The sequence below is a fragment of the Ovis canadensis genome, chromosome 1, assembly GCF_042477335.2.
Source record: "Ovis canadensis isolate MfBH-ARS-UI-01 breed Bighorn chromosome 1, ARS-UI_OviCan_v2, whole genome shotgun sequence".
Lineage (NCBI taxonomy): Eukaryota > Metazoa > Chordata > Mammalia > Artiodactyla > Bovidae > Ovis > Ovis canadensis.
In genome coordinates this window covers 63,148,458-63,436,815 of record NC_091245.1, presented here as the reverse complement: position 1 = coordinate 63,436,815, position 288,358 = coordinate 63,148,458, and the positions used below count along the sequence as shown (strand labels likewise).

General features: G+C 40.2%; 4 protein-coding genes, 1 long non-coding RNA gene and 1 pseudogene across 7 annotated transcripts; 4 read left to right on the top strand and 2 right to left on the bottom strand.

Annotated features, from left to right (window-relative positions):
- Positions 1 to 18,452: 18,452 nt before the first annotated feature.
- On the bottom strand, positions 18,453 to 19,249 carry LOC138428518 (DDB1- and CUL4-associated factor 16-like; annotated as a pseudogene).
- Positions 19,250 to 69,576: 50,327 nt separating this feature from the next.
- DDAH1 (dimethylarginine dimethylaminohydrolase 1) lies at positions 69,577 to 219,834 on the top strand. 2 transcript variants are annotated; one of them, XM_069596374.1, is made up of 6 exons: positions 69,577 to 70,094; positions 174,927 to 175,026; positions 182,807 to 182,880; positions 183,666 to 183,785; positions 214,404 to 214,547; positions 216,817 to 219,834. In XM_069596374.1, the coding sequence occupies exons 1-6, from the start codon at positions 69,636 to 69,638 to the stop codon at positions 216,931 to 216,933; spliced, it is 1,014 nt and encodes a 337-aa protein (XP_069452475.1). In that variant the 5' UTR covers positions 69,577 to 69,635; the 3' UTR covers positions 216,934 to 219,834. The 2 variants fall into 2 exon arrangements, with proteins under 2 accessions (XP_069452475.1, XP_069452484.1); XM_069596383.1 differs by lacking the exon at positions 69,577 to 70,094 and adding an exon at positions 173,246 to 173,388.
- Positions 219,835 to 242,393: 22,559 nt separating this feature from the next.
- LOC138430012 (uncharacterized) lies at positions 242,394 to 248,042 on the bottom strand. The gene is made up of 2 exons (XR_011252964.1): positions 247,678 to 248,042; positions 242,394 to 243,351 (listed from the first exon to the last, which is right to left on the bottom strand). It is a non-coding gene; the product is annotated as an uncharacterized lncRNA (long non-coding RNA).
- A 13,229-nt stretch (positions 248,043 to 261,271) lies between these two features.
- Positions 261,272 to 262,576, top strand: LOC138429794 (nucleosome assembly protein 1-like 1). The gene has a single exon (XM_069571529.1). The coding sequence runs from the start codon at positions 261,349 to 261,351 to the stop codon at positions 262,504 to 262,506; it is 1,158 nt and encodes a 385-aa protein (XP_069427630.1). The 5' UTR covers positions 261,272 to 261,348; the 3' UTR covers positions 262,507 to 262,576.
- Positions 262,577 to 264,597: 2,021 nt separating this feature from the next.
- BCL10 (BCL10 immune signaling adaptor) lies at positions 264,598 to 274,040 on the top strand. The gene is made up of 4 exons (XM_069571566.1): positions 264,598 to 264,662; positions 264,790 to 264,924; positions 270,472 to 270,760; positions 272,673 to 274,040. Exons 2-4 carry the CDS (start codon positions 264,868 to 264,870, stop codon positions 273,017 to 273,019), a joined length of 693 nt encoding a protein of 230 aa, XP_069427667.1. The 5' UTR covers positions 264,598 to 264,662; positions 264,790 to 264,867; the 3' UTR covers positions 273,020 to 274,040.
- Positions 274,041 to 280,609: 6,569 nt separating this feature from the next.
- C1H1orf52 (chromosome 1 C1orf52 homolog) lies at positions 280,610 to 287,931 on the top strand. Of its 2 annotated transcripts, XR_011252880.1 has the most exons (4): positions 280,628 to 280,954; positions 281,588 to 281,786; positions 286,721 to 286,844; positions 287,275 to 287,931. XR_011252880.1 is itself a non-coding variant. In XM_069571435.1 (3 exons), the coding sequence occupies exons 1-3, from the start codon at positions 280,679 to 280,681 to the stop codon at positions 287,346 to 287,348; spliced, it is 549 nt and encodes a 182-aa protein (XP_069427536.1). In that variant the 5' UTR covers positions 280,610 to 280,678; the 3' UTR covers positions 287,349 to 287,931. The 2 variants fall into 2 exon arrangements, 1 of the variants encoding a protein (XP_069427536.1); XM_069571435.1 differs by lacking the exon at positions 286,721 to 286,844 and having other exon boundaries at positions 280,610 to 280,954.
- Positions 287,932 to 288,358: the final 427 nt, after the last annotated feature.

Sequence of the window (288,358 nt, the reverse complement as noted above, 5' to 3'; positions counted from 1 at the left end):
TTACACTGAAATAGGAGACAGCTGTATAAACAGCTGCCATCAAACAAGGCAAGTCTTAGGTGGGAGTCTATACAAGGTGCAGCATGGCTTTAGGAGAAGAACTTAAGCTGGCTGGGGAAGTCAGAGACGTGGGTTCGCAGGGGAGCAAGCCCCTGAGCTGCGATGTACTGGAACAGGAGTTTGCCAGGCGGCCGAGCTGGTGAATGAGCGATGAGGGACGCTGCTGTTGACAGAGGAATGAAAATAGTGGGTCCTTGGAATCTACTGGTCTTTATTATCAGTGACACGTGGCCTGTCACAACCCTCAGAGACACCGTAGTGCGAGGCTGGCTCCCTGGGGAAGACTTTAAGCTTGGTGAGGAACTGTTAAGATTGGCCTAGAGAAAGAGAGCGAGAGAGTGAGTTTATTCTGGCCGCCTTTGGGTGGGGAGACCACAGGAGCTGCCTCAGTGTTGTCAGGCTGAGGAGCAGAGGCAGCAGGACCTGTTCTGCGAACCACGAGATCTGGACTGACTCAGGTGTCCAGCGTGCGGTCATCCACCTACATCAGCCGAGTACAGCTTAGGTTGAGCCTTTCACACAAATTAATTTGAGGGCAGAAAGATGAATTTAGCCGAACATTAGAATATTCTGATGGCATCATGTGTGTGGTCAGTTGCTTCTCTCATGTCCAACTGTTTGTGACCCCATGAACCATAGCCCACCAGGCTCCTCTGTCCATGGGATTTCCCAGGCAAGAATACTGGCATGGGTAGCCATTTCCTTCTTCAGGGGATTTTCCAGACCCAGGGATGGAACCCACGTCTCTTGTATGTCTCCTGCACTGCAGGCAGATTCTTTACCACCGAGTCACTGGAGCAGCCTTGATGGCATTAGGTGGGATATTTTCAAAATAGAGTTCCATTTCGGGGGAGAGGATATTTGTGTGTGTTAATCTATTAAATAATGGTATTTAACCCTAGAGAAATGGCAACCAACTCCAGTACTCTTGCCTGGAAAATCCCATGGACGGAGGAGCCTCGTAGATTACAGTCCATGGGATCGCAAAGAGTCGTACATGACTGAGCGACTTCACTCCACTTCAAGTAATTCCAACACTTCCAACAGAGAACCAACTGAGGCTCCTGCACGGTTCTCCATTAACATTTCCCCTTTTTCTTGAAAAGCAGTACATGAATACCTTCCTTATTCTTTATCTAAAGTAAAAATTGGAGACAGCAAAAATATAAAGAAGAAGGTGATCGTTATAGTTAATATAAATCTGTGATGTCAGGTCTATTCTTCCAGTAGCCTAAATTTTCTATTTAATTATATATTGACATTTTTCTGTGCTTCTATCCATCTAAGTACTTAAATCTGTTTGCAAAGCTGTTCAGAATTTCAGAAAGGAAATCCTGCTTCAACCACCCTCATTTACTACTGTCCTCTGTGCTCTGTTGATAAGGTCACTTTGTGCCATGACAGTCCATTTTGCTATCTGAATTGTTCCCTCTTAGAAATCCATGAATTTCCTTTCCTCCTTCAGAATCTGGCTCAAAACCTAATCTCTCTGATCAGTTTAATCCCTACTCCAGTTGCTTCTTTGCTTCTTGACAGTCTTTATGGATTATTCAACTTGCATACAAGTTTCTTTTTAAGCCTTCTTAAACATTTTAATGTACATATTTTGGGTCTACATGCAAGACCAGCAAGGGGACTATAGGAGCTAAGGGATCCATCAACCAACATCCAGCAAGGGAACAGAGATCTCAGTCTTATAACCATGCAGAACTGTTGGAGCAAGGAAAGAGATTCCTTCCTGGACTCTGAAAGAAGGACCCTAGAATTGCCAGTGCATTGGTTTTGGTCCAGTGAGACCCATACCAGACCTACCAAACTATGAGATAATAAATTTGAGTTGTTTTATACCTCTAAATTTGTGGTAATCTGTTATCGTGGCAGCAATAGAAAACAAGTATAGGAAACCACAATAAGAAAGTTGTAGTGGAATGGGAACTCAAACTCAGGTGACCTGACTCCAGAATATCTGTATAGCTAAGTCACTCTTTATTAGCTAGCTCATGTTGATGGGCATTTAGACTGCTTTCAGTATATGGTATTTCAGACAATGGAACAGTAGCTTTCCTTATGTCTATATCTTTATATGGTGTAGTTAGAATTTTTACAGGAAAATTTCCTAGAAGTAAAATAATTGGGTCAGAGGAGAATCATATCAAGTATTTTTTATAAATACTGCCAAACTGCCTTGCAAAATGTTCCCAATGAAGCTCTTAGACTAGAACTGAAATCAGCAGGAAAAGAATTAAGAAAAAGTATGGATGGATATGGCTCATTGGTGACAATTTCAGCAAAGCAAAGAACTGAAATGATCATGTAACTGCAAGTGCCTTTCTCCTTCATTTTAACTGGAGGACTTGCAAACATCTGTTCCAGGAGATTTCCTCTGGCTTTAACTTTTCTCTATGCATTGTGGACAGATTCATTTTGTGCTTTTACTTCTGAGTCTTGCTTTTTGGCCTTTGAGGCAATAGTGACTGACAAAAATAAATAGCCTTTTCAGTAAGGATCTCTTGTGCTAATACATCCATTCTAAAATTCTCTATTACTTCAACTGTAGCTAGATTTTCCCATGTGTACAATAGGTACTTTAAAATACTAATAGCATTTCATTAATTTTGAGTGATAGTCTTCCCAGCAGGCCCCTGGAACTTAACTTCTGGAAGAAATCACTGGTTAAAGAAAATTAACATAGCAGCCAGCTCAAGTGCACAGGCTCTGTGACTAGCTGGCATTTTATTGGAGTCACCAAAGCAGGCCCCATAAGATTTAATGACCAGTTCCTCACATGACTACATCAAAACAACCTCTTCACATTAAGGAATCCCAGGCTCTGAAAGACGAGGAGTCTTTCTTGCTGAAAACAACTTTTACTTTCCTTGGACATCTTAACTCCGCTTTTTTGTCTGGAAAGTGGTCTCCCTCACTTCCAGCTTGCACTAATGCTTTTGCTGTGCTTGTAGATCTGGTAGCATCCTCTTTTTTTCCCCAGACTCTTTCTTTGCTCTAGAACTTTATCTCTACTGCTTTGGAGATTTTGGCTTTCTCCTTATGCTGTGATTTTTCTTATTTAGAGTTATGAAATCTTTGACTCAATTGTTCTCCTTATTTTCTCTTTTTTGCTCAACTGCTAAATCCTGGGACATTGTATATAAACATCTTCATGGCTGTGAAATGGAAAGATGTCTAACTAATGATGTTTGTTTACTTTTTTATTTATTTTTGCTTCATTTTACCTAGGAAAACAGGCTGGAAATTTTGGTTAATTTTCAGGTATTATAACGAATAATAGCACCTCCTATTTATTGAATAGGCTTCCCTGATAGCTCAGATGGTAAAGAATCTGCCTGCAATGGAGAAGATCGGGTTCGATCCCTGGGTTAGGAACATCTACCCTGAACCTGATACTATTCATTCTTTTAAAAAAAATGCTTTAGCTTAAAGTCTTCAGGGCCTTTGTGAGGTAGGTGCTACTGTTACCCCATTCTATTGTTGAGGAAATTGAGGCTATAAGAAGTTAGACAGTCTGATCCAGGCTGTGTAATAGTAAATGATAAAGCTGTGGTTGAAACACAAGCTTGTTTAACCAGTCTGTACCCTTAACCACTATACCAGAATGTTCTTTGGCATTTCAAAATCATGTAAGCAATACTTCCAAGTACATTTTTAACAGAAAAAAATTAAACACAGAGTTACTTAGTTGTGGTGAAGTAGAAAGAACACTGGGATGGGAGTCAAAGAGGGAGTCTCAGCTATGTCCTTAGCTAGCTGAACAAGTCCCCAGGCAAATTGGTTCACCAGCCCCTCCCTTATCCTTTATTCCCTCATCTGTAAAACTGCCTATCTTCTAGCATTCTTAAAAAAAAAAACAAAACTTGATTTCCTCTTCTTTAATTTTCTCTATACTAAGATAGTTGAAATCTGCCACTCATATCATTTGTGATAGTTAAGGCTGGTATCAAATGAGTCAGTTGGCACAGGGCTGAAAATGAAAGTGAAAGTGAAGTTGTCAGTCTGTTCCACTCTTTGAGACTCCATGGACTGTAGCCTATCAGGCTCCTCTGTCCATGGGATTTTCCAGGCAAGAGTGCTGGAGTGGATTGCAATTTCCTTCTCTACTTGTCCTGAAAAAGGAAGAAAAAAGCAATGATTAAATGCCACCACCTCCTCCCCCGGCAGATAGCAAGCTAAGCACAATGACTCAAGTTCAAAGCCTAGAAAATCTTGGCGGAAATGGGGTGGATATATTCTTCTCTGTCTAATTTTCTCTGTGTATATTCATCTTTGACCGTAGAAATCTGGATGAATGTATGACTCATCATTTAATCATCATCTCAAATTTGCTCAAGCCATTATGTAGCAATAATGCTACCAAATTGTCTTTGTCCAGTCGGAAACATGACTGTATTTGGAGACGGGTCCTTTAAAGAGGTAATTAAGATAAAATGAGGTCATGTTGGTGGGTCCTAACCCAATATGACTGGTGTCCTTATAAGAGAAATTAGGACACAGAAACACAGATGGAAAGATGGCCATGTGAGGACACAGGGAGAAGGTAACCATCAGCAAACCAAGAAGAGAAATCTCAAGAGAAAGCAAACCTGCTTGATCTTAGACTTCTAGACTCCAGGACTGTGAGAAAATAAATTTCTGTTGCTTAAGCCAATGAATCTTTGGTCCTTTGTTATGGCAGCCCTCAATAATTAATATACCATGTTTTAAATCCAGGGTTGTTTTTAGTTTTTTTTTAATGATTACTTCTTAGAAAATCTTTACCTCCATTTTAAATTTTCTTTCCTCCTTTGAGCTACATTTTCTTTCCCTAATAAGTCATACTGTGTTGTCAAGCTGCATCCACGTACTGGAGTACAGGAATTTCATAGATGTTAACAGTGTTTGAAGAATGCCCAATGTTAGTGAATCTTGACTGGTACTTTGAATATAGCTTACATTTCTATATCTATGTAAAATCCTTGTTTTGTCACTGCCTTGCCTGTGGGGGTAAGTTCCTAAATAATTTAAATTTATAGCTAATAAAAGAAAACACTGAGCCATATAAAATTGATGTCTCATCCCTTACCAATACATTATGAATTTTTCTTCTTTTTCTTACTTCCTATCTTTATAACATTGCCACAGCAGTTCCTCTCATCCAGGTTCATGTTTTCAAGCTAAAAACATAGGAAGCCATTCTTGACCTTTTCCTTGTTTCATATATCCATCTCATTACTCAGTTCTGTTCATTCTCCCTTTAATACAATTATCTAATAGAAAAAGACTTGTAATATTAATCTATAATATTAAATTTGAAATACAAATATCAATATGGACTAATGACTTCAAAATATCAGTATGGACTAATATGTTAAACATATCTACCTATCTATTCCGGCTTCATCCACTGAAAGAACATAAAAGCTATGATATCCCCTTCCCAATAAGCATATCCAGAATCCAGATTTTGGTTTCAATTCATCATTACCTACTAAAAGAATAGTGGTCTTTGGAGAAATAGCTGATTCTAGGTGTTGAGCAGGAAACCACAAGGTGAGTTTAGGATATCTTGTGTCAGAAACCAAAGAAGTGCTCAGTGATTTATAGGGGCATGTTAAAAGGACCCAGGAATTAGTTTGAAAGGGTTCCCACTAGAAAAATTTTGAACAATTTGAAGTATAATTGATTGTAAAACATTGAATACATAAAAGTCTATTAGTTCACAGTGATACTCAGAAAAGTGAAGGAAAGGAGGAAAAAATCATTTGGATCATTAGAGGTGACTACTCAATAAATCCTTATTCTGAAATTGGTAATAAAAAGGAAAGAACTAAACATTTACCTTTCCTTTTTATGGGGAGTTTTACATCATACTTGGAGAAGGCAATGGCAACCCACTCCAGTACTCTTGCCTGGAAAATCCCAAGGACGGAGAGCCTGGTAGGCTGCAGTCCATGGGGTTGCTAAGAGTCGGACACAACTGAGCGACTTCACTTTCACTTTTCACTTTCATGAACTGGAGAAGGACATGGCAACCCACTCCAGTATTCTTGCCTGGAGAATCCAGGCAAGAGGAGCCTAGAGGGCTGCTGTCTATGGGGTCGCACAGAGTTGGACATGTCTGAAGCGATTTAGCAGCAGCAGCAGTGCATCATACTATTAATAGTTGATGAAGGAAAATTCATATTTAGAAAAAAATGACAAAAATAGGAAACTATTTTAAAGTCACTATTTTGCAACCCCCAATGAAGTAATTGATTCAGGCAAGAATCACCAGTGATGAAAGATTATTGCGGAATGAGACAGTCACACAGTGACAAAACATCCCCACACAGATTACTTATTAATTGTGAAGAACAAAGGGAAGAGCCCTCGTGGTAGTCCCCACTTTGACCAAGGGATTGATACAAAAGCATTCATAATATGGGATAATCTTACATTATGTTCCTGCTGACGTGATGCACATGAAATTCAGAGTTATTTATGAACTGTTCTTGCCAAAGATGTTCAACCAGAATCTAATTAAGCCTAAAGGTCAATTTGAAGCTATTAGACTTAGCTTCAAATATATAGGAGTTACAGGGAATCAAAGAACAATAAAATTGTTAATCCAAGGAAACATGCAGAGGAATCCCAAATGTGAAATATTTTATAGACGACTTTTTTAGATTCTTTCAAAAGTCACTATCACCAGTGGAGAACGAGTAGGCAAGAATTGATCTAGATTAAAAAAGACTAAAGAGATATGACAACCAAATACAGTATACAAAACTTGGTTGACTGTTGACCTGATTAAAACAAGCTAAAAAACCACTTTGAGAACAACTGGAGAAAATTTGAATATGAGCTTGATGTTAAAAGCTCCATTGGTGACTCAGATGGTAAAGAATCTGCCCTGCAATGCAGGAGACCCAGGTTGCATCCCTGGGGTAGATCCCTTGGAGAAGGGAATGGCAACCCACTCCAGTATTCTTGCCTGGAGAATTCCATGGACAGAAGAGCTGGGTGGGCTACAGTCCATAGGGCCGCAAAGAGTTGGACAAAACTGAGCAACTAACACTTTCACTTTCTATATATTAAATATGACATATGATATTAAGAAACTATTAACTTTTTTTAGATGTGATAATGAATGTGGTGATATATTAATAGAAGAAAATTCTTATTTTTAGGAGATGTGTATTTGGGTGATTGGGGACCAAGATCCCTCACTCAAGGGGGCAGTATTACTCAGGATCAGTTAAATGAAGGCCCAATGTTGTTAAATCTTTGTGTTTGTAAGTTAAAAATAAAGGTTTATATACAAATTCTCATTTTAAAAACTCACCAGTAAGTTTCTTTAAAACACTGCAGGCTGAAAAAAACTGTGGGCTAAAATGCTCACTCTTTCGTACTGACCTCTGTGTCATCCTTTCTTCTCTCTTCTTGTTCTAGAATACTTTCTCCATCCTTTTCCCATTGAAATCCTGTGAGTCTTTCAAAACCTAACAAGCAAGACCATTCACCTTTCCAAACTCCCGTAGGCAGAGCTAGCACTCCCTCTCTGCTGTGTCTGACTCTTTATACAAACCTTCATCCAGGACTTGTAATGGAATGACATATTTGCTTGTCTGTCTCCTTCCACTTAGTTCTGCACTCTCAGGATTAACAGCCATAGTTTATTCATTGTGGTCTCCCCGGTGCTGCTCACGCCGCCTGGTATAAAGTCAACACTTGGTGGACATCTGTTGATTGAGTTGCAGCCTGTTAAAAGTAATACTACAGAAAAATTTAGGACATGGCTTCTGTGGCATCCAGTTGGCAATGTACTTAAGAATGTCTATGAATAAGTAAAAGAAAATTTCCTATTATTATATTCCAAGCAAGGTTGTGTTTTGGGCTAATTTGTCTATTATAGGAAGTCAGGTAAACAAGTTTAGTTTTAAAAAGAAAAAAATTATCTCAATAGGATTATTTCTGACCTTTTAATGCAAGAGAATGATTAATAGAGAGTTGTTTCAAGGATGGATTTTCTAGAACAATCTTGGCCAAGATCAGGCCAAGGATTTAGGCTGCTTCATAACCTACAAATGCTCTAAACCTACTTGAACCTATGTAAATAAGAACCGAATGGTGGAGTGTGTGCTCAATCAAGTCACCTTCCTCCTTTTGGGACATCAATGCCTATAAGTGCTCTACATACCCAATTCTCTCCTTCTTGTCATTTTCATGCATTTCTTTTCTGCAATGCTTCTTTCCTTCCTTCCTTTCTTTCTTCATTCCTTTCAAAATTCAGCTTAAAACTAAATTCTCCCAAGGAGTCTCTGATAAATGCCATACACCTTGATTGTTCCTCTGTACTGTCTTCTCCATTAATCTGTGCCTTTTTTTTGTTTGTTTTTTTGCTGCTGCTGCTGCTTCTGCTGCTCAGTCACTTCAGCCTTGTCCGACTCTGTGTGACCCCATAGACAGCAGCCCATCAGGCTCCCCCGTCCCTGGGATTCTCCAGGCAAGAACACTGGAGTGGGTTGCCATTTCCTTCTCCAATGCATGAAACTGAAAAGTGAAAGTAGAGTCACTCAGTTGTATCCAACTCTTCGCAACCCCATGGACTGTGGCCTACCAGGCTTCTCCGTCCATGGGATTTTCCAGGCAAGAGTACTGGAGCGGGGTGCCATCGCCTTCTATTCCTCTGTAGGCTATATAATTACAATGATTGCATTATTAAGAATAAGATAGTAAGAATCATTTGGAGGGATCCTGCAGCTTGCTGGATCTCAGTTCCCTGGCCAGGGATTGAAAGCCCAGAATCCTAACCACGAGGCCATGAGGAAACTCCTACAAACTAATTCCTACCATCAGGCAACTAGGAAACACTGGTCTTATCCTTATGCCTGCTAAGTTACTTCGGTGGTGTCCAACTCTTTGCGACCCCATGGGCTATAGCGCGCCAGGCTCCTGTGTCCATGGGATTCTCCAGGCAAGAACACTGGAGTGGGTTGCCATGCCCTCTACCAGGGAATCTCTCTAACCCAGGGGTTAAGCCCGTGTCTCTTATGTCTCCTGCATTGGTAGGAGGGTTCTTTACCACTGGTGCCACCTGGGAAGCTTGGATTTGGGATTAGACTGATTAGAATAGAGGCTGGGCTCTAGAGGTTGTTAGCTGTGTGAAGCATTAGACAAGTTACTTTGTTCACAGATGTGGATTTTTAAATCTAGGTAAACACTATTGTAGGGTTGTTCTGGGGAATTAAATGATTCATTGGAGCATTAATACAGTCTAAGTTTACAGTAAATGTTGAAAATTATGTTTACATTTGCTTGTCACTTCCTCGATCATGTTACTGTGATTCAAGGTTTGGGTGGTGGGTTTCTTTGGATTTTCTGTAACCCTGGTGATTCAGGGTAGAGTGACCCAGAAGATTTTACCCTAGCTATTGTTGAGAACCTGTTAACCTCTGGAAATTTTTTCTTGCCTCAACAAGATATCCTTTTTTTTTTTTTTTTTTTGGTCCTCTTTAATTTTATCTGTTACCTCCATTAAATTATAAAAAGATCTTTGAAGTCATACATTTTGTTACACATAGATCTAGTACCTTGAGTAGTGTGCTATCAGCAGAGGGCATTATCTAATAGAACACACATTTATTTCACACAGCTATAGAACCATCATTTCTTGTTTAGGTTACAACAGCTCCTAATGAATCTTGGAGTCTTACACTCTTGCTTGCCTACAATCCAGTCTCTACACAGCAGCCAGTGTGATCTTTTAAAAATATTATCACAGATTGTCATTCTCTTTTGAAATCTCCCAATTCTCCCCACGGTATTTAAAATAAAATAAAAACTTATTACCATAATTTTGTAAGCCCTACCTGACCTGGGCTGGGTCTGTCTGACCTCATCTCCTGTCATTCACTTCCTGGATCATTACATTCCCGTAACTTTGCTGTTTCTCCTGCATGGGTTTTTTCCCCCCTAGATCTTCCCATCATTAAGCCCAGATGTCATCTTCTCAGAGACCTTCCTTCCCCTCCCTGTTCAAAGTTTTCTTCCCATCAGTTTCTATCCCATTAGCCTGCTTTATTTTCCTCTGATCCTTTAGCACTTTTCAGTTACACTAACATTATATGGTTTCAATTCAGTAATTTTCCATTAACAAATATTTTTTTCTACCTACTCCAATGCCCTCTTTTTTCCTTAAGATGAGAAAAAGAGAGCTTGATAGAAATTACTCATTAGGTTGCAATGATCTTGTACTTACCAGTCACTGATGTTAGCTTGCCTGTTTATTGAAGGCTCCATGAGAGCAGGCATCTTGCCCATCTTATATCCCAGCACTGGGGATAGAACATGACACCCTGCGTGTGCTGCGTATATATCTGTCGACCTGATAAATGAGCTTTACAGATAGAGTGAAGAACACCTATAGAATCTAGTAGATTTCAACACTTTTCTAAAGTAGAAGACTTATAAAAAGTCTTCCCTGGTGGCTCAGACAGTAAAGAATCTGCCTTCAGTGCGGGAGACCTGAATTTGATCCCTGGGTTGGGAAGATCCCCTGGAGAAGGAAATGGCAACCCACTCCAGTATTTTTGCCTGGAGAATCCCATGGATGGAGGAGCCTGGCAGGTTACAGTCCACGGGGTCGCGAAGAGTCGGACATGACTGAGCGACTTCACTTTCACATCAAAGAAAATATTTTGTTTTAAGTAATTAACTTGTATGTTTGTCCAGTTCTTTTCACTCATTTCTTGACGATTAATAAGATTCTATACACATAGAAAGTTATTAGCAAATACTTGGCAATTTAAAGAATCCTTGTTCAACAAAAACTACCACCGGGGGAAATCCGTCTTCTGACCAGTAGCTGTGGACAGGGAAACTCTGGAGGGAGGAGAAGCAGAGCTGACCCCAGGGGACAAGGGCAGGTGGCAGATACTGAGCACAGCTCCTCTGGAGTTTCCCTACTGCTCTCGAGAGAGAGCGGTAGGAAGCAGAAGAGGCAGGGTCGTCACTGAAGCACTCAGAGGAGAGGCAGGGAGAGCGGACTCATTAATGCCCGCCAGGGCTACAGTGAGAAGCAGCCTGGCCTGGAGCAACCCTGGGCCAGTGGCTGCAGCACTGCAGAAGGGATGGCAGTGAAAGACGGTACCCAGGAACAATATCTCAGGGAGGTGGGGACCTGGGATGCAGCCTTCCATGAGGGGCCGGCCGTAAGGGGCTTGGGAAGGAGGCAATGACTGAGCGATTACACTTTTATAATCTTACTTTTTTAAACTTTTTAAAAACCAATGTTGTAAAACATCTACATAGGAACAGTTACTGATACATCCAGTTACACTAACATTATATGGTTTTAATTCAGTAATTTTCCATTAACAAATATTTTTTCTACCTACTCCAATGCCCTCCTTTTTCCTTAAGATGAGACAAAGAGGGCTTGACAGAAATTACTCATTAGATTGTAACAATTCTTCTTTCTCCTTAAAGTTGCTATGCATTTATAGAATTTATTGATTCCTTTAATACTTCCATTTTTTATGCCACTTTATATACAGCACCTGATTATGGAGAATAGGAAAAGCAAAACAAAAATAAGGAAGGATATATGATATCTTTAACAATCTATTTTCTGATCCCTGTGGATACCCAGTCAACCAGGATCTCCCAGCTTTCACTCTTTACTATAGGTGTGTGAAAAGACTTCCTGGCCTCATGCATTTCATGTATATGTTGTTGATTCCTGTGTTTTGACTCCTCTAAATAAACACAGCAAGACTCATTTACAAGTGTACATATGCTTCTATTCAACCAGAAGAAAATCCAAAACAAGATGTAAAAAAAACAATGATGTTAAAAAAGAACTCTTAGCTTCACATTGTATTAGGCTGAGATTTTCTGAAGTAAAGTTCTTTAAAGTTAGAAGCGTTCCTGAAAAGTTTGCAGTGGATGCGGAAAGCGCGTTAAGTACTGCTCCAGGAAACATTATACAGATGAAATGCTTTAATCTACTAGCATAAATGCTTTCTTAATTCTTTCCCAGTGGTCTTTTGGAATGTGTTTTATTTGCTCTTGACTTAAGTTTGGATGCCAAGACGCAGGAAATATATTTCTTACAAAGCAGGTGTCTGTGTAATCCCCAGGTATGATCTTATAAGCCAGTTTAGCTAGAGATGGCCTGGTGGGAGCCTATAAAATGTTTATACTGTAACTGCAGGTCCCATAATGGGTCTAGAGTAGTTAGGTTATTACTACACTACTCCCTCCCCCTAAAACAGGAACTCCTAAAGGGGCTTCCCTAGTGGCTCAGTTGATAAAGAATCTGCCTGCAATTCAGGAGACCTGGGTTTGATCCCTGGGTCAGGAAGATCCCCTGGAGAAGGAAATAGCAACCCACTCTAGTACTCTGCATGGAGAATTTCATGGACAGAGGAGCAGGGCAAGCTACAGTCCATGGGATCACAGAGTTGGACAAGAATGTGTGACTTTCACTTTCGCTTTCAAAGGGTGCCGTGTGTAGGCCAAAAAGAAATCCCAGTAAGACTGTAGGCATTGGAGCATTTGTGAGGAGATACCCCACGCCTGAGGGCAAAGGAGAAGCCCCAGCAAGACGATAAGAGGGGCGAATTCGTGTTTAGAATCAAACCCCATTTCCGCCAGAGATGCTCAGAGGCTCAAACAAACCTCATGTGCACCAGGACCTAGGGACCCCACAGAGACTGAGACAGAACTACGTTTGAGTGTCTCCTGTGGAGGTACCAGTCAGCAGTGGCCTGCCACAGGGGCAGAGGCTCTGGGTGCAGCAGACTTGGGTATGGCATAAACCCTCTTGGAGGAGGTCGCCATTAACCCCACCACAGAGCTGCCAGACCTTATACAAGACTAGGAAACAGACTCTTGGAGGGCACAAACAGAACCTTGTGTGCACTAGGACCCAGGAGAGAGGAGCAGTGACCCCACAAGAGACTGACCCAGACTTACCTGTGAGTGTCCAGGAGTCTCCAGTGGAGGCATGGGTCAGGGGTGGCCTGCTGCAGGGCTGGGGGCACTGAGTGTAGCAGTACATGCATGGGATCTTCTGAAGGAGGCCACCATTATCTTCATTATCTCCACCACAGTTTGGCCCCAGGTAAATAGCAGGGCGGGTCCACAGTTCCATCCATCAACAGAAAATTGGATTAAATTTACTGAGCAGCCCTGCCCATCAGAACAAGACCCGGTTTCCCTTCAATCAGTCTCTCCCATCAGAATGCTGCCATAAGCCTCTTATCCTTCTCCATTAGAGAGCAGACAGACTGAAAACCACAATCACAGAAAACTAACCAATCTAATCACATGGACCACAGCCTTGTCTAACTCAATGAAACTATGCCATGTAAGGGCCACCCAAGACAGACAGGTAATGGTGGAGAGTTCTGACAAAATGTGGCCCACTGGAGAAGGGAATGGCAAACCACTTCAGTATTCTTGCCTTGAGAACCCAATGAACAGTATGAAAAGGCAAAAAGGTATGACACTGAAAGATGAACTCCCCAGGTGAGTTGGTGCCCAATATGCTACTGGAGGAGAGTGGAGAAATAACTCTAGAAAGAATGAAGAGGTGGAGCAAAAGCAAAAACAACACCAGTTGTGGGTGTGACTGGTGATGGAAGCAAAGTCCGATGCTGTAAAGAGCAATATTGCATAGGAACCTGGAATGTTAGGTCCATGAATCAAGGCAAATTGGAAGTGTCAAACAGGAGATGGCAGGAATAAACATTGACATTTTAGGAACAGGGAACTAAAATGGACTGGAATGGGTGAATTTAACACAGATAACCATCCTATCTACTACTGTGGGCAACATTCCCTTAGAAGAAATGGAGTAGCTATGATAGTCAACAAAAGAGTCTGAAATGCAGTACTTGGATGCTATCCCAAAAACAACAGAGTGATCTCTGTACGTTTCCGAGGCAAACCATTCAATATCACAGTAATTCAAGTCTATGCCCCGACCAGTAACGCTGAAGAAGCTGAAGTTGAACAGTTCTATGAAGATCTACAAGACCTTCTAGAATTAACACCCCCAAAAGATGTCCTTTTCATTATGGGGGACTGGAATGCAAAAGTAGGAAGTCAAGAAACACCTGGAGTAACAGGCAAATTTGGCCTTGGAGTACAGAGTGAAGCAGGGCAAAGGCTAACAGAGTTTTGCCAAGAGAACACACTGGTCATAGCAAACACCCTCTTCCAACAACACAAGAGAAGACTCTACACAAGGACATCACCAGATGGTCAACACCAAAATCAGACTGATTATATTCTTTGCAGCCAAAGATGGAGAAGCTCTATATAGTCAGCAAAAACAAGGCCAGGAGCTGACTGTGGTGAACTCCTTATTGCCAAATTCAGACTTAAGTTGAAGAAAGTAGGGAAAAGGACTAAACCATTCAGATAAGATCTAAATCAAATCCCTTACGATTATACAGTGGAAGTAAGAAATAGATTTAGGGGACTAGATCTGATAGACAGATTACCTGATGAACTATGGACAGAAGTTCATGACACTGTGCAGGAGACAGGGATCAAGACCATCCCCAAGAAAAAGAAACGTAAAAAAAGCAAAATGGCTGCCTGAGGAGGCCTTACAAATAGCTGTGAAAAGAAGAGAAGCAAAAGGCAAAGGAGAAAAGGAAAGATATACCCATTTGAATGCAGAGTTCCAAAGAATAGCAAGGAGAGATAAGAGAGCCTTCCTCAGTGATCAGTGCAAAGAGATAGAAGAAAACAATAGAACTGGAAAGACTAGAGATCTCTTCAAGAAAATTAGAGATACCAAGGGAACATTTCATGCAAAGATGGGCACAATAAAGGACAGAAATGGTATGGACCTAACAGAAGCAGAAGCTGTTACGAAGAGGTGGCAAGAATACACAGAAGAACTGTACAAAAAAGATCTTCACGACCCAGATAATCATAATGGTATGATCACTCACTTAGAGCCAGACATCCTGGAATGTGAAGTTAAGTTGGCCTTAGAAAGCATCACTATAGATAAAGCCAGTGGAGGTGATGGAATTCCAGTTGAGCTGTTTCAAATCCTAAAAGATGATGCTGTGAACGTGCTGCACTCAATATGCCAACAAATTTGGGAAACTCAGCAGTGGCCACAGGACTGGAAAAGGTCAGTTTTCATTCTAATCCTAAAGAAAGCCAATGCCAAAGAATGCTCAAACTACCACAAAATTGCACTCATCTCACACGCTAGTAAAATAATGCTCAAAATTGTCCAAGCCAGGTTTCAACAATGTGTGAACGATGGACTTCCAGTTTTAGAAGAGGCAGAGGAACCGGAGACTAAATTTCCAACCTTTGTTGGATCATCAAAAAAGTAAGAGTTCCAGAAACATCTATTTCTGCTTTAATGACCATGCCAAAGCGTTTGCCTGTGGATCACAACAAACTGTGGAAAATTCTGAAAGAGATGGGAATACCAGACCACCTGACCTGCCTCCTGAGAAATCTGTCTGCAGGTCAAGAAGCAACAGTTAGAACTGGACATGGAATGACAGACTGGTTTCCAAATAGGAAAAAAGTACATCAAGGCTGTATATTGTCACCCTGCTTATTTAACTTATATGCAGAGTATATCATGAGAAATGCTGGACTGAATGAAGTACAAACTGGAATCAAGATTGCCAGGAGAAATATCAATAACCTCAGATATGCAGATGACACCATCCTTGTGGCAGAAAGTGAAGAAAAACTAAAGACTCTCTTCATGAAGGTGAAAGAGGAGAGTGAAAAGTTGGCTTAAAGCTCAACATTCAGAAAACTAAGATCATGGCATTTAGTCCCATCACTTCATGGCAAATAGATGAGGAAACAGTGGAAACAGGGGCAGACTTTATTTTGGGGGGCTCCAAAATCTCTGCAGTTGGTGACTGCAGCCATGAAATTAAAAGGCACTTACTCCTTGGAAAGAAAGTTTTGACCAACCTAGACAGCATATTCAAAAGCAGAGACATTACTTTGCCAACAAAGGTCTGTCTAGTCAAAGTATTGTTTTTCCAGTGGTCATGTATGGATGTGACATTTGGACTATAAAGAAAGCTGAGCGCTGAAGAATTGATGCTTTTGAACTGTGGTGTTGGAGAAGACTCTTGAGAGTCCCTTGGACTGCAAGGAGATCCAACTACTCCACCCTAAAATAAATCAGTTCTGAATATTCATTAGAAGGACTGATGTTAAAGCTGAAACTCCAATACTTTGGCCACCTGATGCAAAGAATTGGCTCATTTGCAAAGACCCTGATGCTGGGAAAGATTGAAGGTGGGAGGAGAAGGGGACAACAGAGGATGAGATGGTTGGGTGGCATCTCTGACTCAAGGGACATGAGTTTGGGTAAACTCCAGGAGTTAGTGATGGACAGGGAGGCCTGATGTACTGCAGTTCATGGGGTCACAAAGAGTTGGACACTACTGAGAGACTGAACTGAACTGAACTGATCTGTAGGCCTTGCAATATAAAAACTAAAAGACAAATCCATATTCTCACCTTTTTTTTTTTGTTTGTTTAATTACTCAACTAAACTCAACCACCTTCCTTGAAATGAATATCAGAGAAAGGTATACTCAGAAAGGTGTTTTTGGGAGTAGCTAATCATGATGGTGTGATCACTAATCTAGAGCCAGACATCCTGGAATGTGAAGTCAAATGGGCCTTACAAAGCATCAATACGAACAAAGCTAGTGGAGGTGATGGAATTCCAATTGAGCTGTTTCAAATCCTGAAAGATAATGCTGTGAAAGTGCTGCACTCAATATGCCAACAAATTTGGAAAACTCAGCAGTGGCCACAGGACTGGAAAAGGTCAGTTTTCATTCCAATTCCAAAGAAAGGCAATGCCAAAGAATGCTCAAACTACCACACAATTGCACTCATCTCACATGCTAGTAAAGTAATGCTCAAAATTCTCCAAGCCAGGCTTCAGCAATACATGAACCGTGAACTCCCTGACATTCAAGCTGGTTTTAGAAAAGGCAGAGGAACCAGAGATCAAATTACCAACATCTGCTGGATCATGGAAAAACCAAGAGAGTTCCAGAAAAACATCTATTTCTGCTTTACTGACTATGCCAAAGCCTTTGACTGTGTGGATCACAATAAACTGTGGAAAATTCTGAAAGAGATGGGAATCCCAGACTACCTGACCTGCCTCTTGAGAAATCTGTATGCAGGTCAGGAAGCAACAGTTAGAACTGGACATGGAACAACAGACTGGTTCCAAATAGGAAAAAGAGTTTGTCAAGGCTGTATATTGTCACCCTGCTTATTTAACTTATATGCAGAGTACATCATGAGAAATGCTGGATTGGAAGAAACACAAGCTGGAATCAAGATTGCTGCGAGAAATATCAATAACCTCAGATATGCAGATGACACCATCCTTATGGCAGAAAGTGAAGAGGAACTAAAGAGCCTCTTGATGAAAGTGAAAGAGGAGAGTGAAAAAGTTGGCTTAAAGCTCAACATTCAGGAAACGAAGATCATGGCATCCAGTCCCATCACTTCATGGGAAATAGATGGGGAAACAGTGGGAACAGTGTCAGACTTTATATTTTTGGGCTCCAAAATCACTGCAAATGGTGATTGCAACCATGAAATTAAAAGATGCTTACTCCTTGGGAGAAAAGTTATGACCAACCTAGACAGCATATTCAAAAGCAGAGACATTACTTTGCCGACTAAGGTCCATCTACTCAAGGCTATGGTTTTTCCAGTGGTCATGTATGGATGTGAGAGTTGGACTGTGAAGAAGGCTGAGCGCCAAAGAATTGATGCTTTTGAACTGTGGTGTTGGAGAAGACTCTTGAGAGTCCCCTGGACTGCAAGGAGATCCAACCAGTCCGTTCTGAAGGAGATCAGCCTTGGGATTTCTTTGGAAGGAATGATGCTAAAGCTGAAACTCCAGTACTTTGGCCACCTCATGCGAAGAGTTGACTCATTGGAAAAGACTCTGATGCTGGGAGGAATTGGGGGCAGGAGGAGAAGGGGATGACAGAGGATGAGATGGCTGGATGGCATCACTGACTCGATGGACGTGAGTCTGAGTGAACTCTGGGAGTTGGTGATGGACATGGAGGCCTGGCGTTCTGCGATTCATGGGGTCGCAAAGAGTCGGATATGACTGAGTGACTGAACTGAACTGAACTTACCACTTTCCACAATGTAATGGCTCCTTTCTCTATCCCATTAATAATTAGGCTTATAATTAAATCCATTATACAGGCAGAGTAAATTGTGGGGAGAACTGAGCATGGGGAATAAACTTATCTTTGGCAATAGGCCTCTTTTTAGTAATTCTCTATTGAATTTCTCATTTTATCCACAGGGTCCCTCAAAGGCAATACTTACAAGGTGCATCTTCCATAGTTGAGTTACAGAACTCTTGGGCATATGTTCAGTACTTGATTGTACTTGGACTTCTGAGGATAGGGCATAGTTTGGTTGAGAAGACTCAACTGTGGACTGTGTAACTGTACTCTTTTCTCAACTGGCAACCTGAGAGATATGAGAAGGAATGGGAACCTTTGTAGTGATGCACTTAGGAATTTGCTAACTGCATTTTGGAAGTCAGTTTAAGAGTAAGCAGTGTTGATGGGTTTAGCATGGACTATCTCCTTAACTGTTATAGTTATCCAGCTGTACCACAACCAGAAAGGCACCAATTAGAAATGTGCTTAAGGCGTTCAGGTATGGGAGTGGCTCCGCTCAGTTTTCTTTCAGGGTAACCACTTGGTGGCAAGTCACAGTTGCTCTATTTAGCGTGGAAAGCTGGCAGGGATTCATAAGGGGCTTTTGAAAGGTGGGACTCCACAAGAAGCTAGAGGAGGCCATTCAGAAATTGGTTCCAGTTTGGGTACATAGTGGAATCAATGGAAGAGTCTTAGACCTATCTCTCCATGTATATGGACTGGTGTGCTAGCATCTAAGAGTTTAGCATGGTGTAACCAGGAATTTAGGATATAAAGGTTTCTAAGTTGTAGAATATTTTTAAATGGTATTTAACCTGCCAGACAAGACTATCAAGAGATGTTAGGTTGGGTACCATAGGGTCCCCTTCTTCAAAGGAATTCCACTCATTGTCAGAACTCTCACTGAGGTAATTAACATTTTCTTCTTCCTCACTTTTTGATTCTGATAAGGAGTCAGAAGAGGGACTTCTAGGAACCATTAGAAGAGACCAACAGGATAGGGAAAAAAAGATACTAGAAAAAGGTGGCAATCTAAGCCAGTAAAACCCTAACACTGGCAAATAGAAGCAAAAGAGGAGAAATCCTTTTAATAAGTTCATTTGGCTGTTTCTCAGTCTGTTTCACACACAGAGTGTGCCCCTGACTCACACCAGTGTGCTATTCTACAAGATAATGTTCTTCACTTACGAAGAAGACAGCTTAGTTCCTCAGGACCAGTTCAACGTGTAAAATTAGTCACTGACCAGTGGCACAGGTCAGAGTCTCTCCTTCAAGTCGTGGCTACCCAAGAAGAGAAGGGGCCTCATCTAGGCAAGCTGACTTTCTTACCGTGGTCTCAGTTGGTCATGATATTGTGAAGAGACACTTTATGCGCTTTTTTTTTTTTTTTTTAACAGGAATAGTATCTCTATTTGGTAATGAAAAGAAACAGCCTTCTTTGTCTGCTGGTGCAGCAACTTTTGTGCAGTGGGGTGGTGGGATGGGTTGTGAAAGATCTGTCTGGTGTGCACAGATCTGACATTTTCCATAGGTGGTGCAAATGCCCCTGGAAACTAGTGACTTAGTTGTTGGACTGTCTAGAAAGGCAGCAGTAACCCATGGATGATCCTTACCTCATCCCTAGCCACAAGACCCTACTAGGCCTAATGCCACCAGCTCTGTTTCCCATAGTCTTAATTTTTTTTGTATATAAAACTGAGACTGCCTTAAGTTTGCAACTGACATATTTAGATTAAAATTGCATTCAACAACATACATATTAATATACAAACTTCCAAATCATCCAAATGTTTGCAGTCACTATGTAGCTCCATTAAAATGTATGTTTACATTATACTTTAAATCTGTATTTCCTTGGGAAATTCTCATATTTTATGAGAATAGAAAGCTTGCCTAAGGCTTCTTTTATAATGGAAATGGAAACATTGCTAACATCTGAATCATGTTTAGTGTAAAAAAGAAAATTGGGACCATCTGAACACTCAGAATCCTTTCGTAGCATAGAATGCTGGAGTATTGGTGTAAAAAGAACCACTTTTTAAAAAAATATTCAAAGTGTTACTAAGCACCAAAGTCCTTTGTCTTTGGAAATACTGTGGCTTCCTAGGTCACTGGCTGTGTGTCATATACCAATAAAGGGCACGATTCATCAGCTGTGGGCATTCTTTGCATTCTTAGTGTTGTTCATTGCTGTTTCTTTACCTCAGGGACTGGCTGACACCTTTCACTAAATAAGCCCTTGAGTTTATGATTCTTGTGCAGCAGGTTATTGGGTTGGTGGCTGGCCTTCCAGCTGTCCACTGGCCTGAGCTCATGGGAAAGCAGCCACAGTTGTCAGTGTCACAGAGCTGTTCTCTTACGTTAAATCCTAAAACTGGTGATATCCAAAAAAATTTCTGGTATAAGAATCATTTTTTCTTCTATTTTGAATTGATGAAGCAGAAGTACAAGCTGTGAGCAATGTCTATAAATAGCCTTGGTTCTTCTATGAAGAAGGTCTTCAGTGTTAGTACCTGCAAGAAGATAGTGTGTCATATTAGTTTTATAATATTAGTGTTAGTACAGAATGATGGCAGGAAGACAAATCAGGTTGTTTTCCTATCCCTATGAAGACTTGAAGTATTAGGTTAAATCACATGCAGTTGCTATTTGTGTAGAAAATTTTACATGGCTCCAGGAGACAAGAGGGGCTTCCCTGGTGGCTCTGATAGTAAAGAATCAGCCAGCAATGCAGGAGACCCAGGTTCCATCCCTGGGTTGGGAAGATCCCCTGGAGAAGGGAACGGCAACCCACTCCAGCATTACTGCCTGGAGAATCCTATGAACAGAGGCTATAGTACGTGGGGTTGCAGATTTGGACACAACTAAAAAGCCTCTTGATGAAAGTGAAAGAGGAGAGCGAAAAAGTTGGCTTAAAGCTCAACATTCAGAAAACGAAGATCATGGTACCCAGTCCCATCACTTCATGGGAAATAGATGGGGAAACAGTGGAAACAGTGTCAGACTTTATTTTGGGGGGCTCCAAAATCACTGCAGATGGTGACTGCAGCCATTAAATTAAAAGACGCTTACTCCTTGGAAGAAAAGTTATGACCAACCTAGAGAGTATATTCAAAAGCAGAGGCATTACTTTGCCGACTAAGGTCCGTCTAGTCAAGGCTATGGTTTTTCCTGTGGTCATGTATGGATGTGAGAGTTGGACTGTGAAGAAGGCTGAGTGCTGAAGAATTGATGCTTTTGAACTGTGGTGTTGGAGAAGACTCTTGAGAGTCCCTTGGACTGCAAGGAGATCCAACCAGTCCGTTCTGAAGGAGATCAGCCCTGGGATTTCTTTGGAAGGAATGATGCTAAAGCTGAAACTCCAGTACTTTGGCCACCTCATGGGAAGAGTTGACTCATTGGAAAAGACTCTGATGCTGGGAGGGATTGGGGGCAAGAGGAGAAGGGGACGACCAAGGTTGAGATGGCTGGATGGCATCACCGACTCGATGGACGTGAGTCTGAGTGAACTCCGGGAATTGGTGATGGACAGGGAGGCCTGGCGTGCTGCGATTCATGGGGTTGCAAAGAGTTGGACACGACTGAGCGACTGAACTGAAATGAACTGAACTGAACTGAGTGACTAACACTTTCAGGAGACAAGATACATTTTAATTGTTCTTGTACATCATTGTGAGTTTGTCACACATATTTTAAATTAATGCATATAATTTAAAAGTTAGAACATGAAAGACAAGATTTGTTTGTTCTCATTCCTGCTGTTTTTACTCTGTCATTTCTCCCTTCCTCTTTAGGAAATGGAGACTCCGCCTAAAAAAATATCCTGATGTTTGATTTTCTGTAGCCCCTTGAGAGGTAAACAAATAAAAGCACAAATATTACATACTCAGGCGTGGATTAAAGTCGGCTTTAGATTTTTCTAACAGTAATTTAAACTCATAGCTGTCTCTTTGTGATTTTTATCAATTTTTTAATAGAGAAGACATTGTCATCAATGAGGATGTATTCAGTTCAGTTCAGTTCAGTCGCTCAGTCATGTCCGACTCTTTGAGACCCCATGAATCGCAGCACGCCAGGCCTCCCTGTCCATCACCACCTCCCGGAGTTCACTCAGACTCACGTCCATCTAGTCGGTGATGCCATCCAGCCATCTCATCCTCTGTCGTCCCCTTCTTCTCCTGCCCCCAATCCCTCCCAGCATCAGAGTCTTTTCCAATGAGTCAACTCTTCGCATGAGGTGGCCAAAGTCCTGGAGTTTCAGCTTCAGCATCATTCCTTCCAAAGAAATCCCAGGGCTGATCTCCTTCAGAACGGACTGGTTGGATCTCCTTGCAGTCCAAGGGACTCTCAAGGGTCTTCTCCAATACCACAGTTCAAACGCATCAATTCCTCGGCGCTCAGCCTTCTTCCCAGCCCAGATGTATTAGAAGTAGTCAAATGCCTTACTCCTCCACATTCTTCTGTATTTCTCCATGTGCAGTTTCAGCTGTACAGAAAAGGAGCTCTGGCAACTTCTGCTGAGACTTTTCAGCAGGAATAGCTTCCAAAAAAAAAAAAAAAAAAAAAGCAACAGCTATTTTGAAGGCCAACTTGCTAAAATTATATTCAGGTAAATTAAATTTTAGATGTCATCCTCTACAGCTAAAAGTAAGCACATTTGACTTAATCATTTTAATCAAAAATGTATTTGTATTCAAGTGTTCATATATATGAGTCCTCTTGGCTGGATTTAAATTATGTTGACAGAAAACATGCATTTTCTCACATTTTCAAATACCAAGAAAGTTTTAGAACCCAGCCTATAGCTTGCTTGTTTTGGAAGAAAAAATGTGATTCGGCCAAGGCTGATCTTGTTTTTCCTTTATTCTTGAAGCCAGAAGCAATTACTTTTCATTTAGGATTAAGCGGCTGTAACATTGCCATTCGTGGCTGAGGCTCCTGGTTTCAGCATGTCTGCTTGGTTCCCAGCCAGTCCTGGGTGTTCAGGTAGCAGCTGGGGATGGGAGTGCCTCTCCAGCCCACATTCCTTGGCTATGAATTCTGCAGCCCTGTTTATCTGACGAGGATCTCCCCACAGTGAGTTGCCCATGACATTGTCACACAGACGTTAATGAATGATATGAAAAGATATAGACTTTTTCCTCCCGGAATGCCAACCAATCCTGAATCTCTCAGTCCCTTCACACTGGCTGATGAACACAAAGGCCTGGTACTAAGATGAGATCCAATGAGCTCTGTCCTACCTACACCAAATTCTAGCGGGATGCCTATCTGCATCTTCTCTGTGAGACTACCATCCAAACCTGTTCAGCGTATTTTTCAACAATTACATTTGCCCAAACACTGACTCTCACTCCTCTGTAGTCATTGTTTATTGATATTTATACTTTTAATCTATAAATGCTGTCACTGATTTCAGCACCCAAAGACTCTCTTCCTTCTCTTGAAACTCATGAATTTACTTGGGATGACTTTTGAGCCTGGCCCTTTCACTATTTCATGTGTCTTTCTTTTGCCTTCCCAAACCAGACTGTGAATTCCTTGAGAGAGGGGCTCCCAAAACTGGCAACACCTTATACAGACAGATAGACAGGAGAAAAAATATTTGGAAGGAAAGACCTTTGTTGTTCTTAGTAATCCAGAAAATTTGTCTTAACTTGTTCAGAACACTCTAGACAGATGCTGTAATATGTGGCTCCTCTCCTTTCCCCTGCCTGCCCTCTGCTGGAATGGCTCACCAGCAATAAGATGACCAAAGGAGGATGTCGTTCGGGGAATGTGGGAAAATACAGGGCTTGTTTGGCTGAAAGGCTGCCTGAAGGCTGCCTGTAAGTTGAGTTCACAACCTCGATCTTTGGAGCTCTGCACTGTATGCCTTGGGATAGCTAGCACACTCAATACAAGACCCCTTATGAGTTCAACCATGCACAGGGATTCTCCCAGCTAGCATGAGATGGACCAAGTAATCTTGGGTGTCCTACTTCTCTGTTGTATTCGTTTCTTCTCCAGAACCACCCAATGGATGGCAGGTAGCTAAGCCAGGGGGTGCCCCCTCCCAAACACAAATACCCTTTCCTGTTCACAAGCCCCTCAAAGCCTTTACCACCTTCATATATAACAAGCATTGACAGGGATCTGGCAAGGCTGCCAGTTTGGTAATGCAATTCAGGAGGTAAGTTTGAAATTCTAGGAGGGTTTTCTGTTTCGAAGGGCAGAAGGATATGGCAGCTGCTGAGGTGGCCCATTTGCCCTTGGAGAGGAGATGCAAGAGTGTCTGATCCCTGGACCATCTCTCTCTCCTGCTGGCCCAGGCCATGTCTGGGCAGTCCCCTTCTTCCTCCCGCTGTTACTCAGGAGGCTAGATGTTATGAAAAACAGAAGGAAACACATGTTTTTCTGCTTTTTTATTATTAAAAGAGGACACTTTCTGGGAAGGCAGAATCCATTAGCTGAATCCATTTCAGTTTCAATGGTTAATTAATTTAGGCAACTTTAATGCACTTTTATAATGTAGCCTTTAAGAGCTATTCTGGTAAATGTCCATCCCATAAATATTAGCACCACTTTATATGTATGATATCCTTTTTGGAAGGGTGAATCTGAATTATTATCCAGGTACTAATTTGCACACAGCGTTGTCCAGGCAATCCAAAAATGCTTCCTCATAGTTTGAGCATTGTTCAATACATTTTGAAGTGGGGAAAAAACTGTTCAGATTTGACCCTACATTTTAAGTTGTGGAGGAATCAGCCTGGTTGCCTCCCAAAACATAATTTTGAAAACCAGTTTTGCCATACTACAAACAGAATAATTGATTTCCCCATTTCATTCTGTAAATTAAACATTAGGCTTTGAATTACTAGAAGAAATAGCACAGTTAGCCAATAAACCTTTCTTATACAATGACAGCATTTTAATTTATTATATACATTAGCATTTATTCACGCTTTGAACTGAACTGAACTGAAGATTTCATCAATCAATTTTCTATATAAAAAAGATGTCTCTGAAAAACAACAGTGGAGAAGTGCTGAGTTCCAAAAGCAATGTTGTGAAAGGCAGCAGGGCCAGGGTTCTGGGCACACGTTTAACTAAATTATAGCCAATAACTATGTGGCTCCAGTATAAGCCCACATTTTTTTAAGTATCCACCTTATGAACTGACTCTCTTGGAATGTCAGAATTTTAAAAAGAAACTATTTACTTTTCACTGTTTAAGAGGTGGGATCTATTTGTTCAGAATTAGAGCAACCTCTGTTATTATTTTAAAATATTTATTTTGCCACTTTGACAGGCTTCTTCTGCACTGCTCTTGGGTTTTAATTTTGTTTGCAGAGGTACAGTTCAATAGTTGGCTTCAGATTAAATGAATGTTAGTACTTTGTGATGATTTTATTAATTAGTTGTTTTGAAAACTTTTTTAAGCTGAGTGTTACTCCATTATAGAAGCTCTAAGAATCAGTGTTATCAGGTAGGTGTTAATTTAAAATTATTTATTCATTTCATTAACTTAACAAAATTATATTTAACACATATCAGGACTGAGTAGTCCACAGGCAAGATAGGCACAGTGCCTGGAGGCCACAATACTTTTAGGGAGCTGTGCAAATGTTTTCATGTCTTTTAAAACCAAAAGAAAAATTAACTTTCAGGTTAAAAAATATTAAAATATGTAGTGCTAATATATTTACCTTTATACCAACATGGTAATAAAATACAATTTTTAATATGTTTTTTTAAAGGAAGAAGTCTATGAAAACTAAAGTAGTTCCAAGGACCTATGAAAATGATAATGGAGCCTATGCCATATTTCAGCTATGTTAGATTCTAGAGATAAAAAGATGAGTAGGACACAATTTCTGTTCCCAAAGTACTCACAGCTAATGAAGAAAATGGACATAAAATAGGTATTTATAATGCGGTTTCCTTGAAGTTGTTTGGAATAGTCATTATAGCTTGAAGAGCACCAGAGTTTTACTATAAAATGTCATTCAATGCATAGACTGAGTCTTTTCCTTTTTTTAGTTGAATTTTACCAAAATAGGATTTGTATATATTTTAATGATACATATACAGCATTACTATATGTTTGTTCCTTTCAAACACTGCTGATATTATCATTTGGATCTGTAAGTCAAAATCTTCATATTTTATAAATATACTACATTAACAGGACCACGAAGGAAATGCCAGGTCTTTGGTATTAACGGCTCAATGGCAAAAATGAGAGCAACTTCAGTTCTCCCATGCTTAGCAAAGTTTCCCTACTTATATCCTTCTGAGTTTTACTGAGGCTTCAGACATGGAACAGAATCGTGGCTGCACTTTCTCTCTGCATAAAATTTCTCATGTATATGAGATTCAGGACTTTTTCAATTATTCTTTCTATGCCATAACTGAGGTAGTTAGCATGTTCCCCTTAACCTAAATCTTCCTTGTTAATATTTAGGTCCACTTCCACATTTTTGTTGTCAATTGGAGAGTGATTTTTACCATTTTCAATTTACCTGCATTATCTTATTACGTACACAAGCTTTTTGAATAAGCAGGGCATCATGGGACATTGGAAAGAGCACAGGCTCAGACAAACCTGGGTATGAATCAGAATCATGTCACTCAAACTGTATGACCTTGGTTAACTCATTTAAACTCATTGCATCCCAGCGTCCTCATCTATTAAATGAGGATCATTATGAATGTGTTAGAAAATTGCTGTAAAAATTAGAATAATATATGTTCAGCATTAGGCCAGCACCTGGAATATGGTAGGTGGCTAAACAAGTAGCTGCTGTTATTATCTGCCATACTTTACAAATCAAGAAACTGAAACACAGACATATTAAATGACTTTGGTCAAGGTTGGGGGCTATGGTACACACTTATTACTAGGAAATTGGAGGCTTGCTTTTGATCAAACCTTATTGAGAATGAAGCATAGGACACAAAGAAAGTGCAGAAGCAAAAAGTATGGAAAGAACACTGACATCAAAGCAACCATGTAATCAGTATGTATTTATTGAACACCTATAAGATATCCTTTGCACAAGTTGGACCACTTTGGTTTGCCAATGACTGAATCCTAACTTGCCGTTCCAAAAGGCTAGTATAACCCAAACACAGGATGTAGCGAACTGGTTCTGGTGATGTCTGGATTCTGTGGCAGGAACACTTTCAGGATTCCCTCTCTAAACCAGTTGTCTGGTATTCTTTGCAGATGGCTTTCTCCATGCCATGGGGGGCATGGCACCTAGCAACCTTGATCTCCTCTCATCTAAGCAGCTATTCTATCAGCAAAGTAAGAAGGTTTCTTCCTTTTTGGTTCCAATCTGAAAACAATTTCAAGCATGATTTACATGGGACCAACTTAAGTCACATACTCCTCCTCAAACCAGTCACAACCAGGAAGATGAGGTAATATGATTGGTTGAATTGAATTTCTAATGAAATGAAATTCCATTTCATTCGAATTTGTTTCCTGTGGAAAGAGATGAATCAAGCATGCTGAGATTGTAACCTTTACCTTCTATAAGAGGTAATAGAATAATCAGTATTTTAGTGGTAGAGTTGGTTCAAAGAACCAAAGTGCTAAAATCTCTGGATGTCTGGCTAAGATACCGCAGGGCCTGAGTGGACATGTCATGTGAACTTTGCAGCCAGGAAAGAAAGCCCATCATACTTTCCTATCCCAGGATGTTGGCTCATAGAGTAAAACTTGAATTTATTTCTTAGTATACATACCTTTTAATGAAGAAAGTTATAAACACTTGAGTACTATCTTAGAAAAAGCAGAGCCTCTAAAGAAGGTGGTTGAAGGTGACATTTCTGTTGTTTTAAAAACTTTAGGATGTCATGTCCTGTGGGAATGCATTATTCTAACAATTTACTTAACATTTTTGCTTCCTGTAGAGTGGACTGGGTGTGGGAGCTGAAAGCAGACTTGTGAATTGAATTTATAATGGATGAGCTTCTCCTAATGCTTTTGCCAGGTCATTTAAGACTGTTTGAGCTTGGTTCCAGTACTTTAAATATCCACTCACCACTGCATTAGTGGGAGGACTGTTGTATTATATGAGAGATCTGGAGAGCTAGTGACCTAGTAGAGAGTCAGTGTTTTGACTTTACGCCAACATCATCATCATTTCCCTACTCATTTCACATTTCTCTTATCAGCTGGGCCCTCGATTCAAGGTTACCTTGATTATTTTCAGGTCTTGAGTCATGAATCTCCCTTATTTTTACCTCAAAAATATTTTCACCAACTCACTTTATCTTCTTTCTTTTCAAAATTAAAGGTGTCCTCCAAGGGGGTGAGGGGGGTGAGATTAGGAGATTGGGATTGGCATATATCACTATGTATGTGTATATGTATAAAGTGTTATATTTTATACTATGTATAAAATGCTAGTCACTCAGTCATGTCCAACTCTTTGCGACCCCATGGACTGTAACCCACCAGGCTCCTCTGTCCATGGGATTTCCCAGCAAGAATGCTGGAGTAGGTAGCCATTGCCTTCTCCAGGGGAATCTTCCTGAGCCAGGGATCAAACCCAGGTCTCCCACATGGCAGGCAGATTATTTACTGTCTGAGCCACCATAACTAATGAGAACCTACTGTATAGCACAGGGAACTCTACTCAATGCTCTGTGGTGACCTAATTGGGAAGGAAATCCAAGGAAGAGAGGATATGCATGTACATGTGACTATTCGCTTTGCTCTATGGAAGAAACTAACACAACATTTGAAAGCAACTATAATCCAGTTATGGAGAAGGCAATGGCACCCCACTCCAGTACTCTTGCCTGGAAAATCCCATGGATGGAGGAGCCTGGTAGGCTGCAGTCCATGGGGTCGCTAAGTCAGACATGACTGAGCGACTTCACTTTCACTTTTCGCTTTCATGCATTGGAGAAGGAAATGGCAACCCACTCCAGTGTTCTTGCCTGGAGAATCCCAGGGATGGGGGAGCCTGGTGTGCTACCATCTATGGGGTCGCACAGAGTCGGACACGACTGAAGTGACTTAGCAATAGCAATAGCAATAATCCAGTTAGGTGCTTCCCTGGAGCTCAGCTAGTAAAGAATCTGCCTGCAAAGCAGGAGACCCCGGTTTGATTCCTGGGTTGGGAAGACGCCCTGGAGAAGGGATAGGCTACCCATTCCAGTATTCTTGGGCTTCTCTGGTGGCTCAACTGGTAAAGAATCCACCTGCAGTGCAGGAAACCTGAGTTCGATCCCTGGGTTGGGATGATCTCCTGGAGGAGGGCATGAGTCAGACATGACTGAGTGACTAAGCACAGCACAGTCATCAGACATAAGAGATCAGAAATAAAGAAAAAGTCTATGATGACTCCTAGGTATTTAGTTTTGTGACCTGTATGGATGGGGATATAATCAAATTAAAATAAAATAGAATTAATTTAAAAAATACCTACCCTTTCCCAGCACTAAATTCTTCTCTCTTTCACTGCCATAGAAAACTAACTCTATCCATTTCTTCATTGTCTATCTGTATTTCCAGTTATTCCTCTCTGATGCATCTCCCCCCACTCATCTACCTATAAGACTATCTCCTTGAGATATCATCAAAAAGGATAATGTAGGTGGCAGTATAATGTAGGTGGTAGTTGCCCTAAAGTGGAATGTAAATATGATGGAATATCATTCTTATCCTATCTTTCTCCTTCACTCCACAACCATCTAAAAAGTCAGTATAAAGTATTTCTTAACTTTAATTTTTCATTTATTCAGCTCATTACTTAGTATCTTAAAATCTGACTTCATTCCCCTAACATACTATCCTGGGGTTCATATCATTGCATTATCTTTCTTCTAGCACATGGCACAGTTGACTATGCCCTCCTCTTGAGTCTACCACCTCACCACCTTGGTTTACTTTCTCTCTTTCTGACCAATAATATATTTTTTAAACTTTTGACAACTTTATGGATATGCAATTCACTCATTCAAAGTGTACAATTCAACGGCTTTTTATATTCAATATACACTGAATTGTGCAATAACCACCACAGTCAATTTTAAAATATTTTCATCACCTCTGAAAAGAAACTCTACATTTCTTAGCCACCCTCTCCAATCACCCATCCCTCCCAGCCTTCAGTTCAGTTCAGTCGCTCAGTCATATCCAACTCTCTGCAGCCCCATGAATTGCAGCATAACCAGGCCTCTGTCCATCACCATCTCCCGGAGTTCACTCAAACTCACATCCATCGAGTTGGTGATGCCATCCAGCCATCTCAACCTTGGTCGTCCCCTTCTCCTCTTGCCCCCAATCCCTCCCAGCATCAGAGTCTTTTCCAATGAGTCAACTCTTCCCATGAGGTGACCAAAGTACTGGAATTTCAGCTTTAGCATCATTCCTTCCAAAGAACACCCAGGGCTGATCTCCTTTAGCATGGACTAGTTGGATCTCCTTGTAGTCCAAGGGACTCTCAAGAGTCTTCTCCAACACCACAGTTCAAAAGCATCAATTCTTCGGCATTCAGCTTTCTTCACAGTCCAACTCTCGCATCCATACATGACCACTGGAAAAACCGTAGCTTTGACTAGATGGACCTTTGTTGGCAAAGTAATGTCTCTGCTTTTCGATATGCTATCTAAGTGGGTCATAACTTTCCTTCCAAGGAGTAAGCGTCTTTTAATTTCATGGCTGCAATCACCATCTGCAGTGAATTTGGACCCCCAAAAGATAAAGTCTGACACTGTTTCCACTGTTTCCCCATCTATTTCCAATGAAGTGATGGGACCGGATGCCATGATCTTCGTTTTCTGAATGTTGAGCTTTAAGCCAACTTTTTCACTCTCCTCTTTCACTTTCATCAAGAGGCTTTTTAGTTCCTCTTCACTTTCTGCCATAAGGGTGGTGTCATCTGCATATCTCTCCCAGCCTTAGGCAACCACTAATCTGCTTTTTTCTGACCACTCATATTTTAGTGATCATCTTTTTCCTTGTGTCTCTGAATGTGAGTGGTCTCCATCATTCTGTCCTTGCTCATTCTCCCTATGCCTCCTCTCTCTCATAAATAATTTTCAAAAGAGCTCCCAGGTCTCTCTCTTCACCTCAACTTCTTGATTGGATGCCTGCTGATAACTTTAACCTATGTATCTCAGCAGTCCCCAACTATAATGTATACTAAAATAAACTCTTACCCCATCCCAAATTATCTTCTACCCTTTCTCAGCTAACAGTATTACATCTCTACCCAGTCATTTGGACTTAAAGCCTTGGTTTGATTTTGGCTGCTCTCTCCCCGTTATCCCCGAATCCAATTTAAGCCATATTTTAAGGACACATTGTTCTATCCACCTACTTTCACTCTGCCTCTCCCCTCTGCCTTCTCTTCCCTCAGGCAGTATAACTCAGGCTGATAGAGTAGCACAAGGTCTATTATTTTATTTTTGGTGAGGTTGTCCAGAAGTATTTTGTGGCCATATTTTTTCTCTCTTCCTCATTCTTGATTCTTTCCCATTTCTGAGAAAAATAACTATTTGAACTCAGTTTTAAAGATCACTAAATCTTCTATACAAGTACCCTTCTCTTAAACCTCATATACATGAATGTGCTAAGAATGGCCTGTATAACATGTCTAATAAGCAACAGTCAGGTGTTTGCTGACTATTATTTGTAAGCAATGACATAGCAAAAAATATTTCCTAGCTGTATGTTAACTAATATAATTTGTATCTTCAGGTAGGGAGAACAAGATGGTGGAGGAGTAGGTGGACATGGAGTACGTCTCTCTCCACGATACATCAGAAATACACCGTCAGACACAGAAGTGCATGCAGAACACCAGCTGAGAGCAGACAGGAGTACCTGACCAGCAGAAAAGAATACATAGAGCCACACAAAACTCGGTAGCATAAAGGAACTAGAGGGAAAAAATAAGAGTGTTAGTAGGGCTGGACCTGCCCTCAGCAGGTGGGGGAACTGAAGCAGGGGTCTGATTCCCATATCAGGACAACTGTCTGAGTCAGAGGAGAAGCATTTAAGGCTGAGAGTGAAACAGCTGACCTGTGGCAGCCTAAATGGAATGAGAATCAGACAGTCCTTGCTGCAGCCATACATACCCTGGAGAGGGACTCAGGTTCCCTGGAAGGCACATCAGCTGGGAGCTGGAGTTTAGGAAGCAATCACAGGGCAAGGCCTGCTGTTGACTGCGGAGAGACGGATGGAGGGGATGTGAAGGAGGAGACTGTGGCGGGAAATGCCTGTGGAGGAAAGCTGGGCAGCCATGGAAGCAAGGCGATACTGCTGAGTCTCACGTGAGTGGAGCCATCACCATAGGGTCTCTCTTCCCACACACCAGCATCGGCAGCTGAACAATAGAGAGGCAGGCCCATCAAACGTGTGATGCACTGAACTACAGAATAGGACCCCAGCCAGGGGGCCCCTCTATGTGCCCGATGCACCAAACAACAGAGAAGGGCCCCCGGCAAGGGAGCCCTCTAAGTTTCTGAATGGGCAGAGTTATGGAGAAAGACTGGCCAAAGAGGCCTTCTGATCACCAGCTACAAGAGGCTCGAAAAAAGACTCTGCTAGGGCCATAACTCCTAAGGCGGAAGCAGTCCTTGTCCCTGCACACTCAGTGCCATCAGAGTCCCTGCAAGCCAAGCAGCTGTGCCCCCTTCACACTCAACTCTCACTGGGGCAGAGCTGCCACAGACACAAAAAGTCTTGCCTCTATACACGCAGGGTTGCTTTGATCGTGTCCAGCTCTTTGCGATCCTATAGACTGTGCCCTGCCAGGCTTCTCTGTCAGGGAGCGGGGTTCTCAAGGCAAGAATACTGGAGCGTATTGGCCAATACTGTTTGCCATACCCTTCTAGAGCACTATATTTCCTGCCACCCTAGCCACCAACTCCCCTGAGTACCTGGTGCTGCCAGAACCCCTGCGACTCAAGCAGCTGCACCACCTCCACACCTGACCCTCACAGGGGCAAACCCAAGTCCTCCAGGGCAGCCTCAGGAGCAAACCCTAGTGGATGACCCACATGCAGAGGTGGAAATAGAATCACAGTTGAAACCCAGGGGCAGTGTGGCTAAGGAAGAAGACCCAAAACCTTCCCATCAGCTGTACAAGCTGCAGATTAAGTCCACATGATCAACTAGGCAGACTCCATGTCTATGGAATATATAAACAGAGATTGAGTGTTCCCATAAAAGAAAACGCACTAGTTCTGATAGCTGTGGACATTGGAGGCAAGAACACACAAGTATAGGACCAGATTAGAGTTTGAGCAGGCTCCACAGCAGGGTCCAGAGATCAGCACAGTGTTGGAGGGCACCCTAGGGATGTGAGGTGGACTGTAACTCCCAGCAAGGGAAAAGGACTCACTCGGACAGCAGTGACTCAAGAAAAACATTTATTATTCTTATGGTTTGACTTGTTCTGTAAATTCTTTGGGTTTTGTTTTTTTTTTTTTTTTTTGGTCCTTTTTCCCTCTCTGTTGTAGCTGTCGATTTTATTGGCACTATGAAATCTAATTAAGCTTTTGAACTTTTTTTTACTCACATTTTTTATTATTGTTATAAACTTCTGCCTCTATGTTGGGCTTTTGCAGTTCTGTGGAGTTTTTCTTTTTTTCTTATTTTCTCTTGTTTTCAATTTTAATTTTATAAACCTATTATATTTTTTATTCCTTTGTTTGCCTTTCCTACTGTTCTTTTCCCCTTGAAGTTAATCTTTAATGTATATAAATCTTCTTCATCTGCCTCTATTTAGCTTTGCATATCTATTCTTTCTTTTCTTTCTTTCCTTTCCTCTCAACATATTTGTTAGTTTTGTTTTCATTGCTTTATTTCCCACCTGGCACTCTGCTTTAGTTTTGTTTTCCAGTTTGTGCTTTAGTTAGTTTTGTTCTAAACTAGTAAGTATAATTTATGATTTTGTTTGTTCATCAGATCAATCTACTGTCTTTTTTTTTTTTTGGACTGTTTTGACTTTGCTTATGGGTGTATATGTATATGTATATAGTCCATTATTTTAATTATCATTTGCCTGATTTTGTAACTGCCATTTGCCTGGGGTTCCTCCTTGGTTTCTCATTTGGGGGTATTTGTTTTAATCTCACTTAAAGCCATAACAAACTGCTTGTGGAATCTTCATTCCTGATCAGAGATCAAGCCCTGAGCCTTCGGAGTGGGAGCACTGACTCCAAGACCTAGACCATCAGAGAACTAACCCTAGGGAGTATCAGATGGTGGGAACTCACACAGAGAAAATCACTTGAATACAAGATCCGGCTTCACCCAATCACCAGTAGCACCCTGTGCAGGATGCCTCATCTGAGGAAAAAGAAACAAATAAAAAAACTCAGCACAAATCTCACCCTATACTAAGCTTACACAAACCACCAGACCAAACTTAGGAGGTCAGAAACCAAAAGGAAGAAAGAATTCAACCTTGAAGCCTAGGAAAAGGAGACCTCAAACGCAATAAGTTTAAAAAAAAATAATGAAAAGGAGGAGAAATACTACACAAATGAAAGAACAAATGAGAAACACAGAAATCCAAATAAATGAAGAGGAAATAGGCAAACTACCTGAAAAAGAATTCAGAATAATGATAGTAAAAACCTTGAAAACAAAATGTAAAAAACTTTCAGCAGAAACTTTGCAGGCCAGAGGGAATGGCAGGATATAGCTAAAGTACTGAAAGGGAAAAATCCATAACCAAGATTACTTTACCCTGCAAGGATCTCATTCAGAATTGATGGAGAGATAAAAAGCTTTTCAGACAAGCAGAAGTTAAGAGAATTCAGTACCACCAAACCAGCTTTACAACAAATGTTAAAGGAACTTATATAGTCAAAAAATACGAGAAGAAAAAGATCAACAAAATAAACCCCAAACAATTAAGAAAATGGCAATAGGAACATATATAATTCCTTTAAATGTAAGCAGATTAAATGCTCCAACCAAAAGACACAGACTAGGTGCATGGATACAAAAACAAGACCCATATATATACTTTCTACAAGAAACCCACTTCAGACCTAAAGACACATGTAGACTGAAAGTGAGGAGATGGAAAAATACATTTCATGCAAATGGGAAGCAAAAGAAAGCTGGAGTAGCAATCTTCATATCAGAAAAAATAGATCTTAAAATAAAGAATATTACAAGAGATAAGGAAGGACACTACATAATAATCAAGGGATAAATCCAAGAGGAAGACATAACAATTGTAAATATCTATGCACCCAACATAGGAGCAACTCAATACATAAGACAAACACTAACAGACGTAAAAGGAGAAATTGACAGTAACACAATAATAGTAGGAGACTTTAACACCCTACTCACACCAATGGACAGATCATCAAAACAGAAAATTAATAACGTAACACAAGTCTTAAATGATACATTAGATGAGATGGATCTCATTGATATATCTTCAGAACATTCCATCCAAATGCAGAAGAATACACCTTCTTCTCAAGTGCACGTGGAACATTCTGCAAGATAGACCACTGGGTCACAAATCAAACCTCAGTAAATTTAAGAAAATTGAAATCATATCAAACATCTTCTCCAACCACAATGCTGTGAGACTGGATATCAATTACAAACAACAACAAAAAAAAACTGTAAGAAATACAAACACATGGAGATTAAATAACACATTTCTAAATAACCAACAAGTTACTGAAGAAATCAAAAAGGAAATCAAAAAAATTTAGAAACAAATGACAATGAAAACATGACAACTCAAAACCTATAAGCTAAGCTAAGTCACTTCAGTCGTGTCCGACTCTGTGTGACCCCATAGATGGCAGCCCACCAGGTTCCCCCATCCCTGGGATTCTCCAGTCAAGAACACTGGAGTGGGTTGCTATTTCCTTCTCCAACACCTGAAAGTGAAAAGTGAAAGTGAAGTCGCTCAGTTGTGCCCGACTCTTAGCGACCCCATGGACTGTAGCCCGCCAGGCTCCTCTATCCATGGGATTTTGGGATGCAGCAAAAGCAGGTCTAAGAGGGATGTTTATAGCAATACAATCCTACCTCAAGAAGCAAGAAAAACATCAAATAGACAACCTAACTTTACAGCTAAAACAACTGGAAAAATAAGAACAAAAAACACCCCCAAAATTGGTAGAAGGAAAGAAATCATAAATATCCAAGCAGAAATAAATGAAAAAGAAATGAAAGAAACAATAGTAAAGATTGATAAAACTAAAAGTTGATTCTTTGAGAAGATAAACAAAATTGACAAACCTTTAGCCAGACTTATCAAGAAAAAAAGAGAGAAGAATCAAATCAACAAAATCAGAAATGAAAAAGGAGAGGTTGCAACAGACAATGCAGAAATACAAGGGATTATAAGAGACTATTATAAACAGCTATATGGCAATAAAATGGATAACCTGAAAGAAATGGACAGATTCTTAGAACAGTTCAATCTTCCAAGACTGAACCAAGAAGAAATAGAAATTATGAACAACCCAATTACGAGCACTGAAATTGAAGCTGTGATCAAAAATCTCCCATAAAACAAAAAACCAGGACCAGATGGCTTCACAGGAGAATTCTGTCAAACATTTAGAGAAGAGCTAATGCCTATCCTTCTAAAACTCTTTCCAAAAAATTGCAGAGGAAGGAATATTTCCAAACTCATTCGATGAGGCCACCATCACCCTGATACCAAAACCAGAAAAAGAAAACACAAGAAAAGAAAACTACAGGCCAATATCATTGATGAACATAGATACAAAAATCCTCAACAAAATTTTAATAGAATTCAGCAACACATCAAAAAGCTCATACACCATGATCAAATTGGGTTTATTATGGAGATGCAAGGATTCTTCAATATACACAATCAATGTGATACACCATATTAACAAATTGAAAGATAAAAACCATACGATAATCTCAACAGATGTAGTGAAAGCCGTTGACAAAGTTCAGCACCCATTTATGATTAAAACTCTTCAAAAAATGGACATAGAAGGAATCTACCTCAACATAAAGTGAAAAGTGAAGTCACTCAGTTGTGTCCGACTCTCTGCGACCCCATGGACTGTAACCTACCAGGCTCCTCTATCCGTGAGATTTTCCAGGCAAGAGTACTGGAGTGGGTTGCCATTTCTTCTCCAGGAGATCTCTCTGACTGAGAGATCAAACCTAGGCCTCCCATATTACAGGCAGATGCTTTACTATCTAAGCCACTAGGGAAACCTCAACATAGTAAAGGCCATATATTATAAGCCTATGGCAACCATTATTCTCAATGGGGAAAAACTGAAAACATTCCCCTAAGATCAGGAACAACACAAGGGTATCCTCTTTCACCACTATTATTCAACATAGTTCTGGAAGTTCTAGCTACAGCAATCAGAGAAGAAAAAGAAATAAAAGGAATCCAGATTGGAAAAGAAGTAAAGCTCTCACTGTTTGCAGATGACATGATACTGTACATAGAAAACCCTAAAGGTAGTATCAGAAAATTACTAGAGCTAATCAGTGAATTTAGCAAAGTTGCAGGATTCAAAATCAATAAACAGAAATCACTTGCATTTCTATATACTAACAATGAAAAATCAGAAAGAAAAATTAAGGAATCAACCCCATTCATCACTGCAACAAAAAGAATCAAATATCTAGGAATAAACTTACCTAAAGAGACAAAATAACTGTACACAGAAAATTATAAGGCACTGATGAAAGAAATCAAAGATGACATAAACAGATGGAGAGGTATTCCATGTTCCTGGGTAAGAAGAATCAATATTGTGAAAATGACTATACTATCAAATGTGATCTACAGATTCAATGCGATCCCTATCAAATTACCAATGGCATTTTTCACAGAACTAGAATAAAAAATTTCACAATTCATATGGAAGCACAAAAGACCCCAGATAGCCAAGTAATCTTAAAAATTAAAAATGGAGCCAAGGAGTCAACTTTCCTGAATTCACATTAGACTACAAACCTACAGTCATCAAGATAGTATGGCACTGGCACAAAAACAGAAATATAGACCAATGGAACAAGATAGAAAGCCCAAAAATAAATCCATGCACCTATGGGTACCTTATTTTTAACAAAGGAGGCAAGAATATACAATGGGGCAAAGACAGCCTCTTCAATAAATGGTGCTGGGAAAACTGGACAGCTACATGTATAAGAATGAAATTAGAACAATTCCTAACACCATACACAAAGATAAACTCAAAATGGATTAAAGGCCTAAATGTTAAGACCAGAAACTATAAAACTATTCGAGGAAAAAATAGGCAGAACACACGATGACATAAATCAAAGCAAGATCCTCTATGACCCACCTCCTAGAGTAATGGAAATAAAAGCAAAAGTAAACAAGTGGGACCTGATTAAACTTAAAAGTTTTTGCACAGCAAAGGAAACTATAAGCAAAGTGAAAAGACAACCCTCAGAATGGGAGAAAATAATAGCAGATGAAACAACTGACAAAGGATTAATTTTCAAAATATATAAGGAACTCATACAACTCAATGCCAGAAAAACAAACAACCAAATCAAAAAGTGGGAAAAAGACCAAAACAGACATTTCTTCAAAAAAGACATACAGATGGCTAACAAATACATGAAAAGATGCTCAACACTGCTCATTATTAGAGAAATGCAAATCAAAACCACAATGAGGTATCACCTCACACCAGTCAGAATGGCCATCATCAAAAAGTTTACAAACAATAAATGCTGGAGAGGGTGTGGAAAAAAGGGAACACTCTTGCACCATTGGTGGGAATGTGAATTGATATAGCCACTGTGGAAGAGAGTATGCATAGTCCTTTAAAAACTAGGAATAAAACCACCATATGACCCAGCAATCCCAGTCCTAGGCATATACTCTGAGGAAACCAAAATTGAAAAAGACACATGTATCCCCTTGTTCATTGCAACACTATTTACAATAGCTAGAACATGGAAGCAACCTAGATGTCCTTCAGCAGATGAATGGATAAAGAAGTTATGGTACATATGCACAATAGAATATTACTCAGTCATAAAAAGGAACACATTTAAGTCAGTCCTAATGAGGTGGATGAACTTAGAACCTATTATACACAGTGAAATAAGTCAGAAAATGATACATATGATCTTCTAGCACATATGTACAGAATCTAGAAAAAAGGTACTGAAGACTTTATTTACAGGACAGCAAAGGAGAAACAGACATAGAGAATAGACTTGTGGAGATGGGGAAAGGTGAGATGTATGGAAAGAGTAACATGGAAACTTACAGTACTCTATGTAAAATAGATAGCCAACGGGAATTTGATGTATGGCTCAGGAAATTCAAACAGGGGCTCTGTATCAACCTAGAGGGGTGGGATGGGGAGGGAGATGGGAGGGAGGTTCAAAAGGCAGGGGATATGTGTATACCTATGGCTGATTTCAAATAGGAAAAGGAGTACGTCAAGGCTGTATATTGTCACTCTGCTTATTTAACTTATATGCAGAGTACATCATGAGAAATGCTGGACTAGAAGAAACACAAGCTGGAATCAAGATTGCCGGGAGAAATATCAATAACCTCAGATATGCAGACGACACCACCCTTATGGCAGAAAGTGAAGAGGAACTAAAAAGCCTCTTGATGAAAGTAAAAGTGGAGAGTGAAAAGTTGGCTTAAAGCTCAACATTCAGAAAACGAAGATCATGGCATCTGGTCCCATCACTTCATGGGAAATAGATGGGGAAACAGTGTCAGACTTTATTTTTTTGGGCTCCAAAATCACTGCAGATGGTGATTGCAGCCATGAAATTCAAAGACGCTTACTCCTTGGAAGAAAAGTTATGACCAACCTAGATAGCATATTCAAAAGCAGAGACATTAGTTTGCCGACTAAGGTCCGTCTAGTCAAGGCTATGGTTTTTCCAGTGGTCATGTATGGATGTGAGAGCTGGACTGTGAAGATGGCTGAGCACCGAAGAATTGATGCTTTTGAACTGTGGTGTTGGAGAAGACTCTTGAGAGTCCCTTGGACTGCAAGGAGATCCAACCAATCCATTCTGAAGGAGATCAGCCCTGGGATTTCTTTGGAAGGAATGATGCTAAAGCTGAAACTCCAGTACTTTGGCCACCTCATGCGAAGAGTTGACTCATTGGAAAAGACTGATGCTGGGAGGGATTGGGGGCAGGAGGAGAAGGGGATGACAGAGGATGAGATGGCTGGATGGCGTCACTGACTCAATGGACGTGAGTCTGAGTGAACTCTGGGAGTTGGTGACGGACAGGGAGGCCTGGTGTGCTGCGATTCACGAGGTCGCAAAGAGTCAGACACGACTGAGCAACTGAACTGAACTGATGGCTGATTCATGTTGAGGTTTGACAGAAAACAACACAGTTCTGTAAAGCTTCAATAAAAAATAAAAAATATAATTTGCATCTTCAAATAAGTATCTTATTAGAACAACATTTGTAACATATTTGATTTAGAAAGCTGAGATTTTGAGGATCCAATGGCGGACTAATGAATGTGTATTAAACATATTGCTTGTGTTTTGACACTTTTCCAGCAATCGTCGGTATATAATTATTCCAGCCTGTGTGGACCCTCATCAGAAACATCAGCTATCAATCTCTAACTAAGAATGTTAGCTAAGAATGATTAAAGACAGCTTCACTTTTATAGTTCCAACCTTAAAACTGTATGATGTACAAACAGCATACTGCGGAGCTGTAAAAAAGAATAAGAAAGCTCCTTATGTCTTATATGTCTTTGTGTGGACTGAACGTGGACTGAATTACTTGTGTCTTCCCAAAGTTCACATGTTGCCCACCTAGTGTGATGGTATTCGGTTATGGGCCTTTTGGAGGTAATTAGGTTTAGATGAGGTTGTGCAGGTGGTGCCCTCATGGTGGGATTGCTACCCTTATGGTCTTATAATGAGACACCAGAGAGCTTGCTGGCTTTCTTTGCCATATGAGGACACAGTGAGAAGACAGCTGTCTGCAAACCAGGAAAAAAGTTCTCCACAGAACCTGACCATACAGGCATCCTGATCTATTCTTTCCAGCCTCCAGAACTGTGAGAAAATAAATGTCTGCTATTCAAGCCATCCAGTGTATGGGATTTTGTTATGAGAGCCTGAACTGACTAATGTAGTTGCCAAGATTTATTTTTAAGTGGGGAGAAAGAGGTGCCAAAATAGTGTACTCTTGAAGTAGAAAAAAAAGAAGGGAAAATAATCTATACTTGTGTTGACTTGTACATACATTTAAAAAATCCTGGGAAGTAAATGAGAAACTAATAATATTCGTTAGTTATTTTAGGGGGGATAGGAATTTGGCAAATAGAAGATAGGGTTGGAAAAGAGACATGGGTATACATCATTTTATACTTTTGATGCTCAGAGTACGTGAATGTGTTACCACTTCAAGAAATTAAATAAGTGAAACTTATTTAAAATAATAACACAAACATTTTATTTGTGAAAACAAGATTATATTGAAATAAGGAATATACTGTTCATACCGAAAGAAGATTTTTGCAGAATAATTAGATAGCAGAAGTTGACATTTGATGCAGGCACAGTTTGAAGAACATGAAGGAATTTGAACTAGTAATTGTATTAAACTGATTTCTCAGTCAGTTCTTTAGTAATCCTCATGATGATATAGACAGCTCTTATCATCTACTGCCCCTTTCTTGGATCTGCACTGGTTACTGCCAGTAGAGTTTGAAGTGCCCCACATGCATGCATTTGAAAGATGATGGCAACAGGTTCTCAAGTATTCTCTCAGTAATGCCCAGAACGTCTCTGAGAGTAATACCTCCTCCTTCAACTTCCCTCAATGGGTAATCCATATTCAAGCATACAACCACTGAGGAGGGGACCCAGGATTCAAGCATACAGTCACTGAGAAGAGGACCTAATCTCTTCCATGGACAAAGATGCGAATTTCCCCACAACTTACTCTGGCCAATTATTGTTCTAAAGACATTCTACCATACCACCCCAAAGAGAGGCTTCCCTGGTGGTTCAGTGGTAAAGAATCTGCCTGCAATGCAGAAGTTGCAAGAGACCCAGGTTCAATCCCTGGGATGGGAAGATCCCCTGGAAGAGGGCATGGCAACACACTCCAGTATTCTTGCCTGAGAATCGTGTGCAGAGGAGCCTGGTGGACTACAGTCCATAGGGTTGCAGAGAGTCGGACACAACTGAAACAACTTAGCACACACACACACCAAAGAGGTCTTTTAATTTCTGTTTAATGTCTAATCATGGATTTCTTCCTCATTGGTCATCTAGCCTTCGCCTGACTCTCTACACCCATAGACTCATTTTGAGTTGTGTGCCATGATCCCAAAGTGCTTTTTCTCTGTCTCCGTGCCTTTGTAAATGCAATTTCCATTTCTTGGACCACTCCATGCCTTTGTAAATGCCATTTCCATTGCTTGGACCACCTTCTATTTGTCACTTATGATGCTGCTGCTGCTAAGTAGCTTCAGATGTGTCTGACTCTGTGCAACCCCATAGACGGCAGCCCACCAGGCTCCCCCGTCCCTGGGATTCTCCAGTCAAGAACACTGGACTGGGTTGCCATTTCCTTCTCCAATGCATGAAAATGAAAAGTGAAAGTGAAGTCGCTCAGTCATGTCTGACCCTCAGCAACCCCATGGACTGCAGCCAACCAGGCTCCTCCATCCATGGGATTCTCCAGGCAAGAGTACTGGAGTGGGGTGCCATTGCCTTCTCCATACTTATGATGAAGCTCCGCCAAATAGAGATAGTGTTTTTCCTGATATCATCCTATATTAATTGAACCCCATTGAGATTTTCTACATGATTATTTCTTCCTATTAGATTCAAGACATTCAGCAGGAGCCATAGCATATTCATTTTGAATCCTCAATGCTGATATCCATTAGGCACTTGATGGTTGAATGAATGAGTAAACATACAGTCTGGCTGAAATGTTAAAGACAAAAATATCACAGTACTCTAATAAAATCCCATTCAATGCTTAGGGGAAGTGCTTTGCAGGAGGTTTCTAACTCTGCACTGTAAGTGTGTTATTGAGCCCCTGATTGATGCATAACAGCTGAATTCTGTCAGGACCATTCTCCACGAATCTTTTGATATTTTGGAGTGTGTTCAATTTTGCAGATTTTTTTGGTGTGTGGTTTGAAAACTGCATCTCCAAACTAAGGCATTTCTATGAGGATCCCCTCTGTTTAAGTGCATTTTATTTCTCACATTTTAAAGCAAGATGACAGCTCTCAATACAGTGGATTTTCATCCTTATCTCCAGAAAACCACATTTCTTATGCTTTGTGGTAAGGTAAGTTACATATCTATAGACATTGCTTTGTGAAAGTGAGACTTCAACTAGAACCTCAGATCCATATTTGCTTGCCAGAGAGCCAGAGTGGCACTGGGGTAATCTCCACTGCTCTGTAGTTAGATATCTTTCTCACATGTCTTTCTCAAAGATACCCTTTTAAAATGTGAAATTTGCAGAAAACAAATCATTAATATTTTTTCTAGCTGAAAGAATTCACTTTCCAAACAAAAGAGGCTGATTTTGGAGAGTTTCAGCTGTGTCAATAATCTACCAGAGACAGATTTTAGGATTAGGCTCATTATCTTTTCTTAATTCAGTTTACCCTAAACAGAGCAGATAAAAATAAATGCTTGGACTTTTCCATATTAAGACATGCTTATATAAATATGGCCTCATAATAATTTGTTCTCAGAGTTCATTGACTTTAGTTGCCCTACTGATGATGTGTCCATTGACATATCTAATACATAGTATTCACTTTCTATAGCATCTTGAGATCCTAATAAGTAGCACGATGACTTTAGTTAATAACGCTATATTGTATACTGGAAATTTGCTGAGAGAGTCAACTTCAGGTGCCCTCACCAAACACACAAAAAGTGCTAAATGTGTTAGGAGATGGATACATTAATTAGCTTTATTGTAGTAATCATTTCACTGTGTATAGGTATTATCAAAACATGATATTGCACTCCTTTAATATACACAATTGTTATTTTAAGAAACTAGATTTGTATACTAACGCATATATATGGAATTTAGAAAGAAGGTAATGATAACCCTGTATGTGAGACAGCAGAAGAGACACAGATGTATTGAACAGTCTTTTGGACTCTGTGGGAGGGGGCAAGGGAGGGATAATATGGGAGAATGGCATTGAAACATGTAAAATATCTTATGTGAAATGAATCACCAGTCCAGGTCTGATGCATGATACAGGGTTCTCGGGGCTGGTGCACTGGGATGACCCAGAGGGATAGGATGGGGAGGGAGGTGGGAGGGGGGTTCAGGATGGGGAACACATGTACACTCATGGTGGATTCAGGTTAATGTATGGCAAAACCAATGCAATATTGTAAAGTAAAATTAATTAATTATTTTAAAAAGAAACTAGATTTGCATTAGATTGAATGCAGAAGGAGATAGAATTCAACTATCTTCTATTTTGCAAAAATGAAAAATAATGTCACTATAATTCATGTAATAATGTATACATTCTTTGGAGGTGGTTGTTGTATTAAAAAGCATTACTTGTATTCCCCCCAAAAATATCAAAACAAAACATTTTCTACAGTAAGGGGCACTGTCATAAGCCTGAGTTCAACATACTTTTGAACACAATCCTGACACTTTTCTCAATATCAATAGTCTGCTAGCTCTTAGTGACATGTGGTTGAAGGCAAAACTTCAACAATATTTACTGGATCTTAGTTCTAATGCCATTTATTATAAGTTCTGGAGATAGAAAGAAAAGTTCTGAAATATTTCTCCCACCCCAGAATTTTAGTTATATTGCAGTTACCAAGTCTGAAAAATCTCTGGATTTGCCCCCCCCCCCCTTCCAGGAAAGAGTGTCTTAATTAAATAATTAGGCCCTTTTAAGGATCAGTTCCCTGTGGGTTGCTTCTATAATTGCCTCTTCACTCATCAACTAAAAATCTCCCTAGGCTGTTTCTTGTTCGTTCTCAGTATAATGTTTTACCTATTTAATTCATGCAGTTGTTTTTGTATAGCTTATATGTTTTTCTTTGTTTGTTATCATCCTCTGTTCAAAATTGTAAGGTCCCAGAAAATAAGACCCAAGTGTTCTTAATTTATTTTTATGGTCCTTACATTAGCATTATATGATATTAAACATTTAATAATTTTTCAGTTTGATGATTATGAAGATGGGAATCTATAGTAGGCTGATAAATGTGAATTTAATATGAAAAAAAATGCTCATTGAGACTCTGGTTGTGCTATTCATAGCACACAGCAGCCTATATCAGTTGCTAAGAAGAGGTTAGTATTATGTGAAAGCAGTGATGAAATGTTCAAAATTGCCAACTTCCAATGGCTCATAAAGTACATATGTCTCTTAAGTTGCTTACCTGCTTTTGCCCTTGGGCCATGTTTTTGCTCTTCTGTCTCCAGCCAGAGTCTGAAAAGGTATATAGGAGGTCAAATCAATCAATTTTACACATACTGGTAGTTCTAGTAGTAAGGTTAGTCAAAGAGAAAGTAGTAATGATGTAAATCATAATTTTGAGGGATTATTGTGGAATTTAGTGTTTGATGGTCAACTTGCATTAATAAATCAGCATTCATTTAACTGTATGGTTTGTAGAACTAAGGAAAAATTCCTCCTTCTGTCAAAAGTTTTGTATGGTTAGCCTGACTGTGGAAGATTTAGAAAATTAAATGGTTTGTCTTGCTGGACTAGCAGAGCTTGGGGGAGCAAGCCCTAAAGACAGAGCAGTTTCCTAGAACTGTAGGATTTAACCTCGGTTCTAGCCCTCCGTTCTGTCAGCCTCGTCAGCAGGAAAACTGTCAAGGTTGATTTCAAATGAATCATCCTTGGCACTTTTCCCCCCTAAAACCGCTTATCTGTCACTTCATGGAAATTGCTACTTGTCCTTAGTTGCATGCAATATTAGCTCAGACATTGCACATGTTATACCACAGAGATTGAATAAACTCCCCCAATCTATCTATCTATATATTAAATATGTGTCTTATATATGTCTTATGTATGTCTATAAAATAAAGAAGTTTCTTCGAAACTGTCTAATAACTCAGCAGTTTTAGACTTAAGGGCTGAAACCATAGCTTTTTGGTCACTTAGCTGCCTGAATTCACCCAACAGTGATTGGAAAATGTTACGCTTGCAGACAACCTTTTAAAAGTATTCAGAAATGCATTTTTGCCAGCTCTACTAATATTACTTCTACTTAGAAGACCTACATATTTCTTAATGCTTTTAAATGTTTATAAGTTATGTTTATGATAACATTTTTTTCTCCCTTAGAAAAAATCGAGGCCCTTTAAGCACATGTGTCTTCAAGGCACACAATTAGAATATTTTCATTCCTGGGGTTTATATCTAAGATCAAATACCATCACATGCTCTAACGTGAATAAACCACTACAGTATTCTTGCCTTGAGAACCCCCTGAATCCTAAGAAAAGGCAAAATGATAGGAAACTGAAAGAGGAACTCCCCAGGTCGGTAGGTGCCCAATATGCTACAGGAGATCAGTGGAGAAATAACTCCAGAAAGAATGAAGCGATGGAGCCAAAGCAAGAACAATGCCAGCTATGGATGTGACTGGTGATAGAAGCAAGGTCAGATGCTGTAAAGAGCAATATTGCATAGGAACCTGGAATGTTAGGTCCATGAATCAAGGCAAATTGGAAGTGGTAAAACAGGAGATGGCAAGAGTAAACATCGAAATTCTAGGAATCAGTGAACTAAATGGACTGGAATGGGTGAATTTAACTCAGATGACCATTATATCTACTACTGTGGGCAGGAATCCCTTAGAAGAAATGGAGTAGCCATCATGGTCAACAAAAGAGTCTGAAATGCAATACTTGGATGCAATCTCAAAAACAACAGAATGATCTCTATTCATTTCCAAGGCAAACCATTAAATATCACCGTGATCCAAGGCTATGCCTCAACCAGTAACACTGAAGAAGCTGAAGTTGAACGGTTCTAAGAAGACCTACAAGACCTCTTAGAACTAACATGCAAAAAAGATGTCCTTTTCATTATAAGGGACTGGAATGCAAAAGTAGGAAGTCAAGAAATACCTGGAGTAACAGGCAAATTTGGCCTTGGAATACAGAATGAAGCAGGGCAAAGGCTAATAGAGTTTGCCAAGAGAACACACTCGTCATAAGCAGGGTGACAATATACAGCCTTGAGATACTCCTTTTCCTATTTGAAACCAGTCTGTTGTTCCATGTCCTATTTGGAACCAGTCTGTTGTTCCATGTCCAAGCTAACGGTTGCTTCCTGACCTGCACACAGGTTTCTCAAGAGGCAGGTCAGGTGGTCTAGTATTCCCATCTCTTGAAGAATTCTTCACAGTTTGTTGTGATCCAAACAGTCAAAGGCTTTGGAATAATCAATAAAGCAGAAATAGATGTTTTTCTGGAACTCTCTTGTTTTTTCGATGATCCAGCAGACGTTGGCAATTTGATCTCTGGTTCCTCTGCTTTTTCTAAAACCAGCTTGAACATCTGGAAGTTCACAGTTCAAATCGTTTCTCTTCAATAAAATTAGAGCAAACACCCTCTTCCAACAACACAAGAGAAGACTCTACACATGGATATCACCAGATGGTCAACACTGAAATTAGATTGATTACATTCTTTTCAGCCAAAGATGGAGCTCTATACAGTCAGCGAAAACAAGACCAGGAGCTGACTGTGGCTCAGATCATGACCTTCTTATTGCCAATTTCAGACTTAAATTGAAGAAAGTAGGGAAAACCACTAGACCATTCAGGTATGATGTAAATCAAACCCCTTATGATTATACAGTGGAAGTAAGAAATAGATTTAAGGGACTAGATCTGATAGATAGACTGCCTGATGAACTATAAACAGAGGTTCGTGTCATTGTACAGGAGACAGGGATCAAGACCATCCCCATGGAAAAGAAATTCGAAAAAGCAAAATGGCTGTCTGGAGAGGCCTTACAAATAGCTGTGAAAAGAAGAGAAGCGAAAGGCAAAGGAGAAAAGGAAAGATATAAGTATCTGAATGGAGAGTTCTAAAGAATAGCAAGGAGAGATAAGAAAGACTTTCTCAGTGATCAATGCAAAGAAATAGAGGAAAACAACAGAATGGGAAAGACTAGGGATCTCTTCAAGAAAATGAGAGATACCAAGGGAACATTTCATGCAAAGATGGGCACAATAAAGGACAGAAATGGTAGGGACCTAACAGAAGCAGAAGATATTAAGAAGAGGTGGCAAGAATACACAGAAGAACTGTACAAAAATGATCTTCATGACCCAGATAATCATGATGGTTGGTCACTCACCTAGAGACAGACATACTGGAATGTGAAGTCAAGTGGGCCTTAGAAAGCATCACTATGAACAAAGCTAGTGGAGGGAATGGAATTCCAGTTGAGCTATTTCAAATCCTAAAAGGTGATGCTGTGAAAGTGCTGCACTCAATATGGCAGCAAATTTGGAAAACTCAGCAGTGGCCACAGGACTGGAAAAGGTCAGTTTTCATTCCAATCCCAAAGAAAGCCAATGCCAAAGAATGCTCAAGTTGCCACACAATTGCACTCATCTCACATGCTAGTAAAGTAATGCTCAAAATTCTCCAAGCCAGGCTTCAGCAGTACATGAACCGTGAACTTCCAGATGTTCAAGCTGGTTTTAGAAAAGGCAGAGGAACCAGAGATCAAATTGCCAACATCTGCTGGATCATCGAAAAAACAATAGAGCTCCAGAAAAACATTTATTTCTGCTTTATTGACTATGCCAAAGCCTTTGACTGTGTGGATCACAATAAACTGTGGAAAATTCTGAAAGAGATGGGAATACCAGACCACCTGACCTGCCTCTTGAGAAACCTATATGCACGTCAGGAAGCAACAGTTAGAACTGGACGTGGAACAACAGACTGGTTCCAAATAGGAAAAGGAGTATGTCAAGGCTGTATATTGTTACCCTGCTTATTTAACTTACATGCAGAGTACATCATGAGAAATGCTGGGTTGGAGGAAACATGGGCTGAAATCAAGATTGCTGGGAGAAATATCAATAACTTCAGATATGCAGATGACACAATACTTATGGCAGAAAGTGAAGAGGAACTAAAAAGCCTCTTGATTAATTGAAAGAGGAGAGTGAAAAAGTTGGCTTAAAGCTCAACATTCAGAAAACCAAGATCATGGCATCTGGTCCCATCACTTCATGGGAAATAAATGGGGAATCAGCGGAAACAGTGTCAGACTTTTGGGGGGCTCCAAAATCACTGCAGATGGTATTGCACCAAGAAATTAAAAGACGTTTACTCCTTGGAAGAAAAGTTATGACCAACCTAGATAGCATATTAAAAAGCAGAGATATTACTTTGCCAACAAAGGTCCGTCTAGTCTAGGCTATGGTTTTTCCTGCGGTCATGTATGGATGTGAGAGTTGGACTGTGAAGAAGGCTGAGTGCTAAAGAATTGATGCTTTTGAACTGTGGTGTTGGAGAAGACTCTTGAGAGTCCCTTGGACTGCAAGGAGATCCAACCAATCCATTCTGAAGGAGATCAGCCTTGGGATTTCTTTGGAAGGAATGATGCTGAAGCTGAAACTCCAGTACTTTGGCCACCTCATGCAAAGAGTTGACTCATTGGAAAAGACTCTGATGCTGGGAGGGATTGGGGGCAGGAGGAGAAGGGGATGACAGAGGATGAGATGGCTGGATGGCATCACTGACTCGATGCATGCGAGTCTGAGTGAACTCCAGGAGGTGGTGATGGACAGGGAGGCCTGGCATGCTGCAGTTCATGGGGTTGCAAAGAGTCGGACACAACTGAGCGACTGAACTGAACTGAACTGAGTGTCATCTGGACTAAACTGATAACTCTTGCAGAGGGTAATTTATTGTCTTCTGGTTAAACTGTATATTGTTTATTTTCTGATTATAACACGGTATGTGTTTCTTGAAGAAAATTGGAAAGTGCGTAGAAGTCTGAAGAATATAAAAATCATATATAAGCCCTCTTCTTAAAGATAGGCAAAGTTACTATTATATTTTATTGTCTTCCTTATGCATTTTTTTAAAATATTATTTTTTGGCTGGGTTGGGTCTTGGTTGTGTCATATAGGAGCTTCCCTGTGGCATGTGGGCTTCTCTCTAGTTGAGGTGCACAGGCTTTGTTGCCCTGCGGCAATGTGCGATCTCAGTTCCCTGACCAGGGATCGAACCTACGTCCTCGCCTTGACAGGTGGACTCCTAACTACTGGACCACCAGGGAAGTCCCTTCTATGCAAATTTAAAAACTAAAACAGGTCATACCAAAGCATTGTTTTCCTTTTTTTAAAATTTTATTAATATAATTGACGTACTGCAGTGTATAGGTTTAAAGTGTATATATTGTCAAGTGATTACCACAGTAAGTTTGGTTGACACCCATTGAAAGCATTCTTTTGAGTGGCTACAGAGTACCCAACAGGTATGGATGTAACATGATTTATTTAACTGCTCCCTTATTGTAGGGCTTCCCAATTTTTCCCGATTTTTTAAATGAATAGAGAAACTGTTTCTAAAGCATATTGTTAACCACAGTGCTTAGCACACAGTCATTCAGTGAAAGGTACTGAATTGATTACAGTTATTTTCATCTACTAAAATCATAGTGCAAATAGATTTATTAGGTTTAATTAGACGCTTAGGGAGAATCTGGAAGAATGAGCTCCATTGTGAATACATCTGGGTTGCAGAGGGAGCAGTTTAGACCTAGGCTGGGAGATGCCGCATAGGGAGAGGGGTGGCTGACTGTGTGAGCAGTGGGGAGGGGGAGCTTTGGGGAACTTCTGTGTCGATTAGAGATTTTGAAGTTTGTTATGTAGTCTATTTTCTCTGTTAATTGCTCATAGTTGTCCCTGTGAGAGCAGACATGTGCTCTTTGAATGTAATTGAATGTCTGCTTTAGAACAATGTGACAAGTACGTATTATCTTCTTAGATTCCAGTATTTGCTAAGATGGACATAGTCATTTCTGGAAATTTCCAAATCAGATCTTTGTGAACTCTTCCAGGAAATGTGATTAGGGCAGCCCACAGGACTCTCTCCCAAGCAGGACCAAGCAGATGGGAGCTGGAAGCACCATTTTCACCCTAAAGGGATGAAAACAAAAACTTAGCAAAGTGAACTAGCAATATTTAACACTCTGCTGTTTTGATGATACCCACGTGGCTCCACCTCCAGAATGCCTATTCCCATACCATGTACAACTAAACTGCATATTTTGGTTCATGGCCAGACCTATTCCATGTTCAGACTGTTTGAACACTGTTGTAATATTCAATAAGCAATTAGTGGTGCAAACACTGCTCAGTGTTCAGTTAATTCATGTGATTTAATTAAGCATTTAATGTTCTATTTTTTATAAAAGAAAAACAAGAGAGGAAAAGTAATCTCTTTTAGCTTTTTAAGTTACTGCCTCTTGGGCTATAACAAACCATGAATCTTTTAAAAGCAACACAAATTAAAGTAAAAATTATATTTAAAGTTTCAAAGGGCAATGAAAATTGAGTTCCTTTTAAAGGGTGAATTATTTTCACCCTGGAGATAGTAGTATGAATCATATATTATTTCTAAGGAGTTAGATAATCTTTGCATGAGTTAGTCTTTTTTTCTCACTCTTTTATTTACTCCTTAGAATAAATGTTATAAAGTAATATAAACTTTTATAGAATGTGATATTGTAGACTGATATGAAGTCCTAAGGACTATTCCCCAAAAAGTTAACAGTTCATTCTTCCTCAGTTGACATTCCCAGTCTTTCCTGACAGTGTCCAACCTCTTCTCCCGATCTGCACCTTACCAGAGATGATCATTTCCAATGAGAATCAGAATGATATTGCAGTAAGGCAGACAATATCATTAAACTCAAGAAACATTAGCAAGGTCACAAAAGGAAAAGTTTAACTGAAAAGATAATTCCTAAAGTTAATTATAATGTCAGAAAGTTCTTGGCAAAAAGCAAATTAGAGTTGAAATCTTTTTCCTTTCTTTTTCAAGTTGCATGTTATGGTCTTATTTTGTGGGAACACAGGAGGTTTCCATAAAAGTACAATTCTGATTTTTCTGTGTAGTACTCTTGTCCGCTTTCCTCCTAAGATGGTATACTTATCACAGCATTCCCACAAGAAAAATTGCTTTCTGAGACAGTCTTCTTGCTTTTTTACTTCTTCCTGTATTTTTGAAAAGGTCTCTCTTTGAAGACTTTTCTCATTTTTTGTCACTTTTGAATTGGTAGATGGTATAGTTAATTAATTTTTTCAAATATAAAAAATACACTAAAAAACTTAAGAACTGAACAGAAAATTGAAGCCCATGTACTGGAGTCCAAAAACAAAATATGCTAGACTAGTAACTTATAGATAATCTGTACATCATTTTATACTGATGCATGTACTGATCTGCTGGGATGTTTAAATAAATTCTCTGGAAAACTTAATAAGTAGATACATATGTGGCCTGTATGAATATAAATTACCATTTTTTTCTAGCTTTCACATAAGAGTTGTATGTATATACATATATAGAATTATTTTTATATAATGAGACTAATGGAGATAGTAGTATGAATCATATATTATTTCCAAAGAATTGGATAATGTTTGCATGAGTCAGTCTTTTTTCTCACTATTATTCAGAATGATTTTAACATACAAAACAATAACTAAAAATAGAAACATACTCTCATAATTTAGAAAAAACTATTCATACCTATTCTTTTACTTAATACGCTAACAACTCTTGTGAGATGAGAATTTTTTCATAGCCCATTTTATTTTGTTTTTATTGGAGTACAATTAATTTGCAATGTTGTGTTTTTTTCTACTGTACAGCAAAGTGAATCAGCTATGTGTATACATATATCCCCTCTTTTTTGGATTTCTTTCCCATTTATGTCACCACAGAGCACTGAGTAGACTTTTCTGTGCTACATAGTAGGTTCTTAATAGTTATCTATTTTATATATAGTATCAACAGTATACACATGTCAATTCCAAATTCATCTTCTAGTTTTCTGAGTACAGATTTTTTGCCTCCTTAGGTAGGTTTGACTATGCCAAAGCCTTTGACTGTGTGGATCACAATAAACTGTGGAAAATTCTGAAAGAGATGGCAATACCAGACCACCTGACCTGCCTCTTGAGAAACCTATATGCAAGTCAGGAAGTAACAGTTAGAACTGGACATGGAACAACAGACTGGTTCCAAATAGGAAAAAGAGAATGTCAAGGCTGCTTATTTAACTTATATGCAGAGTATATCATGAGAAACTTTGGGCTGGAGGAAGCACAGGCTGGAATCAAGATTGCTGGGAGAAATACCAATAACCTCAGATATGGAGATGACACCGCTCTTATGGCAGAAAGTGAAGAAGAACTAAAGAGCCTCTTGATGAAGGTAAAAGAGGACAGTGAAAAAGTTGGCTTAAAGCTCAACATTCAGAAAACGAAGATTATGGCATCCAGTCTCATCACTTCATGGGAAATAGATGGGGAAACAGTGGACACAGTGGCTGACTTTATTTTTCTGGGCTCCAAAATCACTGCAGATGGTGATTGCAGCCATGAGATTAAAAGATGCTTGCTCCCTGGAGGGAAAGTTATGACCAACCTAGACAGCATATTCAAAAGGAGAGACATTACTTTGTCAACAAAGGTCCGTCTCATCAGGGCTATGGTTTTTCCAGTGGTCATGTATGGATGTGAGAGTTGGAGTATAAAGAAAGCTGGGCCCCAAAGAATTGATGCTTTTGAACTATAGTGTTGGAGAAGACTCTTGAGAGTCCCTTGGACTGCAAGGAGATCCAGCCAGTCCATCCTAAAGGAGATCAGTCCTGGGTGTTTATTGGATGGACTGATGTTGAAGCTGAAACTCCAATACTTTGGCAAACTGATACGAAGAGCTGACTCATTTGAAAAGACCCTGATGCTGGGAAAGATTGATGGCAGGAGGAGAAGGGGACGACAGAGGATGAGATGGTTGGATGGCATCACCGACTCAATGGACATGGGTTTGGGTAAACTCTAGGAGTTGGTGATGGACAGGGAGGCCTGACGTGCTGCAGTTCATGGGGTCACAAAGAGTCAGACATGACTGAGCGACTGAATTGACTGAGGTAGGTTTATTCCTAGGTGTTTTGTTTTGTTTTGATGTGGTGATAAATGGTATTGTTTCTTTAATCTCTCTTTCTGATCTTTCATTATTAGTGTATACGAACGCAAGAGATTTCTGTGTATTAATTTTGTGTCCCGCAACTTTACCAAATTCATTGATGAGCTTCTTCTCACTCTTTGTCTTTGCTCATGTGCTCTCTTAGTTTGAAATGTTCTCTCCAATCCTAATTAATACCTACCTAGACTTCAAAGTCTCAGCTCAAAAGTCACCACCTCAGGAAACCTCCCTTGATACCCTAGACAGATGAGACTTCTGATATTATACATGCCCCAGGTGTCCAGTCCTTTTTCTTTATAGCACTTAGTTTGTATTTAATTATGTGGGGTTTAATAAATAGCCATCTTCCCTATAAGATAATACTAGTGCCTAGCACTAGTCAGTAAATAGAGCTAGCTGTGTAAATAAATCTATAATATGGACCCTGATTGTAATTCAGGGAAAGTTAGAAACTTTATGAAATGGAAGGCAAATTCTCTGAAAAAGTTATATAAATACTATACCAGAATAATAACAGAACTGGAGAATAAGAATGCAGCTGATTAATGGTGGGCATTCCCTTCCATTGAGAAGTGGTGCCTATTTTCTTTCTGAATCTGGATAGGTCTGCAGCTGCTTTGACCAATATAGAATGGCAGACATGATGCTATACTAGTCCTGTGGGTAGCCTTTAAATGGCCTGGCACCATGCACTTACCACCTCTAGGAAATCATAGCTAATTATAAAGTGAGACCACATTGAGACCACCATGCTGTGAGTAACCCAAGCCACATGGCGAGGTCCTGGAGAAAGAAATTCATCCCATGGAAAGAGAGAAGGAACATGGGGGCAGCAGAGATGTGAGCGAGGGAGCCATCTTGGACCCACCAGCTCTGGCTACCCCAATGAAATCCACAAGGATCAAAGATGAACCACTTGCATAAGCCCTTCCCAAATTCCTTATCTAAAAATCATTGACAAAATAAAAAGACTGTTTCCAGTCACTAAGTTTGGGGGTGGTTTGTTATGCAGCACTAAATAACTGGAATGAAGAGTGAGAAAAGTAAATTCATGACATGGAGGAGCTGAGAAAAGATGATTCAGAGGAGAAAATAGGTGAAGGGTGAAATAAGGACATATGTAGCAACCACCTCAGAAGTAAGAATTCAGACAACAGGGATGGTGAGGCTCTCTCCATAAAACCACTAGAGGCTTGCAATCTCTCCATTTATGCAAGTCATAATGTATACGAAATAATTTGACACTGTTTTTTACTGGCCTATATTTCTCAGAGTTGTATCTGTACATTATCAAGCAAATGAAATATAAATGATCTAAATTATTTTAAATGTATTAAATTTTCACTAATATTCAATACCAGAAAATTCCCATTCATCAATGGAATTTGACCTTAGAATGAGAAAACAAAGATTTACCTAACCATGAATTGAATGGAGAGGAGTAAAAGGAGTAACTTCCACTGAAAGACAGTTGTTGTCAGGCTTTGCATATTTCTTCTTCTTCTCCTCCTCCTCGTTTTTTTTTTTTAATCATCATCATCAGAAAAGCCAATAACATTTGTTGAGTGCTTATTCTATCTATATGCTACAAAGCTTTACATGGATCATCTCAACAACAGAGGTGTTTAACCTTTACAACACCATAAGATCGGTATCGTTTTCTTTTTTCAAAAGGAAAAACCAAAGCTCTGTATATAAAATTGATTGACCAGAATTGTACAGGAATAAGGGGTGGAGCCAGAGAAGGAAATGGCAACCCACTCCAGGATTCTTGCCTGGAGAATTCCATGGACAGAGGAGCCTAGTAGGGCTATAGTCCATGGAATCACAAAGAGTTGGACATGACTGAGAGACTCTCACATACACACACACACACACACACACAAGGAGTGGAGCCAGGATTTTTAAAAAGGGTTATTTGTATACTGACTGTCTTACCAGGGGGAAGAAGGAGGAGAATGTATTTCACATGTCATTCAAGTGAATTTTATTTAATCCTTTTCATACTAATCCTGGATTGGTATTACTATTCCTGTTTTACATATGAGACTCTGAGGCTCAGAAAGGTTAAGCAAATTGTGCAAGATCACACAGCTGTGACAGAGCCAGGATTCAAACGCAAACCATGAACTCTCTACTATCCTGCAGCAATTAACAGGCATTGGAGCAATAGAATCAGAGACTCTGGAAACTGAAAGGGGTCCTGGTATAATCTTATTTTGTAAGAACAGAAACCCATTATTATAAAGGTGACTGATGCAAGTAGGGAGAATTAAATACCATTCATTGCTTTAATTAAGCCACTGAATTGAAGATTCAGCAATAAAAAAAGATGTGTGTGTGTCTGTCAAGAGCTCCTTAGACTGGCAAGTAACATGGCATTGCATAACAGGAGTGAAAGCAAGAATATAGGTGGGTCACATCTAGACTGGGACAGGGGAGGGGAAGAAGGCTTCTTGGAAGGTAATGGCTTCATTGAGTCTCAAAGAAGGATTAAGAGTTGCTCAAGCAGGAATGGGGTCAAGCACACTCCAGGGGATACAATATGATGTCCAGAGGCCCATGTAAGAGATGAGAAAGTGACCAGAATGATAATGGGGAAGGTGGTCTTGTGGCCCACGGTAAGGCATTTAGACTTCATTCTGAGGGTACAGGGGAGCCACTGGAGATTTAGGCAAGAGAGTAGCATGGTCAGATTTGTAGTTTAGAAAGACCACTCTGGATAGGAGTGCCATGTGAGAATCCAGGAGACCAACGATTACATTCTGGACTTGGTGGTGGCAGAGTGAATGGAGAGACATGGATGGATTTGAGCCACACAAGCTGGAATCAAGATTGCCAGGAGAAATATCAATAACCTCAGATATGCAGATGACACCACCCTTATGGCAGAAAGTGAAGAGGAACTAAAAAGCCTCTTGATGAAAGTGAAAGAGGAGAGGGAAAAAGTTGACGTAAAGCTCAACATTCAGAAAACAAAGATCATGGCATCCGGTCCCATCACTTCATGGGAAATAGATGAGGAAACAGTGGAAACAGTGTCAGACTTTATTTTTGGAGGCTCCAAAATCACTGAAGATGATGACTGCAGCCATGAAATTAAAAGACGCTTACTCCTTGGAAGAAAAGTTATGACCAATCTAGATAGCATATTCAAAAGCAGAGACATTACATTTTGCTGACTAAGGTCTGACTAGTCAAGGCTATGGCTTTTCCAGTGGTCATGTATGGATGTGAGAGTTGGACCGTGAAGAAGGCTGAGCACCGAAGAATTGATGCTTTTGAACTGTGGTGTTGGAGGAGACTCTTGAGAGTCCCTTGGACTGCGAGGAGATCCAACCAGTCCATTCTGAAGGAGATCAGCCCTGGGATTTCTTTGGAAGGAATGATGCTAAAGCTGAAACTCCAATACTTTGGCCACCTCATGCGAAGAGTTGACTCATTGGAAAAGACTCTGATGCTGGGAGGGACTGGGGGCAGGAGGAGAAGGGGACAACCGAGGATGAGATGGCTGGATGGCATCACTGACTCAATGGACATGAGTCTGAGTGAACTCTGGGAGTTGGAATGGACAGGGAGGCCTGGCATGCTGCAATTCATGGGGTTGCAAAGAGTCGGACACAACTGAGCGACTGAACTGAACTGAACTGAAGGAGAGTGATCTCTCAGACTTGATTGATTCAATTTGGAGACAAAGAAGAAAGTGAAGCTAAGGATAAGCCTCAGACCTGGAAAAGGTCAGTTTTCATTGCAATCCCAAAGAAAGGCAATGCCACAAAATGCTCAAACTACCGTACAATTGCACTCATCTCACATGCTAGCAAAGTAATGCTCAAAGTTCTCTGAGCCAGGCTTCAACAGTACATGATCCATGAACTTCAGATTACTGGCTTGAGCAACAATTGTGAGGATGGAAAAGAGAATGGAAGAGGAAAAGGAGCAGTCTGGACAGAACACAAGAAACTCGGTTCTGGGCATGTTTACATGGGAGTTAAGGTGGGACTTTAAAAGGGTGGGACTAAAAATATGCTCCTGGCGATCAGTGGAGAAGTAACTCCAGAAAGAATGAAGAGATAAGCCAAAGCAAAAACAACACCCAGTTGTGGATGTGACTGGTGATGGAAGTAAAGTCTGATGCTGTAAAGAACAATAATGCATAGGAACCTGGAATGTTACGTTCATGAATCAGAGCAAATTGGAAGTGGTCAAACAGGAGATGACAAGAGTAACATTTTAGGAATTAGCTAACTAAAATGGATTGGAATGGGTGAATTTAACTCAAATGATCATTATATCTACTACTTTGGGCAAGAATCCCTTAGAAGAAATGGAGTAGCCATCATAGTCAACAAAAGAGTCCAAAATGCAGTACTTGGATGCGATCGCAAAAATGACAGAATGATCTCTGTTCGTCTCCAAGGCAAACCATTCAATATCACAGTAATCCGAATGTATGTCCTGACCAGTAATACTGAAGAAGCTGAAGTTGAACTGTTCTATGAAGACCTACAAGACCTCTTAGAACTAACATGCAAAAAAGATGTCCTTTTCATTATAAGGGACTGGAATGCAAAAGTAGGAAGTCAAGAAATACCTGGAGTAACAGGTAAATTTGGCCTTGGAATACAGAATGAAGCAGGGAAAAGGCTAATACAGTTTTGCCAAGAGAACACACTGATCATAGCAAACACCCTCTTCCAACAACACAAGAGAAGACTCTACACATGGACATCACCAATGGTCAACACCGAAATCAGATTGATTATATTCTTTGCAGCCAAAGATGGAGAAGCTCTATACAGTCAGCAAAAACAAGACCAGGAGCTGACTGCAGCTCAGATCATGAATTCCTTATTGCCAAATTCAGACTCAAATTGAAGAAAGTAGGGAAAACCACTAGACCATTCAGGTATGACCTAAATCAAATCCCTTATGATTATACAGTGGAAGTGAGAAATAGATTTAAGGGACTAGATCTGATAGATAGAGTGCCTGATGAACTATGGACGGAGGTTCATGAAGTTGTACAGGAGATAGGGATCAAGACCATCCTTAAGAAAAAGAAATGCAAAAAAGGAAAATGGCTGTCTGAGGAGGCCTTACAAATAGTTGAGAAGAGAAGTGAAAACCAAAGGAGAAAAGGAAAGATATACCCATTTGAATGCAGAGTTCCAAAGAATAGCAAGGAGAGATTGGAAAGCCTTCCTCAGTGATAAGTGCAAAGAAATACAGGAAAACAACAGAATGGGAAAGACTAGAGATCTCTTCAAGAAAATGAGAGATACCAAGGGAACATTTCATGCAAAGATGGGCACAATAAAGGACAGAAATGGTATGGAACTAACAGAAGCAGAAGGTATTAAGAAGAGGTGGCAAGAATACACAGAAGAACTGTACAAAAATATCTTCATGACCCAGATAATCATCATGATGTGATCACTCACCTAGAGCCAGATATCCTGGAATGTGAAGTCAAGTGGGCCTTAGGAAGCATTAACTTTCTAAGCATTAGTACTAGCTTATGAACAAAGCTAGTAGTGGTGGTGGAATTCCAGTTGAGCTAATTCAAATCCTAAAAGATGATGCTGTAAAAGTGCTGCACTCAATATGCCAGCAAATTTGGACAACTCAGCAGTGGCCACAGGACTGGAAAAGGTCAATTTTCACTCCAATATCAAAGAAAGCCAGTGCCAAAGAATGCTCCAACTACTGCACAATTGCATTCATCTCACATTCTAGTAAAGTGATACTCAAAATTCTCCAGGCCAGGCTTCAGCAATACATGAATTGTGAACTTCCAGATGTTCAAACTGGTTTTAGAAAAGGCAGAGGAATAAAGAGATCAAATTGCCAACATCTGCTGAATCATGGAAGAAACAGGAGAGTTCCAGAAAAACATCTATTTCTGCTTTATTGACTATGCCAAAGCCTTTGATTGTGTGGATCTATGGAGAATTCTGAAAGAGATAGGAATACCAGGCCACCCGACCTGCCTCTTGAGAAATCTGTATGCAGGTCAAGAAGCAACACTTAGAACTGGACATGGAAAAACAGACTGATTGCAAATTGGAAAGGAGTACATCAAGGCTGTATATTGTCACCCTGCTTATTTAACTTATATGCAGAATACATCATGAGAAATGCTGGACTGGATGAAGCACAAGCTGGAATCAAGATTGCCAGGAGAAATATCAATAACCTCAAATACGTAGATGACACCATCCTTATGGCAGAAAGTGAAGAAGAACTAAAGAGCCTCTTGATGAAAGTGAAAGAGGAGAGTGAAAAAGTTGGCTCAATATTCAGAAACCTAAGATCATAGAAACCTAAGATCTGGTCCCGTCACTTCACGGCAAATAGATGAGGAAACAATGGAAACAGTGAGAGACTTTATTTTGAGGGGCTCCAAACTCTCTGCAGTTGGTGACTGCAGCCACAAGATTAAAAGACATTTGCTCCTTTCAAGAAAAGTTATGACCACCTAGACAGCATATTAAAAAGCAGAGACATTACTTTGCCAACAAAGTATAAAGTCAAAGCTATGGTTTTTCCATTAGTCATGTATGGATATGAGAGTTGGACTATAAAGAAAGCTGAGCACCAAAGAATTGATGCTTTTGAAGTGTGGTGTTGGAGAAGACTCTTTAGAGTCCCTTGGACAGCAAGGAGATCTAACCAGTCCATCCTAAAGGAAATCAGTGCTGAGTATTCATTGGAAGGACTGATGCTGAAGCTGAAACTCCAATACTTTGGCCACCTGATGCAAAGAAATGACTCATTAGAAAAGACCCTGATGCTGGGAAAGATTGAAGGTGGGAGGAGAAGTGGACGAGAGAGGATGAGATGGTTGAATGGCATCACCAACTCAATGGACATGAGTTTGAGTAAACTCCAGGAGTTGGTGATGGATAGGGAGGCCTGGCATGTTGCAATCCATTAGGTCACATATAGTCAGACAGGACTGAGCAACTGTACTGAACTGAACTGAAAAGCAGGGATGAATTCCAGGCAGCCCTGAAGCTCAGGAGAGAGTGGGGAACCAGCAATGACAGTTTAGGTACTGATGAAATTGAGGTGACATTTGAAGTCATGGGCCTGGATAAGTCTACCCAGAAGAGAGAGCATTTCAAGCTGGCAGAAGAGGAAAGGAGACTGAAACTAGAGACTTAATCAACATTTGAAAGCAATGAAACAGAAGCAGAGGGAGACAGCTCTAGAGAGACAGAGCACTACGGAAAAGAAGCCAGCAGAGCGCAGTATCACTGATGCAAAAGAGGAAAACTGGAAGGAGAATTCCCAGGACATACATGATCTAATCCTACATTCAAACAAGTGTAGGTTGATACAGAGAGAGCACACAGGACATTTCTCTTCTAAGGAAATGAGGCAATTTGATTTCATAAGGAAATGAAGGGGGCTCATCAGAGCCTAATCTATTTCTTTTCCACAAACATGTATTTAGAAATGAAGTGAAAGTGTTAGTCATTCAGTCATGTCTGACTCTTTGAAACCCCATAGACTGTAGCCCACCATGTTTCTCTGTCCATGGAATTCTCCAGGCAAAAATAATGAAGTAGGTTGCCATTCCCCTCTCTAGGGGATCTTGCCAACCCTGGGATCAAACCCGGGTCTCCTGCGTTGCGGGCAGATTCTTTATGATCTGAGCCACCAGAGAAACCCCAAACCTATTTCTTCCCCACAAATCTACGTATGGAACAATTATGAAAAATATGTCTGGAAAGATAATATTGCAAACAAAAAACTCTGATAAGCTGAAAAAATTATTAAGTGGCAGGGTCGCACTAATCTCTACATATCATCATAACACATGAGAAACTTGTTATTCACACTCAGTACATTTATGTAGTACTTTGCACATTTCAGGATACTTTGCTGATCTCCTTAGCCCTGGGTATAGTTATAGTGAAGTAGATGGTTCTGGCATCAGTGGGTTGTTACACTGCTAAGAGAAAGTAATAAGCAACATAAAAAGAAGAATATAGAAAGAGTTATGGAAGTTCAGAAAAGGGAAATGTTGCTTGTGTGGAAGGGGGTGAGCTTTGAAGAGCCAAGAGTACTTAGTGCTTACAGTGTGCCCTGTTACTGAGATAGGCACTGTATTAGCTCGTTTGGAGAACTTGGATATGTTGAGTGGTAGAAATGGGCATTTTACACAGAGGTAGATGGAAACGTTGGTATTCATTTGTGTCTGGCACAAGACTGCAATAGCTACTAATATAGTGGTTATCACTCATTATTTCTTGGTGCCAGGGACAATGCTAAGACCCTTTTGTGCATGCTGTCATATTTCAGCTTCAGAGCAGCCACTTTACACATAAACTTAAGTGACTCCCCCAGATGAGATCCCTGGTCAAAAACAAACAGCATGCTCAGCTGACAAGAATGTTTAGTAGGATTTCTTTTAAAAAAGGAAATGTTTTTAGAGGTATAGGCAGAGTAAAAGAGAATGAATAAGGAATGTTGAGGCACCCAGAGGCTAGCAAAAACAGGAAGCCATTACCACCCTTAGATATAGATAATTCAAAGAACATCACAAAATGGTTCAAGCTGCTGCTGCTGCTGCTGCTGGTACTAAGTCGGTTCAGTCGTGTCCGACTCTGTGCGACCCCATAGACGGCAGCCTACCAGGCTCCTCCGTCCCTGGGATTTTTCAGGCAAGAACACTGGAGTGGGGTGCCATTGCCTTCTCTGATTCAAGCTGAGTTGGAGTCAACTGGCTACTTCTTTCCAGAGCATAGAAGTTAGGAATTCTCCCTTCGCTGCTTTCATCAATATCCTTACATCAAACATTATGTCATGGCTATGTTTGTCCCTTGACCCCTTCTGCAACTACACTGATCAACATTCACTGTGCCAAAAAATACTTTGAGAAGTTGGAGAGGGTGGATAGCCCCAAGCACAGCCTCATGCATTGAATATTGCCAAATGCTCTTTCTGAAAATGCTGAATTGCCTTTTCTTCGCATCCTCTTTTTCTTTAATATTCGTAATGTTGTGTACTTAAAAGAGAACTTTAAAATGTGCTGTTTACTACTTTCACGTAAGTAGTTACATGAGGTTATAAGAACCCAGCCAGGAGCTAGAATCACCAAAAGGAGGGACCACCAGACAGAAACTATGGTTATAAAAGGGTTGTTGTTAGAACCATGAAAAGCAGGAAGGGAGTAAGAGGAATAAATATGTTGATTTCTGTTTCCTCTTGCCCTCCCGTCTTCTGTAAGAGCTTCTCATTGGCCAAAGCCAACAATAATGAGATACTAGATGATAATGGTCCATGAAGGGCAGTCCCCTTGGTTTAGAGCAAGACAGAAAATAGTGAAGCCCGAGTCTTGGGCACACCAAGATTACACAGCTAAGATGCAGGAGGGGCAGGAGTCAAAGTCAGATTTATTATGCCTTATTCACTGCTTTTATTTCTCTTCCATACACATTGTAGGTGTTTGGTAAATATTTGTTTAAAGAATGAATTCCCAGATGAAAGTTGAAGAAGCCAAGATTAGGGACTACAAATCTTGACTTTAAGAACCAGAACCCTGGAACCATCTCCTTGTCTATAAAATGCTGCCTGGCCGTTCGACCAAACATAACTTACTGACTGTACGTCGAAGGAAATCTGCAGCAGTCAGTTTCCTCCACAGTAAAACTCTTTGGGTCAAACTTAATGATTCTTATCTGGAAACACTCAGGACTTAGTGTCAGAATGCAGATTTATGGTATTTACTTGATCTAGTATATCCAGTATTTGGGATGGATAAGGACACCACTGAGCGTTCATTCTCTTTAAGGATTCCAACCCTTACTCTCAAACACTCATTCCCCAATGAAAGCAAATATTATATCTGCTGAAAATGGGGTAATAAAGGAGTACAGCATGAATGTCTATTTTAATCCTAAAGTAATTTCTATCTAAATTTGACTTCAAATGTAGATCTTGATTGATTGATATATTATCAATGGAAAAGAAAAATTGCTTCTGTATCCCAGTCAGGAGCATATACACAGTTCTAGGTAATCCAAATAGAATTTAAACAGGGAATTAGTTACAAAGATCTTGAAATTTGTGGAAGAGAAAAAGGAGCAATTTGACCATAAGCTCCATAATGTAATTCACAATTACATCTCCTGTACCTGGTAGCAAAGATTCAAAAATGTGTATTGAATCTATGATTACACTTGTGAGTGAGATTTGGTCTATCAATCTAGGAAGGTCAAGGGTTCTGTTGGAAAGCATTAGGATAGCTATATGACTCTGATAATTCAAGGGATGTGAGTATGTGATTTGGCCATTGGTAGGAAATCATGTTCAAAGCCTTCTGTTCAAAACCTGTCAGTGTTACTGTATAGCACAGAGAACTCTACTCAATATTCCATAATGATGTATATGCGAAAAGAATCTGAAAAAGGATGAATATATGTATATGTATAGCTGAATCACTTTGCTATACTCCTAAAACTAACACAACATTGTAAATCAACTTTAATCTAATAAAAATTTAAAAACCCAAAGCAATAACAAACTCCCCCAAACCTGTTAATGAATAATATTTAAGGAACACCTACTAGGTGCTAGATATCATTTCTGGCACTTTACTAAGACATTTGTATTTAACCTTCCTAATAATCCTATGATAATGGGTTCCTTGCTTCCAGTTTCATAAATGAGGAAGAAAAGGAGGCAAAGAGTTTTTCAGTAACACAATTAAGAGCATACAATAAGAGAATAGCGGAGCCAAGCTTCCACCCACAAAGTTTGGCTTCGGAAGCTACGCTCAGTCTCCACACCATATGTCTCTCCACTGCTCAAGCGATGAAAGCTTAAACCTTTCTACATTTATTCTCCATCTTCTCCATTGTACTCTGGGGCACAAACCAGCTAGCTGTTTCCCCAACCTGTTTCCTCTCCTTTCTGGACTCATGGAAGACTACTCCCCAGCTCTTCCCTTTGGTCACTGTAGTTGTATGACTGAGTTCCAGCCAGAGGAAAGCGAGCAGAGGTGATGTATATTACTTCCTGGCCTGGCCCATCAAGCCTCTTACATCTGATACTGCATCTTATAATTTTCTTTCAGCTTGAGGAAGGTGAGCATGGTGAACCTGGATGCTATATTTGAAACTGTTGGAGCCACAAAATGGAAGGCGGCCAGACCCCTGTATGTGGTCTGGAGAAGAGTCAGGAACCAATCAAGAACATCTGTGTTAGCTTTTAAGTGAACAAGAGATACACTATCAATCTGAGATCCAACCAGTCCATTCTGAAGGAGATCAGCCCTGGGATTTCTTTGGAAGGAATGATGCTGAAGCTGAAGCTCCAGTACTTTGGCCACCTCATGCGAAGAGTTGACTCATTGGAAAAGACTCTGATGCTGGGAGGGATTGGGGGCAGGAGGAGAAGGGGATGACAGAGGATGAGATGGCTGGATGGCATCATGGACTCAATGGACGTGAGTATGAGTGAACTCCGGGAGATGGTGATGGACAGGGAGGCCTGGCGTGCTGCGATTCATGGGGTCGCCAAGAGTCGGACACAACTGAGCGACTGAACTGAACTGAACTGAACTGAATATGTGTTGGGGCCATTTTGTTACAGCAGCTGGAGTTATCTTAACCAATGCTTACATGATTTGAGCTGATCTGTTGTTCCTTGAACATGCATTTGGCTTTTGCACATACTTTTCCTTGGGATTCTTATTCTATTCTTCCAAATATACACATCCTCAAAACTATTCAAGGCCTAAACCAAGTCCACTCATCTTCAAGCAGCTCTCCTTCACTCCTACTAGCCACAGTGCTTTCTTTTTTGCTTAACTTCCTATACAACTTTGCTGATTGTCTCTCTGATGTGCTCTTAGCATAGCTCTAATTTTGAATGTCTTATTTTCCCAGTAAACTCTTCAAGGTCAAGGATCATGTTTTAAAGCTGCCTGTATGTCCCTGAAGTACATAACATGGTAGTGTGCCTTGAGAATTCTCAATAAATATCTGTGAGGAAAATGAATTTATATATATATTATACTCAATAAAGTCCATGTTCCCAAAAATAGTCCTTCATCACTCAAGCAGGAAGGCATGTAAATGTAATTTACTAGAGTTTGTCTTTATTATTCTTTTCACCAACATACACATTCTAACACTTTTTGACAACTGCTTAGAAAAGACAGAAGGCATCCTTATCAAATTTCAGATGACACAAAACTAGAGGTAATAAATAATGCACAGGATGACAGAATCAAAATGAGGCAAGTTGGAATGAAGCAGATAACACTTACTAGGGGGTATCTGCAAAATTAGATTTAAAAAAAAAAAAAGAGGCGCAATTTCAGTATGGAACATGTGGCTAATGTCAATTTATAGGAAAAATCTTTTAGGTTTTAATTGGCTACTGGGTTGACATGGGCCCGGAATGGATACATGGGACTTTGTTTATAATTAGGCTCAGGGTACTTGGTGGCAAAGTATTCAGGCTTTAACAAGGCATGGGCATGAATTAAGCTTGCTGGGTGAGGACAAATGGAGGTACATGAAACCTCAATGTTAAGTAAAGAGGGGAACAAAGTCCCATATTTTAGCCTGGGCAACCTCAGCACATGAGGTAACTTTCACCGGTAGCACTGGTGGGAATTCCCTGCTGAGGACACCATCAAGTAATTTTTGGACACTAATTTGATGCCAACAGCATGGTCTCCTGAGAGTTTTGCCTCAGAAGTAGAACCCAATAGGTCTCAAAGGTTTGTTATGTTACTTTTGGTCCCACTTCCCAGCATCAGGGTCGGAGCTGTCCTTCACTTAAAACCAGTCACTTTTAGAGCTGAGAAATGCCATGTCATCTGGGTAAATTCAAGTCATCCTTGAGAGACAGAGGAGAGAAGGCAGATCACATCTCCTCTGTGCTTAGCTGAGACAACTGCTCCAGGACCCTCAGCCAGATCTTTCCTTGAACCTACACTGCTTGTCTGCATGCTTGGTGCTAAGTGGTGTCCGACTCTGCAACCTCATGGACTGTGGCCCGCCAGGTCCTCTGTCCATGGGATTTCCCAGGCAAGAATCCTGGAGTGGGTTGCTGCTTCTTCCTCCAGGGGCTTAGGCAGTGTTAATAGAAGCCTAGCACCTGGAATAAGGGTCCTACCTAGTCTGTGAGAGTCAGGCCACACAGGAAGAATTGTTTCTATTCTAGATAGTATGATTTAAAAGGGATACTGGCAAACTCGTATGAACCGAAAGGAAGATGACCAGAATATTGAAGAGATTTAGAAACCAATCACTAGTTCTTTTTTGGTGGGTTAGCCTCAAGGCCCGAAGTGGGTTAGGACAGAGAGCGGAAGGGGGTGTCAGGTAGCAAGGAGAGCAGAACTGTCCAGATGTGTGAATGCTGCCTTGTGAAAGAACACCAGCATGTTAGCTAACGGCAGAAGGCAGAACTGGGACCAGGGGTATATAAGCCCCAAACGAAAATGTTTTACTTGTGATAACTCCGAAAGTAGAATATACCTTGTAAGTGAGTTTAGAATGTTCAAGTAAAGAACTGGTGACTGTCATAGATGTTTTAGCTGGAATTCCAGGACTTTGGGTAGGGAGTTAAATGAAAGTGCTTCTAAGATCCCATTCAAATCTAATGTTCTATGATCTAATTAATCTTTAAATGAGAAATGTGCTACAGAATTTGAGGAAGGAAGATTATTAACTGAGATGATTTTGGAGTTACAAGCTGAAGTGGATCTTCCCCTCAAAAAGAGCAGAACCCACGGATTATTTTTTCTGTAATGTGTGAGATGGGAAAATAGAAGCCTAGTACCATTATGAAGGAAAAGGAACTCCCGAGGGGCATGAGAAAAGAAACATTTAATAAATATGAGAATTTCACAGAGTCTGAACAGGCCTGAGGGGAAGGCAAGGGAGGAATTTGGAAACCTTCTTTCCCAAAGACAAAAGAGTTGTGATGTTCCATATCTGAAAATGCTCAAGGTGAGCACTCACCTATGGCTGATGAAAACATACTTGGTCTTTTCCTCCCTATTCTGGAGGCAAAAACTCCAGAATCACACATAATCACAGTGTTCATAGCACTTTCCCCGTGACTCTGTAACGAATCACCTGTAATGCAGGAGACTCGGGAGACACTGGTTTGATCTCTGGTTTGGGAAGATCGCCTGGAGGAGATCATGGCAACCCACTCCAGTATTCTTGCCTGGAGAATCCCATGGACAGAGGAGTTTGGTGGGCTACAGTTCTTGGGGTCCAAAGAGTTGGACAGGACTGATGGAACTGAGCAGGCACGCACCCACTCTGTTCATAAAAACCGATTGTCCTTGAAACACTGTGAGTTTCTGTATGTCTATTTCTCTCTGTGTTTCTTGTCCTTACAGACTTGAAGAAATAAGATCCTTTTCACAATCCCGAGTCTGGCGAGGGGTGAGGGGTCATTTGCAGAGAAAGTCAAGGTAACATGGCATGCATGCCTGCTCAGTAGTGTCTAACTCTGGGACCCCGTGGACTGCAGTCTACCAGGCTCCTCTGTCCATGGGATTATCAGGACAAGAATACTGGAGTGTGTAGAATACTTCAGTGGGTTGCCATTATCCAGGGGATCTTCCAGACCTAGAGACTGAACCCGTGTCTGCTGCTTTGGCAGGTGGATTCTTTACCACCGAGCCATCTGACAAGCCCCAGGGTAACACGGACTTGGGTACAAAGACAGATCCTCATCCTGGGAACTGGAGGGGGAGGCTGGGGTTGGGGGCAGTACCACATGCTGGGGAACCTAGGAACAGCAGAGTAGGGAGAGAGGTCAAAGAATCTATCCAGAAAGGAATCATCCCATTCTTGGCTTCCCGACCACCAAGCAACCCCTTCCGGTCGCTCTGCGCAGACCACCGCCGCTCTTCAAATATGAGGGGTGCACAGGCGGCGAAATACAGGTAACCATCAGGTTCAGGTACCGCGCCTTTTGGCTGAGGTTCGCCCACCCAGCCACCCACCAGCGCACACCTCTCGAACTCCCCGCTTCCTCGGCCGCCGCCTTCACTCCGACTTCGTGCGACGGGCCGCCTGCAAACCCGAGAGCGCCGAGTGGGCGCGCGGGCTGCGCGCGGGCTGCGCGCGGGCAGGAGCCCGGAGCTCTGGGCATGCTCAGTCGCGCGGGCAGGGCTCCGGGCGCGAGCAGGGCTCCCGCTGCACCGCATTCGCCGGCTGCCAAGGGGAGCCGCCGGGCGCTCGCAGACTCGGCGAGCGCTGCCCGCACGAGACCGTACCGCCGCGCCCCCCGCCGCCACCCCGAGCCCATGGCTTCTCTCGGCCACCCAGCCACCTTTGGCCGGGCCACCCATGTCGTGGTACGGGCGCTGCCCGAGTCCCTCGCCCAACAGGCGCTGAGGCGCACCAAGGGCGACGAGGTGGATTTCGCCCGCGCAGAGCGGCAGCACCAGCTCTACGTGGGCGTGCTGGGCAGTAAGCTGGGGCTGCAGGTGGTGCAGCTGCCCGCCGACGAGAGCCTCCCAGACTGCGTGTTCGTGGAGGACGTGGCCGTGGTGTGCGAGGAGACGGCCCTCGTCACCCGCCCCGGGGCGCCGAGCCGGAGGAAGGAGGTAACTGCCCGCCCGGAGAAGCGAGGGGTGCGGCCCGGGATGCTCGCCCGGCCCTCACCTACCGAGCGCGACCGACTTGCCGGGGAAATCGCGCGACTGGCCCCCGGGCTAGTTCAGAACTTCCCATTTAGGGGAGAGGGTGTGTGTGCGAAAGAGAGAAGTTCATTGTTCACGCCTCCCGGCTGCCGGCGCAGCTTGAATGCCTTGGACAGGACGCGACTGAGTGTGGTCATGCAGACTCGGGCAGGTGGGTGGGGTGGGGAATCCATCTCATAGCATTTTTATTTGTAAAGATTGAAAAGCAGTGAGGACAGTGCAACTCTGCCCGTTTCCCAGGGAGCTGGGGGCAGGGAGAGGTGCCCTTCCAGGCGGGCGGGTGGAGGCTGGGCAAAGGGCTCTGAGGGCGGGTTGGTGACCTGAATCCACAAGTCCTGCCAGGAGCTGGGATCAGGGCTGTCCAGACGAAGGAACAGGGTGTCGGTTCCCATAGATCTACGGCGTCCCAAGTTACTTTTCAGTGGTGGAGAGAGTCCCGCAGAAAGGGACTAACAAGTGAATGAATGTAAGACTAGCTTGCTGAGCTGTGGTGTCTGGGCTGGAAAAGCTGTATTCACTGTAGGGTGTTGGGTATGTGTATGTGTGTGTATGTTTAATTGGAAATGGTTTCACAAATTCCATAATTTTTATTCTCTCTACTTTAAAACTCATAGTAATTAGAGCTTTTGGGGTTCTCAAAGGATGGTGACTACTTTAAAATATTGCAGTTTGTGAAAATGGCAGTGATTGCTTTAAACACAAGGTAGGTTAGTGGGGAGAGACAAATAGAGTGAGCTTGGATTTTAAAATGCCATCTGGCCTGGGATTCTTCTTATTGCCTGCTAAGAGCCGAGGCTCAAGACTCTCGGTTGCTATTGGCATCAAGTGGCATTGCAAGAAGCTGCTGGTTTCTTTCCTATATGGAGGGTTAGGGATTTTTTCCCCCTATTTTGTCTTTATTCGATTCACATTGGAAATGTCTCACAGAGCTCATAGTTTAAAATGTGCTTTTTCTCCACCTGCTTCACTACACGAGTGGATGATAGAACTTTGCTTGATCTGCGAGAAAAAGCATATTTGGTTTATTACTCACTGAGATTATCAGCTTTTTTTTTTCCTTCCCCACCCTGCCTTAGCAGAAAACCAAGAGTAATAGGTCACATTCTCTCAGCTCTTTTATCTCCTTTGCCATGCCTCTCCATCTTTGAGTCTGTGAGATGACCTGCTCCATTTTAAACTGATAAGCACGTAACCACATTTGAACACTTTCTGATGTGTCCTAGGCCATATGGCAAAACTGTGGTTTGTTTAAAAGAGTAAGGTAGATTTTAAAAACTCTTTCAAAATAGTACTCATTTGTTGAGGCTGGTCCAATTTCCTGTTAAGAGACTGTGAATATATTTAATCATCTATCCCATTTTATTCCTATAATAAAACCTTTCAAATTTTTGCCTTCCTGATGCTAAAGTGGGCAGTGGTCTGTCTCCCCATCAGATTTTGAGGCATACATTTAAAAAAAGACCTCACTCTGGTATCAGGCTGGTGGCCTACTGCCAGAGGCCACATAGTGTAATAGATAAGAACATCAGACTAAATGTAATCCTGTGACCTTGGGTACTATCTCTTGCCTCAGTTTTCTCACCTGTAAAGTGGACATAATCATACCTATTTCATAGAATTGTGGTAATAAATTTATTAATCCATCTGAAATATAGAGGGCAAGACATTTCATGAAGTGTTTTTATTCACTTCCCAGTGGGTCAAGGAAGATTGGCTCCTTGAGCAGTAAGAAGTCTGCTGTACACTGATGCAGTTATAGCAACATTTCCCCATCCCAGGGTGAAGGGGAATTGTCTTCATGCCTTAGGTTCCATCCTAATCTTCTCTGTAGCACTGCCTCCCAGGTCGAGTTTTCTGCTGGTGTGTCGTCCCTCCCCACATCACCTTTGCCATTGCCTCTGATCAGATCCCCAGGGTAACAGACCTTCCAACCAGAAAAAAGGAATTCAGGCAGTCATGTTGGACGGGGTGCTTTGGAGATTTCTTTGAAATCTCTCATAGTTTGCTGCCTACGTTGAAGTTAATAAATGCTTGCTGAGTGAATGAACAAATGAATTAATAAAATACTAGTTAGCTTCCCAGGTGGCTCACTGTTAAAGAATCCACCTCCCAAGCAAGAGACATGGTTTGATCCCTGGGTCAGGAAGATCCCCTTGAGAAGGAACATGCAACCCACTCCAGTATTATCACGCCTGGAAAATTCCATGGACAGAGGAACCTACAGGAGGCTACAGTCCATGGTGTCACAAAAGAGTTGGACATGACTTAGCAACTAAACAGCTAACAGCTCAACAATTAGCTAATATCAGTAATCTGATAATAATCACTTTAAGGCCCTCTTGAATTATTATATATAAATATTTCATGTAACACTAATGTCCCTAACGGAAATTACACAACAGCCAATGCATTATTTTAAAATTATTAACACTGATCTCCTTGTTTCCTGTCTCTTACTACTCATTTCATTTTCTGCACCGTAGCCAAGTTGGTCTTTCTAAGACGCAAATCTGATCCTGTTCCTCTTCTGATTAAAATTCTAGAAGGGCCTCCATTGAGCTTGATAAACCCATTGAGCTGGGCTCTGCTTGCCTTTTCAGCTTTAGCTGCATCTCTGACCCCACCCCACGTGCCTCTCAACCCTTGGCTCAAGCCAGGTTCTTTTTCTGATTCACCATACTATTGCTTTTACAGGCATACATTCCTCCTTCACCCAGGACACTCTTCCTCCTTCCTCTCCTGCATTTTATCTGGCTATTCCTACTCATGCGTCAGTTCTCAGCTTACTGTTACCATTAATATTATTAGCTAATTGTTACTGGGTGCTTGCCATTTGCCAGACATTGTGTTCGATTTATGACATGCATTTCATTGAATGTTCACATCAACTCTTTGAGCGCATTGTTATCATTATTCGTGTTTAAAAGTTGATGACACTGAGTCTGGGTGAGATTAAATAAATTGCCCAAGGCAAACCACTTCAGTATTCTTGCCTTGAGAACCCCATGAACAGTATGAAAAGACAAAAAGATAGAACACTGAAAGATTAACTCCCCAGGTCGGTAGGTGCACAATATATTACTGGAGATCAGTGGAGAAATAACTCCAGAAAGAATGAAAGGATTGAGCCAAAGCCAAAACAACACCCAGTTGCGGATGGGACTGGTGATAGAAGCAAGATACGATGCTGTAAAGAGCAATATTGCATAGGAACCTGGAATGTTATGTCCATGAATCAAGGCAAATTGGAAGTGATCAAACAGGAGATGGCAAGAGTAAACATCGACATTCTAGGAATCAGCAAACTAAAAAGGACTGGAATGGGTGAATTTAACTCAGATGACCATTATATCTATTACTGTGGGCAGGAGGCTTAGAAGAAATGGAGTAGCCATCATAGACAACAAAAGAGTCCGAAATGCAGTACTTGGATGCAGTCTCAAAAACAACAGAATGATCTCTGTTCGTTTTGAAGGCAAACCATTCAATATCATGGTAATCCAAGTCTATGCCCCAACCAGTAATGCTGAAGAAGCTGAAGTTGAACGGTTCTATGAAGACCTACAAGACCTTATAGAACTAACATCCAAAAAAGATGTCCTTTTCATTATAGGGGACTGGAATGCAAAAGTAGGAAGTCAAGAAGCAGCTGGAGTAACAGGCAAATTTGGCCTTGGAGTACAGAATGAAGCAGAGCAAAGGCTAACAGAGTTCTGCCAAGAGAACGCACTGGTCATAGCAAACACCCTCCTCCAACAACACAAGAGAAGACTCTACACATGGACATCACCAGATGGTTGACACCAAAATCAGATTGATTATGTTCTTTGCAGCCAAAGATGGAGAAGCTCTATACAGTCAGCAAAAACAAGACCGGGAGCTGACTGTGGCTCAGATCATGAACTCCTTATTACCAAATTCAGACTTAAATTGAAGAAAGTAGGGAAAACCACTAGACCATTTCAGGTATGACCTAAATCAAATCCCTTATGATTATACAGTGGAAGTGAGAAATAGATTTAAGGGACTAGATCTGGTAGATAGAATGCCTGATGAACGATGGACGGAGGTTAGTGACATTGTACAGGAGACAGGGATCAAGACCATCCCCACGGAAAAGAAATGCAAAAAAAAGGAAAATGGCTGTCTGAGGAGGCCTTACAAATAGTTGAGAAAAGAAGAGAAGCGAAAACCAAAGGAGAAAAGAAGAGAAGCGAAAACCAAAGGAGAAAAGGAAAGATATACCCATTTGAATGCAGAGTTCCAAAGAATGGCAAGGAGAGACAAGAAAGCCTTCCTCAGCAATCAATGCAAAGAAATAGAGGAAAACAATAGAATGGGAAAGACTAGAGATCTCTTCAAGAAATTAGAGACACCAAGGGAACATTTCATGCAAAGATGGGCTCAATAAAGGACAGAAATGGTGTGGACCTAACAGAATCAGAAGATATTAAGAAGAGGTGGCAAGAATACACAGAAGAACTGTACAAAAAAGATCTTCATGACCCAGATATTCACGATGATGTAATCACTCACCTAGAGCCAGACATCCTGGAATGTGAAGTCAAGTGGGCCTTAGAAAGTGTCACTACAAACAAAGCTAGTGGAGGTGATGGAATTCCAGCTGAGTTATTTCAAATCCTGAAAGATGATGTTGTGAAAGTGCTACACTCAATATGCCAGCAAATTTGGACAACTCAGTAGTGGCCACAGGACTGGAAAAGTTCAGTTTTCATTCCTATCCCAAAGAAAGGCAATGCCAAAGAATGCTCAAACTACCACACAACTGCACTCATCTCACACGCTAGTAAAGTGATGGTTAAAATTCTCCAAGCCAGGCTTCACCAATACATGAACCGTGAACTTCCAGATGTTCAAGCTGGTTTTAGAAAAGACATAGAAACCAGAGATCAAATTGCGAACATCTGCTGGATCATCAAAAAAGCAAGAGAGTTCCAGAAACACATCTATTTCTGCTTTATTGACTATGTCAAAGCCTTTGACTGTGTGGATCACAATAAACTGTGGAAAATTCTGAAAGAGATGGGAATACCAGGCCACTTGACCTGCCTCTTGAAAAATCTGTATGCAGGTCAAGAAGCAATAGTTAGAACTGGACATGGAACAGCAGACTGATTGCAAATTGGAAAGGAGTACATCAAGGCTGTATATTGTCACCCTGCTTATTAACTTATATGCAGAGTGAATCATGAGAAATGCTGGGCTGGAAGAAGCACAAGTTGGAATCAAGATTGCCAGGAGAAATATTGATAACCTCAGATATGCAGATGACACCACCCTTATGGCAGAAAATGAAGAACTAAAGAGCCTTTTGATGAAAGTGAAAGAGGAGAGTGAAAAAGTTGGCTTAAAGCTCAACATTCAGAAAACTAAGATCATGGCATCCGATCCTATCACTTCATGGCAAATAGGTGAGGAAAGAGTGGAAACAGTGGCTGACTTTATTTTTCTGGGCTCCAAGATTGCTGCAGATGGTGATTGCAGCCATGAAATTAAAAGACACTCACTCCTTGGAAGGAAAGTTCTGACCAACCTAGACAGCGTATTAAAAAGCAGAGACATTACTTTGTCAACAAAGTTCCATCTAGTCAAGGCTATGGTTTTTCCAGTGGTCATGTATGGATGTGAGAGTTGGACTATAAAGAAAGCTGAGCGCAGAAGAATTGATGCTTTTGAACTGTGGTGTTGGAGAAGACTCTTGAGAGTCCCTTGGACTGTAAGGAAATCCAACCAGTCCATCCTAAAGGAGATCAGTCCTGGGTGTTCATCGGAAGGACTGATGTTGAAGCTGAAACTCCAATACTTTGGCCACCTGATGTGAAAATCTGACTCATTGGAAAGACCCTGATGCTGGGCAAGATTGAGGGCAGGAGGAGAAGGGGACAACAGAGGATGAGATGGTTGAATGGCATCACCGACTCAATGGACATGGATTTGGGTGGACTATGGGAGTTGGTGATGGACAGGGAGGCCTGGAGTGCTGTGGTTCATGGGGTTGTGAAGAGTCAGACATGACTGAGCAACTGAACTGAACTGATAGACTTATTGTTGTGACCCCACGGACTGCAGCACACCAGGCTTCCCTGTCCTTCACCATCTCCTGGGTTTGCTCAAACTCATGTCCATTGAGTCAGTGATGCCATCCAACCATCTCATCCTCTGTCACCCTCTTCTCCTCCTGCGTTCAATCTTTCCTAGCATCAGGATCTTATCCAATGAGTTGGCTCTTTGCATCAGGTGGCCAAAGTATTGGAGCTTCAAGCTTTAGCATCAGTCCTTCCAATAAATATTCAGAATTGATTGCCTTTAGAATTGACTGGTTTGATCTCCTTGCAGTCCAAGGACTCTCAAGAGTCTTCTCCAATACCACAGTTGAAAAGCATCAATTCTTCAACGCTCAGCTTTCTTCACAGTCCAACTCTCACATCCATATATGACTACTGGAAAAACCATAGCTTTGACTATCTGGATCTTTGTTGGCAAAGTAATGTCTCTACTTTCTAATATGCTGTCTAGGTTTGTCATAGCTTTTCTTCCAAGGTGCAAGCATCTTTTAATTCCATGACTACAGTCACCATCTGCAGTTATTTTGGAACCCAAGTAGAACCATTGAAACCAGGATTTGAACTCAGATTTGCCAGACTCTAAAGCTCTAGCTCCAAGTGTTGTGATGTTAGATCTCACTTTCTCAAGCATGGGATTGGTTCTTCTTTTATGAACACCTCTGTATGCCCTGTTATATTTATCATAACATATGATAATTGTCTGTGTATCTTTCTGTAGCTCCCCCACTATTATGAAAGCTGTGAAGGCAAGAATCATATCTGCATTGTTCAACATTTTATCCCCTGGACCTTGTACATAGTAGTCATATGTCAAATATTTTGTTGAAAAAAAATGTGTCTATGATTTTAAGTCAACCTTTGTTCTCCCTCATTATGGCATATTTGGTGTTTTTTAAGCATTTCCAATCAGTAGAGTTTCATTGCAACTCCAGGTGATTTGTAAATGTTTTTCTCCTCCTCTCTCTTTTAATGCCTTTGTCCCTTGTTGTTGTTTTGTTTTTATTAAAATGCTGAGAAATTTCTTCTTAATCAAAACATCATGTTATATTTAATGACTTTTCTTCCTTGGAAGAAAGGACTGAGAACCAAACTCAAGAAAATAACCTTTCTGTGCACACTCAGTATTTGCCCTAAAGGGGCCTCCAAAGATTAGTAAAACACAGACCATGTCTGCAGCAATTGTAAGTTGCAGTGAAGAAAACTGTATATAGAAAAAATCAGCAAATAGTATTACCTGTCTTATAACTCCATGTCTTCGGGAATATGAATGCCTTCATATGCTGAATACTTTGAAGACCAATAAATTAGCCTTGAAAAGCCAGTCATATTTTAAATGAATCCAGATTACATTTTAGAGGGGGAAAAGGTCAATTGTAAATATCAAAAGTTGAGTAAACAAATATCTAAAAGCTGAAATAAGGCAAGTGACAAGGGTGTGATGACTGGATTTTTAAAAAAATTAAAATGTCTATTATACTTGCCTGTAGTACCAAATTCAAAAGGTACGAAAGGAAACATAGTAAAGGGAAGTCTTTCTGCCTCACCTGACCCTTGTACCTTACTATGCACTTCTCTTCCTGAGGCAAACACTAGTGTGTTTTCCATAATTTTTTTTTCCAGAAGGTTTTTAGTACTTAATAAATGATTAACTGACAAAATTTATCCAAGCAAAATTGTGAAATATATCCTGTGCCCTTTCACCCCTCTCTCAGAGCCATTTTATATTTTCCCAGGTACTAAGTATTAATATATAAAGTATCCTGTGAGAAAAGCCACACAAACTCATTCTCACAAAGTGATAGTGGCTTTAGTTATCCCTACCTAGAGCCTTTGCATTGTTGGGGACCTCTTTAGGAAAAAGGCAATGCTTCAGTTCAGTTCAGTCGCTCAGTCGTGTCCAACTGTTTGCAATCCCGTGAATCGCAGCACACCAGGCCTCCCTGTCCATCACCAGCTCCCGGAGTTCACTCAAACTCACGTCCATCGAGTCGGTGATGCCGTCCAGCCATCTCATCCTCTGTCATCCCCTTCTCCTCCTGCCCCCAACCCCTCCGCAAATCAGAGTCTTTTCCAATGAGTCAACTGTTCACATGAGGTGACCAAAGTATTGGAGTTTCAGCTTTAGCATCAGTCCTTCCAATGAACACCCAGGGTTGATCTCCTTCAGAATGGACTGGTTGGATCTCCTTGCAGTCCGAGAGACTCTCAAGTGTCTTCTTCAACACCACAGTTCAAAAGCATCAGTTCTTCGGCTCTCAGCTTTCTTTACCATCCAACTCTCACATCCATACATGACCACTGGAAAAACCATAGCCTTGACTAGACAGACCTTTGTTGGCAAAGTAATGTCTCTGCTTTTGAATATGCTATCTAGGTTGGTCATAACTTTCCTTCCAAGGAGTAAGCATCTTTTAATTTAACGGCTGCAATCACCATCTGCAGTGAACTGGAGCCTCCCAAAATAAAGTCTGACACTGTTTCCACTGTTTCCCCATCTATTTGGCACAAGGTAATAAATCTCCAATGGAGAAATAGACATGAAGGCCAGGGGTCGGGGGTGGGGGTGGGGGGGTGGCGGACAGAAAGGTGTAAGTGGAAAAGGTAAGCAATACATATTTGCATAGTAATTTCTGTTGTATTAGGGCAGTTAGCTATTTGCATCTACATATTTTGGTCCTGGGAGAAGGCAATGGCAACCCAATCCAGTACTCTTGCCTGAAAAATCCCATGGACAGAGGAGCCTGGTAGGCCGCAGTTCGCGGAGTCGCTAGGAGTCGGACACAACTGAGTGACTTCACTTTCACTTTTCACTTTGATGCATTGGAGAAGGAAATGGCAACCCACTCCAGTATTCTTGCCTGGAGAATCCCAGGGACAAGGGAGCCTGGTGGGCTGCCGTCTATGGGGTCCCACAGAGTTGGACACGACTGAAGCGACTTAGCAGCAGCAGCATTTTGGTCCCGACTTCTTATTTCGTTAGGAAAAAGCATAATTATATTATTTCCAAAGGCAAGGTGAGCATTAAGATCATGTCTAATAACCAACCAAGTTGTGTGTGTGTGAATAACAAAAGGATAATGTTATTTTTGTTGTTTAGTTACTAAGTCATGACTGACACTTTGTAACCCCATAGTCTGTAGCTCACCAGGCTCCTCTGCGGGATTTCCTGGGGCAGAGTACTGGAGTGGGTTGCTATTTCCTTCTCCAGGGGTTCTCCCCAACCCAAGGATTGAACCTGTGTCTTCTGCAGTGGCAGGCAGATTCTTTACCACTGAGCCAATCAGGAAGCCTCAGCATTATTTTTAATATTAGCTCTATTTAAAAGATAAGGGGACTGAGTCTTGGGTAACCAAGGTTAAGTAACTGATCCAAAGTCACACACAGCTAATTAGTGGCAGAATTGAACTTCTTATGAGTATGATCATTTTTGCTTGAAGGGCTTGTTGCCAGTTGTTGAGTTTAACGGATCATTAAATCAATATAAAACTGCTACCTGAGTTTCATTTTATACACTAACAATGTACAATATAACTTGGACATTAACTAAGTGAATCATTTTACCTCCCTCCCTCTTAAAAAACTAATTTTTTTTCATTTTAGTTAAAAAAATAATTCATTTACATGAAACCCCCAAATTGCCTAGGCACAGTTCATGAATAATTGTGCCTTATTTACCAGCAGGCTCGTTGATTGCTTTTTAAAATACACACATTTCCTCAAACTTCTGTTTAACTTCAGGTGAGAAAACTGCCCTAAGCCATAATTAGAAATTACCCAGACTCTTACTAAGCTAGAAAGTGAATGAGCTAGAGGTGCCTCACATGGCAGCAGATTAATGGTTCTTGATAAACTGTCACCTCAAACTGGTTAGAACAACTGCTCTCTTTCAGGGTGTTTCTTTTCAGACTCTTGGCAATAAGCTTTTGGAAATTGAACTGTTTCTTGGAAACTTGGATGCATCTAATAATGTAATCTACTCCCATGCAGTTGATCTTAAAAGCCTTGAAAAGAAAGAACGTAATGATGAGTAGGGAGTGACTTCTATTAGATACTGTTAGCTGAAAATGAGCCTTCTGCAGAGATCCTTAGAATCATAAAATTAGGAAGGCAGGGATGGGTCCCTTATAATTCAGATATGCTGTGAAATTGCTTTTGCATGTGTTTGAATTCTTACTGAGCTCAGATTTCTTCAAAATTAGGTATCTAGTCCATTAACGTAATCCACAACACAGAAAAATCTCTGAAGACTTTTGAACAGATTTACCTTCTACTATCTTTGCATCAAAAATAAATGATTCATGAAACTCAATCTAAATTTGGAGATGTGTGTTTAGAAAATGAGTGATGGTTATTATTTACTTGACAGCATTTGCTGTTAAAATCTGTAACCACTTCAGAAAGCCCAGCTTCCTGACTGGAGATCTGGACACGTGATAGAGTTCATTCTCCTAATCAAGAGGTACTATAATTGAAGGTCAAATAACTGAAATCTTAATGAGAAAAGGTTTCATTTATACCTTATATGGACTGCAGTGCATTGTTCAACCCATTTAATAGATGAATCTTTATTTACTGTAGCGAAATCCCTGATGTTCCATCAGAATGTTCCCCTGACCTTTGAAGTTGGCTTTCACTGCTTTCCATAAACTGATATTAGGCATTAAATCTGTCAGAGTCCTCAGGCACATTTCATAAACAGGCACTTCTCATCCAAATGGACAGAGTAATCTCAAACAAATCCCATTTAAAAATGTGTACATGTAACACCATCCTAGTTTACTTTGTCATCATCAAACAGTGTAATAATGTACATTGTCTTCCTAAAACTGAGCACTGATGGAGGAGTAGAATCACATAGAAAGAATAGATCACTGGACTTTAGATTCACCGTGTTTATATGACCAGAGAAATGAGCACAGCAGCCTATGAAGACAGAAGTACAAATTAGTACATGGTGGGTTTAATTTTGCCCAACAAATCAATGGGGACAAACCTGAATTAGTTTAACATAGCAAATCAAACAGAATACAACTTTTAGCCTGCTTTCATAGCTAGATGGGCTTATGGTATAAGTTGTCATTCTGATAGAGATGAGTAATTACATCAGTATTTTGCTTGACTTGAATATATGTAAGTAAATCTTTGACTTCATTAAAAATGTGTTAGCCTTGAGTTCTCTGTCCTTCTTTTGTTTAAAAAATATTGAAGTTTTCCATGGAAAACTTTCAGAAGTTTTCTTCAAAAACAGACTCACAGACTTAAAGAACAAACTTATGTTTACCAGGAAGAGTCAGGGGAAGGGATAGTTAGGGAGTTTGAGATAAACACAGACACACTGCTGTATTTAAAATGGATAAAATGCTTCTAAATGACACAGACGGCTCTGTTCAATGTTATCTGGCAGCCTGGATGGAAGGGAAGATTGGGGGAGAATGGATACTATATGTATGAGTCACTCCGTTGAGCATCTGAAGCTATCTCAACATTGTTAAGTGGCTATACTCCAATATTTAAAAAAAGTTTAAAAAAATTGAAATTTTATTATTTATTTATAGCAGTAATGATGAGTGCCATGATTGTGTTAAAAATGACTGTGATTTTGAAGCTGAGGGCATAATAGTTGGATCACTTGTGTATGTTTGTACATTCAACAACTGTCTAATACACACCAGACTCAGTGTTTGATGCTGTGGAGATGTAGGTGAATTAGATACCATTGTTGCCTACAAGGACCTCACAGTCCAGCTAGGGAGGCAGACCAGTGGCAGACACTTGGACAATAGAGTTTCATGGCAGAGCTCCGTCTGGTGCTAAGGAACGTCCAGGAGGTGGGTCTGACCCATACCAGAACTTTTCAGACGTGATTATTGAGTTAGCAGCAACCAGAGGAAGGCAGAGAGAGGCAGTCTTCAGAGGCAGAGAGCACTATGGGATAGGATGAGGGTGATGGCACCGTGAAAATTAGTTTCACTAATGTTGAAAAGGATGCAGGATTGAGAAAAGCCCCTCAGATCTAAAATTTTGATTCCCAGTTCTAAGTTCACCAGGAGAACTACTCCTTAATCATGTTTCCTGTTTGGGGCCCAGAGAGATTTGGCTGTCTGACATACTGCATTTCTAAGTTGTACTCACATCTTTTTTTCTGCCTTGTTCTCCATCAGGGTCTGGCATTCCTTCCGGGATTCCTGAATAGCACAGCTTGGGAACTATCTAGTCTTACTCTGGAATGGACTAAAGTCCACTCCAAATCTGAGATTCATTTCTTGAGGTTGCTAGAATGTCATTTGGCTAAGTTGTTCTTTTCCCCCTTTGGCCCAAAATTTGCACATTAGGATGTGTAAAGCAAATCTGGCATCTGCCACATATAGGTATATAATATTACCCATGTGAATGGCAGGTAAGAGAGAACTCTTTCCTCTTTGCTGTTGAAATGTGTTTTTATTCACAAATCTTTCCATCTTGGCAGTAGACACCACTGAATCTCACACTAATATAAATCAAGTGTACCCAAAACTGAGCATGCATTTATAACCATAGGTTGAATTTTGTAAAAGCTACAAACAGCAGAGTCAGAATACAACACTGTCCTAGGTGTTGGGGCATGCTGGTTTTGATTTTTGTACTGATAATAAGATCTAATATTCTTTCCAGCTTGGAGATGCTACAAGGTGTATTAGGGTGGAAAGTAGAGGGTGGAGAAGGGATGGGGGATGGTGAGATTATAATAATTTATATTTGTGAGAAGGGATTGGGGTTTGATGAATAAACATACTGGATTTCTTTCAACTGAAAATGTTAAACTTGTTCTACTTAATTAACCAATCATTTAAACTCATGCCTTGCTAATGATAACCCATTAAGAGATGAAGTTGAATTTTCTAACTCTATGTCAAAATCTCTGCTTATTCAACCTTTTATATAGCACATTTGATAAGAAATGTTTCCCACAGAAAACTTCAAATAAAAGCCGCTGAAAGATCATAAGATTCCTAGAAATCATTCCACATGATTTCCCTCATCGCACATCACTGTCATCTGTGTCTACCAACTGATGTTTCTGTGGTGAATGTGAATCAGTGGCCCAAAAAAATGGAATCTCTTACAACTAAAAGTCTTGATTTGCCCATAGCACTTCTTGCTTATAAACCCCCCATGCATATGTACTAATTTCCATTTGGTGATGAAATTTGAGTTTCATTTTCCAGATTTTACCTTTTATCTTCAAAAAAATACAGTTATGTTTCTAAGTAAATACCAAAAAAGCAAGATACTCATTTAGATGTAGCCCTTTTATAATAAACTGTGTAAAAATTAAGACTGTTGACAAGTAAGATATTGACATAATGTTTTTCAACTTAGAAATATGCTTGTGATAAATTTAGACATTTTTAGCCTGAAATGATTCCAAAAAATTGAAGTTAGTTAAATAATCTTGGTGCAGTTACAAGGTAAAAATAGAAGAAAAATACATCTATTTTAATTTAATTTTTTAATCAAAAGGGAACTTCCATTTTACAGGGAAAGAGAATAATTAAAGCGTGGCTTCACTCATATTTGTCATATAGATGTATTTTCCAATTCAAGAGTTTTATGTGGAGAAGTTTAAATCTAGTTCTTTATTTTGAGGCACTCGAACCATTTTTGCTCTTGCTTTCATATTCTCCTGTGTGCCATCTTAGTCCTTTATCAAGGGTCCTGGCTTTCTGGCCCCCCTTTCTCTAAAACATGCACTGTTGGGAGAGGGAATGACCACAATTAGAAAGGCACCGAATTCTTCACTTTTCTCTGTTACTCTGTTACTAAGCATCTCTAAAGCTGGAGGCTTCCTTTAGTCTCCAACCTTCCCCAAGCTTCTCCAAATATATAAGCAGTTTAACTCTGAACAGAGCACAGCTTCAAGACAAGGCTCTTAGTACAGTGTGTGTGTGTGTGTGTGTGTGTGTGTGTGTGTGTGTGTGTGTGTGTCTTCAAATTGCTGCTATCCGTCTACTATCATGGGGTCATGAAATCAATTTAGTGGGTCATGTCCCAGCTGGTTTATTTTTCTTAGAATCAGTAGAAAATGTCAGAGTACATGGCAACCTAGGGTTAATATTTTTTCATGGAACCTTTCACTTTATACATTCGTGTTCATGTGTATATTAATTAGGAACATAAAATACGTTTCTTACTCTGAGTCATGCTAAGAAAAAAGTATAAAAACCCACTATATCGCCTTTCAACCAGATTGTACCACTCAGCCTTTTATAGAAATTCTAGAGGGTCATGTCTTTTGGTCTCTGGGTTCTGGGAATCATGGCCAGAATCCCAAATGCTTCTCTATACATATCAAAGCACACTGATTTCCACTTGTTTGGGTTGAATCCTTACCAGGGCGGTGTCCTGGCTGTTTGTATTCCTGTCCATCCAACATCAACAACAGAAATCATAGTCGGGGAACATAAGGAGGAAGAAGACTGTTTACTTGACTCTGCTGGGAGCTGATTCTACCTCCCCTTCTTTGATGACATTCTAAACCAGGGATAGTTACAATGACTAAGACGAGAAAGAATAGTTTCCATCTGAACTTGCATCTTTTTCACTTTTTGGAGAGTTGATTAGCAAGCAGCATCACTAGCCCCTCACATTAGGAGAGGTTGTGCTCCTGCATCTTCCCACCTGCAGCACCCAGGTGGAAGCTGAGATCTTCATGGACCCCAGAAGACCTCAGGGTCCAGGGTCAGGATTTGGCTGTGGGTACTCTTGGAAAGAAAACTAAAACTCAGAACAACGTTTTGTTGTTGTTGTTCAAAGAGCCCCAGAATGTGCTAAAACAGTCATAATGTTAGTTCAAGTCATTCTCAGACCACTGCCGAAAGGCCTACAGGGACCTTGAAAATCACTGCTTTTATCGTTTTTTCCCACTTCTGCCATACTAAATGGGTAGAAATCCAGCTTTTATGAAAGAATGCCCAAGGGAAATTTAGTTTTCTTTCCCAAGTAATTCATTTCAGCAGTATTTGTTATTGATGGTGTCCACTAAATAGGAGACGCTTTGACCAATGTATAGGTTGTGGTTCATTCTGAGAAAGTGCATTTGACTGGTAAGTAATGAGTTAGTCTGTAACTACAGCGAAAAATGTGTCAGGCTTTTTTTTCCCCGTGGTAACCCCCTTTTCACAGCTGAGCAGCCTAGTGCTCAGAGTGAAGTGTGCTCCCTCACACATGCTCTTTTGTCCCCTCCACCCCCAAAAAAAGGAGTGCTTTGAATATTTTGCTAAGAGACATTAATGATAGAGGCAAACAGTTTTGTGGCTGTGACTGAAGAAATTGTGTGTTTGTAGGGAAAGGGCTTAGAAATGTGCCTCTTGGAACTATAATTACATGAAGAAAAATGGATAGTGTGATTGTCATGTGCATGCCTGCATTTTTCTTTGTGAGCACTCAACTGGATAACTGAAGCCTCTGAGTGGTTTGAAAGAAACTGAGGATTAATATTGCTGCTAAGTTGGACCCCAGAGAGAAGCTTCTTGGTGAGGGGGAGAAATGATAGGGATTTAAGTTACAACATTTTCTGGAAAGTAAAGGCAGAAAAATATACAAGATACAGCCTACTGGCCTCAGCTGGCTAAGGGCTCAATTATGATTCGATACACGTTCCCTGAATGAAACACGTTCCCTCGCCTGCCCTGAAGTCAGCCTAATGACTGGAAGTTCCAAAAATGTAACAGCTACTGTCCCTTGGCCTGTTTAAAACACACACACACACACAAACACACAGCCCCACACTCAATCTGAATCAAGTTTGGATAAATTAACACATTCTGAGTCAGGTTTGGATAAAATCAGGTTTCTAACAATGCCTTCTCTGTAAATAATACTTTGTAGTAATGTGGGGCATCAAAAATGATTAGAGGAAAGGACTTCTATGGTGGACCAATGGTTAAGAATCCGCCTGCCAATGCAGGGGACATGGGTTTGATCCCTGGGATCCGGGAGGATCCCACATACCAAGAGGCAACTAAACCGGTGGGTCACAGCTACCGAGCCCATGCTCCTGAGCCCATGCTCTGCAACAAGAAAAGCACCTCAGTGAGAAGCCCACACACTGCTCGCCACAACTAGAGAGACCCCGGTTCGCCACTGCTAGAGAAAGCCCATGCACAGCAGCGAAGACCCAGTGCAGCCAAAAATAAATAAGTAAACATATAAATAAATAATACTTTCTTTTTTTCTAGAAAAAAGACCATTCAGTTCCCTTTAGAAAAAAATGATTAGAGGGAAACTTGAGTCACTTTATTTTGGTGGACCACTAGCCAGGAGAAATATTTTTTTAATTCTACTTTTTCACTGGGCTTTTCCAAGTCTATGATCACCTTCTTTCCTCTTGGTTTTACTGTTTTCTGGAACTGTCAACAGAAAAGAAAGAGCTTGTGCAGTTCCTACCCTTCTCTAGCTGGGGAGTTTCTGTAACACCGTGGATTTGTCCTCATTTCGTGGACCTTGATAGTGATGTCAAATTACAAGTCTCAACTCATAAGGGGATCATAAAGTCAACTTAGTGTGTCATTACCTTTTTTGTTTGTTTTTTTGCAATAAACTAGAATTAATATTTCTGATAGAAATATCAGAGTGTGCACATAACACAGGCAGGTATTGTTTCATGTAACTTTCGTCTTCTTTTCTCACACATGCACATATACATGTTCCTTTGTGTGTTGTGGATCCCAGTGTAAAGTGGATCATTGTCATTGAAATCTACTTATCTAGGACACCAACATGAAAAAAATACTATCATTCTAGTTTATGTTGACATTCTTCACTGTTTGCAGCAACTATAGAGTTTTGGCCTGTGTCAAAGGCACTTGACTCATTGAGCAAACGGGCAGCTTGGTCTCAGGCACTCCTTCCATTGCCTAATCGGAAGGTAAGGCCACTCATTTAAATGTAGCAGAGTGCGTGAGATGGAGAGGAAGAGAAGAAAAGCAACATCAGAAATATAGTGAAAAAATAGTTGGAAAGTCCTGGGCTTCTGTCAGTGAATGAGCATTTTCAGATATCAAGGACTCCCTCACATAAATGCTATAGAGTGTTTCTATACATTTAGACGTGATATGTTCATTTGTAAACCAAAGTATGACAGTATGCTATTATAGCCTAGGATGGCAGGTATTCAGAAAACACCCCTCTTATTGAAGGGGCCACATTAGAGCCCTGTGCATTTTCATGTTTTCTTGACACCCACTCATTTCTGCTGATCCTACTGCGCCTTGCTCCCCACTGATCTACCCAACTGCACCTTTAGCTTGCTCCACTCTCCAAATCCATTATCACTTGAGGTGCCTAGTTGTTTTAGGTCTATCAGTCATCTTCATCCCAGCATGATCACCTGGCACGCAGAGCCTGGCATGTAGAGACACAAGCGTTGAAACTGACTCAAGAGGCAGACCACCTCCTGAGACATTCCTTGAGCTGTGCCTTCTCCTTTCCCAGCGCCCTGAGGGGTGGAAGAGGACAGCTATAGATTCAAACTGTTGTTCCGCAGCTTATTCGCTGTGTGGCCTTGAGCAAGTTGAGCCTTCAGTTTCATCATTTATAAAAACTGGAGTAGTTTTGATCACACTCTAAGTTTGTTGTGTTGATTTGATCTATTTACATATTAAAGTGCCTAGCAGTACCATGCAGGAGGAGCTCTTCCATCAGTGATTGGTCAGTCCCTTTCCTTTCTGTGGTTGTCTGCTTTCCGTCTTTCTAGAGAGCAGTCATTCAAGCCCCTAAGGATTGAGGCTGCACGTTTGTCTTGCTACTTTCTCTCCCTGGAAACTGGAGACCTCTGTCCCTTTGACTGTGGCCTTGCTACCTGGGGCCTACCCAGACATTGAGACTGTGCCTGGAGTTGGGATTCAGGGCTCTTGTATTTTGGTCCCCTGTGCTGACTCTGCCTGAAATCTGCCAGGAGGTTGGGAAAGTGACATTAGAAACGTCTCTTGAGTTTGAACTGGGCCAGTTGTGGCTGGGCCAGTCCACTAAAGCTTGTGCTACCAAAAAGGCAGGTATGATGACAACCCACTCCAGTATTCTTACCTGAAAATGCCATGGACAGAGGAGGCTGGTGGACTCCTGTCCATGGGGTCGCAAAGAGTTGGACACAACTTAGTGACTAAACAACAGTATGGGCACCGGCCTTTTTTCTGCCTCACTTTGGAGTGAGTCGTCATATTCAACTGAAACAAAACATGATATTCTTTGTATAAGTCCTCTTCATCCTTCTGATCTTCTGAATGAGTATTTCAAGAATCTCTACCGTTAAGCTTACCATTTGAACTGGTTGCATATGGGTGTTTAGATTTGAATTCACATTTCCTTTTTTTTTTTTTTTGGATGTGGACCTTTCCTTTTTTTTCTTTTAAAGCAGTCCCATCTCTTTACTTTATCTTTTCTTTTCGTAGCATTGTCCTTTTTTTACATTTTTGTTTATTTATTTTTGGTTTTGGCTGTTGGGTCTTCGTTGCTGCTGGGGCTTTTCTTAGTTGTGGCACGCAGGGCTTACTCCCTAGTTGCGGTACATGGGCTTCTCATTGCAGTGGCTTCTCTTGTTGTGGAGCACAGGGCTCTGGGACAGGAGGGTTTCAGTAGCTGTGGCTCACAGGCTCTAGAGTACAGGCTCAATAGTTGTGGCACGTGGGCCTTGTTGCTCTGAAGCATGTGAGATCCTCCCAGATCAGGGATTGAATCTGTGTCTCCTGCATTGGCAGGTGGATTCTTTCACTGAACCACTTGGGAAACCCATGGAAGTAGACTGTTTTTAAAGCCCTTTTCAACTTGTTTGCAATATTCCTTCTATTATATGTTTTTATTTTTGCATTGAGGCATATGAGATCTTAGCTTCCCAACCAGGGATCAAACCCACGCCCCCTCCATTGGAAGATGAAGTCTTAACCACTGGACTGCCAGGGAAGTTCCTGAATTCACATTTGTAACATCTTTATACATTTAATATCTTTTCCGTTTTTAAGAACTTCTAAAATTCTTACATTGCAAGTTGAAATTCCACCTGGAGTTGAGTTTTGGTTCCTCTTTGCAGTTACATCATCTTGGGTAATTCACAAGTTTCAATTTCCAGTAAAATATCTCTTTGCTGCTGCCCAAGGTTGTTGAAGATTGAAGTGTGCTGAACATTGTGATGGCCTTGACATATGTGATTCCACTGGTAACATTGTTATGATGAGGGATAGAGTGTACATAATGGTAGTGAGAGTGACAGTCACTTAGTCCTGTCTGACTCTTTGCGACCCCATGGACTATATAGTCCATGGAATTCTCCAGGCCAGAATACTGGAGTGGGTCGCCTTTCCCTACTCCAGGCGATCTTCCCAACCCAGGGATCGAACCCAGGTCTCCCGCACTGCAGGCATATATTTTTACCAGCTGAGCCACAAGGGAAGCCCAAGAATACTGGAGTGGGTAGCCTATCCCTTCTCCAGAGGATCTTTCCAACCCAGGAATCAAACCAGGGTCTCCTGCATTGCAGGTGGATTCTTTACCAACTGAACTATCAGGGAATGGTAGTAGTAACATTATTATTTAGGAACTAGGGATGACTAGCTTATTCTTGATGATGTCTCTGAATAGATTTTACCTATGTCACTGTGACCGCGATGCTCTGACAACCCTTTGGGAGAAGCCTTGATAAAAAGAGGCTACCCTTAGAAAGCTCCAGGGAACTTAAAGATCTACTCCTTATTAGCAAGGTAAACTTGGGCACATAAGTATAGTTATATATATATATATATAGTTATTTAGATAAGTAAAGTATATATAGTTTGGGTATAGTTTGTCATCTGTAAAGTGTAACATGGCTTTTGTTTGTTCAACAAGCAATTACTATTAAGTGCCTGCCATGTATAAAACAGATAAAGTGAACAAATGTGAAACCTACCCTGATGGAACCTGCAGTCTAATTGGGGAGAAAAACATAAAATAAATAATCACAAATATATGTGTACCTATAAACAGTGGTAAGCACCTACTGTATAGCATGGGAAACTATATTCAATATCTTATAATAGCCTATAATGGAAAAGAATCTGAAAAAGAACTTACATATGTATGCATATATATATATATATATATATATATATACACATATAACTGAATCACTTTGCTGTAAACGTGAAACATTGTAAATCAACTATACTTCAATCAAGATAATAAAAAGTAAATTTAAAATTAAAATGTTTTCCAAAAACTGGAAACAGGTGCAAATGTAAAGGATGACTTTCCTCATAAGGTTGTAAAAAGTTCATAGGAGACCTCAGCTGAAAAGGGCTTGAATATTATTTCGTAGAAAACCTCTTATTAAATGGTAGGCAATAAATGTTTGTTGATCAAATGATAAATAACTGGCCAAATATGGTATTACCAGAGACCCTTCCCCAGGCAGTAAAGTAGTAGGTTGGTATTAAGCAGGACCTAGACTAGAAGTCTTCAAACCTGTCTGCTTAAAAGCTGTATAGCTGGGGGCTAGAAGACAACTGCTGTAGTCATGAGACAGCAGAATCTACAGTAGTGGCATGGAGTGTATCTGGCTTTTTGCCCCATATTAGAAGATGCTTACTTCTTGGAAGGAAGGCTGTGACAAACCTAGACAGCATATTAAAAAGCAGAGACATCTCTTTGCTGACAAAAGTCCATATAGTCAAAGCTATGGTTTTTCCAGTAGTCATGTATGGATGTGAGAGCCAGATCATAAAAAAGGCTGAACGCTGAAGAACTGATGTTTTCAAATTGTGATGCTGGAGAAGACTCTCCAGAGTCCCTTAGACAGCAAGGAGATCAAACCAGTCAATCCCAAAGAAAATCAACCCTGAATACTCATTGGAAGGACTGATGCTGAAGCTGAAGCTCTAATATTTTGGCTATCTGATGCGAAGAACTGACAACTCATTGGAAAAGACCCTGATGCTGGGAAAGGTCGAAGGCAAAAAGGAGAAGAGGGCAGCAGAGGATGAGATGGTTGGGTAGCATCACTGATTCAATGGACATGAACTTGGGCAAACTCTAGGAGATGGTGAGGGACAGATAGGCCTGGTGTGCTATAGTCCACGGGTCACAAAGAGATATAACTTAGTGAGACTCTGTTGATACAACTAGCACAGCCACAGGTTTGATGCTACCGGGGGCTGGTACCCCATCCATTAGTGAGGACATCAAGAAGAATGAGAGACAAAGGCTTCCTTTCTGAAGACAAGTTTCAACTCAGCAGCTGCCCATCCCTCTATCCTTCATCTATGAGACTAGCCCCGAAACTTTCCCCACCTAGCAGAATCACAGATGAGCTGGCCAGTGTCTCCAGCCACACATTAAGTCTGGGCTTGATATTTGTTGGCAGAGTTCCTCACCAAATAATTAAGCAGCCCTTAGAGAACTTTGCTCTTAACCTGTATGTGCAAGAGGCATGCTTAGTAAGTCTGAACAGGGATCCTGGGAATGGCCCAGCTCAAGAAAGGAAACCTCCTGGCTCTTTGGAATAACAAACAAGGGTTAATTCCATCTATTCACCCACAGACTTTTTCAGTCCTCCCAGAGCTAATTCGAAGGGTAGAATATGTGAAAAATATATGAGAGATAGGGACAGAGATTATCATTATTCTGGAAATAGTTGTTACCCTAACTCTGTGTGTCTCAGTTGGTAACACAGACCCCAGGTCAACAATACAATAATACAAGCTTCAGTACAAGTGAACTGCAACTTGGTGAATTCCTGTGCACCTACGTTTTGATTGAGGGAGCTGGGATGCACATAGAATTATGCCCAGACATTGTTCTCCCTGTATTTTAGAGGAGGGAGGGTAGGATTACATGCTTGGCCTTGGGTCTCAGCATCCCTTAACAACATAACTAAGATGCTGAACTTTGGTGATGGCTTGAATAAACTCTTGGCTCCTTACCCTCCCTCCCTCTTCAGTCTTGCTCTTGGGACCACTGCTACCCATGCCAATGCTCCTATTTGTACAGCTCTTGATTGTATTCTTCTGGATATCCTCTCTCCCTTCTGTAGAGGACGAGAGTCCTGCCCCTGTAATCCAGCCCCCTAGGGACCTGCCTCTGACCAGTTCTGACTTGTGGACTCTGTGGTCTGTCTAGCTCTACCCCATCACACATCCTCATACCTCTCAACCTTATCTCCCACTGGTTCCTGCCACTGTCTTTGCAGAGATTCCACCCACCTGCGTGAACTTTCACGACCAAACATGTCTCTCCATGTGACAGGTCTAGTTTTCAGGTTCATAGACTCCTTCCAGTGTGACCCACCTTCTCTCAGTTAATCCTTTCACAATAAACAACAGCAATAATATGGTTTATCATGTATTTATTATGAGTCAGAAATTTAAGTCTGTCGTTCTCACCAGCTATCTTGGTCCTGTTCCAAGCTCTTGGAGCAGTCTGGCTATTAGCAGAGGAGATTTAAGGACCCTTTGGTCAGTAGGTTAGTGGGTCAGCCTCATCATTTCTGCTGTTGGCCTTCTCTGTCATGACCTTTGCTCATTTCATATGCTGAGGTTGTGCCCTGGTTTCATTAACTGATTTATATCTTGACCCCTTTTTCTAATTTTCTGCCTGGATCCCACACTAAAGACTGCAAGATTGAAGTCTAGCTCTTGTGTGAGAGAATCCTTGAAACATGCCAAGACCTTAGGTACCACATTGTTCCAGCCTTCAGGGCAAACACCAGCCTGCCTTATGCTGGGGTGAACCCATTAACCTGATCCCTTTTGCTGGAGCCTCTGGTCCCACTATGATTCTTCTTCCTTCTGCCTGGAATTGAAACTATACCTGGTCACTGGTTTTGCCCTGGTGGACCATTTTGCTGACTGGACATCAGATCCAATACATGCTTGTATGTCTTAAAGTATTTATTAGGTGCATTTTAAGAAGTTTGGGCTTTCCAGGTGGCTCTATTTGTAAAGAACCACCTGCCAATGCAGGATACATAAGAGACACAGATTCAATTCCTGGGTTAGAAATATCCCCTGGAGAACGGCATGGCAACCCTCTAGTATTCTTGCGTGGAGAATCCCATGGACAGAAGAGCCTGGTGGGCTACAGTTCATAGGGTCACAAAGAGTCAGACACGACTGAAGTGACTAAGGACTCATGGAGAATTTTGGAGTAAGATAACTTCCCTAAGTTAGCATATATTTAATTTTTCTTTTCCCTCCTCATCTCCTATAGCAATTAGTTATCAATTAAATGCTGCTTTTCTGGCTCAGTTTAATAAGTAAATTTATTCTTTGAATTATCGCTAAAGTAGCTTCAGTACAATTTAGTTAACAGACATTTTCTGGTAGAAAAGTAATGTTACTGTATTTCATTGAACAGATTAAAATGTGATTTTCTCAATCGTCAAAAATGTTTTGATAGATTTCCTGTGTTTTGTAGTATTGTTTCTTTTTTGGAGAAGAAAAATTACTCACATTATTGTAATTCCATATAGTGCAAAGCTAGAACAAAGGAAGTGATGCAAATCCTTGAACAGAAAGGTCATTTGAGTCACTGGAGTGTCCTGAACCATAGCAGGAACTTAAAGCTGCTATTGATACACAGCACATTTCTTCAGATTCTGACACCACTCACTTATTTATGTAGATGTTTTTCATGTGAATATTTGTGCTGAAGGAAAGCAATAGAGAGGCATTTACTTGTAAACAAAGATGGGTGATGGGAAAAGGGAAAGGAAATCTTTGTAGAAAATAAACCAGCTCCTCAGGATCTTGCACTCTTAAAAGTTCCTGCCATTCTTTTTCTTTTAGAACAGAAGTGATTGAGAGAATTAAAGAACAGAATTAGCAGTGATAAAAAACATGAATTCTGACCGGTGATCCAGAATCACAACTTGAAACTAATAGACCTTGATGTTCTCACCAGAAATGATGATGAAAATGCCGATTCCTGATCATAGTTGGCTGATATTTACTGTTGAACACACAGCCCTGTACAAGGCCTCCATGGCTTTCTTGGGTTAATCAGAGTAAGTGATAAACACAGAGGCACAGCTGGCTTGTTTGGATAATTGAATGTGAAGGAAGAGGATAGTTTCACAGAGGAGAGATCTGTCCTGTGTTTTCATTGAGGATTAGCCTGTGGATGAGGAAATTCAGAAAGTAAAGGCCACTGAAACTTTTGGTTAACATTTTGCATAATTCAGACTGACTAATCTTACAGTTTCTGGTAACTCAATTTGAATCTTTGGCAAGTTTTAGAACTTGATGGGGAGTTATCAAATCTGTCTCCAGGCTAAAACTAGCAATCAGTTACTGGGTCAATGATTTTTGCATTGTATTCAGGTTGTTTTAGGGCTTTTGCAAACAACAGAGACCTATCCATGGCTACTGCAAGAAACAGAAGGAGGAAAATCGGTGTGTTGTACTTACTCAAATTGAAACCACAAAATCACTCAGAACAGGGAGTCACTCTTTTCCCTCAAGCTCACTCTTGTCTCTGTGGGTCTACTTCATTCTGTTATTTTCTCACAACTTCATTTCCCTGTGGTTCAGCGTTTACCTCATATCAGTCGGACTGAGCAGTTTCTCAATTTTAAATTCCCACATGGGGATTCTCATACTAATTTTGTGAGCCAGGCAGCCAAGTCATAGGTGGTTGGCTAGCCTAGGGATGCTCAGTTACATCCGATTCTTTGCGACCCCATGACGATAGCCTGCCGGGCTTCTTTCTCCGTTGGATTCTCCAGGCAAGAATACTAGAGTGGGTTGCCAGTTCCTTCTCCAGCCTAAGGATAGACTGGGTTTATGGCATGTGCCTAATGTTGGTTCTGTCAGCTGTGCTTCAGGGTCAAAAGCCAGAGTAGGTTTCTACAAAGCAGCAGAGTCTGTGGACGGGGCAGAGTCCTGCATATAGATGGGTAGTGACGCTGTCTCATGTAGAGCTAGTTTCCTCCTGCTAAGAGGTGAATCTGAACACTGAACTGTTGAGGGGAAAAAAATATTCTGGGCAACACCACCATCTTGGCCTTTTTTCTGTTTGAGTTTTGAAATGCTATGATGATGACCTTCTTTTCTCTTCTGTTGAAGGTGGCCCCCTGCTATGTCCATTCAGTGAGAATGCTTCTCTCCTGCCCACACATAAAAATTGGCATAAAAAACTACAAGAGAATGGATTCTGAGAATAAAATGGACAAATGGGAAGAGACAAGAAGAATGGGGGAAATACTGGCTGGAAATGAGATCCTCAGTTTCCACCTAGAAATGTTCTGCCTCTCCAGATGATTAGGGGTGGTGATGGGAGGTTTGAGGAGGAGGAAGAGAGAGGGAGTTGGGGTTACAATAAGGGACACAAGAGCATGAAAGAGGATTTGGGGTATTTGGCCTCAGAAGATGGGAATTCCACCTTGATGTCTTTGAAGTGATATTGCCAAAGGGTAGGTCAAAAGTGAACCTGGGATGGAGATGAACTGCTGAGTCAGGCTGACATTTAGCTCTTGTCTTCCCGAAAGCACTCCAATAGAAAAGTTCATGAGCAATCTCCTGGGCAGTACAGCTTACCAGGAGTATTTCAACTTCTAACCAGCCCCAATTAGAGATGCTCCAGAAAGCAAGCATAAGCATGTTGCAGATATTTTTATTGGGCTGAAATATTTTAGTTTACCACTCTAGCAAATGGTCAGAGTTGCAGATGACATTTAACTGTTGGGATAAATTCATCTGGCTTTAAAACATAACCTGTCATTTTCATTGAGCACATAACCTTTAGGGAAAAGAGAAGGACCTCTTTATTTTTTATGTATCTTCATTTGCTTCTAACATTAACCATCCCTCCTAATTTGTTGTCCTATGATCTGGCCTGCAAAAGCAACCTATGTCAGTCTTACTCAATATTTGGTCTTGGGCACAGTTTTTCCATTGCATAAGTTAGTCTTTTACCCTTCTTCATTGAAAGTTAAAGAAGGGCCTGCCTGTTGAACTCTTGAATTCATCCTATTAACCCTATCTCAGATGCCCCTCTTCCTTGAAGCGATGCTAGAGTTATATGTCCCCTATGTGGTTAGTACAAACTGCTCTGTATTGCAATTACTTAATTACATGAAGGTCTCCCTTACTAATCTGTGAACTCCTTTCCTGTATCACCTGTGGCTGTTTCACTTCTGAGCTTCCAGTACTGAGCACAGTGAGTGATGCACTGTAGGTGTTCAGTTCAGTTCAGTCACTCAGTCATGTCCGACTCTGCGACCCCATGAACCGCAGCACACAAGGCCTCCCTGTCCATCACCAACTCTTGGAGTCCACCCAAACCCATGTCCATTGAGTCAGTGATGCCATCCAGCCATCTCATCCTCTGTCGTCTCCTTCTCCTCCTGCCCTCAAACTTTCCCAGCATCAGGGTCTTTTCCAATGAGTCAGCCCTCCACATCAGGTGCCCAAAGTATCGGAGTTTCAGCTTCAACATCAGTCCTTCCAATGAACACCCAGGACTGATCTCCTTTAGAATGGACTGGTTGGATCTCCTTGCAGTCCAAGGGACTCTCAAGAGTCTTCTCCAACACCGCAGTTCAAAAGCATCAATTCTTCGGCACTCAGCTTTCTTATAGTCCAACTCTCACATCCATACATGACTACTGGAAAAACCATAGCCTTGACTAGACGGACCTTAGTAGGCAAAATAATGTCTCTGCTTTTTAATATGCTGTCTAGGTTGGTCATAACTTTCCTTCCAAGGAGTAAGCGTCTTTGAATTTCATGGTTGCAACCACCATCTGCAGTGATTTTGGAGCCCAGGAAAATAAAGTCAGCCACTGTGTCCACTGTTTCCCCATCTATTTCCCCTGAAGTGATGGGACCGGATGCAGTGATCTTCATTTTCTGAATGTTGAGCTTTAAGCCAACTTTTTCACTCTCCTCTTTCACTTTCATCAAGAGGCTCTTTAGTTCTTCTTCACTTTCTGCCATAAGGGTGGTGTCATCTGCATATCTGAGGTTATTGATATTTCTCCCAGCAATCTTGATTCCAGCTGTGCTTCCTCCAGCCCAGTGTTTCTCATGATATACTCTGCATATAAGTTAAATAAGCAGGGTGACAATATACAGCCTTGACGTACTCCTTTTCCTTTTTGGAACTAGTCTGTTATTCCATGTCCAGTTCTAACTGTTGCTTCCTGACGTGCATATAGGTTTCTCAAGAGGCAGGTCCGGTGGTCTGGTATTGCCATCTGCTTCAGAATTTTCCACAGTTTATTGTGATCCACACAGTCAAAGGCTTTGGCATAGTCAATAAAGCAGAAATAGATGTTTTTCTGGAACTAGTGAATGTTAATTGAATGGAGTCAACTGTGTGTAATATGGTTTAGCATTCACAATATTATCAGGGCCCACTCTTGTAGGGGGCAATTTTGGTGAAGCAGGAAGAGTTGGAGTCAGGACACTTCTGTTCAAGTCACATATCTGGTCACAGTCTCCCTGAGCTGTGCTTTCCTCCTGTTGAAAATAGAAAAAAGGTTTCTTGCTACTCAAGGCTTTTGTGAAGATGAAAAACAAATGTGGAAAGTCTTTGTAATGTTAAAGTGCTATATATAAGCAAGATTTCCTCAAAATCACCGTTTTGGAAATTCATTAAATAATCTTCCTTGGATGTGCATGCTCCAAGATAGATCTTTCTTCTGTGGTTCTGCAGCAAACGTATCATAGAATTGAAAGCTACGCTGTTATGAGAATAATAAACAGGAAACATCTAATATAATGCCTAGCATACAGTAGTCATTCAAAGAATGAAAGCTGCCGTTACTTTCATTTCTACTACTGTTATTAGGTTAATGTAGCATTTCCTCAGCTGGCTCAGAGGAAAGCAGTTGAGTGATCTGAGAAAGGTAGTGAATCTCCATTCTTCATATGGTTCTGTAACCCTCCATCCTTAACAAGCCACTGATTGCTTGTCTCTTTTCTCTGCTCTCATCTTGTGCTGAAAGGATTACTCTGAGCTCAGAGAAGAGGAGCTGTAAAAACCCAGGTGAGTGTTGCTGTCCTCTTGAGCACGTACTTAATTCTCTTATTATCTGTATCTGTCAGACAGTGGAGCCTCTAAGGATGATGAGGCTATAAAAATTTCTGCATTTATCTGCAAGGCTGATACAAGACCTTATTTGGAAGTTAAGGTGGGGACAAACCATTCAATTTGATGCCATTGAGCCTTGTTAATTTGTGAAAGGGTTTTGTATTCGCCACCTCCCCTCCACCTTTTTAACCATTCTTTACTTTCCAATCCTGCTTTTTGTCGGCTTCAAATATGCTCACAAGAGTCCTGCCAGCTTTAGTTGGAAGGAATATATATTTCCAAGCTTAGTTGGACATCAGTTGTTTTTGGGCCCTGCCCAGACTTTTGACAGAGAAGGTAGTGTTAAGGGGGCTGATGGTGTCTAGACAGTAAAATCAGAAAGTGTGTAATTTATGTTGTATTACAGACATTCACTTCCCGGATTGGAAAAGGAAAACTGGTTTTTATCTAAGGAAGTTACATTAAAGACCAAAGCTTCTGGGTATTTCTGACCTATGAAAAGTTACAGCTTGCATAGTTTTTCATAACATTCTCCAACTCCTTTAAAGACAAAAATTATTGAGAGTGTTACATGAGAACAGACTTCCAAGTTTCAGGGCACAATTCATAGGATCATATATAGTGATCTTTCCAGCTGCTCACCTCTGGTTAGACCCCTGTACGCTTACAATGTAGTTTGATAATTGCACGCCAGTTTCAGAGGGATATTGGGAAGGTGGAGAGAAGTATGTCTAATAGCAAAAGAGGATAGAGTTGTTTGGAGCTATAAAGAGGATTGATAGTCTGACTCAGGGATCACCCCCCCCAAAAAAATTGGACTTTGCCTTAAAGAAAAAGCCTTCTCTTAGTTATGAAAAAGTTATGGTAAAAATTTTTAAATGCCTCAGTATTTTGTGTTTCTTTTTAGGTTGCTTGGGCTTCCCAGATAGCTCAGTTGGTAAAGAATCCACCTGCAGTGTGGGAGACCTGGGTTCTATCCCTGGATTGGAAAGATCCCCTGGAGAAGGGAAGGGCTACCCACTTCAGTATTCTGGCCTGGAGAATTCCATGGACGAGTCCATGGGTCACAAAGAGTCGGACACAACTGAGTGGCTTTCACTTTCACCAATGCTCATAAACATCAGATATTCAATATTCGTTACTGTGGAAAATACTAGAAAGACAGAATCTTAATAAGCTAGGCAAATTTATAACTTTTGGCTTACTTTGACTCAGATAATCACCCAGGGCTTCAATTAAAACTCTACATTTCTTTCAAAGAAGTGTAAATGCCTCTATGGAGAGCTATGAGACATTATAGCAAAGACTGCTCTCTGAACTGTTTTAGAATACATGCATTTAAAATGCTGTAGTCATTAGTTTATGGCGAACTGTTTCTAATCATTCTTTGAAAAGTTAGTAATAGCTCTTAAAATAGGAAAATTAGTCATCAAACTTCATTCATTACCAAGGAATTATTTTATATCCTCTTCAGATCCTAGGATGCTCTGCTAGGTTTAGTTTCAGTTTAATAGTTTTCATTAGATTGTACCCATGTCCTAATAAGACACTCAACAAATTTGGTTGAACTGTATGTTGAGCTGTTTCTAAATATTACATGGAAAGCACTTTTTAGTACATAGTAGCTAAACAATTAAAATTACTTTAAGAGGAAGATAGTTTCAGAAATACTCATTATATGATATTAATATTAGATATTAGAAAATAGAGAAGAGTTAATGTATTAGATGGAGAAGTCAGTGGCACGTCACTCCAGTACTCTTGCCTGATTGGCCAAAATGTCCATCTGGGTTTTTCTGGAAGATGGCATAGGAGAACCTGAGTGGACTTTTTGGCCAACCCAATATAATGCATTGATTGATAAATATTCATGATATGTATAACATTCAGAACTCTTTGTAGCAGCCAGTGAACGTGGAGGGGCTTCCCTGGAGGCTCAGATGGTAAAGAATCTGCTTGCAATGCAGGAGACCCAGGTTCCATCCCTGGGTCAGGAAATTTCCTGGAGAAGGGAATGACTACCCACTCCAGTGTTCTTGCCTGGAGAATTCCATGGACAGAGGACTACTGGCTGCTATATACTCATGATGTGTATAACATGCAGAACTCTTTTATAGCAGCCGGAGATAGTGAAAAAGCCTTTTCCACAGCACCATAGCCCTTTCACAGAAAGACCTGGAGATCAGAATTTCATCACATGCCTGGGAAGCTGAAGATACTTGTTCAACGTGTCATCCCCGTTTGGGATGTTTAGATTGTTGATTTCCCAGGATGATAATCTCCATCCCTCTACAGTTGCCACAGGTTTAGCACAATGCTGGGAATGTAAAGGATACACTGAGAAATTCTTAATTAATTGGCAAATTGTCTGTATGGAAGAATGCTTTGGTAACTAACATAAACTGAAACATTAGTATTTCTCCACTGCTAGTTATGGTAGAATGCAACAATGGGAAAACTGAAAACATAACAATAATAATGGTCATCATTAATTAATGATAATAATAATCACCATTAAGCATTCACTATCAGCTCACTTACTTTTTCCAACAGCTATATGAATTATCACAATCTTGTCACAGTGATAGTATTATCACAGTCTTCCAGATGGACAAATTTAAATTCAGATAAGTGATTTGACTAGGATCACAGACTTAGTAAATACTAGAGTTTTAAGATTCATATTTAGACTATCCTGAGTCCAAAACCATCCTCATTTTTAATTGAAATATAGTTGACATACAGTATCAGGTTAGCATAGTGATTTGACATGTGCATATATTATGAAGTGATCACAGCAATAAGTCTAGGAACCATCTGACCCTACACAAAGTTATTCCAATACTATTGACCATGTTCCTTATGCTACATATTATATCCTTGTGACTTATTTTAAACTAGATGCTTGTACCTTTTAATCTCATTCACCTATTTCAGCTGTACCACACATACCCCTCCCCTATGGCAACCATCCATTTGCTCTCTGTATCTAAGAACTGGTATTCATTTTGTTTTGTTTATTTATTTTTAGATTCCCCAAACAAGCAAGATCATATGGTATTTGTCTTTCTCTATCTGACTTATTTCACTTAGTATAATACTTTCTAAATCTTTCCATGTTATTACATATGCAAGATTTCTTTCTTATATGTCTAATCCATTATGATTATATATATATATATATGTATGTGTACCATATCTTCTTTATACATTCGTCTATCAATGGACACTTAAGTTGCTTCTATATATTGGCTATTAAAATAATATTTCAGTGAATATTGGTGTGCATATTACTTTTTTATTAGTATTTTTGTTTTATTTAGGTAAATACCTAGACGTGAAATTGCTGGTCACATGACAGTTCTATTTATAATTTTTTGAGGAAAATCTATACTGTTTTCTACAGTACCATTAGCAATCCCACTAACAGTGCCCGAGAGTTCCCTTTTTCCACACTGTCAAAAACACTTGTTATTTTTTTGTCTTTTGATGATAGCCATTCTGATAGGTGTGAGTTAGTATCTCATTGTGGTTTTGATTTTCATTTTCTTGATGATTAGTGAGTAATGTTGAGCATCTTTTCATGGGCCTGCTGGCTGTGTCTTTTTTGGAAAAATGTCTGTTCAGGTCTTCTACCTGTTTTTTTAAATCAAATTGTTTGTTTTGATGTTGAATTGTAGGGGTTCTTTGTATATTTTGGATAGTAACCCTTTATTAAATATATCAATTGCAATATATCATCTTCTCCCATTCAGGAGGCTGTTTTCATTTTGTTGATAGTCTCCTTCACTGTGTAAAAGCTTTTGATGTGGCTGGGTTATTAAAGTCCCCTTCTATTACTATATTACTGCAAATTTCTCCCTTTATGTTTGTTAATAGTTGCCTCAGTAATTTTGCTATGGATTCCTTCTAGTGTATTATTCATCTCTGTTTGTTTGTTCTTTAGTTCTTCTAGGTCTTTGGTAAACATTTCTTGCATCTTCTCAATCTTTACCTCCATTCATTTCCTAAGATCCAGTATCATCTTCACTATTGTTATTCTGAATTCTTTTTCTGGAAGGTTGTGTATCTCCATTTAGTTGTTTTTCTGGGGTTTTATCTTGTCCCTTCATCTGGGACAACTTTCTACTTTTCCATGGTGATTAACTTTCTGTAACATGGTTTTTGTTTTAGCCTCTCTGAGACTGTGCTTCTTTTTGCTTCTTCTGTCTGCCCTCTGATGGCTGAGGCTAAGAGGCTTGTGTAAAAAAAGATGAAATGGCATAAATGGAAGCTATTAGCTTTCATATGGCAAGCCATTTCTTTGATGGCACAGAAAAGAGGTGGGTTTGCCCTTCTAGGAAGAAAACAGTGGTTACAGGGACAGAGCAGGATTCTTCTTCTTTGGCTCCTTTGATGATCTTGATATGCTAGAAAATAAAATATGGTACCTCAGGATTTTCATAAATCTTGCTGCATACTTTTTTCAAGTTTGTGAAAATTCATTTTTAGGAAATAAAAGTACTAAAAACTTCTTAGAGCTTTGGGGAATAATAGGGATTACCTTTTTTTTTTTTTTTTACTAGTGAAAGAAATTATTGTATAGTTGTCCCTTGGTATCCTTGAGCGATCCCTTGAGATACTAAAATCCATGGGTGCGCTAAGTTCCTTATATCAAATGGAATAGAATTTGTATATTACCCACTTATGTGCATCCTCCCTTATATTTTGCATCATCTCTAAATTACTTATAATACCTAATACAATGTAAATGCTATGAAAGTAGTTGTAAATACAATGTAAGTGTTATATAAATGGGCTTCCCTAGTGACTCAGATGGTAAGGAATCTGCCTGCAATGCAGGTGACCCAGGTTTGATCCCTAGGTCAGGAAGATACCCTGGAGAGGGGAATGGCTATCCACTCTGGTATATAAATAATTGCTGGTTCACAGCAAATTCAGGGTTTGCTTTTTGAAACTTTCTGGAATTGAAAAAAATTTTTTTGATTCACAGTTAATTGAATCTGCAAATGCAGAACCCACCAATACAGAGGGACAACAATAGTTGTCAGAAACTTCTTCTGTTGTATTTCCCAAACATATTTTCATTGTGTTCTCAAAGCCAAAATAACCTGTAGGATTTATGTTGTGAGGGCCAGTGACTCTGTACCTTGTTTTTAATCATCTTATGAATTATATAGTGGTCTGTGAGGGCACTACTCAAGTCCATTTTCTGATTTTAAAATATGGCACTTAATTTGAGGAGGGGTGACATGGCCCTTTGGGCTTTGACTTAACTCTTAATCACTTCATCATATATGAGCGGTAGATCTTAGGCTATTGAATTCTATTTCCAAAGGTGGCTGTCTCCAATCTTTGCTGTTCAGGAGGATCCCTTGTACCAGGGATCCTGGTACGTTACTGCAATGCCCGATTACTATAAGGCTGAGTTCAGAAACAAGTGACTGTCGTTATCTCTATGGCCATTTAGTGAGTATTTACTGTGTGACAGGATCTTGAGTTTTTTTAATCTCATGAAATCCTCTGAGGTAGATGTTAATATCCACATTTGACAAGCAGCAAAACTAAGCCCCCAAGAGATTAAATAATTTGCCCAAGATTACCTACTAATACATGTTGAAAACTTGAATCTAAACTAGACTTTCTGACTCCCCAACCCTTGCTGTTATCCTAGTATACTCTACTATAGCTATTAATAATTACTAATTCTCCATTCTTGGGCTTCCCTGGTGGCTCAGATGGTGAAGCATCTGCCTGCAGTGCGGGAGACCCGGGTTCGATCACTGGGTTGGGAAGATCCCCTGGAGAAGGAAATGGCAACCCACTCCAGTACTCTTGCCTTGAAAATCTCATGGACAGAGGAGCTTGGTGCCAGCTACTGTCCATGAGATCGCAAAGAATTGGGCACGACTGATCGACTTCACTTTCACTTCACTTTCACTACCTAATCATGATGTAGGCAGCTCCCAGTTGCTAAAGGATGCTCTTTCTTTCCAGTGATATTGCTATAAATAAATCCTTTTTCTCATGCACTGAGATAACATGTATAGTAAGAAGAGAATCCAAATAAAACTCTGAGAGTTTGCAGAGTTTCTATTTGCATGAGAGACAAATAAGCCTCATAGGACTCAGTGACAGTGTGTTGCCACATAATATATATCTTTTTATAATTGAATTGAACTCATGGGAAGCATTGGAATTGATAGTCAGCCTTGGATTCAGACTGTGAAGCAAGGAAGGACCCAGTCTGCTTCCCACTGCACTGTGTTAATTGGACTATTAGATGAGCGAGCCTGGAGGAGACCTGTGCAGATGTCAATGAGATGATAAGCTATGAGAAACTGAAGGTAACTCTAGTAAAAGGAATAATGCTAAGCAAGAAGTACCTTTAAAAATGGGGATCTGGAGGGTACAGTGTGCTTCTTCCAACTCTCACAGAAGTGGCTGAAGAAAGAAATGATGGAGCAGAGACTCCCAGATTGGTATCCACATTGAAAGAAAATCAGGATTCAGAGCCTCATCAACTGATTCTAAAGTCAGTGGCAATGAGATGAGTTTGCCCTACAAAGTTCATGATAGTGAGGGTCTGATGACAATTCCCTTTTTAACTTCAGCTTGTATTGTCACCTAGCCAACTCTTATGATAAAAGTTCTATATGAGGTCAACGTGCTGGGCATTGCACCATAGTCTATTAGGACTGAAGGTGGGAAGAAGAATAAACAGACAACTATAACAGTGACAAGAGCTGTAACTGAGAGAAACACTGAGCACACTTGTCTAAAGTAGGCAGGTCTAGGAGGACTTACCATAAATGGTGTCATCTGAGATGAGCATTCATTTATTTTTAAAGATATTTTTATTACTTTCAGATATGTACATGCTTGTATACATTTGTCCCAGAAAAATGAAAACTTTGAAAACTTATATAATACTATGGTGAATAAGAGTAAGTGGTGACAATAAATATCCTTGCTTTGTTCCTGATCTAAGAGAGAGTTTAGTCTGTCACCAAGTTTAAAATTATCTGTAAGATTTTTATAGATAATGTTTACCAAGTTGAAAAAGTTCTCCTCTATTCTTACGTTTTTGAGTGTTTTTTATCATGCTGCTGCTGCTGCATCGCTTCAATCGTGTCCGACTGTGCAACCCCATATTATCATGAGTGTTGATTTTTTAATGCTTTTCTGAATCTATTGATACGGTAGTATGATTGTTCTTTTTAAACCTGTTATATAGTAGATTGTGTTTATTCTTAACATATTGAACCAACCAACTTGATTATAGTATACAATTCTTTTCATCCATTTCTGAATTCTATTTGGTAATATCAGTTATGGATGTTTGTGTCTCTATTTATGAGGGATATAGGTCTGTAGTTTTCTGTGTGTATGTGTCTGTGCCCATGTGTACGTGTGCTGTCTTTGTCTGATTTTGGTACTAGGATAATCCTAGCTTAATAAAATAAATCGAAAAAAATAAATAAAATGAATTGAAAAATGTTCCACCATCTTCTTTTTCTGGAAGAGATTGTATAAAATTGGTGTTAAATCTTCTTCTAATTTTTGGCAGAACTTTCCAGGGAAACCATCTGAGTCAGGAGAGTTTTGTTTTGCTTTGAAGTTTTAAAATTATCGGTTGAATTTTCTTAGTTATAGGACTACTCAGACAATCAATTTCATCTGGTGTGAGTTGTGGTAGTCTGTGTTCTCCAAGGGATTGACTGTTTCAATCTAAGTTGTTAAATTTATGAGTGTACAGTCGTTTGCAGTATTCCCTTATTATTTCTTATATGTCTTCAGGGTCTGTAGTAATATCCCCCACTTCATTCTTGATATTGGTAATCTGTGTCTTTTCTCTTTTTTGGTCAGTCTTACTAGAAGATTGTCAATTTTATTGATCTTTTCAAAGAACCAGCTTCTTGTAACATCAATTTTCTCTACTGCTTTTTCTGTTTCAATGTCATTGATTTCTGTTTTAATCTTTATTATTTTCTTCCTTCAATTTGCTTTGAGCTCATGGGGCTTTTGCTCTTATTCTGTGTTCTTGAGGTGAAAGCTTACATTATTTATTTGTGACTTTTCCTCTTTTTCAGTCTAAGCTTTTTAATGCTATAATTTTCCTTCTTAGCACTACTTTAGCTGTGTTCTAAAATTTTTTGATATTTTTATTTTCATTCATTTCTCTGTATTTTTCCATTTCCCTGAGACTTCCCTTTAACTCAGTGACTACGCAGAAGTATGTTGTTTGGTGTCCAGGTATTTGAAGCTGTTCCTGTTACCGTTCTATTATTAATTTCAGGTTTTATTCCATTGTGGTCAGAGAACACTGCATAATTTCAAGGTTTCTTTTCAATTGACAGGTTTGTTTTATGGCCCAGGATATACTGTTAAACGTGTGTTAGTATGTTATGTGGGCACTTGAAAAGAATGTGTATTTTGCTGCTGTTGGATGTTCTATAAATATCGATCAAATGCTGTCGGTTGATGGTATTTTTGAGTTCTTCTGTGTCCATCCTGGTTTTATATGTACGTGTTCTACCAGTCCCTGAAAAGAAGGGAGTTTAAATCCCCAATCATATTTGTTGATTTGTCAGCGTATTGCTGTTCATCCTTCTGACTATGCCCGTTGTATTGCTGATCCTGCTCACAGCGCTGATTATCTTCTTGTTCAGTGTTCGCGGAACCCAGGGTAGACAAGGCGCGAGCTAAGAGGCCGGAGGAAGATGACAGGATGGGAGGAGCCGTAAGAACTGCAGACACCTGTCTTCTCTCCTGGCTGGCACAGCGGCCGTAATAGAGCCTCTCTCCCGGTTGGCACAGCGGCCGTAATAGAGCCTCTCTCCCGGTTGGCACAGCAGCCATAATAGAGCCTCTCTCCCGGTTGGTGCAGCTGCCATAGCAGTAGCATAACATAACCATAACATAAACTCATATAACATAATCATGAGGCCGCTCCAGGGTAGCCCCAGTGCAGCAGCAGCAGCAGCAAGGGCTTTCATGGTGAAGCTCTTACAGGGGTACCTCACAAAGTAGCCCGTGACCAAGCAAGTACCTCCAGACGCGCATGTGCAGGGCTATACGTGATTTCATTGTTTACAGAACGTGGGGCAAGAGGGCGGCGAGAGCTTGGGGCAGGACCCTGAATGGCGCCATCTTGTTAATCTCCCCCAAGGTCGCTTTCCCTTTATAATTTTTCTTCAAATATTTTACAGCTCTATGGGTTGGTGCTTAATTATTTAGGATTGCTGGGTCTTCTGAGTGGATTGTCCCTTTTAGCATTTTGTAATGTCTCTTGTGCTCTCTGGTAGCTATCATTGCTCTGAAGTCTATCTGACATTAATATAACTACTCCTGTTTTGTTTTGACTAAGGTTTCCATGCTACGTTTTCTTTCATCTTATTTCCAATCTACCTATGTCATTATGTTTGACATGAGTTTTTTGTTGAAAACATAAAATTCTGTTAGATTTTTTTAACCACTTCAATCTCTGAATTTTAACTAATGTATTTAGATCACTTGTGGTTAATGTAATTATTGATATTTTAGAGCTAAGTCCAAAATCAGATGGTGACTGTAGCCATGAAATTAAAACATGCTTGCTCCTTGGGAGAAAAGCTATGACGAACTTAAAACAGCATATTAAAAAGCAGAGACATTACTTTGCCAACAAAGATCCATATAGTCAAAGCTGTGGTTTTTCCAGTAGTCTAGTCATGTGTGAATTTGAGAGTTGAACCGTAAAGAAGGCTGAGCCGGAAAGAATTGATGCTTTTGAACTGTGGTGTTGGAGAAGACTCTTGAGAATCCCTTGAACCGCAAGGAGAGCCAACCAGTCCATCCTAAAAGAAATCAGTCCTGAATATTCATTGGAAGGACTGATGCTGAAGCTGAAACTCCAATACTTTGGCCACCTGATGTGAAGAACTGACTCATTGGAAAACACCTTGATGCTGAGAAAGATTGAAGGCAGGAGAAGGGGATGACAGAGGATGAGATGGTTGGATGACATCACTGACTCAATGGACATGAGTTTGAGCAATTTCCAGGAGATGATGAAGGACAGGGAAGCCTGGTGTGCTGCAGTCCATGGGGTCACAAAGAGTCGGACACAACTGAGTAACTGAACAGCAAAGAGCTAAGTCAGCCATTTTTGTTTTCTGTATGTTCTATTTTCATATCTCTGCTTTATTCTTCTAACCTTCCTGTGGATTATTTGAACAATTTTTAGAATTTTAAAGAGTATATCTCTTTGTACAGCTTATGTAGTGAAGGAAATGGTAACCCACTTCAGTATTCTTGCCTGGAGAATCCCATGGACGGAGAAGCCAGGCTGCAGTCCATGGGGTCGCAACGAGTCGGACACGACTGAGCGACTTCACTTACTTACTTACTTACTAGGTATATTGCATGTACATAACTTATCAGTTTGAGACATTTTGTCAGTTTGAGTGAAGTATCAAAACCTTACCTTCCTTTACTTCCCTTTACCTTCGTTCATTTCTAATTGTCTTGAATATTTCCTGCACCTACATTTGGAATCACATCAGACAGTCTTAAAATTCTTGTTTCAAATGTGAAGCATTATTTAGAAAACTCAAGAGGAAACTGGCATTGAATTATTTATATTTTTACTGCCTGTTGCTCTTCTTTCCTAATGTTTTAAGCTTTCTTCTTTTATTTTTCCTGTCTGTTAAGAGAACTTTCTTTAGCCATTTTTAAGGGTAAGCCTACCAGTGTCAAATTCTCATAGTTTTCATTAATCTGAGAATGTCTTGAATGTCCCATCATTTATGAAGAATATTTTTATTGATATAGAATGTTGGGTTGACGATTCTTTTTTTTTGGAGGGGGAGTGTTATTTGAAAACTGTGCTACATCCTTCTAGCCTTCATCAGTTCAGTTCAGTTGCTCAGTCATGTCCAACTCTTTGTGACCCTGTGGTCTACCTTCATAGTGTCTGGTGAAAATCCACTCCTCTTTGAATTGTTTTCCTTCTATATACAAGTTGTTTTCTTGCTGCTTCTGTGATTTTTGTTTGTTTTTGGTTTTCAGAAGTTTGACCATCATGTGTCTTGGTTTGTATTTCTTTGAGTTTATTTTCAGAATTTGTTTGGCTTCTTGAATCTATAGGTTTACATCTTTTGCCACCTTGGGGAAGTTTCAGCCGTTATTTCTTTGAGTACATTATCAGCCTTACCCTCTTTCTCCTCTCTCTCTGGATTCTCATGACATGAATGTTAGAATTTTGTTGTAATCTCATAGGTTCATTTGGTTCTTCTTCATACCTTTATTTCTTTGCTACAAACTTCTCTTTTTCCATTTGTTTCCAGCATTTTGTAATTGCTCATCAAAATATTTATGATGACTGCTTTAAAATTTTTGTCATATAATTCTAATATCTCTGTCAATTAGTTGGTATCTGTTGATTCTTTTTAAAATTCTAATTGTGGTTTTCCTTGTCCTTCAGATAATATATGACTTTTCAATTGAAATCTGAACATTTTAAGTGTTACAGACTGTGGATTTTATTTAAACCTTTTAACTAGCTTCCTCTGACACTCCTCTGGCAAGGGAAAGAGGACAGCATTGCTTCAGTATATATATTTGACCTCTTTTGTTCAGTATAACCTTGTGTTACCCATTGTGTTTATCTATAATGTTGGATCTGTAGATCAATTTTTGGAGAAATAACATCTTAACAGTATTGAATTATACGAAAAAAGACCCAATATGTATTTAGTCTTCTGAGAAGGAAACGGCAACCCACTCCAGTGTTCTTGCCTGGAGAATCCCACAGATGGGGGAGCCTGGGGGGCTGCCGTCTATGGGGTCGCATAGAGTCAGACACGGCTGAAGCGACTTAGCAGCAGCAGCAGCAGCAGCAGCACTGTCCTCCCGTAGTATTTTGTAAATTTGTAGTTTCCTTAACTAGTTGATCTTTTTGGTGCTATTATAAATGGTATTGTTTCTTAAAATTTATTTTCCAATTCTTTATTGCTAGTATATAGAAAAACAATTTTTTAAATTGTATATAGTGAGTGTATATCTGCAACCTTGCTAAATTTTCTTATTAGTTCTATTAATATTTTGTGGATTTTATTGGATTTTCTATGCACATGCTCAAGTCATCTGAAAAAAAAAAAACAACAACATAGTTTTACGTCTTCTCTGAACAGTATGTCTCTTCCTTCCTTCCTTTGTTTTTCTGTTTGGACTTATTGCTCTAAAACCTTTAATGCAACATTGAAAGAGGTTATGAGAGTTAACATCCTAGCCTATTTCTAATCTTTAATCTTTAGGGGAATCTTTAATCTTTAGGGGAAAAACATTTAGTGTTTTGCCATTAAATGTGATGTTAGTTGTAAGTTTTTAATAGATGCTTAGATTGAGAAAGTTTCTTTCTACTCCTAGTTTCCTGAAAGTTTTTCTGAATTTCATGAAGGGTATTACATATTTTCATATGACTTTTCTTCAGCTTTAAGATAATATGATTTGCTATTCTGTGAATGGTGAATTGACGTAATTTTTAAAACATGATCAGATTAAAGCATAAAGGTATTCTTATTAAAACTGTCACAAATTAAGGAGGCCCATTTTCACCTTTATATTGTTCTTCAATTCCAGGCCAATGCAATAAAATATGAAACATAAATAAGTGGCTTAGCACCATCATATGTGCTATGCTCACTTCCATCTAACCATGGCCCAAAACACTCCTTCTTAAGGCTTGCACTGCATGTTCTGTTTGCCTTGAACACTCCTCTCTCAGATATATGCATGGCTCATTTCCTCGCTTTCATCAAGCCTTTCGTCAGAGAGGTCTACACAGATCACCTTATTTAAAATTGTGAAACCTTCTACTTCTTGCCTTCCTTGTCTCCCTTATTCTACTCTGCTTTTCCTTTGGATTTATCACCTTTTCACATGCTATATTTCTTATGTTTATTTGTTGTTTTTATCCCCCACTAGAATGTAAGCTCCACCAAAGTGGGAATTTTTGTGTGTATTATTTATATTTGTTTTCCTATTGTCTAGTATTGTTCCTTGAGTATCTCAGGAGTATCTCAGGAGATACTCTTCAGATATGCACTGAATGAATTAATAATTATTGGAAAGGAAGAAACTAAAATCATGATTGTTTGCCTTCTTAAACTGTCTGATTAGAAATCCCAAGGCAATCAAACAGAGAACTATTAGAACTAATAGGCAAATCAGGAAGAAAGATCAATTGTTATTTCATATAATGTCAATAACCTGTTAGTAAATATTTTAAAAATCTTATGAAAACCTAAAATTCCTGAGAAAAACTTTTATTAAGAAAATCTCAGAACCCATACAGGGAAAATTATAAAACTTTACTGAGATATAAAATAATAACAAAAAGTAAAATGATGTGTTTCTGAATAATTACTAAATATCACAATATATTATGAAGTTTTTTAAATATTATATATCCAATCAAATGCCAGCAGGATTTTTTTGCTTTGACAAATGAGTGAAAGCTCATATAGATCCAAGAATGTGAGCAAAAGTAACTGAGAATGCTTTTGAAGAAGTGGGGATTATATTTGGTTGGAGAATTTCCTTCATTATAAGGTGTTGAAACATAGTATTATACAACAGTAATGCAAATGGTATTGTTGCAAAGAGTAGACATAAAAATTAATGAAACATAGGTAGTCTAGGATCTAGACTTAATTATATGTAAGAATTAGCAAATGTGTTAGGAGGCATCACAAAGCAGTGGAGCTGGGCAATTGATTAATCATTTTTAAGAATTAAGGTGTCAATGCCACTGTCTCAATTCATGCCCCTCTCTTCTCCCATTGGGTCCACAAGCCTGTTCTCTATGTCTCCACCTCCATTCCTGCTCTGCAAATAGGTTCAGATAGATAGCTAGTGGGAAACTGCTGTATAGCACAGGAAGTCAGCGTGGTGTTCTGTGGTGACCTAGTGGGGTGGGATGAGGGGTTGGGGAAGAAGCTCAAGAGGGAGGGGATATATGTATACATATGACTGGTTCACAACACTGTACAGCAGAAACTAACACAACATTAAAGCAATTATGTTTCAGTGAGTGCATGTGTGGTCAGTCGCTTCAGTCATGTCCTACTCTTTGCAACCCCGTGGACTGTAGCCCACCAGGCTTCTCTGTCCATGGGGTTCTCCAGGCAAGAATACTGGAGTGGGTTGCCATGCCCTCCTCCAGGGGATCTTCCTGACCCAGGGTTCAAACACACCTCTCCTGCATCTCCTGCACTGCAAGCAGATTCTTTACCACTGAACCACCAGGGAAACCCCTATATTTCAGTGGTGGTGGTGGTTTAGTCGCTAAGTCATGTCCAACTCTTGAAACCCCGTGAACTGTAGCCCACCAGGCTCCTCTGTCCATGGGATTTTCCAGGCAAGAATACTGGAGTGGATTGCCATTTCCTTCTCCAGGGGATCTTCCCAACCCTAATATTAAACCCAGGTCTCCTGCATTGCAGGCAGATTCTTTACCGACTGAGTTGTGAGGGAAGTCCATATTTCAGTAAAAAATAGCAAAAAAAAAAAAATTAAAGTCTCATGTGACATATCAAAATAAATGATAGGTGGATCAAAATGTGAAGTATAAAAACTAAAAAGTAATGAACCATAAAGAAAAAGAGAAACAAGTGATTTTTGTGTTTTTAGGATGGGGACGTGGGGAGTAGTGTAACTGTAAAACAGGGGAAGGAATAACAATGGGAAAAATAAATCACTTTCACTACTTTTTACACCTTAATATCATCCATTGATTTTTAATTAATAAAAAATTTGGTATACAAAAATGCTGAATTGTTTTCTTTGAATCCTACATTTGGGCTAAATAAGTGAAATAAATAATTATCTGAGGTTTATATGTACTTTTTAAATCAAATATCAAAAACATTGAACATATTATACATGGATTTTAAATTAAATAAATCAGAAATCACAAAATATTTTTCTTTCCCTCAAATTTAAAGCTTTCCTAGCATTTCTCTTTATAATTAACATAGCTTGGGTTATAAAAAATACATCTGTGTTGCATTACATAGTTATTAGCTTGTTGACATTCTTTTTATGAAAGAATATGGATGATTTTAAAGATTTTCTTATGAAAGAATGGTACAAATATGGAAGCTTTGGGTTTTTCTTTTTAATATGCTCATTTTTTTCCAGCTTTAGATTTTAGTACAAAGAAAGTGAATCTTAAAAGTTATCATCACAATAAAAATTTTTATAACAATGTTTGTTAATTAAACTTATTGTGGTGATCATTTCACAGTATACAAATATCAAATCATTGTGTTGAAATCCTGAAACTAGTATATCAATTATTTCTAAATAAAAAATAATAATTTGATATGTTTTATGTATATTGTTGAATATTTGTATATGTATATTTCTTTGTTGTTACATATATTATTCAGTACTGTTACTGAATTAACAATAATACCTGTGAAATTCCTTTCAATTTTGTGTATTAACTAGCCTTCTTTAGAAAATTCTAATGATGTTCTCAGATTGCATGCTAGATTTTTTGCATTGTTACAGGTTTCGTTTTTGTTTAGTGTTGAGGATGGAAACCTCTATACTTGTCAACCCAATACTTGATGTGTTTTCCAGAAATCATTGAGGGGAGATAGATTTCATATGCAGAGGTGAATAGGAAAACCCCCTCCCTCCCGCTCAGGACAAGCTCAAATCCTACACTGCTGTCCTGCCACTCCCTTCTTCTGAGTCTTCCAGCTTAGGTCCCTTGCCAGGTCCTTGATGTTTTACCTCCTAATTACAATTCTTCTTGGCATCTCAGACTTTCCACAAAAATCCTCATAACTTAGCGTGCATGCTAAGGTGCTTTCAGTTATGTCCGACTTTTGAAACCCTATAAATTGTAGCCCGCCAGGTTCCTCTGTCCAAGAGATTCTCCAGGAACATAAAGGACCTTAAAAACAAAAATATGAAAAAATTGAGTACTGTATATTTGTGTATATATATGTATATATATGTATATATATGTATATATGTATACATACATACATACATATATATATAATATATATAATATATATTATATATATTTATATATATATATAAAGCCTGGTCCCTGATGGGTCAGACAGTAATCTGCCTGCAGTGCGGGTGACCTGGGTTCGGTCCCTGAGTTGGGAAGATACCCTGGAGGAAGGAGCGTCTACCCACTCCAGTATTCTGGCCTGAAGACTTCTATGGACAGGGAGCTTGGCGAGCCACAGTCCAGGAGATCACAGAGTCTGACACAACTGAGAGACTTTCACACAGCTTGGCTCCAAACAAGTTTTAACATGGATTGGTATCATGCAATATAGAATGTCATAGAGCGGATTCCATGGTTTGAAGTGATCTTCTCCGAACCTATGAGTTTAAGCCAAATCTAAATGGAGAATTAAAAGGTCTGGAGTCTTGTTTTGTTTTACTGGTTTTGGTTTTGGGGAGTCAGTCCAAGTCCTGATCAGTTCTTGCCCCTAATTTGTTTTCACCACACTATGCCTTCAAGATGCTAAAATACCAGAGCAAAAAGAGAAAAATTCTGTTGGTTTTTTAGAAGCCTTAGTTACTAAACATTTGAATTAACTAATGGAAGGTGGAATAGAAAAACCAAATCATCAAGTAAACTGAAATTCATTTATATTTGTTTCTGGAGTATGTCATGTGATATTTTCCTGGGAAGATTCACATTCTTAATTATGTTTGGTTTACAATAATATTAAAATAACCACATTTCCTGAGTACAATTCAATTGTGCCATTAAGGGATGTAGTATTCTTTCATCATTCCAGGCAGTGTGGAATCCACTGAGAATAAAAATTGGCCATGAATAATCCACAGAAATGACTATATTTAGAAGCATATATAACATCAGATTTTTGCATTATCTCTGAGTTCTAATGTTGATTAGATATCTCAGTTTTATAACTTTGGAGAGATATGGGGAGTCTTCTTGTTAATTTAGCAGAGGTTTAGCTGAGAGCCTTCTTTATGCCATGCACTGTGTTAGTCCATGTAGATCAAAAAATGGGAGATGAAGAGGCAATACCCTCAAAAAGTTTCCTGGGTGGTGATGCTCCAACTTGCCATCTCAAACCTTTGTTCACCCATTCATGATCCAGGACCACCAAACAGGGTAAGACCACTGCCCTCAAGGAGTTCAGTCTAGGAAAGCATGTAGAAGGAGATGAACCTTAAAAGATGGAGAAATATCTCACACAGTCCTTTTAAAACTTTCTAACTGCAAAGTTACCACTCATTTCCTGAGGATCTTTCAGAATGCTATTTATTATGCCTAGGGATGAGCAACATTTTTAACTATAAAGCTTACTATGTTTTAATTAACATAAGTAGCACCCGCTGGGGATGTTAGCATAGGTTCAATGCCTGAGGTTGGGGGAAAGTATATCATCCTTTGAGGATCCTGCCTCTTGGATTGATGCTGAGAGCAACCTTGTGTGAGAAATGGAGGGGCACCTTGAGACCACCCACCTCACCTAGCTGGACTCTTCTCAATTTATGAGGCTATAAATAAGTGTATGTAAGGAAGGTTGCTTATGCCTCCAAGCATCAGCTTTGTCAGGCTGTAGGTGCTGCTCAGTTCAGTTCAGTTCAGTCGCTCAGTCGTGTCCAACTCTTTGCGACCCCATGAATCGCAGCATGCCAGGCCTCCCTGTCCATCACCAACTCCCGGAGTTCACTCAGACTCACGTCCATCGAGTCAGTGATGCCATCCAGCCATCTCATCCTCTGTCGTCCCCTTCTGCTCCTGCCTCCAATCCCGCCCAGCATCAAAGTCTTTTCCAATGCTGCTCACCAATTATCAGATCAAGAGGTACCCAAGAGGATCGAATGTGCTACAGCACAGGGGAGGATATGTCTTAAGTGTTTTTAAACACTATCATAAAGTTTCATCTTTAAAAGAAAAATAAAAAGAGAAGGAGGGAGAGAAAATGCTTCCTGGTTGACAGACGCACGAGGAGGATTCTGGTTAAGGAACAGCGTTATGTAGGTCACTTCAGGCCCTGAAACTTGCATCTTCTTGCTATCTGACAGGGAAGGGAAGGCATTTCCCCAGGCCCTAGAGACCTATCCTAGCCATTTGCATCAGGACTCGAAAGTCTCCTGTCCCCGCAGCCCTTCCCAGGTTCCCAGTCTTCTTGTCTATAGCTTTGGACTTCCGCAGTAGCCCTCTTTGCCCGTTTCACTTTCCTGTGTTGCTCTCTCTAGCCACATGGCCACAAATTCTTGGATTTTATCATACATACTCAATGGAAGAAGCCTTTACTAGAAAATTGTAGCCCAGCAGAGCTAAAATGCTTGATCATCCTGCATAAAGCACTGCTTTCTTTGCTATCCAGGCAGGCAGGATTAAACAGCAAGCTGCTGGATGTTGATGTTGTCTGGAGTTAACTTGTCTTGAGTCTACTGCAGGAAGTCGGTGGGGAACAGGCCGTTCCCACTGCCTTCTCAGATATCTGTTCACTGACCTGGCAACAACCTTCCCCTTCTTGAGTAGCATTTGTCTCCAGGTAAGCCTCAGCACATGCAATTATATCCTTCTCCCGAGCCCTGATTCTAAGAAGTCTGGAAAGGCAGATGGCTAATTTAAAGGATCTTGGGTGACACCACTTGGGTTCTGAATATGGATAGACAATTTAGTGGCGGTTAACTGAGACCCGGCTGGTTAACACCTGACTGCCACAGAAATCTATTACTTTCCAAAACTAGTGAGACCATGATATGGAATGGTGCCACGAATGTAAGGATTGGGCTCAGTAGCTTGGATTATTCTCTCCCTCATGTTCAGATTTCAGTGTTGGAAGAGATATTTGACACCTGAAAGACCAGAGTCTTTCTACTCACTCCTTCGCCTAGGATATTTCGGAGGACAGTTCGTTAGGAAACACATTAATGTCTATGAGGTGGGAAGGATGCCAAAAGAAAAAAATATGCTCAAATGTAGTTAACTCCTGTTGTGACCTCTTCTAACTCTTCCGCTTTTTCTGCTCTTCCAAGTGTCACATCCTTAGAGAGAAACAAGATATTTTCACTATGTTTATTTGTTTGTTTTTCAAGAGCAGTTTACAACAGTCATGTGAACACACCCACTTTAACGATCATGTAAGAAGATAGATGACTATTCTGGCCTGTCCTCTGAGCTGGCCCTGCAGGGACTGGCGAGACGCAAGCATTTTGCACATGCCATTTCTATATAGAGATCTCACAGCTGTAAAAGCCTTGCTTAAATCCGTTACCATACAAACCAGCTGGAATAAAACCCCAAATAAAAGTTCCAAAACTAGCTTGTTTCTTCTGAGCAGGCTCCTTGATGGCTAGAAATCTGATACTTCACATAAAAAGTTCCAGAAAACAAACAGATTTGCTGACATGCCATAACACAGGATGCTCTCTTCTTTAAACTTGTTCTTCATTGTCTCTTACATTGGAAAAAACAAAACCAAGAAACAGAATCAGAACTACTAGAATGATGAACCCCTTACAGACTGCAGAATCGAGCAGGGTTTAAGTGAGAATCGGAGACCTGTGTTATATTTTATATGTCAGCACCAACACTGTCTTTGGTTAATGGAATGGAGAGTGGAGCTAATGCTAACTGGCTTTGATCCTGAGGAATTTACTTAACTTCTCTGAGCCTTACATGTGCTACCTATAAAATAAACAACTTGAATTAAGATCACCCCCAAGATAATAAGGATATTTAGAAGTTTTAATTCAAGTGGCTATGCAAAGAAAATATAATGTTTCTTGACACCTTTGAGAGTTCAGATAATTTACTGAATGTCAGTAACAAATTAGTTGTTTGGGTAAGCTAGTAGCTGGTTACCCTACGTATAAAGCTTGTGTCTTGAGTCTGAAGCATTTTCAAGACTGCTTTAACAGTGGCTACACAATTGCTTATGAAGTAAATTAGTATTTAATTCAGTAAACATGGCTTAAGGAACTTCTGAGTGCAAGGATTTACCCACATAATGACATTTTTAATCCTGTAGCACCTGGTTTAAAAATCACTTTCATATGAATTATTTAATTTTTCTACCAACACTACATGGACTGGAGAGGGCAAATATCACCATTTTACAGATAAGGAAATTGAGGCTCAGTGATGTCACATAGAATGCTAAATTTAAATCTATTGTTTCTGGGTTCCAAAGAATGAAAAAAATATAAAAGGAAAGCTTTTTATGAAAATTAAATGTTGGATAATGATGTGGCTAACATTTAATGAGTTCTCACTGTGTGTCTGACACTGTCTCATGTGTAAATAATTTAATTCACATAACAATCCTATGAAGGAGGTACTAAAATTATTCCTACTAGTGTTTAATATAATATAAGATCCACTAGGACAGGATTTTTATCTCTTTTGTTCACTGCTATATCCCCAGCCTAGCAGGCTATAGTCCATGTGGTCACAAAGAGTTGGACTCGACTGAGCAACTGAGCACACACATATATATCCCAACAGTTAGAATAGAGTCTCACACAATAAATTTTTTTTGAATAAATGAAAGTTTCTTAATGTTTTAAATGAATGAATCTCTTATTTCAGATTAAAAAACTGAGGGACAGGATAATTAAGTAACTTCCCTTAAACAAGATTAGTCAGGTAATTCAAGATGGATGCAGGATTTAAATTTAGATAGCCTAATCCAGAATTCTTTAAGACTACAAACTATCCTTGTATTAAAACAGTCCACCAACCAAAGTATGCTTATGCTTTGAGGGGAAGTTTTAAACTACTTTGGAAAAACATAGTAACTTTTCTTGTCCTTGGATTTAAATTCTTGCAAAGGAACATTTATTGATATAGAATCCCAGAATTGATATTAATATGTAAACCTTATGTATTGAGATGATCAAGATTGAAAAACAGTTGTTTAACTGAGCATTCTGGTACTTCTACTTGAGAATGCATTCTCTAATCAAATGTGTAACGTTTTATGTTTGTGTTGATCGAGGCACTCTTTACAAACTAAAGAAGTCTGCTGCTGCTAAGTCGCTTCAGTCATGTCCGACTCTGTGCAACCCCATAGACGGGAGCCCTAGCTTTAATTTATTCATCACAGAAATACAACTGTCTGAGAGATGGAGTGAATACCCATAGAAACTTGATGTAGGGGGTTCAGTGGGGAGGGATGCAAATTCATGTCAGTCAAAATAAAATATTTAAGAAAAATTGGGTTATCAGAAATTTGTTGGCTTGTGAAGATGAACCAGTGAAAATCTAGAAAGAAAAGTAAGAGAAGAAAAGAAACAATGGCTTGCCTTTGAAAAGTAAGAATCTAAAACATACAGTCTTGAAGTGAGATTTTGGTTTCAACATGAAAGAATTGCCGTGTGAACTGTAAAGCCTGACTTCATCCAGCAGTTAATATGACATGACAGCTCACCTGGAAATGAACTGTAAAGCAATGTTTAATTTAAAAACAATATTGTATGATCTCAGTAAGTGAAATGTTAAAAGCTGCTTAGCAGAGCATAAGTAAATGTTTCAGTGAAAAGTACACTCTCTCCTACAAGTAGCTTGTGACAATAGACTGGATGACTGTGATAATTTCCATTATTGTGTATATAACTAATGCAATTCTTACCTATATGCTGTGTGTTTGCACTTGCTTCTTTTACACTGATAAACTAAAAAGGAAAGCCAAAGGTGGATTCCTCTTTGCAATTTTTTTCTGTTATAAATCTAATTAATACATATTCACTGGAGAAAATTGGGAAAATATAGAAAAATAATTTAAATTTAGCATCTCAGAGTTTAAAATCTTCCTTTAAAGAGGTGATATATATATATATATATATATATATATATATATATATATATGCCTATGTTAAGCCCTTTAGGAACTGAAAATATTGGTGTTTTGTTTTTTATACCCATGTGAATTAAAGAGGAGGGAGATCATGGTACCCATTTTCACATTTGAGAAAGCAGAGATACTGGATAAGGAAAGGAGAAAAAAGACATGGATTTTTTTAAAAGTCATGCTCGCTAGACTGTGTCTGCATCCACAGAGGTCTTCTTTTTCCTGCTTCAATCTATTCTTATATCATGCATTGACAGATATCTTCCTAGTTCATATTTGTACAGAAAAGCATAAGTATGTCAGGTTGTACCATCCACATTATACCCTACTCTCTCTAGTCCCCCCATCTCTTTCCCATCTTGTCCCAAAGTAATTAATAACCTTCCAAAACAAATCCCCCCAAAACACCAAGCTTGATTGGTTTCATTGGTGAATTCTCTTCAACATTTAAGGAAGAAATGACACATTCTCCATAAGCTCCTACAGAAAATAGAAGTTGAAGTACTTCCTAACTCATTCTCTGAGGCTACTGTTACCCTAATACCAAATCAGACAAAGACATTACAAGAAAGAAAAACTTCATATGGCCAATATCTTTCATTAATATAGATATAAACATTCTCAATAAAATATTAGCAAACTGAATCCAACTGTGTATAAAAATAATTATATACCATGACTGAATGGCACTATGTCAGGTTTGCAAGGCTGATTCAACATTTGAAAGTTGTTCAGTGTAATCTACCACATGTAAAGGCTAAAGAAGAAAATATGAATAATGAAGATAAACATTTGACAAAATCCAACACTCATTTATGATTTTTTAAAAAGTCAACAAAAATTAAGAATAGAGAAGAACTTCCTCAATTTAATAAAGAACATCTACAAAAAAGCAAACAAAATAAAAAGCCCTCAACTAACACATTCTGGATAGGAACAAGCTGAATAGTTTCCCACTAAGATCAGGAACACTTGATAACAAAGACGTTCTCTCTAACCATTGCTCTCAACATTGTACTGAAAGTCCTAGATAGTGCAGTAAGACAAGAAAATGAAATAAATATATAAAGATTTGGAAGAATAAAACGAAAGTGTCCTTTAGTTGCAGGTGACATAATTGTCTAAACATACACACACACACACACACACACACACACACACACACAAATCAAAAGAATTGACCAAGAAAAAAAACCAAAAAACTTCTTGGAATTAGAAGAGCATGAAAGTTCTCAGGACGCAATGTTAATACACAAAAGTTAATCGCTTGCCTATATACCAATAACAAACAATTGAAATTAAAAATATATATATAATATAAACAGCACCAAAAAAGAAGAGGAAAAAAAAAGGAAAGAAGGAAGCAAATTGGAAGCAAATATAGGTTAATGGATCTGTATGTGGTACATCCATATAAAGGAATGTTAATCATCGATAAGAAATGAGGAGTAAAGCCATGAAGAGACATGGATGAATCTTCTTTTGTTGTTGGAGTATAGTTGCTTTACATTGCTGTATTAAGATGTGGATAAATCTTAATGCATACTGGTAAGTGAAAGAAGCCAGACTAAAAAGCTACATACTGTATTATTCCAATTATATGATGTTCTGGAAAAGGCAAAACCTTAGTGACGGTGAAAAGTGATTGCCAGGGATTCAAGGGAAAAGGAGGAGAGTTAAATATATAAAGCACAGGGGATTTTGTGGGGCAGTGAATCTATTCTGTTTGATAGTTGTTTTGAATACGTGACACTATACATTTGTCAAAACCCATAGAACATCACAACACCAAGAGTGAACTTCAGTGTGGGTGCATGCACACCCATGTGCTCAGCTGTGCCTAACTCTCTGGAGCCCCATAGACTGTAGCCCACCAGGCTCCTCTGTTCATGGACTTTTCCAGTCAAGAATACTAGTGTGGATTGCCATTTCCCACTCCAGGGGATCTTCCTGACCCAGGGATTGAACCCACGTTTCTTGCATCTCCTGCATTGGCAGGTGGATTCTTTACCACTGTGCTACCTGCGAATCCTAAACTTCAGCGTATTCAGACTTAAGAAAAGAAAAGAAAAAAAAAAAAAACATTTGGGAGATTGGGAAACCAGGATGGAAAGCAGAATATGATTTTTAAAACCAATTTATCCATATCATAAGGTATGAAACCACCTCACCGAAGTGGGTGGGGAAAGAGCTGCTGACCTAATAAATAACTTTGGGGATGAGTGGCATCTTTAAGATTAAAAGCAAAAGAAAAGTATATAAGCACTGTACAACAGTTGACATTTTTTTCCTTTGGAGATACCAGGATTATTGCTGTACACATACGCTGGAATCGAACGATTAAGTAAATGGATGGCAGATGGTAGAAGCTAAGTTTTTCACTGTTGGAGCAGAGTTTGCAGATAAGAAAAGCTAGAATGATCCCTACAGTAATAGATTAGAGTTGGAGACACTGGTATGAATCTATGTTTAACTTAATATAAATACAGATGGTTACATATAGAAATGTTTGTAGATATGTGTGTATGGTTTGATATATGGAAATATAGTTCTTGCTCTGTCAACTGAGAGGGCCTACAGTAGCAACACCCCAGCATCAGTGATCCTTCCTAGCACCCAGATCTTGGTTTCTAATATCATCCTCCAATAAAAAGAACAAGAACTCCTTATAGAAATAGCTGATTTTAGAACTAGATCGAGAAATCTACACAGTGAACCTGGATCATCTGGTAGTGCCAGAAGGTTAGGAAATACTTAAAAATACACATACCAGACTTCCCTGGTGGTCCAGTGGTTAAGAATCTGCCTTCCAATGCAGGGGACACGGGGTTCAATCCCCAGTCAGAAAACTAAGGTCCCATGTGCCACAACTAGAGAAGCACACGCGGCAGTGAAGCCCCAGTGCAACAAAGATACAACAATAAAAACACACATACAGTGGTGGAGCATGGCAAAGGGATATAGGAGCCCATTCGAGCTAAAGATGGAACAACAAAATGAATAAAATATTGGCTTATAATCCAAAGTGTAAAATAAGTATACTTGAGTTCATACTGATACAAATAAATTATTGAATAAATGAATACTCATGGGAGAAAAAGCAAATCTATGCAGAAGAATTCCAAATAATGTATGTAGATACTCGTCCCTCTAGGATACGGAGCAAAACTCCCTACATCTTAAGGGTGGACTGCACATGGTGACTTCATCCCAAAGGTAGAAAAGGGGAGAAAAAAGTAACTTTACATGGGAGAAACCTGCTAAAAAAACCTGCTAAAAACTGTCTCAGCCAGGTGATGAAGATCACCGTCAAGAGTGATGAGTCATGTTGACAGTATGTGCTCTTGATACAACGTGACGAAAAGGTGCTTTACCTCTGTGGTCTTCGTCCCCCAAAATCATCCTCCCCCACGCTAACCGTGAGGAAAATATTGGGCAAATTCAAACCAGGGGACATTCTATGAAATACCTGACCAGGAGTCCTCAAAACTCTCAAAGTCATCACAAGCAAGGAAAATCTGAAAACTTGCTACAGCCAAGAGAAGCCTAGGATGATGTGATAACTAAATGCAGTGTAATATCCTGAACAGAAAAAGGACACTAGGCTAAAACTAAGGCAGTCTGAATAAAGTATGGACTTTAGTTGATAAAGCTATATCAGTATTGGTTCCTTAACAAGGTACCAAAGTATGGGAGCAAAGGTACCATGCTAAGGTATGTCAATTATACAGGAAACTGGTTGTGGGGCTCTGTGAGGGCTGCCTGGATTAGGTTTACAATTTTTCTGTAAACCTAAAATTGATCTAAAAACAAAGTTTATTTTTTAAAAAGATTACCCAGACTTTCTCACCACTGCTGTCCTAAGGGTCAGTACATTGCACAACTCCAGAAAACAGCACTGGTATAAAATTCAGTGTGAATGACCTCCCCAGGAGTTGTGCAAGGTTGCAATACTTTTCCAACTTTAGTGGCTTTTTCCTAAGAAAAATGATTTGCCACACATCAACTTATGTTTTCCTTGCGAAATTTGCCACCAGTTTATTACAGATTCTGCTGCTGCTAAGTCGCTTCAGTCTTGTCTGACTCTGTGCAACCCCATAAACGGCAGCCCAAGTTGGGCTGAATCAATAACAAACCTTTTTTAGACAGACATATGAAAGACACTTTCTTGTTAAGCAGGCATCAACCCAACCACATACGAGTGGAAAGGGATGTGGAGCCAAGCTGGGGAGACCTGACTACTTCTCCTGTCCTGGCTGGTCCACACTCCACACTTGCCCACCTTTGACCTCGGTCGTTGGGTAGGAACCACAGCCTGGCCCAAATGGCGGTCTTAGCGTTTCAACCTCCTGAACTAGAAAACAGCCCAAATGGGCCAGGAAAGCCAGAGAAAGTGGGAGCTGTGTTGAAAGTTTCAATGACACATTTCTGAACATCAAGAAGAGTTTTTCCACCAGCTGAAGAAATTCTACGTTTTTTCAGCTTGCTCAAATGAGAATGTGAAAGGTGAAAACTTTCGTTGACTGCTCTGAAACATATTTAACTGAAATATGTAAATGAAATATTAAATCTCCATGAGATGTGAAATCTTTTCTGGGATTTGGTCCATAAATTGTATTCCACCAGATTTGAGATCATAAAGTTTCTCCATTTCAGACCAAATTAGTGATCTCTTTCTGTTCCTATAAGTTATAACCCCCAGATGTCAAATTATGTTATGAAAACCATATAAAAGAAACTTTTTAGGAACTTCATAAATTTCTTGTTTTACTGAGGTTTATTGGCCTTGTTTTAATGGGACAGAAGAGAGACTAACCTTTCATGTTTGTACTTTTTTTTCCATAAGAAGGGAGACTGAATTGTTAGGGCAACAAGGGAAAGTGCTTAACTTGGGCCAATTTCTTGAACAGACTGTCCAATTGCTGAGATAAGCCTCTTGCTGAATCAAATGTATGTTTTTGTGTTTGGTCTTGGATCTTATCTGTCTGCAGCAGCAGTAAGTTTAATAACAAAGGAGTTTCAAAGAGATGAAGCTGCTGTTTCAGCCTCTTCTGCTAGTGTTTTCAAAGAGCTCAGTAGATTTGGTCATTATGCCCATCCTAATCAAACACTTTGAAAGCTTATCTTCGGCCACCATTTCCTACAGTCTTTCCGCGAAGCAGCCATTATTAGTAATTATTAGTAGAATGGTATGTGGTGTGTAAATATACTTAATAGGCAAATTTCTAAGACATTGTTTAAGACCATCTTTTAAATAATCTAATGAATTTTGGGTTTTAGTTTTCAAATTAGAGTCTTTTGCAATTATTTTGCACACATTGCAATTGATTTCCTAAATTTGTTCTTCAGTTCGTGAGGGATAAAGCTTTTGTAGTGCAAATAAGTTGAATCGATGCCATTTACAGGTATAGATGACAGTCTGAGATGGTTTCACTCTTTTTGTGTTGAATAATTCTACAGGAATAACATGCTGATCATAAGGAAGTTATGTATATGAAGGTTGGTAAAGGGGAATATTTTAAGGCTTTAAGATTTTCCTGAAATGAAATGGGTGGGATTCACAGTCTAAGTTTGTTTTTCTTAAGAGGACCCTGTTTGCTTAAATTCTCAGAAAATATGATCGGAGTCCTTGGTCAACCAAGTTATGGCAGTGTATAGGAGCCCAGTGCTGAGAAGGAAACCTGCCAATGTTTGGAAGTTCTGGGGGAGGTGATGCTGGAAATGAAACTCCTAGCATGGTAGGTGTGGGGACCAAAATTCCTAGAATGCAAGCATATTGAGCCCACTTGCCGCTCTGTGAATGGGGCTCGACTCACGGTCTGGCCTCCCTCTCCTCCCTCTCACTCACCCAGCAGAGGACTGACCCAGCCCCACCAGGAGACAGCTGTCCTTGGCTGGAGCCAGCTCCTGGCTGCAGGCTCTCTGTGCTCCACACTGCCATCCCGCCCAGCCAGCTTGGCTTTGAGGCCTCGGATTTCATCTCCAAGTGCCAAGAGTCCCTTCACGAAAATCAGATTTTTTTTTTCACCTGGCAATTCTGTCACTTCACAGTTGGTGGGTTTCATCCACAAAATTTGTCTTCTAGAAGGTAAAATCCAGCGACTTCACTTTCACTTTTCACTTTCATGCATTGCAGAAGGAAATGGCAACACACTCCAGTGCTCTTGCCTGGAGAATCCTAGGGACGAGGGAGCCTGGTGGGCTGCCGTCTGTGGGGTCACACAGAGTCAGACACAACTGAAGCAACTTAGCAGCAGCAGCAGCAGCAGCAGGAGCACTACCCAGTAAAAGCAACGCAGAGAACCGTGATTCAAAATCCCAGGCCAGTAGTCAGATGCACTCCAGATCCGACCGCACTGTTCTAAACACTTTCTTTTATAGAAACTAGGAATACTTGTTTTGGAAATAAATATCGTTTGGGAATGTGTTATTACCTTCATGAGCATTTCTCTGTGGATAATCAAACTAATCAGATACTATTTGCAAAAGGAAACCAAGATTATAGTCAACAAAAGACTACCATGAGTGACTCTGTTAAAGTAAAACTTTCAGAAAAGATCTATTGTTTCTTCTTACCTTGAAGGAAATTTTATGCTAATATGTTCTAATGTAAGCACACTCAAAAGTATGAATATCAACATAGATAAATTAGGGAATTAATTGCTTTACTAAGGCTTTCATGATATAATTTATATAAGTAGATAATAACTATGGTAGGATGCAGGTAGAATTTGATTTATTTTAAAATGTAGCTCACATGATATTTTTAATTATTGAAAAATTTACTATACATTCAGAAGAGTGTTATAAAATATAACTAAAGAGCTTAAGGAAAAATAATAAAATGAACACTTGTGTATTTATTACACTGATTAAGCAATCAAAACTTAGAAGACCCATGAATACCCTTCCTCACTCATAGTCTTCCCATAGGGATAACTACTCATCTGAATTTGATGTTAACTTATTTCCTTGTTTTCTTCCCCCCCATAATTTAATCAACTATGTATTTTTTTTTTCCCTCCAAAATAACGCAATGTGTAGTTTTGTCTGGTTTTTAGCTTTATTTTTTGTGCCAAAATGCATCTTTTTTTTCCCCTTTCAATTAATCTTTTCTTCATTTTAAACTACATTATTTTATCTCTTTTACTAGAATATACTTGCTTTACAATGTTGCGTTGGTTTCTGTACAGTTGAAGTGAATCAGCTGTGTATACATATATCCCCTCCCGCTTGAACCTCCCTCCCACTCCCCCACCCCCATCCCATCCTTCTAGTTCATTACAGAGCACCAAGCTGAAGTCCCTGTGCTATACAGCAGCTTTCCACTAGCTAGCTATTTTACGGATGGTAGTGTATGGCACCATGTCAGTGCTACTCTCAATTCATCCCACCCTCCCATTCCACCCCACCATGTCCACAAGTCCGTTCTCTGTTTCTGCCCTGCCAGTAGGCTCATCAGGACCATTTCTGCAGGTTTCAATATGTGTGTTAATATTTGTTTTCCTCTTTCTGACTTTCTTCACTCTGTATGACAGACTCTCGGTTCATCCGCATCTCTACGCATGACCCAGTTTCATTCCTTTTTATGGCTAAGTAATATTCCATTGTATATATGTACCACAGCTTCTTATAAATAGAATCATACCTTACATTTTTGTGTGACTTCTTAGCTTAACATTACTGTGTGTTGTATTCCAGAGTAAAAATAAGTATACTCAATTTGTTCATCCGTTTTCCTGCTGATTTACATTTAAGTTAGTTCTAGTTTCTTCCTGTTATGAGAAAATCTTGCAATTAATAGTCTTAAACATGTCTTCTAGATTACATGTGCAAGAAAGAGATCCTCTAGGGTAGATACCTCAGAATAGATCTGGGTCATAAGGTATATATATTTTCATCTGTACCAAGTAATGCCAAAATGTTTCCCAAAGTGGTTGTCCCTGTTTATGTTCCCACAGCAGTTGAACAAAGTGCCTGTTGCATCACATTCCCTCCAATACTTAATATTATTTGATTTTAGTTCTTTCCAGCATAGTGAGTATGATGTGCTATCCCATTGTGATTTTTGTTTCCCTGATTACCAGTGAGGTTGGATGTCGTTTTATATGTTTATGAGCCATTTGTGTTTTCCTTTACTCAATGAATACTGCTTGAGTACCTCACATTTGCTAGGCACTGTTTGGGTCTCTTCCACTTCTTTGAAATATCTGTACCTATCCACTGGCCATTTTTCTATTGAGTTATTTTCCTTTTTCAAAGGAGTTCTTTATAAGTTCCAGAAATATCCTTTGTTGGCTATATGTTTTACAAATATAACTTCCAAATTTGTGGCTTGTACTCTATGGTATTTTTTGATGAAGGGAACCTCTTAATTTTAATGTGGTCATATCTCCTTTTTGTATTGTCTTTTTAAAGCTTTAATGTTTCTAATTAAGATTTTACTTCTATTTGAAATATATTCTTATATATTGTAAGAGGAAAAGATCCAATTTCTTTCTTTTTATTTCATTCCCCATATGGAGAACTAACTCTTCTGGCTTCATTATTGAATGGTGTCTCCTTTACCTGCTAACCTACAGTGCCCTCTTGGTCATGAGTCATGATCCTGTGTATATGTGTGGGTCTGTTTCTGGGTTCTCCCTTCAGTTTCATTGTTCTAGTTGTCTCTTTCTGTGTCAGTTCCACTGTACCACTCATCATAAAAAACAGAAGGATAAAAATTATTTTGAAAGTTAAATGCACGTGCCTAACACATGTTAAACACTCACTAGATGCCATCTATTATCATTTTAGTAGAGAACACATGTTAATATGTTGTTTTAAACAATGTCTAAACTCTGTAGAGAATTAGTAAGCATTCAGGAGACATAGCCACTTCTATTTGCATTTGATCTGAGTTACCTGGCTGTGCAGAGACTTATGACGTGCCTGTGCACTATCATTGCCTTTGCCTTCTTCTAAACCACGTGGGAAATGTGAAAGATGAAGTCTATAGACTCTTTACTCATCCTCATTCAGCAGTCACTCAGAAGGGCTAAACGAAGGAGGCTTGATTTGGATATTTATTTCTTTTCCAGAAAAGAATTTTAAAAGAGAAAATGATAAGAAAGGGTAAAGAAACACATTTGGGAGAGATTTTCACCTGTAAATGTCTAGAACATCTAGTTTTCTACACCTTGCTTCTATTCCACATTTATTATAAACCATCTCACAATCATTATAAAATAAACCCATTCATTTGATGAAGGAGAGGAAAGTGCCACATTTTAACTGTTACTGAAAGAAATGTTCTTTACTCTGTTGGTCTTGGACTTCCACGGAATACTTGATTCCAGATGTTAAATTGTTTTTTCAGAAGCCTTGTTAAAGTGCCAGAGTATTAGATTTTTTAAGGCATTTCCAACCCCCAGCTGATTATCACAACACACAGGAATCCAAACTTTCAAAGCTCAGTGTTGGCTCTAAACTGTAACAGCAGCTGCAAAAAATATGTGCAAAAGCACAGGTTCACAGGACTTGGATCCAGCGTCCTTATATGGTCAGACTATAAGTAAATTTCCTTTATTTCCTGGTTATCAGAGATTCAGACCAGTTTCTTAAAGGGCGCTGAATTTCCTTGGGTCCAACAAAAATTTGTAGCTCAGTAATGGTAATAATCATGTAGCAAGATGACCTGTAGGTTTTATTATATAACATATTTTTTTAAATAGCTATTAATTCTTCTACCAAAGTATTCACAATAATGAACTTATTTTTCATTTTACTCAAACTGTACCTTCCAGAATCCATTAACAAAGTAAATTTTCCTCAAATTATTTTATACATAGTCACTATTTGGTTTTCTTCTTGAGAGGCTTCATCATTCCCTATGGAACCAACTTCCTGCTTTCAATCCACCTCATCTCCTTCTCACTGATGGATGGCACAGGGCTCATCAACAGATTTCCTAGACAAATGAGGGCAGGAAGATGTGGGATTAGGAAAGAACCAAAGAGGTACTTTTGAGCTATGCTGCTGCTGCTGCTAAGTTGCTTCAGTCGTGTCCGACTCTGTGCGACCCCATGGACGGCAACCCACTAGGCTCCTCTGTCCCTGGGATTCTCCAGGCAAGAACACTGGAGTGGGTTGCCATTTCCTTCTTTTCTTCTTTTGAGCTATAACCCACCAATTGATAGTGAAGAAGAAGGGAAGACTTTTTAGATGGGAGAAATGACTAAGCAAATACACAGAGGTCGTAATGACCAAGGAACTGTAGTCACAGTAGAGCAGTCATGCCTTGAATGAAGGGGATATTATGGTTTGTTAAGGGGAGAAACAAATTAGTAGAAGATCTTAAAAGGTAAAAATTCAGTGTGTTCTGAGAGCTGATTGGTTATTTTTGGGTTATTTTTACTGGTTATTTATTGGTTATTTTTACTCTATTATTTGACAAACAGCATGAAAGCATCTATCACAGTATAGGAGACTCTACACTCAATAATTACTTGATGTCAGATAGAGTTGAATTATAAAGACAGTTTATGGTAAATGAGAGACTATCCCAGGCCTTAAAACAAAATGTTTAAAATTAATTTTTTTAAAGTATATTCTATTTCCTACCACTGGCATTATGCCTGGAATTTGGTACATGTTCAGTTCAGTTATTCAGTTGTGTCCAACTCTTTGTGACTCCATGGACTGCAGCACTTCAGGCTTCCCTGTCCATCACCAACTCATAGAGTTTACTCAAACTCATGTCCATTGAGTCAGTGATGCCATCCAACCATTTCATCCTCTGTCGTCCCCTTCTCCTCCTGCCCTCAATCTTTCCCAGCATCAGGGTCTTTTCAAATAAGTCAGTTCTTCACATCAAGTGGCCAAAATATTGGAATATCAGCTTCAGCATCAGTCCTTCCAATGAATACTCAGCACTGATTTCCTTTAGGATGGACTGGTTGGATCTCCTTGCAGTCCAAGGGACTCTCAAGAGTCTTCTCCAACACCACAGTTCAAAAGACTCAATTCTTCGGTGCTCAGCTTTCTTTATAGTCCAACTCTCACATCCATACATGACTACTGGACAAACCATATCTTTGGCTAGATAGACCTTTGTTGGCAAAGTAATGTTTCTGCTTTTTAATATGCTGTCTAGGTTGGTCATAACTTTCCTTCCAAGGAGCAAGCGTCTATTTTAATTTCATGGCTGCAGTCACCAACTGCAGAGGTTTTGGAGCCCAGAAAAATAAAGTCTGTCACTGTTTCTACTGTTTCCCCATCTATTTGCCATGAAGTGGTGGGACCGGATGCCATGATCTTAGTTTTCTGAATGTTGAGCTTTAAGCCAACTTTTTCACTCTCCTCTTTCACTTTCATCAAGAGCTCTTTAGTTCTTCTTCACTTTCTGCCCTAAGGGTGGTGTCATCTGCATATCTGAGATTATTGATATTTCTCCTGGCAATCTTGATTCCAGCTTGTGCTTCATCCAGTCCAGCATTTCTCATGATGTACTCTGCATATAAGTTAAATAAGCAGGGTGACAATATACAGCCTTGACGTACTCCTTTTCCTATTTGGAACCAGTCTGTTGTTCCATGTCCAGTTCTAACTGTTGCTTCCTGACCTGCATACAGGTACATGTAGGAATTTAAAATCAGTCTAATGCCTCTCCCACTTAAAATCTACAAGTACATCCTACACTGGCAGGGTCATTTATAAGAAGCCATGATGATATCAGTGCAGAAAATTCCTCCAGGCCTAGGTGGGGTAGAAGTCCTGCTTTTATCCATCTCTAATTTTTTTCTAGCTGTTGATTAGCCTCTATGGCGCTGAGGCAGAGGTCTCAGCTTATCTTTCTCGGTTTCTTAAGATTTCTTCTTTAAGGGCAGAAGCCAACATGATCAAAATACTTCCAAGAAATCCTCAGCAGCAGTCTCCACAGGGAGCCTCAGAATGATGGTGAAATATAACATCTACCCTCAAATGGCTTAGTAGTTGTCATCATGGCAACTCTCAGAACTGCAGATGTCTCTTTCACAGTCTTCTTATTTGGACTCAGTAGAATTAATTGTCTGCTGTCCTGGCATCTGGATCTAGACAGATGCACTGAGCAGCCATTTTGCTAAGGGCTGGAATCCAGAATTGAAAGACACAGTGACAGCACATGGTGATAAGCAACACAGCATCAGTCCCCCATCGGGGTCAGCATTTAATATGTCAGGAGAGGGAGCCTCTTACTTTCTGCAGATCTGTTCTTGTTCTAGTTGTTTCTCCATATATGAAGTCTTTTCTTTATCCTACTTAACCTTAATACTTGTAGGGTTTTTTTTTTTATCTTATTCTAAGCTACTTATCAGAATTGTTCCAGATGTTTAATTTCAAATTCTTCTGGCTCCTCTACCAACTTTGAGAAGATAACTGTTCTAAAAACCATGCCCTGAAAAACCAAAAGACAAAAAACTCAAGCCTACCTTTCTTTAGGCGATAATTCCATAAAACTGTGTGAATATTTAATTCAAACAATTCATAACAATGTATTACTATTTCTTGGACTACTCCTTCTCTGTCCAACTGTTGTTGGTCTGTTTCATGGATAATGCCTGAATATTTTCACATGCCCTGCAGTGGTTTGGGGGACCGTGTGTTAACTTGTGGGCTAGACCGAGACTGACTGATCTGGAATCCTGCCAGGCATTCAGTAGGAGAACCTATGAAGAATATAACTGGATAGAGTTGGATCTCAGTGCATTATCTCAGACCCGTGGGTGAACAGTACTGTCTACACTGACTCTTTGCTTTTATGGCATCTTCCTGCTTCATCAAAATGCTTCTCCTTATTGGTCCATATTCCCCAAGACGGTTGCACCTGTAGCAAAAGGTTATCTTTTCACTGCTTTATTTGCTTTGATGATCCACCAAAGAAGCAAAGATTTAATTATTTGTGAAATAAAGGTAAATGAAATTGAGAATCAAAATATACTTGAGACTAGGTCATGCCAATCACTGCAATATTATCTTTAAGAATATATTCAGATTGTGCATTCTAAACTAAATCATAGTATCCAAACCTAAAAATATTCAAATATTAATTTCATTTTTCCTTTTCTCTAAAGGAGATAAACGTTCAATCTGATGGAGATTTCCTTAGATATATCTTTCTATAGTCTATGTTGGTATGAATATAAAGCAAATTGTTATGATTATAATAGACATTATAATCAAAAGTCCCTTGGACAGCACAGAAATCAAACCAACCAATCCTAAAGGAAATCAACCCTGAATATTCATTGGAGGGACTGATGCTAAAGCTGAAGTTCCAATACTTTGGCCACCTGATGCAAAGAGCTGACTCATTGGAAAAGACCCTGATGCTGGAAAAGATTGAGGACAGGAGCAGAAAGGGGCAACAGAGAATGAGATGGTTGGATGGCATCATTAACTCAGTGGACGCAAGTTTGAGCAAACCATGGAAGGTAGTGAAGGACAGGGAAGCTTGGTGTGCTGCAGTCCACGGGGTCACAGAGAGTCCGAAACGACTGAGCAACTGAACAACAACAGCAATAGACATTGGATCGGCCTAGTTAACTTTTACCTCAACAACTGAAGTAGGGATGAAGACTAGTGAAGCAGTGAGTCATGACTGATAACGTAAATTTGATACTTTAGCATCATACCCTCAAAATTGGTTTTTAGCTGATAAATAGTATTTCCTATAAAAAGAATTGAAAAAGCTCATATATGCATTACAAATAATGCTGAAACAGCATGAAATGCCATTTTAGAGGTGAATGCAAACTGCTTTGGGAGCACAGAAGTACATACCTGCTGTGTAGGAATCAAGTAGCCCTTCACAAAAGAAGCAAGGTTTCACCTAGGTCTAGAATGTTAAGTAGAAGTTCCAGGTGGGGAAAGGTGAACAATATGATAGACTGTATGTGAAACAGCACAGACATCTGACAGAGAATCTCTAAAGAACAGAAAAAAGTTTAATTCGACTAGAACTTAAAGTAACAGGAAAAAATGGGAAAGGACTGTGAATGCCAAGATCAGATGATTATGCTTTGTCCCATATTGCAGTTTAGTAAAAATGATGAAGGTGTTTCACTAGGCAGTAATGTGGGGCTTCCCAGGTGGCTCAGTTGTAAAGAATCCGCCTGCCAATGCAGGAGACAAGGGTTCCATCCCCGGGTTAGGAAGATGGCCTGGAGAAAGAAATGGCAGCCCACTCCAGTATTCTTGCCTGGGAAATCCCATGGACAGAGGAGCCTGGCGGACTACAGTCCATGAGTCACAAAAGAGCTGGACACAGCTTAGGGACTAAACAACAAGGCAGTAATGTGTTTAGACCTCGGTGTTTGAGGATGCCTCTGCTGTAGAATAGGGCTTCCCTGGTGGCTTACATGGTAAAGAATCTGCCTGCAATGCGGGCAACCCAGGTTCAATCCCTGGGTTAGGAAGATCCCCTGAAGAAGTAAATGGCAACTCACTCCAGTATTCTTGACTGGGAAATCCCACAGACAGAGAAGCCTGGTGGGCTACAGTCCATGGGGTCACAAAGAGTCAGGCACGACTGAAGCGACTAACAACACAACTCAACACTGCTGCGGAACAGAAGATCAAAACACTGAGCTCAGGGAAATTGCTTAGGGCCTCCCGCAGCAGTTGATGCCAGAAACTGGGTCTGTAGTAATAGTGACTATGGGAATAGGGAGGAGGAGATAAAATTGGAGGTTATTTAGAATTGGGCTCTTAGCTCTGTGAGATCAGGGTCTATGTGTCTTTCATTCAGTTTTGCCCCCATAAAGTTCTCCACACCTGTTGTGATCCTTAAGTTGGCATGGCCCCTTTCTTGCAAAATTCCCATCTTTTCCACTTTACTACCCGTTTTTACTAATTGGTCTACATTTTCCAATGTAACAAACCCGTTCATTGCTCCTGCCACTATCAGATACATAGAACTCTCATCCAGGAAATTGAGTAAAGATTACACTAAATATCTTCATTCATTTATACTTTTTTGTACATTTTATTTCATTTCATTTGTCCATCTAACTTATGCCGGAAGAGCAGCAACATTTTTAGTGGATGTATATAAGTTGCCCCATTTCAAAAAGTGAAGTACATGTTATGAAATGATTTTTGTTGTTGTTATTTAGTTGCTAAGTCATGTTGGACTCTTCGTGTCCCTATGGACAGTAGCCCACCCGGCTCTTCTGTCCATGGGACTTCCTAAGAAAGAATACTGGAGTGGGTTGCCATTTCCTTCTCCAGGGGATCTTCCCAACCCAGAGATCAAACCTACGTCTCCCGCCTTGGCAGATATATTCTTTACCACTGAGCGACCAGGGAAGCCTGAAATGATTTTTAGCAATCGCTTGAATAGATGTCTACGTACAGATATGAAAAGATTTCCAAGAAGTGCTTTTTTTAAAAAGTAATTTGTTAACAATATATGACAATGTATGAAATGGAAAAAAAAATCAAAATTATTAATATGTTTCATATGCTTTGATGTAATTATGTAAATATCCAAAAAGCAGTATGAAAAAAAAAGTACTCCAAATTGATAACAGTGGTTACTTCTGAGAGAAAGACCAGAAGTAGAGGGAGGATCTTTCAATTGATCTTTATTGTTTGAATCTTTTACCAAAAAAAAAAAAAGATGCAAGAGAAAAAGAGAGAGGAAGAAGGAAAAAAACTGGAGAAATAGAAGGAAGTAAAGAGCCAAGAGCAGAGCTCTTTCCAGGCAGAAAGTTTCCTGTTCATTGTTTCTGTTTGTCAAGAGCAAAAGAAATTGGGAAATACGTCTTTGTTCAAAAAGAAAATGAAAGAGATTTAGTTTCATGAATTATTTTTATTACTGCTGACAAATTTGTAGTTGGTGTAGTGCAATGGATCTAATACCTAACTTTAAACTATCAAATCTGTGTTGTAAACCTGGACCTGCCTTTGAATAGCTAGACCTCAAGCAAGCAATTTAAATTCCATGTCCATCGTCTCCCAGTTCTAAAGCAAGAAAATAATTCTTACCCCTACAAAGGATATTGGAGGAGACAAATGACAGATGTGAACAAAACAACTGAGCTCTTTTTGAATTTTATGTAAACATCAGATAGAATGTTCTGGTATGATCTCTCTATGTATGCATATTCTGACAGATGCCAATATCTGTTTCATAACCAAGTTTGAATGTGCAAGTTATTGTTTAGGGTAATCTTACATAATCCTTGGGTCAATATTACCAAAAAAAAACTAACCATTAGTTCTTTCAGTTTCAGATTTCAAAAAACTTCCTTTCAGATTTAAATTGAATGGGCAGCCATCATTTTTAGTGCTTAAAAACACAGTACCGTCCCCTTGGAAATCTCCAATTAGTAGCAGCTATTGTCTAATTAGGTGAAATTGATCATCTCAGAAAGTCTATCATTCATTATAAAAACAAGATATAATAATTCAAGCATATTTCCAGAGCCAGTAAATTGCTGGAAAGCTACAAGTTTAACTTTCCGCTCTGATAGAGTTTTAAAAGAGGTCAGAGTACGTTTTACCATAGTGTCTAGCAATGTGAGTTTATTCAGACCTTTTGGCAGTCATTCCTGTACACTCAAGCTAAATCAATGAATCATCCATTGTTGGCTAGCTCTGCTCTCAGTTGCTAAGAGATTTTTCAAGCACACTGAGGTTTCATTCTACATGGTCTATAAAAAAGGCAAAATGTATTAAATTTTAAAATGTGTCATTGTTCCTAAATTAGTAATTAAAACTTTGCCCAGAACTGTAATATTGGGGCAATGGCAAAGTCAACGTGCAGCTGGAGGAGTTTCTACTTGGGAAAATACGAGAGAAAACTTCCTGTTCATAGCTCTTCAGAAATATGTGTGTGGAGGAAATGGAAACATTTAAAAAGTGGACACAGACACCAAAAACAAAAACTCAACTAAAAAAAGTCTAAACTCTTTTAAAGAAATACACACTTGTCCTTACGTTTTTCAAGAAGTTTGTCTTTCATTTTTATTAAATGTACTCTAATTTTTATCGCTTCTCTGTGAGTCATAAAGGCTGTCTTTGTAATTTAGCATGTTATTTTAAAGCTTTGATATAAAGGCTTTTAATGTAAAAATTAAAAACTACCATAAAAATAGGATGTCATTTTTTCAGCTAGCTATTTATGAATGTGTAAAGTATGTCAGGTTCTTTGTCTCCTTCCTGAATATTTCAAGTTGTAAAATAAGGAATCCCGTAATTTGTCACAGAGGTTAACGTTTCATTTTGATGAGAGGAAATGGACAATTTGAACAAAAATTTTTAAAGAAAGAGAGCATAATGAATCTTAACCTAAAAACAAGATTTTTTAAAAGTTATTGGATTTGAGTGTGTTCTTTAGTTTCTCAGGATAAAATTCTATTCCATAAATTTCTCCTAAGGATGACACTTTTGAGATAGAATGTGGGCTTTGAAGTTAAACAGGCCTCAGTTCTGTTCCTGGCTGCCCCAGGTTCTAAATGGTGTGACCTTGAGCAAGTTGTTTGGGCCTCAACTTCCCACGTCACTAATGTAATAATGTATGTCACACCAGGTTCCTGTTGGATTCAAATGAAGAAACATCCTAGCCCTGGCACAGAGTGGGTCTGGATAAATATCCATCCTCAGCTTCTTTAAAATTCTTGGAGGTTGATAATAATATGCTCTTAATGCTCAGAACCAATCCATGTTTGTTTTAAGCTGGCAACAATAGTGTTTGTTTTACTTCTGATTTCAACAGAGCTGTCTTCAGATGAGTTGGGGAGATCATCTCACATTAGGGAGTTTGGGATAAGAGAACATAGAAGAGTCTTGTACCTCAGCCTTCTTACTTCAGTTCAGTTCAGTTCAGTCGCTCAGTCGTGTCCGACTCTTTGTGACCCCATGAATCGCGGCACGCCAGGCCTCCCTGTCCATCACCAACTCCTGGAGTTCACTCAGACTCACGTCCATCAAGTCCATGATGCCATCCAGCCATCTCATCCTCGGTCGTCCCCTTCTCCTCCTGTCCCCAATCCCTCCCAGCATCAGGGTCTTTTCCAATGAGTCAACTCTTCGCATGAGGTGGCCAAAGTACTGGAGTATCAGCTTCAGCATCATTCCTTCCAAAGAAATCCCAGGGCCGATCTCCTTCAGAATGGACTGGTTGGATCTCCTTGCAGTCCAGGGGACTCTCAAGAGTCTTCTCCAACACCACAGTTCAAAAGCATCACTTCTTCGGCGCTCAGCCTTCTTCACAGTCCAACTCTCACATCTTGCATCTAAGCGAAACATTTGTGATTCTTGGCTTCTTGCATCCCCTTGTTCAATGAGGTCCTCTCCTTCTCCTTGTGGACCCTAACTTCTTTTAAAACCTCTGTTCAATGTGCCATCTTCAGTTAACTATTCACTGCTGTTAAGCAGGATTTCATTGAGGGCACTTTAATTTTAGACAACAACCAACTATTTCCCCAGCCCAGTATAGAGCAGGGGACAAGCCACACCTTAGTACGGCCTTATTCTGTTGATTCACAACATTACTTTTTAATACTTTAAAACAAACTTACAGAAAAAAATAAGGAATGGCCTATTTATATGCTTAAGCTTCCTAACACCTGTGTTTGTTTGGAGGAAATATCTCCATGTCTGTACTAACATTTGATGACACCCACCCTTTATAGAACCAAGTGTATTATTTTTACAGTAAATTTTTTAATGTCAGGGAAAAGCAATATTTTTTCCTTAGGTGTTTGACTATTTCCCTCTGTAATCTTAGATATGGCTTAACCCCTATTTCTCTTAGGTAATCTTTGTTATGCTAGAGCGTTGATCAAATGGAATTGAACCCACTTGGCCTATCTGTTGAATTAAGCTGAAGAGAACTGCTAGCATCTCTGCTCTCAGAATAATACGAAGTGGCAGCTGTGTAGAACTGATAGAGAATCTAGTGTCCCCTGCCTAAAAAATAGAAGGCCTCATGTAGCTTCACAGTGGTATCAGCAAAAATACATGTCTGTCCTTGCCAAGAGAAGATGAAACAGAGCTGAAAGTGACAGAGGACGTAATACGCAGGCTCTGCAAGGGCAGACTGTAGAGTCAGTCATTCCCTGGCAAAAATGAAGCAAAACAAAACTCAAAGGAAAGAAGTTTAGGCCTCATGCCTTAAGAAATGATGTTCCTCCTAAACGAAGAGAATCGGCATAGATTAACTTAAATTACCGTGATGACCTTCAATAAGAGGTCCAAATGGAACAACTCTTGGAGCTTTCTGTTACTGTTTCACTTTGCAATTATAGTTTTTGTATAATTCAACTTGAGAAGGAGGGTGGGAGAGACAGAGAGAGAATGTCCCTCACTTTCTAAATCATGGCTCAGTCATGTGTTATAAAACACCAAGAACGGAAAAGCCATTACGTGGAATATAAAGAAATACTTGAGTCTACAATAGCATTGAACTCTTGGATTGAGTTTCAACAGACATGCTCTGTATTCCCACAAGAGTCTGGAAAATTAACTTCTATTTTTTTCTGTCTGGAGTTGCAGTTAGTGTTATTATTTGCTCCATGGCTCAATCCGGGTCAGACTGTTCTGCAGGAACACAGGTGGATGTTAAAACAGAGAATCTGTTGAAAAGATTGCGGAGGAACTGCTTCCCTAAAGCAGTTTTGGATGGCAGTTTGATGGCGGTCAGCTCTGGTAAGGACAGATGAAGCTCAGCAGGGCCTTCCAGAATGTGGTCTCTCAGGCTTTGTCACTTGCAGTCCTATAGGGAGAAGTTTCGGATGTGATGGGTCATTGTGACCTGGTGGCATCCTCTAAGGAGTGGATCCTAGAAGGGAAGGCCATTGAATTTAAATACTTGTGAATTGTAACATTGCTCTGAATTTTTCTGATAAGCTTTATTTGTGAAATGCAGTAATACTGTTCTTAAAGGAAAATTCCATAAACCTTTTATTCTTTTGTGTGGGCTCTAAGATATTTAGGAAATTTACTGTTGAAAACTAATTGCAGAAAGATTTCTTATCCTGTTAAAAGCAGCTAGAGAAATATTGTTATGATTTAAGGTATAAAAATTGTTTTTGTATACTAGTGTTTTATTGTCAGCAATTACATTGTTAAAATGTAATGTTGCCAAGACTACAACTTATATCTGTTTGTAAGCAATCACACAAGGGAAACTATATTTTGTGGTTCTACCCACTGAGTGATTTTTCTAGTAAACAATTTGACGTAAAATAGACCGAAACATCCATTTATTTTAAGAACTGTGTTAAATTACAGATTAATGGTCTGAAATAAAATCGGAACTGATTTAGTACACAATTGAGCATCAGGGGAAAAATAGATCTTTTTCCAGCTGAGCGTAGTCATACTTTTTTTCTTTTCTGAAGACCTTATTTTCCCCTTAATAGGTTTAGGACTTGCTTGAACCACAGCCAGCCTTGAGAATGTTTGTTCAGAAATGGTCAATGTTATATTGATGAGGAGCAACTTGGGGGTTGAAAAAATAGATCCGTACTTTTGGTTTCTGACTTTAGACTATCTTTAAAGTAAAGAGCTGAGAGTTCCGATTGAAAATTGCAAATGCTCTGCGACACTGTGCCTGGAAATAAGATTCCTGAGCTGTAGAGCTTGGGGATGTTTAGGCAGCCCTTGTAGAAGTGGACCTTCAAGTACATTTTAAGGACAGTGTGTATTGCACATTTTGAATGGTTGCTCTCAGGTTTTTCTTGGATGTAACTGTTCTATTTTGTTTTGCTTCTCTTCTATAATTCTGAGATAAATCTGAGAGTTTACATGTCCAAGGAAAAAATTCCCTCAAATTTGCTATCATTAGTCTCCAGCCTCCAACTCTAGAAGGCCATGAGGGAAGGTCCCAGCCCTCTGCCAAAAGACACAGATTCCCTCTTATCACTGGAAACAGACACTCCTCCGTGGGCACGTACACAGTTTCTTTAAGAGACCAGGTATCTGTTGAGGCTAAACTAATATTTTTGGAGCAGAAACAAGAATTCTGAGAAGAATTTCATTAGTTAATTGTGTTTTCTAAAAATGAAACTTAAAGTCAGCTTTATTTACCAGCAAATTCAGAAAACGCTTTTATATCTTTAGTATTTGTAACTGAAAGTATGAAGTTCAGAAGAAATTATCAAATAAATCCAAGTCTAAAACAGTGTGGGAAATTCACACATACCATCTTTTAAAAATATTTTGTCTATAAAAATTCAGAAAGTAATCTCATTTGGTATTAAATGAAAGATTGATTGAGGAAAACATTTCACACTTAGACTGGCTGGAAGAGAAAAATAAGTACATTTTTAAGACTACACACTCAGAACATATTAAAAAAGAACTAGATCCAAAACAGTTTATGAAAATGTCTTCTTTCAAATAAGATAGTAATAGTGCTTCTTTTTTTTAATGCATACAGAGCAATATCTGATTCTATGGTTGCATGAGAAATTTTAAAATATTTCAAACAATGCTTATCTTAAAATTCAAAATAAAATTATATTTCACCCTTATTGCAACTTTTTTCATTAAGGTAGATATTAACTGTGCTATTCTATATATGCTGTTAGAACCATCTTTAGTAGTTCTGAATTTTTTAGTCCTTTTCTTGTGTTTCCAGAAAGTGAATGAATCTGGATAAAAAGGTCAATAATGGCAGATTTCACTTTTAATGAATTTCTACTTTTCATAGTAGTCTCCCTTCTCTCTTCAGAGCTCTAGACTCTTGGAAAACTAGAACGTTTCTATCATTCTATTGTTAGACTCTGTCAACATAGTATATTATCATAGCTGCTTTTAAGTACTGGAAGGCATTTTCTACACAGCACCAAACTTTTCTGATAAAAGAGAGTGTCAGTCTAGCGTACTTGCAGTGTTTGCTTTGCAGCCCAATGTTCTGGCATTGTATAAATAAAACTTTAGAAACTTCGGACATTTACCTACACTGTCCCAAGTCCCATTTGTTCTAATCACCTTGTGGGCATGGATTATATCTCTGCTTGTTATGTTTTTCATTTTTTCTGCAGAAGGGATATAAGATAGCCTAGAAGGATGTATAAAATACAAGTTAAAATCAATGGAAATATGGATATAAAGGGAGAAAGTGAGTAGTTACCATGGGTAGAGCAGGGAGCACAGTTAATGATATGCGTGATCTACCCACTGGTCCAGGTCATGAATCACAGTCTAAGCTTTCTAACTGTTAGGGTTAAGACGTGAACCTTGCAGGTGTTTCAACCCTGAGGATGGAAGATGCAGGCAAATCAGTTAGTGATCTGAAAATAAGTAAAAGTGTTCTTACTAAGCTCAAAGAGGAGTTTCCTCTCACAGACTCCGTGTATGCCATGTGTAATGATGTGAATAGCATCTTCTACTACATTTCTAGAGTAGATACATCTCATTGGATTCAGTAACACGGGGGGTGGGGGGAATCTCTTAATTCAGATGTGCATTTTAGAATTTTCTAGAAGAGTAGACTGTGCTGCTGGCAGCCCTCCTTGATTGTTTCTGATGAACAGTGCCAATGAGCCCAAGATTTTATTATGAAAAAGTGGCTCAGATACAGCAAAACAAGGCCAAGTTTTTCCAAAGGGGGAAAAAAAAAATCTTTGGGTCTACTCAGGCATATAGACCAAGGAAAAAAAAAAACGCTTTTATAAACCCCATAGTTCTGTTCCTTTAAAAAGTCTGACATAAACGCGATCTAAAAAATATGTAAGGTCCTAAATCTGGACTCCTCATGGCCAAAATAAAATCTCAATAAAACATGTATTAAATTTGGGCAATACTGTTTCCTTGCTTTGTCTCCAAGATGAACTATTTGAGAACTGCACACCCAGGCAACTAAATGATTTAATTTCCTCCAGATTATTATGTAAAAGACAAATAAGCAGTAAAATAACTTTGGTTGTAGGATATTTGAATTGTAGTCCCTTGTTTTGGTTTTTATCAGCTAGTAAGTTTATCTTATTGGGCCATTCTTAGTTAGAAATAAATCAGAACACTTGGCTTTCTGCTATCTATAGCAGAACAAGCATCTATTTTATCTAAAAACAATATAGCATCCTCTCTCTCCTAAATTAAAAGTTACACTTGGAATATGATAGGCAGGGGCCCTTTATTTCTTTTCCTGATGTTTCCTTAAAGGAAACCATTGCAGTGAACCATTTTGGTCCTTTGATCCATAACAGGAAATAGCTAATCCTGTTGGTCAGCCACATTTTTGAGTGGATTGGCAGATCACTTTGCTTCAAAATTACGGAACAGGTTCCACCTTTTTCTCTTTGCTCAGCAGAGCACACCCTCCCCTCTGTTTGCTATTTTTTTGTGGAATGTCTTGAGACAGGTGGGTGGAGTGGGTTTTTAACTAGATTCACCCTGCTTGCAGGCTGTGTTCAGTTCTGACTGGAAGGCAGGGAACCTTGCCCATTCTTCAGTTTGGCCATTGGATGAAGCTGCTGTCTGATCCCCATTTATCCCATGTCTCTTCCTGAGTAGTTACAGGATGGGAGAGAGGAGCGGGTAGTGGTTAACACTCCTAATCACTGGCAAATAGGGCAAGGACACGGGCAGAATTGGATTTGACCTGACAAAAAAGACTATGAAACAGTATGTTCCTTTCTCTCCTTTGACTTCAGATATTAAATGGACTAATTTCTTTTTTCTATCATAAGTGATAAAGATCCTTCTGTTTTTGTTAGAAATTGAAAAGTCTTCTAAAAATGTCAAGTTTTATTTATTTATTTTTTTTGGCCAGTATCAGTAAACTGTTTTAACACAACTGTAACAGAAATCTTTGGTATATTACTCATGGTTCTCCCACTGCCTGAGATTCCCTCCCTAATCCTCCAGGCATCCATTCCCCCTTCTGGGATTTAATTCCAACTCCAGCTAGAATATAAGTTTCTTGAGGTCAAGGAGTTCATCTTAATTATCCATGTATCATAACCATTAATTCATTCCTTACTCATTGGTCAAAAACATAAAAACCTCATCAACATCTTTTGTCTGCCAGGCACCCTGGTAGTAATGTAGCCGTTGGCATGAGAATAGAGCTACTGCCCTCCCGAGAACTCAGTCTCTGGTGCGGATCCTCAGGACTAAGGGCTTCAGCTAAGTAGCTAAAGCATTGGTCACAGACCTGACACAGCTTCAGCCATTCTACACGTCTGGTTAGTGGATAATGAGTCTGTATTGATGAAAGTGGCACAGCCGGTGTTTTAAGTTTTTTGTATGGATTATCTGGACTCATATCAGAATTTAATAGATTGTAAGTAAATAATACCCATTAACTATTTACTGTGGATAGAGTGCCATGCTGGGTGCTGTGTATATATATATATATATATATATATATATATATATATATATATATGCTAAGTTTCTTCAGTCGTGTCCTACTCTTCATGACCCCATGGACTATAGCCTACCAGGCTCCTCTGTTCACAGGAGTTCTCCAGGCAAGAATACTGGAGTGGGCTGCCATTCCCTGCTCCGGGGGATCTTCCCAACCCAGGGATCAAACCCAAGTCTCTTATGTCTCCTGCATTGGCAGGTGGGTTCTTTACCACTAGAACCACCTGGGAAGCATATATATACATATATATATATGTAATATATATGTATATATACATATACACACACACATATATATACACACATAATTTTATTCATCACAAGATAAAAACATTTGTAACTGAGGAAACTGAGGCTCAGAGTATAAGTAATTTGCCCAATCAACTTGCAACTATCAGAACAAGAGCTGGAACCAAGTTGTTCAATCTCCAATCTTGTGAACTTAAGCAATTCACTGTACAGTCTCTCAGGGATTGTTTGAATTCCTTTTTGTGAATCCTGGGCCAGTGGGACCTTAACAAAGAAGCCATCCATCAGTTAGGAAACCAAATATTTTATACTGAAGGTAGATTCAAATAGTTTCATCAAGAGCACTGTGAAGATAATACTTTCTCCTTGTCATTTTTCAAAGAGCCGTTGATGGTCCTAAAATAATAGATCCTAGGGTTTTCCTGAGTGTTACTTTCAGATAAAGAGGAGATACTTTGGGGTTTGGTTTTTTCTTAATTGTCAGGATTTTTTAAGGTAAAGTGTAATTTTATGCTTTATTAAGGGACCTAATGATTCTGGACAACCCACTCAGGAATAGGACAAGGTTGAGGGGAAATGTTTTCCATCATGCTTCCAGTTTCCAGTTTTAAGGAAAAACAACAAACATGGTTAAAATTGTTTTTATATAATTACCTTTCATTTGGTCATTCAGATTATTTCTTTTTTATTTTTTAATTGGAAGAAAATTGCATTACAGTGTTGTGTTGATTCTGCCTTACAACAAAACAAATCACTGATTATTTCTATAATCTCATAGTTTGTAACATTTACCATCTCTCTGTATATAACTCATACTTTAAAAGCTAGAGTTCCAGGGACAGGTTTTTTTTTTAAAATAACAATAATATTAACAGTAGCAATGGCTAAAATTGAGAGTTTTTTATGTACCAGGCATTATATTAAGGCTCTTACATGCATTATCTTACATAATCATCACAGCAACGCTATGGGACAGTCATTATTGTAATCTCCACTTTAACAATAAGAACCTAAAAGTTGGAGAGGTTGAGTGATATTTCAGGGTCACGCAACCGGTAACTAGTTGATCTTCTATTTAAAATGAGGTCTGGCTGATTCCACTGTCTATGAATTCAGTTATTCTTGTAGACAGCCTCCTTGCAAGGCTGAGAAAACTGACTTTAGGTTATGCCTTCCTTGCAGCTGAAACAAATATTCCCAGTAACAAATGATTTGAGGGGGAGGCTGGTACATTTTCCAACTTGATAATATTCTTTTGAAGTGTGTTTTTAAATGAGACAGCTCTCCTAAAAACAAGTTAGTAAAGAACAGGGTCATTATAAGATAAAATTTAGTACCTATTTTATGACTTCCTTATTTTCTTCTAAGACATTCCTGGTTTTCTTCACCAGGCCTAAATGGAATGTTTTTTTCTGAAGCCATTCTGAATTTGTTTTTGCTTCAAGTTAGAAAAGTTCCCTGGGTGTAGCTATGGTTCTCTGTTTCCAGCTGCTTTGCTCTGTGTGAATGGCTCTGACTCCACCAACAGTATTCTGGCATGCTAAGTCTGTCTTTTCAGGGGCTTAAATAGATATTGCAGAGAAGAAAAAAGGAACCAGCAGCAATTAATTATGTTACCAGCAATTAATTAATTATGTTACCGAGTCTCTGTTAATTTTAATATAATGATTAAATTTGCATATTAATCACTTTGCTACAGATCCATTTCCCAAACATAGTCTAGACACAGACTGCTGTATAGTTCCAAATGGCCTCCTTAATTAACTTCCAACCTCTGATAAAGTTAACAGCTATATTAGAGCATGGCATTTTAAGTAAAATTTAAATAAACACTAAAGGAGTTTCATCACAGTCACTGTCTACTGCCTCTCACACCAGCATCACTAAAATCATCAATAATCACTATACTTATTCTTTTAGAGAAGTAATTTCTAAATCATACATGTATTTGTTAAAAGGGGAAAAGTGGGTCTTCATTGTTTTAATGAGAAAAAAGAGTTGCTTCAGTTGCAAGATATTATATAATGTTGTTATGGAGGTTGTCAGGGAAGCAGAGTAACAATGCTTAAGTTTACAGGCTTGAGCTTTCTACATCTATCCAGGAAAACCTACAAGAATTTCCTTTTTTTTTTTATAAACAACTAGAAAATGACCGATTATATGAAACAATGGCTTTTAAACAGTGCACAACAGGAAGTGTAGGACTGTGATCCTTGAGGGAAGGGAAACAGCTGAAGTAAGAGCTACAGTGGCCCTAGCTTACTGTCTGGAGGCAGGTTCCAGGCCACAGAAGAGGGAGGGGAATGGAACGGAGCTCAGTGATCTCACTAAGTTGAGAGGACAAAGATCAGAGTTTGGGAGGCCAAGTTGGTAGAATTTGCAGGACAAAGTACTGGAGATGAGGGAGCTTCATAGAGCATTCCGGAGATCTGCAGAATTGTTCCTTTAGTCTTTGACGAAGAGTTTGTCTGTGCATACATAACAGGATGTATGTAAAGCGGAGAAAGAACCAGCAGAAAGTAGGCCAAACAATTCCCAGAATGCACACACAAATGGAGAAAGTTCATATTCCCACCAGTCAGAATGGAGAGATATCAAAATTGGGTAAAACCTCAGAAGTGCCATAACTTATAGTGAGAAGAGATCAATCCCAGAATAAACACTGCCCTGAAATCACCATAACAAAGCCTAAAACTTATGCTCAGAAAGATCAAAATGATATCAAAGTTATTTAACTACATGTTTAGTGCTTCCCTTGTGGCTCAGCTGGTAAAGAACCTGCCTGCAATGAGGGAGACCTGGGTTTGGTCCCTAGGTTGGGAAGCTCCCATTGAGAAGGGAAAGGCTACCCACTCCAGTATTCTGGCCTGAAGAATTCCATGGACTGTATAGTCCAACGGAGAAGGCAATGGCACCCCACTCCAGTACTCTTGCCTGGGAAATCCCATGGACGGAGGAGCCTGGTAGGCTGCAGTCCATGGGGTCGCTAAGAGTCAGACACGACTGAGCGACTTCACTTTCACTTTTCACTTTCACGCATTGGAGAAGGAACTGGAAACCCACTCCAGTGTTCTTGCCTGGAGAATCCCAGGGACGGGGGAGCCTGGTGGGCTGCCGTCTATGGGGTCGCATAGAGTTGGACACGACTGAAGCCACTTAGTATTAGTGGTAGTAGTAGTGTAGTCCAACATTCTTTAAAGAAATACAGTAAAATCTAGCACCCAATAATGTAAAAGTCTACAGTGCCAAGAATCTAAAAAAAAATTAACAGTCATGCAAAGAAGCAGGAAAATATGACCCATATTTAGTAGGAAAGTCAATTAATAGAGAATGTAAATGATATAGTAGAAATAGTATGAAGGGACTTTAAAACAATTATCATTTTAAAATCTCATTAAAATGGTTAAGGATGTAAAGAAGAACTCAGCAAGACATGAAAGACATGTATATTTTTTAAAGACTTGAATGAAATTTCAAGAAAGGAAAAAAAAATCTTAAATGGAAAACACACTGGATGGGGATTAACAGTGAACTTGAATATATTGCAGTAGAAACTTGCCAAAATGAAACACAGAGAGAAAAAAATACTTTAAAAAAATAAAGAATATTTGGAGGTGAGGAGAGGACAGAGAAAATATTTGAAGGAATAATAGCTGAACACTTTTCAAGTTGGATAAAAACTATTAGCCCACAGACTTAAAATGCTGAATAAATACAAAGCAGAAGAAATAAAGCCAAACCAAGATACATTATAATCAAATTGCTGAAAACCAGTGATGAAGAGAAAATCTTAGAAGCAATCAGAGGAAAACATGCATCTCATATAGAAGAACAAAGAAAAGAATGACAGCAGAATTTTCATTAGAAACATTGCCGGCCGTAAAACAATGTAATGACGTTTGTTAAAGTGCTAAAAAAAAAAAAAAATTCAACCTAGAATTCTATATCCAAAGAAAAAATATCTGTCTAATAATTTCCTTTTCAGAAACTCATGAGGCCATAAGTGTTTAAAAATTCATATTTTTTCAGATTTAAAAAATAGGGTATGTAAACTCTGTATTTCAAAATATATCCAGACAAGTCTGAAATAGTGCCTATAACTAAACACATTAATACATATACAGCAATACATATATTATTATTTATTCATTAACTAAATATGTTTATAGAATGACTGTATATTATATTCGTTCTAGGTAGAGATAAAGTATGTCTGTATATACCTTCACATTGACTCAGATTAGATTTTGCCACCAAAAAACATGTTTTTTTGGCCACAGCACACAGCAGGCATGTGGGATCTTAGTTTCTGACCAGCAACTGAAAAGATTCTTTGTTTTCAAATTTGGCATTTCAGAATTATAGTTAAGAGATTTTGTGCTAGTCACTTTTCTAGATGTTATAGCTTCATAACCTCTGATCTTTATAAAACATATTATTGTCTGAGTTTTACTCAGTGGAGACTGAGATTAAGTAAGTGATGGAGTTACTCCCAAGCAAGAAGAATGCCTGTCCACTCTTGGATGTGATTGAGGAAATCAAGAGGAGCAATCCTCCAGGTTCTATCAACGATACCATCCACTGCCACTGCAAACTAAAGACTGCATTTGACAAACCCCAGAGATACTTCAAACTTCGTGGAATCCAAGGGTTAACATGGAAAATCTTGAGTAGAATAGAAATAGCTAACATCTTATCCTGGATTCTGGGCTACAATGGGGTGACCCATGTACTCTTGTGGCCTTGATTTTCATACAGTTATCCCTAGTTTACTGTCCCTTCACCATGAATAGCAGAGAAGAAAGATGCGTGTGTATGTGTGTGTGTGTGTGACAGAGTCCGAAAGAGAGACACAGAAGGAGAGAAGGAGAGGAAAAGAGAGAAAGGAGGAAGCCACTAGTGAAAGGTATCTTACATTTGGGATCAGATTATACGGTTGCAGAAGACAGCATGAACAATATAACTAGAGACCAGAGCAAGTATGACCATTTCAGCTACAATTATGCCAGTGACCAAAAATCTAGGACTGTGGTGGGATGATTGTAAATCCTGAAAGAGCCAGCACAGGGTTCTGTGTAAATGCTCTGTCCGAATATTACCGAGAAAAAAAGAGGTGGAGAAGAAAAGGAAGGATATGAATTTAACTGAGTTTAAATTTGAAATGATTCAGAAATTACTGGGGTTTGACTATTTACTTGGATTGTTTTCTGTCTCTAGAAAATATGTGCAATTATAAGAAAAAAAAGTGACATTTTTATATAACAGAGCTTGTCATTTTTCAATTATGCACTCCGTATTACTGTCATGGGGCCTGGTTCATCATCTTTGGTCAAAACTGAGGAAAATGATACCAACTTCACACAATTGTATAAGATTTTGAAAAGCAATTTTAAAAAAAGCTTTAAACATTTAAAAGAAAGTTTCAAATGTGAATGTTAGGTAAGCTTAGGTTTTTTAATTGATGAGATTTCCATTGTTTTAGGAAAATTGCTCTGGTTAGAGTGTGTGTGATGAATTGGAGAAGAGAAGGCCATGATGAGGAGAGCAGTTAGGAGACTGAGTGATTGTTCAGGCCTTGGAACATGAAGAATGAGGCCATATTTCAGTGCACATGGATTCAAGAGCCTTTCCAGTGACGAAAATGTGGAGAAGGGTGAGGAATTAGGGGGGAGTCAAAGATGACTCTTAAGGTTCCAAGCTTGGTGACTAAGAGGACAGTGATGACACTGACTTGGAGAGTAAGAATGTCAGCAAGTTTAGGGGAAAGACAGAGAAGGCAATGGCACCCCACTCCAGTACTCTTGCCTGGACAATCCCATGGACGGAGGAGCCTGGTAGGCTGTGGTCCATGTGGTCACTAAGAGTCAGAGACAACTGAGCGTCTTCAATTTTACTTTTCACTTTGATGCATTGGAGAAGGAAATGGCAACCCACTCCAGTGTTCTTGCCTGGAGAATCCCAGGGATGAGGGAGCCTGGTGGGCTGCCGTCTATGGGATCTCACAGAGTCGGACACGACTGAAGTGACTTAGCAGCAGCAGCAGTTAGAGGAAAGATAAGTTCCGTTAGAGTGTGCTGAATAAAGGGAACGAGAGAAAACAAGAGTCAACAGTAGTGTAATAGTTAAGAGCAAGAGTCTGCTGTGACTCTGGAGGAAGACTCTTGCAAAAGTTATTTAAGCTCTCAGTGCCTCCATTTCCTTTTCTGTAGAATGGTGGTGAAAATAGCATATACTTCATGGATTTTTATGATGTTTGAGTATAAACATCTAGGAGGAGTGCTTAGAAGGGCACCATCATTGAATGGTGCTATTGCAGCCATTGTTGTTGATGGGCATACAGTGTCAAGAACATGATGCCCTGACCACTGCTCTGGGAGACAGAAGGTATAGCTCTGAACTATTACCAGTTTGTGACTTTGAACAGGAATTCAATTGGACCTCACTCTGTCCATCTGTGAAAACCAGGGATTGGATAATTCTTTGTAAGTTTCATTATAGCCGTTATTAATACCATTGTATGATTGTGTTGAGGCAGAAAGCAAAATTTACCCCAGATAAACCATGATGGAAATAATTTATTTACAGGCAATGGAGCAGTCAGTGACATTTAACACATACCTGTGTGTCCAGCCTAAGGCAGGTTTTGTATTTAAAGTACATTAGGAAATTTAAATATGGTAAAGGTAAAAAAAACTTTTTGATTCAGAATTTTAACTGTGGATTATTCTAGCGGCTTTTTTCTGTTTACTTGTCACTATAAATTTCCTTCAGTCTCAGATAACTGTATGGAGTCTTTTCCTGTTATGTTTGGCTTAGTGAAGTCACAGAATACCTGTCTGAATGTTTACTTCATTTACAAGAATAGGGTGTTTCATTTGCCAGAGTTTTTACTTGTTAAAAATCACAGGCTCTAGACAGGGTACTAATTTATTGTTTTTTAATAATCCATCTAGAACAGGTGCAATTCTCTTCCCATTAGGTTACTAGAAAGTTTTATTAAAGTGGACATGCTAAATACATAAAGCTAAGATTTGCATTGGTCATATTTGGAGAAAAGGTTATGAGAAACCAGCCTTTAAGGAGAAGAGAGGATACCAAAGTACTCCTTAAAAGCTTACACTTGTTCTAACACTTTGCCTTTAACAAAGGAGAGTTCATTCACCCTCATTAACTTCTTTTACCCCTTTCTGGTTTCCAGAATCTGACACCCACCCATATGTACTGAGCAAAATCATTTTTAACTTATGTTTTTTTATAAATTGCAATATGCAGACTGTTTTTGAAATGATAGGATGGATTCCAATAAGTTACTTGTAAAAATCAGTCTAACTACTTTACTACCTCATATTCATAAGCCTTCTTCTTATGCCACATGATTTTTATTCCTTTAGATATATTTTCAAAATATTCAGCTATCAGAAGTTAGAAATCAAATACAAAAACCGTGTCAGTTTATATTTTGTATTTTCCAGTTTTTTAATGTATGCAGTCTTCAAATATATTAATGAAGAAGAAGAGAAGTTATCAACTCTGGAAGCCAAATCTCCAGTCTTCAAACAGATTACTCAAAAATCCTGCTTAAATATATGCACACATGTATGTGTTTGTGTGTTAGTGTGTGTGTGTGTGTGTGTGTGTGTATGAAAGAGAGAGGCAGACAGGGGCAGAGAGAGAGAGATTCTACTTTATTAAAGAACCTTTTAGGGAAATTTGCCAGACACTATGAATACCTTTGATTTTCAATTTTTTATCAGTTCAAAAAATTGAAAAACACCTGGGCCATTAACTCTACATTATGTGAAAACCTCAAAAAATGTTACTGCCTGCCTAATGTCACATAGGACCATAGTCCTCACCCTTGTCTTCCAGCACCAAGCCTCATTTATTCTGTGGCCTTTGGTTTCATCAGATAGCAAATACTTCCTCATCTGATACCATGAAAAGTGAAATCCTAGGCAATGTGAAAACTTTAGATAAAATCTGGTTATCTGTACTTGAGTCTAAGACAATTTAAATGTCTATATGTATGTAATCAATAGGATATTTATTAATTCTCAAACTAAGAAACAATTTTTATTAGTAGCCTTATCATTGAGTTTTTGTCTTGAAAACATTTCTACTAAGTTAGGCATTTCATTATGCTATAAATAAGGGACCTTGGGTCCTAGTCCTGCTTTTGCCCCTGTGAATGGATAAAGTTACCTAAACCTTGTAGGACTTGGTCCCCTGATCCATATGACTGCTAAGATCTCCTGATCTTAATATTCTTTGATTCTGTGAGTTATATATCCTTTCTAGCTTCTTTTCATTAAATTCTCCAGTCTAGAAATTTGCCAACATGTATATCTGCACCTAGCTTTGACATCTATAAGATGATCAAAAAATATTTGTTATAGGTAACTGTGCTTTGCTATTTCTGATGGGTTGTGAAATTACTGTGATTTCACAGCTTTTTATATTGGACTATTATTCATTTTTATTTTTGTTGAATGATATTATTTTTGTTTTAACATTTATTTCTTCTCTACGATGGCTTGTGCATGATTTAGAATTGATTTTTATCTGTTCTAAGGTGTGTCACAGGGAAGCTGCAGGAAAAACTCTTTCACTACACCTAATCTTAGTCACTCTAAAAAGACAGACACAAATATTTTGATGATCATAAAACAATCCAGAAAGTGGATTTTACTTTTATTCACCTTGACTTTGCTGGTAGGGGAAAAAAAAATGCATTTTGATTACATTGGCAGGTTATTTTAAACTAGTTGCTCTATGGAAAGAAATGCTACCTCAACTCTACCCATTGGAAAACTGACTCGTTAGAGACAACATTTTGGTACCAAAGTGTGGGGAGACCTGTACTTTCTTCTAAGGCTTTTACTTGGATATACCGAATAAAAAATTATACACAAAACAATTGCTTCCTATCTGATTAAAGAATTTTAACATTAAAGCATTTGTTCCCTTAACATTAGTTTTTACCATCATACATTTTCAATTGATCTTTAAATAGAATATAAATTATTTAACTAAGTCAGTCATCAGGTAGACAGTATAGGTAGTATATTAGTTCTTTTAAAAATGCCTAATTCTATAGGATATATATTCAGCCTCACGTATTTTCAGTATTTAACACGAATACAGCAGTGGCTTAATATACCATTTGTAATTGAGAGTTAATTAGTTATGCTAATAAAAAGGAAACTTTAGAGCACTTAATCCATTGTGTATTATTATTTGTTTTGAGAGACTAACTCAAGATTTATAGGGTTTAATTTGCACCCCAGAATAAATGAAGGGAAGAGAAGCCAAAACTTCCCTGGTGTTGAGGGAAAACCTTTGCTTTCTAGTTTCCTATGAAAGGCAGTACTGTTCACCACCATTAGCACAGGGGAAGTAGGACCCTGCCATTCCATATTTAAGCTTGTTTTTATTTTTAAGGAATGTCGGAAAATTGTGGAAATGAATGTTTTTTCTTTTCTTTTTCCTTAATACCTCATGGATCCTGACCTTTTCCTTTAAACTGGTTTAGTATGTGTTTCCTTTAAAATTGGTCACTGATCCAAAAATAAGTTTGATTTTCCTTTTCCATGATCTTCTTTAAAGAATTCTGTTAACAGCATACTAAACTGGATTACAAACTTACTGAATAAGTGCTTTGAATGCACAGCAACCTTGGAATAAAGGACACAGAAAGAGTAATGCTGCACAGAAGAAATTGGGGGAGTTGGTATAAAGGAAAAGAATGCAACTATATGGCTGATGTGATCAACATCTAGTAGGTTTATTAGCAATTTAATGGAATATGTTTATTCAGGCACAATAATGGCTTCAGTTGAAATGTCTGCTCTGCTCTTTTTCCCATACACTTTGGAATGAGTTGAATGTGACAGTTAAGCTTTCAACAACCTTCATGAATTTTAAATCCTGTTTAGTCATAAAATGGGGTACATGGCATGTAGTCAGAGCAGACAAGGAGTTGGCAGCTTCATCAGATATCATAGGCTATCAAGTGTCTTCAAGATAATGAGGAATTGGATTCACCAAGTGCATTCTGAGTGTGTTCTATGTACCCACAAGGAACAGAGGACCTCTCTTTGTCCAGCATTTAATAATCAATCATTTTGATAGTGGAATTCTTGAATCAGCATGTGGTTCAAAAACTTAAGCTTTGTATCATCACAGAAGAAACACTTTACTGATGTCTCAGAACAAATTATTTGGGGGCAGATAAATATTTCTATTTTTTTATTTCTCTTATCTGATTAATCTGATTAATTCAAAGAACTACACAGCAAATTGTGACATAACTTATCCTCTAATTTTAGCATATATCCTAATTGATCCTGAAGCATTTCTTTAAATGTTTTATAAAGTTGCTCTCAAATTATCTTTTGTTGATGTTGGTTAGTCACCAAGTTGTGTCTGACTCTCTGCAACCCCATGGACTGCAGTACGTACGGCAGGCCTCCCCGTCCCTCACCATCTCCCGGAGTTTGCCCAAGTTCATATCCATTGACTCAGTGATGCCATCCTACCATCTCATCCTCTGTCACCCTCTTCTCCTTCTGCCTTGTATATTTCCCAGTCTCAGGGTCTTTTCCAATGAGTCGACTGTTGCCGTGAGAATCCCATGAATTGTATAAAAAGGCAAATTTTCTTATCACCATAATAATCTTAATCTTTGCTTAGGGTTAAGTTTTGAAGTAGTCTGAAATTCAATACAAGGAGCTTTATTTATTATATTTGGAATTACCTAAGAACAAAAGACTGTTTTCAGAAGAGAGCTTTTCAGTAAGTCCACTTTAAAGCAATCTCAATTTAAAGTGTGAATGTATTTTAAAGTTACCTTATAATAATGCCCCATGTTTTATTTAAATATGGGATGTGTGCACTTATAGTATAATTTTATAGATGAGCAAAAATTTCTTCTCATAAATATATTTAATAGGAAATTCTGGGAGTTTGTGTGCCAAATTATTAACAGTGATGTCAATGCACAGTTTTGGGGTTAAAAAGATTTTTAATGGTTTAATTTTTACTTATCTGTACTTTCTGAAGGAAAGTTATGACCAACCTAGACAGCATATTCAAAAGCAGAGACATTACTTTGCCAACAAAGGTCCATCTAGTCAAGGCTATGGTTTTTCCAGTAGTCATGTATGGATGTGAGAGTTGGACTGTGAAGAAAGCTGAGTGCCGAAGAATTGATGCTTTTGAACTGTGGTGTTGGAGAAGACTCTTGAGAGTCCCTTAGACTGCAAGGAGATCCAACCAGTTCATTCTAAAGGAGATCAGTCCTGGGTGTTCATTGGAAGGACTGATGTTGAAGCTGAAACTCCAAGACTTTGGCCACCTGATACAAAGAGTTGACTCACTGGAAAAGACCCTGATGCTGGGAAAGATTGAGGGCAGGAGGAGAAGGAGACCACAGAGGATGAGATGGTTGGATGGCATCACTGACTCAGTGGACATGGGTTTCCGTGAAGTCTGGGAGATGGTGATGGACAGGGAGGCCTGGCATGCTGCAGTTCATGGGGTCGCTAAGAGTCGGACACAACTGAGTTACTGAATTTGAACTGAACTGAATCTGTACTTTCTAATTTTTGTACATTGAATGTGTGGAATAGGATGTGCTACCTTTTTCACTTTATCTATAGAGATTAGGCTTTAAAGAGACCCCTCAGAGAGTTGATATATATTCCCTACAGGTAGGAAAATGCCATGGACCAAAGTCTAGGTGATCTTGAGAGCTAGAAACTGGGCAACAAATTGTTTAGATGTGGAACCCAAAGAGTGCTACTGTGTTGGTCATAATTGCACTGCCAGAGTTTGTGGAAGTGTTTGCATGGGCTAGACATGGGTCATGCAGGAGTAAAAGCTATGCTGGGTCTTCTTCAAGTTCTGTGTGGAGGGATATCCCAGAGAAGCAAGAAGACCCTAAAAGTGAGAACCTGGATGGAGTGAGCCACAGATGAACCAGGGGCTGATATCCCAAGCCAAAAAGACTCCGGCAAGATAGCTACTAACAGCTCACTCTTCCTTAGCTAGAGTCACATTAATTTGAGGTGTTTAGAATAATAGAAAAAATGCATTTGAATCTATTTGCTTTGGGAGCCAGAATGGGCAATGGTTACTATAGTTGTTTATAGTAGATTAAGTTTTAAATGTTTAAGTATTCCTCAGCTTCTTCTACTAGTGATGCAACAACCATTATTTACCAATCATAGCTCTTTCATTTTTGCACATTTTTAAGTCTTTATTGACAATCATACTTCTAAAAATTGTTTTAATCTAGTTTTCACCTAGTCTTTTAACTGCTAAATTTATCCACATTCTTCTTGTTCTTAAAGAATCTTTTAATTTTTCCCTGGTTATTTATAAGGATGCTCTTCAGTTCATTGCACAAATACTCAATAACATTGATCACTGATGAGGCAATAAGTTGAACTGTGCTCTGAAGACCTGAAAGAGTTAATCTACTTTTCAAGGCTCTGAGGTACTGTCGGAAAGAAACAGAAGCAATAAGAAAACCTGGCTAACTATACAATGTCAGTAATAAATACTAAGGGAGTATATTTGCATAGATCTAAAATGCATTCAGTTTAGTTTTGAAAGCATAAACATTGCTGTGTTTACAGAGATTTATTTCAAGATTTGAGCATCAGCTTCTGTGATATTAAATTTAGTTCAGATACATCTGAACACTTTACAAACTATTCCCCCTGTTAGAGTGGTTTTTGGCTAACAAAGTGTATGCTTTGTTAGACTATAAGCTTTGTACATTTTATAATGAGCACATTCCTGTTGTGAAATGGAATGCATCTGATCCATAATAAATCTAGTTGAGAGACAATGGAACCTTGCCAGCTCAGCTCCAGTTCAAGGAAAAAAACAATAAATAGGGGCAATGGCATTTCTGAGAATATAATTTCATCATGCTTTGCCTCATAAGAAGAGAATCTAGATGGTATTAAGGTTATTGTACTTTGAGAATTACTCAAAACCAAGTCCCTTCTGTTAGAGAAGGTACTAGTAGCTATTCCTCAAATGAATGTTTTATTTTAGTTAATACTTAGTGACAAACTAGAAGCAGAAATAAACCTTTGAGAGGGAAAGGGAGAAAAACTGTAAGAGCAAGAAGATTACCATATTTTTCTAAAGCAATTTGGAAAAGGCAAAACTCATTAGCTAGACAATAATTAGTTTTCCTTGGTAAAACATTGACTGGAATGTTTCTGTTAGGAAAATATTATCAGACTGTTCCAGTCTCAGTCCAGCTAAGGATGCCCAGATTTGATAACAGAGAAGAGAAATTACTCACTATTTTTATTACCGTCATGTTAGAATGTGGACAACTGTCAAAAACAAGAACAATTTCTTGAAGCTAGCCATTTCATACAACTACTGTTGGAAATAAACCTTTACTTGATATCCATAAGCATACAAATACTCAGCTGATGGCTTTTCACGTATATGCTTTAAATAGGTTCCAAAAGAAGCAAATGTTTGAACATATGATAAAGGGTGAATATTTGCCACACTATAGCCTAGAATCCAAAGGCCTCTTCTTAGAATGAATTAGTATCTCCTCTGTTATCCCTGCTGGAGCCTGTCACAGCCATCTTTAATGAAGGCTGAAATCACAACACACACACACACACACACACACACACACACAATCAAGAGTCAGAAGGGGAAAAAAAAAACTAGCATTCCAAAAACCATCCTGCATATTGTGTTCAAACACTGGGCAATGTGCTGCAGTCAAAAAAGCACCAACTTGCACCAACTGTGAAGAAAGCTTGTTTCAATTGGTTAAAACAATTAGTAAGTACAGTATTTTTTAAAGAAAATGCAGCCTTACTGATTTTTAGCACATACAGCAATCATTGCATACCTACTAATGAAAGGTTTCTCTCAATCAAGAAAGAATTTTAGCAAACCTACTTGAATAAGGGAATAAAAATGTATTATAATTGGCACAGTAGCATTTATTCAGCCCATGGTGCTATAGTGCAAATATAGTGTAGACTGACTCATCTAAACCATGTTTGAAAGTTGTTCTTCTTATAGCCTTGTATACTCTATTTATTTGCTTAATGAACTTTGCCTTGTCTGTTCAAGTGATCATAATTTCAAAATTGAAAGTTTCTGAATGAATAAAGTCATATATTACTACTGTGTTGTGTAGCTTCCACAAAATTGAATTTAACAAGAAAATGGACAGGCGACTGAGAAGAAGTAGCGCTTGAAGACTTTACATACCTACTACATCTGGAAAGTTCATTGCAATCCATTTATGTGTTTCCATATCTTTAATCCTGGTACTGTGTAATCATAATGAATATGCATAAAGCAGGGCTTTGCTGCCAGAAGGAGGTTTTCCTAACTATTGCTGCAAATAGCTACCATACCTTGTAACAGCAATGGATCTAAATATCTCTTGGAGTCTCTTTCTTGGAATACTGTTGTTAGGAGGAATTGTCACCTCATTTCCTGCAGGATGGAGTTTGAGATAGAGTTCTCATGTTCCTTAGTTTTAGATTTTATGTCATTGACTTCAAGTCTTATTTCCAGTTCCGACTACTCTGCAGAAGTCTAGATTAATATATTCAAATGTGCTGTCCTCTCTATTTGAATATCTAGAAGGCATTTTAATTTCAACATGGCCAAAACAAAGCTTGAATTTTCTCCCAAACTTGCCTTTGGTCTCTAGTTTCCTCTATATAAAAATTGCTACCACCATTTACCCAGTTGATCAAGACCAAAATCTGAATCATTCTTGACTCTTTCCTTTCCTTCACCCCCACATCTAATCCACCAGCAAGTCTTGTCAGCTCTCCTTAAAAACACATCTCCAATCCAGCCACTATTCTTTTTCTTCACTATCATCACCCTTGTTCAAACCACCATTATCTTTCACTTGGTCTACTGCAATGGTCTCTTAACTAATTTCCCTGTATCATCTTGCCTTGCAGTCCATTTTCCACAAAGCAGCTAGCCAGAATTACCTTTGTAAATGAAACCATGTCACTCCCTCCCTCAAATTTCTAGTGGCTTCTGATAACACTTAAAATTCCAATCCTTTTTGCTGGGTTACTAAGTTCTATATGATCTGTCCCCATCCTAAATCCCTTTGCTGCATATCTAATACCTTCCTGCATTTATTTTCTAGAGATACCATAGCAAAGTACCATAGACCAGGTGGTATAAATAACAGAAATTTATTAGTAAAGAATCTGCTTGCAATATAGGAGACACAGGATCAATTCCTAGGTCAGGATGATCCCCTGCAGAAAGAAATGGCAACCCACTCCAGTATTCTTGCCTGGAAAATCCCATGGACAGAGGAGCCTGGTGGGCTACAGTCCATGGGGTCACAAGAGTCAGACACGACTTAGTGACTAAACCACCACCACCACATTTTCTCACAAACTTGCAGGCTAGAAGTCTGAAATTATGGTATGAGCAGGGTTGACTTCTCCTTGACAAGCAAGTGGCCACCTTTTTCCTGTGTCTTCATCACATCCCCCCTCTGTATCTTCATCACATCCCCCCTCTGTATCTGTCTGTGCTCTAATTTCCTCTTCGTGTAAGGACACCAGTCATATTTGATTATGGCTCACCCTAGTAAGCCCCAATCAGTTTAACTTAATTAGGCCCTGTGTTTAAAGAGTCATATTCTAATATTAGGACTTCAACACAAGAATTTGGGAGGGAGCCACTTCAGCTCATAATACTTGCCCTATTCATAGTCCCACACTGACTATCTTTCAGTCTGTTCTGTTTCTTGAACAAGTCACACTTGCTCCTACCTAAGGGCCTTTGCATTGCTTTTTGTTGGAACATTCTTCTCCCTGTTGGCCCTTGAGGTCATTTAGATGTCAGTATGCATGTCACATTTTCAGAAAGGTGTTTTTAGCCTCCCAATCTACAGTAACTACCACTTATTTTATACATCATATCCAGAGAATTAAATCTCTGCATAGTGTCTACCTCTACCTAATATTTTTCTGTTTGTTATTTCTTGTTGATCCCTCCATATCCCTGCCAGAATACACACAAGGATTTTATCTTTTCACTGATGTGTTTCCAGGGCCTAGAATAGTTCCAGATGTGTTTAAAAATGTTGAATAGGTACTTGTTGAATGACCCAATAAATGAATCAATTTATTGGAGAAGGTAAAGAGAAGAGTTAATGATTACTGTGACAAATAGACCAAGGGGTAGTGTCTTCACTTGGGGGTCTTTAGAAATAAAGATGACTCTGCTTACCTTTAAGAGTGAGGGTTGTCTAGAAGAAGTTACCCCACCTTGCAACTGTGCCTTGGTTAAACAAAGTGGATATTTTAAACTTATGCATAAATGTGTTATAATATTTCTAGAAGCCATGTCTACTATAACTATCAAAGTTGTTCAGCTGTTCTTTCATTGAACATATAGAGGGTCTATTGGGGCCAGATCTTTTGTTAGTAGAATGCCCCGAGTAACATGGGAACATACAGAAGGCATATCTAATGCAGCCAGGGCTTGCAGCTGGGGCGGGAGCAGGGGTCTGCTGGCAGGCTTCTCAGGCAGCTTAGTACCTACAATGTATGAATTGTGTACTGGACATACAAAATATTTCTCATACTTTCAGTCTGTTTGCCTTTATAAATGGCAACATGCAACTTCTCTGAATTCATAGAAAATTATGGGCATTTCAGGTTTGATGTCTGGTGCTTATTTTGGATGGTGTGCCCAGCAAATTTTTATGCTTCTCAACTTTCGGGAAAATTAGTTTAAAATTTTAGAAACTTGTCAGTTCTCTAGTTTTTAACATACTAAATCTTGCAGGCCCTTTGGCAGCTGACACTTATTTCCCTTTGGTATTTGGTGATAAATCATATTTTTATTTATTCTCTGCAGACAGAGTATCAGTGGCTCTTAGAAATTCAATACACGTACTGTGTCATTATCATCAACAAGGAAATGGACCACTTGAATAAGTACATTATATCAAAAGAGTGACAAGACCAGCAAGAGCTCCTGCTTTGCTTTTCATTTAAAAACTACACATTTCCAGCCTTCTTCCCCAAAACTGTCTTGCTGTGATATCTTAATGCATGGGCCTTTGAAAATCTAGAACTTTGCTGCTATGTCTTCATGTTCTCTCCAGATAATGACAGGAAAGAAAACTTGCCCAGTTTTCTTCAGAGCTATTTTTGTTTATCCTGTGTACTCTGACCCCACTGGGTTTCTTTCTGTTTTTATATCTAACCTTCCTATTCACATTCCTCCAGTTCTAAGTCCTGGTTCAGAGATCAGAGTGCTGAACATTGACTTCCAACTCTGATATATGGAGCTATAACTATTGTGCTTTATCTGCAGATTAAGGCAATGTAATACTTCCTGGGGTACTTTTCACTTTACAAATTATTTATAATCTTCTGTTTTCCATGAGCAGAGTGGTCTTCATGTGATAAGTGACATTTGATCAACATGCTTATCAGCCAAGATAGTGGGTACTATCAGTTAAAACAGCATCTTACATATTGTGTCCTTTGTTGAATAACAAGTCATGGCGTAGTCCTAGAGAGAGAAAAATCTTTCATTACTAGTTGTTTCTACATCAGAATTTAATGAGTTTTAGTAGTTTTGTCTTGTTATGGACTCTAGCTACTGCTTATCAATTTTGTTACATAAGTAAATGAGTTTCTTTTAGCTGCAGCTAAGAGAAAACTTAAATCAAATTAAGGAAATGAAGAATCTAATGTATCAGAACTCCAGGGTTCCGGGACTGGTGCCTTCATCAGCTCACAATGTCATCAAGGATCCAGGCTCTTTCTGTCGCTCTGTCCTGTCATGCTAGGTGATATCATGTTGTCAAACCAGTCCAGTTCCAGGTACCATACAGGACAATGTACCATACAGAAAGAAATGGGATTATGTTTCTTTCTGTGTCTCCAGAAACTCAACAGACTTCTCCTCCGTGGCTAAAAGTAGGTCATTTGCACCAGTCCTCCTAAGAGGGATGGAACTGCCATGACTGACTTAGGCTAGGAGATACCTGAAGGGATGCGGCATAATTAACTGTGACAATCCATGTAAAACCACCTACCGCAATGCCTGGGGCTTAGAAAGAGCTCAATAAATTTTACTTAATGATGAAAGTTAAGTCTGTGGCATTTAAATCATAAGAGTGCCAGAGTTATGAGTAGTTAAGAAAGAGATTTCTCAGACCTTGATGATACTCATTCTGTGTTTAGGAGAGAGATGACAAGGATCACTTGCGTGTAGTGAGCACCTGGAAAGCCCATCTACAATGCTGGCTTGTAGGACCAAACCTCAGATTTTTAGAAAGAACATATAGAAAGACTCTACTCATAGGGAGAGACTTGGGAAAGTTACTAGAACAAGACTCCAGGGAAAAGAATCAAAAAGCAGTACCTAGGTATATAGTCTTAAATGGGACAAAGCATAAAGAAAGAGTTAATACTACATCCCAGAGCATTGACCTGGAGCTTGTTAAATCCTCCTTTTTCAGGTCATGATTGATCCTGGGGATTGGGTAGGAATGAACCCAAAGTTGATGAAATCTCCTATACTTTATAAGCACACAGAAGTTAGCAGCAAAGCAAGGCCTGACATCTGTCTTTATACAGGAAAGGCATTATTCTACACAGTATAATTATTCTCCCTGTTGGCAGGTAAAAAACAGTACTTTGGGTTACTAAAAAAAATAATAATAAAATATAAGTATCAAAAGTTAGCATTAAGACACACATATATACCTTATTTTCTAGGTACAGTTTTTCCCACTGCAGCAGAATCCTTCCATTCACCATAAAAGATTGCTATGATTTTGAGGTTCCTATCCTAGGATCTTTTAATTCACTTTTGGGTCAGTCTTATCTTTCCCCTGCATCCATATACCCAGCTTCGTACCTTTCTTCTTGGCTTCTCAGCTTGTGAGCTCTTAGTTCCCCGACCAGGATGGAACCTTGCCCCTGCAGTGGGAACTTGGACTCCTGAATACTGGATCTCCAGGGAAGTCCCCAGACTCTTGCTTCTGATTAAATTTGGTTAAATACTAGAATACTTTACTCATAAATAACCATCTGGGGTGTTTTCAGTAAACTCTCTAGGGGATAAATGGAATTACAGTTAGAGTCACATTTATGAATGCCAAAAATTGTTTTGAGACTACAACTGTTAGAAATCTCGAGCTGGAAATGATCTCATTCTTAAGCTCTGCCCTCTCATCTTACAAATATGGAAACCAAGATGTTAAATATCCTGGTTAATTTTTAGAATTTGTCATTGGAAATAAACCAGTAAGTTTAGAAATCTAAGAAATCAATGGAAAAATGCAATGGATATTTAATAATAGTATTACAAAGGTTCAGTAAGAGAGACATGAACTAGGTGGTTGTAAAACTTTCACACACATGCATCCTATAAATATCATGAGGTCCTGGAATAATCACAGGACTAATGACGTTCATTTGACTGATAAGTTTTGAAGATTTTAATGTATTCAGTAATTTTCAGTTCTACCGACCATTTTCCTAACACAGTAAGCCTTTCCTTAATTTTTCATAAGATGAAGTTGAGCTGTTTATAATCTGAGGATCATCCAGAAACCTTTCTGTTTCTAAAGAATTCCAGATGACCCTCCAGCAGTAACAGATTGCTGTTATGATTTTGATTTCTTAGCTTAAATGTTACTTCCTCAGAGTGACCTTCCTGGACCTACTGAATCATGTACCCTGCTTATTTCTCAAAGCACACTCTTGTTTTCTCCAATATTCCTCGTCATAATGTGTAACTCTTTAATGTGTATTACCCTAAGGGCACTATATAGCAGGGATCATGTCCTATTTTTGATGGCCGCTGACCACTGTCTATCATGGTGTCTAGCTCACAACACACACTCAATATTTACTGAACAAATGAAACAAAGTAAGATTGGAATGGCCCAAGGCACAGTTTTGCTTTGTATTGCTATTTACATATTTACTTTTATCATTTTAATTTTTTTGAGCGTGTATTAGATTTCTTTTTTTTTTTTTTACTTTATTTTACTTTACAATACTGTATTGGTTTTGCCACACATTGACATGAATCCACCACGGGTGTATACAAGCTCCCAATCCTGAATCCCACTCCCACCTCCCACCCCATATCATCTCTCTGGATCATCCCCATGCACCAGCCCCAAGCATCCTGTATCCTGTATTGAACATAGACTGGCACTTCATTTCTTACATGATAGTATACATGTTTCAATGCCATTTTCCCAAATCATCCCACCCTCTCCCTCTCCCTCAGAGTCCAAAAGTCCGTTCTATACATCTGTGTCTCTTTTGCTGTCTCGCATCCAGGGTCATCATTACCATCTTTCTAAATTCCGTATATATGTATCAGTATACTGTATTGGGGTTTTTCTTTCTGGCTTACTTCACTCTGTATAATCGGCTCCAGTTTCATCCATCTCATTACTGATTCAAATGTATTCTTTTTAATGGCTGAGTAATACTCCATTGTGTATATGTACCACAGCTTTCTTATCCATTCATCTGCTGATGGACATCTAGGTTGTTTCCATGTCCTGGCTATTATAAACACTGCTGCAATGAACATTGGGGTACACGTGTCTCTTTCAATTCTGGTTTCCTCGGTGTGTATGCCCAGCAGTGGGATTGCTGGGTCATAAGGCAGCTCTATTTGCAATTTTTTAAGGAATCTCCACACTGTTTTCCATAGTGGCTGTACTAGATTGCATTCCCACCAACAGTGCAAGAGGAGAACATAGGCAAAAAACTCTCTGACATAAATTACAGCAGGATCCTCTATGATCCACCTCCCAGAATACTGGAAATAAAAGCAAAAATAAGCAAATGGGATCTAATTAAAATTAAAAGCTTCTGCACAACAAAGGAAACTATAAGTAAAGTGAAAAGACAGCCTTCTGAATGGGAGAAAACAATAGCAAATGAAGCAACTGACAAACAACTAATCTCAAAAATATACAAGCAACTTATGCAGCTCAACTCCAGAAAAATAAACGACCCAATCAAAAAATGGGCCAAAGAACTAAATAGGCATTTCTCCAAAGAAGACATAAGGATGTATTAGATTTCTAATGGAATTGCAACTTGTTTTCTTCATTTAAAATTTTAATTGTATAAGATTTCAGTAAATAATAGATAATGAATGGAGAGCTTCCTTGATGGCACAGTGGTAAAGAATTTACCTGCCAATGCAGGAGACACAGGTTCGATCCCTGATCCGGGAAGATCCCACAAGTCACAGAGGAATTAAATCCATGCGCCACAACTGCTGAGCCTGTGCTCCAGAGCCGGGGAGCACCAACTACTGAGCACACAAGCTGCAACTACTGAAGCCTGTGTTCAAGCTCCACAACAAGAGAAGCCACCACAATGAGAAGCCTGCGTCCCACAACCAGAGAACAGCACCCACTCACCACTACTAGAGAAAACCCACAAAGCAGTGAAGACCCAGCGCAACCAAAAATAAATAAGTAAATCTTTTTTAAAAATAATGGATTAAGGAAACTAGTGGGTCTGGAATCCTAAATTTATTTAAATCATTATTTTCTTGGGAATTTCTTATGAACATTTTAAGAACTAGTACACCATATTCTGAACAACTCGGAGATGAACATTTAGTTCAACATTTTGCTTCAGATCAAAGCCTTTTTAAATACATTTTTTAAAAAATTTGGGGTTCTCCCTGTAGTTTTCTATTGCTATCATAAACATAGCATTAAAAGAACACCCATTTATTATCTCACAGTGTTTATAAGTTGGAGGTCTGGGCACAGTGCACCAGGTTGTCAGCTGGACTGTATTCTCACCTGGAGCTTAGGTCTTCTTCTAGGCTAATTCAGAATTCTGTTGACAGAATTCAATTCCTCAGGATTGTAGGACTAAGATCCCTGAGTTTTTGCTGGCTAGCAACTAGGAGTTGCTCTCAGTTCCTAGAGGCCACCTGGTAGGCCCCCTCCCTACCAGGCAGTTCCCAACATGGCTGTTTGCTTTCTTTCAGAACAGTAAGAGAACATATTTCTGACTTCCTCCATCTCTGACCTTTAAACCCTCTTTTAAGGGTTCACCTGATTAGACCTGGCCCATCTAAGATAATCTCTGTTTTGAGTAACTCAGGTCAGCTGATTAAGGACCTGAACTACATCTGCAAAATATCTTTACCTGTGCTGTGAAATGTAACTTAATCACAGGAGTGATAACTCATCATATTTGCAAGTCCTTTTGAAACTCAAAGGGAGAGGTTTACACATGGCATACCCATCAGAGGGTGTCTGTCTTGGGTACCATCTTGGAATTCCTTATGGGAAGCCTACCATACTTCCCAGTGTGGCAGAAACCCTTCTCAGAAGCTCTCCAGATTGATTGAATTGGTTTGAAGTATATTCACATGTCCATATGCTATTGTAATCTCACTGTAATTAAAATATGTTGTTGACTATTTAAAGATTTTTCTGCAACTAATTTCTCATAATCTAATCTGGAAGTTGGAAGGGTGAAGTAATGACTCCTCAAATTCATTAGCCTTAGTTGGTGTACACTTAGGAAAGCAAAATTTAGGATATTTAGAAATCAAAACCAAAGTTCACATTGCTAGAAAGTTGTACCTCTGTCCCTGCCCTCCTCCAGAGTATCTTAGTCCACGTTTTTTTTTTTTAAACAAATAGATTTAAGTGAATATATGTTCTGCCTGTAATGCAGGAGACCTAGGTTTGATCCCTGGGTTGGGAAGATCCCCTGGAGGAGGGAATGACAACCCACTCTGGTATTCTTGCCTGAAGAATTCCCATGGACAGAGAAGCCTGGCAGGCTACAGTCCATGGTGTCACAAAGAGCTGGACATTACTGAGTAAATAAGCACACAGCGCATGTTTTTAGGAATATTATAGATTCTCACAGTCACTTCTAACATTAGTTTTCACTTAAATGCACAGTGGTTAGCTAAATTGTCTTTTTGTTAATGACAAATTGTATAGGAAAGAAGAACACAAACTTTAGAATAAAGCTCTCTAAGGTCAGATTTCAGCTCTGCAGCTCTAAGACCCTGGGCAAGTCACAGCCTTGCCTTGGCTTTCTCATCTGTAAAACAGAAACACTGCTACTACTTGTTTCATTGGATTAGGAAGGTTAGGTAAATTCAATATGAGTTCTTAGTAGAGTGTCTGGCACATGGGAAGACTATATGGATGTTTGCTATTATCATTGCTAACTAAATTCTTCCTAAGAGCTTTGCCCTAGAATTAGAATGTAGAAGAGAATCTCAATATGTTTCCGTTTAGAAATTTTTAAGTTTGAATCATTTAGTATATTAAACTCCTTTTTGATCTTATTTTGTGTGTGGGTGGTGGTGGTTTTGGTTAACTTTAGTAATTTCATTAGTACATGTGGAAAAGTTAAGGGATAAACCACTGAATAAGCCTAAGGCATCCCAAAGTTGAAAGGTGGCAATTAAAATGCTAGCCATCCTCGCATCCTTGGTGAACATTCCTGCCATGGTTTATAATCCTGTTCATATTGTTTATTACATCACACCTTAGCATCCTAGGGCCCTAACATACAGAAATGTCATCCATCTCTGATGTGAAGAGATCATGGAACCCAGAGTAGACTTAAATGTGCAGAGTTGGAAAAAAGAAGGCATGAGCTCCAGTTCCAATGTGAGCTGCACTCTATGATAAGACCTCAGTAGAATCATGATCATGCAGTGCAGTGCAGATGAACATGAACATGGGCATGGGCTCAGGAAGCTTGACTCAAGTCAGTCAGCTTCCCTTAGCCTCGGTTTACTCATATGTAAAATGGGTATATCATTGTGTACCCTTCCTACCTTTTGGAGTTATTCTGAGCATCACAACAAATATTCCATCTTACTGTCATTATACATTCATAAGGTATATCTTCCCCACTGGATAGCTAACTTCCTGGGGACAAGGACTATAGTTTTGTGAGGTTTTTTAATCTTTGCAACCTGTTTTGTTTTGTTTTGTTTTTTAAAGTTGACATCCACTAAGTGTTTATTGAACTTGAAATGTTGATCATATGAGAAAATACATGTGAAAGCATGATACGGATGTTAAGTGTTGTTACACAATCACCCAAATATGCTAGTTCAGGTGGCCACAGTGGCTGAAGATGTACTGATTAACAAAGAACATGAAGGTGGCATAAACACATGAAGGGTTTTGTGTGACGAGGGACAACACAGTACAGCTTTGATGCAAGCTCCAAGCCAGCTGTGTCATGACGAGCTGAAGACATCACATCTGCTTCTTGAGTGACTTCCTCAGCAGTCGCACTTAACACTGAGCAGCAAAACAAAGTCAGTGACAAGTTGCGAAAGTGAAACCGTTTCACTACCAACAAAACTATGTTGCTGCTCTTCAGTTCTTCAGAGCTAGACCAGGATGACAGGATAATTTTAAAGTTCCCATAATATGATGAGTTCAAAGGGATTCAGAACATTTAAATGGATGGGCACTGAAAACCTAGTATTAACAGTGTTGACAGCACTGCTCCCAGAACTACAGGTGACTGAGGCCTGTCAGCTGCAGACAGGCCAATGCCAAGGGCCTCGTTTGTAGTCAGAACATCTGGCAGCCCATTGAGCAGAGGCAGCTAAAGGAAAGTGGCTTGGCAAACAGAGGTGCAGTTCTTAATGGAGCACAGCACAGAGTGGTTCATCAGGCCTCATGAGCACAGTCACAGCATCCGAAAGGAAGGTGGGAAACATTCCCAATGAACGTTGTTGAAAATATGCATCAAAGACAACTTTGGATAGGGCTAACTGGAAAACGTTGGCCTCTAAATAAAGAGTATTGCAACTAATTATGGTGTATTGCAAACTATTCTAGAATATAACTTGCCAATAAAAATGTGTAAAGTTTTTTTTGTTTTGGTATTTTGTTTTTTGGGGGAATTTTGCAAGAAGAAAAGGAGAGTTAAGATCAGAATGTTTTGTTTCATAATGAAAATTGCATGTTTCATTTTTATTTTTTCAAAAGAGAGCCAGAATCCAAAGCACTAAGTTAATTTAGGGCAAAATAATAACAATACCAACTACTGGTTTTGCACACAATGTGTCAGGTGCTGAACTAGGCGCCTTCTGCATATTAATTTGTTACATACATAATAACCATTAAAGAGAACACACTATCCCACTGGCCAATTAGAAAACTTGGGCTCAGAGACGTTAACTCATCCCAAGTCATACTGCTAATAAGTGATAGAGTGCTGTGCTTTGTTTTTAGTCATGGCCAACTCTTTTCAACCCTTTGGGTTGTAGCCCATAAGGCTCCTCTGTCCATGGGGTGTTCCACGCGAGAATACTGGAGTGGGTTGCCATTTCTTCTCCAGGAGATATTCCTGACCCAGGAATTGAACCCACATCTCCTGTGTCTCCTGCATTACAGGTGGATTCTTTACCCACGGAGCCATCGGGTTTGCTCAGTAAATGATACAGCCCGTATTCAAATCCTCACTTCTTGCCATCACCGTGAGAACCCAAAAGGAATGAAAGGAGAAGGCAGGATGATGATGTGAACATGACAGGACAAATGAGGGAACAGAAATGAGAGCCATAAAAGAAAGTCAGAAGAGAGTAGAACAGAAAAGGTAAGGAAAGAAGGCCAGGCATTAGGAAGGAGCAGAAATTCTTTAGACGACCCTTTTGAAATGTAATGTCTTCAATAACTGTAATCATTCTGTACCATCTTGGCTGACACTCTTTTGAGTGTTGTGGAACATCTTACAGGACAAGCCCACTTCCCACCTCGTGTATTACCTCCAGAGGGCTATTTCAAAGCAGAGATTATACAAGAAATCTACCACATAGCCTGGCAACTTCCAGGAGCTGGAATGAAATCAAATCGGATTGATTTACATTTAAATGTGTCCTCAATGTTTGTGCCCTGACTTTACATTGGCTTTGCAGAAAAGACTAATTTTAATTCTCCGGAAAACAGATGGGATTTGTCATAAGGTGGTAAAACATAAGAAACTCATCCAAATGTAAGAGAAAGCAACAGCTTTTCTCTTGGAGGTCAGTTTCATAATACAAGTATTTGTCACTGGTTTTCATCAAAATAGCCAAAGTCATATCTAGTATTATTGAGCAATTATCACATGCTGTTTTTCATGGATTTAATGCTCAGGAAGAGCCTAGGAAGTTGCCACTATTATGACTAGCCACCCATTTTAGATGAGAAAACTGAGGCTCAAAAGTTAAACAGCTTAAGTCACCTGGCTAGTAAATTGCAGAACTGGGATTTTAACCCTATGCCCTGGATCATAATCCAGGAGTGAGGAGTGACTGTGAATGTGTAACCCAAGAACTCTACATTTTTTCACATTTATACTCCAGAAAAGAAAGGGAGTGAGGGAAGAAGAAAAGAAAAAGGCAGTTACCTCAAATAGTGCGTGCTCAGTCGTGTCTCTTTGTGACCCCATGGACTGTAGCACACCAGGCTCCTCTGTCCGTGGGGCAAGAATACTGGAGTGAGTTGCCATTTCCTCTTCCAGGGATCTTCCCCACCCAGGGACCAAATCCGTGTCTCCTGTGTCTTCTGCATTGGTAGGCAGATTGTTTACCACTGAGCTACCTGGGAAGCCCCACCTCAAATAGTACCAGCTCTTAAAAGACATGTGGTTTGTATGATTGGAAGCAGCAAGTGTGGCCCGAACCCCCTGTGGCCAGGAAAGAAATCTGTCACAAAGGATGGGAGGAGAAAAGGTGGGGCAAAAAGAAACAAGAATATAAACTTAAAAAAAGATGGGGGGAGTTGGGGGTGACTCAAGAAGGAGTTGATATATGTATTAAAAGACGCTTACTCCCTGGAAGGAAAGTTATGACCAACCTAGACAGCATATTGAAAAGCAGAGACATTACTTTGTCAACAAAGGTTCGTCTAGTCAAGGCTGTGGTTTTTCCAGTGGTTATGTATGGATGTGAGATTTGGACTATAAAGAAAGCTGTGTGCCGAAGAATTGATGCTTTTGAACTATGGTGTTGGAGAAGACTCTTGAGAGTCCCTTGGACTGCAAGGAGATCCAACCAGACCATCAAAAATGAAATCAGTCCTAAATATTCATTGGAAGGACTGATGCTGAAGCTGGAACTCCAATACTTTGGCCACCTGATATGAAGAGCTGACTCATTGGAAAAGACCCTGATGCTGGGAAAGATTGAAGGCAGGAGGAGAAGGGGACGACAGAGGATGAGATGGTTGGATGGCATCACCGACTCAATGGACATGGATCTGGGTGAACTCCGGGAGTTGATGATGGACAGAGAGGCCTGGCGTGCTGCGATTCATGCGGTCGCAAAGAGTTGGACACGACTGAGCGACTGAACTGAACTGGTGGCTGGTTTGTGTTGTATGGCAGAAACCAACACAACATTGCGTGTAGAATGCATGTAGAGTGAAAAGGGAAGAAGTTCTTGTAAATTTTTTAGGATCAAAAATTAAGCTTGTTTCTCTAATTTGCCATTTTTATTCCTGATTTCATGGGCTAAAGTGACCCATTCAACTCAACCTTTGGAATTAATACTGTTTGTTCTGACAGTTTCTCTCCACCCTGAGTAATGTTAATTTCCACTCTGCAAGTTTACTGTTTCAGTGAAAGGCGGGTGTTGCTTGGTCTTTTTTTTTTTCCTCTTGAAATTTAATTATGTCAACATTAAACACAGCCATGAAACCATAGACTGGGCAGTTTCTTGAAGGCTCATGGTTTGGACCTTTTCCACAAAAATTCCCACTTCTATAATTATATTTAGTGTTCTAACTACCTGAATAACTGGCTTGCTATGGGCCATGTGTCAGGGCAACTCTGGGTTTTGTTTGCAGTCAAGTTTGTCTGCCTCATGGAACCATTATGCCAAGAGTGTGCGGTCCTGAATGGAGTTGATCCTCTAGTTTTCTTCTCCAGAAATTTCACTGGGGTTAGCATTGCCCATCTGATGCTGTATCATCCTGCAATTCTCAAAACTGTTTACTTAATGTTTAAAACATGTTTAAACTTGTCCACACCCTTAACTCTGAAAGTAATAGCATCAGCTGTGTTTATGGTATGGGCCTATCCTAATGACTTTGTGTGTGTAGATATGACTGAATTTTTTTTTTAAGTCCTTACACAAAAGCCAGTTTTTTCATGTTGGTGCAGCTGTTTAACTTTTAAGAAACCGCAGGCATTTTATCCTCTAAAAACTTTAATCGGAAAGATATAGGACTTTAAAGTGCAGTATTCCTGAAACTGGTATCTATTAGCCTCCCTACTTCTGTCTCTTTAAACTCTTAATTAAGAATTGACTAAAGTTCCTGAGTTGAAATATTACATGTAAACTTTTCAGATCAAAGATACTTGTTATTGCTGAATTCCTAGTAATCTTTGAAAGGTTAATTTATAAGGGAAACAGTGGCATTCGTAATAGAAACCAAAGGTAACTAGCTCAGTTCTCTTATTTCTCCAAACTCAGTGAATTTTCCTTGGACACAGAGGCAGATGCCGGAAGAAAACAGTTGTGTGTTTTCCTGGGTTCACTGTAGCCCAACAAGTCATGGTAAATATTAGTTTGCTTCTTTCTTATGCTATAGCAACAAGTCCACTTCCTGTTACATAGGGAAACCTGCTGTTAAAAGAAATTACTAGATGTATTTGTTACATGAAGACCATTTCATCCATGGAAATAATTTTATATTGTTTTGAGTCACTCTAGTTTGTGGAATTTTTACATGAGTTCCAGGACAAAGATGAGATGATATATTTATTTTATTTTGTGTTTTCTTTACTTTTTTTTTTTGACTGCATGAATGTCAGGCTTGCTGTCAAATATGTCCACGTTTATACTACTTTAGAATTTACTCTGCTGTGTTTATGTCTCCTAAACTCTTCATTGACGATTCACTATGTGTACTGGGCATGCTGTATTTTGGGAGAACTTTTGCCAGAAGAACTTTTGCTCTTCCCAGTATCACGTGATCTCTTGTTTTTCCCTTAGTCCCTATTCATGTCTTCTCAATGTATGTCTTTACCATGTTAAAAGTTATACAGACCTTCAGAAGTACTGAAATTGTTTTGTTGAACTGTTGGAAGGACTTAAATTTTGAGCTTCAAAGGGCATTTGTTATGCCTTATATTTTACTCTTGTATTAAAGTAAACCCAACTCTAAGTGCTCCCTGGTCCACCTCAGAGTATCTCTGTGCTTTAGACTGATCCCTGAACTCATAGAAAGTCTCTGAAATTCATTTTCTGGTATTCTTTGGTTTGATTACAGTTATTGTATGTATTAATCACCTGTAGAGACCTAGGTTAAAATTTAAATAATAGTTCAGATTTACAGAGAAGCCTTAGATGTTCTGATATTTTAGCAACCATTTAAATGGAAAACAGTAATAGTCCAGTGAGCTGAGATTTCAAGTTATTGGTTATTGTCATTGATATTCCTTCCACATATTACTCTGTGTGTGCAATTCTTCCTGACTGACTTAAAATTTAAAATTAAATCTTGTATTTTTCTGGCAAGTGTAGCTGGGTTAAGTATTCTGTCCCCCACATTCCTCAACTCCTGTACCCTAAGTAGTCACACTTACAACAATGTCCTCTAAGTAGTCAATTCCAATAGACAAAAACGAGAGAGATCTTAATATTGCCTTGATTTTAGACTAGAAGGGGACAAAATAGACAATTTCTAACAAATAATTTCTTCTCTTGCAAATGATCATGGCTGGTTCAATATATACTGCACTTATATATTCATGAGCTTCCCTGGTGGCTCAGATGGTAAAGCGTCTGGCTGCAATGTGGGAGACCCAGGTTCAATCCCTGGGTCAGGAAGATCCCCTGCAGAAGGAAATGGCAACCCACTCCAGTACTGTTGCCTGGAAAATTCCATGGATGGAGGAGCCTGGTAGGCTACAGTCCATGGGGTCGCAGAGAGTCGGACATGACTGAGGGACTTCACTTTCACTTTATATTTTCACTAGAGTATGCTTGTGTGTGTTTGTGTACACGTGGGAGCATAATTCAGTGATCTGAAGTTTTAGATGACTGGTTTTCTATGGTAAGAATATTAATTTGAATCATTTTATTTTCAATAGGCTGACATGATGAAAGAAGCACTAGAAAAACTTCAGCTCAACATAGTAGAGATGAAAGATGAAAATGCAACTTTAGATGGTGGAGATGTCTTATTCACAGGTAGAGCTGTATTTACTTTTTCCCATCTAAAAATATTTCTAATACCTTTTCTATATCCCCTTGCTTAATTATAGGTTTTTATTAATTACCAAAGTAAGAGTGATTTGGAAAATACAGAGAAGCACAAAAGAAAGAAAAGAAAAAATGACCTTTCATTCAAAGATAATCATTTCAATATCTGGATTATTGAATACTTTTTTTATTGAATATTAAAGTACCTTTAGTACTTTTGTGTGCACAGTTGCTTATTTTACATGTTATCAGTATATATATATCATTTTATAGGTTGTGTCTACTGTGTTCTTCCACAACTTTAGCTTAAGAGTTGCATAGTTTTGCATTGCGTGACAGTATATCCAGTCTGTATTTGAAAGATTCTTAATTCAAGATCTGTCATTTAAAAATAATTTTCTTCCTAGATGGCAAGATAAATTTAAATAATTTTCAGTGTAAATTGGCTTGACTTAATGCCAGATGAATAATAGCAGAACTCAACAAAATATAAATAGCTGATATTACTGATCTAACTGAAATCAGTTTTTATAATGGGTGTAATATAGCTACTACAGAAATGGTAATTTCAGCATTTAACTTTTCCAGCTCTTTATGATCATATTATTATTGTTTTTGTAAAGTCATGTGCTAAAATCTGGGTCTCCAGAGTCATACTAGCTATATTGATCAACAAGACATCAGTAATAATTTTTAATTGATAATGAGAGTTTGTTTTCCCCTACTTGTCAAAGAATAAATATCTGTTTCACAGATGTAGCCCTAACAGCAGAGGCTGGTCCCCAGAGATCTGGGGATGTGTCCCATGTGCCCCACTGGAAGCCTGGAGATTCTTGGAAGTTTAATATTTTAGCTGATGTGAATTTTATATCAAAATTCCATGTGTATAGAAAAAATATAGTCATTTTCATTTTAATATAAAAATAATGTTTCATATAACTTACATTTTGATATAGTTAATGTTCCTGGAGGAGGAAGTTTTTTCTGGAAACTTTGCTTAGTTCCTTGCTTGGTGTCACATACCTATGGGTGGGGGCACTGTCACTGAGCCTCAGTTCAGTTCAGTTCAGTCGCTCAGTCGTGTCCAACTCTTTGCGACCCCATGAATCGCAGCACGCCAGGCCTCCCTGTCCATCACCAACTCCTGGAGTTCACTCAGACTCACGTCCATCGAGTCCATGATGCCATCCAGCCATCTCATCCTCTGTCATCCCCTTCTCCTCCTGCCCACTGAGCCTCAGGGGATGCCATTTTTCTCATAGGTTTGTAAAGAGCTCTCCCTTGGAGTTGTGCCCTGCATGACCTGCCCTACCACTGTCATGGGCGATGGCCCTGTCTCTGGGGTTTGTTGTGCACACCCATTGAGCCCTAAGAACACAAAGCAAGGGGTCAGAGAGGCCTGCGTTGCATTCTCAGCTCCAGTTGTATCCAGGCCGACTCAGGCATTCTGTGAATCTGCCTAGTAAGTTCCACTTAGAATATTCTTTGTGTCTCCCATTGATGGCACTTTTCATTCTTTTTAGCAGCACAGAACAACAGCCTATTTCTCTTAGAAAATGGGCTTTTGTGATAAGCTAGATGTCTAAACCACACTTTGTTACAATAAAACTTTTTTTACCAGAACATAACCATAGAATAAATAACTTGTTGTAAGCAGGTACAGATACTATTTGAAGAATGATTTAAAACAAGCTGTGTTCACAGCCATTTAGTTACCTCGACAGCTGAGCAGAACAGATTCCCTAAAATCCTCTCATTGTTACAGCAAGGCTAAGGAGCCTCTTCCACTTGTCAAAGGTCTTTCCATAGCATCTCAAGCCTGTTGTTTTTCCCATAACTTCTAATTAAGTCCTGAACAATGAGGCGTGCCTTGGACACTATCTGTAAGCTTTGGTTTGGTAATATTCAGTGCTTAATATCTCAAAGTTATGTTATTGAAAACAGAGATAGTGTTGTAATATTAAGATCTTTATCTGCTTGGCCTCTCATTCATACCTGATGTGTGGTCCTACCTTCTATTCCTACTTTTCGACTTTTTTGCTTCCTTAAAATTGTAGTAAAATATATTTAACCTAAAATGTGCTATTCTGACCATTTTTTAGTGTATAATTCCAGTGGCATTAATTACATTCACAACATTGTACAACCATCACCACTCAGGTTTTAGATTGTGCAGAGCTGAGTAAGAGACAAAATCTGGAGCACTTCCCATGTGCTCTGTGTCCCCTTCCTTCTGTGACCCAGAGCTTCATTAATAATTGATCAGGAAATAGACAGAAGGAAAGCGACTTCCAACTCTAGTTCCACTGGGAAATCTGTCAGTCAGGCAAGCAGCTGCTGGTAGAAAGTGTTTCAATCCTTTTTCTCTTAGATAGACAACGTCAATTTACCTCTACTTTCATTTATTTATTTTTGTGAAATATGGGGCATATAAAGAAAAGTTATAAAATGTTTATGTACAGTTTCAAGACCAATAATATAATGAACACCTGAGTACCTAACACCTGATTATGAAAGAGAACATTGCCAGGACCATAGAAGGCCCAGTCCCAAACTTTCTCTCCTCCCAGCTTGAGGTGTACCCTGTCCTAAATTTTGTGTTAATCACTGCCTTGTGTTTTTTTAGTTTCGCCTCAATATGTGCACTCCTAAATTATATGTTGTTTAGTTTTGCTTTTCTTATGACTTTATATAATTAAGGTTATATTATCTGAACTCTTGTGTGATTTTTCTGCCTTTGATCTAACTTGATCCATGTAGCTGGAGTTCATTCATTTTCACAGCTGTGTGGAATTTCATAGTAAAAATGCACCATGATGTATTTATTCATTTTACTGCTGATATATATTTGAGTACTTTTCAGTTTTTCTCTACTGTCTTCAGTGCTGCTATGTACAGTCTTGTTGTGTCTCCTGAGTACATATATAAGTTTCTTTAAAGTAAAGAGCTAGAAATAGAATTTCAGGTGATCAACTCTCATCCTACTTCAATGGTTATATGATTTTCTTCTTTAATCTATTTATGTGGTTAATTATATTAACTGATTTCCTGATATCAATGATCAAAGTTTATATCCCTGGGATGAAATCAAACTTAATCAAGATATATCCTCTTTTTACTACAGTGTTCTTTTTTAGGGCTTCCCTGTTAGCTCAGTTGGTAAAGAATCCACCTGCGATGCAGGAGACCCCGGTTCAGTTCGTGGGTCGGGAAGATCCCCTGGAGAAGGGATAGGCTACCCACTCCAGTGTTCTTGGGCTTCCCTGGTGGCTCAGCTGGTAAAGAATCTGCCTGCAGTGCAGGAGACTTGGGCTCAATCCCTGGGTCGGGAAGATCCCCTGGAGAAGGGAACGGCTGCTCACTCCAATATTCTCGCCTGGAGAATTCCATAGACTGTATAGTCCGTGGGGTCACAAAGAGTCACATGACTGAGCAACTTTCATTTCACTTCACTGTATTTACTTTGCTGATAATTGTTTAAGATTTGTTTCTGTGGCCTGCAACTTTTCTTTCTTGTTACCCTTGTCTGGCTTTGGTTGAAATTATGTTAACCTCATATAAAATGTATTAGAGAATATTTTCCTGTGTTTCTATTCTCTAAAATCAGTAAAACTTTAATTGTGCATTACTTGAACTTTGATAGAATTTACCTATTCAGGCCTTGTGGGCCTTAATTTCTTTGTGGGAAGATTTTCAACTGATTTTGTTTTTGAAATAATTATATGACTATTGAGATTTTTTTCTGAACCAATTTTGGTGAGTTCTGTTTTCTGAGATTTTATTTATTTCATCTAAGTTTTTTAAATGTTGGGTATAAAGTTATTCATATTTTCTTAATATCTATTTTAAGTTCTACAACAATTACAGCTATGCCCCCTTTCATTCATAATGTTTTTTGGAGCCTTCATTTTCTTGCTAGAGATCTGTCAATTTCATTAACCTTTTTGAAGAACTACGTTTTGGCTTTTTGAACCCTCACTCTTGTATGTTTCCTTTTCTTTTCCTGTTTCTACCTTTATTTCCTTCCTTCAAATTTCTTTGTTTTTATTGTTCTTTTTTCCTTTCATTGCCAAGTGAAATCTTGTCTCTTTATTTTGAAACTTTCCTCTTCTTAATGTAAGCATTTAAGTACTACCTTCTAAGTAGTGCTTTAACTGAATCCTTTGTGTTTTGATATGAATATTTTTGTTATTAACTCAAAATGTTTTCCCATTTCCATTATGATTTATTCTTTGGCTTATTAGTGGATAATGATTTTTTTTAAAAAAAACATATTGATCATTATTATAAGTTGATGGGATAACAATTCATTACTGTGATCATTGATAAATATAAAGCATTTAGCCTATCTTTTCTTTGTGAACTCTGCTTCAAGTAGACCAAATACTTGATTGAGAAAAGTTTTTTAGAATTCTACCCAGTAAATGTAGATCCTTAATAAGACAAAGGACCTGTGCAATGATCATCAAAGCATGTAAACTTTTATATGAGGGACTTTCCCGGAGGTCCAGTGGTTAGGACTCAAAGCTTCCAATACAGAGGGTATGGATTTGACCCCTGGTTGGAAAACTAAGTTCCCACAAGCTTCAAGGCAGGGGGAAAAAAACAGATAAAGGAATGAAACAACAACAACAAAAAACCTTTACATGAAAGCTTGATGGGGAGCTTTATGATGGAGGAATCAGGCTGATACTACATGAACACTCTTATGATTCTAGTATCACTGAAAATGTGACAGTCAGGATATGATGTACTTCGGGATGTGATACAATAGATGTGTAACCCCACTTCCGTTGCTTTTGAACTGTGCTATTGGAGAAGACTCTTGAGAGTCCCTTGAACTGCAAGATCAAACCACTCAATCCTAAAGGAAATCAGTCCTGAATATTCAATGGAGGGACTGATGCTGAAACTGAAGCCCCAATTCTTTGGCCACCTGATGCAAAGAACTGACTCACTGGAAAAGACCCTGATGCTGGGAAAGATTGAAGGCAGGAGGAGAAGGGAACAACAGAGGATGAGATGGTTGGATGGCATCACCGACTCGACGGACATGAGTTTGAGCAGGCTCTGGGAGTTAGTGATGGACAGGGAAGCCTGGTCTGTTGCAGTCCATGGCTCACAAAGAATCGGACACAGCTGAGCAACTAAACTGATAGCCCCACCACTGAAGTAGCCCTATCCAAAAAAAAAAAAAAAAAGAGCAAGAATCTAATGAAGTATCTACATAGACTATCAATTTGCCAAAAATACAAAGGATAAAGGAATAATTTAATGTTAGTATGCAAGGAGGGGCTTCTCTGGAGGTTCAGACAGTAAAGAATCCACCTGCCATGCAGGAGATGCAAAGAGGTTGGTTCAGTCCCTGGGTTGGGAAGATCCTCTGGAGGAGGGCATGGCAACTCACTCCAGTGTTCTTGCCTGGAGAATCCCATAGACAGACGAGCATGGTGGGCTACAGTCCATGGGGTTGCAAAGAGAGGGACAAGCCTGAAGCAACTTCACACATGCACTGGCACACACACACACACACACACATACACACACAAGGAAACAATCAACCAAATCCAGAATGTAGGAAAGTCAGTAGGATAAATGACCTGATTTCTTCTATGAAAGAATAAGGTGAGGAAGGAAAAGAAAAAGAGGGTGAGTGGTTATAGAAGAAAATGACGTGAGACATATAACAACCCAAATACTTTTTACTATTTTGATTCCAGAACTTCAGTTGTTTTTATCAGAAAGGCTATTTAAGGGGTATAGCCTGCCATACTGCTAGAAACAGAAGCCTGGCTTACTTTTTAAAGACATAAGCAGTTTGCTTTTCTTTGTACCTTTAAATGGAAAAAGTGCGTAAGGTGTTTATATTTGCATATAGTGTGTTTAAATTTGCATAATGAAGTAATTTTTAAAAAATTTTAAGTTGCTTCACTTCTTGTTTTAAGTAACTTTTGTTTGTGTTTGTTTGTTTTAGCTGTGCCATACAGCATCAGGATCTTAGTTCCCCAACCAGTGATCAAACCCATGTTACCTGCTTTGGGAGCATGGAGTCTTAATCACTGAATTGCCAGGAAAGTCCCTAAGTGTTTTGTTTTTTTTTTTTAATTGTGTGTAAATCTAATTTATAAATCTACATTTATCATAAGAGAATTAGGGAAATTTGTCTTTTTTATTTCAACTGACTTTTTTAATAAAGAGATTAATACTTTTTGTCAAGTAAAGGACCTTTCCCTTATTTAAGTTTTGATTTGTATGGAGAGGGCAATGGCAACCCACTCCAGTACTCTTGCCTGGAAAATCCCATGGACGGAGGAGCTTGGTAGGCTGTAGTCCATGGGGTCGTGAAGAGTCGGACACTTACTGAGCGACTTCACTTTCACTTTTCACTTTCATGCATTGGAGAAGGAAATGGCAACCCACTCCAGTGTTCTTGCCTGGAGAATCCCAGGCATGGCGGAGCCTGGTGGGCTGCCATCTGTGGGGTCACACAGAGTCGGACACGACTGAAGCGACTTAGCAGCAGCAGCAGTGAGTTTTCTTAAGGGACAACACAATCAGGCCATTACCCAAAATACTGTCAGTTTGCCACCAACTATTCTTGTGTCTGCCAACAGCATAAGCCATTGGAATTTATCTTAACATTACTTGACCTATGTCTTTTACCCCTGTTATAAGGACACCATGAAGATTAAAGTTGTAACAGGTGTGAAGTCTATCAAGCAATTCTTTCTACATGGCTACAAGTGTACATGACTATACTGTTTATACTTGTTCTGGGGCAAAATATATACTGATTTCTCTTGGAATATATTTTCCACATTTCATGTAGAATTATTTTCCAAAGAATTAAGGAAGGATAAGAACCCCTACATTTATGTATTGCCTAACTCTATCTACTATCATTGGTTTTTTAGCTATAACTAGAAGAGCATTTTTACTTGATGCTTTGCTTTCTGAGAAAAAAAAAATTGTAGAATTTTAGAAAAGCCAAATAACTAGAAAATTTCTTTCTCCAAAACTTTAGTGCTTTGTAGATAGATGTATTTGAGGGTTAATTTGAAATAAATAGGTGTGTTGTTTTAAAGACAGCTCTTAGAGCTGAAGACCAGTCAGCACTAAACTCATTTTACTGAGATGGTTTCGTCAGCCCTTACATCAACACTATTTAAAAAAAAAAAAAGTATCTGACTCATCAAGACTGTATAGTATTGTTCTTTTGGACGAAAATAAGGAAGTTCTGCTAACTTGTTGCTATTACTTAATTTCTGATTACAAGTTATTAATATGTTTAATTCTGTTATTTTCTAAATAAAAACCATATTACCTTATTGTGGTAAAATATATATAACATAAAGTTTACCATTTAACTATTTTAAAATGCACAGTTCAGGGGTATTAACTGCATTCATGTTTTGCAGCTGTCACCACCATCCATCTCCAGCACTGTTTTGCCTTCCCAAAATGAAACATCATACCCACTAAACACTGACTCACTAGCTCCTGCTCTGTCCCCTCCCCAACATCAGCCCATGACAACCACCATTCTATTGATACTTTCTGCCTCTATCAATTTGAAAGAGTTTATTTCTAATGGCAATAATCTAAAATCATTTATGTAAAGAGAGCAGGAGTCAAGAGAACAAGTGGAGCTGACCTCTAAGGTAGGAAAGAACTGTGTGAGGCTTTAAAGTCTTTATTTATAGATTAAAAAAATAGCATGCCATCACTGATGCTACCCACTCACTGTGTTCCGTGACATTTATTATAGGCAGAGAATTTTTTGTGGGCCTTTCCAAAAGGACAAATCAACGAGGTGCGGAAATCTTGGCTGATACTTTTAAGGTAGGTAAAGGATAATTTATGCCTGGCACAAAGTAACTACCTAATAAAAAGTCATAGACCCATTGAATCAATATCTCATGAATAATGATATTTTTATGTCATGGGCTTTGCAAAATAACTCTTAATATTTGTATGTTTGCTAGAAGTTTTAGAAGCTAAGACTTAATAAATAGGCTTCATGGGACTCCCACAGCATCAACAGATACAGTTATCATGGACATTCTGCTTTCTCCCAGTGTATAATCAATCATACAACCACTTGGCAGATATTCCTGGCACAATTGATGACTTAAAAAATATATATCTGGAGTCCCAGTTGTCTCTAAAATGAAAAGTGGAATTAAAGATCACACACACTTGGCTGCCTACTCTGTGCTGGGCCTTGCACATACATCCTCCCAAGGTACCTTTACTCTACTGGTTTTGAGCAGATTGGCTTACCACACTGCTAAGGAAGAGATGTAATCCCCAAGAAGCTGTTCCCCAGGACAATGTGAGGCTCTTGTGTGCACAGGATATTCAGACACATCCTTCTGGAGTAGCCCCCTCTGCAGGTCAGCCAGCGAAGCTGTTAAGGCAGTCACAGGTCAGGTAGGAGGCTCTGCACTTCCTTCTTAGAAGCAGTCTTCATTTAATTGGCAATACCCAAACCTATGAGGCCCAGTTTTCCTTCCAGATGTTCAGGGACCCCAGCAGCCTCCTGGAGAGCAAGAATGTTTTGAGCAAGTTTGAACGGGTTTTAGAGGTATTCTGCCATGACAAACTACTTTCTCTCATATGCGTAGGACTATGCAGTCTCCACGGTCCCCGTGGTGGATGCTTTGCACTTGAAGAGTTTCTGCAGCATGGCTGGACCTAACCTAATCGCTATTGGATCCAGTGAATCTGCACAGAAGGCCCTCAAGGTAAACGTAAAACTTTGCTCTTTCGAAATGTAGTAAGCACTGCCTGTCACATGGTTTTTCTAATACTGTCTACTGGACAGACAGCAACCAAAGGTAGCAGGGAGAGAACTTGAGCTTTCTCTGATTTACACTGTCATGACCTCATATTTATTAGGAACCAGGAGCACTTAGTATGTACTGTTACTCTGAGTAAGTAAGTACTTGTTGTTCAGTTGCTAAGTATTTCTGACTCTTTGTGACCCCGTAGGCTGTAGCCCACCAAGCTCCTCTGTCCATGGGGATTTCCAGGCAAGAATACTAGAGTGGGTTGCCATTTCCTTCTCCAAGTAAGTACTTAGTAAGTACTCTTCCTGGAAAATACACCTATTAGAAGAATTCTTTACTAATGAACCATTCTTCCTCATACATCAGGTTTCCTGGAAAGAAATAACTCATCACAGTTATTTCTTCTGAGGAAAAGGAGGGCATTCCACCAGCAGAGCTCTTTATAACATTTTATCTTTTAACTCAGGTAATTGGTACACACAGTCGTTACATTATTCTTATCCTTTTGTACTTCTGAACTATTTCATAATAATCTTTTAGAAAGCTGTGATTCAGAAGTACCTAAAAATTTTAACTTTCCCATTTGCAGTGGAATACTTAAATTTTAGGAAAGTCATTTTTCTCATTTCACAGATAGGAATCAGAAAGTCCAGAAAAATTACTACTTGCTTTAGGTCACACAGCTAGATGGAGAGTAGACGTCATTGATGGTGAAGATTTTCTATCGTTATAGTGCTTTACAGTTCAAAGGCACCTTCCTTCTCTGTAGCTAATAACCCTGGGAGATGATCTGGACACTTCATAAGGGCAAAGACCTTGTCCATTTTGGTCACCATTGTGCCCCTTTATGTTTGGCCCAAGGTGGTCCCTAAATAAATATCTGGCATACAGTGAATAAATGAATGAGGGAAGTGACTTTATCTCCATTTTGCAGTTAAGAACTAGATCGAGTGGCTCACCCCAGATCACAAAGCTAATACTAAAAGGTGGGCTGGGACTACTTTTTGTCCCTTCCTCTCAAGTGGTGCTGCATGACATGTGGCTTATTAAAGGACCAAGACAGGGATTTCCCTGACAGTCTAGTGGTTAAGACTCTGTGTTCCCAATGCAGAGGGCACAAGTTTGACTCCTGTTCAGGGAACTAAGATGGGCTTCCCAGGTGACTCAGTGGTAAAAGAATCTGCCTCCCAATGCAGGAGCCACAGGAGATGAGGGTTCAATCCCTGGGTCAGGAAGATCCCCTGGAGATGGAAATGGCAACCCATTCCGGTATTCTTGCTGGGATAATCCCATGGACAGAGGAGCCTGGCAGGCTACATTCCATGGGGTTACAAGGAACATGGTTGAAGAGATTCAGCACTCACACATGCAGAAAACTAAGATACTTCATGCAGCACAGCTCGGCCAAAAAAATAAAAGTAAAGAACCAAGACAGAAATTTCTGTTAGGCAAAGAGAGGAAATCTGTGTGCTCCAAGGTACACAGTTTATTTGTTTGCCCTATCTAGTCTTAACTCTTCTACCTCAGGGCTGGGCTTGGTATGCTGTGTCTGGGAAGCAACCTCTGCCTCCCAATTGCTGCCTTTCTACTTTGCATTACCTGAAACTTCTTTCAGTCAATGCACTTGGCCTTTCTTTCTTCCCTTTCCAAGACTGTATCTCTGATTATATTTCTCGGACCTTTAACAATTGTTGTTGAATAATCTACTTTGGGTTTTGAATTTAGTGGCTTTTTCTATGTTTCCTTTAGAGAATGTCTTTTGTTCTGTTTCATCTGGAAGCCTGTGTCAACTTTCTGCATATAAAAAAAAGAAATGATGCCTTGAAAGAAAATAGTTGATGAATGATATCATTCAGAGGATCTAGGAAGATTATTTCTCTCCTCAGGGACTAACTATGATGTCTTCCCATGGCAGCTGGGTTGGTCTGCACGTGTCTGAAATTGATTACAAGGGAAGGAGAAGGCTGAAGTTGTCCATACGGTGCCTTTGTGTAAATTAGCAGAAAGAACCTCCTCTGGGCAGACAAACTAGAAAAAGTAGTTTCATCTGCCATTCTGGGTAAACTAGGTCCCTAACTCAAATAAATTGGTCTCTAACTCAGTAGGTCTTTAACACAAATTGGTCCCTAACTTAGTTTAGAGAAACTAACATGTAATAAACTAAGAGATAACACAATATGGTTAACTAGCACTCAGTTATATGAAATAGCCCTAATTGTTATTCAGAAGAGAAGAAACTCCTTGAGGTCTAGATATTCAGAGAAAACTTCATGAAGAAAATGTGGCTTGATGTGGGTCTTGAAGGGTTTGTCAGAGTGGGATTCAGTGAGAGAGAGTTCCAGGTGGGGACAGGAAATAAGCAAAGACTAAGCAGAGTATATTCATGAGATGTAACCAAACTAGCCCAACTAATAAAGAGTTTCCTTGTGGGTTCCAGGGGACACAACTGGATGGGGCAGATGATGTCTGAAGGGGTAGGGACATAAAAGTGAGCAAAGAATGAGTCTATCTCCATGAAGCAGAAGTCTGGTTATCCATAGGCTCTGAGCAGAAGAGGTTGTATTGCTGCAAAGCTGTTGGACCATCCCTCCTTTTGCAAAAAACTAAATGGAGAAGGAAGGCCCTGTGGTCAAAAAATGGCAACTGATGACCTGGAAAAAGAAACCCAAGCCTCAAGTTCCATTTTATGCCTTGGCCCCTCACCCACATTTCTCCATTAATCATTTCTTTTCCATCGTCAAGTCCTCTAAGACCACATCTTTTAAGAGCATCGCGTGAGGGTTTTATAGTCCTCCTTCCTTTAGAGTCCATTTGAGTCAGTGTTAATAATGATGTTCACTCTACTTGAAACCTTCTGTGTCAGAAACTATAAATAATTCTGACTAGAAAAACATTCTTTGGAGACTGAATTTTCCATCAGAAAATGTGCTTCATAAACCATGGGCCTGTGGAGTTGGCCAATGCCCACCTGCCATGTTCCTAGCATCAAAAAGGTCCTCTTCCCTGGTAGCCAAGGTAGGAGTACAAAGTAAACTGAAAACTAATGAGATCTCCATGAGGGTCAGAAATAAGTGGGTTGGTGAAAAATTCAGATTTAGTGAATTGAACTGGTTATTTGAGAACAGTTTAGGCACCTGCATTAAATCAATGAATAAAATTGATGGTGGGTAAGTCTCACTGCTGATTTGGACATATAAATACTGATATAGACAGGCAGGAAGACAAACGGTCAGAGACAAATATGTCATTTACAAGTAATGAAATTGTGGGGGTTTTTTTCCACTTCACAAGTGAAAATACTGAGGACAGATGAAATAAGGCATTTTGAATAGGATCTCATGGTGTCAGAATCAGATTTCCTGGACCCAGCTTCTGCTGGCCCCAGTTGCCCAGCCCACTCCATAGCCATTCTTTTTCTATTGGAAAGCCTTTTCTAATTATTTTGCCATGGATTGGTTCTAGCTAAGCTCGCTCTTTCTCCTCCCCTCTCTCCAACTATTCCTCTCTTCCCATTTATTGCTGGTTATCAGTATCTGATCTGTATCAGGGAAGATGTGAGTTTGGTCCCAGATAGCTGTTTTTCCTTTGTAAATCGTGATGTCTCAGTCTTGTCTCCATAGAGAAGCCCCTGGCCACTTGGGCATCACTTTGAAGGGTGTAGCATTTAAACTGGGATGAATTGTGCCTTTCTGTGCTACACACAGAAAACCTGATTGCTTCCCACATCTGTCACTGCTCTTTGAGTACTTGCTTCCTTCAGAGTCTTTAAAACTACTTCTTGCATATTCATGCAAAGCTGAGAGCCCAAGGGCTTCCCGGTAGTCTTACTGCATTTGAAGCACTTTGTAATGGGTTGCAGTCTATTCTTGGTTAATGAAGTGGGTTCTTATGGAGATAGTCATCATACCTGTCTAGGCTGTAGGAGATTTAATAGTGTATGCATTGTCTATTTAAATGAAATAATCCATCCAAGATGACTTTAGCAACTCTCTGCTAAAAAGCCCAGAATGTATTAAACACAAGGTATATTTAATACACTTCTAATACAGTTTATCTAATATAGGAAAGAAAAAAAGGAGGACCTATCATTACCATATTTTACCATTGATGTGGCCAAAGTACTGGCAATTAGGTTGATTTGAAATTACTAAAGATATTAGATACCAGGTCTTACCCTAGAAATACTGTTATCTAAGCAAAATTAGCCTTTAGAGCAACCTGCCCTTGCTATAGTTTTTCTCCTACACTTTTCAGCATTCCCTTCATGCCCCTGGGCAATCACTACCTTCATCCTGCTCCTCTAGTTATAAAAGAAAATAATATAAGAGTAATTAATTTATGTTCAGGCAGTAGATCCCCTAGTACTCTTCCACGAGGAATGTTTGTCTTCTCAAAGATGATGAGAACTCCAGTTGCTGCACAGCTGAGCTTCAGGTCACAAACGTAATTTGAGCAACAGAAGCCAACCTCCAGATAACACATATTCTCTTATCTCATTCATTTAAAGTTAAACAAGAGATAAAACTGGAGTGGGTAGCCATTCCCTTCTCCAGGGGAGCTTTCCAACCCAGGGAGTCAAACCTGGGTCTCTCGCATTGCAGGCAGATTCTTTACCTTCTGAGCCACCAGGGAAGCCCAGAGATCAAACCACTCTATGCTATTAGCAGTCTATGCTGCTGCTGCTACTGCTGCTAAGTCGCTTCACTCGTGTCCAACTCTGTATTATTAGTAGTGAATTCAAGAGGGAGGGAGTCATGGTGTGCAGGGCCATCTTGTATATTATATTTTAATTTTTAAAGATTAGTAAAAATACATATATTGTTGGAAGTGGGCTGTGATTAACTTACAGAAATAATTCTTCAGTAGCTAAGTCTAAATCTCAAATCCTTGCTTTACCTTCCATGTGATATCTTTTAATAAGGAAAAAAAAAAGGCAAACCTTATATACCCCTTGACCAATATCTCCCCATTTCTTCTTGCCTGCCAATCTTTGTAAAACTTAAATATATATATATATAGTCCTTTATATGTCAGTAAAGCTGGGGAGGGAAAAAACATAATAAAGAGTGGATTTGCACTACATCTCATCCGTTCTTTTTCTATATCCGTGCCAAAATCGACCTGCTTTCCAGGAACCTGGATTAATTACATGCTCTCTGTCACAGGAGGACAGATCATAATTCTCGCCATCAGGAGGGGCTCTCAGTAATAATTTTTAACCCAATCTTCTTGGTAGCATTTAGTCTTCCAGCCACCTGGGAGTAAGAGAAAGGAAGGAAGGAAGCAGAAAAAGAGGGAGTGAAGAAGATAGGAAAAGGAGGTGGGGAAGAGTGACACTTAGCTAAAACAATCAGATGAGAAAGCTGCTGCCCTCCCCAAGTTCAGAGCTCCTGGGACTTGTGGTACTGACATGTTGAGGGGTGTGCCATAAGCTGGCCAGGAGGCAAGAGGCATAGCCCCACCTTCCTAACTTAACCCCACACAGGAGACCAGGTATTTTTCTCCTCTCGGCATCTGCAGTTTTGTTTAGTGACCTTTCTTTTATTACTAATTTTATTCTTTTGTATCACAATGAATTATTGTTTAAGACTTTTAACAGAAATATTAAAAGGATGTGGTAAGAAAAAAATTATGAGATCACCACTCCATTTTTTGTGCCTTTGTCATATAAATGGAGCTGAAATATAGTACATGGAATTCCAGTAGACTTGCAATTTTAAATTAAAAAGATCATAATGCATCTGGACAGGAATGTCTTTAAGTTTTTTATGTTTCCTGAAATAACAAATTACACTTGTAAGATTCCTTGAATGAGGACACGGGCTGCTTGCTCTGAGCTAATTTAAATTGCATAGGATACGGTGTGTTTTTCTTTTGCATGACTAACTATATAATAGAGGTCACTCAGTATTTCCTCTCGTTTTGACTCAGCTTCAGCATTGATTTTATGTCCAAAAATGTCCATGTTATTTTATAGGTGGTCATTTAAAAAATGAAAATGGAAAAAGTCCTTAATGTTTTTGGATTTTGTATATTTTTTTAATCCCCTGGAATTTCCTTTAATGACAACTGGAACAGCAATAGCAAAAACCAAAAGACAGAAGGAGAGCTAACCAGTATCAACAGCATGATTGAAATGGAAAAATAAAGACTTTGCATTCTCAGTTGCTGTCACAGGGAATTACAGTCTATAACCACAAGATTTCCCACTTTGTGTATCTACTGTGAAGGACAAATTGACAATCCGTCGTAGGTTTAATTTAGTCTCATTTTTGGGTTTTCTGTTCCAATTGTATTCACCAGATTCACAAGACAATGATCTTTTAAAAAATAATCAACCGTGCCTGAATTAAGAAATTAAAACACAAAACCAAATAGACTCTGAGTTTGTAACAACTGTTTATGCTCCTTTTCCTGGCAGCAGTTGGCTTATCTGACAGTATTCCCAGAGCTGTATGCCAACAAGGCTGGGGTGGCCAAATAAAATGCTTTGGCATGAGAGGGCAATAAATAATCTGAAGCTCGGAGACCAAAACAACCTTGCTGTATACCAGCACTAATCCCAAGCAAGGCAGGAAGAAAGCAAAATTGGCCAAGTAGGAGAAAGGGAACAATAATGTGTTTTTCTCTCTTGAGCTTTCAAGAAAATGTCAAAGAGGAAAAAAAGGAAGAAATAATATTTAAAAGGCTGTTCATTCTATCCATTATATAATGGACATCAAAAAGTGCTTAGCAGACTCTGTGGGATGTCATTGGGGGAACTCAAGTATCTTGTTTGGAGGTTGAGCAAATGGCCTTTTATGGGTTCTTTCAATCCAAGACTCCTGCTCATGAAAGAAAAAGCCTCTGAGTGACCTTGAATTGGTGGTTCCTGATAAAGGATGTGGTTTAAAACGTTCTGAAAACACACTGTCCTGGCCCTATCTCAGAAAATTCTGATGTTCTAGGTCTGGGATACAGTCTGGCCCTCTGCATTTTTTAAAATTTATTATTGAGGTATAGTTGATTTATAGTGTTGTGCTAATTGGTGCTATATAGCAAAATGATTCAGTTATATATACATATGTATTATATATATACATATATATGTATAAATACATTCCTTTTCATATTCTTTTCCATTATGGTTTATCACAGGATATTGAATATAGTTCCCTATGCCATACAGTAGTACCTTATTATTTATCCATTCAATATACAGTAGTTTGCATCTGCTAATCCCCAACTCTCAAACTTCCCCATGCAGCCCTCCTCCGTCTTGTCAACCACAAGTCTGCCCTCTGCCTGGCATCTGTAGTTTCAAAAGTTCCACAGGTGATTCTGGTACACAGACTAAGTTGAAAGCCACTGCCTTCAAGAATTTCTACAACTTACAAAATCATTTAACTTATGATCCTGAATAATATGCACCTGAAGAAGCCAATCACTATATCTATAATAGAGGTACAAAAGAACAGCCTCCAAGTAGCATTAAAAGTTAGAGAAAGTATCCAAATCAAAAACCATCGAAAGTCAGAAACTCCTTACTCTTTTCATGCCAAGAGCTCAACATTGTACAACTTAAAATATTAATATAATACCTAACTAGGTTATAACTTGAATGCCATCATTCAATCCATTTGACATGTTAAACTTCTTTATTAAAATATTCTGAGTTATCAGAAATCACTAATGTTATCATTTTCTGAGAATAGAAAATTTGCATTTGACTCATGCTTCCCAAACCCCTCCCCCAGCATACACACACACACACACACACACACACACACACCACAAAGAAAAATCTAACAACAGTACCTTATCTTGATGTACAGAGATTTATGTCAAAGAGAAAAAAAGATTAAACTTCATATTATTACTGATATTAGAGAAAAAAACTTACTTTACAAACAAAATCATATGTTGATTCGACTGAAGAAGCATAGTTGTCTAAAGGGCCAAAATGGATTTGAGGGCAAAGCAGAGAACTTAAGAGTCCAGATTCACAGGTTGTCCTTCTGGCTCTGCCTCCAGCTCTCCCTGTGTGACCCCGTCTCCAGTAGGCAATCTCATCCTGAAAAAACAAAGTCCAATCAGCCTCTCCAAGGAATGAGAGCTTCATTCCTCCCCGCTGGAAATTTCATGACAGGCAGGCAAGGTGAAGGACTATGTCTCAAGCTTGGCAAAAAGTAGCAACCATCTAATTAGAAAGCACTCAGTGATATAGATAGTTCCAAAGTGGGTTCACTATAGACTCTTGACCATTGTGACATCGTCCTTTCAGTGGCAGTAAGTGATAGAAGACTTATGCTTAGCTGAACATGTTGATGCTGGCTTGAGGATAGAAAACTGCAGAAAAATCCATCCTAGTTCCATCTCTCTTTGAGGAGGCTTCAACTGAGTATGTAACTATTAAACTGGATATCTAACAAACATCATCATTTCCTAATTCATTCATAAAAATCTGATAGAAAAAGAGGTAAGGTTTCCAAAACCTTTTATTGTTGTCTCTTCTACAAAAAGACTTTTCAAAAAGCATACGAAAGAAAAGGCAATTGAAAAGAGATTGCATGTGTGCTAAGTTGCTTCAGTCGTGTCCAACTCTGCACAACCCTATAGGCTATAGCTCTTCTGTCCATGGGATTCTGGAGGTGAGAATACTGCAGTGGGTTGCCAAGCCCTCCTCCAGGGTATCTTTCAACCCAGGGATCACACCCGCGTCTCTTGTCTTCTGCATTGGCAGGCGGGTTCTTTACCACTAGTGTCCCCTGCTGCTGCTGCTGCTGCTAAGTCGCTTCAGTCCCCTGGGAAGCCCCTAAAAAGAGATAACAGCTGAGTTCGAAGTTAGGGCTCCTTGAGCATCATACAGCAATTTATTGAGCAGCAACTGTATGAAAGATAGAGTCCCACGCACAGGGAACATGGAGGAGGATGCCCTCAAGGCCTCTCCAGCTGAACTGGAGAAACAGGACAGTGTCCATGTAAGATAAGGCAAATGCCTACTAAATGGTGCAGGGTCCTAGTAGAGGTAGTGGGGGTTCCAAGGATAGAGTGATCACAGGAGGAGGGAACCAAAGTCCGAGTGGACCTGAACAAACAGCAAGACACAGACGGACGGGCACAGAGGATGAGTGTTTGCTGTAGATGGACAATGGGGGGAATATCTATTTTATATCAACAGATGATGTGCAGGGACAGGAAGAGAATTAAGGTCTAAGAAATAAGTTGGGGCTAGTCCAAAAGTAAAGGAATTGGAGTCTTCTTATCTGCAGGCTGTGGGAAGCCACTCGATTTTTCAGCAAAGGTGTAAAAGGTGGTATTTCAGAGAGATCTGTCTGATGTTATGCCTAGAATAATTTAACAGGAAGATCAGGAGTAATAAAGCTAGTTAGGAAGCATCACACAGTCCAGAAATAAAGGAAAGGAGGGTCTGGACTGGAGAGACAGCCATGACAACAGAGAGGACCCTGCAGGGGGTGAGTTCTGTTTACAGAAGTAGCAGAACATCATAACTGATGGAGTTGAAAGGGCAGGGGAGGAAAAAGGCTCAGGTCAGCACTTGGACAGATACTTATAGAACTCCTGTTCTGTACCAGGCCCTGTACTAGGCCCTAGGGGACAATGATCAATGAAATCACATCAGAAAAGACTACCAAATGGGGTGCCTTTGGTGGAATTCTCAGAAGAGAGTTCAAACTCTCCCTGGCATGGTAAATTCAGTTCTCTCCATCTACACAAGAACAAACCATAGAAAATTGGTGGACAGAATGTGTTGCTGGATTCCTCTGACCTAGATTCACATTTTGAGAGCTGAGCTGTGCTTCAGACACATCCAACTGATGGCAGCTCTGGTAGATGGCCGACGTCTAAGCTCGTAAGGCACTAACGGGGCTGGCTCCCATTTCAGTTTCCATTGGCAGCAGTCAGTGGCTCATCTGAATTTAGAGTCTCTGTCCTTTACCTTTTTCCATTTATTTTTTATTATCTTTATCTACTCACTCTCAAAGCACATGGAAAAAAATTACTTTAACATTTGTGTGCCCTCCGTCTCCAGCAGGGTCTCAGTTTCTTGGCTGAATTGAGTTGGCAAAAGACCACCAAAAAAAAAAAATTTACCCAGGATGATTTGTGCCTCATGGGCTGAAATCGTACATCACAGAATGGCCTATGTGACACTCTCACCAAGCCAACACCAGTACCCTTGATGTGGAACAGATTAGGAAATGTGTCAGTTGAGCTGGAGGGAGAACGGTTGAGTTTTGGGTTACTGTTTCTCCGTGAACATCACATGTATTAAATGCCTTAGGTGTTGATGAGTATCCTATTGCTTGGCTGAAGGTTAATAAGGCATATGGTAAAACCTAGGCACTAAATTAGAAATGACATTTTAACCCTAAATCATTCTCCAACTTCTAGAGAAAACATGCACACAGATGGGTACAATACTGGGATTTAGCCCATCCTTAGAAACAGTGACATACAAGAGAAGCAAATTAAAAGTAAATATTCTGGGGAAGAGGGATAAATTAAGAGTTTGGGAGTAAAATATACACACTACTATATGTAAGACAGATAACCAACAAGGACCTACTGAATAACAAACCACTCCAGTAGTATTCTACCCATAATAATCAGTTACTATTTCTCCCATTTTAATCTGTTTTTCATTTATGGTCACTGGGGGACCCAGTATTTCTCAAATGCTATCTGCCTACAGATGTATAAAACTTTGGAGATAGCTTACAACAAAGCCATTCCCTTTTATCTTTTTCCGGAGTGGGACCAAATTCAAAGCTGTAACCACATATCCAGAGGTGACTCTTGGTACAGAGTTTCAAAAACAAAACATCTACACCCTGGAAAGTGATGAGTTCAATACAGATTAGCTACCAGTAGTTGTAATATCAGTAGCAGTAATAATACATTTTAGGTGTGATGTTCATGTTAATTTAATTTAAAAAGCCTAAGTTAGCGACCTTTCAACTTTAACATATCCAAGAATCACACAGAGTACACATTCGAAATGTGTATCACAGGAATTCCCTGGCAGTCTAGTATTACCACTTAGGCCTTCATTGCTGTTGGCCCAGGGTTTGATCCCTGATTGGGAAACTAAGATCCTGCATGGTGTGGCCAAAAAGAAAAACTAACGCATATATACAGAATCCAGAAAAATGGTCCTGTTGAACCTATTTGTAGGGCAGGAATAGAGACACAGACATAGAGAACAGACTTGTAGACACAGCAGAGGAAGGAGAAGGTGGGACAAATTGAGAGAGTAGCATGGATATATATATATATACACAACCATGTGTTCAATAGATAGCTGGTGGAAAATGGGGTATAACATAGGGAGCCCAGCTCGGTGCTCGGCGACAGCCTAGGGGGTGGGATGGGGGGGAGGGAGGTTCAAGAGGGAGGGAATCTATATATACTTATAGCTGATTCACACTGATGTACAGTAGAAACCAACACAACATTGTAAAGCAATTATCCTCCAATTAAAATAAATAAATAATGACATGCACATCACATTTCTCGGGTTGACCACAAGAAATTCAGCAGCAACCCTGGCGTGGAGCCTAGGAACCCCTGCGTGACTTGGGTGCAGGTAATCTGTAGACCACACTGTCAGAAGCATGCCTCTGTCTGGAGTTCACCAGACATCCTATATCAGCATTTGAGGGCAGGGGAGACGATTCATGCCAAAAGTAAATCACTGTGTTGTTGGACAGAAAATGCTCCCTAATATCATTCAGAATAGTATCTTATAAAATAAAACAACTGGCATAGCACTTCAGAGAAGTAACACTCATGTGATAAAAAAGCATGCAGAAACTAGTACAGCCACTATGGAGAACAGTGTGGAGATTCCTTTAAAACTGGAAATAGAACTTCTGTATGACCCAGCAATCCCACTGCTGGGCATACACACCGAGGAAACCAGAATTGAAAGAGACACGTGTACCCCAATGTTCATTGCAGCACTGTTTACAATAGCCAGGACATGGAAGCAACTTAGATGTCCATCAGCAGATGAATGGATAAGAAAGCTGTGGTACATATACACAGTGGAATATTACTCAGCTATAAAAATTAATGTATTTGAGTTCTAATGAGGTGAATGAAACTGGAGCCTATTATACAGCGTGAAGTAAGTCAGAAAGAGAAACACCAATACAGGATATTAACACATATATATGGAACTTAGAAATGGTACTGACGACCCTATATGCAAGACATTAAAAGAGACACAGATATAAAGAACCGACTTTTGGACTCTGTGGGAGAAGGCAAGGGTGGGATGATTTGAGAGAAAAGCATTGAAAAATGTATTACCATATGTAAAATAGATGACCGGTGCAAGTTCAATGCATGAAGCAGGGCACTCAAAGCTGGTGCTTTGGGACAACTCGGAGGGATGGAGTGGGGAGAGAAGTGGGAGGGGGTTCAGGATGAGGGAACACATGCATCCATGACTGACTCATGTCAATATATGGCAAAAACCACCACAGTATTGTAAAGTAATTAGCCTCCAATTAAAATAAATCAAGTAAATTTTTAAAAAGTTAAAAAAATTCATGGTAGCAAATTTCAAAACATAAGGTTTGTTTCCATTTTAAGAACAACAGAAAAATGCAGAGCTTCACTAGATTGTTGAAATACAAATACCTATGAAAAGCTAATTTCTTTAAAATACTGTGTCTTTTTAGGGGAAATGCTTACAGAATAAACAATATCATGTATTCCATCTAGTTCCTTTCTCTCTGTTGATAATGCTTGCATATTAAAATATAACATATCTGCAATAAGTGCTTATTGCTCTAATTTTCTTGGGCTACATAATGCTCTTAGACTTGAATAGAAAAGTCTGAAGGTCTGAAGTCCTGTGGCCTAAAAGTAAACAGGATTCTAAATTCTTCAAGTAGGAATAGTGGAAAGAGGAAGGAAACTTGGGTGGGAAGTATTGTGTGCTCCCATCCCTGAGCTTGTTAGGAAGAATTTGAAAAGGTGCCCCTGGAGAGAGCACCTATGCTGATTAAAGCTGGAGATCCAGTGACAAGTATCAATTGCACAGAAGGGAGCAGCACAAGCACTGGCTAGAAGCTCTTCTTTGCTTCCAGAAGGTTGAGCTCTGAGTGAGTGTGTCTTACAGGAAATTGCATCAGGAGATTTTAGGAAGCTTTGAAGAGTTACTGAAATGGTAAAATGCACTGCTGAAAGATTATTCATCCATTTGTTCAACATTTAACAAATGTGTTGAGTGCCTACCCCATGCCAGGCCCTGCACAGAGAGCCAGTGATGTGTCTGTGCCTCTCTGGAAGCTTCATTCACTCTCCTGTGATGACTTGGTTACCTTAACTCAATTCAATCCAAGCAGTATGTCGATTGCCTAAAGGGGCAGAGGTCAAATTAAATGCAGTAGGGATACAACGGCACCCCACTCCAGTACTCTTGCCTGGAAAATCCCATGGATGGAGGAGCCTGGTAGGCTACAGTCCATGGGGTCGCTGAGAGTTGGACGCTACTCAGTGACTTCACTTTCACTTTTCACTTTCATGCATTGGAGAAGGAAATGGCAACCCACTCCAGTGTTCTTGCTTGGAGAATCCCAGGGACGCCGGAGCCTGGTGGGCTGCTGTCTATGGGGTCACACAGAGTTGGACACGACTGAAGAAACTTAGCAGCAGCAGGGATACAAAAATGTATTGCTGTCTGAACCAATTGATGACAGTCAGCTAGTTGCCTTCTCCAACTTCTATGCCACACTTCCTTCTTATTAATTGAATCTTGAGTTTTAAATGAACATATTGCCACTTGGAACAAAGTCCACACCTCTCAGCTTTCTTTCTCCTAAGAGACTGAGTATTGTCTGCTGCTGCTAAGTCGCTTTAGTCGTGTCCGACTCTGTGCTACCCCATAGATGGCAGCCCACCAGGCTCTGCCGTCCCTGGGATTCTCCAGGCAAGAACACTGGAGTGGGTTGCCATTTCCTTCTCCAAGTATTGTCTAATGATATGAAATTAGTGGTGCTGGGTATGAAATCCAGGAAGCCTGGATTTGAAAAAGAGGAGTTGTGCCCTTCTCCCTACCCTGAAGTTTGAAAAAAATATGTGAAGGCTGGAGCACAAACAGCTATTTCATACCACTAGGACAAGAGCTACATAATAGAGCAAAAAGCAAGAAGAACCTCGTGATGACTGTCAAGTCCATACACGGCACTGCATCCTCAAAACTCCTTTCACATGACAGAGAAAGAAATTTTTAAAAGTTGTTTAGAGGGGGCAGGTACTTTCTGTCATAGCCAAATTTAGTTCTCAATGGTAAAAGCTGTTTGTCTTCACTAGCCATGAGCAGAAAAGCCAGGTCAAACTGGCTAAAACTGTGAAGGAGAATTATTGGTCCCTGTAGTTCTAAAGTAATGTAGACTTTAGGGTAGATTTGATAGGTCTGCTCAGTGATGCTGACAGAGAACCAGACTCCGTCTTCCCCTCTACAGATGGGCTTCACTATAAAGCTGGCTCCTCTTCAGGGGAGCACAGTGGCTGCCAGCAGCTCCTGGCCACTTGCCTCCTCACCCCCATTCAGGGGGAGGGACATCAGTTCTCTCAGAAAAGTAAGGAAGTTTCTTTCAATCTTGCCCATTCTTACTGGTTCAAATTGGTCATCTGTTCATCCCTGAACCACTAATGGAACTGGGGGTGAATTTCCCTGGCGCTACAGTTTCCTGACTGCATCCAGGCACAGTGGGGCACCACAAACAGGTTCACAGGGGTACAATGGTAGAAATATAAAATGTTCAAAAAGAATACAGATATACCTGTCAGACATCATCCACCCTTCTACTATTAAGTTGTTTGGACCTAACTACTTAATAAATAAAAGCATTAGATTTGATAGAGCTTATTTTTTTGTTTGTTTTGGTTTGTGTTTCACTCTTTTTTCTTGGCCTGAAGGCCCCATGAAAATATTACTGGGATACTTATAGGTACTATGAACCAAGAGAGGAACCTTAGGCTAGAGTCTCAGGCTGCAGTCAGAGGCAGAATTAGCTTCCCTCAGATAATGTGGGCTTCACAGGGAGGTATGGATATACAAGTGAAAACCCAGGTAACTACTAAGAAAGCAGAGAATGGATGTGTGGGAAGCAAACACAATGTCCATAGGCCCTTGGAAGAGCTAAACCCTGCATTCTTAGAGAACTGCCTTTGTCTAGGAAAATACAATAAGGCCTTTGCTGTAAAAGGTGAGACCCTTGAAGGCTTGGGATCAGCAGGAGACAATACAGCAAAAGAGAAAGCAAAAATGTCCTTTGTTAGAAGCAACATGAATGTGGAGATAGGGAAAGAGCTGAGAAAAGGGAACGAGGAGAGACCTGAACTACAAAGCAGAGCTGTCGCATCTTTGAAGAACACCAGCATTTCATATTCCAAGTGTCTCTGTTACTGCAGTACTCCAATCTGCCAAACTTGAGAACAATCTATTCCTGTAGGTGAATAGGGCTTTTTTTCCAGGCAGTCAAAGAGAGACTGGGGTCCCAGCTTATGTTGACATTGTTTAAAAGAGGGACAGCACCTATAAAATAATTGTATTTCTAAAAGGAGCTAATTCAGTGGGGCCAGAGATAACATGTGAATATCAGCTACCTCCGTTCCCTTCTCAACCCCTCTTCCCAAATTGGTCAAAGTTATAGAGAGGGTACAGACTAGTGGTTCTCAATCTTGTCTCCATATTATAGTCATTAGGAGAGAGCATTTGAAAAGAAAGGGTGACATTTTTCCCTACTTTCAGTTCAGTTCAGTTCAGTGGCTCAGTCGTGTCCGACTCTTTGCGACTCCATGAACTGCAGCACGCCAGGCCTCCCTGTCCATCACCAACTCCTGGAGTTCCCTCAGACTCATGTCCATCGAGTCAGTGATGCCATCCAGCCATCTCATCCTCTGTCGTCCCCTTCTCCTCCTGCCCCAACCCCTCCCAGCATCAGAGTCTTTTCCAGTGAGTCAACTCTTCACATGAGGTGGCCAAAGTACTGGAGTTTTGGCTTTAGCATCATTCCTTTCAAAGAAATCCCAGGGCTGATCTCCTTCAGAATGGACTGGTTGGATCTCCTTGCAGTCCAAGGGACTCTCAAGAGTCTTCTCCAACACCACAGTTCAAAAGCATCAATTCTTCGGCGCTCAGCCTTCTTCACAGTCCAACTCTCACATCCATACATGACCTCAGGAAAAACCATAGCCTTGACTAGACGAACCTTAGTCGGCAAAGTAATGTCTCTGCTTTTTAATATGCTATCTAGGTTGGTCATAACTTTTCTTCCAAGGAGTAAGCGTCTTTTAATTTCATGGCTGCAGTCACCATCTGCAGTGATTTTGGAGCCCCCCAAAATAAAGTCTGACACTGTTTCCACTGTTTCCCCCTCTATTTCCCATGAAGTGATGGGACCAGATGTCATGATCTTCATTTTCTGAATGTTGAGCTTTAAGCCAACTTTTTCGCTCTCCTCTTTCAGTTTCATCAAGAGGCTTTTTAGCTCCTCTTCACTTTCTGCCATAAGGATGGTGTCATCTGCATATCTCAGGTTATTGATATTTCTCCCGGCAATCTGGATTCCAGCTTGTGTTTCTTCCGGTCCAGTGTTTCTCATGATGTACTCTGCATATAAGTTAAATAAGCAGGGTGACAATATACAGCCTTTGATGTACTCCTTTTCCTATTTGGAACCAGTCTGTTGTTCCATGTCCAGTTCTAACTGTTGCTTCCTGACCTGCATACAGATTTCTCAAGAGGCAGGTCAGGTAGTCTGGTATTCCCATCTCTTTCAGAATTTTCCACAGTTTATTGTGATCCACACAGTCAAAGGCTTTGGCATAGTCAATAAAGCAGAAATAGATGTTTTTCTGGAACTCTCTTGCTTTTTCCATGATCCAGCGGATGTTGGCAATTTGATCTCTTGTTCCTCTGCCTTTTCTAAAACCAGCTTGAACATCTGGAATTTCCCGGTTCACGTATTGCTGAAGCCGGCTTGGAGAATTTTGAGCATTACTTTACTAGCATGTGAGATGAGTGCAATTGTGTGGTAGTTTGAGCATTCTTTGGCATTGCCTTTCTTTGGGATTGGGATGAAAACTGACTTTTCCAGTCCTGTGGCCACTGCTGAGTTGTCCAAATTTGCTGGCATATTGAGTGCAGCACTTTCACAGCATCATCTTTCAGGATTTGAAATAGCTCAACTGGAATTCCATCACCTCCACTAGCTTTGTTCATAGTGATGCTTTCTAAGGCCCACTTGACTTCACATTCCAAGATGTCTGGCTCTAGATTAGTGATCACAGCATCATGATTATCTGGGTCATGAAGATCTTTTTTGTACAGTTCTTCCATGTATTCTTGCCACCTCTTCTTAATATCTTCTCCTTCTGTTAGGTCCATACCATTTCTGTCCTTTATCAAGCCCATCTTTGCATGAAATGTTCCCTTGGTATCTCTAATTTTCTTGAAGAGATCTCTAGTCTTTCCCATTCTGTTCTTTTCCTCTATTTCTTTGCATTGATTGCTGAAGAAGGCTTTCTTATCTCTTCTTGCTATTCTTTGGAACTCTGCATTCAGATGCTTATGTCTTTCCTTTTCTCCTTTGCTTTTTGCCTCTCTTCTTTTCACAGCTATTTGTAAGGCCTCCCCAGACAGCCATTTTGCTTTTTTGCATTTCTTTTCCATGGGGATGGTCTTGATCCCTGTCTCCTGTACAATGTCACGAACCTCATTCCATAGTTCATCAGGCATTCTATCTCTCAGATCTAGGCCCTTAAATCTATTTCTCACTTCCACTATATAATCATAAAGGATTTAATTTAAGTCATACCTGAATGGTCTAGTGGTTTTCCCTACTTTCTTCAATTTGAGTCTGAATTTGGCAATAAGGAGTTCATGATCTGAGCCACAGTCAGCTCCTGGTCTTGTTTTTGTTGACTGTATACAGCTTCTCCATCTTTGGCTGCAAAGAATATAATCAGTCTGATTTCGGTGTTGACCATCTGGTGATGTCCATGTGTAGAGTCTTCTCTTGTGTTGTTGGAAGAGGGTGTTTGCTATGACCAGTGCATTTTCTTGGCAAAACTCTATTAGTCTTTGCCCTGCTTCATTCCGTATTCCAAGGCCAAATTTGCCTGTTACTCCAGGTGTTTCTTGACTTCCTACTTTTGCATTCCAGTCCCCTATAATGAAAAGGACATCTTTTTGGGGTGTTAGTTCTAAAAGGTCTTGTAGGTCTTCATAAAACCATTCAACTTCAGTTTCTTCAGTGTTACTGGTTGGGGCATAGACTTGGATAACTGTGATATTGAGTGGTTTGCTTTGGAGACGAACAGAGATCATTCTGTCGTTTTTGAGATTGCATCCAAGTACTGCATTTTGGCCTCTTTTGTTGACCATGATGGCTACTCCATTTCTTCTGAGGGATTCCTGTCCGCAGTAGTAGATATAATGGTCATCTGAGTTAAATTCACCCATTCCAGTCCATTTTAGTTCGCTGATTCCTAGAATGTTGACGTTCACCCTTGCCATCTCTTGTTTGACCACTTCCAATTTGCCTTGATTCATGGACCTGACGTTCCAGGTTCCTATGCAACATTACTCTTTACAGCATTGGATCTTGCTTCTATCACCAGTCACATCCACAACTGGGTATTGTTTTTGCTTTGGCTCCATCCCTTCATTCTTTCTGGAGTTGTTTCTCCACTGATCTCCAGTAGCATATTGGGCACCTACTGACCTGGGGAGTTCCTCTTTTGGTATCTTATCATTTTGCCTTTTCATACTGTTCATGGGGTTCTCAAGGCAAGAATACTGAAATGGCTTGCCATTCCCTTCTCTAGTGGACCACATTCTGAAAGAATCTCTATGATTGGGGCCCAGAAATCTATATATTTTTTTAAAGTTCCCCAGATGATTCTAATATGTGGCCCAAGTCGAGAACCGCTGGCCTAGGACATTCCACAAATCATGGAATGCAATTAGGTTGTACTAGACAACCTACTTTAGATCTTAAAAGGGAAGAGAGACTCCTTAACTTGGGAGTGGAGGAAGAGGCTGGGGAGGGGTTGATATCGTTCCTCTTTGTCCCACTTAAATTCTCTCCACCAAACCAAGACCACTAGAAAAGGCCTGGACAGAGTCATGAGAACTAGGGTGTAGTCCTAGCTTTGCAGTTCAGTTCACTACCTTTGTATGATTTTAGGTAAGTCACTTAATTTTTTATCTCTCTGAACCTCCATAAAAGAGAAGTGGGCTTGATGAAATGACATCACTTTCCCAAGCGTTCAAAGTACCTTCTCAACATTCACTGTCTGACACTAGCAAAGGCCACATCCAGGAGGAAACCACAATTTCTCCTCCCCATTTCAGAAATGTAAAACAGAGAACCCACATAAGTAGGTGAGATGGGATGGCTGCTTTCTTCATCCACTGTGGTTTGGTTGTCATTAACAGGGGATTTGGGTTTCTTGTACAAGATATGTGTGGATAACAGCTGTTTTCTTAAATACCAATCCATTTATTTTCAGGGATCCTATTAATTCAGAGGAAGAATAGAAGAGCAAAGGTATACTTCTTTGGAAGTTTGATTTCTCTTTTTCTGGTTATTTTTCCTCCTATCTCCCATAAGTATCTGCTTTTCTTTTAAAATATGAATAGATTTGATAGCTTTCTTCTTAAAACACTGGTTTTCAACCAGAGGCAACTTTGTCCTCCCTTTCCCTCAAGGAAACATCCAACAATATCTGGAGATATTTTTGTTATTATGTGGGAGGTGAAGGGGGTGGATGCTACTGATATATAGTGCATAGAGGTCAAGGATGCTCAGCCTCCTAGAATACACAGGACAGCCCCCAAAACAAATAATTATCCAGCCCAAAATGTCGACAGTGCTGAGGTTAAAAAAAACCCATCCTAAAACATGAGTAAAATCTGTGAACCTTGTTTCACAGAAATTTCCGTTTCTGAGCATATCATAGTTGAGGGGCTTTTATTCCTGATGTGTTTAGCAACTGCAATGACTCCTGAAGATCAAGTAGTTCATGACAACAAGAGAGTCCTTCAGAAGCAGGGAATTAAATAGCTATATACAATCCCAGCAGAGAAGGCAATGGCACCCCACTCCAGTACTCTTGCCTGGAAAATCCCATGGATGGAGGAGCCTGGTAGGCTACAGTCCATGGGGTCACTATGAGTCAGACATGACTGAGTGACTTCACTTTCACTTTTCACTTTCATGAATTGGAGAAGGAAATGGCAATCCACTCCAGTGTTCTTGCCTGGAGAATCCCAGGGACAGAGGAGCCGTCTATGGGGTCGCACAGAGTCGGACACGGCTGAAGTGACTTAGCAGCAGCAGCAGCAGCAGTATACAATGCCAGTGGGCTTCCCAGGTGGTACTAGTGGTAAAGCACCCGCCTGCCAAAGCAGGAGACATAAGAGATGAGGGTTCAGTACCTGGGTGGGGAAGATCTCCTGGAGGCGGGCATGGCAACCACTCTGGTATTTTTGCCTGGGAAATCCCATGGACAGAGGAGCCTGGTGGCTACAGTCCATGGGGTCACAAAAAAGTTGGACGCAACTGAAGCAACCTAGCACACACGCATGCATACAATCCCAATATTTATTCAATTTTTGTGTAACATTATTTACAGACATTGGAACTATTTATGGGCAAAAGTTAGTAATTGTAAGACAATCACAGAAATTGCTTTCACAAGTATGAAATCTGAAGAGGTTTTTGTTACCAGCCTTTGAGAGAAGTGGACTTTGGGGCCCCTAGAAACTGAGATGTTCAGGCTCCTTCACTGACAAATTCAGTGGGAGATAAACAGGTTCTGTTTTGAGTATGTACATGTGTTAAAAATAGTCTGAAGGACCTCCGTCAAACTTAATAGTAATTTCCCATAAGGAGAGGGAGAAAAGAAAAGACAACAATGGAATAGAGGGGGAGAAAGAGGGCTTCAACTTTTTAAAGTCCACTTTTATGAAATATAATTTCCATACAATAAAATTTACAAGCTTTAAATGTACAGTTCAGTGGGCTTTGACAAATGTGTACAGTTGCATTAAGTCCAATAGAACTTTTTTCATATTTGACTCTTATATAAGAAACCTGTGTTATGTATTTTTATAACTTGTATTTTCATTTATAATTTCATTATAATTTCATTTATAATTTATATAAAACATGTTTTTAGAAGAACTGTTTGAAATTATGTAATCATACATCACCTCATTTCTTAAGTAGCTTACAAAGATGGAAGGAGTATAGCAAAATAACCTAAGTGGAAATGAAAGGGAAAGATGGTTAAAAGGGGAACAATAATTTATAGTGGAGCCAAGTTTAATAACGTAAACTATGAATTCTCATTTCCTCTTTACACGTAGGACAATTAGACTTTAAGTTTCCAATCAGTCATCTTCTCTTGTATGTTTGAAAGCTTCATTGAGTTTAGGCTCCTATTTAGCAAATCCAATTTGCTATCCTTCCTTTTAAGTATTCATGATACCTTATACCATCAGTGTATTTCAAAAGCTCTTTGAAAGCTAATCCTCAAATATTGTCTGCCATGAGAAAACAAGAGCTACATGAGCCAAATTTTAAAACTAAAGTTATTCGTGGTACTAACAAAGAAGGTGGAGGGTGACTTAAAGTAACTTTCTGTGAAAGGCCAACTTATGCTGAAATTCAAAAACCAAGTCTTATAAAACCATGAAGCACCCTGTATAGGGCAGTGGTTTGCTACAGCCAGCTTACCCAGGCCAACTGTTACATTTTTGGGAATTTTGACAGGTGCTTATTAAACACATCTATTATTAAAAATCAAATTGTATAAACATGATTAAATAAATTTTGTTCTAAAAAAGGTAATAACTTCCTAATTATATTATTACATTTTACCTTAGCTGTGCTCTTACAGTTGTTTACAGCTGTTTGTGTATATAACACTGTGGCCATGCACATCCCTTCCCGATGCCATATTCAATAATATCACAGTGGTAACTTGAAATTGGGTATGGTGAGAATGTTTGCACCACAGAAATCAGCAAAGCTATAAAACAGGACTTAATTTATCATTTTACTGATTTTCTAGACATAAAAAAGTGATGGAGAAATTTTTTAAACTTTTAATTTTGTATTGGGGTATATATGCTCAGTCACTAAGTCAAGTCCAACTCTTTGTTACCCCATGGCCTATAGCCCTCCAGACTCCTCTGCCCATGGAATTCCCAAGCAAGAATACTGGAGCAGGCTGCTGTTTCCTTCTCCAGTATTGGGGTATAGCCAAATAACAACATGATAGTTTCAAGAGAACAGGGAAGGGACTCAGCCGTACATATACATGCATCCTTTCTCCCCTAAAGCCCCCTCCCATCCAGGCTGCCACATAACACTGAGCAGGGTTCCCTGTGCTATACAGTAGGTCCTTGTTGGTTATCCATTTTAAATATAGTAGTGTGTACATGTCCATCCCAAATTCTGATGCGAAAAATCTTAATTATGCAGATTAAACCTAAAAGTGTATTATGTGTGTAACCATTACATTCAGGGAAAATGAGGAAATATTCTTCCAGTATTCAAAAGCTACTATGCACTTTAGCAATGAAGTCACTTACATCATTGCCAAACATTGTCTCATCCGTCTTACTATTGTTAACAAAATATCACCCAGCAGCCATTTTGGAATTGTTATACTGATTTGTCAGTTGCAACTATTGGTTTGGCCTCAAATGCACAAACTGCAGCAACAGAAGCATTCTGTGAGAATCAATTGGCAATATGAAAATTACAGTCAGGAGTGCTGAAGTCTTTACTATTATTTAAAGATTATATGCTGCCCATCCTTTATAATACAGTAAAATTTATAATAAACGTCTATGGGTTTATTAGGCATATATTTTCCCCCACATTTACCAGCATACTACCACCTGGAGCTGAAGATCTCAGGGCACTGAACATATGCTAAAGACTTTTTTCTTTAGCCTGTACCCAGGCTATGAGTACAGTTTTGTAGAGCAATTAAAAGTCCTAATGGTGATTTTCTTCACACTGTTCCAGAAAAGAAACAAAAAAGAATGCTCTTTCGTGTGCACAGACTCTCCTCTAACCCCAAGCAACTCTTTCACAAATGGCCAAGCACACCAGGTTGAGGATTTTGAATGTCTCAAAGCAAAACAATCACAATTATTGCAAAAAAAAAAAAATGTTTAAATGGGTACCTGATGAGATAACCAAGGAATCATTTGCTCATAAGTAGGCTAAGCATTAATCCACCAGTGGTGGGGTCCGAGTCAACAGAGCTGGACATGGGCATCATTACAAAGCGTGCATGTTTGGCCGTTTCTCATCTCTCACCTTCGAGCTTGCCCCTCTGCTGCTCTAGAGGTGATAATGTCTCTTCACCCACTGTCCTTTTCTATTCCTGAAGGCTTTTCTCTTCCTTCATCTACTTGAAAAATAGAGTAGCTATCTCTGAGGAAACCAATCTTTGTAGTCTAATAGCAAATTCAGACAACTCCAGGGGTCAGACCTTCTCTGTCCAAAATGCACTTAAATGCAAACTTTTAAAAATTGTGCATGTCAAATAAACTGTATCTACAGGAAAAATTAGCCCACAGACTGTCAGTTAGTGAGCTCTGAGTCTAATCTTTCAAGGGCTATTTGCAAAGGTGGCAGATTGATGTGGCCACACAATGGTGGGCATTTGGAAGCTGACTCACCTGGACCTGAATCCTGGATTTCTGTCTTCATGTGTGACCTTGGACAAATAACTGAATTTGTCTGAACCTTGGCTTTCTTATCTGTAAAATGAATTGTTGAAGAAAGGAGTGAAAACAGAGGAACCATCAATAATTAGAAGATAGCTCAGTAAGCACTTCAATTCTTCCTTGTTATTGAATGACCCAAGGGAAACTGAAAGATCATCCAGTTCCCAGTACCCAGGGAAGTTAATTTTTGATGATGAGATTTTAGGAGCTGAATTTAGGGTGTAAGTATCTGGAGAAGCAAAGCCAGGGCATGACCTCAATAGTCAAGTAGGCAGCTGTCTACTGTACTTATTCAAGACATAAGGATAAGACCGTGGGGGATTTGCATCTACGACATAGCTAGTCACAGAGAAGCATGGCAGGGGGAAGAAGGGAGGCAAGAATGCCAGACTTTGCATTTGGGGAGGGGTGCTTTGGTCTGATTTTTTTCCTCTCCACCGCTTGAGTCAAAAATTTAAATCAGGGCTGTAACTCACCCAGAGAATTGCTACTTGTTCCTTCTGCCCCTACTCTGCTGCTCAGCCCTCCACAGAGTTCAGAGTGGTCTTATAAGAGTTAGGAGGGGGAGGGGAGGGGGTGCGGCTCCCAGCCTTCTGCAGAAACCATTGTGTTTAAGGATTCCTTCCAGAAATAGATTTTTGTGACTTGTGGTTGTAGTTTGAATAACAGAAGAAATCTTTCCTCCACATTTTCATGTGGCCCATATGATCTGAGTAAAAGCAGCAGCTCCAAACATGAGATAATTTATGGAGGAAATGTCAGCTAGCTTGGAAGGAAATATTTGGCATTGAAAGTTTGCCCAGATTTAACTGAAAAGAACCATGTGACTTCATTCTTAGGATCTATACAACCCATCAATTCGGAGAGGTTGTTTAAATGGCATCCTCACTTGGGTTGTGTTCATTTTGAGCTGATCCATGGAAACACTATTAAAAAATGAAAACATGATATCAATTCTAGAATGTCATTCATAGCTATTTGACTGAGCCTTAAAAGGACTGCCAAGACTTGATGCCTGGTATATTGTCAAATTCTCAATAAACTCTTGACGGATGGGTGGATAAATAAATGTACGAATGATTTTAGATATCCAGCGAGCAATGAAAAGTGTGCTTGACATCATATAATGTATATCTCAATAGAATCTATAATGAGTTGTTTTATTGAGTTGGTTCCACTTTGATATGTTAAGACAAATACATATGTATGCTTCATAGGAAGATCCGGTATGAGCAAGCCAAGAATGTGCTCTGTTTCCTAAACATCTTTAAACACCTCCTGTACAACTTTGCTTCAGTATTTGACCAATGCGGCCTACATTGTTCTGTGAAACAACATAGCCTGGGAATTTTTTCAAAATAAGTGATGTAGTACAAAGAAAGCATGAGTAAGTAACAAGTGAGAGAATGAAATTGCCTTCCAGACCCATGGATGAGAAAATTCCCAGAAATGTTGGGAACTGCCGGAAATGCCTGGTTGTTAATGCAACTAGCCATGCAATTATCTTGGGCTGGAAGCCAGACGTTTCCCACTCGGTTTTGTGACAGCTCCCCTCTGGGGAGCAACGTGGGTTCCTTCGGATGAGCAGCTGTGTAACAGACCACCAGGACGTGACCAATTTCCTCTCAGGGCTGCGTGCCTTCTTCATTAAGGAGATGCCTGTGTCACAAGGGACACTGACTTTCATTTTACTGCTAGTTTACCCTTGACCTAGCTTAAATTATAGATTATCATCTTCTGAAGGCAGAATCCATGGCCAGGTTAGCTTGGCATCTTGTCTAGGTTCCCACCTTCCACTGCCATCATGCCAGGCCTGAAGGGAGAGCTCTAGGAAGACAGTGGAATTAGATGGAATGCCAGTTGTATCCTGTCCTGAGTAGCTCAGTTGATAAAAACTATGCCTGCAATGCAGGAGACCCGGTTCTGATTCCTGGGTCAGGACGATCCCCTGGAGAAGCAGTAGGCTACCCACTCCAGTATTCCTGGCCCTCCCTGGTGACTCAGCTGATAAAGCATCTGCCTGCAATGCGGGCGACCTGGGTTTGATTCCTGGGTCAGGAAGATCCCCTAGAGGAGGGCATGGCAACCCACTCCAGTATTCTTGCCTGGAGAATCCTCATGGACAGAAGAACTTGGTGGGCTCCAGTCCATGGGGTGGCAAAGAGTCAGACATGACTGAGCAACTAAGCACAGCACAGCACACATAGTGTGTGGAATAACTCCTTTGGGAAATGGCAAAAGTCAGAAAAGAAGTTTAGAACAGCAATTTAGCCTCTCAGATCTTCCCCTGAAGCCCTGTAGAAATCCTGTGTGTTGCTCGGAACCCGGGGCCTCTGGGGACCTTGTAGCGTGTACACGATTTAGGGGCTTTCTCCTTTTCATTCTGGCTCACAGGGCAGTGAGAAGCAGGAAGTACAGTCCCTGGGGTTAAAGGAACACTTTACACACAGCTTTGGAGCAATACACCTCCTCTACCCCTTTTTAGGAAAAAAAGTTGGGACATAGAGCTAGAGAGCCCAACAGCCACATTCTCGGGATATTTGAAATGATGCTCATCTTTTAACAAAGGCTGCCGTGCATCCACAAAGCAGAAGCAAAACCTGTTTCTCCACCTCATGGTGGCTCCATCATTGAGCTCATCGAGGTGATGCCCTGCCTGGAGGGCTGCGAGCACATCCTCACATCCTCACAGTGCCATTCCAGCACACCAGGGGAAAGATGCTAGAGAGACACACAATCTCCTGAATCTTTTTCTGTGTATTCCCCTCTGGATGGCAAGCGCCCTGCGTTCTGTACAGGGCACTTGCCATCTCCTGAACACAGCTATAAATAAATGCAAGCTGTCTTATTCAGACAATAACAACACATAAGAAAAAAGAAAATAATCATTAACAGGAAAAGAAAAACCTGTCCCAAAAGATGGAAACCCTTTGTGTTTAGAATAAGTACCTTTAGCTTTTTCATGGAAAAAATGTAATTTTTTTTATTATCTATAGTTACCACTTCCTAAATCCTTTTAATTTAGAAAGACTATGCCTGACAGAGCTTTTGTAATTTTTCTTCCATAGTTAAGCAGAACTACTCACTGCTCCAAATGGGGTCTGTTCTATTATTAAAAGTCATTTCTTTTGGCATATTTTTAAACCTGTCTTAAAATGATAACCAGGGGGCCTTGATAAATTAATTGCAAAGCTTCTCCTAAGGTGGCTTCAGTGGTTTCATTTAGACATTTATTTTAAGAGTATCTCTCAGTAGAATTTATCAGTGAATTGCTTTATGTATTCCCAGCATTAAAGTTATTTCCACACTGAGAACAGTATAATTCCTTTCCTCATAGTGAGGAAAAAAAGTGAAACTATCTTCAAACAATGTTAGGTTGGGTACTGACCCTTATGTCAGTAATTTTAGGAATGTTCCCACCAGAAGTTATAAATCATACATATAAGACCCGGAAGAGAGAGAAACATTAAAGAGTAAGGGAAAACAGCTATTAGCGTTTCACATAAACACCGTTAACTGAAGAACAATAAATCAAGCACATAGGAAGTGGGGGTGGTATTGTTCAAACTAGAAGGTTGAGGGGGGCAAGGAGGGTGGTTAGGAGGGAGCATGGTGCGAGCTGAAGGCCAGGTAAACAAAGCACACCAGGAAAGGAAGTATTCTGTCTCCGTTACTCCAGAGAAACTGGGCACTTCTGAGGTAGGCATAACCCTGGAGATTCTAGTTTGTTCCTTCATGGTTAAACAAGAAGTCAGCACTGATAACATCCTTGATAACACTTCCTCTGGAATGTACAACATTCCATGTTTCTGCTTCATAGTCACCCCCGGACAAGCATGAGTCAGACTGAGAGGTGGGGAATTTGCCAGGCTGCTCATGGGAGTGTTGAAGTTATACTCAGGCCTGTGAGGTATGGACTTGCTATGCTTCTTTCTCTTTCAGCTCATCTTGTACTAAGAGCCATAGGTGATTTCTTTACCTCAAAACAGACTATCTTAAGTGTGAGCTTAAAGGGCAAAGTTTGCTAGAATGGTAGATGGGACTGCAGACTGGACACATGAACCCTGTTTGTCTGATCATGCTGTGGTAAAATACTAGTAGCTAATTAAGGGATTAATACAGTGCCTAAGTATAGTCATTATCTTCATTTATCTTTCATAATAAATGTGTGAAAGACCATTATTATCCCAACTTTATAGATGAGGAGTCTGCAGTGCACGGGGTCACAAAGAGTCAGACACAACTGAGCAACTGAACGACAATAGATGAGGAAACTAAGAAGTGAAAAAAAAAGAGCTTGAATTTTTATAGCTCACAGAGGAGAGAACTGAGACTCCAACCCAGGTCTTACTCCAGAGTTTATGGTCTTAATGTGTCCCTCACCACACAATGATAAAGGGAAGCTACTATTACTGTGTTTTGAAAGCAGCCAAAAGAAAGTCTGCGTAAGATATAATTAAATAGCAATTCATAAGAGATCAGAGTTACTTGGGTCTGGATTTTTTTCTCTTAAACAAGCCTCTTCATATTATTTTGCAGCATATCCATTTCAAAAAGAGAGCTAAGTTGAATATATTGATAATTTGCTTAGAGTAGTTCTTAACTGTCCATGTATTGAATGGCTGCTGCTGCTGTGCTGTTCTCACTCATGTCTGACTCTTCGCAACCCCATGGACTGTAACCTGCCAGGATCCTCTGTCCATAAGATTTTCCAGGCAAGAATACTGAAGTGGGTGGCCATTTCCTCCTTCAGGGAATCTTCCCAACCCAGGGATCAAACCTGACTCTTTTTCATCTCCTGCATTGGCAGGCAAATTCTTTACCACTGAGCCACCTGGGAAGCCCATATGTATGGAATAGGTCTGAGCTTTCTCAGTCTAGGTGTTAAAGAAGCGCCCACCCTACTGGTGGGTGATTCATCCTGTGGGTCTTTCCCCTCAGAGAACAATTTAAATTAAAAAGTGCAAGAGAGATGTCCAGTCAAATCCAAACTGTACCATGCCTTAATAAGATTACACATGAAAAGAGAAGAAATAGTACCACGATAAATGGTACCATGGTCAATTTTTACCATAAATTAAAAGTACCAAATAAGTGAAAAATAAATGATATGGTACTTTGTAGGACAAAGATTTTGCTGCAGCTCTGAAGATTAAGAAAGAGAGAAAGTGAGATGACTAATAAATTAAGTTTTGAGTTGCACAAATCTGGATTTAGATCTACCTGCATGAGCCTGGTCAAGTTTTTTGACCTCTCTCAGTCCATTTTCTTGATCTGTAAAATGGGAATTTGGGGATTCAATAATACATACAAAATTATTAGCATGGTGCTCTGCTTGTTCTTACTGTAATACAATTGCCTCTTTGTCTGACAGTCTCCTCCAGTAGGCTGTGACCTCTTCAAAAACTGGACATTTCCCTGTTTATCTTTGCGTCTCTGCACCTTTGACATAGTGCTTAAGCTCATCCCCACTCCCAATGTTTCCTTCTCTGTGAAGGATATTCCATATTACTTCTGGTTTCTGTCTGCCCTTGACATAGTCCCCACTAGGAAAAGAGAATGATTTACCTGATGGTGAGTCAAGAAGACCTTACCATCTGTACTCTTCACATCCTCTTCAGAATGAAGTTTCTGCAGGGAGCTTGGTGTCTCATCCGCTCTTTCCCAACATAAATCTTTCTTTCCAGTGGCTCTGTGACTGAATGCGCAAGAGGCCTAACTCTGGGTTCTAGGAATATAAGGCCCATTTCCACACAGATATCGAGGGGTAAAGGAAGACCTAGCTGGAAATGTAGATTGGAACCAGACAATGAAAAGATCTTGTTATATCTTCATGGCATGACATTTTGGCAGATTCTTTCAAACGTATAGATAATGATAAAGAATGGAAAGAAGCTACATGAGTAAGCCCAAAATAATACTTGTTTTCACTTTTGATGTTTGGATATTTTTGGCGTTATGGGGTAGGGGTTGGGGGGTGGGGGAGGTTGTTATTTGCATTTTTGTTTTAATTTGTTGAGGGGCTAAAGATGAGATACCAATATTTTTAATTTGTAGAATTCATCTGTCTTATTTTTAAGTTGTTTTATATTAGGGTTCTAATAAACTCATTACTTGACAAGTTGGTTTTTCTTCAAGTGTGGTCCAGGGACCATCTCCCTCAGAACTACCCAGAGGGACCTCAGAATACAAATTTCTGTTCCTCACCTCAAATCTGTCAAACCAGAATCCCTAGGGGTGAGACCTTGGAATATGATTTTAACATTCACCTCCCCCAGGGGATTTTTATGCTCATTGTATTAAGGATAGCACCTGCTAACGGACAAGTGAATTCAATTTATTAATAAATGCACCTAGAAGAAGAAATTATGTTTGTGCATGTATATGTGCAGTTATTGCTAATCAGTTAACTGACCATTCTGATTGCTGCTATAGTCCTTTTCCCTATAGACCAGAGCAGTCCTGCTAACTCAGCCAAGGATATCGTCAAAACCCCAGCGGGGCCTTTTGTCTGTGTGTCTTTCTGATAGATCTTATGAACAAAAACTTAAAAATTAAACATTTTTAAACCCTTAAAAACACTTTTAAAAGAACCCTTACAATTCTTCCAAAGAACCATAGTTACATCTGCTTTTCCTTTTCTGGTTTTAAGTGACTGGAGGTAATGGACAAACTTCAACACAGAGGAGCATGCTTAGGTGGAGGTTGCAAGCTTTTATCCTGCCACATTGCCCGCCTGTTGGCCGATGTGGGAGACGCTCTGCTCAGGCCCGCTTTGTATCTCTCTTTAGATCATGCAACAGATGAGTGATCATCGCTACGACAAGCTCACGGTGCCTGATGACACGGCCGCAAACTGCCTATACCTGAATATCCCCAGCAAAGGCCACGTCTTGCTGCACCGAACCCCAGAAGAGTACCCAGAAAGTGCTAAGGTAATCAAACGTCCTTCCTGCCACAGTAGCTGGGGAGACCTCCTCAAAACCTTTCTGCCTAAGGATGTTTTTCACGATCGAGTGACAAATAACCGGGGCTTCCTTCCCCCCTAAACACATCATTAGGAAAGCCCAAAGGATAACATAATTTAGGGCCAAAGGAAAGTTTATTTAGCTCGCTCTTCTCATTAGTGTCGTTGGTCAGTAATGCATGCAGAGTAATTGAGATGATCATGCCTGGTATTCATTGCCTTTCAAATGAGTATTGGATCTCCCGAGTCTGTGCTCCAGCTCTGATTAAATGTACTTCCTGACACTCACATGCTCATCAAGCACAGAGACCTACACAGGTCAACTGTGTCATTATTTCTGACAAATCTAAGCTGCCCCTCAACAGAGGGTCATTTATTCCTTAAGGCAGAGAAATAGGAATGACCCAAAGAGAAGAGTGCTCGTTGTCAGGGCTGCAGAAAAGCAGGGGCTAAAAGCAAGGGCTACACATCCTAGGCAGCAAAGTCTTGAAAGGAGAAAACAGGAAGAAATATAAAATATTGCACATTCAGAACCAGCCAGCTGGGCCCTATAAGTATCTCTTCATTTGTGTTCTAAACAGGGAATTGCCTCCTCGGTATGGAATTCTTTCCTGGTCTGAGAGAAAGACTGGTCTTCCCAGTCTTTCAGAGCACTCTGCCAGTCTTACCTGTATACTTCAGTAATTTCATTTTAATCATACCAAACAGATCCAAAAGTGCTCATCCATAGATCCTTTAAGGGTTCATATCCTTTTTAGGCATTTCAGCATCATCTCTGCCCAAAGGAACAAGATATCTATACGAAGCATTACAGAAGAGCCTTAATAGCCATCGATCTCTCTTTTTTTTTATACACATGTATCTTAGGTTTAACATTTTTATAAAACAGTTTTGCTACCTTTTTAAAATTCAGTACTGTATAATTACTAGGCTGATTCTCATAATCAGGATCTCCCTCAGCAGATTAAAAAGGGAGAAGGGGAGGAGGATAAGCAGATTTTATTTTTTTCTATTTTCATGGCCAAAAGTGTGAATCTGAGGAAAATAGAGGACCTCTGACCCCCCAGACTGTGTCTTAACCAGCTCTCAAATGAATACTGGATCTCATATCTTAATGTGCATCAAAGTAGTTAAAAATACAGGTTCCTGGACTTCCACCCTGGAATCTGCAGTATCAGTAAGCACCCTGGTCACTGAACTTACCTGGGGAAATGGAACTCTGGATCGTTCATACCTACCTCTTAAGCCACATCAACCATGTGATAGTGGGATTATCATTAACTGCTTCTGAATTCAGCCCTGGGTCTATCACCAAAAACAGGAACACTATTCATGTTTATAGAGGGCATTCTCTGTGCCAGGCACTGTGCCTGGCGTGCTGTATGCATTACCCTATCCATCCATTACAGCAGCCCGTGAAGGCACTAATATTATTCCAGTCTTACAGAGAAATAATCCCATGGGGATGCTAATTGACTGAAATCACACTTAAAACCATGAGTTGACAGAATTGGGGCTGGAACGCAGCTCTAATTCCACCACTGTTAATTAACCATGGTACCAAATTTTAAGGAACCAAGTACACTCTACAGAAGCATGGTGGATTGGTTTTAGACAGTATATTTTCAAGTGATTTTTTAAAAAACCAATATGCTTTGATTTATCATCAGAGAAAAATCTGTTTACTGTTTATTTGAAGGTTTGACACATGCTTTCTTTCTATTCATGTCAAAAGATGCTCTAAAATTCACACCTGTCATTTAAAAGCACTTTGACCTGAAACGCTTCACTTAAATCATATTTTGGCAAGTGTTTCTAGTTAGCTTGTTAAGGAAAGAAGCATTATAGTTGAGAGGGTTTTAAAGTGTGGAGAGTCATACTCAGACTGAAATCAAGGCCACAGACTTTCATATATCACTTAATCCAGCACTGACAGGGCAGAATAAAGGCCTTGCTAGTAACAACCACATTTCTGACACATCTTTGGCTTTGAGGTTAGAGCAGAGAGCTAGTGGTTAACCAGTGCTGCTCGCTTTATGGGTTTCGCTGTGGGCATGGGTGTGGTCTCAGTGACATGCATGCCTTGGGGTTCCATGTATGAAAAGCCTGAGCTCACAAGCTAAATGCATTATCTATCCCAGGCAGAGGGGGTTGGGGGAGGGGGCTGGGGCTGGAGGGCCGGGGAAAACAGAGGCAGAAACTGAACCTTCTCTGCTTTTCCTTGATTCCTCCTACAGGTTTATGAAAAGCTGAAGGACCATATGCTGATCCCCGTGAGCAATTCTGAACTGGAAAAGGTGGACGGGCTGCTGACCTGCTGCTCGGTTCTAATTAACAAGAAAGCAGACTCCTGAGTCACAGTCCCTCCCTTGTATCCGGCAGTACTGCACTCCTAAGGCCGGTAACTGTACCCACTCCTGTCGTTTTCATTGACAATCTCCTGTGCCACTGTGCCACTAACCCTGGTTTACAATCCTAAGTTTCATTCCTTCCTTCTGCACCTCGCCCACCCCCTCCCCTCACAGTGGTACCTAAGCTGTGGATTTGCTCAACGAGTTAAGCAATCTAGAAAATATAGAGCTAATGAATTATTGAAATGTGATTAATACTAGAAAGGAAACACTTGTTTTAGTGTTTGTACTATCTGTGTGAAAATCATTTAGTTGCCAATATATGCCGATGAATGTCTTCTTGATCAGTCAGATAAACTGGGTTTTCTTTCTGTTTGTCATTAATCATCTCTGGCTCCTGTGAAATTCCCTGTCCAGGGATCCTCTCCTCTTCTCTCTTTTTTCTTCTTTTCCTACTTCGCTGTCACCTTGACCTTAGAATCTGGGGTCCTGCCTTCGCCACGCCTTCCTGCAAGCGGACTTTGTCTCTCATTAGTCTTCTCTGCCTCGCGGCTGCATCTTCTGCCGTCACACCACTGACCCCCAGAAGGGTCCACCTTAGCAGAAGTGTGACGAAAATCAGAGCAGCTGTTGAGGGGAGACTTAACTACCCAGAGGCAATTCCCAATGGAGTTTGCCCCAGAGATCTAAATTCCAGAAGAAGTAGGGCACCACACCTAGGAAGGTGAATTCAGCATCAGATGGTTGCTAGGGGACTGCAGATCAAGAAGCTTGGAAACACTCCATGGGTACAACACTTCAGGAAGACTTTAAGTCACATTCCATGAATTTTTGCTTCATTACTGGCCATTTACAGACCTTGAGGAATAGACTGAATTTTTTTCGTTTGACCCATTTTCATTCCCCCCGGTTGAAACTCACCCTGCTTCCACGCTTCTGCCCCTGCACTATTCCTGATCTACAGAGTTATTCCTTTCAAAAGAGTCATTACATTTAACAATGACTGTAGATGGGCTGGTGCAAGCCATTTGGAGCATGTTCAGGAAATGATAGGCTTGGTGCTTGAAACCAACTGCAGACAATGGACAATTCTACGTTGACATATCCAACATTTACCGTGGAGTTCAATGGAAATTTATTTCCTGTCTAGCCTTCCCGTTACACAAGCTTAAACTGACACAAATCTCTTAACAAATAACAATGCTGCAGCGGAGGGAGAGAGAGTTGTCTTTTACTTAAAACCTGAAAGGATCAGCCTTTTAGCAACCCTGGGGAAATGGTACTTTCCAAGGAATGGTGACTGATCCAGGCATGTTATCGAACTTCCCAGTCATCTCCACCTTTCCTATATTGCCTTTGGCTTCTTAAGATTCGGGGAGTTTAAGAAATGCTACTTCAAGTCTTGCTCTGCTCACCTACAGGTTTGTAATCAGACATTCTTTATGTTTGGTGACCAAGAGAGAATACCTTCATTTATTCTCTCTCCCCCTGAGCAAACGGAAGTAAGAAACCTCTGAGCATACAAGACATCCTTAACCACTATGTTTTTTATTTGATGATTTTACGTCAGACTTTGAAGAAATTCCTTCTCCTCCTTCTTTTTCTTTTTGCTTAAATTTAATATTCATATCATACAAATATCTAATTTCATGCATCCTATGACTAAAACATATCTTGATCACTGTCATATTTCCAACTGTCTCATCATGGGTGAACAATATATTTTTGCCACAGAGAGAATGAATGTCATCCACATGCCAAGTTAATAAATAAAACTGTCCTCAGCAGTTATAGCTGCCCTTTTGGGTTAAATCTGTCCCTATGATGGCAAAAACAGAAATCCTCCCCAGGAGAGTTCAACATCTCAAAAACAGCCACGGGAAAATGAATGCAATGAGCCACTTCAGGCTTACTAGTAAAGCTAACTGGCTTATGATTTTCAATATCTTTATTTCTATCATTCCAAATTAAAGAACTGTTCTCTGTTATGTTTAGTAAATTGAAAGTGGATCAATTTTTCTTTTGAACAGTTTGTTCTAACAGAAGGCTGTTTTCACTTTTCTTTTTCTTTGCATCTTTCCATCTTTCATTCTCTTTGTCTCAAGAAATCACTTAGAATCTATGTGCCTCTTCTACAGAATCTTATTCTGCACTGTTCCATCACCTACAAGACTGGCTTCTTTGGACCCTATCTGTGATATGATGATGTGAAAACCTAAAATACTTGCAGAATACTGATATTCTTTCTTTTGTGTACTCATCAGCATAATAGTATCTTTGAAGAGGAAAGACAACCCATTACCCCATTATATAGGTTCCTCTTTTGTCCCATGTGATTTACAAGGATAAACTAACAGAAACTGCTTTTTGACATTATAAGGACATTAGAAATTGTATGTAAGTAAATAACAGTTGAGTCGGAATCTCGTGGTCGATAAGATTCAGCTTACTAAGGACAATCCAGAGAAAGTACATGAAGCGGCATTATTTCTCAACTGTGACAGATTGCTATAGAAATCAGCAGGCAGATCTCTCTCCTGTGTATTGATTGCTCTACTGTGAACAGATTCCTAAGGCTATCTCTTCATCCCGAACGGGGGAAATAGTCTGCAGATGAACAATGTGACTTATTTAGAGTTGCATGTTAATCTTTGTAATTATTTACTCCTTAACATCCTACAAAACCCAGAAATGATTTCCACATGGTGTTAGATTTATTGTGCATTTTATCTTGCTGACCAGCCTGTTGCAGGCCATGTATGGTTATCCACTCTGTGTGTCAAAACCAGTAATGCCTTTCACGGCCCTTTAGTCCCGAGAAGTTCTGCACTGATTTTAGTCTCTTGCTGTCCTGATCCTACAGGTATACCGATCACGATGGAATAAAGTGTGAGTTGTACTGTGCTCAACAGCCTGTGTCTCTTTTTTGCAACAGAAACTTCTATGATGAATGAAATCACCATATCCTTGCTATCAGAGATGGGAAGGTTTTTTTCTCTTTTCCTGTAAGATATGGGATTAGACATACTATATCTGTAAATCAGCTGCCATCCAAAGCTTGGATTAAAATGATAATTGAAGGATACTCCATCCTTCTGGTGCTTAAAAAGTATGCATATTATCCATGCCTGGTCAGGAGACCTTGATTTCACACGTGTTCCTCCTCGAAACAGCTTCCCTGGTTTCTTTTACTCCTAACTGTCATCAGCACATTATAATATGGCTTAGTTATAGAGACAGTTGAACAGTTTTTTTTGTTATGTTCATGCAAGAGTTTGGTTTTTTGTTTTGTTTATTTTACAGTAAGCAGGTTTTTTTTTTTAAGGAAATTTGAAGGTTTTTTTAATGAGGCTTTTTATTTGCAACAATTTTTTGCAAACTGAAAGTAGCTTCATTGTTCTCATTGTAAAGATAATAACTGCTCATCACAAAAATAAAAATCACACCATACCCTCCAAAAAACATAAAACATAGGAAAAAATACCCTAAATTTTATCATCTACAGATAGCTACTATTAAAATTTTGGAGAGGAGTTCCCTAGTGGTCCAGGGGCTAAGATTCGAGTTCTGTATGCAGGGTGCTCAGGTTTGAACCCTGGTCAGGGAACTAGATCCCATATGCTCTAACTAAGAGTCTGCATGCCACAATGAAGATCCTGCATGCTGCAGCTAAGAACTGGCCCAGCCAAATACATTTTTTTTTTTAATTTTGGAGAATATCCTCACAGATACAGATGTAAATATGAGATAATTTTATATAATTACACTGTTTCATAACCTGCTTCCTTCACTTGGCAATGTATTGTGGCCATCTCTCCATGTTAATAAATATAGATTTACATCAGCAATTTTAACAGCCCTGAATATTTCATGATACAGTTGTACAGCAGCTCTTTCTAATTTATATGGAATGTTATATCACAGATGTTCAGCATGCCCACATTTCTAGTAGCCGGGGTCTTCAGGCTATCAAAAATGTTCTGCATGCAAGCTTTCACACACCCGCAGGGTGAGCTCAATCTGTAGTCTTCTTACGGTAACTGAAGGGCGAATGCAAAAGCCCACCAGAAGCACAGACCAATACTAAAATCCCTTGGAGAGTTCATTGATTTAGTCACACCTCTCAGTTGATGACGCGTTGGTTAGTTCTCCATTATTTAGGTGAGTATTAATATGGGTGATGAAGCTAAAAACTGCTAACTGCCACCCCCTGCAAAACTGCTTTGGGCCCCCACAGGAAATGGAACCCTCCACCCAAGTGCCAGGGTTCTGTGCTACTTTCAGAGGAGAAAGGGAGATAGTTTTTTATTATTATTTTCTTTTAATTTGGGGCTGTACTGTGCAGTACATGGGATCTTAGTTCCCCAACCAGAGGTCACACCCGTGCCCCCTGAATTGAAAGCTCACTGGACCACCAGGGAAGTCCTAGGGAGGCACGTTTTAAGGCAAGAATTAGCAGGGCTTCCCTGACTGGTCTTCCTCCCAGCCTTCCAGAAGAATGAAGATAAAAATCCCCTCTCGACAAGCTTCAGATTCTGAAAATGAGAATTTGCTGGATGAAGAATTCTGATCAACAGTCATTTTAGACACATGAGCCAAAGGAGAAGAGGGTGGCAGAGGATGAGACAGTTAGATGGCATCACCAATTCAAAGGATACGTTCTTGGGCAAACTCTGGGAGAGAGTGAGGGACAGGGTGGCCTGGCATGCTGCAGTCCATGGGGTCTCAAAGAGTCGCACACAACTTAGTGAATGAACAACAACAACAACAAACACGTGAGCAGTTTAGCAAGTGCCCACACTCTGCCAACCCACTCCAGTATTCTTGCCTAGAGAATCCTATGGACAGAGGAGCCTGGTGGGCTACAGTCCAGGGGATCACAGAGTCGGACATGACTAAGTGACTGGACATGCACGCACACACACTATGCCAGGCTCCTGGGTGCAGCTTCTGTCTTTCAAGAGCTGACAATCTGAAAGGGGCAGGAAAGGAAGACCACACAAGTACCCAGATGATGGTGACACAACAGAAGGTAAGGGAACCACCAAAAAGCACGGTGCCATGGTGGTTCCTGAGTAGGGGCGAACAGGTGGAGGGCTTAATCTGGCCTTGAAAAGTCAGCTCTGGCTTCAATAAGCGAGGATGGAGGCCTGGGAAATAGCAAGAGCAAAGGCTGGGAGGTAGGAGAGCACGGTGTGCACTTCAGAGGCATGTACTGTGTGCCCATTAACTCTGCTGGGCCCTGGCAATACAGTGGTAACTACCACTGCTTTCCTAGAATTCACATCCAAGTAGGAAGACAGACGTTAAACAAGTTACAGAAAGTGTAGTAAACATTATGAAAGGAGAATGGGGCTATCAGGTCACATGGTAGAGCCCAGCAAATGCATTTGTTTGGCTGAAACATGAGACAACAAATACAAGAGCACAGTGAGACAATGGATGTTGGAATGTCAAGGGCTTTGGATATTGGGGCAGAACTGGGGCTTCCCTGATAGCTCAGTTGGTAAAGAATCCATCTGCAATGCAGGAGACCCCAGTTTGATTCCTGGGTCAGAAAGATCCGCTGGAGAAGGGATAGGCTACCCACACCTATATTCTTGGGCTTTTCTTGTGGCTCAGCTGGTAAAGAATCCATCTGCAACGTGCGAAACCTGGGTTCGATCCATGGGTTGGGAAGAGCCCCTGGAGAAGGAAACAGCTACCCACTCCAGTAGTCTGGCCTGGAGAATTCCATGGACTGTCTAGTCCGTGGAGTCACAAAGAGTCAGACACGACTGAACGATTTTCACTTTCACTCACTTTGGCAGTCTGGGAGTGTTCCCTGAAGACTTTGGGGACAAGGAGTTGTACAAATGGAATATGATATGGCAGCATTGTATGCAATCACCGGGAACTGAGTCTGGTGTTCTTCTAAACTTAATCTCCCCAAATATAATTCATCATTGAAATATCTCTTCTCATCATGAAAATGAGAGCTGGGCAATTAACTTTATTTTCTCTCCTGAAAAACAGATTAATAACACCTTCCTCTCCCAACTCCAAGGGGATATTTTCAAGGCAAATGAGATAAAAGGACTAGAGGGTTCTTTGGAAGAAAGGTATAATGTAAATATCATTATCATCATCATTATCCTCATTAACTCCTATCACAAGTCTGCAGCCCATCAAAATGTCATCTTCTATTTGACACATCAATCACCTACTCCAGAAATAACTCAGAATTTTCATCATTGATGCCTGTAAGCTGGCCTGACGGCTTCTGTGGTGAATTTACAGGTTTCCTTGGTCCCCGACAAGGCTGCTCCAAAGATATACCTACCTTAGGGAACTTCTGGCAAATCCGAATGGTCCTCATCTCCCTTCCCTCTCCAAACACTCATTTCTAACTCAGTGAAAGCTGAACCACTTAAAGCACAAGATAAGGGGGTTTATCAGGCTTTTGGGAGAACGTGTAAGTGCCAAGTATGTTAGTCACTATAAATAAATAAAAGATTCAAACCAGTTTGCCCCTTAACCACTTGGTAAAATATAGCTTGGGCTGGCTTGTGACATGAATGCCTACAAGCAGCGATGGGTCCCTAGGTCTTGGGAAGCCCTCTCTATTTATAAATAGAAAGTTTAGTCATTTGGCTATGAATACAAAGGAAGAGTTTGGGTGAATTAACACAGACTTCTGAAGGTGGTTTGCTTTTCCTATGCTTAAACTTTTTTTTAATTTTTTCTTTTAAGTTCTTGCCCACAGACAAGGACGCCTATTGATTAGACAGAGCTTTGGGCCAGAACTTAGAGGACAACTGCTCAAAATTAAGCAAAGAAACCAAACCATGTGCTATGTGTTGAAATTTCCCACTCTCCCATCAAGGTACAAGAGTGCATATTTCAAACTCTGCATATTTCACCCCACTGCAGGAAAAGTTCAGGAACCAAACAAGTTCTGATTCCAAGCAACAGTTGAGCTGTGTAAAAATGTTAGCTCTTCTACCTCTGGAAAGAGCTTTGGAATAAACAGAGTCACGGCCATGAATCCAACAGAGGCTTAAAATTCCAGGACAGGATATGAACAAAGTCATCTACTTTGTTTACATGGGACTCAGATGAGCATCTGAGATTCCCCTGGAGTTAATGTTAGGACAGCAATACGGGGCTTGCTTTCTTTCTAGGCTTAATAATAATTAAGGGAGACAGATGGAACATTATTACCATGGCAAGGGATGACAGAGGATGAGATGGTTGGATGGCATCACTGACTCAAGGAACATGAGTTTGAGCACATGTTGAGCACATCTCTGGGAGATGGTGAAGGACAGGGAAGCCTGGCTTGCTGCAGTCCATGGGGCTGCAAGGAGTTAGACATGACTTAGTGACTGAAAAACAAACAGCAACAAAGGTGGTAACAAGGAATCTATCTGATAGGAAGTAGAATTCACTCCCATTTGTATCAAATGAAGAGACTTTTAACAAAGGTCTGTTTCCAAGATGTGAATGTTCAACATGCAAGCAAGGGAGAGTGGATGAGATGCCCAGAAACGAGTTGTGAGCAGCAGCCCTAAACCCAGCAGGACGAGGACGGGAAATGCTGCCGCCAGATCCAGAAGAGAGAATGAACTGCCACAGCTCCGCCAGAGACCAGGTTTCTCCTTTCTCACTTCCTGACCTGCTGGTGCTCCCCGTCGACTAGACACAATGTCAAGATGGCTAGTGGGGGTCCAAGGTGATACCCCTTGCAGGGGCCAGCACAGAACTGGCAGAGAAGGGTAGAGAAAGGATCCGGGGAGAGTAGAAGATGATCAGCACAATGACATGAGGAAAATGAGCTTTCGACCCTTCAGAAAGTAGTCATCACCATCTCTGTCTCTCAAGGTTGGCATTTAAATCCTATTTCTTAGCAAATTCCTTAGGCACATGCCAGTTCTGTGGTTCTCTCTCTCAGTATCAGAAAATGGTTGGAGCAGAATCAACAGTAGAACAAGAGTCTGCACAGCCTGAGGGTGAGAGAATGGCACATTCCAGACCCATGAGTCCTGGACCTCTTTAGTAAACACTATGTTAGTTCTAAAATTAGTGCAGTCACTTGGGCACCTGGTGTCCAGAAACAGCTAGTTGCCTTTTCACTGTGTGCCCATGACCCGCTGGTGACATAAAGTTGCTTAGAATTCCAAAGAACCTATTTTCTGCATTTTCTCCTTTTGTTTCTACATATAGTCAGCCTTGCTAGGCACGAGCTGTTTTGATTTTACATGGTTATGTTGTTCGTGGGGATAATATTCAGTCTAAACTAATAGTAGTGAGTTCCCCATTCTTGGGGGGTGTTCAAGTAGAAACTAAAAGACCACATCCAAGAGTGGTTGCAGGGATTGCTCTATCCAGTTAAATCTGATGTAGGTAGCATCCAACATCCTTCACCACCCTGGGAAGTCTGCTGCTGCTGCTGCTGCTGCTGCTGCTGCTGCTGCTGCTGCTAAGTCCCTTCAGTCATGTCTGACTCTGTGCAACCCCATAGATCGCAGCCCACCAGGCTCCCCCGTCCCTGGGATTCTCCAGGCAAGAACACTGGAGTGGGTTGCCATTTCCTTCTCCACCCTGGAAGTCTATGATTAGGTATTTGTACTGTCTTGATCCTCAGTGACTTTCTTTCCCCTCTAACCCTCACTTCCCCAGTCTCACTATCTGTGAACACTGTCCTCATCTATTAAATAATAGTAATAAGGCTTCCACTTCCAGTATGACAGCATCAGAATATAGATGGCTGGCTCCTTTCCAAAACTGAAAAAAAAAAAAGTTTTTAAAGAAATATTTAAAGTCTCTGGAAATGGTTATAAGTGTATATATCAAATGAAGAATTTTAGTCAAGAAAATCTATGGAACTTTGTCAGATCAAGGAGACTCTGTGGTATTTGAACCTGCACCCTTCTTTCTCCCCTCCCAGCTCAGTGGGATATCCCTCCACTCCAGACTGCGAGCCAAGAGCATGGGGCCCTCTGGAGCTGCAGCACCCAAAAAGGTGAAAGGTTAGCATTGCTCATCTTGCCCTCAACTACCTGTTGTTGACACTAGACAAGTGTGGCCAGAAGGTGGGGGCTCCTGTCTTTCTCCTAGCCCCACTTATGAGACAGAGGCTCTACCCTGAGCCTTGTACCAGGGAGAATACTGGGGCCCTAAAGACCCTTGCCTCTGCTTCAGAGTCGGGGTGCCAGCAAGGAGAGGCAAGTCAAAAAGACTTTAGGCTACTGTCCCCCTCCACCTAGCACATAGCAACTAAAGCAAAGAGGTCACTCAGAGAGGGGCATACCATTGTCTCCGCTCCAGCTGCAGAACATTGCCTCAGAGACTTTGCCCAGGAAAAGAAGCACGCTGTAGAACAGAGTTCCAAATTCTCATCAAAAAGCTGACTTCTTTTGCAACAGAGTATAAAGAAATTGTCTAAAGATGTGTTCAAAAACAGTGGAGGTTGTAGTGAAAAGCAATTGGTAGATTCCTTGGAGGTGTAGGCTAAACTGTAGGCATCCAGATTGGAAAGGAAAAAGGAAAACTCTCTCTATTCAGAGAGATTGACATGATGATGTAATTTTATACAGAGAAAATCCTAAGGGACCCACTTTAAAAAAATGACTAGAACTAATACATGAGTTCATTAAGGTGTTAGGATACAAGATCAATATTTTTAAAGTCAATTGCATTTATATACATGTGATAAACAATCCAAAAATAAAACAAAGAAAAATAATTACATTTATAACAGCATCAGAAAGAATAAATTACTTAGGAATAAAGTACAGACCTTATACTCTGAAACTTAAAAACCATTGATAAAAGAAATCAAAGAGGAGCTAAGTAAATGGAAAACCCTCTCATGTTTATCTGTTAAACTACTTAATGTTGTTAAGGGCTTCCTTGGTGGCTCAAGTGGTAAAGACTATGCCTGCAATCTAGGAGACCAGAGTTTGATTCCTGGGTCGGGAAGATCCCCTAGAGAAAGGAATAACAACCCACTCCAGTATTCTTGCCTGGAGAATTCCATGGACAAAGGAGCTTGGGGGGCTACAGTCCATGGGGTAGCAGAGCTGGACACAACTGAACAACTTTCACTCACTCACAATATTGTTAAGATGTCAATCCCTTATCTACAGACTCATGAAATATCTACCAGAATCCTAACTGACTTCTTCATAGAAACTGGAAAGCTGATTCTAAAATTCATATGGAATTTCAAGGAACCCCAAACAACTGAAGAAAACCAATACTGAAAAAGAAAAATAAATTTGTAGGACTCAGACCTCCTTCAAAGTTCAAAACTAAGAGTAATCAAAACAGTGTGGTACTAGAATAAAGACAGACACATAGATCAATGAGATAGAACTGGGAGTCAAAAAATAAACCCACGTGTCTATGGTCAACTTTTTCAACAAGGTCGAAACTGTTTAGTTGGGGGATAGATTTCTCAGCAAACACTCCTGAAAACTATATATCCACACACAAAAGAATAAAGTTAGACCTTTCCCTTACACCATATATAAAAATTAATTCAAAATGGCTCAAACACCTAAGTATAAGAACAAAAATATATAACTTTTGGAAGAAAACATGTTCGTAAATCTTTAAGACGCTGGCTTTGACAATGGTTTCTTAGACATGACACCAAAAACACAAGCAGCAGAAAAAAAAAACAGACTCATCAAAATTGAAAACTTGCACTTCAAAGGACACTGTCAGGAAATTAAAAGTCAGCTAACCAAATGAGAGACAATATATCATCTATCAGATGAGGTACTTTATCTAGACTATCTAAAGAACTCTTATAATTCAATGATAAAAATTACAAATAACCTAATTTTAAAATAAGCAAAGGATCTAAAAAGACATATCTCCAGAGAAGATATACAAATGGCTGATAAACACATTTTAAAAAATGTTTGACATCATTTGCCATCAGGGATATGCAAATCCAACCACAGTGAGACACCACTTCACACCCATTAGAATGGCAAGAAGCAAGAGGTCATATAATCACAAGTATTAACAAGGATGTGGAGAATCAGAACCTTCATATATTGCTGATGGGAATATAAAATACAACCACTTTGGAAAATAATCTGGCAGTTCTTCAGGACTTAAACAACATTGAACTACCATTTGAACCAGTAATTCCACTCCTAGGAATATATACCTAAGAGAAATGAAAGCATATGTCCATACAAAAACTTGTGCATGAATGTTTATAGCAGAATTATTCAAAGTAACCAAAGGGTGGCAACAACCCAAATGTACACCAATTGACAAATGGATAAAGAAAATGTGTCATCTCTACACAACAGAATATCATTCAACCACAAAAAAGAATGGAGCACAGATACACGTTGCAACATGAAGGAACCTTGAAAACATGCTAAGTGAAAGAAGTCAGTCACAAAAGACCATGTAGTATCAGTTCATGTATATGAGATTCCAGAAGAGCAAATCTGCAGACCCAGAAAGTAGATTAGTGGTTGCGTAGGGCTAGGAAGATGGGGAAGGCAGGGAGGGCGAGGAAGAGGGACTGATTCTAAAAGACAGGAGGTTTCTTCCTGATATAATGAAAATGTTCTAAAATCATTTGTGGTGATGGCTGTGTATGTCTGTGAAAATGCTTAAAACCACTGAATTGTACAATTTAAATGGCTGGATTGCTTGTATATGAATTAAGTCCCAATAAAGCTGTTCTTTTAATGACAGTAATAATACTGTCATCTTTGTATCTCAAAGGGTGGTTGGGGTTATTGAATGAGAGAATTTATATAAAAGTACTTGGCATCCTATGCAGTGCTGTACAAATGTAGCGTATTATATTCTTGAATGGGATTAATCAGCTTTTCACTAGCACCTGTCAGTACAAAACTCATAAGCTACCATTCCTGAAACTACCTTCACCCCCAATTAGATTTCCTTTTCTTTCACGGTTAAAATTCATTGACAGAGCCCAATGCTTGAAAGAGTGCCACATAATGATTGCTTATGAAATGCTTCTTACCATCACAGGCTTTTTAAAAGAGGAAATAATGTTTCTTTTATATGTTTTCACAAAACTCAACTCAAGTGTGTGCAATTACCACACATACCAAGGTCCTCGTTAGTCAACCCAGGAGTCCACATAGGTTGTATAAGAGTTTGGCTAACTGGCAAGGCTTCCTCTCCTCACAAGTTCCCAAACCCCACATTACATTTTGGCCACCATTGTGCTCTTTGAGCTGGAATAAACAGCCGTCTGAATAAGCAAAAGGAGACGAGATGAAATTTGCTCAAAGTGGCAAGTTTGAAAGTAATACTGAAAGAAGCCAGTTCTTGGCCACGTGAGTTCACGAGCATTGCACCAACACAGCATTTTTATACGAGAAAAAGAGGGAGAGATCAAGTTCCCCTTTCTGGTGGCATTTGCTTTGCTTTGCCTGGCCTGTCCCATCTTGCTGTCTAAATACTCATTCCTTTTTTAAATCCAACTGTACAGCCTCGGACTCCAGCCCATCCTATTTGTCTAGCAAGCAGCTGATGCCCTCATGATATCTTTTTAAAAACTTTTAACTAGTGTTTAATGAGAATAGCTTCTCTTCTTTCCTAAAGTTGTATGCGCCTGGCACAGTGCCAGGACGTGTTATGTTCTTCTTCCCCCAAACTTTCCCTAAACAAGTACCTGAAGAGGCAGGTGACAAAACTGAAGCCCAGAGCGAATCAATCACTGGGCTAGTGGGTGTGGCTCTGGGACTCACACCATCAGCCCAGTCCTAGCTCTTTAACACTATTCTTCGCTGATGAATGAAAACAGGTGCCCTATTAACATTTCAAAGTGATCACATATTAGGCATTTTCAGAACGGAGAAAGTGTTCTTACCTCTGCCTTTCCATATTAATGTAGACCTCTGCTGCTGCTAAGTCACTAAGTGTGTGTTATCCTCTTTCCCAGAGGCATCCCCTGGCTGAGTCTCAAAAACAGAGGACATCCCTGTTTGTGGACAGCAGTTTTTGCAGGAAAACTGTGGAGCCACAGCGCCCTCAGGTGGTCATTTGAATTTTCTCATGAGGCCTTTAGGCGGTTGTTCAGTCCCTAAGTCGTGTTGGATTCTTTGCGACCCCATGAACTGCAGCGAGTCAGGCTAGGAATGTTGTGCTTCTGACCTGTCGGCCTCCGTGATACCCGTGACCCCTGGGAAGCTGAGCCTTCTTAGGACCTGGCCGTGGACCTGACCTGGGCAGATTCGGTGGCCTGGTCTCTCCCACCTTGGCTGAAACCAGAAATGGAGTCAGAGTCCCTGCAGAGGTGTTTTAGATCCTTACACACTGGAATCTGGGAGGGTCTGAGGCATCCCGACCAGGAAACTAACTCTGCTCCCACCCCAACCTCCAACCATCCCTTGACCCATGACTGAGTCTGCATTTCCACATTTCCTGACATGGAGCACCAGCTCTTCAGCTAATGATCTGTTCGCTTGCTGAAAAATAAAATCATCAACTCTGGGGTAGAGGCGAAAGTGTCAATACTTTACTTTTTATTAATTATTCACATCTGCATGTGAAATATGTCCATCCAACACCTACCTGGTAACAGGTGTTTTAAGAGAAAGGAAAGAACCTTAAGATAATGAGATCCAGTAGTAGGTGGGGATGACAAGAAATTGAGAATGGCAGGAGAATCAAAGAGAGAAGAGACAAGGTGAGGAGGAGAAGGGGATAGGATGGCAGCAGAGAACATGGAAGGGAGGGCAGGAAGGCAGCTGGTCCAGACCCATGTGCAGCCTGACTCAGCCCTCATTGCCTCAGCCTCCAAAAGTGTGGAAAACCCACAAGGGCATTGAAACCCAGATGTTTCAATGGCTGTACTCTCATTATTGCTATAGATAGAAAGAAGATAGCTATCTAGATAGATAGACAAAGAGATACTAGATAGAAAATAGATATACAGACAGATGGGTACTAGATAGGTAGAGTTACTATAAGGAATTGTCTCATACAGTCGTGAAGGCTGATAAGTCCATGATCTGCAGTTGACAAGCTAGAGGCTCAGGGAAGCCAATGGTGCCATTCCAGTCTGTCCAAGGGCGTCAGAACCAGGAGAACTGATGATGTCCAAGTCTGAAGGCAGGAGAAGACCAATGTCCCAGCTCAGAGACAACAGGCAGAAGGAGAGAATTCTTTTTTTCTTTTTTCTTTTCTTTTTTTTTTTTTTTTGAGGCTAATTAGTTTACAATATTGTATTGGTTTTGCCATACATCATCATGAATCCGCCACGGGTGTACAAGTGTTCCCAATCCTGAACCCCTCTCCCACTTTCCTCCCCATTCCATCCCTCTGGGTCATCCCAGTGCACCAGCCCCAAGCATCCTGTATCCTGCATCGAACCTAGACTGGCAATTCATTTCTTATATGATATTATACATGTTTCAATGTCATTCTTACTTGGCCTTTTACTCTATGCAGGCCCTCAGCAGACTGGATGAGGCCCATTCACGTTGGGGAGGGCAAACCACTAACTCTTTCACCAATTCAAATGGGAACCTCATCCAGAAATCCTCCCACAGACACACCCAGAAAAGATGCTCAACCGATTATCTGGGCACCCTGTGGCCCAGTCAAGTTGGCACCTGAAACCAACCATGTCTCTTGGCCACAGCGCTGGTCAGTCAGCACTCTGCTTTTTGGTTATTTGCGCCCAGGTTATTGTTACCTTAGTAAACACTGAAGCCTGAAACAGCCTTTCTCAACCTCATACACCCAGCATCCAATACAGTCAATCCTCAGGATGTTTGAAAATATAGAAATAGACAAGCTCACAGATTCGGGTCCAATATAACGAAAATATATTTGTCTGATTACGCAGCTGTGTCTTCTGAGAGGACAGTGATCACTGAGGCAGGGGCCGTGCAGGTCATCACATTTCCAAAACTTAGTATGGCGTTTGACACATAGTATGAGCACGCTCAATTGTTCAGTTGTGTCCAACTTTTGTGACCCCGTGGACTGTAGCCCACGAGTTTTCTATCCACGGGATTTCCCAGGCAAGAGTACCGGAGCGGGTTGCCATTTCTTCCTCCAGGGGATCTTCCCACCCAGGGATCAAACCTGCATCTCCTGCATTGGCAGACAGATTCTTTACCACTGAGCCACCTGGGAAGCCCCTTGACACACAATAGGAGCTCAGTAAATGTGTGGTGACCCAGGCAGGAATGGATCCATCAGGCAGTGAAAGAATGGAGCCAGCCGTCCATCTCCCGAGCTGCAGGACTGACTTTGCTTTTCAGCCAGAGCTGACCAAACACCACTCTTAACCTCCGGTCAGAATCTGAAACAAGTCTTTACAAACTGGTATCTTTGACATTCTCTTCAGAGCTGAGAAGCCTTTGCTTGTAAAATTCCAGCCTTGCTTGTTATCACTGTGTTTTATCATCATGGTTACCAAGAAACTCTCAAAATTCTATTGGACCCCTTCAGAAGTAAAGCCAGGAAGTCTCTACAATTACTGCTGTCTGTGAGGAACCCATGACAGCACCTTGGGCATTTTCGGTGGAGAATGAAAACTCTGATTAAATGGAGATTGTCACAGCCAGCAAGCCTGCTGAGCTGGCAGGAGATGTGCTCTAATGCTGTGAGACAGGCTTCCAGAACAATCTGGAGAAGGGTGAAAAGCCCCAGTCCAGGTTCATCTTAAGTGCTAGAAGTCTCTGCTGTTCAGAAAATGAGAGGAAGGGAAATCTACCTTTTTGGCTTTACTGGTGAAAAGCAGGGGTGGTGGTCCCAGAAGAGAGTCACACGTGCTCACCAGTCCCCAACTCCTCTGGCAGGAGGCCCGGTTCAGGGAAAATCAAACCCTCCATGAGTCATGCCTTTTGCCAGCTTACAGAGGGTACAGGGTAGTGGTGGAGACGTGGGCTCTAGAATCAGAACTGCTTCCAGATTTTAGCTTGGGCCATTACAGTTTTTCACTCAGTCGTATCCAACTCTTTGAGACCCCACTGACTGCAGCACACCAGTCTTCCCTGCCCTTCACTGTCTCCCGGAGCTTGCTCAAACTCATGTCCATTGAGTCGGTGATGCTCGCCAACCATTTCGTCCTTTGTTGCCCACTTCTCCTCCCGCCCTAAATCTTTCCCAGCATCAAGGTCTTTTCCAATAAGTCGGCTCTTCACATCAGGTGGCCAAAGTTTTGGAGCTTCAGCTTCAGCATCAGTCCTTCTAATGAATATTCAGGGTTGATTTCCTTTAGGATTGACTGGTTTGATCTCCTTGAACTCCAACGGACTCTCAAGAGTCTTCACCAGCACCACAGTGGCGGAGCCAAAAGGTAACTTAGAAAAGATTTAGCCATCCATGAGTCTCTCAGACCTCAAACTGTTCCAAACAATGATCATAATCATCATTGTAAAAAAAAAAAAAAAAAGGATGGTGGAAATACTCTTGATCTTATGGAAAATATGAATAGAGCCTTATTTGAAAATTTGTGTGTTTTTTGTTGTTGTTATTCACAAGCTAAGTGAACCCAGCATACTTTTGGTGCAAGCACCGCTTTAACCAGAACAGTCTCCCCAGCAGCCCAACCAGATCACCACCCTCAGCACCTGCAATATGTAAACTCTGGAGTCAACACAGGCAAATCGCTTGTCTTCTGTAAGTCTGCTTCCTCCTCCGTGAAAACAATGAAAGCTAATACAGTTATTGAGTATTTCCTGCTTCCCAGGCACTGACCTAGATGTTTTTATGTGAATTATCTCATTTAACCCTTTTAACAACCATCATTATCCCTCTGAGCCTCAGTTTCTGAAGCTGGAAGATAGAGATAATAAAGTCTATCTCTTGGAGCAGACACCGAAGGAGATGATGCGTGTGGAATATGCGGCACTGATGGTGCTCAATAAATGGAGGCCATAATGGTTACAAGAGAGGAGGAAGGGGAGGGGAAGAGGAAGATAAAATGATGGCTTCTGATGGGCAGAGGTGCCAGCTTGTACTTCAACCCTTCCTCAAGCATGCATTTCAATTGCTTTCTCTCCCGAGTACCAGCCCTGAAACATGTCCCCAGTTGTTTATGTTTTAATCGTGTAAGCTGAATCCACACAGAGCTGAAAGAAAGACATCTAGAACCAAGCTGAAACTGACACAGATGATGTTTCCCAAAGGGCATAGAGCAGCTATGATCCAGAGCATAGTTCATTCCTGGGGAAACAGGACCTGGCTTTGCTTACACTGTAACCCTGGTCCTTTGCCTGGCATATGGAAGGAGCTCAATAAATATTGACTTGAGGAATATTGATTGAATGAATAGTAAGACTGATTGATAGATTTCCTCTCCAAACTAGGAACAGTTCTGGCAACAAAGGCCAAAATTTGGGCACCCTAAGGGAAAGGCAGTGGTTATCTGTGCTCTGCCAATTTCTTCATTGGCTGCCCTTCTGAAAATTAAAGGACCTCAAAGTCTCTTTACAGAATGCCCCTCTTTAGGCATCCCTGGGCTACTTCCCAAACTTTAGGAGACAGGAAGTTGGAGGATTTCGGGAGACTGACACTGGGTGTCCTGAAGAGCTGAACTGAAAAATATTGCTAAAGAAACAACACTAAATAAAACTGCCTTCCTTCACTATTCACTCATTCAGCAAAACTGCACTGAGGCTCACTATATGCCAAGATTCCCTGGTGGCTCAGACAGTAAAAATTTGCCTGCAGTACAGGAGACCCTGATTCACTCCCTGGGCCAAGATGATCTACCATGGACAGAGGAGCCTGCCAGGCTACAGTCCATAGCATCAAAAAGAGTCAGACACAACTGAAGCAACTTAACACACACACACACACACACACCAAGCACTCAACTTAGTGTGGGTGTTATAGAGATTATAGATGTCAACACGGTCTGTGCCTTCAATAAACTTATGTACTGCCCCACGCCCTTCTCATGATCTCAGCCCCTGTTTGCCCCTAGATCCCACCTCAGAGAGCAGACTGTGGGGAGCACAGCCACCCTGCTTATGAGAGACTTGAGGATGGAAGCAGAGAAGAATGTCCAAGAGAAGAATGGCATTGCCAGAACTCTTCTGTCCATAAGCCAGCCTTGCCTTTTGCACCTCCATTCCCCTCCTTCTCATCTGCTCAGAGTAGCAGGGCTCCCATCACTGCACCGCAATGCCCTGCAGTCTTTCTAGCTGGGACACCCTGCACACACTGCGGCTAGGAAGTGGATACCCAAATCAGATGGCTAGGTTTTTCTTGTCGCAGCCCAGACAGGGGTGCTCACACTGCCCACTGACGTTTGAAGGGGGATGGTCATCTCTCCCAGAGCCTCCCTGACCTTGACCAGGTTGGAAGTGGGGAATGCCCTGGCTAACTTGAAAGGAGGAGGACTGGAAGGTACCAGCCCTGGGCCTGGGGGCTGGGGAAGGAGGCATAGAATGGGTAGGAGGAGAAGCAGAATACATAGGACACTGTTAGAGACCTGGGTCGGAAAGCTTTTTATCGGGAAGCCTGTGTGGTAGTGATGGTGAGCATGAGCACTGTGATATCAGGAAAGTACATGATGTCCGGAGAAAGTGACCACACTGCCTACACATCAGGAGAGCCAGCACGGAGGAAGCACACACTGGCCCATTTAAACAAAACACTGACATCCCCCTGGAGGAACTGCTGACCGCTCATCGCTTACTTCACAGTTGCGGAAAGCAACACGTACATTAAAAAGAAAGTGTCACTTAATGGGGAGGGAGGTGGGAGGGGGGTTCAGGATTGGGAATACGTGTACACCTGTGGCGGATACATGTTGATGTATGGCAAAATCAATACAGTATTGTAAAGTAAAATAAAAAAAGAAAAAAGAAAGTGTCAATCTGTAAAATAACTTTGGGCAGGTTATTTTATGGTTCTCTGACCTTGAGAGAGAAAATCAGTTATAGTTGGGTTTGATATGGTTGGCCATAGCAGTGGTTAAAGGCATAGCTTTATCACTTTTCCCCCTCTCTGGCCATGCCACATGGCTTGTGGGATCCCAGGTCCATGACCAGAGATCAAACTCATGCCCCCTACATTAGAAGCACAGAGTCTTAACCACTGGACTGCCAGGCAAGTCCCTAAAGGTGTAGCTTTCTAAGTTTCACCTTGTTCAGCCATTTTTCTAGTTGCTCAACCTTGGGTAGGTTAACATCCATCACGCTATATCTTTGTTTCTTCACCTGTAACATGGGGGTAAAAATTGTAACTATCATAGGGTTTTGGAACAATTAAATTTTTTGAATAAATGAAACCATATTTCACAATATTTGGCACGTAGTAAACACTCACAATATTAATTATTTATTTTTATGAAGTGGATCTCAAGTTCTTAATATTCAGTTCAGTTCAGTTTGGTCATTCAGTCTTGTCCGACTCTGCGACCCCGTGAACAGCAGCACACCAGGCCTCCCTGTTCATCACCAACTCCCCGACTTCACCCAAACCCATGTCCATTGAGTCAGTGATGCCATCCAACCATCTCATCTTCTGTTGTCCCCTTCTCCTCCTGCCCTCAATCTTTCCCAGCATCGGAGTCTTTTCAAATGAATCAGGTCTTCGCATCAGGTAGCCAAAGTATTGGAGTTTCAGCTTCAACATCAGTCCTTCCAATGAACACCCAGGACTGATCTCCTTTAGGATGGGCTGATTGGATCTCCTTGCAGTCCAAGGAACTCTCAAGAGTCTTCTCCAACACCACAGTTCCAAAAACATCCATTCTTCTGTGCTCAGCTTTCTTTATAGTCCAACTCTCACATCCATACATGACCACTGGAAAAACCATAGCCTTGACTAGATGAACCTTTGTTGGCAAAGTAATGTCTCTGCTTTTCAATATGCTATCTAGGTTGGTCATAACTTTCCTTCCAAGGAGTAAGCGTCTTTTAATTTCATGGCTGCAGTCACCATCTGCAGCAATCTTGGAGCCCCAAAAAATAAAGTCAGCCACTGTTTCCACTGTTTCCCCATCTATTTGCCATGAAACGATGGGACCAGATGCCATGATCTTCGTTTTCTGAATGTTGAGCTTTAAGCCAACTTTTTCACTCTCCTCTTTCACTTTCATCAAGAGGCTCTTTAGTTCTTCTTCACTTTCTGCCATAAGGGTGGTGTCATCTGCATATCTGAGGTTACTGATATTTCTCCCAGCAATCTTGATTCCAGCTTGTGCTTCCTCCAGCCCAACGTTTCTCATGATGTACTCTGCATAGAAGTTAAATAAGCAGGGCGACAATATACAGCCTTGATGTACTGCTTTCTCTATTTGGAACCAGTCTGTTGTTCCATGTCCACTTCTAACTGATGCTTCCTGACCTGCATACAGGTTTCTCAAGAGGCAGGTCAGGTGGTCTGGTATTCCCATCTCTTTCAGAATTTTCCACAGTTTACTGTGATCCACACAGTCAAAGGCTTTGACTGTGACTTTGGCATAGTCAATAAAGCAGAAATAGAGGTTTTTCTGGAATTCTCTTGCTTTTTTGATGATCCAGTGGATGTTGGCAATTTGATCTCTGGTTCCTCTGCCTTTTCTAAAACCAGCTTGAACATCAGGAAGTTCATGGTTCATGTATTGCTGAAGCCTGGCTTGGAGAATTTTGAGCATTACTTTACTAGCATGTGAGATGAGTGCAGTTGTGTGGCAGTTTGAGCATTCTTTGGCATTGCCTTTCTTTGGGATTGGAATGAAAACTGACCTTTTCCAAATTTGCTGACATATTGAGTGCAGTACTTTCATAGCATCATCTTTCAGGATTTAAAATAGTTCAACTGGAATTTCATCACCTTCACTTGTTATGTTTGTAGTGATGCTTTCTAAGACCCACTTGACTTCACATTCCAGGATGTCTGGCTCTAGGTTAGTGATCACACCATCATGATTATCTGGGTCATGAAGATCTATTTTGTACAGTTATTTTGTGTATTCTTGCCACCTCTTCTTAATATCTTCTGCTTCTGTTAGGTCCATACCATTTCTGTCCTTTATTGTGCCCATCTTTGCATGAAATGTTCCCTTCGTATCTTTAATTTTCTTGAAGAGATCTCTAGTCTTTCCCATTCTGTTGTTTTCCTCTATTTCTTTGCACTGATGGCTGAGAAAAGCTTTCTTATCTCTCTTTGTTATTCTTTGGAACTGTATTCAAATGGGTATATCTTTCCTTTTCTCCTTTGCTTTTTGCTTCTCTTCTTTTCACAGCTATTTGCAAGGCCTCCTCAGACAGCACTTTGCTTTTTTGCATTTCTTTTTCTTGGGGATGGTCTTGATCCCTGTCTCCGGTACAATGTCACAAACCTCCGTCCATAGTTCATCAGGCATTCTGTCTATCAGATCTAGTCCCTTAAATCTATTTCTTACTTCCACTGTATAATCATAAGGGATTTGATTTATGTCAGACATTAGCGGGTATGCAATTCCCTAAGACTGCATGGTCGAAAAAACATGCTTCTGTCCATGGTTTCTGTTCTCTGTGTTGTAAGACCGTGAGCCCACAATTGCAAAACTAAGATCAATTGCAGAGCTAGTGAAAAGAAACTGTGGCTATAAATGTCTTAAAAATATACTCTATCATTCAACTTTGTAGGTCTTATTTTTAACCTCTTAAAATGATTTCTATCTTTGAAATATCAAATTCTTAAGATATGTTGAAGAAAAAACATACATTACTTTTCCTCTCCACTTAATTAGCTATGTTCATTTTTTTAGTGAAACAGTTGTAGCTGATGTAAACACTTAGAAATCAAGATACTTTGCAAATGTTTCTTATTTTTATTAAATATTGCTTATCCCAAAGCCAAATGCTTTATGCTTTCAACATTACTTTTAGAGTGATATATATTTATGACATAATATGCCACTCTTGAAACTCTTTTATATTCAAGTTTCTAAAAAGTGGCATTTACATAAATTTTCCTCAAGCCAAAAAAAAAAAAAATAGATGCATCAAACTTCTTTTTTTAACTTTTCATTATGAACTAGTTTTAAACTTGAAGAAAAGTTGCCAAAAGGGCACAAAAATGTTTTTATATCCCTTACCGCACTCCCCTAATGTTCACATCTTACATGAACACAATATAATTATCAAGAATAGAAAATTAATTTTGGTACAATCTTATCAACTAAACTACAGACCTTATTTAAATTTCATCATTTTTCCCATGAATATTCTCTCTCTGTTCCAGGAATCCAGGACCCTGTATTGTATTTACTTTCAGTTCAGTTCAGTTCAGTCGCTCAGTCGTGTCCGACTCTTTGCGACCCCATGAATTGCAGCACACCTGGCCTCCCTGTCCATCACCAACTCCTGGAGTTTACCCAAACTCATGTCCATTGACTCAGTGATGCCATCCAGCCATCTCATCCTCTCTCGTCCCCTTCTCTTCCTGTCCCCAATCCCTCCCAGCATCAGGGTCTTTTCTTTAGTCAAGTCTTATCTCTTTCAATCTGTAGGAGGAAATTTCTCAGTCTTCAGTGGACTTGACACTTTCAGTTATTTTGTAAAATTTGAGTTTGTCAAAAGTTTTCTCATGACTGGAATCATGTAATGTGCTTTTAGCAAAATACCACAAAATGGATACTGTCTTCTCATCATATCAAGGGGTTAATAATGTTGACATGGCTTCCCTGGTGGCCCTGTGGAATAGAATTCACCTGCCAGTGCAGGAGATGCAGGTTTGACCCCTGGGTCAGGAAGATCCCCTGGAGAAGGAAATGACAACCCACTCCAAAATTCCTGCCTGGAAAACTCCATGGACAGAGGAGCCTGGTGGGCTACAGGCCATGGGGTCTCTAGAGTCAGACACAACTTAGAGACTAAACCAGCACCACCAGCGTTGATATGTCTTATCACTGGAGAGGTTTGTAGTGATGCCTTGGTTAAGTTGCTGTCTGCTGAGTTTCTCTGTTGCAACACTCCTGTCTTTATTTGTAGTTAAGTAGTTTGGGTGCAATACTTAGACTTTTTTTTAATGTCTATCATCCTAAATTGATTACAGTCCTTAGCCTATTTATGTGTTTGATTTCCTAGTGTAGTATTATGGTTAACTTGAGTAGGTTAAGCACCCTGACCTCAGATTGCCTTGGCATTACTGATTTTAGTGGTGCTCAAAAAGTAATCAATGGATATAGGAGAAAAGTTCCACAATGATACATGACTGTGAAATGCAACATGTGAATCTTGTTTGGATCTTTATTCAAACAAATCAATTATAAAAGGAGAGTTTTAAGACAACTCATTAAAATTTAACATAGGCTGACTACTGAATGACAATAAATTATTTTCTTGTTAGATGTGATAATGGCATGATTATATTAAAAATATACTTTTCTCATAGAAATTCATTCTGAAGTACTTATATGTAGAGTAATATGATGGCAAGAATGCATTTAAAATACTGCAGAAAAAAAGTCTGGCAAGATAGACAGAACTAGAATGGCAAATGTAATCATTATTGAAGCAGGCAATGGGCACATAATTCCATCATACTTTTCTAATTCTATATGTTTTCTATTTCCCAAATAAAAAATAAAAGTTATTTTTTAAAAGCTACTTAGTTCTCTCAGTTAGTCAGCCTCCTAAAAATAGTGCATTCCCATAGTTCTATAATTTCATCTGCGTTCTGTGAAAACTGGTCCCTTCCAAACCACGACATCAAGAGCAAACTTATCCCGTGCCCAGTTCCTGGGTGGCCACTGACCTTGTTCCCCAATCCGGGTGATACGCCCCTCTCAACAGCTTTTTCTCAAACAGACTTTTCCTTTTTCCCCCTCTTGGCCAGCTTTCTTCTCAGGTGGGCTCTTCACTGAATTGCTGCAAACTCATTCCATCGTTGACAGGTATTCACATAATTTTGTGCCTGGAATATCAAAGTATAACATCCTCCTCCATGTGTCTGCGCCTTTCTCTGTAGCTATTTCATCCTTGTCTTCAGCACAAATTCTCCTTTCCATTTGCCAACTGCTTTCATTAATCTTTTTGCCTGTCCAGTTCCTCATGGAGAGTTCCTATGCCATCGGATGCCAGCACTGAATTGGGTAGGAGAATTTTTGAGGTTTAAAGATTTCATTTATAGGATGAGGACAGCAGCCATCTACCACATAGGTCATGAAGAGATTTTCAGAGAATGATATATGTTCGTCTTCTGTGCATTGTGGGACATTAGAGATGCTCAGTTAATGGAAGGTTTCCACCCTGGCCGGGCTGGCCCCAGAGAGGCCCATGTGGACCTACATGGAAAACATCTAACTTTGGTGAGCAGGCGCAGCTAAGGGGAAAAGCCTTGATGCTGGGACAGCAGGACTTCAGGGCCCCATACATGAGACCTAGGCAATGCAACTTGCTGAGAAGGAGAATCGATGCCTCACTCTGTAGCGTAAGTTATATTTGAAATCTGATGTGGTTAGAGATATAGAACACCATAATCCCACACTTCTATGATGTTTCTAAGATGGCAGATAGCTCTGAGGTCATCGTATATGACTGTACAGGGCACAGCCCAGCAGAGCTGCACTTGGTGGCCCTCAGCATCTCCCTCAAATGGCCCGGTCAATCTGGATGCCTACTTCCCACTCTCTGGCCCCCTCTATTCCTTTCCATTCCTCCTTTTATCCTTTTGTGAAAGGGGAAGCCACAGTAATACCATGGGATGTCTAAGTATATCAAAGTAGATGTGTTTAAAAGTGCTTCGTAGAACTTAGATTTTATTGTTCTGTTTTTGTATAGTAACTACCCTGTATGTATCACGTACCATTTGTTGAAGTGCTGTTTCATTCATTTGGAGTGGATTTTTTTTTTTTTTAGTTTTCTTGTTGTTTAGTCACTAACTTGTGTCTGACTCTTTTACAACCCCATGGACTGTAGCCCACCAGGCTCCTCTGTCCATGGAATTATCTAGGCAAGCGTACTGGAGTGTTACCATTTCCTTCTCCGGGGGATCTTCCTGACCTAGGGATCAAACTCGCTTCTCCTGCTTGGCAGGCAGATTCTTTACCACTGAGCTGCCTGGGAAGCCCGTTTTTGGTTTTGAGGGGCTTTTTATTGGTTTGGTTGTTGTTCTGGTTTCTGGTCCATAAGAGAATTAGTGGAATTTTTAAAACCTAGCAGACCTCCTGGCATGGCTGAAATAGAAATATGATTCTCAGAGAATTCTCACCCTGAAGCATGTTACATAGACTTGCCTGTGTGAAAAGTGGCTCAATTACACGTTCATACTTGGTACTCAGAGTGTCTGTTCTTGTGACTTTGGATTTAAGGGCCACCTTGGAAATCACAGCGTATTTCCTTTGTCTGAATGTGTAATACTTGCCTCTCTAGATTGGCAGGTGTGGGGGCCTCTGACTGATCTCAAATTCAAGAACTCTGGAGGTTCTTTGAGGTATTTCCCCTCAGGACCCTATAAGAGTCTCAGTAATGATGTTTTGTTTCCCAGCCTGAGTTCTGATTATATTGAGAAATAAGAGAAAATACCAAGTATTTAATTAGATATCCAAATATCGCATTTATTACTGAGAAAGATGAGACTAGAAGAGCTCATTTGTGCAAGCATGCTAAGTCGTTTCAGTCATGTCCAACTCTTTGCAACCCCATGGACTATAGCCCGCCAGGTTCCTCTGTCCATGGTGTTCTCCAGGCAAGAGTTCTCCAGAAGTGAGTTGATGGGCGCTCCTCCAGGAGACCTTCCCAACCCAGGGAGGGAACCACTGTCTCTTACACTGGCAGGCGGGTTCTTTACCACCAGCGCCACCTGGGGAGCCTGAGCTCATTTGTCGCTATTGTTCAGTCGCTAAGTCATGTCTGATTCTTTGCCACCCCATGGACTGCAGCAGGCCAAGCTTCCCTCTATCTATGGTCTCATTTGTGTCTATGGGCCAATGGAAACAGCCTTAGGAACCACCATTTCAAGGCAGTGCTGGGCCAGAGCAAGCCTCCTGATGCAGGGGCAGAGCCTGCCCTGGGGATGCTGAGTGAAAAGAAACACATGCTCCCAGCTGATGGGCCTGCTCCTGAGAGTAAAAAGTCAGGCACTGAGCCAAACTCCCAGTGTTCCTTCCCAAATTCACCAAGTAGAAGAAATATCGCCGTAGACCAGCCCTGACTAAGGACTACTCTTTTCCTTCAAAGTCATCTTTGACGTAGTGATTAAAACCCCACCATTCTATGCTCTTTCTGGTGTTTACCACAAACCCAAGTTGCAGGCTGGCATTCACACCTCCCACCACTGCAGTCACTTCTTCCGTTTAGCTTACACCCCACACCTACTCACCCCAGCTGTCGTCTGACGGCGCGCAGGACACAGTGGCTGGAGTGCACATTTCCTCTTAAACTGCTTTACATGATACAGCCTGTTCCTCTTTCATCCTTACATAGACATGTTCTGTTGGCGGTTTCCATATTTTTGGACTGCAATGTCGTTAAGTGTCACATGGACCCACTGCAACAATAAATGGAAAATCCAGTCATTGTGTGTGTGTTCTTTTAGGTTTGTTCCATTTAAATGAGTCATACCATTAAGTAAATACACAGCTTTCTTTAAACCTTTCATCAGTTACATAAGTACCAGAGAGTTCACCCTGACCCTGTGTGATGTTAAGATTTCTCCCTTGTTCTGTAAAATTGTTGTTCTTGGATTATGCATTTTCGGGACAGCTGCCAATCCATCACTTTGCCTTTAGTTCTCTGAGCATTGTGTGTGTGTGCATGTGTGTGTGTGTGCGTGTGTGTGTGTGTGAATGTCAGCATCCTAGTCCTACAAATAAAAGTCACCTTTCCTGTTTTTCCAACAACTTGTATCAATTCCAACTTTCTACTGGGTTTCCCTGCTATTGTTTGGTATGTGTACTTTGCTGGACTTTTCCAATAAGCTTCCCACTTTGTTTTGAAGGCATCCAAGATAAAGAGTATTACATTGGAAAGAAACTGAACTTTCTGATCCTTCAGAAGCTCAGCCTCCTCCTTGAAAGACCCAGCTGTTGAGCAAATGTTTAAGAGGACCTCCTGGCTGATATTTGCAGCCTCCTCTGCACATCCATCATCTTCCCAGTAACACTCTATACTTCCCTCCACAGTGTACATGCCACCAGAGCTTTAATGACTTGCTTCTCTCTCTTTCTCATTACCTGTCCTGTGGATTTCCCCAGGGCAAGTATTCTGTCCTAGTCTTTTGATCTGTTCCAGCTAACTCCTCTCCCCTAGTGGGAGCTCAGTTAATAATTGAGGGAAGGGAAAGGAAAGGAAAGAAAAGGAAAACAAAGGAAAGGATTGTGGAAAGTCAGGAAGGGATGGAAAGGGCCCCGTCCGCTTGAATATGCTGAACTCCTGTCTAGAAATCTGTTCCCATACAATTCCTGTGGCCAGCTCCTTCCCTGTCTGTCATTCCCATGTCCATCTAAATACCCCGCTCAGAGTGCTCTGCCCTGACATCCTTCTTAAAGGAGCCAGTACATGGGCACAGCCACTCTATTTTATCTGCTTCGTGGCTCTCCGCTCTCTGAAATTACTTAGCTGCATGTTTATTTACTGTCTGCCTCCCTGCACTATAAAGCAGGGCTCCAGGAGCTACTACAGCTTTAGTTTCTTATATAGTGCCTGGCGTAAGTGCCTAAAATGTTCCCATGGAATGGATAAACAGAGGAGAGACAGGAAGGAAGGGAGTGTCTTCCCTGACCTTTTTCCCTCTTTAATAAACTTTAAAGTGTGGTTTGGTGGGAACCTCCTCAGAGAAAAGGGATGCTGTTCTTCTGCCCTTTGCTGACCTGCCCCTCTCACTTCATTGTAGACTGCAGGGTCCAGAAGGCATCTTGAGCGGGAAAAACAGGTGAGGGAAGTGAGCAATGTCTCATACAGAAGACTGCTATGAGGACTGTGGCTCCTGAGACTGTTCCAGCCACACTGTCTGTGCTTAGAAACGGACAGGCTGCACTTTCAATGGGGGAACTCGAAAATGGATTTCACAAGCATTTAAGCAGAGGTGGGGGTTATTTTATTTTATTGTTTTATTTCTTTATGTTGTCTGATCTTTTTGATGCATCTTTTTAAACTTTTTCTTTTATATTGGAATATAGCCATTTAACAATGTTGTGATAATTTCAGGTGCACAGCAGAGCAACTCAACCATACATATACATGCATCCTTTCTTCCCCAAGCTCCCCTCCCAAGTGAGGATTACTTTAGATACATCATGGTATCCACGAGTAGGCGGCATAATGAAGCCTGGAGCCAGACCTGGCAGGGAAGGGCCCCAGGGCTTCAGGGATGCTGCTCTGCTGTCTGAACTGTCCTCCTTTCCTCTTCACTCTGTACATCTGCTTCCTTTTCCTCTGTCACCACAGTCTGTGCACAGCCACCAAATACTGCTGCTCAGGAGGCTCGCAGGCCCATTTCCCAGTTTGCATGACAAAGAGTCTGAGGGGCACCACTTGAGTCAAGTTTGCAAACCCTTTCCAGTCAGCTAAGGGTGAAGGGGTCACAGTGTACAGAGGTGGCAGTCGGTTCAGGGTTCAGAGGAGGGGGTTTGTGGCTGGGGATCACCCTAAGATGGGGTCCCAACGTCCAGGATCTAATACCTGATGATCGGAGGTGGAGATGTAATAATGATAGAAATAAAGTGCACAATAAATGTAGTGTGCTTCAGTCATCGTGAAACCACCCTCCTCTCTGTGTTCCACGAGGAAAAACTGTGTTCCACGAAACTGGTCCCCGGTACCAAAAAGGTTGGGGACCATTGCCCTAACAGAAATTACCTTAGGCAACAAACGACATGTCCAGGCTCCAGAAATATCTGCAGAGCAGTTTATTGTCATTTCCTTCCAATTGTCCAGATACTTTCCATTTGTCTTCTCCATCACTAACCCACAACCACCTAGCCCTGGAAGCATGAAACAGAAGAGGCTGCTCTTGGAAATATTTGCTGGGTCACTAGGGCATTAAACCGGAGAAGGCAATGGCACCCCACTCCAGTACTCTTGCCTGGAAAATCCCATGGATGGAGGAGCCTGGTGGGCTCCAGTCCATGGGGTCACAAAGAGTTGGACACGACTGAGTGACTTCACTTTTCACTTTTCACTTTCATGCATTGGAGAAGGAAATAGCAACCCACTCCAGTGTTCTTGCCTGGAGAATCCCAGGGATGGGGGAGCTTGGTGGGCTGCCGTCTATGGGGTCACACAGAGTCGGACACGACTGAAGCGACTTAGCACCAGCAGCAGCAGCAGGGCGTTAAACACTTGTTTCTAATGTTAGTGGGTCTAAAGCAGTAATCAAGAGCCAGTGACAAAGGTTTACTGCCCTAAACTGGCCTAAAGAAGCCAGATGCTACAAAAGTCCTTTGGGCAAATTTCCACTTACCTCTTTTTTGATCTTGAAGCCTGAGAAAACAATTCCTGGAATGTACCCACTGAATCCAACCACCTCAACCAAAGAAGACAGTGTATCCTAGATGTACCCAAGACACACCTTTCCATGAGTAATTATAAGGCAGCTTACACAACTTTCTGCTTTTCTCACTGACTACTTCTGACTCATCCAGAAAGTTTTCTGGCTCTTTAGACCAGGTGTGTATGATAAAAATGACACCAGGTGAGATCACACCTTGGGTTTTTTTGAATGCCTCGTATTTTTCAATTGATTGACCTTTGAGCAAACTCCTCCTCTGTTGTGGGAAGCCTATTCAATACTCTGGGGAGCGAGATGCAGTCAATAACACAGTGACTTCAAGAAGAGAAGTCGCTCTGCACATTAATGTAAGTAGTTGCCATAACTGTGGACAGAGACATAGTTCCTAAGATGATGTTTCCTTTGGATAAATATTCCTACTCTAAGAAACGTAGTGCAAGTGTGTGTCTACCATTGTCCTGGCTTGCTGAGAGGTTTGGGGCCAGTTCTACCTGGTCCCATGGTACTACTTGCCCAGGTACTACTCCAGGAAGACTTCAGGGGACCAAGACTTTGATCTCAGGACTTTTAAGTGTCCTAGGCTGCTGGACAAAATCTCGGGGCACAGGTACCTGTCTTTAGATCTAATTAATCACCACTGTGACTGCAAGCCAGATGAACAGGACATCTGATCTAGGTCCTTAGGATGCAAGCCATGGGCCATGTTCCAGCGGAGCACAGATAGCACTCTCTCTCTCTCCTTGAGTCCTTCTTCCCTCCCCATCCCCCAGTCTGTGCAATCTTTAGTCTGAGGGGATAGACCTCTCTTTGTAATTATGCAGTTAGTCATCTGGCTCTTTCTTAACACCTGCACCAGTGACTTCTGAACTTAACACCACAAACTTGCCTCCTTTATTTTCTGGTTTAGGGCATGGTAACCCACTCCAGTATTCTCACCTGGAGAATCTCATGCACAGAGGAGCCTGGTGAGCTACAGTCCATAGGGTCACAAAGAGTCGGATATAACCGAGCACACACACATGCATTCTCTGGTTTAAGAATGACAACCTTCCTAAAGCAGTGGATGACATATTTAGTTTTCTAGGCTAGGAGGAAGATCCTCAGGGTGCAAGTGAAGAAAATCAGAGAGCGCAGAATTGGGAAGGTTGTGACAACTGGGAAACAGGTGTGAGAACACAGAAATAATTCTTTAAAATATTATCCCACTCTGAAAGAATCAGGCATTGTTCTAGAATATGAGACTTGTTATTGTCAAGTTGTGTGTTCTTGTTCCCATGCTTCTTGAAGGCTGCAGGACAGACATGTGGACCTTCCACAGAGGACAAAGCAGGAAAAGTAGCTTTGTCCATCACAATTGGGGCTTACCTGTAGATGTCCTGCTGCAGAGTTGGCTGAGGAACCCAGATCTTGAGAAACGTTCTGATATTAGACCATGCATTCTTTGTCTTTGGAAGACCTTAATACCAGACCTCACTGGCAATAATGACAGCTCCCCCATCAATCATTTCTTGGATGAGCTGACCTAGAGCAGAGTGAAGAAGAAAAAAATGACCAAATACTTTCTTCTTTTCCCTGGAGTGAGTCAGCTCTGGCCTCTGAGGATGAAAATGAGCGGAGCCCTCCTGTTTGGGGAGATATAATTTGTTGGTTAAGATGGGCTTTGCTTTGGGAGATAGGAAGGAGAGAGTGTGCCAGGCACAGTTGGTGCCCTCCCGAATGCCTTGGCATCCACTGCATTTTACTGACTACCTCCCTGGGACTCTTTCCAGCTCAGAAGGACACTGCTCTGCAGGTGGCAGCAAAAGTCCCAGGGAATTAACTTCCCACACACACACCCTCCAGGGCAGTATTCGGCCAGTGATGATTTGGAACAAGCAGATAAATATATCCAGTTTCTTCAATTTTCGGGTCGGAGAATTCTAAGGCATGACCTACACCAGTACTGTTCAACTGAAATATAACGCAAATGACAGGTGGAATTTTACATTTCCTAGTAGCTACACTTTTCAAAGTAAACAGGTGAAATTAATTCTAATAATATATTTTGTTGAAATCATATATCTAAAATTTATCATGCCCAAGTGTAATCAATGTAAAAGTCATCAATGAGATGTTTTACATTTTTTTTTAACTAAGTGTGAGAAACTCAATGGTGTTTTCACATTCAGAGTCAATCTCAATAGTGATTAGCCACATTTCAGATGCTGAGCAGTTTTGTGCACCTAGTGACTACAGTGTTGACCAGGCAGTTCCATACTATCTTTCAAAGGTCCCTTAGGGTATGGCGCCCCAGCTGCCCACAGAAGCAATCTTCTTACTGATACACCCGATCTAGACTTCCTTCCCTCCCCTGAATGACCTCTCTACTTTCACCAACACTTCCTACGCACAAATCATCTGCCAAGTGAACTATTTACACTCAGATGCGTGCCTCTGAGTCAGCTTCTGGGGAACATCTAAGGGTAAAAAGCTGTAAGGGTAGCCACATCTCATATTTCTTAAGTTATTCTCAATTTTTACCTTTCCTCCTGTTATCTTTGCATGGAGTAAACCCATACTGAAAGTTCCAGCAAGGTGTGTTCTATGCTGTGACAACCTCAGGGAAGGGGCTGTTCATTTTTGAGCCTGAATTTCAGAGGACAGAAGAGTGTCCCCTCCCCCTGAGGCCAAAGTGGTGTTGGCCGTAGCAGCACCCATGGAGATAGCTGTGCCCAGTGGAGCAGCAATTTCCCAGGGCCACCAGAAGCAGTGTGGCTGAGGGACCAGGTGGCGAGGGCAGAGGAACACGAGGGACCTACCTACTCTCCCACAAGATGACTCTGGGAACCTTCGGACAGGCCAGAGGACACTTTCTGCTGCCAAACTAAGGGCGGAGGTACAGATACCATAAATCTATATTTAACAGGAAATTTAAATTTGTGTAGGCATTGGTGGTAAAGTCATGACAGATGAGTGGCATATGAATTAAGTCTCCATCAGCGGCCTCAGTCAGGGTGACTCCACAGAATCCTCCATATGTCTCTGAGAGCAACTAACAAAAACAATGGACTGTTAAGCTACAGATCAACTCTGACAGTGCTCATAAAGTCCCCTAGAAGAGGTGCTTCCTTCTAGGAATCAGAGCATGACTTAAAACGTCAAACAACACAGCACGTAACCCAGCTCTGTCAGGGGGTGGAGCAAAGACCAGAGAGAAATTTTATGTCAGCGAGCACTAAAATATCCCTAGAAGAAATCTGACCCTAAAATGTCCACGTAGATTAACAACAAACTTCTGTTGTTTATTTATCAAATGAAAACAAAACATTCCTTTCTGCTTATTTCTACTTCGTCTCCAATTCTCTAAACCAAATGAAACAATCCTTTGAGAAACTAGCGGTATATTTCCAGGTGTATTTTTCCCCAAAATCATCCTCACCAAATATAGGCCAATATATTTTAACTTTTGTGCCAAACATAATAAATGAACAAAATATCATACCAGAAGAGTAACCTCGTGGCCTTATTTTCTTACCTCCCCAAACCATGTTTTTCTAAAAAGTGAATCTATGGATAACAATAGCAACATTTCACCTTAGCTTCCACAACACATTCTACTGAAATTACTCTAGAGTCCCAGTAACCTCCTGTTCTAAAACCAGGGCTTTCCTCTGTGTTATCATTCTACCTGAAATTTCCACAGCATTTAATATATTGAACAGCCCCTTTTCTTTGTTCATTCCAGTTCAATAATTGTTTACTCAGTATCTACTCTAAACCAAGCACTAGTATAAGCACCTTGAATACATCAGGGAATAAAACAAAGACCTCTGCCCTTTGGAGCTCACATTAGAACAGAGGAGATGTCATAACTCATTCACCTCAGTAAATCACAGAGTTAGAACAATGGAGAACAACCCTTTCAGAGCAGCAAGAAAAAAAAAAAGGAGGGTTTGCAGGCCGGACACTGTGGTGGTGTGTGATTTTCACCTAATGTAACCGCAGCCGATAAATTCCTAAGTATCACAAGCTGCCAAATACAATCGGGGTTCTTATGGAAAATAGAGTTGGGGTGTTGCTCCACATCTGGGTCTGAGAAGGTCCACCAATTCTCTCAAACCCACCCTTCCTTGGGCTCAGGGCCTCAGCCTTCAAGCAGCTCTTCTCTCAAGCTTCAGTCTAAGATTTCTCTATCCCACTCCCCAGACTAGGGCCCGAGGGTGTGTGCATTCAGTCGCTCAGTGGTGTCTGACTCTTTCGCAACCCTATGGACTGTAACCCCACCAGGCTCCCTAGTCCATGGGATTTCCCAGGCAAGAATACTGGAGTAAGCTGCCATTTCCTTCTCCAGGGGAGCCTCCCGACCCAGGGATCGAACTCTTGTCTCCTGTATCCCCTGCATTGCAGGCGGATTCTTTACCACTAGCGGTACGTGGGAATCCCTGCTGCCCAAGGGGTCACTCCCTAAAATACAACTGCCACTGTCTTTTTCCTAAAATATACCTGAAATTGATCATATGCTTACCAAAGCATTATATTACTGTGAACATATATACACTGAGAGATGCAGGTTTGTTTGTCAACAGAATCATACTTAGAAAAAACACAATGGAATTAATTTTTTCTCTTGAAAGAAGAGCAAAATGATCTTCCTATTTTGAAAGGTCTGACATGCTTTTCACTACTGTAGGAGCTACCCAGAGTTGAAATAAACAGCAGCAGTTCTAAGAAATTTCAGGTGGCTGACAGAGCTAAACGGAGTTTGACAGACAAGTGATGGGTCTGGGAATTTTCAAGTTTAAAGCGCAGCACTGCTGTGATGTTGAATCTTCAATTCAGCATTTTGACATGCCTGGCAATGCCCTGATCAGAATCATAGAATCAATGACTAGTCTTTAGCAATAGCGAGGTTTGTTTCTGCTTGAAACATAGGCCAACAATATGTGGGTGCAGCTCAGAGGGAACCAGCACCTGAGGTGGTAGCTCTGGGCCTGAGTTTCCTCCGGGCAGCACAGTGGTTGGGAGAAGCTGACTGTGCCCCAAGGGATTCGAGGTCATCATCAACAAGACTGTGCCCCGGGGGATTCAAGATTATCATCTGACAAGCATCAGATCCCAAGGATGAGCTAATAATGATAGCACATGTCCCGAATAATAAAATGAGGATGTTAATATTTACTGCCTGTATAGTGTATGCAAGAAACAGCACTTTATGTGCATTCAACCAATCTAAGATCAGATGTTGCTATTTTTTACTCTTTTTATGGTAGTAATTCCCAACATTCCATCTTCATTTCTCTTCCCTTCACATATGCAAGCTTTTTTTTTTCCCTGAGTGGATGAGAAACTTGGGAGACAGAGCAATTAGGAAACTTGCCTGAACTTGAAAAGTAAGTGGTAAAGAAATGATGCAACCAAAAGGAAAGTAAGGCCGAAACCCAGAGAGTGAGGTGTGAGCCAAAAAAGTACAAGGATGGAGGTCAGGATGGAGGAGGGAAAGGGATAGGTTGAGGCAAGTGGGTGGTAGGTACTAAGGCCGAGAAGAGTTACAGAGCATTGATGTCTCTTTGAGCTGCATCCTGGAGTGTAACAGAAAGGAGAGTGGCTGCTGAGGGGTGGGTGCAGAACTGAGGGGTGTAAAGGAAAAAGTATGCTGATATAAAGATGTTCAGAATATTGTGTTTTTTACTTTATTGTGGTAAGAATGCTTAACATGAAATCTACCCTCTTAATAAATGTTTTAGTGTAAAATACAGTATTGTTAACCATAAGCCCGATGTTGTACAGCAGATCTCTAGAACATATTCATTTTGTATAACCAAACCTTTAGACCTGTTGAATAGCTTTTTATCTCATCAGTCATTCAATATGTGTTTATTGTACACTTAGCATCTTAGTCCATTTGGGCTGATACAACAAAGTGCCACAGACTGGGTGGCTTGTAAACAACAGTTTTATTTCTCACGGTTTCCACAGCTGTAAGTCTGTGATCTCTAAGGGTGCTGGCATGGTCTAGATCTATGGAGAGAGCCCCCTTCCAGGTGGCAGACAGTTGACTCTTCATTATATCTTCCCCTGGCCGAAAAAGCAAGAGCTCTCTGCAATCTGTTTTATAAAGGCTCTCATCCCATTCATAGGGCTCCACCCTCATGACCTAATCACCTCCCAAAGGCCCCACCTAATACCATCACACTGAGTGTTGGGATTGCAACATATGAATTTTGGAGGAAACACATCGATCCATAGCACCTACTATGGGCCAGTCACTGTTCCAGGAGCAGCATTGCAAAAAGTAACTAATGTGCTGGCTTTATTGAAGTTACAAGCTAATGGAATAATAATATATTAAATATTATACAATAAAAACAGTAGATCTAATATGCCCTGCTATCACACTCAGCTGTTTTCAAGCAAAACCCCAGTGGAGCCAGATTAGGAAAATTAAGAGAAAGATAAAAGGGAAAAACAACTTTTTATCCTGCAGGCCAAGCCCCTTCCCCTGCCTACCAGAGACCTGGTACGACTAACTCTGCCAGCATGAATAGAGTCTTCCAGAAGCTTGGAGTGGGAGCACTATCAAAGTTACTTAGGCCAACCTCCTCACCTTCTGGTTTTTGAATCCCCTTATAAAAAAGTTGTATGGGATATGTTTGAATATCCTGCAGGAAACAAAACTTTTTACTTCTCAATACAATCCACTTCAGAGAAGATTCGTTTTAGTTTTGTTTACCCTTTATATTGATCTCTGTAAGAGTTCATCTTGATCCTGGATTTGTTATTAAAAGTATTTTATGATCTCAGTTTTGGGTTACCCACATTTAATGAAAAACTACCTTCTGAATCACTGGTGTTCAAACTATGTTCTACAAAGCCCTGGATGAGCAGGTGAGAGTGGAGGCTTCTACAAGTCACTAGCCAGCCCCCTAACCATCTGCTCACTCCTGGTGGTCCCAAGAAGAGCTCCTCTTTTACCTGTTTAGTTTTTTTTTTCTCTTAAGCTTCTATAGCAGATTTCATTGGAAGAAAGGGTTGTACAGTTAGAAAAAAGTTTGAAAACTCCTGCTCCAGATATTCATCCACTGAAGTCATTAGCATAAATGCAGAATTGAACAGATCTGAGAACAGGGTGCTAAGACATACATCCCTGAATGTCAGCAGCAATCACTAACATCTTGGGTAGAGCTGGGAAGCCACCTATGAACCAACATCAGTATTCTACAAGATCCCCAGGAATTAGGAAATGTCTCCCTAAAGCTGCAAGCGTCTCCCTGAAACTGTCAGCCTGCGTTCTGTGATTCACCATTTTGTCAGCACCACTGGTTCTCATCCCGCCTGGGAGTCTAATGGTCTCATTACAATCAACTAGGAAATTTTCAAAACTGCCACTCCTCCTCCAAAAAATAAAGTAGTGTTATCATGTAAGCCAGCAATTTCACTCCTAGATCTATACCCAGGAGAAATGAAAGCATACATTCGCACAATAACTTGTACAAAAATGTTCAAAATAATAGCGTTATTCACAGTAGCCAAAAAATGGAAATAATCCAAATATTCACCAATTTATGAACGCATAAACAAAATGTGGCATATTCATACAGTAGAATATTTATCCAGCCATAAAAAGGAACGAACCACCAATCCCTGCTGCAACATAGATGAACCTTGGAAACGTTATACAAAGTGAAAGCAGCCAGACACAAAAGGTCCTATATTATATCATTCCATTCCTAGTAAATGTCCAGAATAGGCAAATCTATAGAGACAGAGAATCAGTGAATAGATGCCTAGGGCTAGGAATGATGGGAGGAGTAGGGATGAAGGCTAAAGACCATAGATTTCTTTTTAAGAGTGAAGAAATATTCTAAAATTGATTGAGTGATGGTAACACAATTCTGTGACTATACTAAAAAGCTCTGAATTTCATACATTAGGTGGATTATGTAGTATGTGAATTACATATTAGTGAAACTATTAGAAGAGGAAAAAAAAGTCCTTCCACTACTCAGGCTTTAAAACTGGTTTGCAGTGGGGCTTTAGCTCCCACATGATCCAAGACCAAAAACCACTGATTCTAACCATGGCTCAGGAGGAACTGACTGATTTTGAGGGAGGCCATGCTACCTCTCAGTGGTCATCCCAACCTTCACTCTAGACACACATCAGCTACTCCTTTAATGTTCCTTCCCAGAATTCTGCCTGCATTTGAATCCAACCCACAGTTTGCGAGTACCACCTTCTTCCTCCTTCTGCAACTCATATTACTGACCTGTGCCTGGTCTCCAGCATCGCCACCATTTACACAATGCCTTGTGCATCTTCAGCAGGACCAGGAATGCTCATTCTCAAGTTTCCTTCTATACCTTGAGGAACTAACTGACAGAACTATGAACCTCTGAATGCAAATGAAGCTGTTTATTTACCATCTCTTCATTCACCAGAGGATGGTACATTTGCAGAAGCTCACCATAGACTGTGAAGTCCTCTTGCTGCATTTCTGAGCTTTGGCGACCCTTAGTTATATTAATGCTGGCTTTCAGAATCCTGATCCATCAGCTACATCCCTAGGCCTGGAACACTGGGTGCATTCCTTGGCCTTCATAATGGCAGGATGTTTTTATAAGGCTGCAGTTCAGGGTCCATTAAGAACCTACGAGCTTTCTTCCAGCCGATCTTTGGGTGTTCTCCTCTGCATTTAGGGAGCTTAAAAATCCCGTGATAAGTTTCCTGGCTTTTCTTTTTCCTACCTCAGAAACAGAGAACAGACCTGAATGTGCTATATCTCTCCTCTTGCCCCAGGAAATATCTGAATATCTTACAGCTCCACAGAATCACCATATCCTAAAGCAATTAGTTCAGTCTATAGCTAATAAGAACTGTACAAAAATGATCTTCATGATCCAGATAATCACGATGGTTTGATCACTCACCTACAGCCACACATCCTGGAATGTGAAGTCAAGTGGGCCTTAGGAAGCAGCACTATGAACAAAGCTAGTGGAGGTGATGGAATTCCAGTTGAGCTATTTCAAATCCTAAAAGGTGATGCTGTGAAACTGCTGCACTCAATATGTCAGCAAATTTGGAAAACTCAGTAGTGGCCACAGGACTGGAAAAAGTCAGTTTTCATTCCAGTCGCAAAGAAAGGCAATGCCAAAGAATGCTCAAACTACTGCACAACTGCACCCATCTCATATGCTAGTAAAGTAATGCTCAAAATTCTCCAAGCTAGGCTTCAGCAGTACATGAACCGTGAACTTCCAGATGTTCAAGCTGGTTTTAGAAAAGGCAGAGGAACAAGAGATCAAATTGCCAACATCCGCTGGATCATTGAAAAAGCAAGAGAGTTCCAGAAAAATATCTATTTCTGCTTTATTGACTATGCCAAAGCCTTTGACTGTGTGGATCACAATAAACTGTGGGATATTCTGAAAGAGATGGGAATACCAGACCACCTAACCTGCCTCTTGAGAAACCTGCATGCAGGTCAGGAAGCATCAGTTAGAAGCGGACATGGAACAACAGACTGGTTCCAAATAGAGAAAGGAATACATTAAGGCTGTATATTGTCACCCTGCTTATTTAACTTATATGCAGAGCATATCATGAGAAACGCTGGGCGAGATGAAGCACAAAATGGAATCAAGATTGCCGGGAGAAATATCAATAACCTCAGATATGCAGATGACATCACCCTTATGGCTGCAGAAAGTGAAGAACTAAAGAGCCTCTTGATGAAAGTGAAAGAGGAGAGTGAAAAATTTGGTTTAAAGCTCAACATTCAGAAAACAAATCATGGCATCTAGTCCCATTATTTCATGGCAAATAGATGGGGAAACAGTGGGTGACTTTATTTTGGGGGGCTCCAAAATTACTGCAGATGGTGACTGCAGCCATGAAATTAAAAGATGCTTACTCCTTGGAAGGAAAGTTATGACGAACCTAGACAGCATATTAAAAAGCAGAGACATTAACTTTGCCAACAAAGGTCTGTCTAGTCAAAGCTATGGTTTTTCCAGTGGTCATGTATGGATGTGAGAGTTGGACTATAAAGAAAGCTAAGCATCACAGAACTGATGCTTTTGAAGTGTGGTGTTGGAGAAGACTCTTGAGAGTTCCTTGGACTTCAAGGAGATCCAACCAGTCCATCCTAAAGAAAATCAGTCCTAAATATTCATTGGAAAGACTGATGCTAAAGCTGAAACTCCAATACTTTGGACACTTGATGTGAAGAACTGACTCATTTGAAAAGACCCTGATGCTGGGAAAGATTGAAGGTGGGAGGAGAAGGGGACAACAGAAGATGAGATGGTTGGATGGCATCACCAACTCAATGGACATAAGTTTGAATAAACTCCCAAGAGTTGGTGACGGACAGGGAGGCCTGGCAGGCTATAGTCCTTGGGGTCGCAAAGAGTCGGACATGACTGAGAAACTGAACTGAACTGATAGCTAGTAATTGAGAACACTGGTCTTGTTATCAGATAGAGCTGAGTTGTAATCCTGATTCTGTTACTTGTTAGAGGAATGGCCTTGGGAAAAACATTTTCAAAGCCTCAGAGTCCTCACCTATAAATTGAAGGTAATAAAGCCTACCTGGAAGGACTGTCATAGAGATTAAATTGTAACAGCAGTCATATGTAAAATAGAGAGCCAATGGGAATTTGCTGTATGGCTCAAGAAACTCAAACAGGGGCTCTGTATCAACCTAGAGGGGTTGGATGGGGAGGGAGGTGGGAGGGACGTTCAAAAGGGATGGGCTATGTGTATACCTATGGCTGATTCATGTTGAAGTTTGACAGAAAACAACAAAATTCTGTAAAGCAATTATCCTTCAAGAAAAAAATTAATTAAAAAAATGATAACAGCAGAAGTGGCATGCTTGCCTCAGAATGGGCATGAAATAAATTGCTAGTAATTGGTTCTTCCCAGGCAGTTGTATTCCTAGGAGATCTAGCCCTTTTCTCAAGATCGCCCTGCTGGTTTACAGGACATTGCCTCCCCTCAACTAGATCCAAGGCAGCCTATCCCATAAACATGCAGGCCTCTAGTACCAAACACCTGTCCTTATCCTCCAAACCAACCTGTCTTCTAGGGGGAAGGCAGAGCGAATGATCCCTTTTCTCTGATTTCCTCATCAGCCCCGACAATATCTCCATCTTGGGATGCACTTGTAACTGTCTTCAGAGGATCTGCTCAGGCCCATGCTCCCCACTCCATACCCTCCTGGTCCTTCCTTCCTAGGCTGCAAGCCACTCCTGGGGGCAGGACCACCTGGAATCTTCCCAAAGTCCCTGTGCTAAGACATCTAAACTCTCCCACATATCGCCTTGCCATTTAGACCAGGAGTGTCTGGCTCAGAAGTGACCACTTTTCTCCTCCAGTGATTTCCAGGAAATTTATAATACAGATTACTTGAAATAGAATTCGAGTCACCGTGAAACAGAATTCATGGCACCTGGTATCTGGCAGGAAGTGTTGGAATAAATCATTAAACAGCAGTTAAAGCTTCACCGGCCCAGTTTAAATGCATATTTTTCATGTTGTCTTTTCAGGGAGAAATGGTCTCCTCTTCCCTCCCTCTGCCTTCTTATAACAGCTATGTTTATGGAATGCTTACTGATTGTTCCCAGGTCATACAGCTAATAACTGGCAAATTTAGAATTCAGCTGTACAGAGTTGAATGGCGTCTCCTCCAGCGTTCATTGGAAACTCAGAATGTGACCTTATTTGAAAAGTGTCTTTCCAGATGTAACCAAGTTAAGATAGTTTCATCCTGGGTTAAAGTGGGCCCTAAACCCAATGATTAGTGTCCTTTAAAAAAAAGGACATTTGGAAGCAGACATAGGTAGAAAACAGGGAAGGCCACGCCAAGAAGGAGGCAGAGACTGAAGTCATGCAGCCAGAGCCAAGAAAGGCCAAGAATTGCCACAGCAGCCGCCAAACACTAGGGAGAGGTGCAGAGTTAACCTTCCCTAGGGCCTTCAGACGGAGAAGGCAATGGCACCCCACTCCAGCACTCTTGCCTGGAAAATCCCATGGACGGAGGAGCCTGGTGGGCTGCAGTCCATGGGGTCGATAAGAGTCGGACACGACTGAGCAACTTCCCTTTCACTTTTCACTTTCATGCATTGGAGAAGGAAATGGCAACCCACTCCAGTGTTCTTGCCTGGAGAATCCCAGGGACAGGGGAATCTGGTGGGCTTCCGTCTATGGGGTCGCACAGAGTCGGACATGACTGACGTGACTTAGCAGCAGCAGCAGGGCGTTCAGACGGAGCTGTGATGGTTCTGCCAGTCTTATATTTCTAACCTCTAACTGCGAGAGAATACATTTCTGTTGTTTTATACCCCATGTATGGTAATTTATCAAGGCAGCCCTAAGAAACTATTACCCTAAGTCCGTCAGACACCAAACATCTTCATTTTTAACCACTCTGATATACTGTCTTATGTTTGTCATGCCCTAACTGTATCCTTCATAGTCCATTTATCAGATGCCTTGTATTTCATAGAAAGAGGCAGAGGATGAGTCTAGAGGTCAAGGTGAGGATGGAGGGGGTGGGGAAAAGGTAGAAGTATTGCAAAGTAGAGAATGGGCAGGATGATTTTCTTTAATCTGTGCCCTATCCTCATTCTGTCTCTTCCTATAATAGAGCAGAGAAAGGGGAAGTAATTTGCTTATGAAAGGATGATGCACTTGAATGCAAGCAGGCATGGGAATTGCAAGGCCTGATGTGAACTAGCTCTGTGACCAGGCACATGACATTCAGATGTGGCTGCTCTGACATAGACTATGTGACTTAGGAACATTGCAATATGGCCTTAAAAACAAAATATCAACCTTTTGGCTTCCTCATCCCACCCAACCCCTTATCCTCATTTTATAACTTCCATTCTGACAACATTTTAGTTGAATAAATGGAAAAGGGAATAAATAAGGAAGAAGGCTGGAGGTGTCAGAAGTGAAATGGTAGTCAACAAGGAAAGAGTCAGATGCATAGTAAGGGTCATAAAGAAGGCTCAAGAATCAGCAACTAATCAAATATTAGTCTGCCACTAATATTTGGCAATAAAAAAATATAACAGAAGCAAATGCAGCAAAATATCCTACTTGTTAAATCTTGGTAAGGAAAATAGGGTGTTTGTAATACTATTTTTTATAATTTGGTGTGTTTGAAGTATTTTGTTTAAAAAAGAACAAAAGAACAGCAATCTCAGATTTTCATGGTGGTTCAGTGGTTAAGAATCCACTTGTCAAGGCAGGGGACATGAGTTCAATCCCTGGTCCCAGAAGATTCCACATACCACAGGGCAACTAAGTCTGTATTCCAAAAGTACTGAAGCCCATGCTCCACAACAAGAGAAGCCACTGCACTAAGGAGCCCGAGCACCACAACTAGAGAAAGCCTGGGAGCAGCAGCAAAGACACAGTAAAAAAAAAAAAAAAAAAGCCCACAGCCAAAAATCCTGAATAAATAAATAAGTCTTAAAAGAACAGCAACCTCATAATGATAATACCCTATCAAAATGCATGTAGCAAATCAGCCTCATTCAAATCCCTTTGCTTTGATAGGTTCTGAGCCCCCTCTTTCATCAGCAGAGCAGTTATGGTTTATTGCCATACACAGGTGGATCAATCCCTTGGAGAGAACCTGTGGAAATATGCATGAAAAGACAGAAAATAGTCATGTCACTAGGCTCTGCACTCCTGCTCCTGAGAACTTATCCAAAAGAAATGATAATTCAAAAGAAAAAAGGCCTGGGGAATATGTGGATAAAAAATTTAGGGACAAATTTGTTATAACAATGAAAAATTAGGAATAACTTGAGGACCTGCATACAGATTTCTCAAGAGGCAGGTCAGGTGGTCTGGTATTCCCATCTCTTTCAGAGTTTTCCAAAGTTTATTATGATCCACACAGTCAAAGGCTTTGGCATAGCCAATAAAGCAGAAATAGATGTTTTTCTGGAATTTCTTGCTTTTTCGATGATCCAACACATGTTGGCAGTTTGATCTCTGGTTCCTCTGCCTTTTCTAAAACCAGCTTGAACATCTGAAAGTTCACGGTTCACGTATTGTTCACATATTAGGACTTCCCTGGGGGCTCAGACGGTAAGAGCGCCTGCCTACAATGTGGGAGACCCAGGTTCAATCCCTGGGTTGGGAAGATCCCCTGGAGAAGGAAATGGCAACCCACTCCAGTACTCTTGCCTGGAAAATCCCATGGGCGGAGGAGGCTGGTAGGCTACCGTCTATGAGGTCGCAAAGAGTCAGACACAACTGAACAACTTCGCTCACTTGAGGTCACCATGGGGAAGAACTTACCACTGCTCCCAGCCTGGTGACACCACTCTCATCTTTGCTGGGATCACTCTGGTAGCTTCCAGCTGATCTCTCTGCTTCCACCCTATATATCTATAATTTATTCTCTACTCAGCCACCAGAGTGATTCTTTGAAAAGGAAATGAAATCACTTCCCCACTTCAAAATGTTCTCACCACCTTTGCTATTACCAGCCCCATTCAGAGCCACCACCTTCCAGGCCAGATGATGGTGATAGCTCCCTATCTGGTCTCCCCTCTCCCATCTTCCTGCCCCTCAAGGCAACAGTGAAAGTGTTCCTTTTTCAAATTGTAAATCGGATCATATCACTCCTCTGTGCAGAACCCTCCAGTGGCTTCCCGTCTGACTCAGAGTATGCCCATATGACTCAGAGCAAAGTCAAAGTAAACTTTTACAGTGGCACACAAGGACTTTATCCCCTCCCCAGTCAAACTGGATCCTCTTCTTCGACTGTTTCTCTTCTCATTGTATTCTTTCTCCGTATGTCTACATGGCTCATTCCCTCAGTTCCATGAAGTAGTAATTCCAATCTTCCTTTCTCAATAAGGTCTTCATTAACCAGCCGATTTAAAATTTTACTGCTCCAGCTTTCTTAGCGCCATCTGCTCGCGGCGCCGCCTCCTGCTCCTCCCGCCGCCGCCCTGAGTCACTGCCTGCGCAGCTAGGGCCGCTCGGCTCCCCGCGCTCGCTACGGATACTTGGCATTTGTACAACATGGCAGACATCGACAACAAAGAACAGTCTGAACTTGATCAAGATTTGGATGATGTTGAAGAAGTAGAAGAAGAAGAAACTGGTGAAGAAACAAAAGAAACAAAAATCAAAGTGCGTCAGCTGACTGTTCAGATGATGCAAAATCCTCAGATTCTTTCAGCCCTTCAAGAAAGACTTGATGGTCTGGTAGAAACACCAACAGGATACATTGAAAGCTTGCCTAGGGTAGTTAAAAGACGAGTGAATGCTCTCAAAAACCTTCAAGTTAAATGTGCACAGATAGAAGCCAAATTCTATGAGGAAGTTCATGATCTTGAACGAAAGTATGCTGTTCTTTATCAGCCTCTGTTTGATAAGCGATTTGAGATCATTAATGCCATTTATGAATCTACAGAAGAAGAATGTGAATGGAAACCAGATGAGGAAGATGAAATTTCGGAGGAGCTAAAAGAAAAGGCCAAGATTGAAAATGAGAAAAAGGATGAAGAAAAAGAAGATCCCAAGGGAATTCCTGAGTTTTGGCTGACCGTTTTTAAGAATGTTGACTTGCTCAGTGATATGGTTCAGGAACATGATGAGCCTATTCTGAAGCACTTGAAAGATATTAAAGTGAAGTTCTCAGATGCTGGTCAACCTATGAGTTTTGTCTTAGAATTTCACTTTGAACCCAATGAATATTTCACAAATGAAGTGTTGACAAAGACATATAGGATGAGATCAGAACCAGATGATTCTGATCCCTTTTCTTTTGATGGACCAGAAATTATGGGTTGTACAGGGTGCCAGATAGATTGGAAAAAAGGGAAGAATGTCACCTTGAAAACGATTAAGAAGAAGCAAAAACACAAGGGACGTGGGACAGTTCGTACTGTGACCAAAACAGTTTCTAATGACTCTTTCTTTAATTTTTTTGCCCCTCCTGAAGTTCCTGCAGCTATCCTCGCTGCAGACTTTGAAATTGGTCACTTTTTACATGAGCGTATAATCCCAAGATCAGTGTTATACTTTACTGGAGAAGCTATTGAAGATGATGATGATGATTATGATGAAGAAGGTGAAGAAGCGGATGAGGAAGGGGAAGAAGAAGGAGATGAGGAAAATGATCCAGACTATGACCCAAAGAAGGATCAGAACCCAGCAGAGTGCAAGCAGCAGTGAAGCAGGATGTATGAGGCCCTGAGGATAACCTGCACTGTAATAGCCTAAACACAGCTATTATTTACTTACAGCCTTATGTTTTTGTATTTTCTTGGTAGACTCAGAAGTTTTTTTTAAAGGAAAGGAACTGATATTTTAAAGACCAGATTTGCTCTACTTAGCATTTTAACTAGTTTTTCTGCCAGCTGCATCGAGTGCGCAGAATCTCTCACGCATGCTCATCCGTTGCTATATAGTTTGGTTCTTCCTGGAATATTTTTATCATGTAACTGTTAGATTAAAGCTATGAAAGTGAACAGAACTGTGAAATGAACCCGATTTTTTTGTCTTGCTAAGTTTTTTCCTGAAGAACCAAAGTATTTTTTCAGCTGGTTGAATGTGTTTCAGTTTGCTTGCAAGAGCTGTGCCTTTCATTACTTTGTTACAGTAATACAATGACTTGCATTAAGACAATTCATCGTTCGAAAAGCAAAACTTGTCAAGACAAGTATATGGTTAAGAATTTCCAGTAAGACTACACCTGATAATTTAGATTAACAGGTTTTTGTATGTCAGGTGACATTATTTACTATAAGAGAAGCCGATTAACTAATAGTACGGTTATTGATTATCTTAGGGAGGTGAATAAAACCTAGTATTTTCAGAAAAAAAATAAAATAAAATAAAATTTTACTGCTCCAGACACCCTCATCCTATTGCCCTGTCTTACAATTTCTCTTAGTATTCATTATCTTCTAACATAATAAATAACTTACACAATGTTTTTTGAATGTCTGTTTGCCTTGCCCCAAACACACATACGCTGGAATTTAAACTCCAGGAGGAAAGGAATTGTTATCTATTTCATTCACAGCTGTTTCCCCAGCACCTAGAGCAGTCAGTCTTTGGCACATAAGCTGATATTCAGTAAATGTTTGAGAAATGAAAGAACAAATGGTTTAGTAAATTGGATTATATCAAGCAGATGGAAGATTAAGCAATCAGAAAAAATACTATGTATCAATATGGAAAAAGACATGTGCTATAATGTTAATGTTAAAAATAGAACCTCTGTGTTGTGATCAAATATAGCTTGGTGTGGCTTTGGCAACGTTGTTCTTTTCTGATTCCTTTCCTTCCTCTTCCCTTAATTGTTGGGGTTCAAAATTTGGTTTTGGTCCTCTTATCATTTTTACCTACCCTCTAGCTTCAAGTACCATCTACTTTATTTCCAGTTTACCTAGCATGTTGTCCAAACAACCCTCTTGTGTGCAGGACTCTGTTGTGAGCTTTTCATCCACCCAGATTTTTACTGGGTATATACACCTCTGTCAGTAGCTGGAATACCATTCTGAGAATAGTGATTTGTTCATCAGGCTCCCCAGTACAACGGTAGAATGGTTACAAAATAAGATACCTAGAACATATTAGTAAGGACTCAATACATGTTTTCGTAGTGTAAGATAATGGTAAATTGGCTGTGCACTGTGTGCCCATTACCTGTAAGAACCTAACAGATACCACATCATTTAATTTTCACAGAGGCCCTGTGAGAGCTATGAAGTAGAAAAACCTTCATTATACGGATGAATAAATGAGGAAACATGTTGATAATAAAGTGACCAAAAAGAATGCAGACGTTAAATTAAGTGTTAAAGTGTTGGGACTGTAGGCGATTGTTCTCTTTCATAAATGTAATACTGTTGATAGGCTGTGTACATGCGTCTCGGGTATGTTATGTGTACGCACGCATGTCAGTGTCTGACCAAATTGTTTTAAAACGAGGGAGCAAGCAGCAACAGAAGTCGTTGGATAGGGTCTGGGAAAAAGGGAGGAACCACAAAGTACAGATAAGCAGAGACCCGACTCCACCTGTGAACTGTCTGCGCAGGCGGTGACCGCAGGCAGGCAGAGCAGCTACGTACCCCACCCACGGAAACAATTCCCTTCGGGGAGGCCACCCCGCTGCCACACGCTGACGCTCAGGAGGCTGTGGGCGGAGCCACTCCTGAAAGGCTCCGGCAGGGGGCGGGGACAAGGGTGTCCCGCAGGCTGGCTCTGATTGGCTGCTGTAGAGACTGGGCGGGCTCTCCCGGTGGCCCCCCGAGGGGCGGTGCCTGCTCCTGGGCCTCCGGGAGAGAGAAGGATCCGGGGCTCCGAACTCCGCTTGTGGACAAGTAAGTCTGATTCGCCCTCGGCTCTGCCGGAAGCGGCACAGTTTGACTTACTAGTCCATCGGCCCTCGACGGGGCAGCCCTCTCCCTCCCGACCCTCTCCGCCTCCCTTCTGCCCCTTCATTCGAAGGCCGAAGCCCGCAGCCTGGGCGGGGCGGCGCAGCCGGAGCTCCTGGACCCGGAAGAAGCGCCATCTCCCGCCTCCGCCATGGAGCCCACCGCGCCGTCCCTCACCGAGGAGGACCTGACTGAAGTGAAGAAGGACGTGAGTAGCACAACCTTGCCCAGGTGCCGTCGCGGGCTAGGGGCGGGCGGGGGCGGGCTGCAGTTCTGCGGGCGAGGAAAGCGGAAACCCAGTGTCCTAGTCCGAGTCGGAACTGGAGGAGGAGCCCGGGGTCGGAGAAGCGGAACGTCCGAGAACCGCAGGACCGCGACGAGCCCTGCATGCGAGGAACCTTGGTGGAAGTGACCTGCCCCCAGCTGACCTGTTAATCCACGTTTTAAATCAATAAAAGCAGGGCTTGAGTTTTTGAAACCTTGTTCAGTGGAGCGTTTCTTCACAGTCAGCTTCTTGCCCACTCTTCACTCATCCCCTGGTGATTTCACCCCAGATGCGCTTTGGAGCAGCGTTGCTAGGGATCGAAGACTGAAGTTCACCCTTGAGTCAGACTACCTTGGCTGCTGCTCGACCTGGAGCAAAAGCTGGACCAGATAAAGCATCCCAAGCAGCGGAGCAAATACGAGAAACTTTTGCAGAAGGGGTTGGGGGAAGCTCGACAGCTGAAAGCACTACCTGGAATTCCCCTACTAAGGAAACACCCACGTATTTAAATTGAAGGGGTGGGGTGGGGGTGGGGGGAGAATAAAAGAAGTCGAGAATTAATGTACAGGTAAACGTTGGAGATACTCAGTAGCTAAATTATGGTCTTCTGCTTGGATGGTGAAGTGCACAGATCTTAGTATTTATTCGTAGAGAATGAGTTTATTGAGGTCTGACCTGTTTCTCTTTTCCTTTGCTTTTTGTAACTTGTTTTGCCACATGAAACTTCTCTGACAACCATCAAAATGCTTTATATTCAAATTAAAAACAACATGAACATTAACTGTGTTCTGGCTTACCGCTGCAATACTTACACAAAATCATCTTTGTGAACTAGACAGAACAACAGCGTTTTAAATGTTTGTTTGCTTTTCCCTCACCTGTAAGGTTTATTATGCTGTACTCATAATTACAGTGAGTAATTACAGAATTACTGTGAGCAATTCTGATAATGAATTAGCAGAAGGAAACTGGTTATGACTGGGACGTGTGCCTTAGTTTCCTCCTTCAACAGATAGTTGTGGAGCACTTATTTTATGGAAAGTACTGTTCTTAGGCCTGGGAAGATACCAAAAAAAAAAAAAGTCACCCCTGCTTTATATTCTAGTTAAGACTGGGATATTGATAACTACTAAAGAACAAAAGAGTGTTGTGTTATTCAAGATTTGTGCCAGTAAAAACATGAACTTCAAGAGCTAGGCCTGCTGTGTCTCACAGTTGACAATATCCCCAACAACCTCTAAGGCAGATAATTGTCTTTCCCATTTTATAGTTGATAAGACAGGTAGTGAGAGGTTCAAGTGAAAAGATATAAAACGTACATAAAAAACCTATACATATAAAACCTGTACAGATGTGAAGGGAGGCTTCCAGGCCTTAATTTTTTCCCATCTGTTCATTGATACTTTCCATCTCCATGACTTCAATTTACAGCTGTATCAGAAAGTTATAAGCTTGGGGAATCATGAACAGGTTTCAGGACATCTATGAAAAACAATATGTGCACATTTTTTTCTTAGAAATTGTGTTCATGATATTTTCAAAATGGTTTGTGACCTTAGAAGTTTTCACATATTTGGACTTCCTTCCTTCTCATCTCTTAAGTGCTTATTTCCAAATATCTACTGGAAATCCACTTTTATATCCTTCAGACTCCTCACTTTGTCTAAAATTGAATTTTTTATAATCCCTCCCCCAAAGCCACTTGCTGTTTCTACTATAGTCTCTGTCTTGGTGACTAGTGTACAGTTCTCCTTCTGTATCCATGGGGGATTGACTGCTGATACCAAATTCATGGATACTCAAATCCCTTTTATAAAATGGTGTAATATTTGCATGTCACGTACATACATCTGCCCATATACTCTGAATCATCTCTAGATTACTTATAATACCTAGTATAATGTAAATGCTATGTAAACAGTTGACCCACATAGCAAATTCAAGTTTTGCTTTTTGAAACTTCTGGAAATTTTTTTTTTCCCCAAATATTTTTGATCCATTCTTGGTTGAATCTAAGGGTGCAGAATCTGCAGATATAGAGGACTTATCCACATGGGAACTCCCATTTCTTTCTTTTTTTTTTTCCCAGGCTACCACTTCTTTACTATATCGCTTCTCCCTGTGTACCTCATCTAGTTATTTCTCTCATCTTTGAATTTAGTTGTTTCATAAATATGGACTACACACTACTGTGAGGCTGATCCTGCCATTGATTCTAACAGTTTAAAAATTAAAAACGAAGACAAAATTCTAGTTTGAGAACAGCTCAACTTCTTGGGGCAGGAGGAGACATGTAAAATGATGATTGCAAATCACAAAATAACAATGAATTTTTACATTCATCTGAAATATTATCTACTTGGCACTCTGCTAAGTGTAGGATATACAGAGTTGAACAAAATGTGCCTGGTTCTTGCGTGCTTTTAACATGTGAGTTCTTAGGGTTGAAAACAAATGTATAATTTCAAATTATGGTAAGTACTGTGAAGGAGATGAACAGGTGCTGAGACAATAACAGGATAAGAGGAGAAATTACTTGAGATAGGATGTTCAGGGAAAGTTATATTTAAACTGATTCCTGAAGGATATGACCGAACTAGGGAAGAACATTCTAGACAGAATAGAATTTGCAAAGGATCTAATGCAGGCAAGCTGTTGAGTGTCTTGAGGTGAAGTTAGGATGGTAGGCTAGGGCCAGATTATAAAGGGTCTTATAGATGGTAGTAAAGTGGAATTTTCTTCCCAAGTGTAATAGAGACCTATTGAAGAATTTCCTCTGCCTAATGTATGGACTGGGGTGAGCAAAAGTGAGAAGAAGGCAGCTAATGAGGAGATTCTTGAACTTTATAGAGGTGAGAGATGATGGTGATTTGGATCAGGGTACAGGTAGTGGAGATGGATGGAACAGGAGAATTCCAGACATTTTTTAAAATAGTAGTAATAAGACTTGGTGATGATTTGAGTGTATGCTCTGAGGAAGATAAATATCAGCAAGATTTGGTGGGTGGGTGGAAATGGAAAAGTCAAGGGTGGGTTGAAGGTTTATAGCTTGTTGAATAGATGGTGGTACTCCCAAGTGAGTTTACAACGTCAGAGGAAAAGGATAGGAGAAGATAAATTTGGTTTTTGGACATATTGAATTTCAAGTACCATTGGGATCTCTAGGGAGAGAGTCTCGATCACTTAGCAAAATTTAGGGAAACACATGAGGTTTTCCAAGAAGTTCATCTTTTAAATCTATTTTTCTCTCTCCTCATCCTGTCAGCTGAAATTCATGCACTCAGCATAATATATGTAAGATATGGCAGCAGTTGTCTAGTCCACTCTGACCCCAATTTTTGCTTCCCCCAGCCCTCTGTAAAACTTTTCTTATGGCTTCTTATTTATAAGCCTTTGATGAGGTTTTGGCTACAGGGAAATGTAATTTCCCCTACTACATACCTTTCATGCCTCTCGCTCAGGTGTGGCCTCTGTAAATTTCCCAGGTCCTAGAAGCAGAATAAATTGCTTCTCCACTACTTGACCTATATCTTTTTTTTTTCTGGGTCATATTCCATTATATCATAATTACTAACTTGAGTTAATAATGTATTCTTCAACTGGATTATGTGCCCTTTGATGCAGAATTTAAGTCTTGTTCATCTTTGCATATCCACTGTCAGCACTTGGCATATTAGGCATTTAGATATGTGAAATGTGTCTTGTGTGAATAAATAAATGTGAGAATTTAGTGGACTGAGAACTCTAGGAACCCCTTCACCTAAGCTACTTTTCTGCCACCATATACTGGAGTATTTTGAAGATTTTCCATTGCCTGTAGTTCATCTTTGTTAGTGCGAATCAAATTAGTCATGTTTGGCATCATCACTAATATTTACTTATCACTTATATGTACCAAGCACTTTTCCAAGTACTTTACACATGTTACGTATTACATATCTCATTACACTCAGATGAGGAAACTGAGGTCCAAAGGAGTGGAGTTACCAAGATCACATATCTAGTAAATGAAGGAGCTGTGTAATACAGCTGCTCACATCAAATTATTCATACCATTTATGGAGACCCAGATCAATTTTTGGCTAATTAAGCCTCACGAGGCACTTGTCATGGAGAAGGAAATGGCAACCGACTCCAGTGTTCTTGCGTGGAGAATCCCAGGGACAAGGGAGTCCAGTGGGCTGCCATCTATGGGGTCGCACAGAGTCAGCCACGACTGAAGCAGCTTAGCAGCAGCAGGCACTTGTCAGGTGTGCATGCATGCTAAGTTGCTTTAGTCTTTTCTGACTCTTTGAGACCCTATGGACTGTGGCCCTCCAGGCTCCTCTGTCCATGGGATTCTCCAGGCAAGAATACTGGAGTGAGTTGCCATGCCCTCCTCCAGGGGATCTTTCCAAACCCAGGGATCAAACCCATGTCTCTAGGGTCTGCATTGGCAGGCGAGTTCTCTACCACAAGCACCACCTGGGAAACCCTTGTCAGGTGTAGGCCTGTTTATGTGATTTCTTTTTCTGTATTTCTTTGGTTTTTTTTTTTTTTCCCCCAACATCCACTGTTTCTTTCCTCCCATACCTTTCTACCTCCCAAGACTGAGTTAGATTATTGTCTTGCCAACTGACTCCAAAGACAGACACATTATGGTCCCCTTTAGTTTAGGCTCTTTCTTTTTCTCTCTCTCTTTTGGGGTTTTACTCTAGAAAGATGCAAAATTAATAATGAGAAAGTTACAAACCATGAGACCTCCCTAAGTTATCCTCTCTGGTCCTGACTAATCATAGATTCCTTACTAAATGGAAACTAAAATGTCCAGTAATCTCTGCTCTCATCGTTACCTCTGAAGGCCCTCAGCATACCTCTCATTTCCACAGACCCAAGATCGATAGAAGAGACTGGCCCCCTCCTCACTATAGTTTGATCTTGGCTTACAGTTGTGGAGATGAGATCAGAGCAGGACGGAAGCAGTGAGGAATATCTAGTCGGAGAACTTCTATCTCTTTCCTCCTTCATCTTTTTTTTTAATGTATATAATTTTTTTTTTTAATTTTTGTGCTGGGTCTTCTTTGTTGCACAGGCGTTTTTCATGTTGCCCCAAGTGGAGGGCTACTGTCTAGTTGTGCACAGACTTCTCATTGTGGTAGCTTCTCTTGTTAGGGAGCATGGGCTCTGGAGTTGCGGCACGTGGGCTCGGTAGTTGTAGCTCCCAGACTCTGGAGCACAGGCTCAAGAGTTGTGATGCACGGGCTTAGTTGCTCCACAGAATGTGGAATCCTCCCGGTCCAGAGATCGAACCTGTATCTCCTGCATTAGCAGGAAGACTCTTCACCACTGAGCCACCAGGGAAACCCTGTTCACTCATCTTAATAGCATGCCTTTAGTAGGGCTGAGCTTCCTGACTTCAGGGTGTTTTCTCTTACCAGTCAGATTCCTAACTTACCATCAGTCACCTGTATGATTTAGGTGTTACATGAAGCCATATTTTATTTCTTTCAGGCTTTAGAAAATTTGCGTGTATACCTGTGTGAAAAAATCATAGCTGAGAGACATTTTGATCATCTACGAGCAAAAAAAATACTCAGTAGAGAAGACACTGAAGAAATTTCTTGCCGAACATCAAGTAGAAAAAGGGCTGGGAAACTGTTAGACTATTTACAAGAAAACCCCAAAGGACTGGATACCCTGGTCGAATCTATTCGACGAGAAAAAACACAGAACTTCCTTATACAGAAAATTACAGATGAAGTGCTGAAACTTAGGAATATAAAACTAGAGCATCTGAAAGGTAAGATATCTTAGGTATCCAAAAGTTCATTTAAATGTAACAATGCTTTTGTAAGTAGAATGAAGAACAGAAAACCCAGAAATGACCATTTTTCCTTTTATTTAAAAAGTTCAAGCTTCAGCATTACATTTGATTTGTATCTTTTTAACCTTATTTGATTTCATTACATTGGAAAAGTGAAGTATCGCTCAGTGTTCTGTATTTCTGTTCATTAACACTACATTTTGGAGAATGCAGTGGCAACCCACTCCAGTGTTCTTGCCTGGAGAATCCCAGGGATGGGGAAGCCTGATGGGCTGCTGTCTATGAGGTCACACAGAGTCAGACACAACTGAAGTGACTTAGCAGCAGCAGCAACCCTGTATTTATAGAAAACAACCATAATGAAGTTGCAGTATTTCATAGAAACACAGGAGTTTGTTTCTAAAGTTAGTAAAATGCAGGATTAATCTGTTAAAAAGTAACCCCTGAAAATGCAGATCATAAATATAAAGAACAGTGTATAGGTAAATTTTATGTTTGATAAACTCTGGTGGTTTTTCTTCCACCAGTTGATCATACAATAAAATAGTTGGGCTATGTTGATAAGACTCATGTTGTATAAATTATATGTGACTTTAAACACTAGAATCACACTCAGTCTGGTGAGATGAGAGAGGTATGAAACTGATACTGATTAAGGGAGGAGCACGTTTACCCCTTCTGTTTCACCCTTGCCCTGGAGCACACACTCACTGATTGGAATGCTGTCTAGAATTGTCTGCACAATTTAAATTCCCCTCTCCCCCAAATCCCCCATTTTTTCCCCCTGTCTCTCTCTACGTAGCACATAAGATAGATGTGAGTGTGATAACAGCTCTATTCCAGCTCTTTTAAGCACTAGGGAAACAGAAACAGGTAATTTAACTTTACCTTACAGAACTCAGTCTATAAGAGTGAGGCTGGAACACACGTGAAGTTTCCCCGTGAAACGTATTTAAGAAAATAGTTTCTCTTCCATGGGACAGAAATGCTGACTGTATTGTGAAGTTGAAAAACTAATGGGAAAAAAAAATGACATACAGATGTGCTTTACCGACTTTGCAGGTGTTATACCAAATCTGTCAACTCAGAAACTTTCTGTGCCTGTACACAGTTGGGTTGAATATTTGCTAAGCCAAACAGAAAGATAAATGCATTTGTATTTATTTCCACCATGAGGCTAATTGTTGACTGTATCCTTTGGATATGACCGAAGTTTTTTTGTTCAGAACAACCACTGCTCTTTAAGTAAAATGGTAGGTTGAGCATCAGAACATTTTTTGTGTAATATGAAGAGGAGACTTGGGTTCTAGGTGTCACCTTAGCAGGAAGTAATCCTGGAACGTTGGGCATGACTTCAGTGTTCTGGGCCTCGGTCTTCTCATAGTGTCTCTCATAGTGAGAGGCTATCCCAGATGCCCACCAGAATCCCTTCCACTTCTAATACTCCATGATTCAGGAATTGAAAGTACTTAACTTATAGAATTTTAGGATATATCCAGTTTTAATTTTGTTTTTATCGGGTAGTGGTATGTGTGTGTGTGTATTAGAATGCCTAAAAATATTTTTTAGTTATAAAAGCTGTTTCTTATTCTATGAATAATTTTAGGAGCTACTTTATTTTTTCAGGTCCTTCAATGGTTAAGTATAAGTACAGAAATTAAATGTGAATTTTAGCATGTCATGTAGCTTCCTTGAGATTATTCACTTGTCTCAAAAATGTAAAAAGCAGTATACTTCATGATTGTCAAGAGCAGATAAAATGTGAAATGGATTATGATAATTTATAAACTCCTGTTTAAATTTGTATAATCTTTAAAAAGTTCCAAGATGGATGTGGATTCACATTTCCTAGTTACTTCTTATTTACCTCTGAATAATTGTATTGTAGGACTGAAATGTAGCAGCTGTGAGCCTTTTCCTGATGGAGCCACAAATAACCTTTCTAGATCAAATTCGGATGAGAGTAATTTCTCTGAGAAACTGAGAGCATCCACCATCATGTATCACCCAGAAGGAGAATCCAGCACGGCCCCCTTTTTTTCTACCGATTCTTCTCTGAATTTGCCTGTTCTAGAAGTAGGCAGAACTGAAAATCCCACCTTCTCTTCAACTACACTTCCGAGACCTGGGGACCCTGGGGCTCCTCCTTTGCCTCCAGAGCTGCAGTTAGAAGAAGAAGGAAACTCTAGTGAGATGTTTCTTCCCTTACGATCACGGGCTGTTTTGCGGCAATGACAGTTTACTGCCTTTTATTATTTTTTTAATGATGACAAAAAGTATTGAAAAGGATATGAATCATAAAATTGCTACAGTGACTTACTAATATTGATACATGTTTTATAAAATGCAACATAAACATACTTTGTAAATAGAATTTTCTAGAATAAAAAGCATATTTTTAGAGAGCTAAAGTAAGTGTTGATCATATTCAATGTTGATCATGTACTTTTCAGTATTTTCAAATTTCAGAAGTTTGAGATTTAGTGTTTTCACTCTCTTTGTGTGTTTAGACTAACTTTAATAGACAACACTTCTCTATTTGAGAATAGAATGTTAGACTGAATAATGTTTCTTCCTTGTGAGTTTGCGTTAATAAGTTTCACAGTCTAATAGTCCTTTCCAACCATGCAGCAGTAAATTTTCAGAATTAAGCTGTTTCCATTTGGTAATAAAGCCTATCACTACTGGGAAAACTGCCAGCAGACAGAAAAATATCTTTTCCCCACTTAGTTGGCTTCCAGACACTTGCAAAGTCCCCTTTTGATTCAGAGGGATATCTAATGGAGTTTGAGCCAGCTAAGGTATCAATTTGCCAAAATACATGTCTTACTAATTTTACTAATAAATACTACTTCCTTAAAATTGTGACATTCTTTGCTTTATCATTTTTATTCCTAAAGAAAAATCTTAGCATAAACTTCAGTTATTTCATATAATTTGATGAGATTTTTAAAAATACTTTTTTCTGTATTTTTTGTTCCCTTTTATGAAGACCACTGTACAATTGAAATAATTAGGACAAAATGGTTTTTGTGTGTGTATATTACATTCTATTTTTAATACTGTCTGGAACAAGCAGATCATTTTTTCTATGACAAAGTATGACTTATTTTACAAATTTATAAATCTTCTGCTTTCATTGTTTTCATTAAATTATAATTATCTGTTTCCAGATACCTGTCTCATATATATTTCCATTACTTGCAAAAAGCAGAGATGGGAATATGGTATTGAAAATAAACATTTTTAAGTTGTAGTGCTGTGTTTTGGAAGTTTCTATTTTTTCAATAGGAAATACCTAGAACAATTTTTATAGGAAATATTATTTCAAGTTGTGAGATAAAGTTCATTTCTGAATGGACTGATGAAATTATCAATCATGAAGAAGACTGGCATATTGGCTTTTAAATGTTTTTAAAGACTGGGTGATTTTTATAGTATAAACATTTTCCAAGGATTTTAGAGAAGCATGTTTCACCTCCAGGATAGGATTGGCAGTTGAAAAAAAAATGACATTATGTTTGAAGAAATCTTTTTAAAAAGCAGAAGCAGGCTTTTCATTTATTAAAATAAAATTTGATACACAGTTACTTTTTTTTAAGACTTACTTGCAATCAAAGATCGTAATTTAGATATGCTGTAGCACCTATATTTATATTAATACTTTTCTTTCAGACTGTTGACTGACTGTAGGTAATAAAATTTAAGGTTTTTGGGTTTTCAAATTTAGGCTTTTGGGTTTTCTAAATCCTATGAAGTCCATTTTTTTCCTTTAAACACTGAAAACCAGCCGTTGCCAAAAATGTAAATTTGAATGGTAGTCTGACATGATAGAGTGCAACTGGTTATTGGGTTGATTAATGCAGCAGTGAAAAAGTTCTCAGATACATTATCACTTAATATAAAAAAATACACCTTTGAGTCACTTTTTTAAATTGTTTTAAAAATTGAGAATTTATTTTCTAGAGCAGTCCTAGGTTTATGGAAAACTTGAGCAGAAAGTAGAGTTCCCATATACCCACCCCTGTCCCCTGTTTCCTATATTGTTGTTATGTTCAGTCGCTAAGTCATGTCTGACTCTTTGAAACCCACACCAGGCTCCTCTGTCATTTACTATCTCCTGGGGTTTCCTCACATTAATGCCCATTGAGTCAGTGATGATATCTAACCATCTCATCCTCTGCTGCCCCCTTCTTTTGCCTTCAATCTTTTCCAGCATCAGGAATTTTTCCAGTGAATTGGCTCTTCACATCAGGTGGCTAAAGTATTGGAGCTTCAGCTTTATCATCAGTCCTTCCAGTGAATATTCAGGGTTGATTTCCTTTAGCTTTGACTGGTTTTATCTCCCTGCTGTCCAAGGGACTCTTAAAAATTGAGTCTTCTCCAGCACCACAATTTGAAAACATCAATTCCTTGGTGCTCAGCTTTCTTTACTGTCCAACTCTCATATCCATACATGACTACTGGAAAAACCCCAGCTTTGACTATATGGACCTTTGTAAGCAAAGTTATGTCTCTACTTTTTAATACACTCTCTAGGCTTGTCATAGCTTTCCTTTCAATATTAAAAATGTTTTAAAATATATATACTTAACAATTGCATAAAAGGTTGTTTGATGAATCATATAGTAGTATGATCAATATTTATTATACAAAGATTATTGACTTGGGAAAAAAATAGCTAACCGAGGAGCAAATGTACTCTTAGGAGGGTTTTCTGAAAAGAGAGCTAAATTTAAGCACAATTTGTGAGTAATTTTAACGCTGCTCCTAAAGTCCTCACTCCGAACTTGACATTCTACTTAATTATCAGACAGTTGTCCTGTGGTGGTTCTCAAACTTTGCTGCCCATTTTAGAGTCACCTAAAGAGCTTTTAAAGATCCCAGTGCCAGGCTACACCCCATTGCCAATTAAATGAGAATGTCAGAATGTTTGGATTATGAAAGACAGTCATCAAAAGTGTGTCAAAATTTCTAGGTGATTCCAGTGTGCAACAGTGTTTGGAAACCACAGTCTTACTGGGTGCCAAATACTGGTGGCTTGGTGTTTCCACATGTGTGTTACTGTTTTCAATGCTAATACCAACCCTGCAAGGAAGGTTTTATTGTTACCTTTTTTTGAACAGAGAAACAATCTCTTTAGAATTGAAATCTAGGACTGTTTGATATTTAAGGTCAGTGTGCTTTCTATAACTCCATGCTTTAAAAAAAATTTTTTTTCTGTTTTTATTTATTTGCTATTTTTTCTTTGGAATATAATTGCTTTGCATAATTTTGTTAGTTTGTTAGTTTTTGCTGTAGCTCTCTTGTTAACATTTCTCAGATGGCAGTTAACAGTGGAGACTGTATTTTTTTGCTCATTAATTCAGTATTTACTGGTACCTATCATTCTAGGTACTGCACATAACAGCAATAAACAAAACAGACCAAGTCTGTGTTCTCATAGAGAACTCGTATTCTAGTTGGAGGACAGAAAATAAAGAAGCAAACCCAGATAATTCTAGCTGCCACAGATACAAAATAGGGCATGTATGAGCTAAAAAGTAACTTGGACCAGAGTATAACAGCATGAGGGAACTCCTCTCAAAGCAAGCAACATTTGAGCTGAGCAAATCATAAGAAGGAAGAGGCCAGCTGTGTGAAGTTCTAGGGAGAAGTTTAGGCAAACTGTGTGGATCACAATAAACTGTGGAAAATTCTGAAAGAGATGGGAATACCAGACCACCTGACCTGCCTCTTGAGAAACCTGCATGCAGGTCAGGAAGCAACAGTTAGAACTGGACATGGAACAACAGACTGGTTCCAAATAGAGAAAGGAATACATCAAGGCTGTATATTGTCACCCTGCTTATTTAACTTATATGCAGAGTACATCATGAGAAACACTGGGTGAGATGAAGCACAAAATGGAATCAAGATTGCCAGGAGAAATATCAATAACCTCAGATATGCAGATGACACCACTCTTATGGCAGAAAGTGAAGAAGAACTAAAGAGCCTCCTGATTAAAAGAAGAGAGTGAAAAAGTTGGCTTAAAGCTTAACATTCAGAAAACTAAGATCATGGTGTCTGGTCCCATCACTTCATGGCAAATAGATGGGGAAACTGGCTGACTTTATTTTGGGGGGCTCCAAAATCACTGCAGATGGTGACTGCAGCCATGAAATTAAAAGATGCTTACTCCTTGGAGGGAAAGTTATGACCAACCTGCTGCTGCTGCTGCTGCTGCTGCTAAGTTACTTCAGTCGTGTTCGACTCTGTGCGACCCCACAGACGGCAGCCCACCAGGCTCCCCCATCCCTGGGATTCTCAAGGCAAGAACACTGGAGTGGGTTGCCATTTCCTTCTCCAATGCATAAAAGTGAAAAGTGAAAGTGAAGTCACTCAGTCGTGTCCGACTCTTAGCGACCCCATGAACTGCAGCCTACCAGCCTCCTCCGTCCATGGGATTTTCCAGGCAAGAGTACTGGAGTGGGTTGCCATTGCCTTCTCTGATGACCAACCTAGACAGCATATTAAAAAGCAGAGATATTACTTTGTCAACAAAGGTCAAGGCTATGGTTTTGCCTGTAGTCATGTATGGATGTGAGAGTTGAACTATAAAGAAAGCTTGGCACAGAAGAATTGATGCTTTTGAACTGTGGTGTTGGAGAAGACTCTTGAGAGTCCCTTGAGCAAGAAGATCCAACCAGTCCATCCTAAAGGAGATCAGTCCTGGGTGTTCATTGGAAGGACTGATGTTGAAGCTGAAACTCCAATACTTTGGCCACCTGATGCAAAGAGCTGACTCATTTGAAAAGACCCTGATGCCGGGAAAGATCGAGGGCAGGAGGAGAAGGGGACAACAGAGGATGAGATGGTTGGATGGCGTCACTGACTCAATGGACATGAGTTTGGGTAAACTCCGGGAGTTGGTGATGGACAGGGAGGCCAGGTGTGCTGCAGTTCATGGGGTCGCAAAGAGTCGGACACAACTGAGCAACTGAACTGGACTGAACGTCAAGTGCAGAAGGCCTGAGGCAAGAATATAAGCTAGTGAGGACAATACAGGCAGGATCATAAGAGGGATGACTAGGGAATTCTGGAGCCTGGATTGAAAAGTAAGGTTTCACTATCAAGTAAGATAAGATCAGATATGAAAGGATTTATAAACCATTGTGAGAAGTTTGAATTTTCTTCTTTCCTTTTAGTATACTGAAATAAAAGGTGTATTAGAGACTAGTATAGGTTTCCCAGGTAGCTTAGCTGGTAAAGAATCTGCCTACAATGCAGGAAACCCCTGTTCGATTCCTGGGTTGGGAAGTGAAGGAAAGTTACACGGCTCAAAATAGCCTAGAGTTAAAACTCCCCTCTGGGTCCTTCCCACCATCCTATGCACAATAAAAAACTCTCTCACCCGAAGAAAAAAAAATGGACCTTAAGGTTGATTACACCCAGCTCCCAGTCGATAGCAGCCTCTGACCAATCTCCAGAATTCCTTGCCCCAGCCATTTAAGAGATAACTACTCCGAACAACCTTGAAGAAGAACAGGCCCCCTTAAGACAGTAGATTTCCACATATATATGCCTCTATATACTTACTCTTTTCTTGGGTTAGTGCTGCAGCTCACTAATCTGACTGCTGCCCCTTCTCGCCTCATTAAAGGTGATCGGTTCCTGTAAAGCGGAGAAGGCAATGGCACCGGACTCCAGTACACTTACCTGGAAAATCCCATGGATGGAGGAGCCTGGTGGGCTGCAATCCATGGAGTCGCTAAGAGTCAGACACGACTGAGCGACTTCATTTTCACTTTTCACTTTCATGCATTGAAGAAGGAAATGGCAACCCACTCCAGTGTTCTTGCCTTGAGAATCCCAGGAACGGGCGAGCCTGGTGGGCTGCCATCTATGGGGTCGCACAGAGTCGAATATGACTAAAGCGACTTAGCAGTAGCAGCAGCAGCAGTTCCTGTAAAGTGCCAGTCTTGTTCTTTTTCTGAACCTCACCTTGTCTAACTCCCTTACCCTACAGGAAGATCCCCTGGAGAAGGGATAGGCTACCCACTCCAGAATCCTTTGGTTCCCCTGGTGGCTCAGCTGGTAAAGAATCTGCCTGCAATGTGGGAGATTTGGGTTCGGTCCCTGGGTTGGGAAGATGCCCTGAAGGAGGGCATGGCAACCCACTCCAGTATTCTTGGGCTTCCCTTGTGGCTCAGCTAGTAAAGAATCTGCTTGCAATGCGGGAGACCTGGGTTCGATTCCAGGGTTGGGAAGATTCCCCTGGAGAAGGGAAAGGCTACCCACTCCAGTATTCTGGCCTAGAGAATTCCATGGGCTGTATAATCCATGGGGTCACAAAGAGTCGGACACTGAGCAACTCTGACTTTTCGCTTTTCTGGTGGGGCTGGAGGCTATGTCTGGATGACCAATCCCCAGTAAATCCTCTGGAGACTCAGGCTCTGGTGAGGCTCCCCTGATGGCACCATGCAGGTTGCCACATATCTTTGCTGCAGAAGTGAGCACTGTCTATACCTCCATTGAGAGAAGACAACCAGAAGCCCTGCATGTGGAAGGCTCCAGCATTCTGCCCCCTACATCTCTTCCCTTGGTTAATTTTAATCTGTATTCTTTGGCTACAAAAACCATTGTTGTTTAGTTGCTCAATCATGTCTGACTTAGGCATCCTTAGGTGCGGTCTCTGAATGCATACCGCTGATAGCTACTTTATTGCCTTCGTGTGTGTATCATTCTTCTGAGTTCCCCAAAAGTCAAAGATTTCTGGTTTCCCTGGTGGCTAAACAGGTGGTTATATCATTTACTAAAAGGGAGAGACACAAATGTAGAAGCAAGTTATATGGAAAAACAATTTACTGATCTTTAAGTGGGTGTTTGAGACCTGGCCATAGGGATAGTTTAAGAGCCAAGTAGAGGTGCGGTTCAGAGCTTGCCTTGCAGAGACTGGATCTGGAGACCCGGCTGTTGAAGTCACAAGCATTAAGGTGGTTAACACTCTGGAAAGGGATGGTCTGACTTGCAACTCTGTAACACCTGGTTAGTAAGTGTTCCTGAACGATGGTATAGTACGTTGGGAACCATCAACACTTAAGGGCCATACAGAGCAAAGCCAGCACGGAATGAGGCTGACAATAAGAAGCCATAGAGTTTGGAGGATCCCTCAGAGAGGTGTGATGCAATACAAGAGAAGTTCCAACAAAGAAGGTTGTTCGGAGTGTGCTGGAATGAGGTGAAGCAGGAGAGAATTCTGCTTGACCACTCACCCACAGAGGTCTTCCATGACGACAGAGGAGACGGGTAATTCTATTTTGAAGAAGAGATGCTGCGCAAACAGGAAGAAATCCCGGTCTCACTGGGCAAGGGCTTTAAGGTGGCAGTGAAAAGAAATTTTTTCAGCTCTTCTCTGCCTTTAATAAAGCCTTACTGTATCTGAAAGTTTGGTTGAGACTACGGTCTCGGGATCTCTCTTTTCAAGTCCTCTCAGTAATGAGCATTAGAACTCCCTGTTTAGGGACGTGTGAGGCCAGCCTTCAGCCTCAGTCCCCCAGAAGTGAAGTAGCTCAGTCATGTCCGACTCTTTGCAACCTCATGGACTGTAGCCTACCAGGCTCTTCCGTCCATGGGATTCTCCAGGCAAGAATACTGGAGTGGGTTGCCATTTCCTACTCCAGGGGATCTTCCCGACCCAGGAATCGAACCTAGGTCTCACGCATTGCAGGCAGACACTTTAACCTCTGAGCCACCAGGAAAGACAAACCCGGGCGCAAAAACGCGACGCAACCGCCAGGGGGCGCAGGCCTCCGGCCCACCAGCGAGACTTGGGGCGGGGTCAACTGCGGGGCGGGCCCTGGAGTGACTTCCGGTTTCCGGCGGAGCCCTGGGGGGACCGGTGCAGCAGTCATGGCAGCGGAAGAGAAGGATCCTTTGAGCTATTTCGCGGCTTACGGGAGCAGCAGCTCAGGCTCCTCGGACGAGGAGGATAACAGCGAGCCGGAGGAGACAAGTCGTAAGGCCCAAGATCCAGCGAAGTCGGCCGGCGGCAATGGGAACAAGGCGGAGAAGCGGCTGCCTGGACCAGACGAGCTGTTTCGGAGCGTGAGTCGCCCGGCCTTTCTCTACAATCCGCTCAACAAACAGATAGACTGGGAGAGGCACGTCGTCAAAGCTCCAGAGGAGGTGAGGTCCCCAACCCCGTTTCTCGATCTTGGTCCCAGCCTCCGCCCCCTTCCTCCTGAGCCCCGTCTTGGGGACCAGCTGTCCGCCCCTCACACGCAGTCACGCCCTGCGGGATGCCGCACCACCCTCTCCCACTTCCAGCCCTGGGGAGCCCGGGCCCCTTTCCCCCAGCCTGGTGGGTGTCATACTGGACCCGCAGCCCCCGCCCCCTTGTGAGGAGACCCAAACCTCCACACTCGGTGCCCTGACCCCGCGCGGCGAGGACTAACGGTGGTGACTCCCCCGCCCCCCCTGCTGCAGCTTCTCCCCGAGACCCCTTCCCTTTGACGCCGAAGTGCCTGCGGTGCTGCCTCCAAGACAGTGTCTGCTGCAGCCTCCTGAAGGGGTCAGCCTTGGCGTAGTATCTGAGACTGGATTCTTCTTTGGTAACTAAAAGTTATTAGCTTTATTCGTACAGGGAACCCTTTGGCTTTTCACTTAACAGTATTGTGATTTTGATGGAAAAATGTGTCTTTAAACCTTAAAAAAAAAGTCAACCTGAACAGTAAGCGAACGGCAGGGAGTTGCATGTGCCCACATCGATTATAGAAACCTCGGTTCCTCACAGTGCTTCTTAATGTGTTTGCTTAACAGCCTCCAAAGGAATTCAAAATATGGAAGTCAAACTATGTACCACCTCCGGAGACGTACTCTACAGAGAAGAAACCTCCCCCTCCAGAGCTGGATATGGCAATAAAATGGTCCAACATATATGAGGACAATGGTGATGATGCCCCACAGAATGCTAAGAAAGCTAGGCTTCTACCAGAAGGGGAGGAGACAGTGGAATCAGGTGAGGCAAGTCAGACTCCAGTGGTAATACCTTTTGATCCCTGTGATGAGTTTTAAAAGAATGAGATATTTAACGAATGAAATTTAAATCTATTGAGTTAAACTGATTATGATGGTCTTTGGATATCTTTTGCTCTGTTTTTGAGAAAGGTCATAAAATATTCAGGATTTAAAGTGAAATGTTTGATATCTCAACCAGTATTATGTGTGATATATGATGTCTTATTGTTAGAGCAACATGAGTTACTTCATAAACTCTTTGTTGTAATCACAGTTGTGAAGTGGTGAAGGTTTTGCTTTATATTAAAGCAGTTGTGCTTTAGAGCTAAAATTAGCATCACAAAATGAATTTCTTACCCTTAATACATAGTGATTAAAAATAGTAGTAAGATAATGACTTAGTTGTCTTGCCTTGTTCATAATGTAATTCCATCTCTTGCTTGGATTTTAAGTGTTAGGTAGTTAGAGTAGGAAAAAGGAGTCATAAGTAATCACAGTAATCTCTACTTCCATACTTTTACCCACTCCACCTTCTGGCCTCACTTACTTAAAACCCTTCACCGGCAGCAGAGTCAGCCCTCTGTGATAGACTGCCTTTTTCTCTGCCCTCATTTCACATGGCCCCCTTGTAGTAGTTGATGTGCTCAGTTGCGTCCGACTCTTTGCAGCCCCATGCACTGTAGCCTGCCAGGCCTCTCTGTCTATGGCATTTTTCAGGAAAAATTACTAGAGCGGGTTGCCATCTCTTAAGATCTTAAAATTCAGCACTGAATAGACCAAGCTATTTAATGGTTCCATACCTTCAGTGGTTCCATATATGTTTCTCCGTAGTCTGTGGTTAAAGATTTGTTCCTCTGTACCACATGCGTGTGCATGCTCAGTCGCGTTCGACTCTTTTTCACGTCCCACTCTTGGTGACCTCATGGACTGTAGCCTGCCAGGCTGCTCTGTCCACGGGATTTCCCAGGCAGGAATCCTGGAGTGAGTTGCCATTCCCTTCTCCAGGGAATCTTCCCCACCCAGGGAACCAACCTGAGTCTCCTGTGTCTCCTGCATTGGCAGGTGGATTCTTTACCCACTGAGCCACCTGGGCTTCCCATGGATGGCACTTACCACTCTTTATGTGCTGTTTGTTCGTAAGTCGGTCTCCTTTATAAAAATGAGTTTCTTAAATACCAGGATCCAGGGGTTATTTATGTTTGTATTGCCATTTGTAGTACTTTTAAGTGTTTAATGGATTATTGGACTAAATATTTTTGACTGTCATTTTTATGGAAGAGTGTGCTATTTTTCTTAAACAAATTTCTGATCTTCCCATAATACAAATACTACTTTACTTAGCTCCTTTTACAACTGTAGAGAATTTTCTTGTGAGAGAAAGGGTAACAAACTGGTTGAAGGTCTTACTCCAGTTTTTGTTTGCGTTTTTTAAGGAATTGGATATTTATTCAGATCTAAAATATCTTTTCAGAAAATTAATACTTGTTAATTCCAAATGGAAAAAAATAGTAACTTCATTTTGGAGTTATTCATTGTAGAGAAGCCTGGAAGACACGATTTTAATCAAGTGATTAAACTGAACATCATAAGTAATAGGACAAATCAAAACTGTCACTTGAACACAGCATCACATTGGTGATATTCCTGTCAAACACAAACATATCCAAATTGAAGGATATTCCACAAAATAGTGAGCTGAGTCTTCAAAAGTATCAAGATCATGAAAGTCAAAGAAAGATTAAAGAAACGTTTTTGACTAAAGGACCCTAAAAAGATGGGACAGTTAAATGCAGTATACAGTCTGAAGTGTATACTCTGATTTTTTTTTCCCCACTATAAAGGATATTACTCTCCAGTTTTGATTCTACCTGGTTTTTCCATTTTTTTCATGACTTCTGATGTGAATTAGAAATCACTAGTGAAGGCATATTTTCAGTAAATGGCATCTCTTTGGAGATGCCAAATGAAGTGGACATTTAAAATGCCTCATTTTGTAGTAGTTTTATATAGTTAATAAAAAGCACTTTTGCTTAAATTACCTTTAATCCTTACAACCCCTTGTGAAACCGTTAGGGAAATGTCAAAACGAGAGCTTATGTGACTTGTCCAAGGTCACAAAATTAGACAATGCCAATCTCTAAAATAATACTTTTACCTAAGTTTTCTAGTTTATTACTCTTAGCACAGAGTTAGTATGTTTGTTATTACTGTTTGTAGACAAGAAGACAGTTGCAGCTTAAAGAATTTGCCTAACTTCACACAAGTAGGAAGAGACAGAACAGGAATCAGATTTTTAAATGGAAACGATGCTTTATTAAACTGGGGTTTAGTCTCTTGATGTTTTCCAAGCCAGGGTGCTTGAGAAGTATCTGTCCTGTGGGAAGAATTGGCAGTAAGGCCATTAGAGTTGATATTCAATCCAGGGTGTCAATAGACTGGTGCTCTTCTCTTTGTTCCTGTGTGGAAAAGCCTAGGCTTATATACCAGGACAAACAAGTAGAATGAATTATCTTTTTTTCCAGCTTGCCTTTTAAATTCAGATAGAAGAAAATATGTGTCAGATAATGCTGCTAGTCCCATGATAATTTCTGACCATATGATGGCCCTCTACTAGGAAATGGATATTGGCAATGTCAAAAAACAAAAGGATCCCAGTGCTCAGCCAGCTTAAAGCTGGATTATGAGATTGAAAGATAATACTGAAATCTTCAGTTCTGACTTTAATGTTGGTTGTTGAGTGTAACTGTCCTTTTTTTGTAATAAATACCTTCCTTCTTAGAAGTGATTTTTGCCATTTCAGTCTCCTGTGCCATGTTAACAAGTTGACTTCCCATCATCTTTTTTTAGCTTTTTTTAAAATTCATAAAAAATCTTGTATTAGAAGTTCCACACTCTTAAATTATCTCATTTTCTAGATTATCAGATAACTTTGATTTTACTTTTCTTCTCATTTTCTGCCCTTTGGCCTCTTTTTACCAGTTAACTCCTTCTAGTTAGAAGAAGCTGGGAAAAATTCAAAACTCATTACAGAGCCTTACTACTTACCAGCACTTGTTTAAAGAATTTATGAAGTTAGTTTCTGTTAATAATTTAAACTTGTTTGCTTCAAGTGATGTGAATTCCATATAAAACAACTGCTTCCTTAGTGCATCTGTAGTAGATAGCACAGAGTAAAAATGAGAAACTCAGTAAAGTTGATTAAACACTTTTTTTTTTCCTAAGGCAATGCCTTGTTATATTACTAGATGGCATTAGCTCTTCTGTTCAGCGACTAGTAGGAAGTTATTTTTCTAGCCTCAGTAGCTTGTTTTTCCTTGTTATTCAGTTAAGTGTTCTTGTAGTAAGTGACAGACTAAAAGCAGAAGTGTCTTAGGATCGTCTTTTTAGTATATGTTAGCAGTGCATTTTCTAGTAGAGTTTAAAAGTAATTTCAATTTTTATATTACTAGTGAAAGGAATCTCAAAAGTCAGGCATGCTGCTGCTGCTGCTGAGTCACTTCAGTCGTGTCCGACTCTGTGTGACCCCATAGACGGCAGCCCACCAGGCGCATGGTGATAATTAGAATCCAATTAAAAAACAAAGACCTTGGCTGGTTTTGAAGATGCATTACCTGCTTTGATACTAATTATTGTCCATATCAACAAAAGAAATATTCTGAATATGGTAGTTATCAGAAGGGAATTGAAGGCTGAGGGGGTTTCTTTTGTTTGTTTTTTTAAATTTATTTGTGTTTGGCTGAGTTGGGTCTTAGTTGCCTCATGCAAAATCTTTTTTGATGTGGCATTTGGACTCTCTAGTTGGGGCACATGGGCTCAGTAGTTGCCATGCGAGGGCTTAGTTGCTCAAAGGCAGGTGGGATCTTAGTTCCCTGACCCACATCCCTCGCATTGCAAGGCAGATTCTTAACCACTAGACCACCAGAAAAGTCCCGGCTTAAGGTTTTCAGTTTATTTTTCCCATAATGAGTTTGTGATCCGAAAAACAAATGAACAAACAAAACAGAAGCAGACTCCTTGATAAAGAGAACAACCTGGTAGTTGCCAGAAGGGAAGGAGTTAAGGGGACAGGTGAAACATGTGAGTGGGATTAAGAAGTGCAAACTTCCAGCTATAGAATGAGTTAAAGCACAGGGATGTAATGTACAGCATAGGGAATATAGTCAGTAATACTGTAATAACTCTGTGCAGTGACAGGTGATAACTAGACTTATTATGGTGATCATTTCATAATATATAAAAATATCAAATCGCTATGTTGTACACCTGAAACTAATGTTAGTGTCAATTATAATCCAATTTTTAAAAAAAGAGTAGTGACAGAACTCCTCAGTCTTTATCAGAAGAATATCAAAAAATAACATGTAAAAATGACTGTGAAGTGTTGAATAATAATGGTGACGTTGGCATTGTTCTCTTGACAGTTAATAATAAAAGGGAAGTTGGAAAAAAAAGTCCATGTTCTATATCAGTTGGCTTCCCAGATTTTTTAATATGAAGTCCCCTTTCAGCATCAGAACATTTTTTTATAGGCTACCACATGGGTAGTTATTGAACTTTGAGTATCTCTTGATTGAGAAATAAAGTACAAAGAATTCAGTGATGTGCTTAAAATAAATTTGTACTTTATAAATCATAACATCTCCTACGTATAATTTATTCCATCTGTGTGGAGTTCTTAAAATAATGCCACACGTTTGTTCAAGGATGGGAACTAACAGCTGCTCTGTGCTACCCTGTATTTTGTTGAAATGTGTAGCTGGATTGTTGTAACTGAATTAAAGGGTCCACTGTTTCAGATTTTACAATATTTTTATTTATTAATTAAAATTTTTCTGTGACTACAGATACTAATAACGTTTTCGAAAAGTGTAAACGACATGGTTTTAATTTGAGGTTCTTCTCCCCTCCCCTCTCCCGATTCTCCATAATATGAAGGGGGGGAAGAAGCCTGTTTTTGTCTTGCCATTGGAATATTCTGACCCTCCTGGGAATGGGGGAGAAAGTAGAACTACCTACATAGGACAAAATTGAAAATACGGTTTCAGTGAAACATCTACCTGTGAGTGCTTTTTTAACTTCAAAAAGTAAATGTGGGGGTGGGGATGGGGAGATGAAATAGGGAGGGAAGTTGTTTGTGGGAGAGAGAAGGCAGATTAGAAGGGAAAGACTACCAGATAGTCACTTAAATAATGTCATGGTTAAATTGACATCTTCTTTTGTAAAAAACAACAGAAAATATCCCATTCTTAACATGTAGATTATGTATTTAAATATTCACCATGTATATACTGTAGAAGATTTGAGAATCACTTTATCAGAACAAATTTGATTTTCTTATTGTCAGCTGCCTTTAAGTTTTTGTTTTTTATTGGAAAACTTTGAAAGAAACATTAGTTGAGGATGATGATTTTGTTATAGAGTCAATGAAATTTTAATGTTTAATATTTTTTTAAAGTTACTGATTGAAACTCTTCCTTTCCTATTTAAAGATGATGAAAAAGATGAGCATACTTCTAAAAAGCGCAAAGTAGAACTGGGAGAACCAACAAAGAAGAAAAAATAGACAAGAATGACAAGAATCTTTGGACTGCAAAACTTGTGGGTCTTTTTGGCAAATTAAGTTGATACTGTAAATTATTATGAAACAACATCTCCATGAAAATATATGTTAATTAACTAATGAGTATTCCTGCTGGAACGTTCCACTGTAGAATTCATTTTTTATTTAAAAATATGTATTTAAAACTGAAATGGTGACTTGTGATTGTGTAATTGACAATGCTTGGAAGCATTCTTGCTACCGCAGAATTGGTGACATGCTTTGAGTTTCATCCCAAGTTGGCATGCCAATGTTCTGTGAACCTTTTATAAAGGAGTATATTTTTAAAGTAAATACATTGTAATGTACTGTGAACTTGTAGGGTGCTTTTCAACAGTGTTTGTACAGTGTAAATAGATCATGAAAATAAATTTACCGATATTACTGCATAACATTAACATTTGAATATCTGTGACAAGTACCCTTTTTGCCATGTGACCTTCTAATAGTGGATATTTCCATTTTGGAAGTGCCTCCATGTTCTAGGTGCTTTGTGCATGTATTATCTCTGATCTGTAGCCTAATAAAGCAGGTATTAGTAGCCTCATTTTATAATAGAGATTAATTTATCCAAGGTTACACAGCTAGTGAGCAGTGGATTTGGGATTTAACTCAGGACACTTGAATTCTGGAAATCACACTAAACCACGTATCTGGCAATCTGCATTTAGTCATCTCTTAGAACTGCAGTTACCCTATTTTCCAGGTACTCTTCTGTGTTAATCAGGGGAGATCTCCTCTCCTGGTTATGTTACTGCACTTATCACATACACCTTATGTTATGATCTTTTGTATATTTGCCTCTTAAATAGTAAGCTTGCCAGAGACAAGGATCTTATACAAGTTGCTAGATGTAGCAAATGAAATTATAGGACAACCAGTTAAATTTGAATTTTAAATAACAATTGATGGTCTAGTATATGTGATGTTTGGGACATAATTATACTAGAAATTTGTTTATCTGAAATTCAAAT

What these genes read in the sequence shown, in the direction of transcription:
- DDAH1 (XM_069596374.1), top strand. Translation starts at nt 69,636, where the DNA reads ATGCTCAGTCGCGCGGGCAGGGCTCCGGGCGCGAGCAGGGCTCCCGCT. An exon ending in CGCCGAGCCGGAGGAAGGAG is followed by an intron (nt 70,095 to 174,926) that starts GTAACTGCCCGC and finishes TATTTTCAATAG; the next exon opens with GCTGACATGATGAAAGAAGC. An exon ending in TCTTGGCTGATACTTTTAAG is followed by an intron (nt 182,881 to 183,665) that starts GTAGGTAAAGGA and finishes TCATATGCGTAG; the next exon opens with GACTATGCAGTCTCCACGGT.
- LOC138429794 (XM_069571529.1), top strand. Translation starts at nt 261,349, where the DNA reads ATGGCAGACATCGACAACAAAGAACAGTCTGAACTTGATCAAGATTTG.
- BCL10 (XM_069571566.1), top strand. Translation starts at nt 264,868, where the DNA reads ATGGAGCCCACCGCGCCGTCCCTCACCGAGGAGGACCTGACTGAAGTG. An exon ending in TGACTGAAGTGAAGAAGGAC is followed by an intron (nt 264,925 to 270,471) that starts GTGAGTAGCACA and finishes TATTTCTTTCAG; the next exon opens with GCTTTAGAAAATTTGCGTGT. An exon ending in AAAACTAGAGCATCTGAAAG is followed by an intron (nt 270,761 to 272,672) that starts GTAAGATATCTT and finishes ATTGTATTGTAG; the next exon opens with GACTGAAATGTAGCAGCTGT.
- C1H1orf52 (XM_069571435.1), top strand. Translation starts at nt 280,679, where the DNA reads ATGGCAGCGGAAGAGAAGGATCCTTTGAGCTATTTCGCGGCTTACGGG. An exon ending in TCGTCAAAGCTCCAGAGGAG is followed by an intron (nt 280,955 to 281,587) that starts GTGAGGTCCCCA and finishes TTTGCTTAACAG; the next exon opens with CCTCCAAAGGAATTCAAAAT. An exon ending in GGAGGAGACAGTGGAATCAG is followed by an intron (nt 281,787 to 287,274) that starts GTGAGGCAAGTC and finishes TCCTATTTAAAG; the next exon opens with ATGATGAAAAAGATGAGCAT.